At 41.0% G+C, this 229214-nt stretch overlaps 4 long non-coding RNA genes across 4 annotated transcripts, besides 12 other annotated features; 1 reads left to right on the top strand and 3 right to left on the bottom strand.

Annotated features, from left to right (window-relative positions):
* Positions 1 to 6644: 6644 nt before the first annotated feature.
* LINC02278 (long intergenic non-protein coding RNA 2278) lies at positions 6645 to 16602 on the bottom strand. Its single transcript, NR_146991.1, has 3 exons — positions 16489 to 16602; positions 11353 to 11518; positions 6645 to 10153 (listed from the first exon to the last, which is right to left on the bottom strand). It is a non-coding gene; the product is annotated as a long intergenic non-protein coding RNA 2278 (long non-coding RNA).
* Positions 19406 to 19495: an enhancer, noted in NCBI's record as "active region_21439". NCBI's record gives its function as "activates an Ori minimal core promoter by ATAC-STARR-seq in GM12878 lymphoblastoid cells {active_cell/tissue: GM12878}" and the evidence as "EXISTENCE:reporter gene assay evidence [ECO:0000049][PMID:35858748]".
* Positions 19626 to 19705: an enhancer, noted in NCBI's record as "active region_21438". NCBI's record gives its function as "activates an Ori minimal core promoter by ATAC-STARR-seq in GM12878 lymphoblastoid cells {active_cell/tissue: GM12878}" and the evidence as "EXISTENCE:reporter gene assay evidence [ECO:0000049][PMID:35858748]".
* Positions 50968 to 51197: an enhancer, noted in NCBI's record as "active region_21437". NCBI's record gives its function as "activates an Ori minimal core promoter by ATAC-STARR-seq in GM12878 lymphoblastoid cells {active_cell/tissue: GM12878}" and the evidence as "EXISTENCE:reporter gene assay evidence [ECO:0000049][PMID:35858748]".
* Positions 56202 to 56251: an enhancer, noted in NCBI's record as "active region_21436". NCBI's record gives its function as "activates an Ori minimal core promoter by ATAC-STARR-seq in GM12878 lymphoblastoid cells {active_cell/tissue: GM12878}" and the evidence as "EXISTENCE:reporter gene assay evidence [ECO:0000049][PMID:35858748]".
* Positions 57425 to 159943, top strand: LINC01258 (long intergenic non-protein coding RNA 1258). The gene is made up of 8 exons (NR_110951.1): positions 57425 to 57502; positions 86507 to 86612; positions 126684 to 127382; positions 127791 to 128032; positions 129366 to 129430; positions 130565 to 130661; positions 149281 to 149401; positions 159293 to 159943. It is a non-coding gene; the product is annotated as a long intergenic non-protein coding RNA 1258 (long non-coding RNA).
* LINC01259 (long intergenic non-protein coding RNA 1259) lies at positions 62549 to 70838 on the bottom strand. Its single transcript, NR_149076.1, has 3 exons — positions 70658 to 70838; positions 63423 to 63511; positions 62549 to 63035 (listed from the first exon to the last, which is right to left on the bottom strand). It is a non-coding gene; the product is annotated as a long intergenic non-protein coding RNA 1259 (long non-coding RNA).
* Positions 103270 to 103769: an enhancer, noted in NCBI's record as "H3K4me1 hESC enhancer chr4:38478457-38478956 (GRCh37/hg19 assembly coordinates)". NCBI's record gives its function as "activates a minimal SCP1, AML or CMV promoter by ChIP-STARR-seq in naive and primed H9 embryonic stem cells {active_cell/tissue: H9 hESC(naive and primed)}" and the evidence as "EXISTENCE:reporter gene assay evidence [ECO:0000049][PMID:30033119]".
* Positions 128242 to 128311: an enhancer, noted in NCBI's record as "active region_21435". NCBI's record gives its function as "activates an Ori minimal core promoter by ATAC-STARR-seq in GM12878 lymphoblastoid cells {active_cell/tissue: GM12878}" and the evidence as "EXISTENCE:reporter gene assay evidence [ECO:0000049][PMID:35858748]".
* Positions 128322 to 128471: an enhancer, noted in NCBI's record as "active region_21434". NCBI's record gives its function as "activates an Ori minimal core promoter by ATAC-STARR-seq in GM12878 lymphoblastoid cells {active_cell/tissue: GM12878}" and the evidence as "EXISTENCE:reporter gene assay evidence [ECO:0000049][PMID:35858748]".
* Positions 155387 to 155919: an enhancer, noted in NCBI's record as "NANOG-H3K4me1 hESC enhancer chr4:38426307-38426839 (GRCh37/hg19 assembly coordinates)". NCBI's record gives its function as "activates a minimal SCP1, AML or CMV promoter by ChIP-STARR-seq in primed H9 embryonic stem cells {active_cell/tissue: H9 hESC(primed)}" and the evidence as "EXISTENCE:reporter gene assay evidence [ECO:0000049][PMID:30033119]".
* Positions 194823 to 195117: an enhancer, noted in NCBI's record as "tiled region #4229; K562 Activating DNase matched - State 5:Enh". NCBI's record gives its function as "activates a minimal TATA promoter and a strong SV40 promoter by Sharpr-MPRA in K562 cells {active_cell/tissue: K562}" and the evidence as "EXISTENCE:reporter gene assay evidence [ECO:0000049][PMID:27701403]".
* Positions 194846 to 213691, bottom strand: LINC02513 (long intergenic non-protein coding RNA 2513). The gene is made up of 2 exons (NR_149123.1): positions 213575 to 213691; positions 194846 to 195228 (listed from the first exon to the last, which is right to left on the bottom strand). It is a non-coding gene; the product is annotated as a long intergenic non-protein coding RNA 2513 (long non-coding RNA).
* Positions 213771 to 213910: an enhancer, noted in NCBI's record as "active region_21433". NCBI's record gives its function as "activates an Ori minimal core promoter by ATAC-STARR-seq in GM12878 lymphoblastoid cells {active_cell/tissue: GM12878}" and the evidence as "EXISTENCE:reporter gene assay evidence [ECO:0000049][PMID:35858748]".
* Positions 214031 to 214110: an enhancer, noted in NCBI's record as "active region_21432". NCBI's record gives its function as "activates an Ori minimal core promoter by ATAC-STARR-seq in GM12878 lymphoblastoid cells {active_cell/tissue: GM12878}" and the evidence as "EXISTENCE:reporter gene assay evidence [ECO:0000049][PMID:35858748]".
* Positions 222845 to 223069: a silencer, noted in NCBI's record as "fragment chr4:38359157-38359381 (GRCh37/hg19 assembly coordinates)". NCBI's record gives its function as "represses an EF-1alpha promoter that drives an FKBP-Casp9 reporter gene in an ReSE screen in K562 erythroleukemia cells {active_cell/tissue: K562}" and the evidence as "EXISTENCE:reporter gene assay evidence [ECO:0000049][PMID:32094911]".

Raw genomic sequence — 229214 nt, 5'->3', positions numbered from 1 at the left:
CACCGCACCTGGCTAATTTTTTGTATTTTTTAGTAGAGACGGGGTTTCACCGTGTTAGCCAGGATGGTCTTGATCTCCTGACCTTATGATCCACCCGCCTTGGCCTCCCAAAGTGCTGGGATTATAGGCATGAGCCACCCCGCCCGGCCATGAGTGCCTCCTTAAATGGTGTGCCATAGGCTGCTGGCTTGCCTCTCCTAGTCCCACAGCCTTGGTGTGATACTTGGAAAGTCTGGAAAGTCAGCAAGCAGATCATCACAGTGGTGGTGGCAGAGATGATGCCAGTGCAGTATGCAGTAGTGATAGTACTAGTGACAGCCGAAACAGTGAGAATGGTGGCCGTGGATGCAGTGTTGCTGATTCCAATGGTAGCGTGAACACTGGGATAAGCTTAGATCTGGTTCTCATGGGAAAGACTCCTGGTTCTCCTGCCTTTGGTTTTGTCAGTTCCTTGATAATCCATCCGATCCAGTATGTTTCTGCCTAAGTGAATCAGAGTTGGTTTCTGTTGCTTGCCACCAAGAACTCTCACTAACACAGTGGGATTGTGAGCAATTTATACTTTTTTTTCACCTTTATCCTTTTTCTTTGTTTTTATTTTTTTCATATTAATAAGCAGATTGATTTTTCACGGAAGGCCAAAACTTGTTGTCAATTTGTTTTGTCATCAAGTAGATCAAAGTGTGTAGGGCGGGCTCCCAACTGAGTCCATTAGGCAGTTCAGTGATGTTAACATCAAGAACCTGGATACTTTCCATCTCTCCACTGTTCCACCATTGATGTGGGCTTCATCTTCATGTTAGTGGCAGCCTGGCTATGCCAGTTCCAGGAGTTACATGCAGGAATGGCAATGCCAAAGGGAGAATAGGAGGGCCTCTTCCTATGGTGCTTTCTTAAGAATGAAGAATAATTTTCCAGGAGTCTCACTCCAGAATTCTCTTTAATTTTCTTGGCCAAAATGAGGTTATGTGCCTAAGCATGTCTTAACTGCTGACAAGGGCAATGGAATTCTCCTCAGATCAATCAGACCCATTCCTAAAGCTAGTGTTTGTTTACCCCAAGGAACATGACTCTGTAGGAAAGAGGAGATTATATGAATAAAACTAGGGTTCTCTTAGGAAAGAAGAAGGGTAGAGTGGAGGCTGGATAGTCAACCTGCAGTATCCATAATGTATTTTGATTGGTCTTTGAGTGTTTTTGCCCACCTTTGGATGTGTGGCTGCAATCTGAGTACTAATGTATATATTGGCTTTCTTAGGCAACTGTTTGTCCTGTCTTCTGATACAAGTTTTGTTTTGTTTTGTTTATTTTGTTTTGAGACGGAGTTTCACTCTTGTTGCCCAGGCTGGAGTTCAATGGCGCCATCTTGGCTCACTGCAACCTCTGCCTCCTGGGTTCAAGTGATTCTCCTGCCTCAGCCTCCTGAGTAGCTGGGGTTACAGATGCCTGCCACCATGCCTGGCCAATTTTTTGTATTTTTAGTAGAGACAGGGTTTCACCATGTTGGCCAGGCTGGTCTTGAACCTCAGACCTCAGGTGATTCACCCTCCTCAGCCTCCCAAAGTGCTAGGATTACAGGCATGAGCCACCATGTCCGGCCCTGATACAAATTTTAAAATGCTGACTATAACATAGTAAAACAGTAAAAAATTAAACATAGAATTACTATATGAGCCAGCAATTCCACTTCTGGACATACACACAAAAAATAATTAACAACAGGGATTTGAACAGAGACTTATACACCAATACTCATAGCAACATTGTTCACAATAGCCAAAAGGTGGGAGCAACCAAAATGTCCAGTGACAGATGAACAGAGAAACAAAATGTGGTCTATACATACAATGGAATATTATTCAGCCTTAAAAAAGAAAGAAATCCTGTCATATGCTACAACATGGATGAACCTTGAAGACATTACGGTAGGTATAATAAGCCAGTCACAAAAAGACAAACACTGTGTGATCCCACTCATATGAGGTACTTAGAGTAGTGAAATTCACAGAGACAGAAAGGACAATGGTGGTTTCCAGGGGCTGGAAGAGAGGAACATGGGGATCTATTGTGTAATGGGTACAGAATCTCAGTTTGCAAGATGAAAAAAGTTCTGGAGATGAATGGCGGTGATGGTTGCACCATGTGAATGCACTCAATGCCATAGAACTGGATACTTAAAAATGGTTAAGATGATACATTTTATTTCATGTGTATTTTACCACAATGTAAAAAATGAATAAAAGATAAAAAAGTCCATTTTAATAGTTAATTTTATGTGTCAACCTGGCTAGGCTATGATAACATTAGTTTGGTCAAACACTAGCCGAAATGTTGCTGTGAAAGTGTTTTTTACATGCGACTGATATTTAAATAAATAGACCTGGAGGAAACCAGATTCCTCTCCATAATGTGAATGAATCTCCTTTAGTCAGTTGAGGGCCTTAAGAAAAAAGACTGAGGTCCCCTGAGGAAGAAGAAATTCTACCCCCAGATTTTTTCTGAACTCAAGATTGCAACATCAACTTTTCCCTAGGTTTCCAGGCTGCTGGCCTGCCTTGCAGATTTCGAACTTGCCAGCCCCCACAATCAGGTGAGTCCACTCCTTATTTTAAGCTTTTAATCGCTCTCTTTCTCTGTGTGTATGTGTGTTTGTTTATTTATTTATATACATCCTGTTGGTTCTGTTTCTCTGCAGAACACTGACTAATACGCCCATGTTTTTCATAAGCCTTATATGATATTTATAAAAATTTTATAATTAAACAAACACTGCCTGTATTTTTGTTATCAGAGGATGTAGGATACCTGAAGATTCAAAGCTGTAAATCACAGTAAATGTCCAAGTAAATGTCCTTGGTGGAAGTTGTGTAGGAATAGATGAGGAAGTGTGTGGGAAGTATTTTGTCCTTGACCAAATAAATGTCCATGAAATGGGTGGAAGTTGCATAGGAATAGATGAGGAAGTGTGTGGGATGGGGAAACCCCACAGAGCTTTTCCCCTTGGCCTAGAATTCCCTTCTTCTACATAGTCCCTGGTGTAGTCTTTATAAAACCACTCAAAACTGTGGCTGGTCTAGCAAGCACTTGAAAAATGTTACTGGCTTTTATTATTATTTTTGAATGAGATGTGTCTTCCCCACTCATAGTATTTTCTAGGTGGAGGAAGCTCCACTTGGGGAATAATCTGTCCTTCCCCTCCTCTCTCCACTCACAGCCTGCTGAGTTTAGGAGAAACTGAGTATATGGCTACTGTAACAAATTACCAGAAACTGGGTAACTTAAAGCAACAGAAATGGATTTTCTTGCAGTGCCGGAGGCCAGAAGTCCAAAATCAATGTGTGGACTGGGTTGGTTTCTTTTGTAGGCTCTAAGGAAGAATTCATTCCCTGCCTCTCTCCTGGTTTTGGGTGCTGGGTTTCTGAAATCTTTGGTTTGAATCCAGGTTTCTTAACCTGTAGATGCATCACACCAATTTCTGCCTTCATCTTCACAAGGCTTTCTCCTGTCTGTCTTCTGCTCTTATCTTCTAAGAACACCTGCCATTTGATTTAGGGCCCACTCTAATCCAGGATGATCTCATCTCAAGGTCCTTAACTTAATTACATCTGCAAAGATCCTTTTTCTAAATGAGCTCACATTTACAGACTCTTTCTATATGTGTATGTATGTCTTTCTCTATATAAACGCATAGTATGTGTGGGTGTGTGGGGCACACTCAGCCCACCACATTAGGCGTGTGCATTTCAGCTTCTTCCTCTCCTTTTCTTCTTGGAGTAAGTCTGCCTGTTGAGAACACGTGTTCTCCTCTGATTCTGCTGTGTAGGTTTTCCAAGGGCCTTGCCCTCCATTATAAAGCTTGCTGTGGCCTAGCAATACTGGATGGATAAATCTGTCTATTTCTGAGTTCAGAATTGGAAACCCACTTACCTTACCTGAAGCTATAAAGTCTTCTTCGATATCAACTTTATCAAGTAAATGTGATAGTTTGGTCTCCCATCTGCTCTATTCTCTGATCTTATTTCTCAATCAGCTGATAATTCAAGTATGGAAGAAAAGTGCCCCTTTTTGCGGGACTCCCTTGAAAATTCAATAAATATCACTTAAGCCTCAGCTCAAAGGTTGGTAACCTTCTAAATTTTCCCCTCCCTCTCACAGGCAGAGTTAACCATGTCTTCTGGGCTCCCATACTCCTTTGTATTATCTTCTGTTATTTCCATTTTTTCCTGTTGGATTATAGTTTTCCGAAGGCCATCTCCCATGTTCCATCCACCAAATAGAATTGTACTTTGACAACCCAGACATCCTCCTAAGAGCTACAGCCCAGGGTTCATGAGTAGGCACTGTGCATCCTGTTACTCTGTCATGCTTTTGATTTCATTGTCATCTTTGTTTTCTTTGCTAATATAGTCATGAATAAGAAAGGAAATGTTGCTTCTTTACTGGAAATGGGATCCGAGATATCTTGTACTTTTTGTCAAACCAATTTATGGGCTTTGCCTACTGAAATAATGTGGTCTTATATACTGCTTTCTATATCTTATAATTGAGAACTACTTTTTTTTTTTAGCTTTTGAAAGGTTAATAAATACAATGAATGCATAAGAAAGAACATAAAACTCACACATCATCCCACCATCAACAGTCACTGTCAGCTTATCTTTCCAGTTTATTCTCTCTATATTCTATATGTGAATGTGTATAATTAATTCAGTAATGATACTATATAACTTGCATACACTGACTTTTATTGAACAGTATATCAGTGGGCATTTTCCCTTGTCACGATGTTCTCCAAGTCATATTTTTGAACAGTTGTATGATATTCCTTACAAATATATTAAAATTTATTCAAGTATTTTCTTTTCCTCTGGTATTCAAGTTGTTTTTAATTTTTGGTTATTTTATTTTATTTTTTGAGACAGAGTCACTCACTCTGTCACTCAGACTGGAGTGCAGTGGTGCAATCTCAGCCAACTGCAACCTCTGCCTCTCAGGTTCATGCGAATCTCGTACCTCAACCACCCAAGTAGCTGGGATTACAGGTGCCTGCCAACATGCCCGACTAATTCTTGTATTTTTAGTAGAGATGGGATTTCACCATGTTGACCAGGCTGGTCTCCAACTCCTGACCTCAGGTGATCTGCCTGTCTTGGCCTCCCAAAGTGAACTTTTGGTTATTTTAAATAGCTCTAAAAATGTGTTTTCAAATATCTGTCATAGCTCTGACATGATTTGTAGCAAAGCTGAATGGTTGACACAGTCAAAGTTAGGATGGCAATCAATACATTGGGACATCATGCTGGAGGAAAGTCAGCGCTGGCATGAGTGCCAGCCTCTGCCACACCACTCTTGGGATGAGAGCTGCTGCAGACAGTGCTCTCTGCGTGGGTGGATGTGATTTCTGCCAGGACCCTGCTTCCCTGGCTATGGTGCACTGAACTGAGAACTGATGCCCGACCCAAAGGCAGCCATCCATGGAGAGTCCAGTGGCCAGCGGCTGATGCCAGAGCTCCACCCAGCGAGGTCACTGTACCCTGGATGATGAGTGGCCAGTCAAACAAAGCCTCTTTCACACATTTTGAATTTGAGACTTATCAGAGGACTAAGCCAAAAAGTTGGGCCGAAAAAGGCAGACGTCCTGAGAGGAGTCTGCAAGCCATATCCACACGGCAGTAGGAGCCACAACTAAGCGGGAGCCATGGAGGAGAGAAAAGGAATGCAGAGAGGATTTAGCAGCACGAGCAGAGAAAGCAGGGCAGAGCGTGGCTGAGTCATCACACTGGCAGAGCACTAGAGAAGGAGCAACAGATGCTTGCCGTTGAAGCAATGTCAAGAAGAACAGGTGGCTGGAGGTATACTATGTCCTGAATGACATTCCTGGCTCTGCCAGACCCGCCAGGCAGCTGCTAAAACTGCTTCCTGTTCTTCCCTACTTCCTCATAATGAACCACATTAATGCAAGTCACCAGAGCACGTCTCTTTTCCTGGCAACCCGAAAGAGCCTAATCAACACCACGTAATATTCGTATCTCTCTTATGGCACACATCAGGTGGCATGATGATGATTTGAGTTCTATGATTCTCCCTGACTAGACTCCTTGAGGTCAAAAACTGTATTTAATGTCTTTCAGAAGATATCCTCAGCAATGGGGACAGTTTAATAGCATGTAGTAGGTGCTTCCTAACTGTTTGATGAATGAATGAGGAATGTAAATGGTCCTGGGGTCAAAATAGCCATTGCAAAACATTTCTGTAGAGGAGATAAGTTTTTGGTTTCTTGTTTTGTGTGCTATTTATAAGGGGTGTAAAAACTCTTAATCTCAAGAATTTTATTTGAGGCTGGGTGTGGTGGCTCATGTCTGTAATCTCAGCACTTTGGGAGGCCAAGAGTTCAAGACCAGCCTAGTCAACATGGTGAAACCCCGTCTCTACTAAAAATACAAGAATTAGCTGGGCATGGTGGCACATGCCTGTGATCCCAGCTACTTGGGTGGCTGAGGCACGAGAATCGCTTGAACCCAGGAGGCGGAGGTGGCAGTGAGCCAAGATTGCGCTACTGCACTCCAGCCTGGGTGACAGAGTGAGATTGTCTCAAAATAAAAAAAAAAATTAAAAAAAAAGAATTTTATTTGAAACAATGGCTTGGTGAAAATTTTCCTTTAATTTTTTTTGTAAATAAAACACATTAAATATACATACATACATACATACATACATAATTTATTCACCAAACATTTACAGTCTAAGCTCTGAGTATACATTAGTAAGCTCAATGGAGAGAAAGCACATAATAAGAGAGTTCCAGCCCTTGCAGGGCTCTCAGGCTAAGAAAAGAGTCATGTTAGCCCAATTAGGAAAATAAGGCTATGCAGAATGGGATGAAGTGGTGCAAAGTGCTGAGGAATTTTCTTGGTGAAATGTGATTTTGAATAAGACATGGCAAGTTGCACAGAAAAGCACTTGCTATTAAGGTGACATGAGCATCTCTTAAAACAGTGATTAGGCTGGGCGCGGTGGCTCACGCCTGTAATCCCAACACTTTGGGAGGCCGAGTCGGGAGGATCACAAAGTCAGGAGATGGAGACGGTCCTGGCTAACACGGTGAAACCCCATCTCTACTAAAAATACAAAAAATTAGCCGGGCGTGGTGGTGTGCGCCTATAGTCCCAGCTGCTGGGGAGGCTGAGGCAGGAGAATGGCGTGAACCCGGGAGGCGGAGCTTGCAAGTGAGCGAGATTGCGCCACTGCACTCCAGCCTGGGCTACAGAGCGAGACTCCGTCTCAAAAAACAAAAGCAAAAACAGTGATTAGCGATTTCCTTTACATTGTCAGTTTAATGAGACAGGAGATTCCAATTTCAGCCTTTTTATAGTTTTTGGGAATGTATTGGGTTGTGGGTTCCACAGTGTACTTTCTCCTGGGAAAGTACACTTACCAACTGTCTTGAGGCAAGGTGTTGTTATTACTCTTTCAAATGAGACAAGAAATCACTAAATATTGTATCCCAAATGAGACTTAGCAAATAGTTCTCTGATATAACAGAGTTGCATAAACTTGCTGATGTTTTTCAAGAAACTGAATGAGTTCAGTTTGGCAATGTGAAGTTGCAATATCACCATGCTTACATTTGCTGATAGCATGCCAGCAATTAAGTTGAAACCTAACTTTATGACTCAAAGAGCAAAACATTAATTTTATCACACTCAAGCTTTGAGCAATAGTTACTGAGATACTAAGTTTAAAAAATAAGTAACATTGTTGAATTTCTTGTTAGATATTATAGATACATTTGAGAAACATCTTCCCAGTGAACACTTAAATTAACAGAGGAGATTGTTTGTAGAATTAAACTTTGAAATAAAACTTCCCATTGCTCAGACTTTCAACCTACTTACACTTTGGCACAAGTTTAATTTAAGACTATTTTGAATGTTCCAGGTGTAATTTAAACAGGTATGCTATTTAAAAAACAGTTACCAGTAATGAATCAGAATTTTCTCAATACTGTGCAAATAAAATACAGAAACAAAGTGAGTGTTAAAACTGGTATAAACCTGCAATCCCTTATCCTAAATTTAAAATTTTCACATTGGTCAAAATAGAATAAACTGTGTTTTTTTTTTCCTGTGCATCCTCCTTCCGGTGACAGCAGCTCGATTTTCCTTCGAGACCTGGATGTATGCAGGACCCACCATGCTCATTTGGGATACACCATTGTGTTGGCCACAGGTTCAGGGATGGACATGTGAGGCGGGCCAGGTCGCTGAGGCTTAGTTCTGGGACTGTGGTGGGCTTTGGTAGGAAAGGAAGATTGCCGCTTGTAAAGGTGATTCTAAGCCCAGCGTTCCTGGGGACTACCAAGGATGCTCATGTTGAGAATGAAGCAGCTACTATAGAGGGGACATGGAGCTGAGAAATCAGCTGAAGCTTTGATAATATTCTTTCAGCCCCACAATCAACTGATTCCTGAATCCCAGAACCCCTCCTGGATTTATATGGGTAATAAATCTTCTTCCTCCCTTCCCCCACTTTTTTTTTTCCTGAGTTAGTTTGAATTGAGTTTTCAGTCACTTGCACAGAGTGCAAAATCTTGACTCATGTGCAGACGATTAGAATTGTTCTCATTGGTTAACTTAAGAATAAGCAAGCTTAATAAAGTTAAGATTATAAAAGCACGTTTGTACTAATGAAACATCACCCGCTTGTTTTTGTTGTATACATTCATGTTTTACATAAGAATTACTTGAAACAAGCTCTGTTGAAATATGAAAATTAAAAAATAAATGTATAAAAATATAAAACCTCTACAACCCCCCGGCCTACAAATAAAGTCAAATCCACGTGTAGCAAGTCATTCCAGACCATTCGTAGTTGGTCCTGACCTCCTTTCCCTCCTCAGACCTTTCATTCCTTCCATGCCACATTTCTAGAACTCTGTCCAGCTTTCTCGGCTCCTCTGCTCTTCTGCTTCTTGCTCAGTGTCTGTTCTCTGCTCAAAACACCACCTTTTTCTGCTCTTTTTTTTCACTCATGCTTTAAGGTTCAGCTAAAGAGCACATCCTTGTTAAAGCCTTCCAGAGTCTTCCCATAGAGAATTCCTTGCTCTTCCTTCTGCTCAGCCATCCTCACAGTCCGACGTGTATTACTGCTATGTGGACTTAAGTGCATTCTGTCCAGTCTGGAGTCTCACAGGCAGGGCCTACATTTGGTTCATCTGTGTATCCCTCCTGCTTGAAGGCTGTCTGCCACATAGTAGATATTCAATGCATATTTGTCAAATGAAATTTCAATATGTGGCATCAGGTTGCTTATTCTCTTTTTTACTCTCCTACATGCTACAGGCAGGCTTTTCTCATCTAGGGTGTAAAAGAAGCCATATATACTCAGTAGTAGTTTTGTTGGCATTCACAGTCATCAAACACCATAAATGACCCATGTTCCAGCCATTCAAAGAGTCCCAGTCCAAGGGTGAACTTTTATTAGCTCTATTTATTGGCCCAAACATAAACTCCTTGGTTTCAATGGGACCTTGAGCTGAATATAGAAACGCACAGATCAAAGAGGCTCCAAGGTCATTCAGTATTGTGCACATTACCATTCTTTATCAATTCAAACTTCAGTTGAGTGGTTTAGTACTTTTTCCTTGGTAGTGTTTATTTATCACAAGAATAGGAGATGCTTACCAAGGACTTTACAAGTATTTCAAAACACATCCAGCTATCAGGAGGCTTGCTTTGTAACCAGCTACACTGGGCGTGTCACCTTCTTTGGGCATCACTCATGCCTCGTGTCACCTCTTTCAGGCTGCTTAATTGACTTGCGTGTTTTGGACCATCTGACTTGGTACTGACTTCCCATATTTCCTGAATAACTAATGATAGATATTATATTTATGAGGATTAACCACTCCCGATTTCAGTTGGACTTGTTGGACAACATTAAATGCTCTTAAACTGGCCTTCTCCTATTCCTGATGGACTTTCTTGGGGATTAAGCACTCCATCCCACTTTACCCTGTATCACAGTCATGGCATCCTCACACTCAGAAGAGAATTCGTGTCCAGAAGAGTTCATGCTTTTAACTGGAGGACAATTTGTGGTGGTGACCTAGTTCCCCCTGAGTGATTAGGAATGCTTTCTTTGTGAAAACCATCTGCAGAGAAGTGAAGATACAAACATTAGGTTTGTTGGGATGGGATAGGGTCAGTGTAGAGCTATCAAGTCTAAACTCCTGTCTTTGAGACTGAAATCTGCTGGATTGTTAGTGGGAGGAAGAAAGGGGTTGGCAAGAGAGAAGACACAGTTCCACGCCCTTGGGCAGTCAGTCCTTCTTGACTGGACTATACAAGCAAATTATAGGTTGGAGGACACTGTTTGGGACATGTACTGACATGTTAAAAAGAGATGGCTGCTCTGATTTTCCGGCAGTCAATCCCATCTTAAACCATTTTATTTGCAAGTTTACCTTCTATGTTGATTTGGTTGTCTATTGGTAGCCCTTTCTGGGCTTATGCAATTGCTTCTTCCTAGCAGTCAAGGCTGGGGAAACATCACAAGAGTTGTAAACTCAAAGGAGATTTTTTTTTAATGTGTTTGGTGTGGATGTGTTGCTTTTAGTGATTAAAACCTGAACAATTCAGATAACTTTCCTCCTATTCTCTTTAGATCTTTTTGTTATTTTCCTGATAATGTACAATTATACATATTTTAGAACATAGAATAAAAAAAGAAATATGATCATACGTGACTATTTTCTGATCCCTGGAATCCATGCAGGGACAGTATGTTGTTAAGGAAAGGGCAGCTTTGGAATCTGTTGAACCTGGGTTCAAATCCTATCACTGGATCCTTCTCAAGTGTAGAATAGAATGAGGCTATTATGAGGTTCAGAGAGAATATGTATTATAATACCCTATTCTTTTTTTTTTTTTTTTGAGACAGAGTCTCACTCTGTTGCTCAGGCTAGAGTGCAATGGCACGATCTTGGCTCATTGCAACCTCCACTTCCCAGGTTCAAGTGATTCTCCTGCCCTAGCCTCCCAAGTAGCTGGGATTACAGGTGCCCACCACCACACCCGGCTAATTTTTTTTTTTTATATTTAGTAGAGACGGGGTTTCACCATGTTGGCCAGGCTGGTTTTGAACTCCTGACCTCTAGTGATCTGCCCACCTCGGCCTCCCAAAGTGTTGGGATTACAGGCGTGAGCCACCGCACCTGGCCAATACCCAATTCTTGATAGTGTACTTTGTTGTACAATAGGAATATTTTAAAAGGTAAAACTAAGTGGAGAGTATTTTTCCTGAACCTTTGGTTAGTATATATAACATGCAAGAATAGAATAAACTGCTTACTATTCCCAGAGATTCTGCCATTTCTGTAAGAGGTGGTGGTGGGTAACATCTTCTTTGCTTGCAGACTTCCTCTTATCACATTTTGATCTTGAGATTGGTGGATGTCTTCCTGTATCCTCAAAGGACTTATGGTTTAGTGGACACTGAGAGTAGCATCTACTTGTTCCTGCAAAGATTTGAAACAAGGGGCTTATTGGCCATCTCTCTCAAAAGGCCCTGGCCAGAGAGAAGGAGAAAGAGGAAGTCAAGAGATTTGGGAGTTGGAAAGAGATGAGTGCTCTCTGTATCTGCCTGGCAGAGTAAAAGCTCCTAAGTGCAGAAAACATAATGACTGCCTTTGTTTGCTGGAAGGTTGCTGGTGTCTTTGATTTTCAAGTTTCAGCCTGCTTTATAGAAGCAGGCAGAATGCGAGAGATACTAGATTCCCTTGAGTCCAGCAATTCGTAGTGTCGTGATATTAAAAAAATATTTTAATTCATTAGCATGCAAATTCAGGAGGAAAATAAGGAATTGTTGCATAAATGCATGATATTTTTAAACCTGATAGATCAAAAGCATTATAACTTTGTGAGAAAAACTACAGAATGTGAAACATATTGTTATTAACCCAGCAAAGTCATCTTAATCATGTAGTGTGCATTAAAACTATTGCAGATATTTATCTTCTCCCACCTCCACATTTCCGTTAAAAGTGGGAGAGGGTGAAAAAAGTTTGTTTCTTCCCTTCTATGCATTAAATATATTTTAGTAGCTACCTCTGTATAATTTATTATCATATAGGGGATAAAAGTATGAATGCTTTCTCAATTTGAATGCCAACTCCACCTTTTATTAACAAACCGCTTAACCTCTCAATGACTGGTCTCTTATAAAACAGGGTTGTTATGAGAATTAAATAAGTGAATATATATGAAATGCTTGGCAAGTAAGCATTATGTACATGTGATACTTCTTCCTCTTTTTTTTACATCATCAATTTATCCTCACAAAATTTTTGTGAAGAAGATGAAGCAGGGGTTATTAAAGTCCTTGTGGAGAATGTAAAGCTCAAAATGACAGAGTAGCTACTTGGGGATCAAACATCTAGCTACCTACAAAAGTGGCACTCAAATTGAGGCATCCCTGGCTTGCCACCATATCTCCTCTTATTTCAGGAAATTGTACACTTCTACTTGGTCTTCTCCTGAATGCTCGGTGGGGTGAATTAAGCACAACTCTTGATTGAGTAGGCCTTCTTCCAATATTCATTTATTGATTGAATAGAACAACTAAGAAGTGGGTATTGCAGAAAGTAATATTTGGCTAACATTCCTTGATATAGTATCACAAACATTTAAGCATTTTATAGAACTTTTCCCCCCAGAGTAACCAAATGTTTGCTATTATTACTCCTTCAGTTAGATGGGATAAAGACAATTGGTGCTTAAGCCATTATTATGCCAAATTCAATAACTAAGTGTGAACAGGTCCACATGCCTGATGATATAACACAAAAGTCATATTACCGATGATGTAGTCATTGAAAATGAAACATTTACACAACCGAAAGTATGATTAATCATACAAGAGATCTATTTCCATATCTTTTGTCCACAACATGGCTATCACTACTTTTAATCAAAACACTGAAGCCTGAATCACTCTGGTAGGGCTTGAACAACAGCAACTATGACAGGGAACAAAACCTAGGAAGAAACCCCTTCATTTCGTTTATGTGTCTACTGGAAGCTCCAGGAGTGGGAGACGGGGAGCAGCTAATGTCGATGCATGTGGAAGAGAGATAGGTGGTGAAATTGACCGTAACATTGGGGAGCAAAGCTGAGAAAAAAGGCTACCGGGGCAAAGTGCTTGTTAGTAATAGACAAACGTTGCTATAAGGAAGTTTGTTATATTTCTCTCAAGTTTTAAAAAATATTTCTAAGCCAATTTCACATAATATATAACTGAGAGAAACCTTAGGACTTATGTGCCGTATTGTTTCACGTTTTTTGGTGAAGTAGGCAAAGGAAACTCAGGGAGGTCGAGTAATTCTTCCAATGTCACACAGCAAGCTAACAAGCTTGGTAATTGCCAAGTCAACAGTAGGTTACCAAGCTAGCTTGATAATTGCCAAGTCAAAAGTAGGGCTTTTGACTCTTTTCATTCAGCAGTAGCTCCCTACTAAATCCTGTGCCTGTTACATCATTAGCACTCCACAAATATTTGGTGAATAAAAGAACAAATGGCTCCCTGTCTCTTGTGGCTTTTGTCTGTGGACCATTTTTGTACTCCAAATTGGTGAAAAGGCTAAAGAGATTGCAATGTGCTTTGTGGTTGGCCATGGAGTTTGAGAAAGCAAAGTTTCTAGTCTTGGCACAAATTCAGAGATATTGGAAAAATGATCCCACTTCTTTTTACTTTTGCATTTGCCAAGGGGGGTTAATTCAGCAGAGATGTGGCTGATGAGAGGGTCAGGTTCTAAAGTCAGCCCCAAGATGAAAATCACAGGTTATCAAAACTACTCATGCAACTCTCTTAGGGAGGTGTCATGTCAGAGACTGGCACACTGTCTCTCAGCCAGTTTTCCCTCCATCATTGGAAAGCAGGGCTGTTTTCTTGTTTGAGTATCAGTGAAGCAGTTTGCTTGAATTTTGGGGTCATGTATATGAGAAATGTGTATTTTAAGCAAGAGACTGCATGGTGAGTTATCTATGAGCATGCAGTCAGTTCAGGCACAATAGATTCATTTCTCATGTTCACTCTGGGGCACATGCTTTTTAAGACCAACATTCATTCTCTCTCTCTCTCTCTCTGTCTCGTATATAATTGAACTTACAAAAGTTGAGTGCATGTAAGATTCAACTTCACTGTTCTACTTAGTCCACGAGGAAGACTGAACAAAACACTAATACAGGTACCCTAGAATCAAAATCTACATGGAAAGTATTTATTTTATTTTGTGGAGCTTCCTAGATAAAGATATGATTGCTGAACTTTAGAAGTAGATAAATTCCTTGGCAGTGCTATGATTTTTTTTTCTTTTTGCTGTGGTGGCTTAGAAAGAAAAAGGAAAATAAAATGTTTTAGTATGGATATGGCTGGAAAAAGGAGAATAAATTACCTGACTACTGAATTTAGAGAAATTTAAATGCAAAAGGAAGTCGTTTTCCAACACCCCTCCCCTCTGGTAAAAAAGCAAACAAAACAAAACAAAACCAAACAACCTTGGTTTACTCAGACTTACCCTTCGAGACTTGGTGCAGGCATCAAAACCTTCTATGGCTACCAATATCCTCAATAGGCTGTTTGTTCTTTCTGCACCTCTCTCTCTTCCCTTTTCCCTTTTCATCCTACACGTCTCTACTCTCAAATCTCCTTTCCCACTCCTGTTTATATTGGAGTCTCACAGCGGACACAGACCATGGTCTCATGGAGGCCTTTGTAAGAAGTTACTAAAGTTACTAAAACTAATGTGTTCCTACAGACATTATGAAGGAGGACTTCGGACAGAGACAGCAAGTTGATTTCCTGGAGCAATACCTAGGGAATTATTCTTTTGGCTCTGAGAGGATGATATTTTAAGTTGTTACATATTTGCTGATCTTCAGGAGATTGCTGGAACCATCCTGCATGTACAGGAAGCTTGGGCTCTTGGCCCAAATTGGCTCAGGGTCTAAATATTTGGAAGATGAATACTTGGAAATGCATTTAAACATTTAAAGCATTTTATTTATTTTTCCAGTGAGTCTCATTGTTAGTGCAGTACAACTTTGCAGCAAGACTGTATCTGCTGAAGACATGAACCTTGTGGACAAGCCCAGGCCTGGGCTCCACCTCAGGTCTTGGCGGGAAGCCAGAGGTGCATGTCTATTGGCTAATGTCCACACTCCTGAAGTGGGTTATTATTACAATCCCTCACCTTAAACGCCTGCATTCTAAAGTCATGCTAAGGGTCTGACCCAAATGGAACACTGGAACACACACAGACACACGCACGCGCGCGCACACACACACACACTTTTCAAACCAAATGTTGCACTATTTCCTTTCTTTTGTCAGTGCTGAATCTATATTATTATTGTCAGCTGTTAACTCTACACTGATGATGCACTGTGGTCAGTTTCCCTCTCTAGCCTTCCAGCCAAGGTATCTTTTGGCTGCTATATGCTTAGAGGAGGCAAACTAATATGAATGTATTAGATTATGTAAAACATAATTAGGGAGGGAAATTTGCTGTAAAAGCATCCTATGTATTTATAGAACTCAGAGGAAATTATAAGCAATGTGGGGGGAGATTTCATGTTCTTTAGACTCACAGATAAACTCTAGGACCTAAGTGATTGGAACTATTTCCCTATCGCAATCAAATTATCCAGATAATTACCAAATATCTACTTTGCTATGCTACAGAGTCACAAACGCACATTGTCTCAATGGCACGGGAGTAAGCATCAGCTTCATTTCTAATAGGTGAAGTAGAAAAGGGGGCCGGGCGGAGGGGCTCATGTCTGTAATCCCAGCACTTTGGGAGGCCAAGGCGGGAGGATCACGAAGTCAGGAGATCGAGACCATCCTGGCTAACATGGTGAAACCCCGTCTCTACTAAAAATACAAAAAATGAGCCGGGCGTGGTGGCGGATTCCTGTAGTCCCAGCTACTCGGGAGGCTGAGGCAGGAGAATGGCGTGAACCCGGGAGGCGGAGCTTGCAGTGAGCTGAGATCGCGCCACTGCACTCCAGCCTGGGCAACAGAGCGAGACTCCGTCTCAAAAAAAAAAAAAGAAAAGAAAAGGGGTGCGCTGGGGTGGGGGGAGTATGGGAGTACACCTGGCCTTGGTAATTGACACTGTAAGGTGTCTTAACAACAATGATAACAACCATCTCAATAGAATTTGGGATGTGGTAGCAACAGTAAAAATTATATTAAACTGGGCCCCATGCCCAGACTATCAGCCTCAAATAAACAAAGTACAAGAAAAACACTTCAAGAGGGACTAACTTGTGAATCAAGGAAGCTAAATAAGCCAGAGACGTGCTCGCCGGAGGAGACAATGCTTTCACCTCCTTGAAAAAGCTTTTGCCCAACCTAATTAAAATGCCCCATCTAATTAAAAATCTAACCATAATCCCACTGACAGCCCCTAGCTCCACCCCTTACCATTGTCACGATGCTCAGTTGAGCCCCCTTAGCTGAAAAATTATTGAAATAGAGTGGATTTGAGTGCGCAGGCATAATTCCCAGCCTACCACAGAGTTGGAGGCAAAGACGCTTAGTGATTTGCACAGTGGTTGGTGGTGTCTCACTCAGCAATGATGTATGACACGGATGAGTGCAGAGCGGCCATCTGCTGTTGAGGAGGGTGACAGAAAAGTCTGTTCTACTGTGGCAGATGACTCTCCCAGTGCTGGGCAGCTGGCATAGAGTGGACAAAGTTGGACAGGGCAAGTGATGCCCAGCAACTCTCTGGGGCAATAACTCAAGGTCTTCTCCCTTCTGTGGCTATATTCATCCCTGTCTTCTTCACACACACACACACATGCATAATAGAGTTGATATGATAAAATACAATTTGGAACATGCAGAAGAGGGAAGAAGCACACGCCTACCCAAAGGGTTAAAGTTGCTGGTCTGGAGCATGAGATGTATCTCTGAGTTTCCTAGTAGCCTGGGCAAAAAGAGAAAACCTGATAAATCATATGGCACATGTTACCTGGGAAAAAAAGCAAAAACAGGTTCCTAGAAGAAATAAAGTTTTTCTTAACAACCTTTCTAAAATCTGGGGTTTTTTTTTTTTTGGTTTTGGTTTTTTTACTTTTGACTTAATAGAAGGGAGAAATTGAATTTCTCAGAGTGTGTATAACAAAATGTCAAACTGCTAGAGTGCTTGGCCTATTGATAGGGAGAAGACTAGAACATGGCTTGCTCAATCATTAATGAGAAACAGGTAGCATTCAGCAGTACCCTGGGACTGGCTGATTGGATCTTACCTCTTCAGAACTAATAGAACATGATTTTTACCTTTTTATTTTTGCATATCTGTATTTTCTGAAACTTCCACAGTGAACATGTATGACATTTGTCATGCAAATATAGCTGGTTCTGGACTGTGTGATGTGAGATCCTCACCCTTCCTTCCCCTGTTCTGTATTGTGGGAGGGGCTTGACCCCTCCCGGCTGCAGTTCTCAGGGCCCTGTGTTAGCTGGCTTCTAGCTGAGTTTGGCTAATGGGAGGCTCTGGTGGGAGTTTGATGAGCAGGAGGAAGGAAGACGTCAGGGTATTTTTCCCTCTCCCTCTGTCCTGGGGTAGTATCTCTGGCAGCTGCTCCCTCTCTTCCACGACTCCAGTTTGCACAGGAAGTCTGTCATGGTTCCAGCTTCCTCTGGGTAATCCCAGTCCCTGGGCTCTGCTAGCATCACCTCCTCCCTTTGTCCCTCCAGCCTAGGAGTGGCGGCAACTTCCTGCTGCTGCTGGTCTCTGGATTGCCTCACCATCCCTTGTTTGGCTTTTAAGTTTCTTTCATCTCATTGCATTAACTTTCCTCTGTTTTAAATATTCGGAATGATTTCTGTCTTCCTGGTTGGGCTCTGACACAAAGAGACAAAAATGTATTTGAAACAAAAATGAATGGGGCAAAAGAATCTAGAGGAACATGAGTTAGAGAAATAACCAAAAAAGCAGAAGACTTCACAGATCATGGCAGCACACACAAAGAAATGTCCAGTGTTGGTGTGCAGCAGCTGGAAAAGACATCTGGTCACCTGAGGGCCTTTTAAGGCACATTTATAGGCAAAAATAGCAGCTTTACTTGGAGTCATAAGATCTACAAGTGAAGAACAACAACATGTAATGTATAGGAAAAAAACCCCTAGGATTTAGAGCCATAAGCTATGAATTCAGGTCCTGGCTTGTGGTGGATTGTGGTTTACTCTCCAGCATCCATTCTACCCCTCCCACTTGGTATAGCATCTGCAAGGCTTGGATGCTACTGGTCCAACCTTTAGGCCTCTAGGTTGTAGCCTTAATTGCCATGGGCATTGGCTCATGCATGGATATATACCCTAGGCCTGTTTTGGCATTCCCTGGCCACTGGTGCAAGAAAAGGGAAGTCTATGACTCTTGTTTGATAATTGGAGAAAGAAATATCCTTTCTCCTTCTGGACAGTGTGGTGGGTCCTGAGACTGCTTCAGTATTTTGCTATTAATAGAGAGGATGAGAATAAAGCTGGTACAAAAAGAAGGGTAAATCCAAGACAATTGAAATAAAACAGAGCTGAATTTCTGATCAAGCTATGTCTGAAGCCCACCATACCACTGGACTTTTTCTGTAACATATGTTTATACATTCCCATTACTGTTTAGAAAACATGGTTTGATTTGGAGTTTCTGTTACTTGCAACAAATATACAACGATGTCATTTTATTGGCTGTGTGTCCTTGGGTCCTGTTAGTCTGTTTTTGCATTGTTATAAAGAAACACTGGAGACTGGATAATTTATAAAGAAAAGAGATTTAATTGGCTCACACTTCTTCAGGCTGTATGGGAAGCATAGCTCTGGCATCAGCTTCTGGAGGGGCCTCAGGAAGCTTTCCATCCTGGTGGAAGGCAAAGCAGGAGCAGGCAGTTCACATGGCAAAAGTGGCAGCAAGATGATCAGCCTAAAAAAAAAAGAAAGCAGGAGCAAGAGAGAGAGTGTGGGTGGGGAGGTGCCACACACTTTTAAACAACCAGATCTCGTGAGAACTCACTTACAATTGGGAAGACAGCACCAAGCCACGAGGGATCTGCCCCATGATGCAAATCCCACCAGTCTCCACCTCCAACATTGGGGATTACATCCAACATGAGATGTGGGTGGGGACAAATATACAAACTATATCCATCAGCCACTTCGCCTTTCTGATCCTCAGTTTCCTCATCTATAAAATGGGAATAGTAAGATAATGTACCTTAGAACATTTTGTGAAGATCAACTGAAGTAATAAATGAGATGATGCTTTGTAAATTATAAGCAGCAACTTCAATCTTAGGATTACACATATAACTTATTTCCATTGTTAATGCATTTTTATGTCTCTCCTATATAGAAATAATTCATTTTATCAAGCATGCAGTTCTATAATACCTACTTCATTGCTGTGTCGTATTTATCAAGATTAATCAGCAATAACCACTATTTCACTCTGTACAGCTCTAAATAACTTACTTTTGAAGTCCCAGGTGACTATGCAAGCTTCAAAGGATTTACCTCAAAACTCTTAGTCAAGTGGAAACAGATTGAGTAACCCTTTGTGTGATCACTCATAACTCACTTGTAAAATGTGTGGTTTTCGCTGCCATCTGGAGCAGCCTGTGAAAGTGAGTGTGTGACTTTTCTCTCACATCGTGAAAGTTCAGGCGTGTCCAGAAAGGACCAACTGGTCAGTTCTGCCCTTGCCTCTTCTTGAGGTTGCTGCCCTGGGGTGGTTTGGTGACCTGGGAGAGTGGTTTAGGCATGAACCTTTCAAAGAGTAGACAACTAAGCACCATCAGGAAAACAGCATACAATGTTTAGCTTTTTAAAAAGACAAATATCTCACTATAATAACAAATTATTAAGAGTAATTAATTTACCCAGCCTGATTAGATAAGGTCTAAAAACACTGCAGAAGTATGCAGTATGTGTTTCTCTTCTAGTCATCGGTGCATATTAGGCCAAGTGTACTAGGCTGCGCGTGGGCTTACTAACTGCAGCAGATCAGGACAGACGGAGGATGACTGGGGCTGGAGCAGGCCCGGGGGCGTGGTGATCCTTTCCACCAAGCACTGTTATTCTACCTCCCAAGCAGACTTCCCATCTTTCCTTCTCTGTCTTGCCACTCAGCCAGGTCAGGTCCCCATCACAGATCACCTGTGCTAGCCTCTCTGCCTTCAACCTCAGCCTCCTCACTTTGCCTCTATTTACCCTCAACCCTGTTAATACTGGTTGTCTCTTAGAATTGCACCATGTTGTCCTTGCCCCCTCTCCCTACCATAAAACATTTCACTCGTTCCCTACAGCTCGTCCCATAGAGCCCAGACTCCTTAGCATGACAAGGCCTGTGGGATCTGACCCTCATTAGCCACCGACCCAGCCCCTCTGCCATCATCCCTGCACATACTCCCCATGTACCTTCCAAATCAAATCATAGACCTGGCACACAGCTCTGTAAGGTTGATGGTTATGACATTTTTGTGATCATAAAAATGACTTGAGCTTGTTTAAAATGCAGATTCCTCAGCCACATCCTCACAAGAGTATGATCCAGCATGTCAAGGCTGGAAATCTGAAATTTCTTAAGAACGTTGACAAAGTCAGTGCAGGTGGTCTTTGGGCCATCTTTGGAGAAACTTTGGGTGATCCCCCTCATCACGATGTAGTCCACTTTTTTCCTTTCACATTTGCCTCCACCTAGAACTCCTTAAGGGTGAGCATCAGGCTGTGTTCAGCTTTGTTTTCCCAGGACCTAGCACAGCTCCGCACACACCAATTTGTCCTACTGTGTTGATTACGTGGGAAAATGAATCACAGCAGAGCCGGTATCTTGAGGCCTTGGTAGGGACGGGAGCAGGCTGGGGCCAGGGGACCCAGCACCGGGGTTGGCTGGCCCAGAGAGCAGCAGTTCAGGAAATGTTAGAGAACCAAGTGCCTTCTGGGAGTGGTAGCAAAACCCTGGTCAAAGGTCAAAGGAGGATCCTATATGGTGGTGGGTGGTGGGGGAGGGGACGGAAGTTAACAAGAGGCCCCTCAAGGCAGTGGCTCATGCACAAGGAAGAAGGAACCAGTTAGCATAAGAGAAGCCCAGAAGCACTGCACTCTACAATCAGCATCAGACTGCAGAAAAGGGTGACTAGGTACTGAGTCCCAGATCGTTGCTCTAGAGAATAGCAGTTGCGAATTTTGTCTGCATATTAGATTTGTTTTTGAAACCAAATGAACAGGTGAATGTCAGATTTCCAAGTTCCAACCCAGAATAACTGAATGAGACTGGATATGTGTAGAGGGGATTTCAGAATCTTTATACCAGGAGCTCTGAAACTCTATCATTATGTGTCCAAGTATCATCCTCTCACCCCTAATTAATGCTGGTTGTTACCCAGTGGGCCATTTCTATTTTAAAAAATCACATTTTGGCAGGGATTACTGGCTCATACCTGTAATCTGAACACTTTGGGAGGCCGAGGCTGGTGGATTGCTTGAGGGCAGGTGTTCGAGACCAGCCTCTACAAAAAAATTGTAGAGGTCAACATAGTGAGACTCTGTCTCTACAAAAAAATTTTTAAAAATTTAGTCAGGTGTGATGGTGTGCAACTGTAGTGCTAGCTACTGAGGAGGCTGAAGTAAGAGGATTGCTTGAACTCAGGAGTTCGAGGCTACAGTGAGCTGTGATGGCACCACTGCATTCCAGCCTAAGTGACAAAGTGAGACCCTGTTTCAAAAAAAAAATACATATCACATTTGGGATTTTTTTTTTTGGCTCGGGAAAATATTTATTATTATTATTTCTTTGCTTATTTCTTCTCCTCTGTCTCTCTAGTCTCTTTGACTGTGACTTCTATTAGATGAATGTTTGCATTTCTGGGTCTAACTTTTATGTCTCCAAACTTTTGCTATAGTATTTCCATTTCTTTTTCCTTTAATATAGTGCTCTGGAACAATTTCTCAGCACACTCTGCAGTTATAGTCTATATTCTTCAGTTATGTCTATTCTATTACTCAACACATCTATTAAGATTTTTAGTTTGATGATTGTATTTTTAATTTCTAAGATATCTAAATGCTTGTCATCATAACAGCCTGTTCTTGCTTCAGGAATATGATAGCATCTTTTAATTCTCTAGAATGTTCAATATTTGGTATACCCTCAAAGTTTTCATCTCTTTGTTTTATTTACTCTGTTTCTTCAGGTGTTGGTTCTGAGATTTGTTTAGTTTTATTTTCCTTTCGTGATGTTGGTTTTCTGTAACTATTTGGTGGTTCTAGATTTTGTATTCATTTTTGTGATTGACTATTTTGTTTTCATCTGCATCAGGGCCAGCAAACTGCAGCCCATGGCTGCTGCCTGTTTTGAAAATAAAGTTTTTTTGGAACACAGTCACACTCATTCACATATTCCCATGTCTCCAATTGTGCTACCATGGCAAAGCTGAATGAACCATAAAGCCTAAAATATTGACTCTCCGCCCCTTACAGAAAAAGTTTGCCAACCTGCCTGGATCTAACCAACCATTTTCTTACAGGAAACAACTCACAGAGGAAGATGGTAAGCACTGCTTGGCTGATTGATACATCAGTTAGAAGAGAATAGGAGATATTCTATAAAACAAAAGACTTAGCTTCTTCATGAATGTATGGCATCAAAATAAAAAACAAAAAAGCAGAAATTCATGTGGATTAAGACATATTTAATAGAAACATCAGCCAAAATCGATGTGTGACCTTTGCTTGGATCCTAATTTAAACAGGTCAACCACAAAGGCAAATTTTTGAAACAATGAGAACAAATTGAATATGAACTGGTGTTTCTAATTTTTATGGATATGAAACCACATTACAACCTAGTAGCATAAAATAACAGCCATTATGCTCACAGGTCCTGTGAGTCAGGAATTTGGACAGGCCACATGGAGATGTCTTCCCTGCTCCATAATATTGGGAGCCTCAACTGGGAGACTTAAATGGCTCAGCTCTGCTGGGAATGCTGATTGGACACCTACATGCAGCCTCTCCATGTGACTGGGCTTCTCACAGCATGCCGCCTGGATTCTGAGAGAAACCATCTTGAGAGGAGACTTCTGGAGGGTAAACATCCCAAGAGACCCAGTGGAGGTTAGGTGGCTTCCTGACCTCCCCTTGGAAATCAGACAGCACCTCAAATCTCACATTCTATTGTTCTGGCCAGTGACTAAGCCCACCAGAAGTCAAGAGGAGGGGAGTTAGACCTCACCTTTTTATCTCAGAGTGGCAAGTTCACTTGCAGAAGATAGGAGATGCTGCTGCAAACATTTTTGGAAGGTACAATCTGCCACAACTGCTTATTAGATGATATTGATAACTTGTCATTGGAGGGAAGTTTGTGTGATAATTTTCAACATCCTACAGGCCTACTTTTTGGCACAGATCAGAGGAGAGGAGCGACCTACCAGCTTGGCAACAGGATTTGGTTATAATTTGGAGTGTGTGTGCATGTGTGTGTGTATGAAAGAGAGAGATAGAGAGATCATTTTTTAAAATTTCTTTTTGTGTTAGAGAGTCACACTAAGTATGAGTAAAATGAAATGATATCTGAGATTTCCCAATCCTACTGAAACTATTCTAAAAGATAGAGAAAGAGGGAATTCTCCCTAAATCATTCTATGAAGCCAGTCTCGCCCTCATACCAAAACCAGGAAGGACACAACAAAAAAAAGGAAACTACAAACCAATATCCCTGATGAACATAGATGTAAAAATCTTCCACAAAATACTAGCTGGCCGAATCCAACAGCATATCAAAAAGATAATACACCATGATCAAGTGAGTTTCATACCAGGGATGCAGGGATGGTTTAACATATGCAAGTCAATAAATATGATACACCAAAAAAACAGAATTAAAAACAAAAATCATATCATAATCTCAATAGATATAGAAAAAACATTTGATAAAATCCAGCATCCCTTTATGATTAAAACCCTTAGCAAAATCAGCATAGGAGGGACATACTTTAAGGTAATAAAAGACATCTATGACAAACCCACAGCCAACACTATACTGAACAAGGAAAAGTTGAAAGCATTCCCCTTGAGAACTGGAAGAAGATGAGGATGACCACTTTCACCACTTCTATTCAACATAGCACTGGAGGTTCTAGCCAGAGCAATCAGACGAGAAGGAAATCAAGGACATCCAAATTGGTAAAGAGGAAGTCAAATTGCTGCTGTTTGCCAATGATATGATTGTATAGCTAGAAAACCCTAAAGACTCATCCAAAAAGCTCCTAGATCTGATAAATGAATTCAATAAAGTTTCAGGATACAAAATCAATGTACACAAATCAGTAGCACTGCTATGCACCAAAAGCAACCAAACTGAGAATCAAATCAAGAACTCAACCCCTTTTACAAAAACTGCAAAACAAAACAAAACAAAACAAAACCTAGGAATATACCTAACGAAAGAGGTGAAAGATCTCTACAAGGAAAACTACAGAATACTGCTGAAAGAAATCATAAAGAACACAAACAAATGGAGACACATCCCATGCTAATGGATGGGTAAAATCAATATTGTGAAAATGACCATACTGCCAAAAGCAATCTATAAATTCAAAGCAATTCCCTTCAAAATACCATCATCATTCTTCCCAGAACTAGAAAAAACAATCCAATCCCACAATTCATATAAAACAAACAAACAAAAAGCCAACATAGCCAAAGTGAGACTAAGCAAAAAGAACAAATCTGGATGTATCACATTACCCAACTTCAAACTATACTACAAGGCTATAGTTATCAAAACAGCATGGTACTGGTATAAAAACAGGCACATAGACCAATGGAATAAATAGAGAACCCAGAAATAAAGCCAAATACTTACAGCCAACTGATCTTTGACAAAGCACAAAAAACATAAAGTGGGGAAAGGACACCCTATTCAACAAATGGTGCTGGGATAATTGACAAGCCACATATATAAGAGTAAATCTGGGTCCGCATTTCTCACCTTATACAAAAATCAATTCAAGATGGATCAAAGACTTAAATGAAACCATAAATATTCTAGAAGATAACATAGGAAAAAGTCTTCTAGACATTGGCTTAGGCAAAGATTTTGTGAACAAGAACCCAAAAGCAAATGCAACAAGAACAAAGATAAATAGATGGGGCTTAACTAAACTAAAACACTTCTGCACAGCAAAAGAAATAATCAGCAGAGTAAACAGACAACCCACAGAGTGGGAGAAAAATCTTCACAAACTATACATCTGACAAAGGACTAATATCCAGAATCTACAAGGAACTCAAACAAATCATCAAGAAAAAAAAAACATATAATCCCATCAAAAAGTGGGCTAAAGACATGAATAGACGATTTTCAAAAGAAGATATACAAATGGCCAACAAACATATGAAAAAATGCTCAACATCACTAATTATCAGGGAAATGCAAATCAAAACCACAATGTGATACCACCTTACTCTTGCAAGAATGGCCATAATTTAAAAACCAAAGAATAATAGATGTTGGCATGGATGTGATGAAAAGGGAACACTTTTACACTGCTGGTGGGAATGTAAACTAGTACAACCACTATGGAAAACAGTCTGAAGATTCCTTAAAGAACCAAAAGTAGAACCACCAATTGATCCAGCAATCCCACTGCTGGGTATCTACCCAGAGGAAAAGAAGTCATTATATGAAAAAGACACTTGCACATGCATGTTTACAGCAGCACAATTCACAATTGCAAAAATATGGAAGCAGCCTAAATGCCCATCAACAAACGAATGGATAAAGGATATGTGAGATATATATAGATATAGATATAGATATAGATATAGATATACCATAGAATACTACTCAGCCATAAAAAGGAATGAAATAATGGCATTTATAGGAACCTGAATGGAGTTGGAGACCATTATTCTAAGTGAAGTAACTCAGGAATAGAAAATCAAATATTGTATGTTCTCACTTATAAGTGGGAGCTAAGCTATGAGAACGCAAAGGCATAGAGTGATATAATAGACTCTGGGGACTGAAGGGAGGAGTGGGAGAGGGGTGAGGGATAAAAGAGTACACATAGGGTACAGTGTACACTGCTTGGGTGATGGGTTCACCAAAATCTCAGAAATCACCACTAAATAACTTATTCATGTAACCAAATACCACCTGCTCCCCCAAAACCTATTGAAATAATTTTAAAAATGAATGAAAATTTTAAAAAGCAGACAAAATACTCTGGAAGAAAATGAAAGGTTGTAATGGTGATATATATAAAACAAGAACGGCAGAATGCTGATAGTTGTTGAAGTTACTGGATGAAGATTGGTTGCTTCATAATATTATGTTTAATTTGCATATGTTTGAAATTTTCCTATGTAGAAAAAAAGAAAGAAAAAGCTGGTTTTGCCTGCTTCTGGATGTTCTTTGCTTTTAACCTCTGGAATTGTGAGTGAGTCAGAGTCCTGGCAAGGGGTAGGGAATGCCAGGAGCTTAACCTGGAGGTTAGGGGCTCCCTGTTTCTTCTGGATGTTGCCAAAGCCCCAGGCGCTTCCCTTCTGTGTACCCCCAAGTGCTACAGTTCCTGTTCCAGCCTGAGGTGAACAAGCCTACAGGCCTACTTCTTGGTGTACCTAGGCAGAGGGGAGGAACCTACCAGCTTGGCAACCAGGAATGGATTATTACAATGGCCCCATGGCTATCCATGACTCCCTCCTGCTCTTTGTATCTGCCACCTCTGTGTTTGGGGGACACCAGGAGCCACTTCTACATTGGCACAATGTATCTCTGAACATGCTTTAGGATATAATTTCTTTTGTCAATGTGGTCTTCTCTGCTTTCTCTATTTTAAGGATGACTTAAAATATCTGATCTGATGATAGCTTGCTCCCCTTTTCATTGTGTTATGAATTCCATCTTACCAACTGATATGGTTTGGCTCAGGGTCCCCACCCAAATCTCATCTCGAATTATAATCTCCATGTGTTGAGGGAGGCACCTGGTGGGAGGTGACTGGATTATGGGGGCAGTTTCCCCCATGCTGTTCTGTGATAGTGAGTGAGTTCTCACAAGATCTGATGGTTTTATAAGCAGCAGTTTCATTTGTGTGCTCTCTCTCTCCTTTTTTTTTTTTTTTTTGAAATAGAGTCCCACTCTGTTGCCTAACCTGGAGTGCAGTGACGTGATCTCAGCTCACTGCAACCTCTGACTACTTGGTTCAAGCAATTGCTCCTGCCTTAGCCTCCAGAGTAGTGGGGATTACAGGAATGAGCCACCACGCCCAGCTAATTTTTGTATTTTTAGTAGAGATGGGGTTTCACCATGTTGGGCAGGCTTGTCTTGAACTCCTGGCCTTAAGTGATCTGCCTGTCTTGGTTTCCCAAAGTGCTGGGATTACCGGCATGAGCCACCATGCCCAGTGTGTGCCCTCTCTCTCTGTCTCTCTCTCTCTCTCCTGCTGCAGTGGGAAGACATGCCTTGCTTCTCTTTTGACTTCATCGTAAAAAGTTTCCTGAGGCCTCCCCAGCCATGCAGAACTGTGAGTCAATTAAACCTCTTTCCCTTCTAAATTACCTAGTCTCTGGTAGTATCTTTATAGCAGTGTGAAAACGGACTAATATACCAACAATAAAAAAAATTGTTTCCTGTTATTTTTAGAGATATTGGTTGGAACAGAAAAAATATTCATGAGTGCTTAGCCATTTTGACTCAATACCCTCATGCTTTTTCAGTCCATTATAATCAAGCAATATGTATCCAACTTTGCACCTTCTGAGTTTTTAAAAATCTATATTAGAATTTACATATTTTTAATTTTATTAAAAACTGCTTGCAGTAAAAATTATTAATGCTTACATGATATATCTTATATGTATGCTATAATTTACAACTTCTGAACGTTTACATTTAGAGCATTTGTAACTTGATATTAAGCATATTTACTGGGATAAGTGTCTGTTTTAATATTTAGTCTCAATATTAATTTTGTTTCTTTAGGATGGGTTGTAAAGTGTGGAATTATAATGAAAGAGCTTGATCTAAAAAATGACCACTGATACATATTGCCAAAATTATTTGCAAAGAATTTCTGTCCACATATGGCTTTCTTCCCCATACCCAGCAATGTAGGAGTCTCCATTTAATCTCTCCTTTGGAACATTATTGGAACTGTTTGTTTTTGTTTTGTTTGTTTGTTTGGAGACAGAGTCTCACTCTGTTGCCCAGGCTAGAGTGCAGTGGCATGATCTCGGCTCACTGAAACCTCCACCTCCCGGGTTCAAACGATTCTCCTGCCTCCCAAGTAGCTGGGATTACAGGCATGCGCCACAACGCCTGACTCATTTTTTTTTTTTTGCTTCTTTAGTAGAGATGGGGTATTGCCATGTTGGCCAGGCTGGTCTCGAACTCCTGACCTCAAGTGATCTGCCCGCCTCAGCCTTCCAAAGTGCTGGGATTATAGGCATGAGCCAACGTGCCCGGCCTAGAGCTGTTTTCATCTTTACTAATTTGATAAACAGTACATGATATTTTATCCTCTCATGCTTTCCTATTATTTTTCCAAATGAACTTCAAAATAATTTTACTAAATACAAAGAAAGCAAAAGGGAAGAAGGAAAGAAAAAGAAAATGAAAGAATTTCCATTAGGATTTTTATTGGATTAAAAAATCCTACATTGCTTAGAAATTACATATATAATAAATGAATACACGATTACTTGAAAAACAAATCGGAAGTATATGGAGAAGCAAAAATTTTGAAGTCTCCTTTCATTCTTACATTCCCCTCCCCTCTTTCAATTGTCTTCTCCTCTCCAAAGGTAAAATATTTAGTGCCTATCATATTAGGTTTTAAGAAAATTCATATGAATTAATATTACATATAGATACAACTTCTGTTGGATTAATTTTTCTGTTTCTTTTTTCTATTTGTGCTTTGAAAAATTATACATAATATTTTTATTGCTCTAATAGTTACTGCTAAATATATAGTACACTTATTTGAACACATTCTCCTCACAATGTCTAGAGTTAAGCTATAGCTATACCTCCCCAAATAATAAGATAGAAGCCTTAGAAAATTTATATTTCTCCCTTCCTCCTATCTCCTACCATATGGAAATCATCTGGGTTTCAATTCCAGATTCAGGAATTTTTACAGTGTATTTCATTTAGACATAATCAGCCATCTTTCTGCCTAAGGATTTTCGTGCCTATCTTTTTTGTTGTTTGTTTGTTTTTTCTTCCCTACAGCAAACTTTCATTTTGCTGAAATATGTTCTCAAGTAATTCTTTTGGAAAGGAGCTGAGGATGATAAAAACTTCCTGAATCCTTTCATGTTCAAGAAAGTATTTTATCCTCCCATTTAAATGCTGGCTGGGTATAGAATTTTAGGTTGAACATTCTTTCACCTTATAATTTTAAAATTTGCTTTATTATCTTCTGTTGTCCAAGATTGCTGATTAGAAAATTCTTGCCAATCAAATTCCCAGGTTTATAGGAAATAGGTGACTTTCCCCTCTCTGTAATTATTTAGGCTTTATTCATTCTTATTGTGTGAATGCATGACTCTGAGAGTGAGGACCCTCTTGTGTCTCCACCCCAGGTGTCACTAGATACTGGCTCAGCCCAGGCCCCCTGAAGCCAGGCACTGTATATTCTCTAGAAATACCATGGCGTATTAGTCTGTTTTCACGCTGCTAATAAAGACATACCCGAGACTGGGTAATTTATACAGGAAAAAGGGTTTAATTGGACTTACAGTTCCACGTGGCTAGGGAGGCCTCACAATAATGGCAGGAGGTGAAAGGCATGTTTTACACGGCAGCAGGCAAGAGACAGAACGAGAACCAAGCGAAACAGGTTTCCCCTTAACAAACCATCAGATCTTGTGAGACTTCTTCACTACTGCGAGAACAGCACAGGAGAAACCGACCCCATGATTCAATTATCTCCCACCAGGTCCCTCCCACAATACGTGGGAATTATGGGAGTACAATTCAAGGTGAGATTTAGGTGGGGACACAGCCAAACCACATCACATGGAAAACATGGTAGGCATGGTCTCTGCCTATTTGGAGGTTAAATTTGAGGATTGAAACTGAGAGAGACAAGACAATAAACAAATGAATAAACAAAATAACCAAAGAAAATGAAAAGAAAGGAAGGAACATGTTGCAATAATAGATAAACAATGGACTGGGTATGCACCTCCTTAAAATGACGTGACATTTGGAAACTTCTAGAATTTTTTTAAAACATTATAATTGATAGGCTTTTAAAATTTGACAAATTGTGACTATCTTCAGGTTGGGGAATTTTCTTATTCTACCTAAGAAAATTTCCAGTTTCACTATGATATGTCTTTATTTATTCTATTCATGGCTTATTGATTTCTCTGTGTGACTGCCATTGTGTATCTATTAGAACTTTTCACTGTATCCTGTGTGTCTTATCTTGTCTCTTCTATTTTCATCCTTTTGCCTCTCCATGCTGCATTCTGGACATTTTATTCTTGTACATATTTTTAGTTCACAAATTCTTTGCTGCTTTGTCTAAACTGCTGTTAAACTTGGCCATTGAGTTCTTAATTGGGCCATTGTATTTTCAGTTTTATAATTTCTATTTGGTTGTTTTTCAAATTTGCGATGTCACTTTTATAGCTTATAGATCTTTGCCAAAAATTTGAAGCTTTTCTTTCATCTCTTTGAACATAATAAACATAGCTGCTTTATAGACTGTGTCTTTTATCTGTTTGAATCTGGAGTCTCTCTGGGTCTGTTTCTGTAGTCTCTAATTTCTGCTGGTTCTTGCTCATGGTGTTTTATCTTTTTCATGTGCCCAGTCATTCTTGTGTCCTAAACATCTTATTTTTAAAAATTATAGAAATAATTTGAAGCCTGGGAGGATATTATGTTTCTCCTGAGACAAGTTTTGTTTGTTTCTGTATCACATGCGTGGACTTAACAATCTGGGAACATTGGATGATAGAAAATAATAAAGCAGACCTTCAAAGTATATATTGATTGAAACTTTGGAGCCCTCTGGATAATATAAAACGAGGCTGCATTCTGGGTGAGGGCCAAGTTACTTCCGTTTACCTTTACACGTAGAGTGCAGTTCCTCAGGATCTCTACTCAAAGTAGGATTGGGAGTATATTTTATCAGAGCACTGGACTGACATTGTCTTCGATTTTTAAAAAATATGTCATCCCTGAGAGGTTATCATTAGCACACTCAGCCACTCAGCCATTTTTTCCAGATTGGCAAATGTCCCCTCTACAAAAGCAGTCCTTAGTGCCAGCTTCTTTCTCTGGATTCATGTCTTCTTCCAGATCCTGGCCCTGAAACTAGAAGTCTCTCTCTGTAAACTGAAAACAACTACTTTCTGCAAAAAAAAAAAAAAAAAGTATAAAATCTCCTCTGAAATATGGACTCCCTTTGCACCTTAAACAGGGGTTCTTCAACTTGGCTGATTAGCAGAATTACTTGGGGGAGCTTTCAAATGGCCCAACCCTGGGATATGTGGACCTTGGTAAAAGGAGACCCTTTAAGAGTCTGTGACCACTAATGGTTTGAAGGTAATTTCCAGATCCGTGATGTCTATGAGTGCCCTTTTCTAAGAAACTGCTTGTGGTGAAGGTATCCCGTCTCATACAACCCTTTTCTTACTAATGTAAGAAAGGCAGACTTTTCTCCTGTACAGGCTCTTACCTGGTACAATGGATGAATGTAGGTTCAGGAACCAAATTTACAGGGTCCAAAAACCTCTTGGGCACCAAACAGAGTGATTTAAAATATTGGTATAGTTATTGTAGAGCAGGGATCTAATGAAAGGGTTAAAAACTTCTTTGCAAGTCAGGTAGTTTCCAATTCTCTTCCAATAAAACAGAAGAACTGATCACTTTGAAAGCGCTAATAACACTATGTGATCTTTGGTTTTTAACTCATGAGGAATTCAAAGAATGGAGAGACATTGCCTTAAAAAAACCTCCATTGTTCTCCATGTACTTATATATGAGAACAAATTTTTTTAGAGTTTGCATGTATAATTACTCTAATTTGCTCATTACGCAATTTATACATGCATTGAAACATCATGTTGTACCCCATAAATATATACAATTATGTGTCAATCATGAATTTTTTTAAACCCTTAAAAAAAGAAATACAGTGAGGAACCTTGTTTCATCCATAAATACTAATTAGCGTAATTACTAATGCCATGTTTAACTACACAATTATTTGTTTAAATAAATTATTTAAATTTTATTTGTTTAAATAAATCATTTATTGAATCTACTTAATGATGCAATTAATTATTACTAGAAATACTAACATTAATTTTTTTAAAATATGCCCTATTCATTTCTCTAAGAGGTTTCTGGTAGTATTTTACTTTTTATTCTTGGCATTTTGCAACACTTGTGATATATTTATTTTTTAGGTAATCTGTGCACTAATGGTGATAGTAATTCAATCAAAAAGATTTTTTTAACACTTAGATACCCATTTATAGGAAAATTTAAACATTAAAATGACAATTTATATACAATTTTTGTGGTAGAATTATATTATAAGGCAATCAATGAAAGATGTACAAGTGGCTGGGCATGGTGGCTCACTCCTGTAATCCCAGCACTTTGGGAGGCTAAAGCAGTTGGATCACTTGAGGCCAGGAGTTCAAAACCAGCCTGGCCAACATGGTGAAACCCCATCTCTACTAAAGAATACAAAAATTAGCTGGCTGAGGTTGCAGCGAGCCAAGATCATACCACTGCACTTCAGCCTGGAGACAGAGCAAGACTCTGTCTAAAAAAAAAAAAAAAAAAAAAAAAAAAAGAAAAGAGAAAGATACACAAGCATAAATATATATAACATTTAGATAAAATTTTTGCAAGGGACATGGAATGGAAATACAAGTTCAAGGAGAAACAAGACCAACGTAAATTTTCTCATTGTTCAAAATGTCTTTATGTATTTTTAACAATGGATGATGGCAGATGTAACCTTGATAAGGCATTTGTAAACCATTAGACACATTTAAGAGACTACTGTAACAATTTTATTTTAAAGTGTTAATGTTAATAATATACCAGAAATTATGTTTTCTGCAGTGAATTTAACTAATGTTGAAAAAGTTTAGATGCCAAATTTAAAATGTGTTGAGGGTTGACATAGTTTAACGTAATCGTTTTAGGGAGTTTAGGGGCAGAGAAATTGAAGACCAGTGTCCAGGAGACTGAAACCTAGCAGGTCTGGGTTAGGGCCCCTGAATTTGCACATTTAAATCCTCCCCTGGGGATGCTAATGAGTAACCTGGTTAGGAACCTGGCTTTCTTTTGATTTAGGTAGGTGTGGTGATGACACTGCTTCTCCACTGCTTTTATTTAAACTCTTTACAATCTTGTCTCATCCATTTTTAGTAACTTGAAATTGAGGTTTTAAAAAATACCCTGCTATATTAAAGGTTGCACATAATTAAACTGCTTCATCCAGTCATCATTCAGCAAATTCATTTGGATTCCTTCCCAAAGTATCTGACTGATATGGTTTGGCTGTGTTCCCACCCAAATCTCATCTTGAATTGTAGTTCCCATAATCCCCATGTGTCATGAGAGGGACCAGGTGGAGATAATGGAATCATGGGGGTGGTATTCCCCATCCTCTTCTCGTGATAGTGAGTTCTCATAAGATCTGATGGTTTTATAAGAGTCTTCCTCCTTCACTGGGCACTCATTCTCTATCCTGCCACCTTGTGAAGAGGTGCCTTCTGCAGTGATTTTAAGTTTCCCGAGGCCTCCACAACAATGTGGAACCAAGAGTCAATTAAACCTCTTGCCTTTATAAATTACCCAGTCTTAGGTATGTCTTTATTAGCAGTGTGAGAATGGACTAATACACTGACTCTAAAAAACTGCTCAGGTGGTCTTTTAAGATGCTTTCTCCAAATGGCAATTTCAAGGGTGATAAATAAGATGCTTCCTTGCATTGCATGAATGCAAAAAGTTCAAATCCCCCAACTGGAGTACAAGAAGCTGGGGTTGCCACCCTCTTCTGGGTGTGGTGTCTTCTCTTACAGTATACTTCTGGGTCCCATTTCCAGGCTCTGTCACTTGAGTTGTTACCAGGCAGTGGGACAACAATGAACCATCCCCTTCTACAAAGGCCAAGAACCTACATTGGGGAAAAGACAATATCTTCAATAAATGGTGCTGGGAAAACTGGGTATCTGTATGCAGAAGAACGAAACTAGACCCTTATCTCTCACCATATAAAAAATCAAATCAAAATGGATTAAACACTTAAATCTAAGACTTCAAACTATGCAACTGCTTCAAGAAAACATTGGGGAAACTCTCCAGGGCATTGGTCTTGGCAAGAGTTTCTTGAGTAATACCACACAAACACAGGCAACCAAAGCAAAAATGGACAAATGGGATCACATCAAGTTAGAAAGCTTCTGCACAGCAAAGGTAGCAATCAACAAAGTGAACAGACAATCCACAGAATGGGAGGAAATATTGCAAACATTAACATTAACATGGGATTAATAACCAGAGTACATAAGGAGCTCAAACAATTTTATAGGAAAAAAATCGAATAATCTAATTTAAAAATAGGTAAGATTTGAATATACACTTCTCAACTGAAGACATACAAATGGCAAGCAGGCATATGAAAAGTTGCTCAACATCATTGCTCGTCAGAGAAATGCAAATTAAAAAGCGTTTGAAGCCCCTGACTTGGTTGCAAGAAGTTGGTCTTGTTCCCCTCTTCTGGGTGTGGTGCCTTCTCTTACAATGCACTCCTGGGATATCAGGATATCATCTCACTCCAGTTAAAATGGATTTTATCCAAAAGACAGGCAATAACAAACGCTGGCCAGGATGTGGAGGAAAGGGAACCCTCATACACATTGGTGGGAATGTAAATTAGTGCAACCACCATGGAGAAGAGTTTGGAGGTTCCTCAAAAAACTAAAAATGAAGTTATCGTATCATGCAGCAATGCCACTGTTGGGTATACACCCCTAAGAAAGGATATCAGTATATCAAAGAGATATCAGCACTCCATGTTTGTTGCAGCACTGTTCACAATGGCCAAAATTTGGAAGCAACCTAAGTGTCCCTCAGCAGAGGAAAGGATAAGGAAAATATGCTATTTATACACAATGGAGTACTATTCAGCCGTAAAAGGAACGAGATCCTGTCCTTTGCAACAACATGGATGGAGCTGAAGATCATTATGTTAAGCGAAATAAGCCAGGCACAGAAGGACAAACATTGCATGTTCTCACTTATTTGTGAGATCTAAAAATCAAAAAAATTGAACTCATGAGTGAGCATAGAGAATACAAGGTTGGTTACCAGAAGCTTGGAAGGGTAGTGGGAGAGTGGGGTAGGGGGAGGTGGGGATGGTTAATGGGTATTTAAAAAAATAGAAAGAATGAATAAGACTTCATATTTGATAGCACAACAGGGTGACTATAGTCAGTAATAATTTAATTGTACATTTAAAAATAACAATAAGAGTATAACTGGATTGTTTTTGACACAAAGGATAAATGCTTGAGGGGATGGATACCCCACTTTACATGATGTGATTACAATGCATTGCATGCCTGTATCAAAACATCTCATGCAACCATAAATGTATACACTTACTATGTACCTACAAAAATTAAAATTAAAAATCAAACAAATCAAAAATAAAAAAATAAATTATCCCTGTGGGATGGGCTTTCCCTGAAAAATGAATAGGAACAATTTTCAGAGAGGTTGGAGATGGCCAGATGAGGGGATGTGGGCAAGAACCTGCGAACGTGGAGGAAGCCCAGCGTCTGATAAGCAAGGATGACCAGTGAGCATGTGCTGAAGTGGCAGTGTCTGCGTGGCTCTGGCATCCTGTGCACCTCACATTCATTTAAAACTGTTGGCTGCATTGTGATGTGCCCATATCCCATTACCTCCAGTCTTCAGTGGATTCTGCAACACATGCTTATGTTAGTTGTACTTTGAGGAAAGAGAATTAAAGAAACAACTGGCAGCATGGCATGTTTCAGGTGACCTGGGGTTGGGAGAATAGAACTGCCACAGGAGGTGAGACGCAAGGCAGTTCTGAGAATTCGGTGGAGGTGGGAAATCCGCGAAAGCGTTCACCGGAACAAGCACATGTCCTTGAGAATCCATGAAGATAAAGGGTGACCACGTGCCTTAAGCTGCAATATGTGAAATGAAGGGGTCAGCCAGCTGTAGAATGATATTGAACTTTTATTCTTTTATTTTTATTTTAAAGGTAACACACAAGGTAAAAAAAATTGAGACGTCACGCCTGTAATCCCAGCACTTTGGGAGGCCGAGACGGGCAGATCCCGAGGTCAGGAGATCGAGACCGTCCTGGTTAACACGGTGAAACCTCGTCTCTACTAAAAATACAAAAAAATTAGCTGGGCATGGTGGCGGGCGCCTGTAGTCCCAGCTACTCCGGAGGCTGAGGCAGGAGAATGGCGTGAACCCGGGAGGCGGAGCTTGCAGTGAGCCGAGACTGCGCCACTGCACTCCAGCCTGGGCGACAGAGCGAGACTCCGTCTCATAAAAAAAAAAAAAATTCAGACAATATGAAGAATAGGGAAAGGGAAAAAACATCATGAGTAAATGTATCTTTTTTCTTGAACAAATGAGGACATTATATATTTGGCAGGTTTTTTTCCCTTTAATATTAAGAGGAAGGATGATCCTAGAAGGCTGAAGGGCTTAGGGACGGGGGCAGAGCTGACACTTGGGGTGTCCCTACCTTAACTTGCTTAATCACATTTTATGAATGAAGAAATGCATATGTTCAGGGATGTTAAATACAGACACACCTTGTTTTATTGTGTTGTGCTTTGGTATGCTCCGCACATAGTTTGTTTTTTGCAGATTGAAGGTTTGTGGCCATCCTGCGTGGAGAAAGTCTATAGGCGCCATTTTCCCAACAGTACGTGCTTTCTTCATGTTTCTGTGTCACATTTTGGTAGTTCAAGCAATATCTTAAACTCTTTTATTGTTGTTATATCTGTTGTGGTGATCTGTGGTCTTTGATGTTATTATTATAATTGTTTTGGGGTGCCACCAACCATGCTCATATAAGACAGTGAACTTAGTGAATGAATGTTGTATACTTTGACTGCTCCACAGACTGGTTATTCCCCATCTCCCTCCTTCTCCTCAGGCCTCCCTATTCCCTGAGACACAACAATATTGAAATTAGGCCAATTAATAACTCTACAATGGCCTCTCAGTGTTCAAGTGAAAGGAGGAGTCACACGTCTCTCACTTTAAATCAACAGCTAGAAATGGTTATGTTTGGTGAGGAAGGCACGTTGAAAGTTGAGATAGGTCGAAAGGTAGGCCTCTTGTACCAAACAGTGAAGTTGTGAATGCAAAGGAAAAGTTCTTGAAGGAAATTAAGAGTGCCGCTCCAATGAACACACAAATGATAAAAAAGCAAAACAGCCTTATTGCTGACACGGAGAAAGTCTTAGTGGTCTGGATAGAAGACCAAACCAGCCACAACATGTCCTTAAGCCAAAGCCTAATCCAGAGCAAGGCCCTAACTCTCTTCAATTCTGTGAGGGCTGAGAGAAGCGAGGAAGTGGCAGAAGAAAAGTATGATGACAGTAGAGGTTGGTTCAGGAGGTTTAAGGAAAGAAGCCACCTCCATAACATAAAAGTGCAAGGAGATGCAGCAAATGCTGATGTAGAAGCTGCAGCAAGTTATCCAGATGATCTAATTAAGATCACTGACAAAGGTGGCTAAACAGCAGATTTCCAATGTAGATCAAACAGCCTTCTCTTGGAAGAAGATGACATCTAGGACTTTCATAGTTAAAGTGGAGAAGTCAATGCCTGGCTTGAAAGCTTCTAAGAAGAGGCTGACTCTCTCTCTTGTTAGGGGCTAATGCAGCTGGTGGCTTTAAGTTGATGCCAGTGCTCATTTACCATTCTGAAATTCCTAGAGCCCTTAAGAATTATGCTAAATTTACTCCATACATGAAAAAACAAAGGCTGGATGACAGCACATCTGTTTACAGCACGGTCTACTGAGTATTTCTGTTTTCTTTTGGTTTGGTTTGTGTTTTGAGACGGAGTTCTGCTCTTGTCACCCAGGCTGGAGTGCAATGACACGATCCCGGCTCACTGCCACCTCTGTCTCCCAGGTTCAAGCGATTCTCCTGCCTCAGCCTCCCAAGCAGCTGGGATTACAGGCACCCGCCACCACACCTGGCTAATTTTGTATTTTTAGTAGAGACGGGGTTTTGCCATGTGGCCAGGCTGGTCTCGAACTCCTGACCTCAGGTGATCTGCCCGCCTTGGCCTCCTAAAGTGCTGGGATTACAAGTCTACTGAATATTTTAAGCCCACTGTTGAGACATACTGCTCAAAAAAAAGATTCGCTTCAAAATATTACTGTTCATGGACAATGCCTCTAGTTGCCCAAGAACTCTGATGGAGATACTAGGAGATTAATGCTGTTTTTATGCTTATGGAAACAACAGCTATTCTGCAGCCCATGGATCAAGGAATTTCAACTTTCAAATCTTATTCTTTAAAAATATATTTTGTAAGGCTATAGCTGCCATAAATAGTGACTGCTTTGATGGATCTGGGCAAAGTAAATTAAAAATCTTCTGGAAAGGATTCACCATTCTCAATGCCATTAAGAACATCTGTGATTCATGAGAGGAGGTCAAAATATCACCCTTAACAGGAGTTTGGAATAAGTTGACTTCAACTCTCACGGATGCCTTGGAGGGGTTCAAGACTTCAGTGGAAGAAGTCACTGCAGATGTGGTGGAAATAGCAAGAGAACTAGCATTAGAAGTGGAGCCTGAAGACGAGACTGAATTGCTATAGTCAGATGATAAAACTTGAACGGCTGAGAAGTTGCTTCTTATGGATGAGCAAAGAAACTGCTTTCTTGAGATGGAATCTACACCTGGTGAAGATGTTGTGAACATTGTTGAAATGACAACAAAGGATTTAGAACATTACTTAATTGATAAAGCAGTGAAGGGTTTGAGAGGATTAACTTCGATTTTGAAAGAGGTTCTATTGTGAGTAAAATGCTATCAAACAGCATTGCATGCTACAGAGAAATCATTTGTGAAAGGAAGAGTTGATCAATGTGACAAACTTCATTGTTGTCTTATTTTAACAAATTGCCACAGCCACCTCATCCTTCAGCAGCCACCACCCTGATCAGTCAGCAGCCATCAACAAGCAAGACCCTCCACCAGCAAAAAGATTACAATTTGCTGAAGGTTCACATGATTTGTAGCATTTTTTAGCAATAAAGCATTTTTAATTAAGATATGTACATTTTTTTTGATATAATCATTGCACCTAATAGGGTACAATATAGTGTAAATTTAATTTGTTATGCACTAGGAAACCAAAAAAAAAAAATTGCCTTATTAAGGTGGCCTGGAACCAAAAATGCAATCACTCCAAGGTATGCCTATAATTTGTGCAAGGTCACATGGCTAGAAAGTAGAAGTATCCGAATTTGAACCCAGATATAGCTGGCTCTAAGTCAAAGTTTTCCCCACTTCACTATGCTTAATCCCTTTCTCTGGCATGGGGTGGGGCCTGTCACCCTCTTAAAATTCAAATGTAGTAACTGGGAGGAAGCCATAACAGCAGGCAGGACCTAGCATCAAACATATGGCATAGGAGGTAGGACACAGAACACTTGAACTTTTGTTAGGGGGGGTACATCTTACAAGAAGTTATGGGTGTTCTATTCACAGAGTTGAGAAATCAAGGCAGGCAGACAGGAACAGAGAAATCTATCAGCACATTAGGTCCCCATATACTTGCTTGGGGATATGGGACAGGATACCAGATCCTAATGATAACATTTGGCTAGAGTTGGCCAGGATGTGGGGAGCCTGGTTCCCCCTTCCTTCTGGAAATAGACCCCTCTCACTGTGGAGAATGCATTCCACATGCATCAGTTATCAGAGGGTGCTTATTCTGGCCTTCCTCTCTTAGCTACCTGAGTGGACGTGAAAACTAAATACCGCCAATCAGAGTACACAGCCCTCCTGGCTTTAGTTATCAGTTTCAGTATTTACATGTAAGGGAGTCAGGGACAATTAGAATCCTACCTGGGATTTTTTATTTCCCAAGGGCTATTAGAAAAAAATGTGTACCTTCCACTGTGATTGCTGAGGTGGGGGGATGTGAGTCTGGCATTGCTGGTGGCCATCCTGCCTTCTCTATAGAAAGCCTTTCTTTTTTTTTCTTTTTTCTTTCTTTCTTTTTTTTTTTTTTTGAGACAGCGTCTCATTCTCTTGCCCAGGTTGGGGTGCAGTGGCGCAATCTCGGCTCACTGAAACCTCTGCCTCCTGGGTTCAAGCGATTCTCCTGCCTCAGCCTCCCCAGTAGCTGGGATTACAGGCGGGTGACACCAGGCCCAGCTAATTTTTGTATTTTTTAGTAGAGACGGAGTTTCATGATGTTGGCCAGGCTGGTCACAAACTTCTGACTTCAAGTGATCTGCCCGCCGTGGCCTCCTAAAGTTCTGGGATTACAGGCATGAGCCACCGCAAACGGTCAGAAAGCCTTTCTAAGAGACTAAGAAAGAAAGAGAGAGAAATGGATCCCTGGCGACATGATGCAGCTTCTGAATCTTGCTGTGCTGGACACCAGTGGCACCCCTGGACTTCATAGTTAAGTGAACCAACAGTTCCTATTTTTTTGCTTTGGCTGGTTGGAATTGGGTTTGTATCACTGGCGAATGATGAATACGCTGTCTTCATTCAAATACTGGTGTGACCAGGTCCAGAGAAGGAAAGCAGATGTTCAGCTGTGATATCTGGGACATAGGGTCTGATAGGACCAGAAACGCAGTATTGGAGGTTGAGAACATGAAGTACAGTCAGAGCATAAACCAACCATCCCTATCCTGAACTTGCAGAAGATATTGTTGGTCTATCACACTGTTTTTTCCTCCAGAGTCAGGAGAAGCCATTGCAACCTTGTTCTTCTTAACATAGAGCTTCAGGGAGTCACTGTCATTGATTTGAGGTTGTTTGTACATTTTCCACTCTGGAATTAATACCTAAAGAGTGTGATGCATTTGTCCAGGAAGAGTCAATTTGCTTGGACGTTAACGCAATCTTATGGGAATTTCTTCCTTGTGGATTCTTGCAGATGACTGCATGGTTAGTTTATCAAAACTGCTATGAATGTGAATCATGAGAAATTATTGAGCTTTCTTTTTATATATTTTTATTAATTAATTAATTAATTAATTAATTTTAAGACAGAGTCTCGCTCTGTTGCCCAGGCTGGAGTGCCGTGGCATGATCTTGGCTCACTGCAACCTCCACCTCCCAGGTTCATGCAATTCTCCTGCCTCAGCCTCCCAAGTAGCTGGGATTACAGGCTCCCACCACCATGCCTGGCTAATTTTTGTGTTTTTGGTAGACATGGGGGTTTCATCATGTTGGCCAGGCTGGTCTCAAACTCCTGACCTCAAATGATCCACCCGCCTCTGCCTTTCAAAGTGCTAGGATTAGAGGCGTGAGCCACCGGGCCCGGCCTCTTTTTATGTATTTTAAATATCTACGTGTAACTGTAAATTTGGTTCCTGAACCTACATTCTTCCATTGGTGTCTTTGCATCTCTTAGTTGTTCCAGAGTAATGTTATTTTCATCTGGTTTTGAGCATTGTCAAGCACTCCTGTTTTGGGAGCTGTCTTTGTCATTTACAGAGAAAGCCCAGGAGATCTTGAAGCTGACACAGTGGCATTTCATTTGGCAGGTACAGATTTTCCTCGCGTATGGAACAATGCCTCCTTTTGCTAACCACCTTAATTTCCTGGCCTTATCAATCTGAAAGTCAATGATTATAGTTTATTATGTGGGTTTTCATTTAACCTTTTATGTTTAAGTTCAACCATTTCCCTATAACCAAGCAAGCAAATTTCCTACTCAGGTAATTCAAGTGCAATTGTTAAGAGAATTTGTAACAGAGTTCCATGGGCCTTAGCTGTCAGTCAGAACAGCCTAACATCATTGAAACCTCTACCTATTTTCAAAGCACCTTAAAATCCATTAAATATGACAAAAGAAATGTAAATTGCATTATTGCTGTGGAAAGAGTAGCTGTTTTGTCTTGAGACTTTAGTTGACCCACAAATTAAATTTAAGATGGTTTAGGACAAATATAAAAATCACCCAATGCAATGGTAAGGTTGAAAGTGCCTTCACTTTGGCCAATTACAGTAGTTACTATTATTCATCCTTATCAACATTAATTCTAATAGCTAACATTTATTTAACATTCACTCATTCCACTGTACCAAGTGCTTTGGTTGCATTATTACATTTAATCCTACCATAAGAAATATACACTTTTATTCTATTTTACAAATGAGATACCTGAGATGTGGAGAGCCTGAATAATTTGCCCACTTTTATAACTATTAATTAATTAATGTGCAGCCTGCATTCAAACCTAGATTTGTAGGAGTCCAGAGCCCATGTAGATTAAATGTGACTATAAAGACTCGCCTATATATGCATTGGGATCAGATGCAAGTAACAGAGAACCTCAAACTTGCAGTGGGTTAGTTTATCCATTTCCTTTGTGTTCAAGGGCCTGGAGAGAATCCATCCAGAACTGGTATGACATTCTCCTGGCACTGAATGGTATAAATAGCAGTTTCTGCTGATGTTCTATTTTCAGCTACTTTTGTATATATGTCTGAATACAAGAATTTTATATTTTTGCATCCAATAATATTCTTATCATTGCTTTATAAAATCAACTTAGAACTTCATTAAGATGTTGTGTATTATTGTACATTCAGACATTTCATGAGACAAATTGGAGCCCCAAATCAAACATTATGCAAAACAAAAGCTTGACATTATCATTTGTCTACTGCACAAGGGTCAGTCCTGCCTTTTAATATGAACACAAGAAGGGGCTTCTGCCATTGAGGAATATTCTCACAGCCAGGCTTTTATGTTCTTGGTAATTATTTTCCTACCTCACTGTTTTGACCAGAAACCATGAGAGAAAAACTTTTCTAGCTGCTGACTTCTCTCCTTTATACTGTGCCAAAATCTGAGCTGGAATGCGTATCATTCAATTACAAATGCCAGGTACTGTGCTAGGCGTCTCATTAGTAACACGAATACTAAGATAATTCACTGTTCTTGTTTACTGGTCAAAGGTTTCATATGCCTGTCAACTGCTTTGATTCTCATCTCTGGGAATATACATTTACATAATCACAGAAGTCCTAGAGGAAGGATCGGGTATATTTTTCATTTGACAAAGTATCAAGCTCTCACTATTTTAGGCACTGTTTAGATGTGGAGAGGAGAGATCCAACAAACAACATCTCTCTTTTCACTGCCCAAGTTCAGAATCAATTCACAGATAAAATAAAGGAGGGGGGCAGATGATAAAGGAAAAGCATCTTTATTTCTGATACTGGTTGTGTGAAGGCGTGACTTGGGTGTGGAGCACAGTGGGCTTCCTAATACTGAAGGCTTGAGTTTGGCAAGCCTCTCATTCAGCCTCAGGCAGTGTTAATGACCATAGGTTGGTGTCAGTTTGGGCTGCTATCACAAGGTGCCATAGACTGGGTGGCTTATAAACCACAGAAATTTATTTCTTACAGTTCTGGAGGCTGGAAGTCTGAGATTAGGGTGGCAGCATGGTTGGGGTCTGGTGAGGGCCGTCTTTTGGTTTGCAGGCTTCTTGCTGTATCCTCACATGATAGAAAGAAGGCAAGAGAGCTCTCTGGGGTCCCTTTTATTAGGGCACTAATCCCATTCATGAGGGTTCCACCCTCATGATCTAATCACACCCCAAAGATTCCACCTCCTAATACCATCACATTGGGGGTTAGATTTCAGCATATCAATTTTGGGGGGCACAAACATTCAGTCCATTGCAGGTGGTCAACACGAGGCCTGCCCCGGTAAAACCTGGGGGATGAAGGAACCGAGCAGTGGTTGAAAAGGGAGAAGAGAAGGAGTGAGAGAAATTTCCTAGGGGAAAGCTGAGGCTAAACTGAGGGCTGTGCCTTCCGATGGAAGGAGACCTCAGGAGTGAGCCATCGTGTCCTCCTCCGACCAGTCTCTGCCCCCAAAGAGATCAGACCAGAAACATCAGAGTAAGCTCCCCTTGATCTGCAGAGAAACTCAACTTTTGGTTTTTCCAGCTTTTCCCTTCACCAACCTCCTGCTCCTCTGGTAGAGGCAAAGGCTTCCTTGAGGCTGAAGTCCCCTCTTTTGCCTTCCATATATCATCATGTGACTGTCCCTGCAGTCCAGTCAGATTATCAGAATCTTGGTACCACCGTTCTCCCTGACTGCCTTTCCCTGAGAGGGGGCTGTGGGCATTTTTGGTCTAGGATACTGAGATGTATGGGGATGTTTCTGGGGAGAGTGCCATTCTCAGCCTAAAAGGTAGATCCTTTCTAAAGGACAAAGTTTTTTTGGCCCTGCGCTCTTCTTTCCTCTTCAAGCCTGAGGCGGGGTGGGTGGGGAGGGGAGGATGGGGCCCAGAGGGACATAGTCATCTTGTGATGAGAAGGCAGCTGATACAAGGATGAGAAGGAGGGGCCTCCTGCCAACAACATGAAGCAGAGCTGGAAAGCACTTGGATCCCTGACGACATTGTCCCTGATGATATCATGGAGAGCCCAGACGGGACCTGGACCAGTGTCCCAAAGATCCCCAAAGGGTGTGATCCTTGTGGTGTATCGGAACCTAGGAATATTACATTTTCATTATCAGGTGCTATACTTAATTTTTGAAATATTCTTTTGGAGACAAATATTTTGCTCAACATATTCTGATGTCTAAGGCAAATTAACGTTTTTGTGGTTAAAATTATTTAATTTTCTTTTTCTCAAACATGTATTAATATAGCTTAAAGATCAAATGGAAGTGGCGGATCAATGGGCTAGAAGACTGAGAACAATTTGAAGGACAAACCTGTATATCCAGCACTAACAATTCCTAACCACCCAAGCTAGGAACTCAGGGAGCTTCTAGTTCAGAGGTTCTCAGACTGTGTTACTCAGTGCCTTGGACCTCCCTAGAGGTGATTCTAGGCTGCCCTAGGGGGCTGCAGGGAAGCTGAGTGGATGGGCTCCAGCCCCACCCCTGTTCAACCAGAACACCTCCTCCCCACCTAAATCTCACCTTGAATTGTAATAATCCCCAGGTGTCAAGGGTGGGGCCAGGTGGAGATAACTGAATCATGGGGGTGGTTCCCCCGTACTGTTCTCATGGTAGTGAATAAGCCTCATGAGATCTGATGGTTTTATAAATAGGAGTTCTCCTGCACAAGCTCTCTTGCCTGCAGGCATGTAAGATGTGCCTTTGCTTCTCCTTTGCCTTCCACCATGATTGTGAGGCTTCCCCAGTCATATGGAACTGGGAGTCCATTAAACCTCTTTCCTTTATAAATTACCCAGTCTTGAGTATGTCTTTATTAGCAGCATGAGAACAGACTAATACACACTTGTAACAATTAATTCAGGAGAAAACTATGGGGAAGGTTTATGTTGTCAAATTAAATTCAAAATTTGTTGTTAAGTCAAAATTAAATTTTAAAACCATGTATCTGTTCTAACATCCTTATTTTATAAATAAGGAAGCTGACACCCAGCAAAATTCAAATGATCAAATGATTAAGTGGCAGACTCAACTTAGTTCCCAGTACCTCCCTTCCTGTTCCCACTATATTGTTATTATACCTAACAATGAATGCTCAGTTTTTACAGATAATGAGAGAGGGAGTTTCTGTCAAATGTTCATCTCTGTAAGACTAGATTTCTCTGGAATAGCTCACCATCCAGGAGCCTCACAGTAGACATGCCACAGGGCTTTAAGCCACAGCCACGAGAAAAAGGACATAATACAAATGAAAATTCCAGACATAGATGGACATCAGGTTTGGCTTGATCAGGGTTCTTACTCTGTAAGCTCTGTTCTCTTCTATAGGCTAACTCATACCGGTTTCCCTAGTTGCCTGTAGGGACAAGCATGGGAATCCTGAAATCCTGAAATAATCCTGACCTTTGTTCTGACTGGCATATCTATGAACTGATAACTACAGCAAGCCGTTTTCATTTATAAGGACAACTGTCATGGGTTCTTGTTGCCTGCCTAATATTCTCTTTGTCTTACCTGTGGTTATTCACAGTTTTAAAAGTATCTCTCTAACTGAATTATCTCATGTGATCTAGTGATAAATTTCCTGATTTTTCCCCATCTCTTTTTTCTGGGGAACCATAACCTGAAGTGTTTCTTCCTACCGCTGTGTGATTCTGGAGTTCCATGTTATGCCCCTTCAGTGCTGGCTTAATTTTTGACCTTGTCTGTATTAGTCAGGGTTGCCTAGAGGGACAAAACTAATAGGACAGATGTATGTTTATGAAGGGGAGGTTTATTAAGGAGTACTGACTCACACAATCACAAGGTGAGGTCCCACAATAGGCCATCTGCAAGCTGAGGAGCAAGGAAGCCAGTCTGAGTCCCAAAATCTCAGAAGTAGGGAAGCCAACAGTGCAGCCTTCAGTCTGTGGCCGAAGGCCTGATAGCCCTGGCAAATCACTGGTTGAAGTCCAAGAGTCCAAAAGCTGAAGAAGTTGGAGTCTGATGTTCAAGGGCAGGAAGCATCCAGCACGGGAGAAAGATGGAGGCTGGAAGACTCAGAGAGTCTGTTCATTCCACTTTCTTCTGCCCGCTTTATTCTAGCTACTGGCAGCTACTTGGATGGTGCCCACCCAGATTGCGGTGGGTCTGCCTCTCCCAGTCCACTGACTTCAAATGTTAATCTCCTTTGGTAACGCCCTCACGGACACACGCCGGAACAATACTTTGCATCCTTCAATCCAATCAAGTTGACAGTAGTAACCATCACATTGTCTAACCTGAAAACTTGAGTGGATTTGCTCAAAACTGCATTCACCATCCAAGTGATCTGGAGAGTGGCCTGTTTATCTTTTCTGACGGACGGGGTTGAGTTTATATTGCCTCAGCAGCATTTCTTGGGCATCCTCTCCGTGGAGATGACTGTGATGTGTGAGGCTGAGGTGTAGGGAAATAAGGAAAGCACCAGAGTGAGCTGATGTTGCTCAGGGGAACAAGTAACACCGGATCTCTCTGGCTTCAAACACTGTGTTTGCAGTCCCTCTACATCTTTGGCCAGGAGTGAGGAATTGGGAACAGAGCTGTGGATTATGTCCAGATTCTGAACTTTTGGAACATCCCTGTGCTTTCTATTTTGTCTGGATTAGTAGCAAATCCCTTAAATCAAAATGACCTGTGTCTTTGCTTCCAAAGGACAATACAAAAGGATAAAGTTGGCTTGGGGAAAGGAGACCTAAAACATGACTCAGGGAGGATGAGGAAGCACAGAAAAAGGGCTGAGAGCGGCCCCAGTGGAGGACTTAGAAACAGAAGGCCCGGATTCTCGACAGAGTTCCTGCTCCAGAGGGTATATAATGGGAGAAAAAGAGGGGAAGAGAGACAGATGGAGCCTCTTTGAGGATTTTAAGGAATATTTCAGTCAAAACACTACGCAGTTGGAGTTTCATTTGCAGGAAGTTAAACAAATAAATCAAAAGAAGAAAACCACACAAGCAATTTTTTTATGGGAGTGTATATATATATCTGTACATAATATTGTATTTGCTATAATAGCAAAAGCAAAAAGCATTTTGAATGAGGACAGAGGAATAATAAATAAACCAAAATATCAATACAATTGAAATTTTACGTATCCATTGTAAGAAACACAATGACTCTCTAGAACTGTGTTGGCCAAGTGGCATTGAAATTTGTGTTTGAATGAATTACAATGAAATAAAATAAAAGATTCAGTTCCTCAGTTACGCTAGCCTTATTTCAAGTGCTCAAAAGCAGCATGTGACTACTGTCATAGGTAACGAGCATTTTCATTATCGGAGAAAGTTCTATTGGATGGCCCTGCTCTAGAAAGCTGGGGAAGTGTTTACATGTGGCTGCTGTTCACATGAAGCAAAAAGTAGCATGAAAGGCAGCACATGTACCAACATACAAATTACATACATGCATACATAAAGATTAGTCGAGGCCAGGAAGCATTCAAATTATTTCCACCAGGGAGATCAATGCATCAGGTGGATTTACAAGTTACCTTTTAGCGTAGTCTAGGGTTCAATGACTAATACATAACGTTTTTGAAAACTTTCTTCAGGAAGCCAGTTGTAACTGAGGCTGCTGGGATGGACATCGAGAAGTGGTAGAGGAGGCATCAGGGGATGGAGTAAGGTTCTTGTGCTGGCTTTGTTGTGCTGGCTTTGTGACTAAAATAGCTCTGTGACCTCGTGAAAGTCACACTAACTCTCCTGGCCCCTTTTGTCAGATGATCTCTAAGGTCTCTTTCAATGTAAAGAAATGGGTATGTTTCTCTGTGTTCTTACTCACAGGGAGGGGAACATCACACACCGGGTCCCGTCGGGGGGTGGGGAGCAAGGGGAGGGAGAGCATTAGGACAAATATATAATACATGAGGGACTTAAAACCTAGATGATGGGTTGATGGGTGCAGCAAACCACCATGGCACATGTATACCTATGTAACAAACCTGCACGTTCTGCACATGTGTCCCAGAACTTAAAGTAAAACAATAACAAAAAAAGGTGTGTAGCTCCTCTCACACTCTCTCATGCTCCTTTTCCCACCGTGTGGAGATGCCTCACTCCCTGTTTTCCTTCTGCCATGATTGGAAGCTTCCTGATGCTTTCCCAGAAACAGAAGCCAGAAGCCGCTATGCTTCCTGTATAGTCTACAGAACTGTGAGGCAATTAAACCTCTTTCAGTTATAAATTAAAAAAAAAAAAAAGAGATGGATGTGTTTGTTTTCAAGTGGAGTAGGTTGTTCACAGGAGTTGGCGAGACAGGGGCGGGTTATCAGGTAGCAAGGGTCTGCAGTCTGGTCACAACCATGAATCCCAGGGACAAAGGAACAGAGGTAGAGGGATTCCAAGGACAGAGAAGCTGGTCAGTGACAAGATGGGAAATTTGTATTCCAGACACTTGGGGGCTGTAAGAAAAAGTGCATCTGTTTTTATTAGATGCTAGAAATGGCTTTGAACGGTATCTAAGTGAAACTGCAAACACAGCTGAGAAAATCCCAGCTCTGTCTGGTTCCTCAGAAACTCCACCCCCTCTTTCTCCGGAGGGCTCTCTAGTTACAAATGGCTCACTGAACACCCTCCCACTGGCTTGTTTCTAATACTCTGGAGTAAGACAATTCTTCCATTTGTTCAACTATTTCTCAGATGTCAGATCATAAAATTATACTTCTTGAAAATCACTTATTCTTGAACATTTCCTCTCTGAATTGATTTTACAGTTACAGCATTTTATGTAAATCATTTTACATTTCTTTCTTTCCTTCTTTTTTTAGAGACAGGTCTCTCTCTGTCAACCAGGCTACAGCTGGAGTGTAGTGGCACAATCATACTCACTGCAGCCTCTAACTCCTGGGCTCAAGTGATCCTCCTGCCTCAGCCTCCCAAGTAGCTGGGACTGCAGGCATGCACCACCATGCCCAGCTGCTTTTTAAAATTTTTTGTAGAGAAGGGCCTCTCTATGTTGCCCAGGCTGGACTCAAACTCCTGGCCTCAAGTGAGCCTCCTGCCTTAGCCTCTCCAAGTGCTGAGATTACAGGTGTGAGCCACTGGACCAGGCCTATTTCTTTTAAAAGTTTGAAGATAGATAGTATTTTAAGCCTTTGCCTTCCTTATATATTTTTCTATTAAACGTTGCATGGAGAAATGCTTCTGCTGAATAATCAAAATAATCATCCACCTTTATGATTTTTGATGCATAATAACATAATCTTCACATCTTAGATATGTATCATATATACTATGGTACACTTTCCTATTTATACTTTTCTTATACATTTAAAAAAACTACTGAATATGTACCTGTAAAACCCTTTAGTAATGCAAAGTGTATGTGTGAATTGGTGTACATGGATGTATGTGATCTATACATTCATTAAATAATGAACCACTTACTATACACCATGCCCTGTGGAAACTCAATGCTAAAAACTCATAATCCTTGTCTGCTAGGGATACTATATCAAATGGACATTGCCTTGATCATTTCTGAAAAGTCCCAAATTAGAAAAATATTGGATGTCAAAAGCATATCTTAAAGCCAGAGGCACAGAACTCAAAGGACTTTTCTCTTATAAAAATTTTATATCTTTAATACAAGTTGTCTTCCCAAAATGACTGAATGTATACTATACCTCAGATATAACTAGATTTAGTATAAGTTAATTCAGTTTACCAATACATTTATGGTTTACTTTGTGAGAAACTAGAATCCAAAAGTGAGTAAGACCTATCTCCTGCTCGCAAGCAACACATAGTCTGGTAGGTGAGGCAAACCGGTAAACACATGACTGCCAGCAGGCACAGTGGGCGCAGAGTCACTCAGGAAGGCTTCATGGAGAGTGCTGGTCACCTATGCACCAAGTACGTGGTGTTGCTAAGCGACAAACCAGGAAGCCCGGAGCACATTTCCCACTGACTGAGCTCTCGCAGTAGAAGAGGAAGGTTCTGCCTGTCCTGCTCTTCTGATCTGCTGATCAGGTGTGGAGTAGCACCAGCTTCAAGGTGGTAGGTCCATGGCCCAGAGCACAGGCTGAATGACTTGTCAAACCAGGACTTCCTGCCAACGCAATTCTGCAGGCTAACTTCCTGTTTTTGTTTTTGCTGTTTTTCTTTTTTCATCAGGAACCAGGCAGGGGAGCTTGGTTTTCTTCCACTGACACCACCATCGATTTCTTCCCTTCTTTGGCCCATTGTGCAGCTGAGAGAGGCCCAAGAAACTCATTAAGAGCTTCCCACTGCCTTCAGGATACCATGTAACCTCCCTTCAGGGCTGGGTCTCATCCACCTCTTCATCTTGCCCTCAGCCAGGCCCCATAATGTTCTCTGTGCTGCAGCCATGCCACACTCCTTGTGGTTCCTCAGACATGCCACACTCTTCAGCCTTTTCTCCAATCTCTTTTACATGCTCTTCCTTTGCCCGAAAATAATTTCCCTCCTACTCTTGGCCTGCTGAAGCCTCGTCAAGCTTCAGGCCTCAGCGTGCATGTCATTTCCTCAGGAAGGTCTTTGCTGGCCGCTACGATGAGGTAGCTCCTAGATGACCCAGCACTTCCCTTATCTGAGTCCTCATTAAACCTCATGGTGACCTTTCTTCTCCAAGCTGCAGGGGAGGGCACAGACCACATCTGACTGGCTCATCCTTGTATTTCCAGGGCCGGCCTATAATTTGGTGGATTCAGGTCCAGCTTCCTGGGTGGGGGACCTGTGGAGTTACACAGGGACTCATGCTTAGACAGGTGGCTTTAATGCTTGGCTTAATGCTGCTGTCATCTAGAAAGTTCTTTTTTCGTTTTCTTTTTTTTTTTTTTTTTGAGACAGGGTCTAGCTCTGTCGCCCAGTCTGGAGTGCAGTGGCACCATCTCGGCTCACTGCAACATCTGCCTCCCGGGTTCAAATGATTCTCTTGCCTCAGTCTCTCGAGTAGCTGGGATTACAGGTGCCCACCACCAGGCCTGGCTAATTTTTTGTATTTTTAGTAGAGACGGGGTTTCACTATGTTGGCCAGGCTGGTCTTAAACTCCTGACCTCAAGTGATCTGCCCACCTTGGCCTCCCAAAGTGCTCAGATTACTCGAGTGAGCCACTGTGCCTGGCTGCTATCTAGAAAAGTCTTAATTTTTGAACAAGAGGCCCCATATTTTCATTGTGCACTGAGCCTCACATATTATGAAACTGATACTACATGGATGAATAAATAAATCAATGGATATGTATTAATCCTTACAATATATTGAGCCAAGGAAATTAAAGCTTCTGAAGGTCTCATTTTGAACAAGATAGAATAATTTAGCAAAAGTTGCAATGTATTATGCAGATGCCTTTATGATCTATTTTGCTATTTTTCACATACTATTTGTTCATATGAGAAAAGAGAAGCTTTACCTGAAAGATATGTATTGTCTGTTCTGTGAGATGTATATCCATTAAAAATTATATTTTATTCAACTACAACCATTATGAATTTAAAAAAGAGAAAAAAGAAGTCCAGAATGACTTGCTTTGTCTTATTCATTATAACTGGAAAGAAAGGTACAACTTCTTAAGAAAGAAAAAGAAGCAGGAAAAATTTTGCAAATAATGTTACCTAGATGTCTATCTCTGTAGGATTGAATGAATATCAGCAGAAATATCTGTTTGGGTAGTAAATGCAATATTAGAAAAGAATGAATCTCAAAGGAGAAAGATGCAAGATATGGCTATTTCATTCATAAACCCAAGGATGTCATTCAAGAGAGGCCATTTCTGGGCTTTGAACTTTTAAGGCTTGCAGAGAACTTCCTGGTAAGCATTGTGAAGGCAGCCAAGGAGTGTCTTAGTTAGTTCAAGCTGCTGTAACAAAGTGCTATAGACTTTAAAATGGTAGAAATTTGCTTCTCACAGTTCTGGAGGCTGGGAATTCCAAGACCAAGGCACTAGCAGATTTGGTGATTGGTGAGGGCCCATCTCCTCACAGATGGTGCCTTCTCACTGTGTCCTCATGTGGTAGAAGGGGATATGGAACTTCCTCAGGCCTCTTTTCTAAGGGCATTAGCTCTATTCATGACAGTTCCACCCTCATGACTTAATCACCCCCCAAAGACCTCACCTTCTAATACCATCACTGTGGGGTGGGGGGTGCGGTGGGTGGGGTTAGGATTTCAACATGTGAATTTTGGAGAGACACAAACATTCAGATCACAGCAGGGGTCATCTAATAATTTTTTAAGGGTTTCTCTGAGCCACCACTACCATCTCTAGCAGGAAGCAATGGCTGTTTTTACCTTCTTTGATGGATTGTGAAGAAGGCAGCTCATTGCACAGGGGAGGGTGGGAAGGTAAATTCCAACACAACTGGGCCCGGAGCCTCTATACCATTTGAGAAGCTGATTTATTTCTCATTCGTATGGTCAAGAGGACCAGCTCCTCCAACTATGATGATCTATCTATGCTGATTACTTGCTGTGTGATTCCGCTCTTCAGCTCTCAGCTTTCTCATCCATAAAACAGGGTAGATAAAGGCTTTATATAACACCTCCCACCTGTCTTTCGAGTACCCAAGTCTCCACCAAAGGACAGGTCTTTCCTTGTTCCTGGGCATGTGGAAACCCACATCCTGATCTCATCCTCTGGATTTATCCTCACCAAGTCCCCATTTGCCAATTCCTGAAGCCATTATTATTATTATTATTATTATTTTTGAGACACAGTCTCGTTCTGTCACCCACGCTGCAGTGCAGTGGCATGATCTTGGCTCACTGCAAGCTCCGCCTCCCGGGCTCACGCCATTCTCCTGCCTCAGCCTCCCAAGTAGCTGGGACTACAGGTGCCCACCACCATGCCTGGCTAATTTTTTTGTATTTTTTTTAGAAGAGATGCGGTTTCACCGTGTTAGCCAGGATGGTCTCGATCTCCTGACCTCGTGATCTGCCCACCTCGGCCTCCCAAAGTGCTGGGATTACAGGTGTGAGCCACTGTGCCCGGCCTCCTGAACCCATTCTTTCTTGTACATGCTGTTATCTTTGTCTGTGTGTCCTACTGAACACTCTCCCTTCACTTTCCACACTTCCTTGATTTCCCTACCTAATCCCTCTCATCCTTCAAGAGGTTAAATTCCACCCTACCCAGAGCTCTCTGGAGCGGCACCCTCCACCCCACGTTCTGCAAGATCAAGCATGGAGACACCTGTGTGCTCCCACATCACGTGCTTGCTTCTGCCCTGGCTCTCATTACACTGTATTGTCATTGTCTATTTCCTTGTTTGTTTCCCTCAGGAGTCCCAGGGTTCTTTGCGGGCCTGGACTCTGCCTCTTCAACATCTAACACAGTCACTGGGACATAATAGGTGTCCAATTCATGTTTGTAGAATGAATGAAGCAAGGAAGGAGTGAATGAAGGCCTCGTTTTCACCAGTTGTCTTTTAGAAAGCCTCCTGGAGGAATAGGGAAGGTCAAGTGGTAGAAGCTGCCTGACTGGTGGGAGAAAGGCTGTCTCTGCCCTCAGCTGGCCATTCTGCATGGCCTAAGCCCAGCTGGCCCAGTTCACAGTGCCCTGTGGGCAGTAGCACCAGAAGGCATCAGGGAGCTCCTTGTATTTTATTGACCTCCTGTGCATTTGCTGGGATGTCCTCACCATGTCTTGGTGGGATTGGCAGTAGGAAGTAGGGGAGGGGAGTAATTCTCCTCACTTGATGTACCTTCTGCCAGGCTGACAGGATTCTTCCTGCAGATAGAATATGATAGAGACATGATCACCAGGCTTGGCCAGGACAGTGACGTACATGGTGAAGTCACGTATCCAGTGAATGTTCATTGAGTGCCTGCTTTGAGCTGGACATTCAGCTGGTGCTAACTGGTTATAGAGTAGCCAGCACAATACCTGGCCTCAAGGAGCTAATAGTCTGTTCAGAGAGCCGGACCGTGAACGGAATATTATAGTGAAATTATAATTAGGTAACCCTTTTTCCCCCCTCAAGGTCTAAACAGCTAAAGAAGCCCAAATCCCTGCTTTTATGAAAATAGAAACATCAAGCTGAGATCAGGAATTTTAAAATTAACCAAGTCCTTTTATTTACATGATCCTTAGACCTCATGAGTCAAGTATAATTGTCTTCCTTTCAGATAAGAAAACTGAGGCTTAGAGACATTAAGCAATTTGCTTAAAGTCACCTAATTTTCAGGGGTGTCTTGGGACCAGTACCATTCAGATTATTCTCCTAAACCTACTCCTGTATTTTCCATTTTCCAGAAGGCTTGGTGCTTAGGAAGCCAATTCTGAGGCTTTTTAAGGTCCTGAGTTGCCTTTGAAATGATCAAAGAGACAGTTAGACTCAATATGGTTAAGTTATAAATGCGTTTTCTGAGTTTTGATTCTTTGCAAATTAGCCATCCATGGAGGGCACGTGACATAACGGGAGCAGGTCTTGGCACAAAGGCAGGAACTGCAGCAGGGAGGTGGGTGGGCAGGGAGCGAGGGAGATGAGATGCGGGGCTCCTCTGAGCATGGGGAGTGACCTGAGGCTCTGCTCGGGCTGCAGAGGCCAGGCTGGGGAAGGAGGCCCGGTGGCCTGAGGCATAGTGGTCAAAGGACAGTGCATACTCAGGCAAAGTTAAGACCAGCATCGGCACCAATTGGCATTAGTGAGTGTAATTCAGCCATTGGGAACCAGCCAGGATACTAATCTGTGGCCCCAAGCTCAGCAGCCAGTGCAGCCAGGTGAGCTGTACAGCCCAGTGGGAGGAGAAGCTCACCCTCCTTCAGAGGAGATAGGCACCAAGGCGGGGAGAGACCATCCTAGAAGGAGGAAGAGAGATTGGGACATGGCTCCGGATTATTGAGCAGGCTGTGATGTGGGGGATGAGGACACAAGAAAAGAACCAACATTCACTGATCACCTACTCTGTGCCAAATGATTTTACATGCATCATCTCCAGTTCTTTCAACAGTCCTGTGAGGGGGTATTAGTGTCCCCACTTTACAGGTAAGGTCACAATTTGCCAGCGGTCACAGAGTAATCAGAGGCCATAGCAGAGGCAGAATCTGAGCACAAACCTTCCTGACTCTTTGCCCCCAACACAGGGTGGGCAGGAGTTCCCCAAGGGGCTCCAGGACTCCCAGGATGCACACAGTCCAACTCTGGTTGACTTTGTGCCTAAACTCTTCTTTTTTTTTTTTGAGACAGAGTTGACCTGTCACCCAGGCTGGAGTGCAGTGGCACGATCTTGGCTTACTGCAACCACCGCCTCCTGGAGTCAAGCGATTCTCCTGCCTCAGCCTTTTGAGTAGCTGGGATTACAGGCACCCGCCACCACGCCCAGCTAATTTTTGAATTTTTAGTAAGGTGAGGTATCACCATGTTGGCCAGGCTGGTCTTGAACTCCTGACCTCAAGTGATCTGCCAGCCTTGGCCTCCCAAAGTGCTGGAATTATAAGTGTAAGCCAGTGCGCCTGGCCTGTGCCTGAATTCTGAAGTCCCACCTACCATGGTGTATCCCAGGCCACTGATCTATTGCCCCACCTAGAAAAGGAGACAAGTCTGGACCCAGCCAAGCGGGTGAAACTGACAGAGGAGCTGGCGCAGGGAAAGGAAGAAGGGCTGTAGAGAGTATGTGGCAACTTGCAATTAGGTAGAAGAGTCAGTTACTCAGAATACCACATGCCGCAACCATGCCGAAATGAGTTTACTGTAATTCCAGATAAAAACAAAACTGTCGGAGCAGAGACTTAGAGACTCGAGGCAGGGTTGGCTTATTTTTTTTTCTATGGTTTCGATATAATTCAGCACTTTCACTTTGTGAAGATAGACCTGACCTTTATGTGGTCTGGAGAATGCTGACTCAACATCAGGGTAACCAATGGTGCACTCATGACCCGAAACAAGACTGGTGGTTGTCAGGGTTCTTAAAGCTCCACACTTGGGCTCTCCACGATCTCGGAAAACCGTGCCTTTATCAGAAATGACAGCCCTTGTTCAAACAGAGATCTGGATAGGTGCGCATTAATTTCAAACATTTTTTTAAAAAGATATTTTCCTGACTTTGTAAGAGGTAGAGTAGGATGCTGATTTAGCGTAGGTCTTTTTCCCATTTCCTACAGTAGTACAGATGGTGACTGAAGGGCAGATGAAAAAAGAAAAGGGGAAGGAAGGGAGGAGAAAAGAGGAAGAGGGTATGGGGGAAGAGGGATGGCCGGCAAAGGAGGCCCACTTTTACTTCCTTGGAAATATTTCGTTCATTTTGAAAACTCAAACTCAAGTTTCTCCTGGAAAAGAAAAAGGCTTGGGATCTCCCAATTGCCTATTGGTATGATTTTTATCTAGCTCCACTTTTTGATTCTTTAGGAATCAAACCGTGAACTTAATTTTTCCTCCTATTTGAAAAGCATAGGCAAAAGTCCTGCCCTCTTTTCCAAAACAAAATGCAGCATCCACCCCCGACCCCCACCACACCTCAAAGCCCCAAAGTGACATTTTCAACAGACTTATCATAAATCAAATCTGCTGTGCACACCAGTAAATAGTGCCAGTAAGCCAGGTGAACCAAATCAGATTTTTCAGCCTTGACTTCCAGTGGTGAGAACAAGGATGTGCTGACCTAGGAAAAATGACAAGTCATGGGCGCCCTGCACCGGCCCTTTCAGAAGACGTAGAACACTGCAGGGGGTGGAGTCTGGAATAAGGAGAATCTGGAATCAGTGATGACCTAGTTGTCTTGAGGGCCAGGCTGAGGAGAAGCCTGATGGGTTACGCTTCAGAATTTCATGTGCTCATGGTAGGTCCTCTGCATTTTCCCTGTCAGAGTGGATGTTGAACTCTGGTGAGGATGAAAGGGAAGGTCCCAGAAATGACCTATGCTCTTGCTGGGGAGATCCAACATCTGGCTCAAGCCTTAAGCAACAGCCCCCTTGTCCCAGTCTTGATTTTGGACTCTCCATGAAGGCAACCTATCACAGACAGCCTAGAGAAAGCATACCACAGCTCATAAAATGTTGCTAGCATTCTGCCTATTGTAAAATTATCTGTAGGAGCCAACCTGTGTTCTGGAAAGTTATGGGTATAAGACGACGTGTTATAGGTGATTTTGATTTTCTTAATTTGTTTAACAAGCTTGAATTTGAACCCCAACCATTGGATCAAAAATGTCACATTTCTGGCCAGATGTGTTGGCTCACTCCTATAATCCCAACATTTTGAAAGGCCAAGGTGGGAAGATTGCTAGAGGCCAGGAGTTCAAGACCAGCTTGGGCAACATAACAAGTCCCCGTCTCTATAAAAAAAAAAAAAAAGTCACATTTCTCAATTAACTGTGGGTCTGAGCCTTTGCTTTTAAGGGTTGAAAAATCTTATCACAATTACATTTTAGGGAAACCATTCTCTTTCATAAGGTTATAATAACACGCTCCTTGGGACTTATGTGGTGCTTAAAAAATGAGAGAGGAGGCCCTTTTTTTTTTTTTTTTTGAGACAGAATCTCGCCTGTCGCCCAGGCTGGAGTGCAGTGGTGCAATATCAGCTCACTGCAAGCTCCGCCTCCCAGATTCATGCCATTCTCCTGCCTCAGCCTCCCAAGTAGCTGGTACTACAGGTTCCTGCCACCACTCCTGGCTAATTTTTTGTATTTTTAGTAGAGATGGGGTTTCACCGTGTTAGCCAGGATGGTCTCAATCTCCTGACCTCGTGATCTGCCCACCTCAGCCTCCCAAAGTGCTGGGATTACAGGCGTGAGCCACCGTGTCCGGCTGGCCCCTTCTCCATCACTTGTGGTCATTATCCTTCTTGGTGCCTTTGGGACACCGAAATCCAGGGGATCTCCTTTCCTGGTGGCCTGATTTACTATCTGCAAGCTTTGTCACAGACATTCTTCCAGGGTTTGAGGCTGCAGCTTGCAGAATGTAACCATGATAACACCCCAATGTCTGGGAAGCCCTGTGTAAGTGGGGCAAGGATTTCAAAGAAACTCCAAGCCTCCACCCCGCTTCATAACACTGAGAAATCAGCTTACATGGTTTAGGTCTTTGCCCCTTCCAACTCAAAGCACCAGCTCCTATATCCTTCTGCTCTGGTGCAAATGAGTTGAACCCCTCCTCTTTGGCCCCTTTATTAGCGTGCAAAGACTGCCGTAACAAAATGCCACGAACCAGGTGGCTTAAACAACAGAAATTTATCATCTCCCAGTTCTGGTGTCTGGAAGACCAGATCAAAATGTTGTCAGAGTCCTTCTGCAGGTTGTGAAGGAAAGATTTGTTCTAGGCCTCTCCCTTTGGCCTTGTAGATGCCCATCTTCTCTCTGTGTCTTCCCTCTGTGCATAGCTCTTTTTTATAAGGACACTAGTCATAATGGATTAGGGCTCACTCTAATGACCCCACTTTCACTTGATTGCCTCTGTAAAGACCTCACCTCCAAATAAAGTCATACTGAGGTCCTAGGTGTTAGGACTTGGACATATGCATTTTGGGGGTAAATAATTCAACCCATAACAGGCCCTAAACATAAGATGTGGGGAGGGGAAAGTGAGAGCTCAAACTTTTTTTTTTTTTTTTAATAAACTTTACTTTTTAGAACAGTGATAGATTCACAGGAAAATTGAGAAGATAGTATAGAGTTCCCGTGTACAGTACACTCTGTCACCCAGTTTACCCCATTGCTAATATCACCTTCCTTATGGTGGGTTTGTTATGACAAATAAACCAGTATTGATACATTATTGCGAACCAAAGTCCATAGTTTGCTCACATTTCCTTAGTTTCTATTTAATGTCCTTTTTCTCCCTCTGGATCTCATCCAGGTTCCATGTGGCACTTATTTGCCGTGTCTCCTTAGGCTCCTGGTTGGCTGTGACTGTTTCTCAGACTTTTTGGTGACTTTGACAGTTTTGAGGAGTACTGATCAAGCATTTTGTAGGATACCCCCCTACTGGAATTTATCTGATGGTTTTCTCATGATTAGACTGAAGTTATGGGTTTTTGGAAGGAAAATCACAGTGATAAAGTACCATTCCTGTTACTGTGTATTGAGGGTCTGTGTTCTCAACGTAATTCATCACTGTTGATATTGGCTTTGATAACCGTATTAGTCCGTTTTCATGCTGCTAATAAAGACATACCCGAGACTGGGCAATTTACAAAAGAAAGAGCTTTAATGAACTCACAGTTCCATGTGGCTGGGGAGGCCTCACAATCATGGCGGTAGGTGAAAGGCACGTCTCACAGGTTGGCAGACAAGAGAAGAGAGCGTGTGCAGGGAAACTCCCCTTTTTAAAACCATCAGATCTCATGAAACTTATTCACTATCACGAGGATGGCATGGGAAAGACCTGCTCCCATGATTTAATTACTTCCCACCAGGTAGGTCCCTCCCACAACACATAGGAATTCAAGATGACATTTGGGTAAGGAAACAGCAAAACCATATCAATCACCCTGCTGAAGTAATGTTTGTCAGGTTTCTTGATTGTAAATTGACTCTCCCCTGACCCTTTCCCTACTGTACTCTTTGCAGGGAATTTACTATGTGCAACTTACACTAAAGGAGTGAGGATTTATGTTCTCCTACCTTGAGCATGGAGTATCTACATAAATTCTTCAGAATTCTTCTGCATGGGAGATTTGTCTGTCCTCCCCATTTATTAATTTATCTAATCACTTATTAATATCAGTGTGGATATATGGATATTTATTTTATACTTTGGGTTATAATTCAGTACTACTTTGTTTTGTTGCTCAAATTGTTCCAGCTTTGGCCATTGGGAGCTCTTTCAGTTGGTTCCTGTGGCCTTTTGACATACCACTGTCAATGTAGGGTTTTTTTGTTTTTTGCTTTTAGTACTTCCTTTCTTTCTGGAACTCCGAGATGCCAAGCTTGCCTCTTATTAGTCCTGACTCTGAGCCCAATTTTTATGTGTAAACTTTGAACCTGTTCCTGATGCCCCTGCCCCACCTTTTGTCATTGTTCAAGAAACTCAGTTCTGCCTTAGTGCTTAATTCCCTCCTTGTATCTACTTACATCCCATCTGCTGACTGCTGAGCCACTTCCTTGTGTTGGTCACAGTTCTGCTTTGATTTTTCCAGTTTGGCCTCCTCTCTGTTCCCTATTTCTGTGCTGTCTTTCTTTGTCAGCCACTCATGCTCCCCAAATTCAGCCTCAGACCTCCCTCCAGCTGAGTCTCTTTAGGGTCATGCAGGTCCATCACCACCAGATCCTCTCAATCATTACCCCTCCCAGAAAATTCATTTTATCGTCTCCATAAGGAAACCAACCTGAAACAGCATTTTCCACAGCATACTTCACACTTTCATCTGTAAAAATAAAACTCTAAAGTCAAATCATGTGATCGCCATCTCCTTTATTTTCTTAATTTACATTAGCATATTACAGACATGTCCTTAGTAAGAGTTTTACCCTGTAAATCTGACCATGGAATCTTTTTGCCATTGTTGCTGGTATCATGCCTGTTGTTTCTAGTGTCTACTTGGGGAAACATCACCCTTACTGCTAAGAGCAGTGGTTAGCCCAGAGGTTAAGTGCCTTGATAGGGCACCGCACTGTCTCTTATGAGACATGTGACCTTGGATAAATTATTTAATCTCATATTCATTTGTAAAATCAGGCTGATCATAGTATATTGCCTTATAAGGATAAAATAAAATAATTAAAGCAAGGTGCTTAAAATGGTAAGCTGGAATATTATAACCACTCAATAAGTGACTTTTGTTATTATTATTATTTTTCTTATGCATCTTTGGGCCACTTCCAGTTCTGTAGTCTACAATGTCTTCAAGGTACTCTTTCTTGGCAATAACGAATATCCCAGAACCCATCATTCTGTGCAATCATTTTAGAAAACTTCCTTATAATTTATGATCTTACCTGTATATATATTAAGGTCCCTTTGCCATATTTTTGCTCACTCTTGCAACCTCAAGAAGTTTTCCTGCACTTTGTTTAGTCACTTCAATTGTGCCTGAATTAAAATAAAATCTCCATGATGGTTGGGGGAAAAATCAGCTTGTATCTCTCCCACAAAACAGATGGGAAAAATTATTCAGAACAAGACAGTCTCTAAAGGTACAAATAGTGCCCCTTCTTTTAGGAGAGAGAATGACTTCTTGTTTTGGGCGTATGCCAAAGTCTGGGATAAAATTAAGTTACTCCTTGTTTATTTCCATTTTCCTATATTATCTTCAGCTGTCTGATGACTCGGCCCATTCTTAGTGCAGTCTCCTTTCTCCACCTGGAGGCTATGGCCCAAAAGGAATAATCTCTTTTAGAAACAAACCCAAAACAATGAATTATAAAATCTACTTTATTTATAATTACAAAGTAACACATCAATATATTCTCTTACATGTAATGCTGAAGTCTTCATTGACAACCAGCCCAATCTCAGAGTGCTTATAGTGTGCAGTTACAGTCAGGTGCACATGTGCACACGCACACATACACACACACTATAACATTGTTTTGTGTTTGCTTTTGCATAATTTGCATATCTTTTTATTTTTCAGTCTATAGTCTTTGTTTAAAAAATATCTTTCATAGTGATTCACATTAGCCATTATCATTCCTAGCTATAACTTAATTAAAACGTACCCCAAGTACCAATAGTTAATATCATCAGTACATCTGTGGAAATCTTTTCTGATTAGATTGCCTAGGTTGGTGGTTCTCAGACTTTGCCACATATCAGACTCACCTGGGAAGCCTTTAAAACTCATGATGCTGGCCAGGTGTGGTGGCTACGCCTGTAATCTCAGCACTTTGGGAGTCTGAGGCAGGTGGATTGCCTGAGCTCAGGAGTTCGAGATCAGCCTGGTCAACATGGTGAAACCCTATCTCCACTAAAAATACAAAAAATTAGCTGGGTGTGGTGGTGTGCACCTGCATTTCCAGCTACTCAGGAGGCTGGGGCATGAGAATTGCCTGAACCTGGGAGGCAGAGGTTGCAGTGAGCCGAGATTGCACCACTGCACTCCAGCCTGGGCAACAGGGCAAGACTCTATTAAAAAAAAAAAATTATGATGCTGAGGCTTCACCCTGAGCCAATGAAATCAGAATCTTGGGAGGAGGGGGCACATACAGGCATCAGCAGTTTTAAAAAGATGGCCAGGTGATTCCAACATGCAGACAAATTTGAAAACAAGAGGCTTAGGAGGTGTCTGGATCCCATCTCTTCAAACCTGCTTCCTGGAGATTTCTTGTTCAAATCCACGTGTAAAGAGAGGTTTTGAATTTGTCATTCATCCCAGCTCTGCAGGGATGAAACTGCCCAGGCAGATCAGGGGAACCTGCTTTTCATATACGGCCACTGTCAACAAGAAAAGCTGGTAAGTACTACTGTAGCTTTTTATTGTAATCTCTTCTGTGATATTTTGGAAATATTGTAACAGGTTCCTTTGAGCAGTCAATACAACCTTAGGGAACAATTGGAATCCCTGTGGAGGCTCAAAACATTTATTTTTTCTAATTTAAAACTTTATGTTTAAAACTTATTGACCAAAAGAGATTTGTTTTGCAGAACTCTGTGACAAGTCCATAGAACTATCTTGTAGATGCTGTGTTGGTGATAATACCAGGGGCTAAAGTAGCACTGAGGTATGAAATTCCAGGTGCTCAGCTCATGTAGGAAATAAAGGGGCAATGCTTTAGGACATACGGGAGGTAAAAGAGTGAAGGGTGAAAGCCAGGGGCTTACCTTTAGACAGACTCGTGTTCAAATATTGGCTCCACTGTTTTGCCTATACCTTGGTCAAATTACTTCACCTTTTTAAGGCTGTTTCTCATCTGTAGTATGAAATGAGTACAATATTGCCTATCTCATATGTATGTTCTGTTGATTGTTGACATTTTTATTTAAAGCACCTAACAGTTGTTGGCACCTAGTAGGCATTCAGCAAATGCTATCTGATCTTTCCATATCAAAGATGGAAAATAATCCATTACCCAGCTGTGGGTCGTATACACAGAATTTAAATATTGATTTCCCCTTATTTGCATTCCACAACTTTAAGAGAGGTAAAATATCCATGGGACAGGAAATGGATACATTTTAAGGAGGAACTTAGCAGAGGAGACCGGGTAGAGGTGAAACATTTATACTACCATCAGTCCTCCTTTCGTCTGGTTCTGATATGTACAAATTTTTATTTGGCACAATTTAGTTAATTAGCACTAGACTTCTATTGCACTTGACCTCAAATCTAAAGGCAAATCTAAAGAAACGCTGGGAAATACTACAGTAGATTTTAATTGTAATCTCTTCTCTGATATTTTGGAAATATTTAACAGGTTCCTTCTGAGATGTTGATAAAACCTTAAGGAACAATTGGGATCACAGTTTATATTCCGGTTATCATGACATATTAATTGTGAGCAATTGGATAAATACAACCAATCACAGACATTGCTGCTAGCTCTTCAGTCCACAAATCCCTACACAAATAATAGATGTGCAACATAACCATGACTAATCACGTCACTTCTTTCAATGTCTGTCCTGTGCATCTGTTGTTAAGTTCATATGCAGACTGCAAAGCCTGTAGTTGTGTTGCTTCCTTGTCTCCTGGTGATAAATCCATGTGACATTTTACATAAATAGAAAATCAAAAGAAGGAATTGGCCAATAAAAATAAAAGTGAAGCAAGAAAACAAAAAGGGAGAATGTTAAAAGTGATTTTTTTCTGTAAAAAAATTTTTAGTTTTTTAGAGACAGGGTCTCATTCCATAACCAAGGCTGGAGTACAGTGGTGCAATCATACCTCACTGTGGCCTCAAACTACCAATTCTTCCACCTCAGTCTCTTGAGTAGCTAGGACTATAGGCTTTCACTTTGTGTGTGTGTGGCGGGCGGGGGGGGGGGGTGTTGGGGAGGGGTGTCTCACTATGTTGCCAAGGCTGGCCTTGAACTCCTGGCCTCAATTGATCCTCCAGCCTCAGCTTCCCAAAAGTGCTGGGATTACAGGCATGGGCCACTGTACCCAGCTCTAGAAGTGATTTCTAATTGAATGTCAATAGAAGAAACACCGAAGTGTGAGAGTTTCCAGCCATGAAGCCAGAGAAACTTAATGAAGGTAAAATTATTGACAAAAATGAGGAAAGTGGTTGTGATTAAAAAGATGAATGAAGATGCCCTAGAGAAAATAATACTGGCAAAAAACTTCACATCAAAGATATTCTTGGATATATTTTACAACATTGAAAATGCAAAGGAGAAAATGTTGGAAGCTGATCCAAACTTAGAAAGGAGCATGACAATTTGCCAAGATGTAGAAAAAATGCTTGCTCTATATCATAAGTTGTAAGATGAGAAGCAAGCATTATTCACACCACTCATGATGCATTTTTTACAAGGAAATAAAATACTTCAATTCTCAATGTTTCTAATGTTTTAAATTACCATCTACTATATAAATATTAGTTTTACTCTTTTTTTCATTTCCCTATATATTTATAATTGACAGTAAGAGAGTTTTTAACATTTTGAAAAAAAACTCTTAATTTTCATTATTTTAGAGACTGGGTTTTGCTTTGTCACCCAGGTTAGAGAGCAGTGGCATGATCATGGCTCACTGCAGCCTCAGACTCCTGGGCTCAAGTGATTCTCCTGCCTCAGCCTCCCAAGCAGCGGACGACAGGCGCGTGCCACCACATCCAGCTAATTTTTAAATTATTTTGTAAAGACAGGGTCTCGCTATATTGCCTAGGCTGGCCTCAAACTCCTGGCTCGAATGATCTTCCTGTCTTGGCCTCCCAAAGGAAAGGCATAAACTACCATGTCCAGTCTGAAAAAAAAAGTTTAAATATCATAAAAGAAATGTAACTTTTCTCATTGATGAGTAAGACTGCTTAGCATGGTTTCAGCTTGCACAGTCATTTTGATGGTCCTGTGCTGCTGTGCAAATCAAGGACTGCCTATATGAAGGGTGATGTAGGATTTATGAAGATGTATAAAGGAGAACCTGTAGTTGAGTGAGATTAAAAACAGACAACAGGAAGCTTGGCTCCTCCCTCTGCCACTTCTGGGGAAAGCAAATATGAACACCTGCGCCCCTCCAATGCCACATGTGAGAGGAATCTATGGAAAACTATTTCAATTCTTTCTGAAGGTTAATCCTCTCCTAAGAATTTCCTTAAGGTCTGTGCTGTGAACTGTTACATCTGCTTCCACAGAATCATCAGCTTCTAGAGTTGCAGGCAGAATTGGGTTGAAAGTCCACCTATAAAGTATATGCATCATACTTGATATGCAGTAAGTATTCAATCAATTATTGTTATATGATCATGAATCTTTTTGTTCAACTGTAGGGTGACCAACTGTCTCCCAGTTTGCCAGAGCCTGAAATCCATCTCAGGGGTTTTCTGGGCTGAATTTTTTTTTTTTTTTTTTTTTTTTTTTTTGAGGCAGAGCCCAAGCTGGAGTGCAGAGGTGAGATCTTGGCTCACTGCAACCTCCACTTCCTGGGTTCAAGTGATTCTCCTGCCTGAGCCTCCCAACTAGCTGGTATTAAAGGCATGTGCCACCACGCCCAGCTAATTTTTTTTTTTTTTTCTATTTTTAGTAGAGACAGGGTTTCACCATGTTGGCCAGGCTGGTCTCGAATTGCTGACCTCAGGTGATCTGCCTGCCTCAGCCTCCCAAAGTGCTGGGATTACAGGCGTGAGCAACCACGCCCAGCTGACGATTTTCAGTTCTAAAACTGAGACAGACCCAGGCCAACCAAGGTGGTTGGTTACCCTATTTGACTCTAGCTCTGAGAAAGACAAAATATTAACAGTATTGCATGAAATTCTCTTGGGATTTAGGAAGTAATTGGGAGAGAGAACATTCTCCATGAATAGTTTCTGGATTAGAATGTCAAAGGCCACTTTGGGAGGCTGAGGTGAGTGGTCGGGAGTTCAAGACCAGCCTGGCCAAGATGGTGAAATCCGGTCTCTACAAAAAATACAAAAATTAGCCAGGCATGTTGGCAGGTGCCTGTAATCCCAGCTACTCAGGAGGCTGAGGTAGAGAATTACTTGAACCTGGGAGGCAAAGGTTGTAGTGAGCCGAGATCGTGCCACTGCACTCCAGCCTGGGTGACAGAGTGAGACTCCATCTCAAGAAAAAAAAAAAAAAAGAATCTTAGGTTAGAAGAGATTTTGTGTCCCATGCTTCAACCTAGCCCAGGATGGCCTGAAATCCATTTCAGAAAGACTCTGTTTTTAAAGCCTATTAGGGAAGAAAATAAATAATGTGTTCCATTGGTAAGTATTGTGCACCAATCACTCTGCTACGGGCTGAGGGAAATACCAGATGAATAAGACTCATTTTCTGTTCTGTAGAAGCTTACATTCTAGAAAGGGAGACCACCAGTTATATGCACCATAAATTATCAAGACAGCTCACACTCTGCAAGGTATTTTAGACAAGTAATCTCATTTAATCCTCATGCTAACCCCAACAAGGTACTATCATTCCATTTTACAGATGACGAAAGTGAGATTCAGAGAGATGGAGTTATATAAAGTTGCAAAGCAAGTAACTGCTATAATTGATCTTAGGACCCAAGTCTGTAGTGGCTGAGAACATGGGCTCTGGAGTCATGCAAATCTGTGTTTGAATCCTGACTCTTCCACTGTCTTGTTATGTGACAAGTGTCCATGAGCTGCTATTTCCTCCTCTGTAAAATGGGACAAATAATAATAGCCACTTTCGAGGGTTATGAAGGATAAATGAGAAATGCATTGAGTAAGTGCTTGATGTGTAGTAAATGCTCAGCAAATACTCCTCATCATTGTCATCGCACCAAAACGCATTGTAGTTCCCCTTTAGCAGGTGGTCTCTTCCATTTCTATGCAAATCTTTCAGGGAAAGAGGCATCAGTGAAATACACTGAGAGCTCTGACTGGGGGAAGACTTCCCAACTGTGATGATGACTAAAGGCTTCGTGCAACAATAGAACTTGATCTTCATGAAAGGATAGAATTTCAATAGGTTGAGGTTGGGGCAGAAAAAATATTCCACACAGAGGTGAGGATTTCAGCTGAGGCAAAGAGGAAAGCACAGTGAGTTTGGGGAATGATAACTACTATTGGTTAGAGTGTAGGTTTTTTTTGTAAGGAGGTTGGTGGAGATATGGCTGAAAAGAAGCAAGATCCTCACAACTCAGGTGATGTTTCTAGAAGGCTTTCCTACAACCTTTGCTCCATAGGGGCTGCTCTGGCTGTCTTCTCTATTCTGGGCTCTCACATCAACTTACTATTTCCTGGGGCTACTCTTCTTCTCAGCCCTGTGAATTGCTCTGTCATCTTCATCCTTCTTTTTTTTTTTTTTTTTTTTTTTTTTTGAGACAGAGTTTCACTCTTGTTACCCAGGCTGGAGTGCAATGGTGCAATCTCAGCTCACTGTGACCTCCGCCTCCCAGGTTCAAGTGATTCCCCTGCCTCAGCCTCCCAAGTAGCTGGGATTACAGGCATAGGCCACCACGCCCGGCTAATTTTGTATTTTTAGTAGAGACGGGGTTTCTCCATGTTGGTCAGGCTGGTCTTGAACTCCCGACCTCAGGTGATCCACCCACCTCTGCCTCCCAAAGTGCTGGGATTACAGGCATGAGCCACCAAGCCTTGCCATCTTCATCCTTCTTTATGCCATGTGCTGTACATGGTGCTACACAGTTGTGTGTTCTAACCCTTCCAGGGTGTTCTCAGATAAGTTCCCAAAGTCTTACTGGATGGGTTGGATTGGAGGTGGGGCGGGGGCTGAAAGAGGGTCATGACAGGTTAGAATGTCTGAAAGATGTAAAAGACAGTCCTTTTTTTTTTTTTGCCGATATAGGTTTCAGGTTTCTTGGCTTTTTCTAGAGGACTAAATGAAATCACAGTAAAACAACCTGTAGCATGTAGGGGAGCCATGCATTTCTCAGGAAGTCTGTCTCTGAAAAGACAGTCTGGAGAGGTCAGATAAGATTTAGAAGAACATGTTTTTTACCTTCATAGAAACAGAGGATACAAGGGAGAAAATATCTGGAAAAATCTCAGATATCTGCATAAACAGATGCAGGGTTTATGATCTAGAGAACGACAACGGTGTTTTCCAGGAACTTAGCAGAAAGAAGATGCTGTGCGTGGAGGATGTTATGGGTTGAACCGTGTCTCCCCAAAATTCAAATGCTGAAGCCCTAGCTCCCAGTACCTTGGAATTTGGAGATGGAACCTTTAAAGAAGTAATTGAGTAGCCGGGCACGGTGGTTCATGCCTGTAATCCCAGCACTTCGGGAGGCTGAGGTGAGCAGATCACACGATCAGGAGATCGAGACCATCCCGGCCAACGTGGTGAAATCTCATCTCTACTAAAAATACAAAAATTAGCTGGGTGTGGTGGCACGTGCCTGTAATCCCAGCTATTTGGGAGGCTGAGGCAGGAGAATCACTTGAACCCAGGAGGTGGAGGTTGCAGTGAGCTGAGATCGCGCTACTGCACTCCAGCCTGGCGACAGAACTAGACTCCATCTAAAAAGAAAAGAAAAGAAGTAATTAAATGAAAATGAGATCATTAGGGTAGTGTCCTTATAAGAAGAGGAAATTTGGGCACAGACACAGACATGTCTTCCTTCCACACAGAAGGAAGACCATGTGAGGACACAGGGAGAAGACAGCTATCTGCAAGCCAAAGAGAGGGGTGTCAGAAGAAATCAGCCCTCTTGACATCTTAATCTTGGACTTCCAGCCTCCAGAATTGTGAGAAGAATAAATTTCTATGGTTTGAGCCACCCAGTCTGTGGTACTTAGTTACGAGGCAACCTTAGCAAACGAACACACAGGACAAGAGAATATGGTTGGCTCAGCTTCTGACAGCATTTGGTGTATTTTCTTTGCCCTTGCATTTTCATTTGTCTGTCATGAGCTCCAAATGAGCTGCATACTTCATAGATTGATCTATTTAATTTTTAGGATTCTGTCAATGTTAAAAAATGGAGAAAGTGGATTTCCTTCCACAAAGTGGATCCCTGTGATTTGTGTAATCCATGTGTAGCTCCACTGTGGCAGCCTTGAAGCCCACAGGGCTCAGCCTCCCATTTTCTCCTCCAGCCAAAGGAACCTTCTAGACTTTCCTGAGGCTTGTAAGAGGCAGATGGCACAGGGTGGCTCCATCATGTACCAGACAGTGAGCAACTTAACCAATAACCCTTTAAGATTTCCGTTCCCTTTGAGTCTCCTTACCTTGGTCTTCCTTTCAACCTTTTCCTCCACAGTCAAGGAGAATCTAGGAGCCTTCCCGGTTGCTGGTGAAGCCTAAATTTTTCTTCTTGCTATTTTGCTATAAACACTCCCCTAGGCCTGATTTTCAAAATTGTATTTACCCAGCTTATGACTCTCTACAAGTTCCTCAAGTCTGACACAGAGGGTCTTTGACCCCTCTGTTGATGTGTGGTCAGGAGCTTGCCACATGGATCCCAGCATCTCCCCACACCACCATATGCCTGTGTGAGGGCTGGCTGGCGTTCGACCACAGAGAGGCTTTGTGACTTTGAGGCCTGGTATAATTCCTAAGACCAAAACATTGCAAACATTCCACTGATTTGTTGCTTCTTCACCCCTGGGCCTGGCCCACTCTGTAGCATTTCTGCTGCTTAGTCTACTCACAACACAAGGCTGCCTAAGTAGTCCTCACCTTGGTAGTACTCACCCCTTCCCTAAGTGTCTACAGCTTCGGGCAGTGCTGGCTGCACTGTAAGCCCCACAGAAGGACTCCAGGCTCCAGGTCAACCTGCAGCAGCAGATGAGGCTGGAGCCAGGGAGTGAAATTCACTCAGGCCTCTCTGCAGTGGTCCTGTTTCCCCTTCCAGGAAATAATCCAGTTTCTCAAGAGCTTAAGTGTCTCCATCAAAACTAGCTCAAACACCATCTTCCTGTGGTTTTATGAGGGAGTTTCTTGGAGAAACTGCTCCTAACCTTATATCCTTGAGCACTTCTCATCCAGTTCCAGATGACCTTCAGAAGGTGGTCCCACAAAAGCCAGGGCCATCTCACAGCTCGCCTCTGCCAGGGTGGTAGATTTGAGGACCTCCATGGTGGTGCCAGGTTGGCCTCCTCCCTCTCTGGCAGTCATGATGAAGGCATTCACCTGTCTTGTGTCTGAGCTGAAAGTGGCTCCTCTGCCTTAAACATCCTGGGTGGGACTCAGAACCATAGCCCGATATGGTTGACTTCTCACAGGAAGCCTCTAGTTTCACCCCACAACAACCACAAAATAGGAGTCTACCTTTTCATATCTCCAAAACAAAGTCCACCTCGTAGAGTGCATCGAGTAATGTAGACATTTAACGAGGAGAAGGAGAAAAGGGCTTACATCGCACTCTCTATTCAACACTTTGGTTTTCCACACTTCCTACCAGTTAAATTTCTTCTTCAGCCATCACCTGCTTGGTCTTCCTTCCTCCAGCGTTCCTTCTCCTCTCTGAACCCTTTCTTAGAATGTGTGTGGTCTGCAGATGTTTAATGTAGTTAGTATTTCACGCATGTTAATAAGGTCAAATTGGTTGGTAGTGCTGTTCAAATCTTCTATAGCCTTTCTGATTTTTCATTGTCTACCAGTTTTATCTAGAAGTGTTAAATCTCCAACTATGACTGTGATTAATCAATTTCTGCCTTTACGGATGATTGGGACTCATCAATGTTTTCTCCATGTATTTTGATGCTTTGTGATTAGGTTGCATACATGTTCAAGATGTTAGACCTTCTTGGTTAATGAATTATTTGATTATTATGAAATGTCTCTCTTCATCTCTGGTATTACTCTTTGCCTTGGAGTCTACCTTGATATGAATATAGCAAGCCAGCTTTCTTATAACTATCTTTTGCATGTGCTCTTTTACTTTATATGTCACAAGTCTGAGTCTTTATACTTAAAATATTTATCTTGTAAACAGTATACAGGTGGGCTCTGCTGTGTTATCCAGATTGACTATTTCTGCCTTTTACTTGAATTGTTTAATCTATTTACATTTAACCTAATTATTGATAGTTTGGGTTTCAGTCTGTCATCCTAATATTTGTCTCCTTTGTTCTTTGTTGTCTTTATTTCCTGCCTTCTTTTGAGTGAACCAACTATTTTTTAACTGATCGTTTCCTTTCCTTTATTATATTTTTGTTTTACTCATATCTTTGTGCTATTTTTTGGTGGTTGCTCTAGGATTTAGACATCCATCTTTAAGTTGTTATGGTCTACATTCAAATATTCTGTTACTTCTCAAACAATGCACGGATTTTACCATCATGTACTTCCATTTAGCACCTCTCCTATGAGGGGCACCACCTTCTGTCATGCTGATCGTGTGTGTGTGTGTGTGTGTGTGTGTGTGTGTGTGTGTTTTGGGGTGAGGTCAATCTCATGTGTAGTTGTTCTAGGTCTGGGTTCGTTTGTAACTTCAGTTAGATATAAGTCACCACTGGCCTCCGATATCATTAAGACAATATGAGGACTTCCCCTTCAGCAGATCTCTAAGTGCCAATGAGACTCCAGGGATCCCTTTATGCTCTGTAGTTAACTGGTCAGCTTTCTAAACTGCAAGTGATCTCTTTCTGCTTTATAACCTGACTGCCAGCTTTTGGGGCTGCTGGGGAATTCTCTTTGCTGGTCAGTCTTACCCCTGGATGTTCATGCCTTCAAACACCTCTCTCTCTCAGACCTTTCATCTTGTCCCAGCCCCTGAGGGTTGCTGTGGTGCACTTGGGAGAGTATAGCAGTGCCCTGAAAAGATTTCTTTGGTCCCGTCTCAGCCTGCTGCAGACAGGATGGTGAAGGCTTAAAGATTGGTGAAGGCTCAGAGGGCTTTGGAGAGTTCTATCTCAGTTCACCTGCCCTGCTTCTCCACAGGAACAATCTCTCTCAGCTCTCCTGCTCTGTCCCCAGACATCGACGTGCTAACCCCATGCACTTGATGTGGAAGGAGCTGGCAGGTAGGTGCAGCTCTGCTGTAAGGCTGAGATCCTGGGGTTGCTGCTGTCTTGATAGTCCATATGCAGCTGTTCAAGTTTTGTTGACAATTCAGCTAACTTCTTCTCATTCCTACCTATGGCACATTCTTCCTCCTCCCACCAATCCCACGATGGTCTGAATGCCCATAACCCCTCAGAATTCATATATTGAATCCTAACTCCCAAGGCAACGTATTAAGAGGTAGGTTTTTGGGAGGTGATTAAGTAATGAATGCAGAGCTCTACTAATGGCATTAGCACCCTTATAAAAGAGACTGGAAGGAGCATGTTAGCCTCTTCTTGCCTTTCCATCATGTAAGGAACAGATGGTGCCCTCACCAGACACCATATCTGCTGGTGTCTTGATCTTGGACTTTCCAGCCTTCAGAACTGTAAACAAAAAAATTCTGTTGTTCACAAATCACCCAGTCTAAGATATTTTGTCACGGCAGCCCAAACAGACTAAGACAGATCTCCTGGGATGTAAGCAAATTATGAAAAACTTAGTGCTTTCTGGAATTTAGTTCAGTTAGGTTTCTTTGCATTCTCAGCTCTAGAGTGGGTCTAGTAAATGATCGTCTTGTAGTTTTCCTGGCTTTTTCTCATTGTTAGTATAAGAGTAACCATGTCTTGCCACTTACTACATTCTAACAGGAATTGAAACTCCCTAAAGTAATGTTTTATCTTTTATATGTGACCAAGTTTTCCTTTCTGATAATTTCTAACATCTTTTTTTCTACCCACAGAACTCTGAAATTTCACAATGATATGTATGTTGGTAGGGGTTTTTTGTTGTTGTTGTTATTTATTGTGTTAGGCACTGAGTAGCCTCTTTAAATATATCAGTTCTGCAAAATATTCTTGCAGTATTGCCTTAATAATTTTCTTCCCTCCCTTTTTGCTGTTCTTTTTTTGCTAGAACTCATATTACTTGGGTGTTGAACCTCCTTTCTTGATCCTCTGGGTCTCTTAGCTTTTCTCTCTTCCGTCTATATCTTTTTATTCTACTTTCTTGGAAGATTTTTTCAACGTTATTTTCCAATCACTTACATTTTAAATGTTCATATATATGTATATAATTTCTAAGAGTTCTTTTTGGCTGTTCTCCATTTTTTTTCCTTCCTTTAAAAACATAAACCTTTTTTTGCTTAATGGAAACAAATTCTCTTTGAGAATATAACTTGGAATCATTCTCAAGTTTTCTTTTGTCCCTTCTACCTACATTGTCTATTTCTTCTGAGTTCCTTTTCCATTTCTTTGTTTCCTCGGTTTTTGGGCTCTATCTTTCATGTTTGCTTCTCAAATGTCTGATGATCCTTGGTTGTCCTTTTAGAGTTAAAAGTGAGGCACTAAAAAGCTAAACAAGCTCTGTGTATCTATCTGCACAGGATTTATTGATTTGTGGGATGGACCAAAAGGTGGCTAGATGGGACCCTGAGTGCCAGTATTTCTACATTTATTTTTTTAAATGGTAAGTTCTATAAAGTGGGGGAAGGCAGTTGTGGGTCTCATTGTTCAGAATGCACTTGGTACCCTTTTGACTTCAACAAGATGCTCCTGCTTCCCTTCTGTCCTCCACAGAACCCTCTGGTTTGGCTACTCTGGAGAATAAGCCTAGTGGGGGAGCTTCCTGACTCTTTAGGGTGAAGGTAGGCATCTGAGGATCTGACTACTGTTCATTACAATTTGAACCAATCCTAATATTCAGTCCTACCCTCACTACATAATTGCCAAGGGGGGCTTCCAGTTTCAGAGCCTTTCCAGGGTGCTGCCATCTGAGTTGGCTTGCTTTTTTGACACTTTCTCCTTGCCCTAAGATCCCACTTTCTTTAACTTTTCACTTTCATTTTCTTCGTCATTTTTTATTGGATGTCTAGAAAAATAAATTTATCAGTGGATGATAGAAAGAAGGGAGAAAAGGGGGCTTTGAAAGATTTACAAGGGAATTGACATTTTGACTGGTCTTGAAGAAACCCTTGGATTTTGATTATTGAAAGATTGGCTGGAATATTAGAATGTAGAGGGAAATTCTAGGTCAAAGAAACAGCATGAGCAGATAGGAATCAAAGTGATTTAGGTTAAATGGTTTCTTCACTCTAAGTCAGTTATCAATTTCACCATCACTTTCCATATGCAAAAATTTGTGCATCTCTGGCTCACTGGTGTCTCTTCTCCTATACTTTGGTCTTTTTCAAATTTTGATCCTTTTTAATACCTTTCAGTTTAGTGGGCCTTGGAGGTGGAGCAGTAGTAAGCGCATTTGTTTAACCCAGAGTTTCTCAACTGTGGTACTGTTGACATTTTGGGATGATGGTTCTTTGTTGGGGGGTCAAGGGGTGCTGTTCTGTGCATTGTAGGATGTTTAGCAGCATCTGGAACTCCACTCACTAGCTGCCAGTAGCTCCCACCCCCAGTTGTAATAGCCAGACAGGTCCCTAGACATTGCTGAATGTCCTTTGGAGGGGGACATCATCCAATATTATTGGATTAAAAACAGATTCATCAGTAAATGATGGGGAGAGAGGGGAAAAAAGGGGCTCTGACAGATTTATTAAGGAAATGACATTTTGACTTGGTCCTGAAGAATCAGTTGGATTTTGACTAGTGGAAGATTGGCTGTAGTGTTTGAAGGAAATTCTTGCTGAAAGAAATCACATAAGCAAATGAAAGCAAAGGGATTTGGGTTAAATGGTTTTCTATAATCCCAGTGTAGGTGCGTGTGATGGGGGCAAAGGCTACAAAGGTAAAAGGTGGGTTACGAAGGCCTTGGATGGAAACATATGGAACCTGGGTATTATACTGCAGTGATACGGTCACATTTTTTACTTTGAGCAATAACTCTAACTTTAGGAAGTAGAACCTAGGCCAGGTGTGGTGGCTCAGGCCTGTAATCCAAGCACTCTGGGAGGCTGAGGTAGGCAGATAACTTGAGGCCAGGAGTTCGAGACCAGCCTGGCCAACATGGTGAAATGCCATCTCTACTAAAAATACAAAAAATTAGCTGGGCGTGGTGGTGCACACTTGTAGTCCCAGCTACTCAGGAGGCCGAGGCAGGAGAATTGCTTGAACCTGGAGCTGGAGGTTGCAGTGAGCAGAGGTTGTGCCACTGCCCTTTAGCCTGGGTAACAGGTGGCAGAGTGACACTCTGTCGAAAAAAAAAAAAAAAAAAAAACAAGTAGGACCTGAGGACCTGAGTGCTGGCAGATCGTTGAGGTATCCATTGCGGTGGTGAGGGATGATGAGGCCTCACTGGGGCAATGGGAGTTGGAGATAGAAGCTTCAAGTGTCTTCATTTCTGTCATAATTAGTTAAAGGAACTGAAGAAGATCCAGTAGATAAATAATGGGTTAATAAAGCTTTCTGACATACATATTTGCACATTTAAAGAAAAACTGTGCCTTAATTCAAGGAAAGTACCTCATCAGTGGGATTTTCAGAAGGTGGATACCCTTATAACTACACCCATGAAACAACCGCCTACTTTATTGGTGTATTGTCAGCCTAGGATCCAGTTATAGCAATTGCCTATGAAAAATGGCATTGATGCTTGAGGTTAAAAAGGGAACTAATACTTCCTAATGAAGACCGTTTAAATTTGCATTAGATGGTGAGGTGGTCTAAGAAGAGCTGAAATGCTTTCAGAGGGAACATCTCTGCTTGCTACCCTTAACACCTCGGTTCCTAATCTTAGTAAGAGAAACGGAACTACCCTTTCGTCTCAGGTCTGCTTGGAAGATCAAGCCAATTTGGTTTGCTGACAGCTACTGCTGTTTCTTAAGGAAAAAAAAAAGTAATTGTAGAAACTGTCTTTGAATAATTTTGTTTTACAAGTAACAAATTCATTGACAGCAAAGAAGATGAGAGAGAGAAACAAAGAAAGAAACTGTTCAGAGATATTGGAATTTGGGGGATTAAAGAGGAGGTATTTATAGATGGAGACTTCCTAGAAGTAAAATAGCAAATAAAAAACTGAAACTGTGGTTGTCCCCCCAGGGGATAGGTGAGGTGCCCCCACCATAACGGGGGCAATTTCCCCCTCCCTACTTTCAATTTCTCCTTACTACCCTATCCTCTTAGTGAAATGATGGGGAAGCTTTGGTGTGACCTGAATACTTCCTAATTTGAGTAACATAAGAAAAAAGTACAGAAAGGAAATATGGTTTTAAGAGCAAAGGGAAACTGACTAAATGTGAAATCTTTAGTGACTATATTAACTTGGGAGTGTCCGTTTGAAATTCATTGTGCTAAAAGTTCTTGAAGACCCAGGTATCGAGATCCTCACATCTAGCAATGGAGTGAATCAGGCATGATTTGTGTGTCTCCATGTGATATCTTCAGCTTGGGTTTTATTTGGCTGGCTTCCCCCTGGAAGATGTGTCACATAATTGACAACTGCAGGGATAGAAAGTTTTTCTGTCGGCTGCGCATGGTGGCTCATGCCTGTAATCCCAGCACTTTGGGAGGCCGAGACGGGCGGATGACCTGAGGTCGGGAGTTTGAGACCAGCCTGACCAACATGGAGAAACCCCGTCTCTACTAAAAATAAAGATAAAAATAAATTAGCTGGGCATGGTGGCACATGCCTGTAATCCCAGCTACTAGGGAAGCTGAGGTAGGAGAATCTCTTGAACCCAGGAGGCAGAGGTTGCGGTAAGCCGAGATCGTGCCATTGCACTCCAGCCTGGGTAACAAGAGTGGAACTCCATCTCAAAAAAAAAAAAAAAAAAAAGTTTTTCTGTCAATATCAAACAGTGATATCATGTTTGAAGATTCTGGAGGTACAAAAAATAATGCTAACAGTGACTTGCTGCTTGAAAGGATAAAATTTTATTAGCTATTGGAATATATGTGTTAATTTCATATTATTTTCTCTGACCTAAACAGGATGTGACCATATACATTTTCTTTTTATTGAGATGAGGGCTCAGTCTGTTGCCCAGGCTGGAGTGCAGTGGTGTGATCATGGCTCACTGCAGCCTGGAACTCCTGGGCTCAAGCAATTCTCCTACCTCAGCCTCCAGAGTAGCTGGGACCACAGGCACATGCCACTGTGCCTGGCTAATTTTTTTTTTTTTTTTTTTTTTTTTTTTTTAGAGATGAGGTCTTACTATATTGCCCAGACCGGACACATTTTAACAAATGATTCTCAATCCAAGCTTGTTCTCTTTCCATACAAAATACCCAACACAATTCTAATGAAAGAGGTAGTTTTCTACTAGTTTTCTGTCCTAGTTTCAAAGTTCATCTTCGCTTTCAACTCCGCGAAAGCTTTTATTTTAGTGCACTATGCCATGTTAATGGTACAATGCTCTGCTCGTTGCAGTTGGGTGGAGGTATGATAGTGTACATCCGTAAACTGCCCAATGTGTGTTGGTTTTTGGTATTATAAGGGATTATGCCCATTGATATGTCTGTTTGCAATCATAGTTTGCCTATTGAAAAGGGTGCTGTTTTCTAAAAGCCACTAAGAAAAAAGTAAACCTTATATGAATTTGACTCAGGAAGAATAGAACAAATGTTGGCAAACTTTATCATGATCAACAATTGCTCTTTTAATGTTCTCTCGGTTGCTCTGAAGGAGAGTCATTAGTTAAATAAATAAGCTAAAGGATGAAAACCCTAATATCTACATGGACTCAATCTATGATTTGCTAATCATTGCTACAGTTTAGCTGAGTCGAGGACAGTGGTTTTGATAGATACCTCAAGGGAAGTAGTGTTGCCAGATGGCCAATGTCTTCCTTTATTCTTTAAAATTCTCTAATTTTTTTTTCTTTAAAATTCTCTAAATGTTAATCGTTCACTAAAATCAGTAAGCCTCTTGAACTGTGTTCTTGTTTTTGTGATAGAGTAGGGTGCCTGATGGGGAGAAGATCTTAACTTTTTGCAACCTGAAAAGCTGCCCTGTGGAGGATTGAGAAGTACTTTCTGCCTTTCTGATGAGCCTGTGATCTATTTTTGGTACAGACTGGTTGGGGAGGGGCTACTTTGTGGGACTACTTGGCAGGCCCAGATACCAACAATAATGGATGACTAGCGTTTAGGTGGTGCTCACCATGTGCCAGGCACCCTTCTAAGTGCCTTACCAATGTGCATTCATAGATTCCTCAAATGGCCCTATAATGCGGTATTCCTATCTTGTTGATGAGAAGACTGAGACACAGGAATATGAAATACACTTTCAAACCTAAGTTGTCTGATGCCAAAGTCCATGTTCCCAACATTGTGATTCCCTTTTAAATGATTTATGCCAGGGTAGACAGGGATGTGCCACTCAAAGGGACAAACATCAACCAGGACAGGCCTGTGGAATATGGAATTCCAGGGACTCACAGAAAGAAGTGGTCAAGGGTAAGACACAGGGAAGAGAATCTGGCACCTCCAATGTTTAAGCAACGTGATGATTCAGACTATTTGGGAATCGTTAAAGAATGGGGAGGTTAAGGGTATCTGAACTGTGTATGTTTTTGTAGTCTACAATCTGAACTAAGCTACTTATTTTTGGATGCAATTACAGGGGGTGATGGTGATCAATGTAGGAAAAGGGTACAATTTATTATTTAGTTTATTTACTTATTCAATACATATTTATGGAGTGTTTACTGTTCCATCTGCACCAGACAGCTACAAAAAGCTGAGGATGCTGTAGTATTCCATTGACAGGCCAAGCATCCCTGACCTGTAATTCTGGAGGCAGTCTCTCCTACAACAATAGTTACAGTACTTTCTGGGTGCCTATAACCACTATTCCCCACATCCTTTCAGGCCAATGAATTACTAATGTGCTAAGATGTTTAAAATGTAAGATACAATTATGGGACATAAGGTATTGTCTAAAACCTATCTAGGTTGTTGAGGGTAGGGAAATAAGAGGAATTACGACTTAGAATGTGGAGATGGTGCTTTATGTGCTCAGAAGAAAAAGGGCAAAAAAGGAAGGGGAGAGTCAATTAAATGCAGAGAAGGACCATTTATTGAATGTCTATTATAAGCCAGATCAATTTGCAGGTGTCGTCTTGTGTTATTCAACCAACAGTTCTGTGATATCTGTTATTATTTGTATTTTAGTTTTTTACAGACTCGACTGCGGTTACACAGCTGGTAAGCACTGCTAATTAAGTGGCAGAGCCTGGATTTTACTGCATACCTCAGGAGGGAATGAAAATTGGTACTTCCGCCTGAGGCACCTCCTAGGAATAGGAGGACCTTCCTTGGTACAGTCAGACTAGGCAAAAAGGGGATAGGAAAAAGGAAGCTGGGATGTCATAGATAATGATGGTTTCCAGATGTCAGATTCTTTTCTATTTTGGCAGAGGATGAGTCAGTAGGAAAGGGCCAGGGTGCCAGGACAAGGGGAAAGATTACCTCTGGGAGGGATAGGAGGGTGTAGCAGTTGGCAAGCCACCTAATGCTAACTGCAAATAATTTATGTAAAGTTTTCTACCATTTCACTTAATATCCCATTGGCCAGATCTTAGCCGCATGTCTGTACCTGGCTGCAAAGGAAGCCGGGAAATGTAGTCTTCATTCCGAGGGGCCATGTGCCTAATCCAAAATCAGAGGTTCTATCACTATGGGATCTGATGAGTGACTTTGAGTTGGTTAATTAACTTCTGTGTCTCACTCTACTTACTTTCAACTGTATCAAAAAAGAAAAAAAAAAAGCAAGGTCTTCAGATCCTTTTGTTTAATGGAAGCCATGAATATGAACAGTTCAAGAAGACCATCAGCCAGCCCTACTGATACCTGTGAATGCCATGCAAACTTTATTTTATAGGAGCTTCATACTGAGAGGGTCCTTTAATTGGGACACCATTATCCTTTAGAATAAACTGGTCAAGAGTGGTCTTATGTTTGGAAGAAGGAATTACGAATACTTCTTCCATTGTGAATGTATACTGTTCTTCTGATGATAGCACCTAGAACTATAACCATGTGGTAGATAAGAGCATGGCTTTGCAATTAGACAAAACTGGGTTAAACTCCAGCTTGGCTATGAAGCAGGTTAGGATATAGCTTGCTACATAAAAGAAACCTGAAATAATGGAGGTTTGAACAAGATAGAAAGCTATTTTTTTTTTTTACTTAACAGTCTGAGATAGGTGGCCTAGGACTGAGAGAGCTGCTCCACACTGCATGGCTGTCCAGGAACTTAATCTTGTTGCACTGTCCATAGGACGAGGTTTTCAAATGTAAGGTTCAAGATGCCTCATTTCTTCATCAACATTCCAAGTGGTGGTATGGAAGAGGGGAAAGTGGTGGTGGGGGAGCACTTTCTACTTAAAGGTAAGTCCAGGAAGTTACCCATACCATGCCATTTCACTTCATATCCCATTGGCCAGATCTTAGTCTCATGTCTGTACCTGGCTGCAAGGGAAGCTGGAAAATGTAGTCTTTATTCCGAGGGGCCATGTGTCTAATCCAAAATCAGACGTTCTGTCACTGTGGGATCTGATGAGTGACTTTGGGTTAGTTAATTAACTTCTGTGTCTCAGTTTCTGCCCCTGTAACATGGGATAATAAAAGTCTACCTCATAGAGTTGGTGTGGTGATTAAAGAGGAAAATATTCAAAGTACTTACTAAACACTCAGCAGAGATAGCTGTGATCCTTATTGGTTTACTGAGGTTGGGAGCATTTCCAGAACCATCTACCCAGCATTCCAGGACCCTAAGCTTGTCACTCCTTTTCTATGTAGGCTCATGTTTGAAACTTCTCAAGCAGAGGTGTCCAATATTTTGGGTTCCTTGGGGCACATTGGAAGAAGAAAAATTGTCTTGGGCCACACATAAAATACACTAATGATAGCTGATGAGCTAAAAACCAAGTTGCAAAAATATCTTATAATGTTTTAAGAAAGTTTACAAATTTGTGTTGGGCTGCATTCAAAGCCGTCCTCGGTCGCATGTGGCCCACAGGCTGCGGGTTGGACAAGCTTGCTCTAAAGGCCTTTGTGGTTAGAATTTAGCGACCAAAAAATTACCTACCAATAACGGAAAGCAAGAGGTCCATTCCACATAGTCCCCAAGAGAAAAAGAGTTGGCAGTGGCTATGACTCCTTTCCCCAGCCACCAGCTCATGAAGGATAGAGGTGGCTGATGAAGATGAGGAGCAGAGTTTGCCTTTATCTCTTGCTGCCCAGGTATGCCCAAGGCTTACCTTTCATCTCCAAAACCCAGCGCTCCAGTTTCAGGCTGAAGTATGCCAGCCTTTGTTTCCATTCTCCACAGCCTGGCCCCTGTCCAGTCCACCCCGGGAGCCAGTCACATTTAGATGGAAGTTAGCAATGAATGATTATTAGAAAACAATTTTTACAATTGCCCTGTTTTCTTTTTGCTGGATTTGCTTTCAGATGCTGGGTAATAATGCAGGTGCTAAGTCAGATGAGAAGACACTTCTTCCTTCCAGAAGTACATAGGTCTCAGAAACTTGTTAAGAATGTATTTGCACCATGAAGTGGCCAATCCATTTAAAAAGACCCTGTAAAATATCTGCCATTAACAGAAGTTACCTTAACCTCTCTGAGAGGTAATTCATGCTGTGGCTTATAAAATACCAGCTCTTTCCTTATGTGTGGCCTGAAAGACATTCTTTTGTTTCAGGGAGCCACAGATTTGCTGAATACCATCTACTCAAAGTCAGAAATCGTTTGTTGAAGGCCTACTGTGTGCCAAACACCTTAGCTCTCCCACCTTCTCAGAGTGGCATTATCTGCCTGCTTTGTGGATGAGCAAACTGACATGTAGCACAGTTCAACCTCAGAGTTCTGGGGTGATTCTCACTGCATTTCAAGATGTGTTTTCTTGCCCTGATTCCTCCTCATGGAAAGAATTATCTCTGTAACTTCATCACTATATCTGGCAGCAAAAAGAGAGAGCCCATGGTAGTTGAAAACAGGCATATATTTTAAATCAACAGGAGTTTGATACTCTTCTTCTTGGCTGTAAATCATCAAAGAATTCCTCAGCTGCAAGGGTTCCATTATTAACACAGAAAGATGCTAATAAAAGCTCTTATATACCAACATATATACCTCTCTCCCTTCCTCCCTTCCTCCCTCCCTTCTTCCCTCCCTCCTTCCCTCCCTCCCTTCCTTCCTTCTCCCCATTTTTCTTTGCTTCCCTTCTTTCTTTGGATGATGGAAACCACTGTGATTGCAATAAACAGCCTAAAGGTTTTAGGGTTTCAGTGAACTAAGATTTACAGATCACAGCTAATCACTAGTTTGTCCTTACTACAATAAACTTAATTGTTGCCCTCTGCGCAGTTAAGGGAACCAAAATGAATTCAACTCCACACTCTGGTTATCCACAGTGAGGTCCTGTGCCTTGACATGCATCACTTACAGTAAAAACTTTGGTTTTTCAAATTGATTCAATGTCCCTCAATTCCATCTGGAGAGTAGAAGTTGTAACGTAAAACAAAGACAACTCCAGTTTCTGCATAGAACAAAAGCCATGTGTGGAACTGAAGGCATTAGTTTTCAATGTAGCTTGTTTCCAACAACAGCTTTGGGAGTCTCCTTTTGTGATAGCAAGAAAAGTTAGCACAAGGAAGCATAGGTTCCCCTGCCAACCACTCAAATCCTTTAATCTTTTTATGTTGAATCTTTGCCACTGAAACCTAAGGAAATAAATTGGGTTAAATATAATAGTTATGCGTTACCATAGCCTGTTGCTAGGTGGGGTTTCAAAACAGTTTTTATTTCCAATATATGCCCTTTGATAATAGAATAAAATGACCCCTCTAGTAATTAGTAATGCTTTTCAACAATTGATCTCGCAGAAGAAATTGGCCTATTTTTGCAAGTGTGATTATGTTTCATATTAGTATTTCTTCATAGATACAGGGAAGATATTATAGACATGCAGAAATATACTTAATAACAAGACATGCAGAAATATTATACTTAATAACATAGAAACCAATAAAGCTCCAATTGGAAAGCTTCTCATTCTCCTGTTAGATTGAAAAAAACAAAAGCCTAGAGAACTATGGCACTAGGTATTTTTAATGGTTTGCTTATTAAAAAAAATGTCATATTTCTTTAAAGAAGTACAGAGCAGACCATAAAGGTTCTGGTAACTTGAAAAAACTGCAAAATTTCTAAGCTCACAGAAATTAGCTTTAACTATTTTCCTGGTAATTCTGAAAAAAAGAAGACCATATGATGTGGTAAAATAATAATAATAGTAAAGCAGCATCATTCAAGGAATGGGGAGAAACATTTTACTTTAATTGATTTTAATATCAAAAGGTTTGCAAGAAATGCTCATAATTTAAATTTTAGTAAAAGCAAAATACAAAATATTATGAGCCAAATGTTATAAAAGCTGGGAAAAATACATATAAAAAGATTAAAAGGATACATACTAGAATGTGAGCATTTGTTTCTCTGCATGTTGAGATTAATTATTGGCAATGCTTACATTCTTTATTCTTTTATGCTACTTTCCATTTCTACAGTGATTAGGTTATATTCTTTTTAAGAGAAATATATTATTTTTAAAAAACACAAATTAAAATAATGCAAGGCCTTCTCTGTCAGTAGAAATCAAACTGGAAAAAGGTAGAAAATAATGTTGCTTTGGGAAAGTCAAACTTTGGGTTTTATTATTTTTTTTCCTTTCTTTATTCCAGAGGTCAGCAAACTTTTTCTGTAAATGGCCAAGTATTTTGTGCTTTGTGGTTCATACGATGACTGTTGCAACAATTCCGCTCTGCCATTGCAATGCAAAAGTAGTTAGATCACACATAGTGAGTGGGCATTGTGTTCCAATACAATTTTAATTATTAATACAAATTTGAATATTATATAATTTCACATATTGTGAAATATTATTCTTTTTTTGACTTTTTTCCCCACTATTTAAAAATGTGAAAACCATTTATAGCTTATGGGTCATATAAAAACACATCATAGGCCAGATTTTGACCTCAGGCCACAGTTTGCCAACCCCTGCTCTATTCTATTATTCCACATTTTCCAGAAAATTAAAAAATATACATTATCTTTCAGTTTTCTGTTTAATAACATCAGAAAAATTTAAAATGGGTGCATGTGCTCAAATCACTCAGATTACAAAACACATTCCGGTGGGGAGGAACCAGGTTGGGTTCTACTCCTCTAACTAAAATCCTGAGTCTGTGGGGCTAGGTCTGCACTAGGTTAGAATTCCAATCATGCTGATGAAAACAAAGGGGCTCTTTCCATGAAAGCCTGGCAATTCCCTAGCTGTCAGTCACCACGCGGCTCCAGGTATCTGGCAACTGTTTCCACATTTTTCTGAGCCTTCACCAGGCTTTAGTGTGGAGGAGGCAATGATTCTCCCCTCTGGCTACCACAAGGGCTGAATTGGAGGCACTTTTCCAGGGGTATGCCTCAGAAGTAAACCCACACTGGTACCTTGCTGGTTCAAAGAGGATGCTGTTATATCCACAGGAGGTGGGTATACAAAGCCAGAGACCATTGCAGTTCAATGTTAGTGATCATGTGGTCCTTTTGAATGACTACTGTAAGCTGCAGTGATTCTGGGGTGGGAGGGAGTGGAGTTAGACCCTGCTTGTCTCTTTCAAGTGTTAGTGGACTGTTTTGTTGAAGTCTTGCTTATTCCTGGAGACTTTTATTATTGTTGCTTTTGTTATTTTTTTTTAATGCTTTTTTTGGTCTTTAACTCCTTCATTATCTGGTTCAGAAATGAACAGGTTCACCAAACTGCATTTAGTGGGAGGCCGAGGTGGGCAAATCACTTGAGGTCAGGAGTTCGAGACCAGCCTGGCCAACATGGTGAAACCCTGTCTCTACTAAAAATACAAAAATTAGCTGGGCATGGTGGCATGCGCCTGTGGTCCCAGCTACTCAGGAGGCTGAGGCAGAAGAATTGCTTGAACCTGGGAGGCGGAGGCTGCAGTGAGCTGAAATTGTGCCACTGCACTCCAGCCTGGGCGACAGAGTGAGACTCCGTCTCAAAAACAAAAACAAAAAACCCTCCAAATCGCATCTAGACAAGTCACAATAACCGAGGAGATAGGGACAGTGGGTGTCTTGGGGATGTGCACAGTCGTGGGAGATGTAAATGCCATAAAAACCCAACATAGAGGCGGAATCAAAGAAGGCAGAATGTGGAATTCAAATAATCAATCAATCAATCACAAAGCACTTATTAAATACCTATCATTTTCTAGATCTCTATGGTCCCTGTCGCATTTTATTTATCATCTATACTTATGATTGGACAGACACAGCGTGCTTCCAGGGCTGAGGGAAGGTCAATGGAGGAGTACAGGGAACATTTTCTTTTAATACAACTTTACAACTTAATGAAGACTCAAAATTTTGTTTATCAGAGGACGACTTTATTCAGATGACATAAGAGTACCTAATTAGGATCCTTTATTTGTGTAAGCAAGTGTCCTTTATTTGTATAAGGATGTGTTTCTTTTTCTTCCTTTTTTTTTTTTTTTTTTTTTTTTTTGAGATGGAGTCTTGCTCTGTTGCCCAGCTTGGGACTACAGGCACGCGCCAACACGCCCGGCTAATTTTTGTATTTTTTAGTAGAGATGGGGTTTCACCATGTTGGCCAGGCTGGTCTCGAACTCCTGACCTCGTGATCTGCCCGCCTCGGCCTCCCAAAGTGTTGGGATTACAGGCATGAGCCACTGCACCCAGCCTTGGAATTGTTTCTTAATAGTTTATGTTAAAAACCCAAAAGCATGTCTATAGATTTCATATTTTATTTGGTAGAGAAAGTCCCACTGTACAAGGCTGACTTTAAAGGATTTGAACATAAGGAGAAAAGTCTGATTCATTTGCTTTTCTTCTCAGGGAGAAGAGTCCCTGACTGCAGAACCCCTGAGGTCCTGAAAGTGATTTGTATTAGAACATCCATGCAGTTGACTTTCTGTCAGTCAACCGGATGCTGGATTGATCTGTGAGTGCTAGAACTGCACAAAGATACCACTCCAGCAAGAAAGGGGTCTGGGCTAGAGTGTGACTCCAACACCCTGAAGGACTGGAAACATCATAAATATCCTCCATCTTTGACAGATCTGCTGTTTTATTCCTTAGAGTAAACCAGCAAGGGCTATAGGTAATCACCTTGTTGAAGAAATGGATTTAGGTGCCAGGACTCCTTCAGATCTGGGCGGAGCTGGGGTGGGTTGGGTGGGACATAGGATGTTAAGAATGCTTCAGATTTTGACAGGCTGAGCATGGTCTCTCAATGACAGGGGGCAAGCTTCTCACTCCCTATCAGAGACGAAGGATGTTTCAATTTTAAACTACATAGTTTTTCTTGAGGTCAAAACATTTTGTAAGCATACATCTCTGGAATCACAAATGGAAAAATTTAACTTGTTTTGCAGAAATTGATTTTACAGTTTTTTCAGGAACTTTTTTTTCCTTTTAAAGTAAAATAAGTGTCCTTGTATTATTCTTCTAGCTTTAATGAACCTCTTGTTTTCTGGGATTTTAAAAATTCAGTGAAATTGACCTGGAAAAGATGATCAAGAAGAAAGATAGCAGTCTATGTCTCTGTCTCTGTCTCTGTCTCTCTCTCTCTCTGTGTGTGTGTGTGTGTGTGTGTGTGTGTGTGTAATTGTTTAGGTGTGATGAATGAGCATTGCTGCTATGTAACAGGCAAAATATAGATTTGTGTATCAGATAGGCACAGCTAAAATTCTAACTCCAGCATTATTAAGTAAGTGTTTTGGTGCAAGTTAGATGACCTCAGCTTTCTCTCCTGTAACATGGGTGTAATCTTATCTGTTTAGCACAGTATTTGGTACTAGCACACAGAGGAGGTGCTCAACAAATGGCAACTTTGATTATAATAACAATTATTATTATTATTATTATTATGCTTTTTAACTTAATAGGCTCAGGAAAATGTTTATGAAATTCATAGTCCACGTTCATAGTTTTAGAAGTTCTATAGCTTTTGATTTTTGCTATTTCGCTAGTGAAACTTCATGCCTGTTAACTTCCATTTCAGGACTTCAGACTTTGAAATGTATGTAGATTTTATGCCAAGAGGATTGAAAACCAGAAGCTGAGACTCATGGGTTGTGGATAAGAGGGCTGGCCAATCCATTTTGTGTATCATTCGCAAATCTTAAATTGGTCATTCTTAATGTCTAATAATGCTGCTGATCAAGATAACTTGGAGTCATTACAGTTAACTTATTTGTCAAATAAATGAATAAAAAAGAGTATACATTGCTGGAACTTTCCTTCAGCTCAGTCTCACCACAATTGAGTGAAATTTGGTAGAATGGGACTCAGATAGGAATGTTTTTGGAAAAAGCATCTCAGGTGATTCTCCTGCACACCCAGGTTTGAGATCCACAGCCCCCAAACATTTTAAATTTAAGTTATTTTTAATGAATTGATTGCCACTTCTGAACAGCCAGGACTATAAGTCTTTTATTTGTTATTTAAATTTTTTCTTTCTCTGTTGTCCCTATCAGCTGTCCTGTCTCTGGGAACTGTTTGTCCTCTCTCCTCCTCTCCTGTATTCTAGTTGGAAATGTCTAATGATGTTTATAATATCTAGGGAAGCAGCTAACCAAACTGTTAGAATTGTGGTTCATGATCCTTCTACCCATTTGGCTAGTGGCTTTTGGTTCTCTGAACTTCCTGTTTCAAGGTCGCCAGGTATTAAAATGTCTGTAGTTCTTAGGTCATGGGGACTGAGAACTGGGAGCCCAGAAACATGAATCATGGAGAAGAGAGCAGGCCAGTCCATTTGACACGCAGTGGCTTCACAATTCTTAAATTGTGGAGCTTGATCAGGAACCCCAGGGAGTGCACTAAGTACTGAAAAGCAGAGAAGAAGCCACGGAGAACATGGGAGGCCTGTGTTTTAATGCTACCTCCAACATTAGCTGTGTGACCTTGGACCAGTAGTTTACCTCTCTGGACCTCTGTTTCTTTTCTTGTAAAACTAGTTTAAAAATTATGAAATATTTCCAGCTGAAAAAATCATAGTGAATAATATAACAATTCTATTTGTACCTACCACTCACTCTAATATATCCTATTACTTTTCCATGATTGCTTCTTTATATGTTTGAAGATAATTTTGAAGCCTCTTCTGAACCCCCTCCCTAACTTTATTCTCTTTCCTTCACCCCTGGAAATAATCATTATCCTTTAATCATTTCTGGAGTTTATCATTCCCATGTACATTTTATGTTATATCTATACCTGTTTACAAACAATGTATAGCATCATTTTACTGGTTTTTACACTTGAAATGAGTGTTATGACTATTCACATTGTTCTTCAATTTACCTTTTAAAAATTTCCTATCATGTTTTTGAGGTTAATTCATGTTGATGCATGTGGCTCTGGTTTGTTCTGCATAATGTTCCATTAAATGAATAGACCATTTGATGTAGCCCATTCTTCTGTTGGTGAATCTGAGGTTGTTCAGCATAGAGAAATTTCAAGGTCCCCTCCAGTTTGAACTTTCTAGGATCTGGCATGAAAATATGATTTTTCTGAAGAAGTTTTGTATCAACACCTTTGGCCTTTCCCACTGTCTCCTGTGTCCACTTTTTCAAGGCGCACCTTGTGAGCATGTGGGAGATTACTGGAAGCCAGATCTTTGGCTGCTGGGGTCAACCCTGTGTTTGCTGAGCACAGAGAGGCCATTATCATGCAGTGGATCAAAAAGCACAGACTTTGGAATCAGTCAGACTTTGTTTTGCATCCTAACTTTGCCACCTGTGAGTTGTGTAATCTTGGGCAAACTATGTAACCTCTCGGAACTTGAATTTTCTCAACGGGAAAATTAGGAAAACAATTTCTACTGCATATTGTTGCCATGAGGATTAAAAAAGATAATGTATATAAAAGGATAATGTATATAAAGTACTTGGCAGCATGCATGCTACCTAGTAAGCGCTTGATAAAGTGATAGAACATATAGTGTGTGTGTGTGTTTGTGTGTGTGCATGTGTGAGAGAGAGAAAGGGAGAGAGAGAGAGAGGATAAGAGAATGCCAAGGCTCTGCCAGGACCAGTGGGCATCTTCCCAAGTTGTTTCCCACTTAAGATGCCTAGCATGTAGTTCATACTTAATAAATATCTCATTACAAAAATGAATAAGCAAGTATGTAAATATATAAATGAGACAATTGGAAAAGTGCATTGGCTGGTGGGATCAATGGAAGCTAGTCTATGAAATGACCACTGAGCAGTTTTTCAGTAGTTTCTATTAGTAGGTGGTGACTCAGAAAAGTTGAGAACATTTTTCCTGAAGATCAAATATTCTATTGTACAAATCAGTCACTTCTTTAAATTCCCTAAAACAATCCTGCTGAAGTTTTAGGCAAATGGTGGCCCCAGAAGCAGCCTACAGCTCAGATATGACCCAAACTTTCCTATTTGTCACTGTCAGAGCTCTCTGTCCTAATTATTCCATCCTGTCTGATCAGCGTTCATCCTCTAGACAGCCTGACTTCTTAAGTGAACGTCCACGTTTACACTAGAGCAGCAGGCACTTCCTGCTGGCTCCTTCCAGACAAGGAGCCTCTGTTCGCCTTGGGACTGGGGAGCAAACAGCCTCTGACTGTCCCAGCTGGTAAGCAACAAGCCCTGGTCCTGGGACAGGATATTTCACGTACATATTTTTGAGCAATAGATGGGAACCAAACCAATCGGTTATGAGATTGCCAGCCTTTTAGAAAGCAACACTCAGCAATAGCATTTACAGGCTAATGTTTAAGAAAATAAAACATGTCTATCTACCAGGGATTCCTTTTAAGTGGTAGAGAGTTTGCAAAGGTGTATCATTTCTAAAGGAAGTGCTTTTGACAGGAACTCATGCTGAATGATAGCAGAGTGTTGTTACGGTTGTGTTTTACTTTGGAGGCTGTGTTTATGTCCTGCTTCAAGCCTTTAGAAATACTGTCTATACATCTGAGAAACCAGTTTACTTGACTCCTATTAAAAAAAAGAAGGAAAAGAAAACTCAGGTTTCTGCTTGACTTAGAGGTTAGTAAATTGAGTGTGGCCAGTTTGTGGTCATCGGGTTTGCTTAGCTTAAATGGATTCAAATCCCTGCTTTGAATCCGCTTTGGCCTGTCTTGGGGGTCAGATTGGGGCCTTTTGTTCAGGGCCATCTTGAGTGGCAGGAGGGCCAGGGAGGTGGAGGAATGACAAGTATTATAGGATTGTAGGTTGCTTTTGTCTCACACTCTAAGCTTCCAGAGCCCAACTATTTTCTTCTGCTGAGGGGAAAGCTGGAGAGAGAGAGAGGACAGAGATTGGGAGAGAGAGAGAGAGAGAGAGAGAGAGAGAGATAGAGAGAGAGAGAGAACGCATAAGCAGGAACTAGCTCGGGGGGCAGGGAAGAGAGGAAAGGAGAACAGAGTAGAAGGAGGAGAGGTGGAAGGTAAGGGCGGGAGCAGCCCTAGGCCTGGCCGTCCCTTACTGCCCCCATCCCCCACCCTACTAACCCATCGCATCCTCGCTGACCCAGAGACAGAATATAAATGAAACACTTTGCCGGTGCAGGACACTAACTGGCAGTGGCCTGCTGGAGCTAAGGGCATTTTCTAAGCAACTCACTAATCAGAAGTGACTGAAGCTCTGAAGAGAATACAGCCCAGCCAGGGATCCACCCTCCATGCTAATGAAGAAGGCAGTGAGGTGGATAATTAAGGGCAGTGATGTGAATAATTCCAAACTGATAATTCAAAGGTAATGAAATGCATTAGGAGTTTGGGGGCAGCAGATTTTCCTTACCGGACAGGGCTGTTTTATGATAAAATGAGCTTGCCTTTTCTAAGCACATACCAGCTGACTCTGGGTGGAGCTGGACTGGGAAGGCTGGGGTTGCAGGGAGGAGCTGATGCAGGATTAGGAATTTATGCAGCCATTCAAGACAATGTTTAGGAAGCTTACATAACCACATAGGGGGACACGTGTGTTATGATTTTAAGTGAAAAAATAAAGAAGCATGCTAAGTGAATATTTTGGCTAGCTACTGCAATGTATAAAACAAACAAAACCAATAAACCAAAACTTTATATACGTGGAAGAAAGATCAGAAAGGACCCTATTACAGACTGAATATCCTTATCCAAATGCTTGGATTGGAACTGTTTTGGAGTTTGGATTTTTTCTTTTTTAAATTTTGGAATATTTGCATTATACTTACCCGCTGAGCATCACTGAAAAATCCAAAATCCAAAAAACTCAGAATGAGAATTTCCTTTGAGTGTCACATCAGTGCTTCAAAAGTTTCAGATTTTGGAGCATTTGCATTTTGGGTTTTTGAATTTTGGATGTTTAACCTGTATTAAAAAGTTTAATAGTAGTTATCTGGGTAGTGGAGGCCAGGCTAAGTGGCTCACGCCTGTAATCCTAGAACTTTGAGAGGCTGAGGCAGGCACATTGCCTGAGCTCAGGAGTTCAAGACCAGCCTCAGCAACATGGTGAAATTCCTTCTCTAAAAAAAAAAAAAAAAAAAAAAAGTGGTTATCTGGATAGTGGGACTATAGGTGATTTCTTTTATTCTTCTCTCTACTATTCTAAATTTTCTTATATTAACTTGAACCATTTTCATAATGTAAAAGGTGAGCACACTAAAAAAAGAATTTGCTGTGGCATAATTCTTCCCCAGAATGGACAGCAGAGAACTGACAGATGCTAACTTTTTGACTAGTGTGGGTGGGCTTGCAGTCTAGAGAGGCTACATTTTGCTGCATAAGTTGTTAGAGGTCCCAGAAGCCCTATTCTGGATAGAAATATTTCCTCTATGAGATTCAGACTGTGGTCAGGCATGGTGGCTCATGCCTGTAATCCCAGGGATTTGGGAGGCTGAGGCAGGAGAATCACTTGAGCCCAAGAGTTCGAGACTAGCCTGGGCAACACAGTGAGACACACATCTCTACAAAAAAAAAAAAAATTAAAAATAGCCAGCCATGGTGGTACACTCGTATAGCCCCAGCTACTCCAGAGGCTGAAGCGGGAAAGTCATTTGAGCCTAGGAGTTTGAGGATGCAGTGAGCCATGATCACACCACTGCACTCCAGTCTCGGTGACAGAGTGAGACCCTGTCTCTTAAAAAAAGAAAAGAAATTCAGACTGTCTATGAATCTTCCTGGCTCCGCTTTTCTAAAAGCTTATGAGATGTTTTCAGAGACAGGAGCTTTTTGGCTACTGCGTTTCTGTGTTCTCCTTAGGGTATAACCAATTTCTACCATATTTAGTAGCTTCATGGAACTTCCTTCTAGTCATGTGTCTTTCTCCAGTCTTCTAGTTTTAGAACTAGTTATGAACCATAACACTATCAAAATTAAATGGACTCCTTAGTTTGCTAAATTATGGGGCTGGCCAAGCTGTAGGGTTTATGAGACAATGGGTTTATGGGAAGCGATAACTGATTATTCTCATTCTTACTGATGAGACAAACGTAGGGGACTTGGTAGTGAATTACTTATTTTACAAAGATTTTTACTTAATGGAGGTGATCTACTACCTCAAAATAAAATCCATACTTCCTTCTGCAAATTTTTGAATTTTTAAACATAAAATCTGTTATGGTCTAAATGTTTGTGTCTCCCTCACAAAAATTCATATGTTGAAATCCTAACCCCCCATGTGATGGTATTAGGAGGTGGGGCCTTTTGAACATGATTAGGTCATGAGGATGGACCTTTATATTATAAGGGGCTGAAGAGACCAGAGTTCTTCCTTTCCATCATTTGAGGACACAGTGACAAATTGACCTTCACTGAATCTGGTAGCACCTCGATCTTGGACTTCTCAGCTTCCAGAACTGTGAGAAATGAATTCCTGTTGTTTGTAAGCCTCCTAGTTTATGGCATTTTGTTATAGCAGCCTGAACGGACTAAGAGGACACCCTTAGGAACTCTTTGATACTTAATCTCACAATTTTGCTTTTGGTACTGAATCTGCTGGGTGTTTGTGCTGCTGTTAGCCATGACCTTGTTTAGGGCTGGTTGAGTGTTAAAATATTGTGCATTGCTGGAAAGTTAAGATGACTCTGTCTCACTGAATTGAGTTGACAACAATACTTATTGTGATCTTACAATACCAGCCAGATTCTAAAGTCTTGTCCTAATAGTTTAATATATATATTTGCTCTCATGTGTCTTAGAAAATGAGAACAATGAGCCTCAGCTCAAAAGCTATTAAGACAATTAAGTAAAACAGTATGATTAGTATAGTTCTTGGCAGTTTGTAAGTGACATATTGGACCTGTTAAGCAGGTGCATGCCAGTTATAATGCTCACTCAGACAAAGCCAAAGGATGCCTACCATACCCACAGCCCCTTCTGAGCACTTCCTCATGTGTAGGCCATCATGCCTGTATTCCAAGGCCCTGGCCCTGTTGACTTCTGAGGATTAGACTGAGGGAGGGCATTGGACCTAAGAATATTCATTCTTTAGCTGGTCAATAGCTTATGTAGTTATACCTGTCTCTGCCTCTCTGGAATAATAGTGGCTAGCCCACTCAGTTAGGTCCTCTCTTACAGAGCTGAACTCATGACATACTTGAAGACTCCAGCAGCAGGAGCAATACTGATCCTATCGTATTACAGGAGCAATACGATAGCTCTCCTTTGCCTCACTCCTTTTCCTCTCTCTCTCCCCTTTCTTCTGGAAACAGACCCCAACCTTCTAGCCATAGCTACCTAAGCTGGGTCAGAGTACTTCCCTCGGATTTTTCTGATTGAGTTCTGTTTCTTCTCTGGTCAGGAGGTCCTGTGCAGCCAGGCTTCCTATGCACATGCCTGCAAGGGCCAGGTGGGTAACTTCGGTGGGAAGTGACCAGGTGCAAAAATAATGGGGCTGGGGGCCGGGTGTGGTGGCTCACGCCTGTAATCCCAGCACTTTGGGAGGCCGAGGCAGGTGGATCACGAGGTCAGGAGATCGAGACCATCCTGGCTAACACGGTGAAACCCCGTCTCTACTAAAAATGCAAAAAAAATTAGCCAGGCATGGTGGCGGGCGCCTGTAGTCCCAGCTACTCGGGAGGCTGTGGCAGGAAAATGGCGTGAACCCGGGAGGCGGAGCTTGCAGTGAGCCGAGATCGCGCCACTGCACTCCAGCCTGGGCGACAGAGCGAGACTCCGTCTCAAAAAAATAAATAAGTGAAATAATAATAATAACAATAATAATGGGGCTGGGAGGGCCCAGGGCCAAGCACAAGACATGTCTGCCAAAGGCAACCAAATTAAAGGAGAATGTATACCTATCTTGGCCAATAAAATAAGTGAGGTTTTAATGTAGTCCCCACTGCCCCAGATAATGTCAACCCAGAAGCCTAGGGTGAGATCTACTCACCTTAAAGATGGACTTTCTCCAGGAAGAGAGACCATGGCTACAAGCACTTTATGGAAGGTGGCTTTTTATTTGGTGACTGTCTGTCTAAACAATATCAAAGATGGAAACCCTAAAGAAGATGGGTCTATGTGTCTGAATAAGTAAAACTTCCGTAAGTTAAAAAATAATTGTAGGCCAGGCGCGGTGGCTCACACCTGTAATCCCAGCACTTTGGGAGGCCGAGGCGGGTGGATCATGAGGTCAGGAGATCGAGACCATCCTGTCTAACAAGGTGAAACCCCGTCTGTACTAAAAATACAAAAAAATTAGCCAGGCGTGGTGGCGGGCGCCTGTAGTCCCAGCTACTCGGGAGGCTGAGGCAGGAGAATGGCGTGAACCCGGGAAGCGGAGCTTGCAGTGAGCCGAGATTGAGCCACTGCAGTCCGCAGTCCGGCCTGGGCGACAGAGCGAGACTCCGTCTCAAAAAAAAAAAAAAAAAAAAATTGTAAATATAAATATATGTATATATTAATATACCATATAATAAATAATATACAATATATAAATAAATAAATATAAGTATAATAACTAAATTATAAGGCAAATGATAAGCTTTAAAAAGTACTTACATTGGTCTACATGTCTGTTTTTGTATCAGTACCGTGCTGTTTTGGTTACAGTAGCTTGCAGTACAGTTTGAAGTTGGGCAGTGTGATTCCCCCAGCTTGGTTCTTTTTGCTTAGGATTGCCTTGGCTGTTTGGGCGCTTTTTTGGTTCCATATGAATTTGTAAATAGTTTTTTCTCATTCTGTGAGAGCCCAGAAATAAAGAGACACACCTACAACAATCTGATCTTTGACAAAACTGACGAAAACAAGCATGGGGAAAGGACTCTCTATTCAGTAAATGGTGCTGGGATAACTGGCTGGCCATATGCAGAAGATTGAAGCTGGACCTCATCCTTTCACAGTGTACAAAAATCAACTCAAGATGGATTAAAGACCTAAATGTAAAACCTAAGACTATAAAAACCTGGAAGATAACCTAGGAAATACCATTTTGGACATAGAAACTGGCAAAGATTTCATGATGAAAATGCCAAAAGCAATTGCAACAAAAGAAAAAATTGACAAATTAAACTAAAGTGCTTCTGCACAGCAAGAGTAACTTTCAACAGAGTAAAAAAGGCAACCTACAGAATGGGAGAAGATATTTGTAAAATATACATCTGATGAAGGTCTAATATCCAGAATCTACAAGGAACTTAAACGTAAAGCAAAAACCAAACAACCCCATTAAAAAATGGGCAAAGGACACAAACAGACACTTTTCAAAAGAAGACATACATGCGGCCAACAAACGTATGAAAAATGCTCAATATCACTAATCATTACAGAAATGCAAATAAAAACCGCAGTGAGATACCATCTCACAGCAGTCAGAATGGCTATTGTTAAAAAAGTCAAAAAATAACAGATGCTGGTGAGGTTGCAGAGAAAAGGGAATGCTTATTCACTGCTAATGGGAGTGTAAATTAGTTCAACCATTGTGGAAAACAGTGTGGTGATTCCTCAAAGAACTAAAACCAGAACTACCATTTGACCCAGCAATCCCACTACTGCATATATATCCAAAACAATAGAAATGATTCTACCATAAAGACACATGCATGCATATATTCACTGCAGCACTATTTACAGTAGCATAAACATGGAATTAACCTAAATGCCCTACAACAGTAGACTGAATAAAGAAAATGTGGTGCATATATACCATGGAATACTATGCAGCCATAAAAAAGAATAAGATCATGTCCTCTGCAGGAACCTGGATGGAACTGGAGGCCATTATCCTTAGTAAACTAATGCAGGAACAGAAAACCAAATACCACATGTTCTCACTTATAAGTGGAAGCTAAATGATGAGAACACATGAACAGAAAGAGGGGAATAACAGACACTGGGTCCTCCTTGAGGGTGGGAGGTGGGAGGAGGGAGAGGTTTAGATAAAACAAACAACAAAACAAAAAAAACCCTGTTGGGTACTATGCTTAGTAACCAGATGATAAATTAGTTTATACAGCAAACCCCTGAGTCATGAGTTTACCTGTATAACGAAACTAAGTATGTACCCCTGAACCTAAAATAAAAGTTACAATTTTTTTAACAATTACTTAACAATAGATATTTTTGATGCTGCTCACTATAGCTGATACTAACACTATGTCTCATTTATTTATTTTCTTTCTGCAGTTACTTTATTCAGGTAGACAGATCCAAACAACCTTTTCCATGAGGCGACAGGGTACCAATTAACCCATGGGTCTTATGTACTACTCCATCTGAGCAACCAACCCCCTAAATCAGTCTGTTTTAGACTGCTGATTTAGACTGATTTAAGACTGCTGGGGGAGGTTAAGTGCTTGGTTTTTGAACTTTTTCTTATTTCTATGATATGTTATTGTCAAACTGGACTCTCAGGTAATGTATAGTGAGGGGAACTTTGAAACATAAATTTGTTTTCTATTGTTTGTGATTCTTGGGGCACAACAACAAAACTCCACTGCCTGGTGGGGAAGGATGACCTCATCTCCTGTGTGTCCCTGGCTCCCAGTCACACCATTGGAAGGATGATTATACCTCCTTGCACAAATGAATGATTCTCTACAAATATGTAGTTTAAATGAACTCAGTTCAAAGAAACTGCCCACATTTCCTGTTGTTGATACTATCTTCTAACCTGTGAATTAATTAAAACACCTGGGTTTTAAACTGGCGACATCATTCCCCAGCTATAATTTCCTTTATGACCCAGGAAGTCCCTAAGGTATAGATCTACTTCATAGAATTAAAAATCCTTGTGAATATTGAATAGTACAAGCATGTTGCTCTACTTAAAAAATGTGCTAGACTTTGCAACTTCATCTACATCACAGAACTTGGTCAGCTTTGGGAAATAAGCTATAATTGGAAGACAGAAACACTGTTTTTCTGGTTTTTTTTTAAATATGTTATCTTGTGGATGTATCATGTTTATTTACCCTTTCTCCCACTGTTTTTTTTTATTATATATATATATATTTTGTATTATACTTTAAGTTCTAGGGTACATGTGCACAGCGTGCGGGTTTGTTACATATGTATACATGTGCCATGTTGTTGTGCTGTACCCATTAACTCGTCATTTACATTAGGTATATCTCCTAATGCTATCCCTTCCCCCTCCCCCAACCCCACAACAGGCCCCGGTGTGTGATGTTCCCCGGTGTTTGGTTTTTCGTCCTTGCAATAGTTTGCTGAGAATGATGCTTTCCAGCTTCATCCATGTCCGTACAAAGGACATGAACTCATCCTTTCTTATGGCTGCATGGTATTCCATGGTGTATATGTGCCACATTTTCTTAATCCAGTCTATCATTGTTGGATATTTGGGTTGGTTCCAAGTCTTTGCTATTGTGAGTAGTGCCGCAGTAAACATACGTGTGCATGTGTTTTTATAGCAGCATGATTTATATTCCTTTGGGTATATACCCAGTAATGGGATGGCTGGCTCAAATGGTATTTCTAGTTCTAGATCCCTGAGGAATCGCCACACTGACTTCCACAATGCTTGAACTAGTTTACAGTCCCACCAACAGTGTAAAAGTGTTCCTATTTCTCCACATCCTCTCCAGCACCTGTTGTTTCCTGACTTTTTAATGATCGCCATTCTAACTGGTGTGAGATGGTATCTCACTGTGGTTTTGATTTGCATTTCTCTGATGGCCAGAGATGATGAGCACTTTTTCATGTGTCTGTTGGCTGCATAAATGTCTTCTTTTGAGAAGTGTCTGTTCATATCCTTCACCCACTTTTTGATGGGGTTGTTTGTTTTTTTCTTGTAAATTTGTTTGAGTTCATTGTAGATTCTGGATATTAGCCCTTTGTCAGATGAGTAGATTGCAAACAGTTTCTCCCATTCTGTAGGTTGCCTGTTCATTCTGATGGTAGTTTCTTTGCTGTGCAGAAGCTCTTTAGTTTAATGAGATCCCATTTGTCAATTTTGTCTTTTGTTGCCATTGCTTTTGGTGTTTTAGACATGAAGTCCTTGCCCATGCCTATGTCCTGAATGGTATTGCCTAGGTTTTCTTCTAGGGTTTTTATGGTTTTAGGTCTCACATTTAAGTCTTTAAGTCTTTAATCCATCTTGAATTAATTTTTGTATAAGGTATAAGGAAGGGATCCAGTTTCAGCTTTCTACATATGGCTAGCCAGTTTTCCCAGCACCATTTATTAAGTAGGGAATCCTTTCCGCATTTCTTGTTTTTGTCAGGTTTGTCAAAGATCAGATAGTTGTAGATATGTGGCATTATGTCTGAGGGCTCTGCTCTGTTCCATTGGTCTATATCTCTGTTTTGGTACCAGTACCATGCTGTTTTGGTTACTGTAGCCTTGTAGTATAGTTTGAAGTCAGGTAGTGTGATGCCTCCAGCTTTGTTCTTTTGGCTTAGGACTGACTTGGCAATGTGGGCTCTTTTTTGGTTCCATATGAACTTTAAAGTAGTTTTTTCCAATTCTGTGAAGAAAGTCATTGATAGCTTGATGGGGATGGCATTGAATCTATAAATTACCTTGGGCAGTATGGCCATTTTCATGATATTGATTCTTCCTATCCATGAGCATGGAATGTTCTTCCATTTGTTTGTGTCCTCTTTTATTTCATTGAGCAGTGGTTTGTAGTTCTCCTTGAAGAGGTCCTTCACATCCCTTGTAAGTTGGATTCCTAGGTATTTTATTCTCTTTGAAGCAATTGTGAATGGGAGTTCATTCATGATTTGGCTGTTTGTCTATTATTGGTGTATAAGAATGCTTGTGGTTTTTGCACATTGATTTTGTATCCTGAGACTTTGCTGAAGTTGCTTATCAGCTTAAGGAGATTTTGGGCTGAGATGATGGGGTTTTCTAGATATACAATCATGTCATCTGCAAACAGGGACAATTTGACTTCCTCTTTTCCTAATCGAATATCCTTTATTTCTTTCTCTTGCCTGACTGCCCTGGCCAGAACTTCCAACATTATGTTGAATGGGAGTGGTGAGAGAGGGCATCCCTGTCTTGTGCCAGTTTTCAAAGGGAATGCTTCCAGTTTTTGCCCATTCAGTATGATATTGGCTGTGGGTTTGTCATAAATAGCTCTTATTATTTTGAGATACATCCCATCAATGCCTAATTTATTCAGAGTTTTTAGCATGAAGGGCTGTTGAATTTTGTTGAAGGCCTTTTCTGCATCTATTGAGATAATCATGTGGTTTATATGCTGGATTACGTTTATTGATTTGCGTATGTTGAACCAGCCTTGCATCCCAGGGATGAAGCCCACTTGATCATGGTGGAGAAGCTTTTTGATGTGCTGCTGGATTCAGTTTGCCAGTATTTTATTGAGGATTTTTGCATTGATGTTCATCAGGGATATTGGTCTAAAATTCTCTTTTTTTGTTGTGTCTCTGCCAGGCTTTGGTGTCAGGATGATGCTGACTTCATAAAATAAGTTAGGGAGGATTCCTTCTTTTTCTGTTGTTTGGAATAGTTTCAGAAGGAATGGTACCAGCTCCTCCTTGTACCTCTGGTAGAATTCAGCTGTGAATCCATCTGGTCCTGGATTTTTTTTGGTTGGTAAGCCATTAATTATTGCCTCAATTTCAGAGCCTGTTATTGGTCTATTCAGAGATTCAACTTCTTCCTGGTTTAGTCTTGGGAGGGTGTATGTGTCCAGGAATTTATCCATTTCTTCTAGATTTTCTAGTTTATTTGCGTAGAGGTGTTTATAGTATTCTCTGATGGCAGTTTGTATGTCTGTGGGATCGGTGGTGATATCCCCTTTATCGTTTTTTATTGCTTCTATTTGATTCTTCTCTCTTTTCTTCTTTATTAGCCTTGCTAGTGGTCTATCAATTTTGTTGATCTTTTCAAAAAACCAGCTCCTGGATTCACTGATTTTTTGAAGGGTTTTTTGTGCCTCTATTTCCTTCAGTTCTGCTCTGATCTTAGTTATTTCTTGCCTTCTGCTAGCTTTTGAATGTGTTTGCTCTTACTTCTCTAGTTCTTTTAATTGTGATGTTAGAGTGTCAGTTTTAGATCTTTCCTGCTTTCTCTTGTGGGCATTTAGTGCTATAAATTTCCCTCTACACACTGCTTTGAATGTTTCCCAGAGATTCTGGTATGTTGTGTCTTTGTTCCCGTTGGTTTCAAAGAACATCTTTATTTCTGCCTTCATTTCGTTGTGTACCCAGTAGTCATTCAGGAGCAGGTTGTTCAGTTTCCATGTAGTTGAGTGGTTTTGAGTGAGTTTCTTAATCCTGAGTTCTAGTTTGATTGCACTGTGGTCTGAGAGACAGTTTGTTATAATTTCTGTTCTTTATATTTGCTGAGGAGTGCTTTACTTCCAACTATGTGGTCAATTTTGGAATAGGTGTGGTGCTGAGAAGAATGTATATTCTGTTGATTTGAGGTGGAGAGTTCTGTAGATGCCTATTAGGTCCGCTTGGTGCAGAGCTGAGTTCAATTCCTGGATATCCTTGTTAACTTTCTGTCTCATTGATCTGTCTAATGTTGACAGTGGGGTTTTAAAGTCTCCCATTATTATTGTGTGGGAGTCTAAGTCTCTTTGTAGGTCTCTAAGGACTTGCTTTATGAATCTGGGTGCTCCTGTATTGGGTGCATATATATTTAGGATAGTTAGCTCTTCTTGTTGAATTAATCCCTTTACCATTATGCAGTGGCCTTGTCTCTTTTGATCTTTGTTGGTTTAAAGTCTGTTTTATCAGAGACTAGGATTGCAACCCCTGCCTTTTTTTGTTTTCCATTTGCTTGGTAGATCTTACTCCATCCCTTTATTTTGAGCCTATGTGTGTCTCTGCACGTGAGATGGGTTTCCTGAATACAGCACACTGATGGCTCTTGACTCTTTATCCAATTTGCCAGTCTGTGTCTTTTAATTGGAGCATTTAGCCCATTTACATTTAAGGTTAATATTGTCATGTGTGAATTTGATCCTGGCATTATGATGTTAGCTGGTTATTTTGCTCGTTAGTTGATGCAGTTTCTTCCTAGCCTCGATGGTCTTTACAATTTGGCATGTTTTTGCAGTGGCTGGTACTGGTGTTCCTTCCCATGTTTAGTGCTTCCTTCAGGAGCTCTTTTAGGGCAGGCCTAGTGGTGGCAAAATCTCTCAGCATTTGCTTGTCTGTAAAGGATTTTATTTCTCCTTCACTTGTGAAGCTTAGTTTGGCTGGATATGAAATTCTGGGTTGAAAATTCTTTTCTTTCAGAATGTTGAATATTGGCCCCCACTCTCTTCTGGCTTGTAGATTTTCTGCAGAGAGATCAGCTGTTAGTCTGATGGGCTTCCCTTTTGGGTAACCCGACCTTTCTCTTTGGCTTCCCTTAACACTTTTTCCTTCATTTCAACTTTGGTGAATCTGACAGTTATGTGTCTTGGAGTTGCTCTTCTCGAGGAGTATCTTTGTGGTGTTCTCTGTGTTTCCTGAATCTGAATGTTGGCCTGCCTTGCTAGATTGGGGAAGTTCTCCTGGATAATATCCTGCAGAGTGTTTTCCAACTTGGTTCCATTCTCCCCGTCACTTTCAGGTACACCAATCAGATGCAGATTTGGTCTTTTCACATAGTCCCATATTTCTTGGAGGCTTTGTTTGTTTCTTTTTATTCTTTTTTCTGTAAACTTCCCTTCTCACTTCATTTCATTCATTTCATCTTCCATCACTGATACCCTTTCTTCCAGTTGATTGCATTGGCTCCTGAGGCTTCTGCATTCTTCACGTAGTTCTTGAGCCTTGGCTTTCAGCTCCATTGGCTCCTTTAAGCACTTCTCTGTATTGGTTATTCTAGTTATATATTCGTCTAAATTTTTTTCAAAGTTTTCAACTTCTTTGCCTTTGGTTTGAATTTTCTCCTGTACTCAGAGTAGTTTGATTATCTGAAGCCCTCTTCTCTCAACTCGTCAAAGTCATTCTCTGTCCAGCTTTGTTCCGTTGCTGGTGAGGAGCTGTGTTCCTTTGGAGGAGGAGAGGTGCTGATTTTTAGAATTTTCAGTTTTTCTGTTCTGTTTTTTCCCCATCTTTGTGGTTTTACCTACCTTTGGTCTTTGATGATGGTGACGTACAGATGGGGTTTTGGTGTGGATGTCCTTTCTGTTTGTTAGTTCCTTCTAACGGTCAGGACCCTCAGCAGCAGGTCTGTTGGAGTTTGCTGGAGGTCCACTCCAGACCCTGTTTGCCTGGGTATCAGCAGCGGAGGCTGCAGAACAGCGAATATTGCTGAACAGCAAATGTTGCTGTCTGATTGTTCCTCTGGAGATTTCGTCTCAGAGGGGTACCTGGCCGTGCGAGATGTCAGTCTGCCCCTAGTGGGGGGTGCCTCCCAGATAGGCTACTCGGGGGTCAGGGACCCACTTGAGGGGGCAGTCTGTCCATTCTCAGATCTCAAACTCTGTGCTGGGAGAACCATTACTCTCTTCAAAGCTGTCAGACAGGGACATTTAAGTCTGCAGAGGTTTCTGCTGCCTTTTGTTGGGCTATGCCCTGCCCCCAGAGGTGGAGTCTACAGAGGCAGGCAGGCCTCCTTGAGCTGTGGTGGGCTCCACCCAGTTCGAGCTTCCTGGCTGCTTTGTTTACCTACTCAAGCCTCAGCAATGGTGGGCTCCCCTCCCCCAGCCCGGCTGCTGCCTTGCAGTTCTATCTCAGACTGCTGTGCTAGCAATGAGCGAGGCTCCGTGGGCGTGGGACCCTCTGAGCCAGGCACGGGACATAATCTCCTGGTGTGCTGTTTGCTAAGACCATTGGAAAATCACAGTATTAGGGTGGGAGAGACCCGATTTTCCAGCTGCCATCTGTCACAGCTTTGCTTGGCTATGAAAGGGATTTCCCTGACCACTTGTGCTTCCCGGGTGAGGCGATGCCTCGCCCTGCTTTGGCTCACGCTTGGTGTGCTGCACCCACTGTCCTGCACCCACTGTCTGACAAGCTCCAACGAGATGAACCCGGTACCTCAGTTGGAAATGCAGAAATCACCCATCTTATGCGTCGCTCACACTGGGAGCTGTAGACTGGAGCTGTTCCTATTTGGCCATCTTAGAAACACTGTTTTAAGGAAAGCAGAATATATATACAAGAGAAATTCTCATTGATGGGAACTATTTGTTGAGATATTCTTGTAAAATGATTTTTTAAAAGACACAAAGCAAAAAAAAAACTAGAGAGCAAGCAGGGGAAATCATCACTTTTGTGGGTAGATAAGATAGGGTTAATTCATGGTAGAACCCTTAGGCTGCACCCGTTTAGTTTTAGGGCCCTTAAGGCCAATGTCCAGGAAGATCTCTGGAAGGGGGAAAGGAAACAAATCATAAAGCTGAAAAACAAAAAGGCCCATCATTCTGGTTATTTTGTATAATAAAGCACCTGAAAACATAGTGGTATAATACAGCATTCAGTATTCTCCCATGATTCTGAAGATTGACATGGCTGGAAGACCTGAGGGCTGGTGGATCATCACTCTTCATAGTGGCCTCTCCACATGGCTAGCTTGGGCTTTCTTACAGCATGGAGATCTCAGGGTGGTCTGATTTTTTACATGCTGGCTGGCCTCTGCCAGAGCAAGTGTTCTAAGAAGCCAAGGTGGAAGTTGCCGGTCCTGTTAAAGGTGAAGACCAAACCTTGCATAGTATTACTTCTGCCATTCTGTGTTGGTCACAGGCCAGCCATGATTCAAGAGCAGATGAAATTAACCATACCTCTTGATGAGAAGTGTCAAAGAGTTTGTTGCCATCTTGAATTCACCACTGTCATCAAAGAGATCTTGAAGGGCAGGAGAAGAACCAAATTAAAGCCCAAAGGAGCTATGTGGAAGGATGGCTTTTCTTTTCCATTGTGCTCAACTTTATGGTATGTGGTTTTTGCTTCAGTAATTGGACAGAGATATAAGAAATTTGGAGAAGTTTCAGAGAGAAAAGGACCCCACAGAGATGATCAAAAAATGTTGGGAAGTAGGATCTGTACAGAGGGATTAAAAGAAGTAGGATCAATTTGGCCTGAAGCAGGGAAGGCTGAGGGGCAGCCAAATAATCATCTTCGAATACATGAGGGTTGCTATGAAATTGATGCATGACCGGAGAAAGCTGAGCTTAAAGGAACTGGGCTGGAAACACTGAAGAATTTCCTAATCAAGATATGGGCATCTCTGAGATGTGAAAGAAATTCCCTTTTCTGAAGCCATTTCAAAGAGGATACATGTTATGTGCCTATGAAGGATTTAGGATTAGCTTTACTGGAGATGGAAATGGTGGAACAGATCATCTCTTTTTTTTTTTTTTTTGGTAGCTGAATTAGTTTTTCAAGTGAAACCTTATATAGAACTCATGAAAAGTGATGTTGTTTGGTTGAGGTGAGGGCACGGCTGAAGCCACATTTCTTCTCTTTTCCATTCCTTATCTTCCCAAGTGGCTCCAAAGTCACTGTAGGAGCCACAGAGACCCTGCTAAAAATAGTTTGAAAATCATTAAAACCAAGAGTGAGTTTCCTAACTGTTTTGTACAACAGCTGTGGGTGCTTGGAGGTTTTTACCAAATTACGTCTAGGCCTTGAAAATTTTGTAAAATTGCTGAATTCTTTTCATGGATCAAATTGATGAGATTAGGTTATTTCTGAACTTAGGTTCTATTTTCTTGTGTATTGTCAAATAGCAGTCTTATATTCGTTAGTAGTACATTTGTTACTAAGTCTATCCAAGTATAGGAAAAGCAATGATTAACATTTATTTATCTTTTCGTAAATTCATTTATCTAATTTACTATTCAATAGTAAATGATGAATAGTAAACTATTCATCTAATTTACTAAACTTCATTCAAGTAAATTTACTAAACTTGAATAAAGTTTAGTAAATTAGATTAATTTACTGAATTTACTAAATTGAAGTAATTTACTAAACTTGAATGAAGTTTAGTAAATTAGATGAATAATTTACTATTCATCACTTACTAATAAATAGTAAATTAGATAAATGAATTTACCAAAAGATAAACAAATGTTAATCATTGCTTTTCTTATACTTGGGTATACTTAGTAACAAATGAATATAAGAATCCTATTTGACAGTACACAAGAAAATAGAACCTGAGTTCAGAAATAACCTAATCTCATCAGTTTGAATTTAATAAACTTTTTTCAACTTTAGTAAGTTTACTTGAGTGAAGTTTAGTAAATTAGATGAATAGTTTTACTTCATTAGTGGTTTAATTTCATTAATGGTCAATGAAATTAGCAGTTTGCTTTATTAACCCTTAAATTAAATCTCTGTAAAAAAGTGAAAAGCTTATTATAACCTCCAAGGCTATCACCCTGATGTTCTTATCTGGATAGCTTCATGAATAATTCATTTACTTTGGAGTATTCTAGCACCACTTTAATACGCACACATATTATTACAACTCAAAACATGTAAATATACAAAGATTTCATGGTTGACACAACTCGTGGTTTCAAGATGTTGAATTGAGTGCCTGCTGTATCTCTCCTCTTTTCATACCAAGGCCATATAATTGGGAGAAAATATATTTTAAAAAGATACACAACTGCATTGAAAATCAGATACAGTCAGATTGGATTAAAAAACATAAAGATATGGCTGAGCACGGTGGCTCATACCTATAATCCCAGCACTTTGGGAGGCCGAGTGGGGAGGATCACTTGAGGTCAGAAGTTCAAGATGAGTCTGGCCAACATGGTGAAACCTTGTCCCTACCAAAAATACACCTGTCCCTACCAAAAATACAAAAATGGTGGTGCACACCTGTAGTCCCAGCTACTCAGGAGGCTGAGACAGGAAAATTGCTTGAATCTGGGAGGCAGTGGTTGCAGTGAGCCGAGATTGTGCTATTGCACTCCAGCCTGGGCAGCAGAGTGAGACTCCATCTCAAAAAAACAAAACAAAACAAAAACAAACAAAAAAGATAAGATAAAACTGAAAAAAACATAATAGCCCATCAGTTGGTGGTTGGCTAAATAAGCTGTTGAATATTAACACTTCGAAATACTTTGTAACAGTTACAAAAAACAAAGTTGATCTATATACTAATATAACTACCTCTCTAAAATGCATTGTTGACTGAAGAAGCAACTTAACAACAATATAAAACCACTTACATTAACACACATACAAACAATGCTATGTATTTTCCTTGGATACAGATATCTATATAAGTAAATTAAAAATTATAAAAGAACACATACAAAAGATGTACACTGTGGTTACCTCTGGGGATGGGGAAAGAAGTGGATGAGAACTGGAGATGGTTAATCAGAAAGGACTTTAACCTTATCTAAAATGTTTTCATTCTTTAATAGGAAAAATTCAGTTTTTTACTCATGTTATTAATAATTTTTAAAAAAAGATTCCATGGTTTCAGAAAGTTTTGACAGCCCTATACTAGTTTTAATGTGTCAAGTTGATGCATTTGGCTGCAAGTAACAGAAAACTTAATCCAAACAATAAGACTTGAACAGTAATGGAGTTTCTAATCCTATATGACAGGCTGCATAGCAGGGTAGAGGGTCGAATGATCCTGACAGCCACATCACTGAAGACTTAGGTTCTTTCTTTTCTTTTTGTCTTTTTTTTGCTTCAGTGGATTTTTTAAGAACGTTGCTTCAAATTTCCTTGCATCCTTGGAGTTTATGTAATCCTGAGTTTATGTAATCCTCAGGCTTATAGCAAGATGATGCTAGCAGTTGTAAGCAAACAACATTCAGAGCAACATAATAATTAGCAAGAGTCATATGGTGCTTACTATGTGAGTTTATATACATTGCATACATTAACTCATTTGTTTTCTCCCTCAAAACTCATTTTACAAATGAAAAAAGCTGAGGCATTGAAAGACTAAGTAATTTACTGAAGGTACATAATTTGTAAGTGGTAGATTCAAACCCAGGCAATCTAGCATAAGAACACGTGCACTGAATCTCTAGGCTGTACTCTATGCCTGTTTTTCCTTGTTGCTTCCCCTCCCCACTTTCACCTGCCCCTCTTTCCTGTCTTTTCTTGTAGTTCTTTCTAAGGAGTAAGGAAAGTTTTCCCAGAGCCCTTCCAGCAGACACCTCTACAACTGTCATTGGCACATTTGGTTCAGTCCTGAACAGATCAGCCTAAACAGATCACCCCTGGAGTTGAGAGTGGGGTCAGCTTCCCCTAGGGACATTGCTGGGTGGAGAGGCATACATACATGAACCAAATCTGTGTTCTCTTTGGAAGGAAGAAAATGGAAAAGTGAAGGGAAATTAATACTAAGGAGATAACCTACAGTATCCAATAAAGGTAATTTCTACTAGTCCTTTGTAGCTCAATGACTTATGCATTTGGATTCCTGTTATGTTGGGCACCCAAGTGAAAATTCCCAGGAAGCAACTGGATACATGGTTCAAATCTTGAGAAAAATCTGGGTTAGAGATACATATCTGGACTGCAGATGTAGATCTGAGTGTCACCAACACATAGATTGTAACTGAAGTCATGGATAGTCAGAAAATTCCCATAGGAGAAAAGTGTAGAGGTTTGAGAGAAGATGATGTAAAATAAAATTTAGTGCTTTTGTCTTACATGATGTTAGATAAAATGTTTTCTTTGGACTTTAACAACACTATAACTGTGTTTACTATATGTAACTGTTATTCATAATATGATGACATGTTTGATTATAATAGTTTATTCTAAACATCATAAAGACTCTTTTACTTTTCAAATCCAACATGTTAAAGGGTCTAATAATGAAATCTTTGAAAGAACAACTTAAATTTGTCCCTGAATAAATATAAGAGGTGAAGCAATCTTGTACCATCAATGGTAACAGAGTTCTGCCCTGGCGTACATAGCCTATCAATTTGCTTTGGATGTGTCTTGTACTTGCAATCTAAGAGATCACTCCTCAGTGTGTGTTAGCCCCATATCTCAGTGGCTTGGCCCAGTAGTTATCTCTTGTTCACCTTGCAGCCCAACATGGCAGAGGGTCTTCTCCTTTACCTAGCAGCTCCACTTTTTTGAGACAGAGTTTTGCTCTTGTTGCCCAGGCCGGATTGGGAGCAATCTCGGCTCACTGCAACCTCTGCCTCCCGGGTTCAGGCGATTCTCCCACCTCAGCCTCCTGAGTAGCTGGGATTACAGGGACCCACCAATATGGTTGGCTAAATTTCTGTATTTTTAGTAGAGACAGGTTTTCACCATGTTGGCCAGGCTGGTTTTAAACTCCTGACCTCAGGTGATCTGCCTGCTTCAGCCTCCCTAAGTGCTGGGATGAACAGGTGTGAGCCACCGCACCTGGCCTCCACTATACTCTTAAGCCTCGAAGTCCTCTGCTGGATTCTCAGCATTTAGCTAGTAGATGAGAAAAGAGAGAAAAGTCATGGTGGATTGCATGAGAGGCACCTGGCCAAGCATGGAGTTGGTGAACATGGCTTCTGACTCACATCCCCTTACCAGAACTTAGGCACAGGGCTAAAGCTAACTGCAGGGAAGTCTGGGAAATGTAGTCTAGTTGTGTGTCCAGGAGGAAGAGGAAAATGGATTGGTGGGTGCCTGGCTTGTCTCTTACACACAATGGATTGAGTGTGTTAAAAGAAAAACCTCAGACAAATCAAATTTAAAGAATTTAGTTGAGCAAAAAATGATTCATGAATTGGGCAGCCCCCAAACCAGAATAGGTTCATAGAGATTCCAGTGCTACCTTGTGGTTGAAGATTTATGAGCAGAAAAAGGACAGTGATGTACAGAAAATGGAGGTGAGGTACAGAAACAGCCAGATTGGTTACAGGTCGGCATTTGCCTTATTTGAACACAATTTGAAGAGTTGGCCACATTTGATTGGCTGAAATTCAGTGTTTGGCATAAGAGTAGGTTACAATCTGTCTACACATCCAGTTAGGTTATAGTTCACTATGTACAGAGACATCTTTAGGCCAAATTTACAAAGAGGCCACTTTAGGTTAAATTTAACAAGTGAAACATTTTCATTATGTCAAATTTTAATGTTTTTGTTTGGCACCTATGTGATAGCTCGTTCCTGTTTATAAAAGACTTTGCTTATGCTATATTCTTTCTCACTGATTACATCTTGGGAATTATTAATATTTCATATTTCTGTTTATTCAGAATCCTCTCATTTTTGCTCTTATTATTTCTGGTTATTCCATTCTTTTTTCAAAATTCTCTGCCTTCTATTTTGCAGACTTGCATTTCAGTCAGAATGAATTCAATCTCTCCTCCAACACCTCAGTGGATATTTTTTTCTGTGTTTCATAGAGTTCTTACAGCTATTTTTATGTAACGTAAAACTCTTAAACTTTGCAATAAGAGATCAAACATTAAAAAAAAATGAAATTATTGGATTCATTAAATAAAACCCCAGAAACACATACAACTCATAGAAACACTTCAATGTACTATGTTAAGGTCAAAGCAGGTAACTTTTGTTTAAGGAGTTACCTGCTTTGACCAGGAGTTGCAGAAGTCATAGCTTAATTTTTACAAGATTAAGTAAATAAATGCTCGGAAACACATATAATTCTTGACAGTCATTATGTGCCCATCAACTGTCATTGTTAATGTTTAAAAGTTAACCAGCATGGTTTTCATGTGATCCTGGCATGATTAGGTCAAAACCACACCCAGCTGAACCTTGGGGAAACATCCTTGAGCATTTTAGATATATTAATATTATTTTCTCTGTTGTTGTCTTTACCATCAGATCAAAAAGGTGCTTAGGGACACATTAGGCCACAGCTGTTGCAATTAATTTCCCCCTTATAGCCTCAAGAGACAAGCCCCAGCAGTGGCCAGCTTAGTCCCAGGTGTGACAAGCCCTAACAGGACACTTTAGCATAGCATTCTGTGGATCCCTCCCTGAAGACAATCGGTAGCTTCATCAGGTGGGGCTGGGGCCAACCCTGTCCTAGGGCTGGGGCTGGGCTGGGGCTGGCCTGAGTGGTGGCAGTCTCTTAAATGCAAGCCTTTCCATTGGCTTGGCTGTACCCCATGCAATTACTCTGGCTAGGTGACTCGACTTTAAGCAAAGTGAAACAGTCTGGGAACCACAAACAGGATGCCTGGCAATTAGCTGCCATTTTACAAGACTGGGTCTTAGGGCCATCAGTTAGCATTTTCTAGGAAGGCGACTACCTGCCCACCATCACCGCCAGCAGTGAATGGTGGCCAAAGCCCTTCCATGGTAGACCAAGTGCTGAAATGTTTGATTTTGCTGAAAATCGTGACCCTAATCTGCTTGAAATTGGATCAGTGTTTTACTACTCACATCATGTCACACAAGTGGTGTGTAACAGCCTAGTTGTTTTTTTCAGCTTTGTTGAAGTGACCTATTTTATGGCTTGCTTTGAGGCCAGAATTAGACTCTTAAGTGCTATATGAAAAGAAATCTAAGCAAAATTAATCTGATCTGATTTGATTATCTGCTGAATCTAAATACGTCTTTCTTACACTGTTCTTGCTCCAGTGGGGTAATTAATTAGTGATTCCATTAGGTGTTTGTGGAAAAACAAGGTTTGGAGGTAATCCCATGCCAAACAAATGCCCAAAATGAAATATAAGAGCTCTTCATTTTATAACCTGTCTCTTGGTAAATGTAAACTTTGCTCTAATGTAGCCAAGGACCTGGGGCAAAGTAGGAAATCAGGGGAAATGGAGTGTGAGATTTTAGCAAACAGGTTCACAATGTGTGCCAAGCTCTGAAGGAGAGGCGGTGGGGAGGAGGGTACCATGAGTGTTGGGAGGTTGGACTTAAACAGATTTCCTTTTTGCTGTTTCTTTCTAGATGGATTCTGCTTGCTCTGCCTCTAGATTGTACGACACAGTCATTCAGCTCCCATTAGACATGTCACTGCTAACAGTGAGCAAAAATAGAAATCACTCTCAGTTGAAAAGGGAGGGAGATGAGTAGGAAAATTTGGGTTGGTCTAATGGAACCTCACCCACTCCTAATGTTCTCCATGCCAACTGAGCAAATGTCTGTAAGCAAAATGCTGTGAATATGGACATACATCAGGAATGGGCACAGGATTGCAGGTCTGGCTTTAAAAGTACATGATACTGTACGTGACCCCAGCTTTTGGAAAAAAAAAAACATGCATAGAAGGAGGAGACACACCAAAGTATTAGGTGATTATGAGTGGGATATAAAGTAATAGGTTTATTCTTTATATTTTTCTAAGTTTCCACTTTTTCTATAGGAGTACACACACACACTATAGCAGTACACACACACACACAGACTGGCTCAAAAGCAATAATGAAAATGTTAGAAAGCTATCTGAGAATAAATAAAGAGAAACTGTCCTTGAGGAATCTTGGCTTTCAGAAGCAAAAAGGTCAGGGAAAGATCTGTTCTTCCCCAACCTGTGAATAAAATCTTCATCCAGTAAAGCAGTACTGTGATGAAAGGAAACAAAATAATGCTTCTGGTTTTCCTCTAGTCAGATTAAGTGCACAGACTCCGGAGCCAGATTGCCTGGAATGGAATCCAGCACTACCAATTACTAGCTAATTAATCCCTCTGAGCCTCAGTTTCCTCATTGGTAAGATCAGGGATAAAAATAGCACCAAATTTATAAAGTTATTGTGAAGATTAAATGACTAATTTGTGTATCTTTAAAATAGTGGCTGGCACATGATAAATGGTAAATAAGTCTTAGGTATTTATTTTAATAATAATCTTATTAATATTATCATTACCAAATAGAGCTTATTGAAACAGTGCCACAGTCTACTACTTTACAGATATTGCTAACTTATTAACATTGAATTTGGGAAAATGGGTACAATAATATTTACCTTGTAAGCATTGATCAGAGCTAATGCAAGTCAAGTGCCAAGAACAGTCTCAATGGATTTTGAGAAATGGTTAGTATCATTTCTAATTTGAGTGAGTATGTTTTGAGCCAAAAGTTTTCAAGCACTTACTATGTGATGGGCATCATGTTCATCTCTTTATGGCCTAGAATGTGGTCTATCTTACTGCATGCTCCATGTAAGCTTGAGAAGAATATGTATCCTGCTGCTGTTGGACAGAATATTCTGTAAATGTTAATTAGATCAAGTTGATTGATAGTACTGTTCAGGTCAACTCTGTCCTTACTGATTTTCTGCTGGCTGGATCGTCAATTACTGACAGAGGAGTGTTGAAGTCTCCAACTCTAATAGCAGGTTTGTCTATTTTATCTTTCAGTTCTATCAGTTCTTGCTTTGTGTATTTTGATGCTCTATATTAAGTGTGTTCATCACTTTTTATTCATTTCCTCATGTAATTTCCACAAAATCAATATGAGGCATTGGTTAGTGGAAGATGTACAAATTTAGGTTAGAGAAATAAAGAGTTTGTCCAATGTCATTATAGGTGGTAAATGGCAGAGCCACGTTTTGAACTCAGGTCTGTCATAGACCATGGCCATCTAAGCTACCAAGTCCATCACTCAATATAATGCCATAGGCCAGAGATTTTAATTGCTGAGAAATGGAAAATAAAGTTTGTGACATATATATAAAGTATGTGCTGTATTCATACAATGGTGGTTATTAAAATATGAAATAAGGAAAAAAATATGAACCTGCTAAGTTTCACTGATTTGGATTGAGGATCAAGGAAGCTGATGAGAGATGCAACTCTCAACATGGAACTGAGCGTGTGTGGTCCTGTATGCATTTTTTTCTCCTACTTGGCTCAGATGTCTTCAACTGACTTTGTGTTCACTGGGTCCTTCTTTCACACAGTCTCAGGGAACTGTCTAGGTTCATGGGGGAGACCCATTAGCTCCAGTGGGGCTGGTTGCCTCAGGAAGTGGAAGTTCAGCTATGGCAGCTAGAGACAGTATCGATATGTTTTTTTCCCCAAGGGTTGGCCTACTTGGTTGGACTGCTCAGGGAAATTCTGAGTTTTTTTCTTTTGGGGGCCACAGGGTGGAGTTGGAGAAGGAGGGTCATGAATCAGGATTTGGCTGGGCAGGTGCTGAGTCACTTATCTTCTATAGATAGCACCCAGCATGCCTGGGGACTAGGAAGCTACATCACCAACATTTCTAGCTGTCAGCATCAGGGTGTTAGCTGGTTGTTTTCCCTTTAGCACCAATTAATGTTCACCTGGATGTTTTAATGTGAATACTTTTGAAATCTCTACTATCAAGGTACTACTTAGCAGTTTAGGTGCCATAAGAAACTGGCTATATTTATGTCTAAAAAGTTTTACAGTGCCTTTTAAAATGTTCTCACCAAAACACTCAAGATTGTATCAGCACTAAGTATGTCATCCACATGAATATCCTTGGAGTCTCACCGTGAATAACGTGATTAAGGAGCATAATGTGTGGCCGCCCAGCCCATTGGGAGCTTCATCAGCCTGACTCTTTAGGTGACTTCCTGGGAGGGAGCAGCATCAACACCCTTCCAGATGGCCTCTGTCTTGGTCCAAGTATTTTTTCTGCCAATAGTAGGACCTACTATGGGGGAAAGTGGAAAGATTATTATTTTTTTAATTAATAAAATTTCTTTTTTTAGAGCAATTTTAGATTCACAGTAAAATACAGCAAAAAGTACAGAGATTTCTCAGAGACCGTTGTTCCCACATGTAAACCACCTCCCCAAATACAGACATCTCATATCACAGTGGTACATTTGTTACACTTGATCAGTCCAGATTGGCACATCATCACCCAAAGTTCATAGTTTTCTTCAGGGGTCCACTCTTGATGGAGTACCTTCTATGGGTTTTGATTAATGTGTAATAGCATGTACCCATGATTATAGTATCATACAGAAAGTTCCACTGCCCTAAATGTCCTCTGTGATCTGCTAATTCATCCCTCCCTCCCACCTACAGTTAAAGGATTTTAAAATTTTATTTAGATTCTTTCTTTCTTTCTTTCTTTCTTTCTTTCTTTCTTTCTTTCTCTCTCTCTTTCTTTTTTTTTTTTTTTTTTTTGAGACAGAGTCTCCCTCTGTAGCCCATGCTGTAGTGCAGTGGCATGATCTTGGCTCACTGCAGCCTCCACCTCCTGGGCCCAGCAATTCTCCTGCCTCAGCCTCCTGGGTAGCTGGGATTACAAGCATGTGGCACCACGCCCGGCTAATTTTGTATTTTTAGTAAAGGTGGGGTTTCACCATGTTGGCCAGACTGGTCTTGAACTCCTGACCTCAGGTGATCTGCCCGCCTTGGCCTCCCAAAGTGCTGGGATTATAGGCGTGAGCCACCGTGCCTGGCCGTGAATATATATATTTCTTTAATGGGCTAAGGAAATTTCTCCCTAGAGAGAAGACCTCAGGTGTGTTTCTGGCTGCCTATCTCCCTCTCCTTTCAGCCGCAGAGGAGGAGGTGGTGGTGGTTGGTGGTGGTAGAGAGAGAAGATGAGAATCTCTCACCATTTTCCCTAACTGCTCTGCTCCCTCTGATCTCTCAGCCATCTTGGTCCAGGGAAGGCAAATCCTTATCCCCTGGAAAATGTGAGATGCAAACAAAGATAAACACTCCAACCTCTCTCCAACTCTCTAGAACAGAAAAAAAAAAAAAAAAGTAAACTATCAAGATTCACACATTTGCAAGAACCGGATCCTGTTTACAAGCACGGCTAAGTCTGGACGGGGCCTGGCTCCTCTGGCTCCCTTTATAAAGCTTGTCCCCACAGCCCCACCCATCCTCATCCTCTTTTGTATAAATTCTGCTTCCTTTGAATGTAAGATAAAAAACTCAGGCACCTATTACTACAGATTTACAATAAAAAACAGCAACAACAACAAAACATTTAAACCAGCAGCAACAATAGGAGGTCAGAAGAAGTAGGTCACTCCTCATAGGTCCTTCTCTGGGTTGAAAAAGTGAAAGTCATCAGCATCTGCCTTTTTTCACAATGTGACCCAAGTTTTCTGCTCTTGTCATAGTCTCTCTATTCAAATGCCTTATGGCAAAACATGTAACCTTACGTTTAAAGCTGACATTCACAAGCACTCACTACATGAGTGCACTCTGCTGTGCACTCCGTTCTCATTTCCTCATTAAGTTTCACAGTATCCCTCTGGGGCTTGGGAAGAGGTGCCTGTGATTGGTTTTGCCACTTTATAGATGAGCAAATAGAGGCATAAAGCAATTGGGGAACTTGGACAGAGTCGCCAGGGCTGATCCATTGTAGACTTAGGTTTTGAACCAGATCAGTCAGTCTTTTTGAACCGAACCAGCCTGAGTTTGCACTCTTAACTACTACAAGATGGCAGCATGGTCTATTAAGGCTGTGCTCTCCAGGGAAGGTCATTGAGGTTAAAGTTGAGAATTCAGGACCTAGAAGAAACTGATGGAGATCTTGACTAGCAACTCTGATTTCCGCTTCTTTATTCTTTTGTTCCCCCACCTCCAACTCAGACATTTTAGCAGGACCATCTTAGCAACGTAATTCATGGAGCCCTGTGAGCTAACAATGCAGCACTCCTTGTTCAAAAATGATTAAACATTTCAAAATGGTGACTGTGAAGGTGGTCTTGCATCTAGCCCTGATTGAATTTGGTTAGTATGTTATTCCAGCATTTTGTCTCTGGAACGCTCTAAATAAACCTCGTTTGGGATGCCCCCCCAGCCCTCAAGCAGGAGGGTCCAGGAAGTGGGTCTGTAGATATTGCCAAGTTCCTATTGGTCCTAGTTGCCTGTGGCCCAAAAAATGAGGCCCAAAAAATGTTGCCATAATCACGCCTGCAGAAAAGTGATGCTGCACACATTTTAAACGGAAACAGTTAATAAAGTTTTTGTTTCAAGTAGTCAGCAATATCTAATTCAATGGACTCTGTAGATAAAATGGCCCAACTTAATCTCTTCCCCAATACAGTAGTCCTCCTTTATTTGCGGTTTCGTTTTCCAAAGATGTGGGGGGTGGCTACTGTATTTGGGGAGACATTAAGTTGGCCATTTATCTGCAACCAACCACAGTCCAAAAATATTAAATAGAAAATTCCGGAAATAAACAGATCTTAAGTTTTAAATTGCACAGTGCTCTGAGTAGCACATTGAAATATCTCTCCATCCTTATCCCTCCTGCCTGGGAAATGAGTCATTGCTTTGTCCAGCGTATCCATGCTGTCTATGCTACCCACCTGTTAGTCAATTAGCAGCCATCTCAGTTATCAGATCAACTCCCTGGTGTCAGAGGGCCTGTGTTCAAGTAACCCTTATTTAACTTAACAATGGCCCCAAAGCACAAGAGTAGTGATGCTGACATGTTGTAATTGTTCTATTTTATTATCAGCTATTGTTGTTAATCTCTTTCTGTGCCTAATTTATAAATTAAACTTTATTATATGTACGTATGTATAGGAAAAAAACAGTATATATATATAGGGTTCAGTATTATCTGTGGTTTCAGGCAACCACTGGAAATCTTGGAACATATCCCCCAAAGATAAGGAGAGATTACTATAGCGAAAAGAATAAAATACACATCCACTTATTATATTTAGTTTATGCAAAACCTCTTTGGGTGCATAAAGAAGGAACAGTTTTGGGGGCAGTGGTCCTGGCTCTGAATTCTTCTGTAGGGCTGGGAGGATGGTTTAAGGCACACAGAGGCATTTTCACATGCAAAGCCTTAGGCAAACACCAGCTTCCTTCCAAGGAAGGGCGTCTTCTGCCAAGACAAGACCCGGGAAGGGTGTGGGCCCCACCCAGTAGGCGATGCTTCAGGGCAGACTTTGGGCCTAGCAGGCAGCTGGGTCAGAATCTCCCTGTGCAGGGCAAACTGGTCAGGGGAGATTGCAGAAGGCCTGCAGAGACGTGCTTCAGAGCAGACAGTCCACATTGTCAGGGTGGAGACCCCTAAGGGTCTCAGGAGAGCAGGGCAGGACCTGGGTGGGGTCAGATCACAGATGCAGATCTGTAGGCCCTACAGCTAATAATAATATTTAACACTGATAGAGCAGTTAGTATGTGCCAGGCACAGTTCTCTAAGCATTTGATGTGCATCAAATAATTCAGTGGCTCTCAAACTTGAGTATGCATCAGAATCGAGGCTTGTTAAAACACAGATGGCTGGGCCACCTCCAGAGTTTTTGATTCAGTAGCTCGTGCATTCTCCCTCTCTTCTTTCTAAAGCCTATCTATTACCATGTCTTGTTTGGGTCACTCCCCTTCCAGGACATCTTCCCTGCCTGTGCTAGGTCTGTTGTTTCTCCTCTGAACTCTTCTACCTCAAAGTGTATCAATTAAGGGCATGACTAGATCTGGGTTTGAATCCTAGCTCTACCATTTACCAGTTCTATGACCTCGAACAAGTGATTTTATTGCTCTGTGCCTCCACTTTTCTCATATGAAAAATGGGAATTATACTACCTACTTCATAGAATTGTTATAATGATTAAATCAGTATATACATGGTATAATAATAGCAGAAGAAATGTTTTATATGTATGTGTATATAACATTTATATATGTATAATATATACATGCATATAATTTGTAGAACAGTGTAAGAAGTTAAATTTTACTTCTAATTTAGTTGTGATGTTATTTCCTTATTCGTGAAAATTAGAACTATAATAGTTAACACATATTTAAGTGTCTTTACTATTGTTTTTTTTTTTTTTTTTTTTGAGGCGGAGTCTTGCTCTGTGGCCCAGGCTGGTGCAGTGGCGTGATCTCGGCTCACTGCAACCTCGCTTCCCAGGTTCAAGCGATTCTCCTGCCTCAGCCTCCCGAGTAGCTGGGATTACAGGCACCCTCCACCACACTCAGCTAATTTTTGTATTTTTAGTAGAGACGGGGTTTCCCCATGTTGACCAGGCTGGTCTCGAACTCCTGACCTCAGGTGATCCACCTGCCTTGGCCTCCCAAAGTGCTGGGGTTACAGGCGTGAGCCACCGTGCCCAGCCGTGTCTTTACTATTAAATCCTATGGTGGTGGGATCTGAGAAGGGAATCCAGGATAAGAAGTGATGGAAAGGATGCTGGAGAAGGGGGTGGAGCTGCTAACCCAGACAGGAAGGCCTTGGCCATTCATTGGTTGAAGGAATGCCAATCATGTCTGCTCTGCCAATGAGCAGCTCATTAGAGGCTTCTTTCAGAAAAGACAGGGAGCAGATCCTGGAGCGGAGACTTTAAAAATGAAGAGGTGGAAAGTCGTCTGGCAGACAGAGGGGACGATGTATTGCAATCAGGTTCTGGAACATAGATGTCAGTCAAAACAAGCCTGTGCTGCCACGTGAATGACCAAACCAAGATTCCAGCTTAGAAGAATATGGGGAAAAGCTACCTCCCTCTGAAGAGTAGAAATTAGATTAATAACCATTTCAGGCCAGGACATTTGTTCTGGCAAATCCAACAGACAAGAGAAAAACAAGCCGGGGACTTGTCATGGACAAGGTCAATGCCTAGAGTTCATTTAACATCATAGAGCCCACAAGGTGTGATGGGTCATGGAGGCTGCCACGTGGTCACTAAACACTGGCCTGGAGCTCAATAGGGAAGACTTCTTGGGGACAAGATAGGGCAGTGTTTTTTCATCCCAAGGATAAGTATCATGACAGGAAGGGTGTTACAGGCAGGACCGGCTACATAATTTGTAGGATCCAGTGCAAACTAAAAATGCTCTTGTTCAAAGAGCAGGATGAAAGATGTGTTAAAGGTATTAAAATATAAGACATTTTTCTTCCAAGGTCGCTCTGTCAACCTGTCGTAATGTTTTTGTTTCTGTTTTTTGTCATTTAATATTGTGTTGTGCACAGGGACACTTTTATTAGGGCAGTTACTGACTGTCAGTTACCTGTCCCCTGACTCGGAACACTTGGCCCACCTGTTCCCAGGTTCTCCCTCCCAGCCACCACGACACTAACACATCATCCCTGGCCAGGAACAGGCAGGTCGAGGCAGACATCTCCCCTTCCCACAGATCTGCCACCTCCACCTATGGTGGATAGGCTGATCCCCAAGGGTATTGCAACCTCCACATGAGATGTATGGTAGGAATGTGGATCAGGGCTAGGTGAGAGGCTCATCCTGCAGAATCACCTGCCCAACGCATGTATTGTAATGCTGCCAACCTGGGGCAGGGATGGCTGCTGCAATGCTCAGCCCCAAGACTTCGCAGGGCACATATGCAGACCCCCAGCCATTCCCACATCAATGCCCAGACTCCTGCTGGGCCAGAAGACAACAGTGGTCGCTGAGTGGGTGCAGCCATAAGGAGGCCAGATTCAGCTGTTGCTCTTCTGGTCTAGGTGGGACCCAGGGTACCAGAGGAAGAAGTAGGTGGCTGGGCACCCATCTCTGGGAGGCGGTGGGGCATTGGGAAGCTGGATGGTTTGTGAACAAATCCTCTGAGCCACCCTCTTTCTTGTATTCTTCATTGTCCCATTAAACTTAAGTTTCATAATACAAATTCAAAGATAACATTTTTAAGAATTTTAATATAGTGACTGTAGAGCATTAAACCCCAAGCTCCAGGCCCTTCTGAGCATGGGGCTCTCTGCAACTGCACTGGTCAAATGCCCATGAAGCTGGCCCTGGTTGCAAATGAGGGGACTTAGCTCAGGGCCAGAGAAGAGAGTTTAGGGTAAGCAGGGGGACCAGGGAGTGGTTCTGAGAGAGACTTGGTCTCTCACCGGATAGGAAAGATGTATCAAGCCACATCTACTTTGGAGGAAAAAAAACTGAATATTTTACCTTAGCATCCATCCCAGATAGGCAGGGTAAAGGGAGAAAATTTGGGAGTTTACCTTGTAAGCTGTGCTATTAATCTCAGTTCAGGTAAGTATGGCTTAGCAACATATATTCTCAGTGAGCTCATCAACATTTAGTCTCCTGGGAAACTGTTTTTTTGTTTCTTAGTTTGATTAGTAAAAGTTTCTTCAGAGGATTGCCAATCTTGATTTGGGCAGACAAAAAGGACAAGGATTTTTTCCACATTCAGCTGGGTATACAGGGCCTCAGTGTCTCTCTGGAGGCCACGTGCAGGGGAAGACGGGCACTGAATCATCCCTAGCACTGGGAGATCGGAGTGGCTGGATGGATAGTGTGGGAACCCTAGAGGCTATGAGTGCTGCTCTGTCTGGCCTGGACAGCTTGCTCCCACTGGCACATACAAGGGGCAACAATCATGGAAGAAGAATGGTTTTCAACATTCCCAAACAGATCACACATGGGTGAGCATTTTCCTTCCCAGAAGTCATCTTGAGGCTTGTGCACACACTCTAATATCCTGAAAGTTAGTGTGGTAGAGGAGAAAGCTTATGGACTTTTAAGGGAGTCAGACCTAGGGTAGAATCATGGCTTTGATGTGTTTATAATCCCTCCCTCCTTCCCTCGCTTCCTTCCTTCTCCTTTTTGCTCCCTCCCTTTCTCCCTCTCTCCTCCCTCCATACATTCACCAAATAGTTAGTGAATTTCTGCTTCATACTAGTCTGTGCTAAGTGCTGTGATACAGTGGTGAACAAGGCAGACACACAATCCCTTTTCTGATGGAGCCTACCTTGGGGAGGGCATTGGACAATTATGCAGAGGATGCGTATAATGACAGGCAAATAATGGGTGCTATAAAAGGATGTTGTGAGGGGATTTAGCTAGATGGAGGCATCATGGACAAGGTCCTCATCTCTTCATTGACCTCTACCCTAAATTGTGAGAATTAAAGATAATGTAACATCTCTACCACCATGCCTGGTCCCTGATGACATGTGAGTATTCAAATCAGATTTGGGATCCTTACTGGGGAACTGTCACCAGAGTCCATTTCAAGCTGTACTGATGGTCATTTCTTTATTATCCTCCATTATCTCTTTTTGTACCAATTATCTTTGCACCTTGCTGCCCCTCTAAGATTTGGATTCCCTGGAGGGCAGAAATAGGTAGTTACCCTCTTTGAGTCTCCAGAGTGCCTATAACAGTGCCCAGCATATAGTAGCTGCTCAGTAAATGTTGCTGGATTAAAATGAATTGAATAATAAAAATGAGAAAGAATCCCAGAGAAAGGGAACCAAAAAGAGAACTTTTTATAGGGAGACACTGTAGCCAATTCTGCCATTCTGACATTTTCTTTATAACCTCTTGGGAGAATAAAAACTAACACATACCACACTCCTTGTTTCATCTTTTCCTCTGCTATTAGGCAGAGAGAATTAATGAAAGGAAGAATATTGAGTTAGGGTTTTACTCCAAGGGCTTCTTCTTAATTATGTGGTGAGGCATTAATTAAAAATCTAATTAATCATAATAAGCTTTTGCTGTTGTACTCACCGGTAAGGTGCAGGTTTTCTGAGAAAAAGAAGCTACAGGAGCTCTGAGCTGTGTGCAAAAATATATCTAAATAGATGGTGAATCTCTGAGCAGGAAATCCTTCTGGTGGGCCAGTTGGGATTACCTCTTCCAGGCTCACATACAGAGATGGGCTTGTCGTGGAGTGAATGAAGCTGGAGCTTTGGGCCCCTCACTTATGTAGGTCTTTCCAAGACTGTGGTAGGGGTCCTCCAGGGATATTTGATCATATATGTATGATATGGTTTGGTTCTCTGTCCCCACCCAAATTTCATCTTGAATTGTAATCCCCACACGTTGAAGGAGGGACCAGTAATCTCCACATGTTGAGGGAGGGAGGTGATTAGATCATGGGGGTGGTTCCCCCATGCTGTTCTCGTGATAGTGAGTGAGTTCTCACAAGATCTGATGGTTTTATAAGCATCTGGCGTATCCTCTGCTTGCACTTTTCTCTCTTGCCACCAAGTGAAGAAGGTCCTTGTTTCCCCTTTGCCTTCTGCCATAATTTAAGTTTCCTGAGGCCTCCCCAGCCATGTGGAACTGTGAGTCAATTAAAACTCTTTCCTTTATAAATTACCCAGTCTTGGGCAGTATCTTGATAGCAGTTTGAGAATGAACTAATACTATATATATAGTATTAGTACTTGTAAGATATTTTCACACAATAAAACTGGGATTTCCCTTACTAATGTGTCTCCTAGGAAAAGTCTAGGGTAGAAGATGGAGCCGAGGAGGTATGATGTGAAGAATGAGGATAATCTCGATGATGATAATGTAGGTGTGACTGGATGGAGAGAGAACGGAAAGAGGAGCTGCACACAGCCAAGAGAATGTGTTGGACAATTGTTTTGAATCAAAATAGATGATCCAAAAAGGCCTGGTGAAAGTGTCTGAAAGTCAATTCCTCAAAGTCAGAAGGCACATACTAACCTCAGGGGCAGGGTGGAGTTCATGGAGGGGCTTCAGGGCTCCATGAGCATCCTGAAACTGTTTGCAAGTTGTTTGTGTATATGCACTTTTTTGTCTGGGAAGAGAAATTGTGCTCACAAAGTTGGGAAGCTCTGAAATGAGCATGAGAAAGAATGGATTCTCTAAGGTTTTAGTATTTAGGGAAAAAACATATAATGGTAAGAGGGAATAGAATTTATAAGCAAAAATAGTATGTGACATAATTTGGTTGTCTCTTCACTAGTTCTTGTTTGAGTCCATGTCTTGGGGCAGGTGCAGTGAGACAGGCTGGCAGCAACCTCCCACTTGGTGGGCAGCCTGGTGTAGGGGAAGGGATTTGCTCCTTCAACCTGTGGATCAGAAAGAAGGAAACTTAGAGAAGCCTCTTAGGCTGCCTCCATGTGAGGGTCAGCAGGCTCATCTGTGTCCAATCCAACTCACAGGGAGGAGGCCAGAGAAGTACAAGGGACAAAGAGAAAGGCGTCCCCTGGGGATCTTTTGTGGTCTGAGTTAATTGGAGATTCCAAGATTGAGGATCCTGGCCAAATCTCCTGCATATCATGATTTCTTCCTATGCGTCAAGGCCAGAACCAGGGATTGAAAAAATGGACTGTAAGAAAGATTTTTAAAAAATAAAATAAAATTCTTAGTAACAACGTAATGTTGGTTGCCTAGAGATTCATTTTAACTAGAGGTTGAAAATAGCAGGACTGGGTCCCAAAGAGGAAAGAACTCTACTTCTTCTGTAGCCAAGAAGGGGATAGGGTCCTTACCAGCCCTATCAGGACCAGGAAGGTTGATCTTAGACACAGGGTGAAGTTAGAACCAGTCTAGGAACCATGGCCAAGCTGAAGCCACAAGGTCAAGGTCAGACTGAAAAGTGGGCTGGGAAGAAGGATCCTTGGACTCCAAGGAGGGAGCCAGGGAGTTCATCTTTCATGAGGTCAGGGAGTGGCATTGGATCAGAACCCAAATCTGTAGCCAGAAACCAGGTGCCTGCCTGTAGTTTCCACCTACACACCCACCTGAGCCAGGTGCAGCCACTTCCCTGCCTGCACCTGCACAGCCTGGGCTGGCGGGGCTCATAGTTTGGTCCCACCCCACTTGGAAGCAAGCAGGAGCTTCCTGCCCATGGGCAAACATGTGGCTCAGAATCAAGTTCTCTTTGCTATTCTTCTGGTGTCTGTGCCTGGCCAGCATGGCCATCTCTTGGACCACCTGCTTCTCATACTCCTGACCCCAACCCAGTCCAGGCCCTCACATTTTGTCTTGACTTCTCCAGTGCCAGCCTCTTGCACTCTCCCTGTAACCCTGCAGTCCCATCCCCATGTCAGGAAACACGGCCAGACTCCAGTGCTGAAGGAAGAGAATGGCATTAAGGCCATGACTCAGGCAATGTTAGAAAAAGAAGTCACCCCTTCATTCATTCCCTAGTAGTGTCAATAACATGTTAATTCAAAATCTAAGAAGCCAAAGAGGTGGAGGAAGCTATCAGAGGTACAGATTTTGTCACTTTTAGCCCCTGAGCAAAGAGCAAGGACAGCCAAAAAAATCCCTCTAGTGTTCTGAGACATCAGCCTATTTACCCAGATCATGTGTACACTTCTGAAGAAAGAGTTATACATAAAGAGAGTCTATTCTCCTTCTTCAGCACGGGAAGTATGTGCTCAATCTGGGCAAGGGTTAACCACTTCAGATTATATCAAGCTTGGGTTTAACTTTTAAACAAGATGCTAGAGGGCATGTTTTAACTGTTGTGTTGCATTGTGAATTTAGAGTTTGGGTGTGGAAGACCAGCCTCTCTGCTTTATAATCTACACAGGTGTGCAGAGGACTTCAAAGCCTCGTTCTAGAAGGAGGTTATTGAGAATTACCTCTGGGGAAGAAAGAAAGGAATCCCACAGAACAGATGCCGAGAGAAGCAAACTAAACTCTCCTTGAGCGGTTGCCTTTGCATTCATTTTAAAATTTCAAAATCTTTTTCTTGAGATCTTCTTGCTCAAGAATGGGGACTTTCCCATTCCACAGTATGATTTCACATTCGAAAAACCTCTATTCTTTTCTGAAAGTGATTCTAACAGAAAGTTGACCCAGGGAAATTTTAGCAGCATGTTAGGCTGCTGGGTAGAACCCATTTTAGTTCTGTCTTTCAGCCTAGCACACTCCACATTCTCAGACATCGCTTCTTGAGAGTGTACTAACCATCAACTATCATTTCACAATGGAGAAGGTAAAATGCGGTCACTTTAGCATTGATTTCTCTTCTATAATAGCAATGAAATAAGTGAGCATAGTATTCTTTTTAATGAAATGACAGTGCTGCCTAATTGACTAATATTCCGCAGGGCGTACGGTTGTGTTTTTCAACAGTGATGTTGGGGATGATTGTTGTTAGCATGTGGGAAAAAAAATTCCTCCTTCCAAATGTCAATATTTGAGTCCTACTAAAAGCTGAGGGGCATGTATGCATTTAGTCAAAGGCATATTTTACTTCTTGGTATTTTCAATGATTTGTGGCCAATGGATCATGAAAATGAAATCTTAAAACCCCAAGAAACCATCAGAAACCAAGCTAGGCATTTAGCGTATTTCACGGTAATTATTTCTACCCCACTCCATGATGAAAATGTTTGTTTTCCCCGATTTATTTGCTTTTTCATTTATTGCCATTTTGAGAACTTCCAGATTAAATTGCCTGTTCCTCTGAGGATAGGATAACTGAACCTAGAGCTTGGAAAGTCCTGTTTAGTTCAGTCAATCCCACTGTTCCTCGCAGAACAGGAAAGAGAGTAATACTTCTCATTTCACAGAGGTTTCTCACTTTTTTTTTTTTTTCTAGGAAAGGCTATTTCCACTATGATGATGAACCACTGTTCATCATTGTAATACATAGTACTTTAAACAATTACAACTTGTAACTCCAATTTCTTGTTAAAGCATCCACCAAGTTTAGTCACGTATTTTCTGGGCAACAACTATAGCAATTGAATTGGTTTAATCATGTGTCATGTTACCTTCTAGCTTGCTATGTAGCCGAGCTATAGATATCCTACTTATTCTTTTCCCTCATTTCATCTTAGCAGTTTTTCCTATTCTTGCTAGTTATTCCTAATGCCTTTTAATTGGGGGTACTTCTTTCCTTTGTTTTGCATAGTTTCTCATGGCAGAGATGCTTAATCAATTGTCCTGTGTCCATTTTCCACTTGTCCCTAGTAACGGAACCCACTGCCAGTTTTAGCAAAATACATTGTTCCACTGTCCTCCTAGCCTCCGAAATAGAATTGACACCCCCTTGTCTCCCTTGCAGCTGGCTATGACCATGTGACTAAGCTCTCACTAATGGAAGGTGAGCAGAATTGAGGAGTGATGGGCATAACTTGTGTTCACTGCCATAAAAGAATGTCATTCCACTTCCTCTCCTTCTTCCTCCCTATAGGGTAGGCTGGAACTTGGATGTGCATTGGCAGGTCTGCATTGGCAGACCAGATGTCACCATACAGACAACAATATCCTACAGGACAGAAAAGCTTGAAAGTAAAAGAAACTTTGGTGTTTGAATAAACCACACATTTGTCCTGGACAACCTGCCTATCGTTGAACTGTTACATGAGAGAAAAAGAGATTTCTCTCTTATTTGAACAATTGCATTTTCAAGTCTTTTTGTTACAGCAGCATAACTGATACCCTAACCCTGACAAATACATTTTTAAACAAAAGGAGGAATGCTACTATCGTACTCTATGCTGGTCCAGTCTTACTTGGGGTGCAGTATTCTCATCTGTGAATCACATTTCAAGGGGCCTAAAGACAAAGTAGAAGTGTTCAGATAACAGCAACATGATTGGTGAGAAATTCAAAGTTGAAGAAACTGGAAGAGCAGATTTAGAGTAAGTAGGAGTGCCACTTTCAAATGTCTGAGGAACTGGCCTGTGAAAGAATGATTCACTTTGTTCTGTGTAGTTTCAGTAGATAGAAGTATGGTTCAACGGGAAAACTGATTTTGCTGAAGAGAAAGATTTCTGGCTGTCAGGTCTGCATAGACATTGGAGGCACTGAGTTCCCTGCTCATGGAGATATTTTTCACAGAGCCTGGATAATCATTTGGCTGGATTTGTAACAACTGTGTATCATACAGGTATGTTACATAAATTGCCTCAAATTCTTAGAACAATGCTGATAATTATATATTTTAATTTCCATTTGATAGAAAGGAAATATTAATCTAAGACCAGTTAAAACTGCTCCAGGATCACAGACCCAGTTAGTAGCAGGGTCCAGGTTCTTTCTACTGACCACTGGTAAAGCTAATTTACAAAATGGCCTGAACATTTCTCCCAAATCTGAATTTGATGAGTCCCCTAGAAAATTGTGTTTCCTAAATCTTTCCTTGAATTCTGAAGTATCTGAGCCAGCAACATTTCCTGAAATTGGTGTGCATACTCTCCCAAATTTTAACCTCATAGCCAGTTTACTTTGGGCCCTCCTTTATGTGTCAGAGATTGCCAGCTGGTCACCGAACCATTTTCTTTCCTTCTTGGCACAGCATGAAAATGCATTTTCTAGCTTCCCTTGAAGTGAAATGTGAGCAAAAATGATGCCAGCCACTCCCAGACCGGCCCATAGAAACCTCCCATATTCTTTCTTCTTCTGCTGCTGGATATTGACACAGGGGATGACTTTGAAAGCTGAGTATTGAAGATGGCAGAAGCTGTCTTTCAGCCTTGGTCCCTGAACAACATGTTGAGCAGATCCCGTGGTAATCTGGAACTGCCCTGGACTGTGTAAGTGAGTGAGACATAAACTCTTACTATGCTTGAGCCATTTTACATGTAACAGCAGTTAGCTTTCCTTACTTAATGCTCTTTATACCCTGCTACTAAATAGCAAGAATTGTAACTTTAGATCACAGGACTATGTGAATAGTCATTATATTTGTCAACAACTCTAACAGGCTGAACTTTTTATTCCTCAGTTATTTAAAATTGTGGTAAAATACACATAACATAAAATTTACCATCTTACCCATGTTAAGTATACAGTTCAGTGGTATTAAGTACATTTGTAGTGCTATATGTTCATCACCACCATCTACCTCCAGAACTCTTTTCATCTTGTAAAACTGAAACTCTGTGCCCATTAAACAGTAACTCCATTCCCTCCTCCACACAAGCCTCTGGCAACCACCACTGTACTTTCTGTTTCTATGGTTTTGATTATTCTAAGTACCTCATATAAGTGGAATCATGCACTATTTGTCTTTTTTTGTTGTTGGCAGATTTCACTTAGCATACTGTCCTCAAGTTTCATCCATGTGTCAGAATTTCCTTCCTTTTTGCAGCTGAATAATATTCTATTATATGTGTGTACCACATTTTGTTTATCCATTCATTCATCAGTGGACACTTGGGTTGCTCCTACATGTTAGCTATTATGAATGATAGAGTTTGGGTGTGTGTCCCCACCCAAATCTCATATGGAAATGTAATCTTCAATATTGGAAGTGGGGCTTGGTGGGAGGTGATTGGATCATGGGGGTGGATTTTTCATGGATGATTTATCACCATCCCCCTTGGTACTGTCCTAGTGATAGTACGTTTTTGTGAGATCTGATCATTTAAAAGTGTTTGGCACCTCCCCCGCTCCTTGCTCCTATTTTTTTTGCCATGAAATGTGGCTGCTTCCTGTTTGCCTTCCACCATGACTGGAAGCTTCTTGAGACCTCCCTGGAAGCAGATGCTGCTATGCTTCCTGCACAGCCTACAGAACCATGAGCCGATTAAACCTCTTTTCTTACAAATTACTGAGTCTTAGGTATTTCTTTGTAACAATGCAACAACAGCCTAATACAATGAACTATGCTGCCATAAACATGGATGTACAAGTATTTATTTGAGATCCTGTTTTCCATTCTTTTTGTTGTATACTCAGAAGTAGAATTGCTGGATCATATGGCAATTCTATTTTTAATTTTTTGAGGAACCTAGGTTAAACTTTTTGAAACTGCAGATATTGAACCAGTTTTATGTTTACCAAAAAAGCAGAACTTTAACACAATCTAATCTGTTTATTCCATCTCTCACTCTCTTGACTTCTCCATAACCCTATCCAACTGATAAAGAGGAATCAACTTCTTTATACAACAATGGCAGAGAAGTTCTACAATATGGAGTCCTGTGATAAAAGGTAATGCCAAAAGTTTGTCCAATGGTGACTTATGGTTCAGTCCACTCATTTTTGGTTTTTAGATTCTTCAGTGTCCTTCTTTTATCTGTTTCTAAAGTTACAAACTACCAGGAAATTTCTCATGGGAAAAAAAAATCTGTATCTTCGGATTATTTTACAAATCGGAAGACTAGAACATGTATATCAAAACCAGCTGGCGGCCCAGCACAGTGGCTCATGCCTGTAATACCAGCACTTTGGGAGGCCAAGGTGGGTGGATCACCTGAGGTCAGGAGTTCGAGACCAGCCTGGTCAACATGGCGAAACCCTGTTGCTAAAAATACAAAAATTAGCTGGGCTTGGTGGCGCATGCCTGTAGTCCCAGCTACACAGGAGGCTGAGGCAGGAGAATCACTTGAACCCTGGAGGCCAAGGTTTCAGTGAGCTGCAATCGTGCCACTGCACTCCAGCCTGGGTAACAGAGCCAGACTCCATCTCAAAACAAACACACACACACACACACACACACACACACACACACACACACACACACAAACCAACAACTGGCACCAGGGGGTCTTCCTTAGACAGGTCATACCTTCTCCAGTCCTACAGACACAGAGTCCCTTTTGATCTCTAATGCTGATGTGCACGTCAAATGCCACGTGTCTTTGTGACATGGCTTTTTCTAAAGCTGGTCCTACAGGCTGTTTGCACCTGCGATCCCTGGAATCACTTCAGTAAAATCAATGATTAACAAAGAGCTACTCTCCGGCCCTTTCCTGAGAGCTTGTTTTGAAGAAGTTAGAACTCTTTGCAAGGCAGTAAACCCTTCCTGGGAGTTGGCAGGAAAAGCCAGGAAGTCTTCTCATTATTATTGAGCACTGATCTTCCTTGTAGGGGCATATACCTAGCATACCAAAATTTACTCTCTGCAGCCCCCAACTTCCTGTCAGTAACACAAATGTAGGACATAAGTGAAGCTTTGCGAAAAAGGAGGATAGGATTTATTGTTCTGTTTTTAATTGAAAGCCCAAATAGCGATATTGATTGGTTTGATTCCACCAGAGAGTTAAACAATTTCCTTCCACATCCCCAAATCCCCAACTATGCAGAGCTGCAGCGGTCACCACCAGCCTCCTCAATGTTGTGCAGGTCCAGCTGACTGACCCACCAGCTGGTGACCAGCAGAGCAGAGGAGGAGCAAGCACAGGACCTTCACCTTTCCTGCCAGGTGTGGGCGCCAGTCAAGGTGGGCTCCAGGCTCTGATGCAGGCATGAGAGGATGTTGCAGCAGATGTGCTGCTTGCTTTTAAAGCTCTGGAACACAACAAAGATGAGGTTTTCTGTAGATGTGTACATGATTTTCATATAGAAAGATTTCCTTTTTCCTAAAGTCTAGAAAACAAGTAAATACCAAGTGAATCACTGACCTCCCAGAAACTATTTTATGCTCATGGTATGCACTGGTGGAGGGAGGTGACTAACGCAGGGCAGCCGAGCTGAGTACTTAAAGCTGGTTTTGCTCAATCTGTGGTACGGGTACTCATAGGGTAAGCATGATAATTTGGGGGTGATACACAGATATACATTTACAAATGTTAATAGTGTGATGTTGACACATGGAAACAGAGAGGGGAACAACAGACACTGGGGCCCAGCAGAGGGTGGAGGGTCGAGGAGGGAGAGGATTGGGAAACGTAATTAATGTACACTAGGCTTAACATCTGGATGACAAAATAATCTGTACAACAGGCCAGGCATGGTGGCTCATGCCTGGAATCCCAGCACTTTGGGAGACTGAGGCAGGCAGATCACGTGAAGTCAGGAGTTCGAGACCAGCCTGGCCAACATGGCAAAACCCCGTCTCTAGTAAAAATACAAAAATTAGCCAGGCGTGGTGGCATGTGCCTGTAATCCCAGCTACTCAGGAGGCTGAGGCAGGAGAGAATTGCATGAACCTGGGAGGTGGAGGTTGCAGTGAGCCGAGATCACACCACTGCACTCCAGCCTGGGTGACAGAGTGAGACTCCATCTCCAAAAGAAAAAAAAAAAAAAAAATCTGTACAACAAACCCTCATGACAAAAGTTTATCTAAACAAACCTGCACATCTACCCCTGAGCTTAAAATAAAAGTTTAATACTAAAAGAGAAAAAAAAAGATGTTTTTCAACGTAATATTACCTTTCACGCCAAAACAGGTGAATATAAATAGACATAAAAAATAGTGTGATATTTACGTTAATGTGCATTAGAATAAAAATTTAAGGGGGGTGGAGTCAAGATGGTCAAATAGGAACAGCTGCAGTCTACAGCTCCCAGCGTGAGTGATGCAGAAGATGGGTGATTTCTGCATTTCCAACTGAGGTACCAGGTTCATCTCACTGGGGAGTGTCAGACAGTGGGTGCAGTGCACCGAGCATGAGCTGAAGCAGGGCGAGGCATTGCCTCATTCAGGAAGTGCAAGGGGTCAGGGAATTCCCTTTCTTAGTCAAAGAAAGGGGTGACAGACGGCACCTGGAAAATCGGGTCACTCCCACCCTAATACTGCACTTTTCCAATGGTCTTAGCAAATGGCACACCAGGAGATTATATCCTGCACATGGCTCGGAGGGTCCTACGCCCATGGAGCCTCGCTCATTGCTAGCACAGCAGTCTGAGATCAAACTGCAAGGTGGCAGCGAGGCTGGGGGAGGGGTGCCCGCCATTGCTGAGGCTTGAGTAGGTAAACAGAGCAGCCAGGAAGCTCAAACTGGGTGGAGCCCACCGCAGCTCAAGGAGGCCTGCCTGCCTCTGTAGACTCCACCTCTGGGGGCAGGGCATAGCCCAACAAAAGGCAGCAGAAACCTCTGCAGACTTAAATATCCCTCTCTGACAGCTTTGAAGAGAGTAGTGTTTCTCCCAGCACGCAGCTGGAGACCTGAGAACGGAAAGACTGCCTCCTCAAGTGGGTTCCTGACCCTCGAGTAGCCTAACTGGGAGGCACCCCCCAGTAGGGGCAGACTGACACCTCACACGGCCAGGTACTCCTCTGAGACAAAACTTCCAGAGGAACGATCAGGCAGCAACATTTGCTATTCACCAATATCCGCTGTTCTGCAGCCTCTGCTGCTGATACCCAGGAAAACAGGGTCTGCAGTGGACCTCCAGCAAACTCCAACAGACCTGCAGCTGAGGGTCCTGACTGTTAGAAGGAAAACTAACAAACAGAAAGGACATCCACACCAAAACCCCATCTGCACGTCACCATCATCAAAGACCAAAGGTAGATAAAACCACAAAGATGGGGAAAAAACAGAGCAGAAAAACTGGAAACTCTAAAAATCAGAGTGCCTCTCCTCCTCCAAAGGAACGCAGTTCCTCACCAGCAATGGAACAAAGGTGGATGGAGAATGACTTTGACGAGTTGAGAGAAGAAGGCTTCAGACGATCAAACTACTCTGAGCTAAAGGAGGAAGTTCGAACCCATGGCAAAGAAGTTAAAAACTTTGAAAAAAGATTAGAAGAATGGCTAACTAGAATGACCAATGCAGAGAAGTCCTTAAATAACCTGATGGAGCTGAAAACCACCACACAAGAACTACGTGATGAATGCACAAGCCTCAGTAGCCGATTTGATCAACTGGAAGAAAGGGTATCAGTGATGGAAGATCAAATGATTGAAATGAAGCGAGAAGAGAAGTTTAGAGTAAAAGAATAAAAAGAAACGAACAAAGCCTCCAGGAAATATGGGACTATGTGAAAAGACCAAATCTACGTCTCATTGGTGTACCTGAAAGTGACGGGGAGAATGGAACCAAGTTGGAAAACACTCTGCAGGATATTATCCAGGAGAACTTCCACAATCTAGCAAGGCAGGCCAATATTCAAATTCAGGAAATACAGAGAATGCCACAAAGATACTCCTCGAGAAGAGCAACTGCAAGACACTTAACTGTCAGATTCAGCAAAGTTGAAATGAAGGAAAAAATGTTAAGGGCAGCCAAAGAGAAAGGTCGGGTTACCCACAAAAGGAAGCCCATCAGACTAACAGCTGATCTCTCGGCAGAAACTCTACAAGCCAGAAGAGAGTGGGGGCCAATATTCAACATTCTGAAAGACAAGAATTTTCAACCCAGAATTTCATATCCAGCCAAACTAAGCTTCACAAGTGAAGGAGAAATAAAATGCTTTACAGACAAGCAAATGCTGAGAGATTTTGCCACCACCAGGCCTGCCCTAAAAGAGCTCCTGAAGGAAGCACTAAACATGGGAAGGAACAACCGATACCAGCCACTGCAAAAACATGCCAAATTGTAAAGACCATCGAGGCTAGGAAGAAACTGCATCAACTAACAAGCAAAATAACCAGCTAATATCATAATGACAGGATCAAATTCACACATGACAATATTAACCTTAAATGTAAATGGGCTAAATGCTCCAATTAAAAGACACAGACTGGCAAATTGGATAAAGAGTCAAGAGCCATCAGTGTGCTGTATTCAGGAAACCCATCTCACGTGCAGAGACACACATAGGCTCAAAATAAAGGGATGGAGGAAGATCTACCAAGCAAATGGAAAACAAAAAAAGGCAGGGGTTGCAATCCTAGTCTCTGATAAAACTGACTTTAAACCAACAAAGATCAAAAGAGACAAAGAAGTCCATTACATAATGGTAAAGGGATCAATTCAACAAGAAGAGCTAACTATCCTAAATATATATGCACCCAATACAGGAGCACCCAGATTCATAAAGCAAGTCCTTAGAGACCTACAAAGAGACTTAGACTTCCACACAATAATAATGGGAGACTTCAACACCCCACTGTCAACATTAGACAGATCAACAAGACAGAAAGGTAACAAGGTTATCCAGGAATTGAACTCAGCTCTGCACCAAGCGGACCTAATAGACGTCTACGGAACTCTCCGCCCCAAATCAACAGAATATACATTCTTTTCAGCACCACACCACACCTATTCCAAAATTGACCACATAGTTGGAAGTAAAGCACTCCTCAGCAAACATAAAAGAACAGAAATTATAACAAACTGTCTCTCAGACCACAGTGCAATCAAACTAGAACTCAGGATTAAGAAACTCACTCAAAACCACTCAACTACATGGAAACTGAACAACCTGCTCCTGAATGACTACTGGGTACATAACGAAATGAAGGCAGAAATAAAGATGTTCTTTGAAACCAATGAGAACAAAGACACAACATACCAGAATCTCTGGGAAACATTCAAAGCAGTGTGTAGAGGGAAATTTATAGCACTAAATGCCCACAAGAGAAAGCAGGAAAGATCTAAAACTGACACTCTAACATCACAATTAAAAGAACTAGAGAAGTAAGAGCAAACACATTCAAAAGCTAGCAGAAGGCAAGAAATAACTAAGATCAGAGCAGAACTGAAGGAAATAGAGGCACAAAAAACCCTTCAAAAAATCAATGACTCCAGGAGCTGGTTTTTTGAAAAGATCAACAAAATTGATAGACCACTAGCAAGGCTAATAAAGAAGAAAAGAGAGAAGAATCAAATAGAAGCAATAAAAAACGATAAAGGGGATATCACCACCGATCCCACAGAAATACAAAGTACCATCAGAGAATACTATAAACACCTCTATGCAAATAAACTAGAAAATCTAGAAGAAATGGATAAATTCCTGGACACATACACCCTCCCAAGACTAAACCAGGAAGAAGTTGAATCTCTGAATAGACCAATAACAGGCTCTGAAATTGAGGCAATAATTAATAGCTTACCAACCAAAAAATATCCAGGACCAGACGGATTCACAGCTGAATTCTACCAGAGGTACAAGGAGGAGCTGGTACCATTCCTTCTGAAACTATTCCAATCAAAGGAGAAAGAGGGAATCCTCCCTAACTCATTTTATGAGGCCAACATCATCCTGATACCAAAGCCTGGCAGAGACACAACAAAAAAAGAGAATTTTAGACCAATATCCCTGATGAACATCAATGCAAAAATCCTCAATAAAATACTGGCAAACTGAATCCAGCAGCACATCAAAAAGCTTCTCCACCATGATCAAGTGGGCTTCATCCCTGGGATGCAAGCCTGGTTCAACATATGCAAATCAGTAAACGTAATCCAGCATATAAACAGAACCAACAACAAAAACCACGTGATTATATCAATAGATGCAGAAGAGGCCTTTTCAAAATTCAGCAGCCCTTCATGCTAAAGACTCTCAATAAAGTAGGTATTGATGGGATGTATCTCAAAATAATAAGAGCTATCTATGACAAATCCACAGCCAATATCATACTGAATGGACACAAACTGGAAGCATTCCCTTTGAAAACTGGCACAAGACAGGGATGCCCTCTCTCACCACTCCTATTCAACATAGTGTTGGAAGTTCTGGCCAGGGCAATCAGGCAGGAGATGGAAATAAAGGGTATTCAATTAGGAAAAGAGGAAGTCAAATTGTCTCTGTTTGCAGATGACATGATTGTATATCTAGAAAACCCCATCGTCTCAGCCCAAAATCGCTTTAAGCTGATAAGCAACTTCAGCAAAATCTCAGGATACAAAATCAATGTACAAAAATCACAAGCATTCTTATACACCAATAACAGACAAACAGAGAGCCAAATCATGAGTGAACTCCCATTCACAATTGCTTCAAAGAGAATAAAATACTTAGGAATCCAACTTACAAGGGATGTGAAGGACCTCTTCAAGGAGAACTATAAACCACTGCTCAATGAAATAAAAGAGGATACAAACAAATGAAAGAACATTCCATGCTCATGGATAGGAAGAATCAATATCATGAAAACGGCCATACTGCCCAAGGTAATTTATAGATTGAATGCCATCCCCATCAAGCTACCAATGACTTTCTTCACAGGATTGGAAAAAACTACTTTAAAGTTCATATGGAACCAAAAAGAGCCTGCATTGCCAAGTCAGTCCTAAGCCAAAAGAACAAAGCTGGAAGCATCGCGCTACCTGACTTCAAACTATACTACAAGTCTACAGTAACCAAAACAGCATGGTACTGGTAGCAAACAGAGATACAGACCAATGGAACAGAGCAGAGCCCTCAGACATAATGCCACATATCTACAACTATCTGATCTTTGACAAACCTGACAAAAACAAGAAATGCGGAAATGATTCCTTATTTAATAAATGGTGCTGGGAAAACTGGCTAGCCATATGTAGAAAGCTGAAACTGGATCCCTTCCTTACACCTTATACAAAAATTAATTCAAGATGGATTAAAGACTTAAAGACTTAAATGTGAGACCTAAAATCATAAAAACCCTAGAAGAAAACCTAGGCAATACCATTCAGGACATAGGCATGGGCAAGGACTACATGTCTAAAACACCAAAAGCAATGGCAACAAAAGACAAAATTGACAAATGGGATCTAATTAAACTAAAGAGCTTCTGCACAGCAAAGAAACTACCATCAGAGTGAACAGGCAACCTACAGAATGGGAGAAACTGTTTGCAATCTACTCATCTGACAAAGGGCTAATATCCAGAATCTACAATGAACTCAAACAAATTTACAAGAAAAAAACAACCCCATCAAAAAGTGGGTGAAGCATATGAACAGACACTTCTCAAAAGAAGACATTTATGCAGCCAAAAAACACAGGAAAAAATGCTCATCATCACTGGCCATCAGAGAAATGCAAATCAAAACCACAATGAGATACCATCTCACACCAGTTAGAATGGCGATCATTAAAAAGTCAGGAAACAACAGGTGCTGGAGAGGATGTGGAGAAATAGGAACACTTTTACACTGTTGGTAGGACTGTAAACTAGTTCAAGCATTGTGGAAGTCAGTGTGGTGATTCCTCAGGGATCTAGAACTAGAAACACCATTTGACCCAGCCATCCCATTATTGGGTATATACCCAAAGGATTATAAAACATGCTGCTATAAAGACACATGCACATGTATGTTTATTGTGGCACTATTCACAATAGCAAAGACTTGGAACCAACCCAAATGTCCAACAAACATAGACTGGATTAAGAAAATGTGGCACATATACACCATGGAATACTATGCAGCCATAAAAAAGGATGAGTTCATGTCCTTTGTAGGGACATGGATGAAGCTGGAAACCATCATTCTCAGCAAACTATCGCAAGGACAAAAAACCAAACACCGCATCTTCTCACTCATAGGTGGGAATTGAACAATGAGAACACATGGACACAGGAAGGGGAACATCACACTCTGGGGCCTGTTGTGGGGTGGGGTGAGGGGGAAGGGATAGCATTGGGAGATATACCTAATGTTAAGTGAAGAGTTAATGGATGCAGCACACCAACATGGCACATGTATACATATGTATCAAACCTGCATGTTGTGCACATGTACCCTAAAACTGAAAGTATAATAAAAAATAAATAAATAAATAACGAATGTGTGAATCAATATGCAACTGTAAGAGAAAAAAAGAATAAAAATTTAATGCCAATGTCTCAAATCTGTGATTATTATTGTAACATTATTATAAATGCTTAGGGTGAGTAAAGGAAACGTTAGTCTTTTAAAAACGGATATGTTAGGTTAAATGACTATGGGGGATTTCCACTTCCAGTCCCCTTTGGAGTAACCAGATCCAAATTTAGCCTCCTACCTGAAAGAGTCAAAAATGTGAATATACATATGAAGCAACAGTACTCAAGATTATGGGTACCAGGCAATGAAGAATAAGGATCCCTAATTGATGAGAAGCAAATGATGTGAACCCTGTAACCCCCTGAGCTCTTATTACCTGGAGAACATTTCTAGATCATGATGCAGTGTTGGGGAATGCAGGCAGAGCTGAGTGGTGGTTTTCCTGATTCCAGATCCACATTTGGGAGCCCAGGGAAGCCAAGATAGCTGGAGTTCACAGGGCAGACTAAGAGAGAAAAGACCCGCACAGACAGTGTTCCAGATAACTGACTGTGTATAGAGGAGCCTGACCAGTGATGCATGGGAGGAAATGATCACAGGCTGAGAAAGGAGCAGCTGAAAAGATGAGAAGGAACACGCCCTGGAAACTATAGTTTTTTTTTTTTTTTTTTCAACAAATGGTGCTGGAAACTCTACTATCTGTGAGCACAAACATACAAAACCTTTGATCTAGATCTCATCCTAGATACAAAAGTTCATCCACAATGGATCAAAGACCTAAATGTAAAACATAAAACTGTAAAATTTCTAGAAGAAAACCTACGTTCAAGTGATTCTCCTTTGTAGCTCTGGGTTAGACAAAGACTTTTTAGACACAACACAAAACGCACAACTCATAAAAGATAAAAAATAAATTGAGCTTTATCAAAAGAACTTTTGCTCTTAGAAAGATGCTCTTAGAAGAATTTTTTTTAAGTCACAAACTGGGTAAAATACTTGAAAATCTCTTATCTGCTAAATGACTTGTCTTCACAATAAATAAAAAACTCAGCACTAAGAAAACCAACAACTCAATACTGGACAAAAGATTTGAGGAGACATTTTAGCAAAAAATATTTGTGGTTAGTAAATAAACTTATGAAAATATGCTCAACACCATTAGTTATTAGAGAAATGATATTGAAACCCTAATGAGATACCACTAAACACCTATTAGAATGGCTAAAATTAAAAAGACTGACCATAGCAAGTGTTGACAAGTGTATGGAGCAACTGGAACTCTCATACATTGAGTGTAGGAACAAACTATGGTAAGTCCATTTGAAAAACAGTTTTCCAGTTTCCTAAAAAGTTAAATATACAACTATGCAATGATTCAGCCCTTTCACTGTTAGATATACAGGAGAAATGAAAGCATGTGTTCATATAAAGACTGGTACAGATATTCATATAAGCTTTATGTATAATAGCCAAATATTGAAAACAACTCAAATGTCCATCAAGGCAAATAGATAAACAAATTGTGATACACTCATACAATGGCAAACTTCTCAGTCACAAAAGGAAATACGTTACTGATACACACAACAACATGGATGGATTTCAAAATAATCATACTGAGTGAATGAAACCAGAAGAATAAAAAAAGATGAAAATGGAGTGTATATTGAATGTGTCCATTAATATAAACACCTGGAAAATGCAAACTAATCTGTAATGATAGAAAGAAGATCCGTTATTGCCTGTAGATGAAAGTCAGAGAGAAGTGTGTGGGAGAGACTACAGAGTGGTACAAAGAAATTTTTTGGATTGGTTAATATGTTCAGCATTTTGATTGTGGTAATGAGTGTATATGCATGTCAAAACTCATCAACCTGTATACTTTAAACATGTTCAGCTTACTGAATATCAATTATACCTCAATGAAGCTGTTAAGAAAATATGAATATAGCTTAATATGGCAAAAATTATGAGGGTGGAATGACTGAATTTTGCAAACACATCATGAAATTGTTCTATTTCTTATAATTTTCCTATCCTTCTTTCTTATTCTCTTTTTCTTGCACCTCCTTCTTTTTTATCCTCCTCTATTTTCTCTAAGAATAGGTGATAATAGTTTGGTACTACCAGGTATGAGAGTGTATAAGATGCCCCTGGCCTCAATAGAAGAAAGGGCTTTCTGACAGTTTCTGTTCTCTAAAGATTCAATAGAATAATCTGTTTCATAAGATAGGGAGGTCTCCTTCCCAGGGATCCTGCAGCATAGACTAAATGAATGCTTGGCAGGGATACAGTAGCATTGGATGAGATGTTGGGCCAAATCAGTGGCTTTCAAACTTGTTTATTTGCTTTTGTCTTTTTTTAACCCATAAAACTCTTTCTACAAATGAATGAAATCTTAGGTGGAAGACAAATACATAGAGAAGAAAAAATGAGGCAGTTCCTTGTTTGAAAAAAGTTGGGGCTCAGATCCTAAGTACTTGGCCCCATCTTAGACCTACTGTCGTGTTCCCACCCACATTTTCTTGGGTAGATGACTCTTACTTGTTCCAACTCTGAAATTCTATAAACTTTTAGTTGCAGTGGGAGTAATTGAGGGCTATGAATAGGAAGTTTTTGCCCAAATGATCCCATTAGAGCCAGGAGTTGAGGTGAAGGTTTGACCACATCTTAGTCATCTGAGAAAAAGTGGATGCATTTGCAATAAAAAGGGCAGTTAGGTTCTTTTCAACTGAAATATGTAATTATAACATTGATAATCTTTTTCCCAGATGGAGTATAACACGGCTACTATTTATACAAACATACCAGCCCATTTTCCTTTTCACTTTCTGAGAAAGAAAGGGTTTTAAATAATGGGTTGGTTTAATAACAATTTGGTCTTTCTGTCTCCAAGTATTTTTTTCCCTCCCTTTAACCCTTAGCATCCCAACTGTGTTTGACCACACTTGAGGCAACAGGAGAAGCCATGCTGTTTTTTTCTCTTTTTTTTTTATTATTATTATACTTTAAGTTTTAGGGTACATGTGCACATTGTGCAGGTTAGTTACATATGTATACATGTGCCATGCTGGTGTGCTGCACCTACTAACTCATCATCTAGCATTAGGTATATCTCCCAATGCTATCCCTCCCCCCTCCCCCCACCCCACAACAGTCCCCAGAGTGTGATATTCCCCTTCCTGTGTCCATGTGATCTCATTGTTCAATTCCCACCTATGAGTGAGAAGATGCGGTGTTTGGTTTTTTGTCCTTGTGATAGTTTACTGAGAATGATGATTTCCAATTTCATCCATGTCACTACAAAGGACATGAACTCATCATTTTTTATGGCTGCATAGTATTCCATGGTGTATATGTGCCACATTTTCTTAACCCAGTCTAACTTTGTTGGACATTTGGGTTGGTTCCAAGTCTTTGCTATCGTGAATAATGCCACAATAAACATACATGTGCATGTGTCTTTATAGCAGCATGATTTATAGTCCTTTGGGTATATACCCAATAATGGGATGGCTGGGTCAAATGGTATTTCCAGTTCTAGATCCCTGAGGAGTCGCCACACTGACTTCCACAATGGTTGAACTAGTTTACAGTCCTACCAACAGTGTAAAAGTGTTCCTATTTCTCCACATCCTCTCCAGCACCTGTTGTTTCCTGAGTTTTTAATGATCGCCATTCTAACTGGTGTGAGATGGTATCTCATTGTGGTTTTGATTTGCATTTCTCTGATGGCCAGTGATGATGAGCATTTTTTCCTGTGTTTTTTGGCTGCATAAATGTCTTCTTTTGAGAAGTGTCTGTTCATGTCCTTCGCCCACTTTTTGATGGGGTTGTTTGTTTTTTCTTGTAAATTTGTTTGAGTTCATTGTAGATTCTGGATATTAGCCCTTTGTCAGATGAGTAGGTTGCGAAAATTTTCTCCCATTTTGTAGGTTGCCTGTTTACCCTGATGGTAGTTTCTTTTGCTGTGCAGAAGCTCTTTAGTTTAATTAGATCCCATTTGTCAATTTTGTCTTTTGTTGCCATTGCTTTTGGTGTTTTAGACATGAAGTCCTTGCCCATGCCTATGTCCTGAATGGTAATGCCTAGGTTTTTTTCATATACATAAGAATGATAGAAACATTTCAGTCAGAGGAGGGGCCAAGATGGCTGAATAGGAACAACTCCAGTCTGCAGCTCCCAGTGAGACCAATGCAGAAGGCAGGTGATTTCTGCATTTCCAACTGAGATACCCAGTTCATCTCATTAAGACTGGTTAGGAAGTGAGTCTGACCAATGGAGGGCAAGCAGAAGCAGGGTGGGGCATCACTTCACTCAGAAAGTGCAAGGAGCCCAAGGCCCTCCCTCCCTCAGCCAAGTGAAGCCATGAGGGACTGTGCTACTCAGCAGGTTACTACACTTTTTCCACGGTGTTTGCAATCTGCAGATCGGGAGATTCCCTCATGTTCCTACACCACCAGGGACCTGGGTTTCAAGCATAAAACTGGGCAGCTGTTTGGGCAGTCATTGAGCTAGCTGCAGGAGTTTTTTTTCATACCACAGTGGCGCCTGGAACCCCAGCAAGACAGAACCATTCACTCCCCTGGAAAGGGGGCTGAAGCCAGGGAGCCAAGTTGTCTCGCCCAGTGCATCCCACTCCCATGGAGCCCAGCAAGCTAAGAACCACTGGCTTGAAATTCCTGCTACTAGCACAACAGTCTGAAGTCAACCTGGGATGATCAAGCTTGGTGGGGGGAGGGGTGTCCACCATTACTGAGGCTTTAGTAGGTGGTTTTCTTCTGATAGTGCTAAGGAGGCCAGAAGGTCTGGACTGGGTAGAACCCACCAGAGCACAGCAAAGCTGCTGTAGCCAGACTGCTTCTCTAGATTCCTCCTCAATGGGCAGGGCATCTCTGAAGGAAAGGTAACAGCTCCTGTCAGGGGCTTACAGACAAAACTCCCATCTCCCTGGGACAGAGCACCTGGGGGAAAGGGTGGCTGTGGGTGTAGCTTCAGAGGATTTCATCCTTCCTGCCTGCTGGCTCTGAAGGGAGCAGCTGATCCTGACAAGAGGGATTCTCCCAGCACAGCACAGCAGCTCTGCTAATGGACAGACTGCCTCCTAAAGTGGGTCCCTGACCCCCGTGCCTCTTGACTGGGGGAAACCTCCCAACAGGGGTTGACAGACACTTCATGTAGGAGAGCTCTGGCTGACATCAGGCCAGTGGCCCTCTGGGATGAAGCTTCCAGAGGAAGAAGAAGGTGCAATTTTTGCTCTTCTACTGCCTCCACAGTGATACCCAAGTGAACAGTATCTGGAGTGGACCTCCAGAAAATTGCAGCAGACATGCAGAAGAGGGGTCTCACCATTAGAAGAAAAACTAACAAACAGAAAGCAACAACATCAACATCAACATAAAGGACCCCCTACAAAAACCCCATCCAAAAGTCATCAGCCTCAAATGTCAAAGATAAATCCACGAAGATGAGGAAAAACCAGTGCAAAAATGCTGAAAATTTCAAAACCCGGAATGCCTCTTCTCCTCCAAATGATCGCCACTCCTCTCCAGCAAGCACACAAAACTGGACAGAGAATGAGATTGATTAATTGACAGAAGTAGACTTCAGAAGGTGGGTAATAATAAACTCCTCTGAACTAAAGGAGCATGTTCTAACCTAAAGCAAGGAAGCTAAGAACCCTGATAAAAGGTTACAGGAACTGCTAACTAGAATAACCAGTTTAGAGAAGAACATCAATGACCTGATAGAGCTGAAAAACACAGCATGAGAACTTCATGAAGCATATACAAGTATCAATAGCTGAATTGATCAAGTGGAAGAAAGGTTATCAGAGATTGAAGATCAACTTACTGAAATAAGCCATGAAGACAAGATTAGAGAAAAAAGAATGAAAAGGAATGAATAAAGCCTTCAAGAAATATGGGACTATGTAAAAAGACCAAACCTATGATTGATTGGTGTGCCTGAAAGTGACAGGGAGAATGGAACCAAGTTGGAAAACACACTTCAGGATATTATCCAGGAGAACTTCTTCAACCTAGCAAGACAGGCCAATATTCAAATTCAGGAAATACAGAGAACACCACTAAGATACTCCTTGAGAAAAGCAACCCCAAGACACATAATCATCAGATTCTCCAAGGTTGAAATGAAGGAAAAAATGTTAAGGGCAGCCAGAGAGAAAGGTCAGGTTACCTACAAAGGGAAACCCATCACACTAACAGTGGATCTCTCTGCAGAAACACTACAAGCCAAAAGAGAGTGAGGTGCCAATATTCAACATTCTTAAAGAAAAGAATTTTCAACCCAGAATTTCATATCCAGCCAAACTAAGCTTCATAAGTGAAGAAGGAATAAAATTCTTTACAGACAAGCAAATATTGAGGGATTTTGTCACCACCAGATCTGCCTTACAAGAGTTCCTGAAGGAAATACTAAATATGGAAAGGAACAACTGGTACCAGCCACTGCAAAAACACACCAAAATATAAAGACCAATGACACTGTGAAGAAACTGCATCAACTAATGTGCAAAATAATCAGCTAGCATCATGATGACAGGATCAAATTCACACATAATAATATTAAGCTTAAATGTAAATGGGTTAAATGACCCAATTAAAGAACACAGACTCGCAAATTGGATAAAGAGTCAAGACGCATTAGTGTGCTGTTTTCAGGAGACCCATCTCATGTGCAAAGACACACATAGCCTCAAAATAAAGGGATGGAGGAATATTTATCAAGCAAATGGAAAGAAAAATAATCAGGGATTGCACTCCTAGTCTCTGAAAAGACAGACTTTAAACCAACAAAGATAAAAAACAAAAGAAGGGCATTACATAATGGTAAAGGGATCCATGCAACGAGAAGAGCTAACTCTCCTAAATATATATGCGCCCAATACAGGAGCACCCAGATTCATAAAACAAGTTATTAGAGACCTACAAAGACACTTAGACTCCCACTCAATAATAGTGGGAGACTTTAACACCTCACTGTCAATGTTAGACAGATTAATGAGACAGAATATTAACAAGGGTATTCAGGACTTGAACTCAGCTCTGGACCAAGTGGACCTAATAGACATCTACAGAACTCTCCATCCCAAATCAAGAGAACGTACATTCTTCTCAGTGCCACATAGCAATCATTCTAAAATCAACCACATAATTGGAAGTAAAACACTCCTCAGCAAATGCAAAAGAACAGAAATCATAACAAACAGTCTCTCAGACCACAGTGCAATCAAATTAGAGCTCAGGATTAAGAAACTTACTCAAAACTGCACAACTACATGGAAATTGAATAACCTGCTCCTGAGTGACTACTGGGTAAATAATGAAATTAAGGCAGAAATAAAGAAGTTCTTTGAAACCAGTGAGAACAAAGAGATGATGTACCAGAATCTCTGGGACACAGCTAAATCAGTGTGCAGAGGGAAATTTATAGCACTAAATGCCCACATCAGAAAGGTGGAAACATCTAAAATCAACACCCTAACATCACAATTAAAATAACTAGAGAAGCAAGAGCAAACAAATTCAATCAAAAGCTAGCAGAAGACAAGAAATAACTAAGATCAGAGCAGAACTGAAGGAGACAGAGGCATGAAAAACCTTCAAAAACTCAATGAATCCAGGAGTTGGTTTTTTGAAAAGATCAACAAAATAGGTAGACCACTAGCTAGACTAATAAAGAAGAAAAGAGAGAAGAATCAAATAGACACAATAAAAAATGATAAAGGGGATATCACCACTGATGCCACAGAAATACAAACTACCACCAGATAATACTATAAACACCTCTACACAAATAAACTAGAAAATCTAGAAGAAATGGATAAATTCCTGGACACATACACCCTTCCAAGACTAAACCAGGAAGAAGTTAAATACCCAAATAGACCAATAACAAGTTCTGACATTGAGGCAGTAATTAATAGCCTACCAACCAAAAAAAGCCCAGGACCAGACGGATTCACAGCCAAATTCTACCAGAGGTACAAATTGGAGCTGGTACCATTCCTTCTGAAACTATTCCAAACAATAGAAAAAGAAGGAATCCTCCCTAACTCATTTTATGACGCCAGCATCCTCCTGATACCAAAGCCTGGCAGAGGCACAACAAAGAAAGAAAATTTCAGGCCAATATCCCTCATGAACATCAATGCAAAAATCCTCAATAAAATACTGGCAAACTGAATCCAGTAGCACATCAAAAAGCTTATCCACCACGATCCAGTTGGTTTCATCCCTGGGATGCAAGGCTGGTTCAACATACACAAATCAATAAACATGATCCATCACATAAACAGAACCAATGACAAAAACCACCTGATTATCTCAATAGATGCAGAAAAGGTCTTCAATAAAATTCAACATCCCTTCATGCTAAAAACTCTCAATAAACTAGGTATTGATGGAACATATCTCAGAATAATAAGAGCTATTTATGACAAACCCATAGCCAATATCATACTGAATGGGCAAAAGCTGGAAGCATTCCCTTTGAAAACCGGCATATGACAAGGATGCCTTTCTCACAACTCCTATTCAGCATTGGATTGGAAGTTCTGGCCAGGGTAATCAGGCAAGAGGAAAAAATAAAGTATATTCAAATAGGAAGAGAAGAAGTCAAATTGTCTCTGTTTGCAGATGACATGATTGTATATTTAGAAAACCCCATCATCTCAGCCCAAAAATTCCTTAAGCTGATAAGCAACTTCAGCAAAACCTCGGGATATAAAATCCATGTGCAAAAATCACAAGCGTTCCTATACACCAACAATAGACAAGCATAGAGCCAAATCATGAGTGAGCTCCCATTCACACTTGCTGCAAAGAGAATAAAATACCTAGGAATACAACTTGCAAGGAATGTGAAGGACCCCTTCAAGGATAACTACAAACCACTGCTCAAGGAAATAAGAGAGGACACAAACAAATGGAAAAAAATTCCATGCTCATGCATAGGAAGAATCAATATCGTGAAAATGGCCATACTGCCCAAAGTAATTTATAGATTCAAGGCTATCCCCATCAAGCTACCATTGACTTTCTTTGCGGAATTAGAAAAAAAACTACTTTAAATCTCATTTGGAACCAAAAATGAGCCCGAATATCCAAGACAATACTAAGCAAACAGAACAAAGCTGGAGGCATCATGCTACCTGACTTCAAACTATACAACAAGGCTATAGTAACCAAAACAGCATGGTACTGGTACCAAAACAGATATATAGACCAATGGAACAGAATAGAGGCCTCAGAAATAACACCACACATCTACAACCATCTAATCTTCGACAAAACTGACAAAAACAAGCAATAAGGAAAGGATTCCCTATTTAATAAATGGTGCTGGGAAAACTGGCTAGCCATATGCAGAAAACAGAAACTTGACCCCTTCCTTACACCTTATACACAAATTAACTCAAGATGGATTAAAGACTTACATGTAAAACCCAAAACCATAAAAACCCTAGAAGAAAACCTAGGCAATACCACTCAGGACATAGGCATGGGCAAAGACTTCATGACTAAAACACAAAAAGCAATTGCAACAAAGGCCAAAATTGACAAATGGGATCTAATCAAGCTAAATAGCTTCTGCGTAGCAAAAGAAACTGTCAGAGTGAACAGGCAACCTACAGAATGGGAGAAAATTTTTGCAATCTACCTATCCGACAAAGATCTAATATCCAGAATCTACAAGGAACTTAAACAAATTTACAAGAAAAAAACAACTCCATCAATAAATGGGCAAAGGATATGAACAGACACTTCTCTAAAGAAGACATTTATGAGGACAACAAACACATGAAAAAAAGCTCATCATCACTGGTCATTAGAGAAATGCAAATCAAAACCACAATGAGATACCATCTCACAACAGTTAGAACAGTAATCATTAAAAAGTCAGGAAACAGCAGATGCTGGCAAGGATGTGGAGAAATAGGAACTCTTTTACATTGTTGGTGGGAGTATAAATTAGTTCAACCATTGTGGAAGACAGTGTGGTGATTCCTCCAGGATCTAGAACCAGAAATACCATTTGACCCAGCAATCCTATTACTGGGTATATACCGAAAGGATTATAAATCATTCCACTATAAAGACACATGCACACATATATTTATTGCAGCACTATTTACAATAACAAAGACTTGGAACCAACTCAAATGCCCATCAATGATAGACTGGATAAAGAAAATGTGGTACCTATACACCATGGAATACTATGCAGCCATAAAAAAGAATGAGTTCATGTCCTCTGGAGGGACATGGATGAAGCAGGATGCCATCGTTCTCAGCAAACTAACACAGGAGCTGAAAACCAAACACCACACGTTCTCACTCATAAGTAGGAGCTGAACAATGAGAACACATGGGCACAGAGAGGGGAACATCATACACTGGAGCCTATCAGGGGTTGAGGGGTAAGGGGAGGGAGAGCATTAGGACAAACACCTAATGCATGCAGGGCTTAAAACCTAAATGATGGGTTGATCGGTGCAGCAAACCATGGCACATGTATACCTATGTAACAAACCTGCACGTTCTGCACATGTATCCCAGAACTTAAAGTAAAAAAAAAAAAAAGAATGATAATGTAATCATAATCATTTGATACTTTGATAGAAATGATGAAGTGAGCATTTACTGAGATCTTACTAAGTGCCACACATGGTGTGATGGTTAATTTTATGTGTTACTTTGGCTGGGCCACTGTCCACAAATATATGGTCAAACATTATTCTGGATGTTTTTGTGAGGGGGCTCTTGGATGAAATTTATACTTAAATCTTTCGATTTTGAATAAAGCAGATCATTCTCCATAATGTGGGTGTCCTCATCCAATCAGTTGAAAGCCTGAAAAGAACAAAAAGCAGATCTTTCTTGAGCAAGAAGGATTCTCCAACAGACTGCCTTCAGACTTCATCTGCAGCATCGGCTCTTCCTGGTTCTGCAGTAAACTGTTCCTGGACTTGACTACAGCTCTTTCTCGAGTCTCCAGCCTGCTGGCTTCGTCTATGAGATTTTGTACTCACCAGGCATCCACAAGCACATGAGCCAATTCCTTAAAATAAATCTCTTTCTATACAGATATGCAGCCTATTGGTTCTGTACCTCTGAAGAACACTGACTAAATACACAGTGCGAAGAGTATTTTAAATGTATTGATGCATCTAATTTTCTCAACAATCCTATGAAGTCCGAACATGGTACTTTAAGAGGTGTTACAATTTCACAGGTAAAGGAATGGAGGCTTAATAAGATATGGCACCCAAGGTCTTCCAGCTGGTAGGTGACAGAGCCATGATTATATTCCAAAGTTCAGGGACCAAACCATTTTGCCTTGTTGCACTAACCAGCCTTTGATATTTCTTGGCCTTGGTAATTCTGCATAGGCCTCTGCACCAGCCATCTGGAATCTGACTTTGACCAGACTCTTCCTTCCTGTCAGGGGACTCCTGAGAGACTACTTGGTGTCTGCCTTGGAGCCAGAAACTCCTGACCACTCTCTGGCAAACTCAGGCGTGATTCTTTCCTTGCTAAGCCTCAGTTTCTTCATCTACAAAGGGAGGGTAAGTCACTTCACCAGCCTGTTGTGAGGGTTGAATGTGAGTGTATATAGTGTCCACCTCACCACCTGCAGGCACTGGGTACTCAAATGCAAACACCCTCCCCTCCCACCATGCCCTAACATGTATCTAAATGACACAAGTTCACTACAGTTGGATCTTATACACACCAAACTCCTTAGAGAGTGAGTCTTTCTGTATGCCATCTGTATTAGTCAGCCAGGGCTGCTGTAACAAAATACCACACACTGGGTGGCTTAAACAACAGAAGTTTATTTCTTATAATTCTGGAGGTTGGAAGTCCAAGGTTTGGTTTCTTCCGAGACCTCTCTCCTCGGCTTGCAAGTGGCTGCCATATCCTCTGTGTGTGTGCATTCCTTGTTTCTCTTTGTGTGTCCAAATTTCGTCTCCTTATAAGGACACATATTGGATTAGGACCCTCTTTAATGGCTTCATTTTAACTTAATCACCACTTTAAAGGCCCTGCCTTTAAATATAGTCACATTCTAAACTGCATGAGGTTAGAGCACATTCAGTCTATAACATCATCTTACCCCTCAGGTTCCAAGGACATGCTGCCCGGGAAACCCACTGTGTCCCACCTTTCCTGCTTTTCCTTACTGAAATTGATGCACAGCACTTTTCAACATGGTTGTCCCTTCAAACTGTCCACCAATTTGGCACCATTTCTTCAGGATTATGCTAAGAGACTAGCCAAGCTGATCAGAAATGAAAGGGAAGTGCTGTGGTTCCTCCAAATTCTATGAACTTGTCTTTGTCCATTGGTTATAGACAGTTGACCAGAACAAGTACCAGGCACTTTCATAGAAATTGCTTTAATTCTTAGTAAAGTGCACAGCCTGTCACCACTACCATCAAACACCCCCACAGCCTACTAAGAAAACTGCTCCAGGGAGCAAGGAGGCATTGTGAAGTATATTTCAAACAATAGTTATAGTAAAGAACATGATCTCATGAGAACCATTGCTGTTGACTCCAGGGACTCTTGCATTCTTTACATTGACTCCTATCTGTCTCTGAGGGAGCTACCCCTGCTCATGCCAAGGTGCCTGTTAATTCTGAATCTATGTTTCTGAGCCCTAGTGTTTTTGCTTTTGTTCTTCCTAACATCTATTGGTCGACATCCAACATCCAACATGGAACACCCTTACTGATAACAGTTCTAAGGCCAGATACCTCATGGGCCACAAGACTTCCTTAACTCTAACCTGCTTCTGTCTGTCTTTGACTGAAGCACCCATACTAGGTCCAATCTGGGGTGCTTAGAGAAGTAGGGTCTCACTATACAAAGACAGTGACTTATCTAGAAGAAACCCGTGAGAGCAATTTCTGAGGAAGAGCATGTGGGCAGCCAGGCACCACACCTCTGCCCTCCCTCTGGGGCTCCCCGAGATCTGTTGTGCAGACTCATATCACACCAGCAGAGTAGTGGCCATATTGGCAAATCTCATTTCCTTTTGCTGGTAGCCTTCTCCAAAATATTCCTGATCCATTTTAGAGAATAAATGGGCTTCCCAACTCTAAGAGTTGAATTTTATAAAACTGGATAAAACATGAACTTCTGTTTTTAAGTCATTGGAAATCATTTCAAATATATATAAAACCAAGTTACTAATGGGTAAAACATGAGCAGAAAGGATAATTTGATATTCCAGGGGAAAAAGAAAACCTATAGGAAAAAGAAATCCAGAGTCAGAGAAGTTGTCCCCACCATCCTTTCTTTTCATCTTTTAAACAACACTTTAGATAGAGTATGAACTTCTATAGTTGAACCTAAACAAAGCAGAAAGAGAACAGGAAATCAATGGGAATCACATCTTAATGCAAGCTTTTCTAAAATAGTCCAGGAATCCATAAGGGACTCATTCTGTATTGGATTTCTGAAAGGACTGGAGCTTGTAACCCAGTGATTGATGCCTGCCATCAGCAGCACGTCTCTCTCTTTCCTCCCTCGAAGCCTTAGACAAATTTTACCTCATTCAACAAGCTCTCAATCATATTCATGAAGTCAAGACTTCAAATGGGGCATGATTACAACTTTAGTAGCTATTTCAGGTAGAACAGATTCGCGTGATGTGGGATCTTGGCAGCAGTTTAATTACTTTAGGGTAATGATGCGAATCTCGGTGAGGGGCCAATTTTGGCTTTGCTGACTATTATGTGCATTAATTAATATGATGAAGTGTGCTGCTTTCCATGCTCTTTTATTCCCCTCTCTACTAATATTTGAGGCTTGTCTTCTGAAACTGTTGTTGGTCGAAGTTTCCTTCCTCTCATTTTCACTGGTAGAGCAGGATGTATTCCTGAGAACGTGAGTGCATTTATTTATTGATAAAGAATGTTTTCTGGAAATCTTTTGCAGAGATGAAGCAAAGGAGGGACTTTCTTGCCTTCTTCATCCTCTTTCTCTTGTCTCCTTCTTCCTCTGCTTGCTTATTGTTTGTTTTTGCTGCCTTTCCCACTTTATGTGATTTTATGGCTCTTGAAAATGAATTCACCTTTCTAAGCTTTGATGCAATTACTTAAGCCAATGATAACTTATGTTTGTTGATTGTTTACTGTGTACCAGGAATTGCTATAAGTGCTTTACTTGTCTTATTTCATTATATCAAAATAACAACATTATTCCTGTTTTATGGAAAAAACAGCAAAGTGTGTACAAATTAGGTAACTTGCCTGAGATAACATCCCTGGTAAGTGATGGCACCAGCATTTTAATCCAGGTGGTCTGTGACTCCATAGTGGGAACTTTCCCATTTAATTCCTACTGAAATCTGGTAGTCGTGAAAATAATTTCTCTATCTCAAAATAACAGTCATTCCCACAACTAGTATTCTGCACATATATATGTTGGAGGTTTATTATATGCCAGGACCATGCTGGAGGCTCAGGGGTATAAGAGAATACTAGACAGAGTGCTTGCTCTCAAGGTAGCCATGCCCTTCTGGAGGTCATTCGTGTAGCATGTCATAACTGCTGTGGAGTGACGTCACACAGAATGTCTTCTAAAATTATAGCAGCATGGTCATTCAGAGGGATTTGACATGTGCTGGGAAAATCTCAGTTAATCCTAGCCACTGGATTACTTCCTGCAAAAATGTAAAAAAAAAAAAAAATACAAGGGATAGGATGTAGATGACAACCTCGCTATCATCAAATATTAGCAATAGCCAACTATATCCCTTGGTCAAATGAAAAGCCTACAGATTTTGGAATCACACAGACCCAGCTTCAAATTTCTGCTGGGTCCCTTATTAGCTGTGTGACTTTGAGCAATTTACCCAAACTCTCTGAACTTCTGTTTGTTCACCTATACAAGCAGAAGAAAAAGATCTCACCTCTTCTAGTTGCTTAGACCAGGGATTCGCCAACTTTTTCTTAAAGGAACAGATAGTAAATATTTTGGTTTTTGCTTGGCTGTATAGGCTCTGTCACAGCTACTCAGCTCTGCCATTGTAGCACAAAAGCAGCCATGGACAACATGCAGATGAGTAGGTGTGGCATTATTACAATACATTTTATTTACAAAACCAGACAGGCTGGATCTGACCCATGGGATATAGCTTGCTACCTTTTGGTTTAGAGCATTAAATGAGATATTGAAAGGAAAAAGTGTATAAAGGTCTCTGATCTACTGTAGACAATGATTGTTCATTTTCCTTCCTTCCTGCAATTTATTTAATTAGACTGATAGGACACAAAGGTGGACACTCTACCTCTCTCTTGAAGTGCTCATGGTCCACTTGAGGTGACAAGATATAGAAAATATAGAGAGTAATACACTTTTGCAAGTGCCAAATGCGAAGGAAACAGAGTGAACGGCAGAGTCATAGGAATTGAGTGAATGGAATAACGACCATAAGAAAAATGGTTAATGTCAAATGAAGGAAGAAGAAAGGATTTCCAGGCAGGAAATCTAAAGAAGGAGGAATGCTATAAGTAGTTAGAGGAAGCTCAGTGAAACTATTTGTCTGGAGAAGAGAGGGTGTATATAAGAAGAGTGAATGGCAATCAAGCTTAGCCACAGCAGTGTAGGGCTGAGTGATGGGTTCAGGAGTTTACATCTTGATCTGTAGATATCATTCAATGTGCTACTGGGTTTTTTTTTTTAATAACATAGTAGGCACTCATCAGATAATTGTTGGGTGAATAAAGTCATCTGGAAGTGATTTATGGGATGGTTGGGCAGAAAATGGCAGCTGAAAGATCAGGGATTGATGGCAACTAGCATCAGCCAGAAAGGACAGATCAAAAAGACACTGCACAGGAAGAATGGACATGACCCAGTAACCAAACTGCAGGCAAGAGGGAGGTACTATATAGAGATGATGCTGAGGTTTAAATCTGGTGACCAGAAAAATACTATTGTTGTTGATTATCTTAGTCTGTTTGTGCTGCTGTAACAAAATGCTTTAGATTGAGTAATGTATAAACAATGGAGATGTATTTCTCAGAGTTCTAGAGGCTGGAAAGTCCAAGATCAAGGTGCTGGCATGTTTGGTGTCTGGTGAGAGCCTGGTCTTTGCTTCCAAGATGACACCTCAAATGCTGTGTCCTCTGGAGGAGACAAATGCTGTGTCCTCATATAGCAGAAGGTATATGAGGTACTTATTCCATCCTTGAGGGTAGAGCCCCTATAACCTGCCTCCTAAAGGCCCCATTTCCTGATACTGTTGCATTGGGTCTCAAATTTTGGAGGGTCACAGACATTCAAACCATAGCAGTGATATAATGAAGGGTGTCACGGAAGTTGCTTTCTGGAGGAAACATTACAAATTTAGTCTTAAGCACTTGAATTTAGCATACCTGAGAACATCCAGGTGAACAAATTTGGTATGATAAGGTAGGCTCAAGAAAGAGATTGAGCATGGAAGCAGACAGAGATTAGACATCAGCCTCATAAACGGATGTCTCAGGAGAATGACTGAAGTCTTGATTCTGGCTGAGATTTGCGGACCAAAATGAGGATCTTGTGTCGAGACTGACTCAGTGACAGGGCTCTCCTTAGAAACCTCAAAGCAGCTCTCTAATTCATCCTAAGTATTATGGCAATAGAAGTGCTGAGAAATTGATAAGGTCTCATAACATGTTTTAAAATGTAAAAACAAAGATCAGAAAAAGAATTAAATAAACCTTGGGATTCTGATGTCCAGAACCGTCTTCCATACAATCCAGAAGAAAAGCCTCAGAATGTGAACTCCTACACTATGTAAATTCAATAAGTACACCTAGTAAGAGTAATCCCATTGAGTTCAGATAATAGAAGACATGGAAATGTGTCACCAATAATAATCATAAGACATTCTCAGCACTTTTCCACATGTGGCTAACGCAATCATAACTTAGCAAAGCTACTTTCAGATATACATCAGAATTTCTTGCTCTGTTAAATACAATTTTATGGCAAATCTTTTGCAATTTTCAATAGATCTCAACTTGATCTACTTCTCTTGTCTTGCACCTGCCTCAATTTTCTTGCTACTACTGTGAGGGAGGGGTTTTCTGTTGACTAGAAAGGGAAGTGATTTATGGGGCAAGAGGCAAAAGAAATGGATCCATCTAGAATAGCATTTTTATTATATTTTCTCTAAGTAAAATCAGAAAACTGTTACCCAGAGGTATTATGATCTGGCCATGTTAGACTCCAGCTCCTTATTAAATTGGTGAGTTATGGAGAAGGTGTTACCATCCGAGACAGTTTTTCATTTTCGTCTTTCCATTTAACTATTTCTTGAAGCTGATGAAATACATAGTACTTAGGTTATTGCAGGGTCAGGCAGAACGTTCTTTTTAGGGAATACATAGCAGTGAAAGAATTGTAGGATTTTTAAATCTGGCATCAGAGCTTGGCAAGTTTAAACATCCAAAAACATCCCTTTTTGTGTAAAAAGGGAAAACTCTAATCCAGAGAGACTAAATGACTAAAAGACTCAGAGTGTGCTGCAGAACCAGGTCTGGAACCCTAGAATCCTGGCTCCCAGTCCGTTACTTCAAGTACAACTTTTTCGAAATTCACATTGGCCACGAGTAGATTCTCCTTCCATTGTAAAAGAGCATTTAGGCCACAACCAGCAGAAACACTAAGCTGCCGATTTCTGTTCATGATGCGTCCACCTGGTCATCTTCTGACATTTTCCAAGGGCTGGGACAGCTTTGGAAAGCCCTGTTAGAGACCAGGTTATTTTAAGGTGGAAAACAGAAATCCTAAAAAGCCCAGGCATATACTTGCTTTTTTTTTTTTTTTTTTTTTTTTAATGGAGAAGCTGAGGGACCCAAGAGCCAGCCCTGAAACCTTGATATTTAAAGCAGTTGTCTGTAGACATAATACCCTAGTTTGATCAAAGGGTTGGGCCACACAATCCCAGGGAACAGGAAGGCTGACAAGGGGGGAAGGGCCCTTTGTCCAGGAGGCCTGGAATCCGGATGCCCTGGTTGGCGAGGCTGCTGGCCCTGCTGGGGAGGGGCTGAGGCCCAGTCTATGCCCGCGTTCCTCCCCCTGCCCTTCTGGTCCCTACACTGAGAGATCAGACAGAGCCTGCTGTCTCCCCACACTCAGTATCTGATCAGTTTTCTTCAGGACATTAATAAAATGAATCTATAGGCTTTGCTTGTATTTTTGTTGTTGTTTAATTCTACAATCAGAAAAGGTAAGCACCCCAGTTTAACTCTTTGAGTCTTTCTCCCAGCATGTGGCTTCCTAAACAAATATTTCATCTATCGTTCAGGTCACATTCTTGACCTTGTTGTTTCAGGTGCCTGATAATTCTGGGCTAATGACGGCCTGGCGAGCACGTTGGTTCCCCCACCACCACCCCACCACTCTCCAGTGCACCCTGCCCTCCCTCCTGTCCCCAGCAGCTTTCCCTGGGCTCATTTTAGTACCAGCCCCTTCCCCATTAATTGCTTTTCCTTCGGTAGCCTTTCTTTTCTTTATCAAAGTGCTTGCTCTGAAGGCTTCTACTTCAGATTCCTGCCCCCAGTGCCCTTGGCCTGTTCATTATTTAATTTTGCTTTCAGTCCCCTGCCTGTCAGGCAATGTCTGCACCCTGTGATTGTTTTCATTTTTGAAAGTCTCCAAAGATCACAGCCTTGTAGACACACTTTAAAAATATTATAATGATTTCTGGTGTGCGCACGCGTGTACACGCACACAGACATGAATGAATTAGAAAAATGTGCTTTGGACCGACCTAGGTTCTCTGAAGCACAGAATTTGACTGATAAAAGGGCTTTATGCACTGCCCCCTGGCCCTGCTGACAACACTACCCCTAATGCCTCTCCTTCTGCTTTATGAGTTGCTGAGATGGGTGTTTTTCTGTAGTCAGTCAAACAAATACATAAAGTAACTTCTAGAGCTTTTCGGCATTGTACTAAGCTGGCTGAAGGCATTTTAGAGATCCAATCTTGCTGAGGGGCTTGCATTAACATGGAAGGAAGCAACACTCTCTGATAGCAACTGACATAGGTCTAGTCATGCAGTAAAGCATTCAAAATAATCCGGAGAAAGGGTAACAGATCGAGCCTTTGGGGATGAATGATAACTGGATTCAGGAAAGTTCTTCTGATTTTTCTTTTTGACCCCTAAACGTCAGATGTGTTCAACATTATTACGGACTGAGTTCTATTCCCCCAAAATGTGTATGTTGAATCCCTAACCCCCAGTGTCTCAGAATGTGACTGTTTTTTGAGACAGGGTCTTTAAAGAGGTAATTAAGTTAAAATGAGTTCACTGGGGTAAGCCCTAATCTGATCTCTGGTGTCCTTGTAAGAAGAGATTTGGACAGACCTGCAAGGAGGGAGATGTATGTGGGGCACAGGGAGCAGAAGGCCATCCTCAAGCTAAAAAGAGTGGTCTTAGAAGAAGCCAGCCCTGGCAGCACTTTGAGTTGGGACTTGCAGCCTCTGGAACTATGAGAGAAGAAACTCCTATTGTTTAAGCACCCACTGTGTGGTACCTTGTTATGGAAGCCCTGGCAAACTAATGCAAACATCGGTATTTCAAGATGGTGTTAGTTCTAGATGAACAATGAAATTAATCACAGAGCAATTTCTGGGCAGGAAGTGGCTTTTCTGCCCCTGTTTGGGTTTCCAGGCACTTAATTCTTATTTGCGGACAAGCAGTAGATATTCAGCATGTGTTTATTGGGCACTTCCTTCATGCCACACGCTGCACTAGGCCAAGCAACAGAGATTCAGAAGCCTATGGCTGTATCTAGAGTCCAGATGAGATGAGCTTCTCAAACTGGCAGTGGATGCATGTTGATGACGGTTCCCCAAGGTAATCTTCTTCCTAGGACCTAATGGCCATGTTGTAATAAGACTTTTCTTCTTTAGTTGCTAATTTGATTCCTAAAGTATTAGGTACATGTAAAATAGCCTTTTTGTGTAGATCAAAATGTTGAATTAAATGCAATATGGAACAGAAAATGATTAGAATGCATTCTGGAACAGAAAAAAGATATTAATGAAAAAACCGATGAAATCCAAATGAAGTAGTTCAGCTAATAATAATGTGCCAATGTGAATTTCTTAGTTTTTCTACATGTATCTTGGTTATTTCTATGGTTTGAATGTGTCCCCTAAAGTTCATGTGTTGGAAACATAATCCCCAATGCAACAAAGTTAGGAGATAAGACTTAATAGGTGATTAGGTCACGACAGCTCTGACATCATGAATAGATTAATTTCATTACATGGAAGTGGGTTTGTTTGGTGAGAGTAGGTTTGTTAGAAAAGTGAGTTCAGGCCAGGCATGGTGTTTCACACCTATAATCCCAGCATTTTGGGAGTCTGAGGCAGGAGGATTGCTTGAGGCCAGGAGTTCCAGATCAGCCTGGATAACATAGTGAGACCCTGTCTCTACAAAGAACGAAAAAAAATTAGTCAGGTATGGCCTGGCACCGTGGCTCATGCCTGTAATCCCAGCACGTTGGGAGGCCAAGGTGGGTGGATCACGAGGTCAGGAGATTGAGACCATCCTGGCTAACACGGTGAAACCCGGTCTCTACTAAAAACACAAAAAATTAGCCGGGTGTGGTGGTGGGCGCCTGTAGTCCCAGCTACTCGGGAGGCTGAGGCAGGAGAATGGCATGAACGCAGGAGACAGAGCTTGCAGTGAGCCGAGATCATGTCACTGCACTCTAGCCTGGGTGATAGAGAAAAACCCTTCCTCAAAATGAACAAACAACAACAACAACAAAAGTGAGTTGAGCCTCCTCCTGCTCTTGCACTTTCACTCTCATGCTGTCTTGCCCTTCTACCTTCAGCCATGTGATGACACTGCACAAAAGCCCTCACCAGATGCTGGACCCATGCTCTTAGACTTCCCAGCCTTCACAACCCTGAACAAAATAGACTTCTATTGTTTATAAATTACCCAGCTTCATGTGTTCTTTTATAGCAATATGAAATGAACTAAGACCATTGTGTAACATGCTAACATTAGGGGAAATGAGGTAAAAGATGTGTATAGGAATTCTCTCTATAATCTTGGCAACTTTTCTATGAATTCCAAAAATCTAAAATTATTCCAAATTAAAAGCTTATTTTAAAAATGTTGGAATATTGGCGATTTTACATGGCTTAACCTAATAGGTAAAATCCAGATATTTAAATATAAAGCTGTCTGATACAACCTTTTAATGATACAGTAGTAGGATTTATGTTTGAAATTGAAGTATGTTTTCCTTATAGATGTTTTTAGATAATTGATAGGCTTTTGTACCTTGGCAGCCCAGCTCCTGGATGCCTAGCCAGTATATGTACAAGTAAGAACTAACTGAGCTTTCAAAGATAAAGGACCCTATAGCCATTACTGAGGGACAGCTTGGGCTGAGACCAGCTAATGGAGCTTCTTTCACTTCTTTGACTAGGCAAGGATAAGCTGGGGACTATGTGCTGATGGAATGACTGATTCCTTCTGTTCTTGGGCATCAGTGGACACCCAACACAGCCTCATTCAAGGAGAACTGGTCACTTTCAACTCCTTTCTTCAGCAGAGGATCCTTCCTTCCTTCCCTCCCCACTGGGTCATGTGAGGACAGAAGGATTGTGCTATATCAGTTTTGGGGGATTCCACATTCTCATTTAGAGGAAAAAGAACCTGCTTCCAGTTTTACCCCTGGAACTAGAAAATTAATCTTTGATCAGACCAATCCCATTTAAGAAATTTGTTTTGTTTGGCTGGCAAGTATTTGAAATTTTAAATAATTATTTGCCACACTTCTAAATTGGGAAGTTTTACAAAAATATCTGGATATATGACTTCTCTTAAACCATCAGAAGTTCCAGCAACAGTTCTAAGTATATTCCACATAGAAAAGACTGATTGGAGCTGAACAGTTGTTGTGCCCTTTCAAAGGGTCATATGCTCTGTGTTTACTCATAGTCTCCACACAGCCCTCTCCGCTCACTCATCCAGCCACTTTCAGCATTTGAGTTTACAACCCCCAGTCTAGATCAGTGTTTTTCAAACTATAGGTCATCCCATTGTGGGAGTCATTAAATCAGTGTCTTGGATAACCAGTATGATATGGTTTGGCTCTCTGTCCCCACCCAAATCTCATCTTATAGTTCCCATAATTCCCACGTGTTGTGAGAGGGACCCAGTGGGAAATGGCTGAATCATGGGGGTGGGTCTTTCCCATGCTGTTCTAGTGATAGTGAATGGGTCTCATGAGATCTGATGATTTTAAAAATGGGAGTTTCCCTGCGCAAGCCCTCTTTTTGCCTGCTGCCATCCATGTAAGATGTGACTTGCTCCTCCTTGCCATCTGCCGTGATTGTGAGGCCTCCCCAGCCACATGGAACTGTGAGCTCTCCATTAAACCTCTATCCTTTGTAAATTGCCCAGTCTCGGGTATGTCTTTATCAGCAGCATGAAAACAAACTAATACAGTAAATTGGTACCACTAGAGTCAGGCACTGCTGAAAAGATACCCAAAAATGTGGAAGCAACTTTGAAAGGTAACAGGAAGAGGTTGGAACAGTTTGGAGGGCGCGTAAGAAGATGGGAAAACACAGGAAAGTTTGGAACTCCCTAGACACTTGTTGAATGACTTTGACCAAAATGCTGATAATAATATAGACAATGAAATCCAGGCTGAGGTGGTCTCAGGTGGAGATGAAGAACTTGTTGGGAACTGGAGCAAAGGTGACTCTTGCTATGTTTTAGCAAAGAGACTGGCAGCATTTTGTCCCTGCCCAAGAGATTTGTGGAACTTTGAACTTGAGAGAGATGATTTAGGGTACATGGCAGAAGAAATTTCTAAGCAGCAAAACATTCAAGAGGTGACTTGGGTGCCATTAAAGGCATTCAGTTTTATAAGGGAAGCAGAGTGTAAAAGTCTAAAAAATTTGCAGCCTGACAATGTGATAGAAAAGAAAATCCCATTTTCTGAGAAGAAATTCAAGCTGGCTGCAGAAATTTGCATAAGTAATGAGGAGCCAAATGTTAATCCATAAGACAATGGGGAAAATGTCTCCAGGGCATGTCAGAGATCTTCACAGCAGCCTCTCCCATCACAGGCCTGGAGGTCTAGGAGAAAAAAGTGGTTTCCTGGGCTGGGCCCAGGGTCCTTGTGCTGTGTGTGGTCTAGGGACTTAGTTCCCTGCATCCCAGCCTCTCCAGCCATGGCTGAAAGGGGCCAATGTAGAGCTCCATCCACGGCTTCAGAAGGTGCAAGCCCCAAGCCTTGGCAGCTTCCATGTGGTGTTGAGCCTGGGAGTGCACAAAAGTCAAGAATTGGAGTTTGGGAACCTCCACCTAGATTTCAGAGGAGGTAGGGAAATGTCCAGGAGAAGTTTGCCACAGGGCGGGTCTCTCATGGAGAACCTCTGCTAGGGCAGTGCAGAAGGGAAATGTGGGGTCGGAGCCCCCACACAGAGTCCCTACTGGGGCACCACCTAGTGGGGCTGTGAAAAGAGGGCCACCATCCTCCAGATCCCAGAATGGTAGATCCACTGACAGGTTGTACTCTGCACCTGGAAAAGCCACAGACACTCAATGCCAGCCTGTGAAGGCAGCTAGGAGGGAGGCTGTACCCTGCAAAGCCACAGGGGTGGAGCTGCCCAAGACCATGAGAACCCACCTCTTGAATCATCATGACCTGGATGTGAGACATGGAGTCAAAGGAGATCATTTTGGAGCTTTAAGATTTGACTGCTCCACTGGATTTCAGACTTGCATGGGGCCTGTAGCCCCTTTGTTTTGGCCAATTTCTCCCATTTGGAATGGCTGTATTTACCTGATGCCTATACCCCATTATATCTAGGAAGAAACTAACTTACTTTTGATTTTACAGGCTCATAGATGGAAGGGACTTGCCTTGTCTTGGATGAGACTTTGGACTGTGGACTTTTGAGTTAATGATGAAATGAGTTGAGACTTCGGGGGACTGTTGGGAAGGCATGATTGGTTTCAAAATGTGAAGAGTTGAGATTTGGGAGGGGCCAGGGCAGAATGATATGGTTTGGCTCTGTGTCCTCACCCAGATCTCATCTTGTAGCTCCCATAATTCCCAAATATTGTGGGAGAGACCTGGTGGGAGTTGGTTGAATCATGGCGGCAGGTTTTTCTTGTGCTGTTCTAGTGATAGTGAATGGGTCTCACGAGATATAATGGTTTAAAAAACAGGAGTGTCTCTGCATAAACACTCTTTTTGCCTGCTGCCATCCACATAAGATGTGACTTGCTCCTCCTGGCCTTCCACCATGATTGTGAGGCTTCCTCAGCCTTGTGGAACTGTGAGTTCTCCATTAAACTTCTATCCTTTGAAAATTGCCCAGTCTCGGATATGTCTTTATCAGCAGCATGAAAACAGACTAATACACAATACTACAAAGAGGAAAAGAAAGAGAAAGAAGAAGTGAAGAAAGATGAGGAAGAGGAGGAAATAGAAAATATCAGAATATTTACATGTAGTAAGGACTAGTGTTATTTTGTGAAACCTCTGTTTCAATTGTGTTTATGTGTGCTTGTACTGGGTTACCATATAAACTAAGTTTCTTTCTATGAGTTGCAATAAAATAATTTTGAAAGCCAAGACTAATAAAAATTTAAATAATCCAACTCTTGTTAATCATTTAGTTTGGCATCTTTGCTTACTGTTTTTGTTTTGTTTTTCTTTAAATTACCTGAGAGGGTAGGTATTTGTTGTATATGCATATCCATGGAATTCACACATGCGTGATGTGGATCTCCATGAATGCCCGTAGAAACTTTTTGGTGTTTCTCAGACCTATGATTCATCCAATTACCAAGTTGTATAGTTATCCATTAGCAAGTTAGATCATACTAAATAATAATCAGATGTATTTACATAGGTTATTTAGGGCAACTAATAGTCTAAAATAGACCAGCACTGTCTCACAGAACTTTCTGTGATGATGGAAACATTCTATATCTGCACATTCAATATGGTAGCCTCAAGCCACATGTAGCTCTTTAGTACTTGAAATGTACCTAGTGTGACTGAGGACCTGTATTGTAAATTTAAATTTAATTAGTTAAAATTTAAGTAGCTGTACATGAGCAGTGGCTACCATGTTGGACAGCATAACTCTAAATTCTAGAATTAGTATTTTGAAAAACAGATGGCTATATTTCTTGTTTTCCAGACTAGACAGTCAATTGGTCTGATAGAATTATTTTATTCTGGCATCGCTCACTGAAGAGTGAGAAGAGCTAACATTCCATTGGCTGGGCAGGGCTTACTTTTCTTGGTCCAGAGTATTACTAGAGACAAATGACCCAACTTCTACATGTAGAATTTTAAGTTCTTATCCCCACTTATTTCTGGTTTTTCATATTGAAAATTGCTTGATGCAAGTTATTTGAACTATATGGATTAAAAGCTATAATAATTATTTGATAATTATAATAGTAACTATAATAACAATAATACGGATCTATGTCCTCACCCAATCTCATGCTGAAATGTAATCTCAGGTGCTGGAGGTGGAGTCTGTGGGAGGTGATTGGATCATGGGGGCAGAGTTCTCACGAATGGTTTGGCACCCTCCCCCCTTGGTATTGTATAGTGAGTGAGTTCTCATGAGACCTGGTTGTTTGAAAGTACGTAGCACCTTCCCCCTCGCTGTCTTCCTCCTGCTCCCAGTCACGTGAAGTGCTGGCTCCTGCTTTGCCTTCTGCCATGATTGTTACCTGAGGCCTCCCCAGAAGCAGAGGACATGGTGCCAGGCTTTCTGTACAGCCTGAAAAACTGTGAGCCAATTACACCTCTTTTCTTTATAAATTACCCTATCTCAGGTATTTCTTTATAGAAGTGCAAGAAGAGACTAACACTAGAAATAATAAAAGTAATGAAAATAGCAGCAAGAATAGCAGACACTTAATAAGTGCTTACTATGTACCCAGCACTGTGATAAGCCCTTTGTATACCTTATTCCACTTATTCTTCACAATCATCCTATGAGATAAGAGAGATATTATCCTATATGAGGAAACTGATGTTTGTAAAGGTTAAGTAACTTACAAGGTCACTCAGGTAGTGACTGAATGAGCCAGAATGTGAATCCCATTCTGTCAGGTTTAAAGTCCCTTGTGGTAACCACTATGGCATTCCTACAGGGTGTGAATCAGTTAGTTTTTCCATCAATCCATTGTTTCCTTGATAAAAACATGTCCAAGATGAATTACTAGTGACTGCGCTAGGACTAGGGCCTGGGTCCTGTGATTCTGATGTGGGTACTCCCCACTGCCACACTCTTATTATAAATTTATCATTAATGCTATTTCGGCCACATTTGCAGGTGCATGCTGGTGGGCTTCATTGGGACCAAGAGTTTCACTCTTGTTGCCCAGGCTGGAGTGCAATGGCGCGATCTCCGCCTCCCAGGTTCAAGTGCTTCTCCTGCCTCATCCTTCCGAGTAGCTGGGATTACAGGCATGCGCCACCATGCCCGGCTAATTTTGTATTTTTAGTAGAGACAGGGTTTCTCCATGTTAGTCAGGCGGTCTCAAACTCCTGACCTCAGGTGATCCACCCGCCTCAGCCTCCCAAAGTGCTGGGATTAGAGGCGTGAGCCACCGTGCCAGATCAAAGTGGGGAATTTTTAAAAACAGAGAAATTACAAAAATGAAAACAGACATTGACAGAAGAGAAGTTAGAAGTAAGTAAGCAATTTGCAATTTTGAAGCGACCCAGCAAGAAAGGCAGGCGAAGTAGAGAAACAAAAAGCAAAACCCACGGTGGGCCTAAAAGCAAACTTCCTTTCTCTTTGTAACTGACGTTGGGTGCAGAGCTGAACTCTACAGTCCAGAGGCCATCTGAGGCCATCAATCCAAGCCCTGCACTGCTGCCATGACCAGTGGGACTGACACATGTGGGACAATGGCAGAATGCAGCCTGAGAAACGAGGGGTTCCTGTCTCAGCAAGGGCTGCATTTCCTCTGCTTTCTTTTCACAAAGCTGCTACTCACATCAAAGTGGGTCCCTGTGACCCACGATGCCCACAGCCTAAACTCAGAGCCCTCTCTCCCATCTCAGTCTCAGGCCTTTTTTGCAGTTGTTTCAACCACTTATCTTTAGGGACTAGATCTTATGCCCAAATTTATAGATAATTTCTATGTTTATTAGGGTGTGCGTTATTTTCTGGTTTAATGTGTATAGCCAGTTGGCGCCAGCTGATGTTTTCCCCTCTTAATATCACATCCTCAAGCACTTGAAAAACAAAAAAAGGAGAAATTATTTTTAAAAATGCATATGCACACAAACATATATATGTATACACTGAATATGAATATATTGAATATAAAGATATTATGTAGGCATACTTACATACACATGTGCATGCATATATACCCACATAAGGCTTCTGTATTCAAATTTCTAGGAAATAATAACAGAGCATTGCAGGGTGCTTTTTAATAAGCCCAGATTCCCTCCTTCGTTTCCATTTTTATTTTTTTAAAGAACACATCTCACAAAAGATGCATTTCTGAGCTCTCTAAATGATTAACAAGGACTGCTCTTAGATGAACCCTTCTCTTGGTTTTTAATTTCAGTTAACTTTTACATATAGAATCACTTGTTTCTGCAGGCTTTATCCAAAGAATTTTTTCAATACAATTTTTCCCCATGCAGCTTTTGATTGTTCTAACCCCAAATTGTGTTTAGTACATTGATATGCTCAGGGGGTTGGGTTTTTGGCTTACACGGTTCTCTCTTCCTGGGCTGACAGTGGGTGGTCTCTCAGCCATGTCTGGTTTTTAGGTATCACCAACAGCTCTGTTTTATGTTTTTCACACAGTTCCCTTTTCCACCTTAGTTTAGGGATGGAGATATTCTCCCTTGCTCTTTCTTTTTTAGTGGCTTGCTATTTTTCATGGGGGAGGGCACTTAAACACTGTCACCCAGGGTATCAAATCTGTGTATACATGAGCAGACAAGATGGTGAGTGATGTGACTTCTTCAGTCTTATTTAAAAAATTAATTTCTATTTTCCCTGCCCTGAAGTTGGAGGACAGAAGTGTTGATATGCTTTAATCTTTACTTAGACAATTTATTTAACAAGTACTTACATTGTGCTTATCATGTATCAGGTACTAGTGCTCAGTGATTTCCAAATATTGACTGATTCAATCACAAGAGCAACCTTCTGAGGATGGTGTTAGAACTCTTCATATTTTGTAGATGAGGAAATGGTGGCATGGAGAGGTAAGTAACTAGCACAAAGCCACACATCTGGTAGGTGGGGCTGGGGGGTTGGGGCAAGGATTCAAATCTAGACAATCAGGGTCAGGATCCAATGAATACATTAGAAAAAATAACGGGGCACTGATTTCCCACTTTAAGTCTTCCTTAATGGGTCAGTTCCTTGTTCCCAGGACCGACACTGATTTTGTTTCTGTTCACGTCAGATTCAGATTGCTTTTTGTTTTTTTTAAAAGTATTATATTAACAGTACTTCAACTCATAGGAAATGAGTCCTATTAACCTGCTCAGGTATTTTATTTGGATCTTTCTCTGTTTTAGGCAGTCAGATGGGCTGAGTTCATGGTTCTGGGAAGTCTGATGGCATTTGCACCTCTTTTCACCAAGTTATTCCCATCACCTCCCTCTGGTAGCATTTCAAGAGTTTTTCATCAACATGTAAGGGCTGATTTATGTTTTGAAAGCCACACCTTTTTCAACAAAACACACACAGATGCCATACAGAAATAGAAAGTGACCTTTACCCATGAAAAGAATTTTGATGAATTGCAGGAAGTAATATACTGTGCAAGGAAAATAGTCTTTTGATCTTTTTTTTTTTTTAATGTAAATCAGTTCCCATGAAGAACAGTCTGAGTCTAATGAGGTTCTTTAAGTGGAGAGTACAAAGACCACCAGAGTATTAGAGAATAATTTCACTGTGTTGGTGTCCAATCTACTCCTACTAATGGGTGTATATACTGGGGAGGAAGGAGGAAGTTGGGGGCTATTAGAGGGAATGACCAAAAGCATTTGGAGTAGTCAATCAATATTGCTTGGTTGTTGAACATGGGCTGGACTCTCTATAGCAATGTTTTCAAACTATGGACTGGGACTCATTAGTGGACTCTGAGACCATTGTTGAAAGAAATAGGAAAATTTAAAAAATAGAGGTGAATAAAAAAACATCAGAGTGTATGACACAGCATAAGGATAGACAGTGTTTTGTGAGATTTTTCTAAAGATATGTGTTTACAGAATGTCCATACTAAGTTGCAATGTAAAATGTACTTCTTACTGTGTATCATGTTCAAAAACAGTTTGAAAAACACTACTAAATAGAACCAACTCTAGGCATTCTTTCTGCCTTCTGAGAACTTAAACTACACGGCAAAAATGACAATTCTTAAGGTTTTTAAAATGTTAGGGAAAATTTTTCCAGGTGATTTGGAGAGTAGGAGTGAGGAGGTTGTCTCGGGAGTACCAGGAGGGGGCTATTGCAATAAGAACAAATGACTCTACGCTTTTTGTTAATGAAGGTGAATTTTTGAGATAAAGTCAAAGAATCCTGAAGGCAAAACTCAGAGTCTAAGAGATATGAAGTGGTGGTGGTTCCAACTTCATGGGCTGGGAGGAGAGGCCCAGGAATCTGCATTTTAAATGAGCCTCCCATAGTATCCTTTTGCCTACTACAATGTGGGAACCACTGATACAGGGCTTTTTTTTTCTTTTTTTTTCTTTTTTTTTTTTTTAGCAGATTAACTCCTACCATGTGTACAAATGTGAATGTCTTCTGTTTTATTCACTGAAACATAACATTGATCCTAATTCTTCTTCTTCTTCTTCTTCTTCTTCTTTTAAATAAAGAAATGGAGTCTTACTAGGTTCAAGCGATCCTCCTGCCTTGGCCTCCCAAAGTGCTGGGATTACAGGTGTGCACCACTGTGCTTGGCCACATTGATTATAACTGATGCTTTAAGATAAAGATTGATTTTACAGTTATCATGATGTAGCTCCAGTAAAAAGGACATAAGATTTTTATACTTCTCAGAAGGGAGGCTGATCCAGTGGAAGCCCTCCATCCACCTGAGTAAACAGAAACTCATAGAGGCTAAAAGAGTTGCCTAGGGTCACACATCTGAGGCAAGAAGGCAGCTGTCCCCACCCCTGTCCTGGGCCCTTTCTCCCACGGATCGTCTCCCATAACACACCAAGGCATGGAGCGTTTGGTCTTGACTGCAGGAAGGACTGATAGAGTTGTACACAGGGACTTTGGTTCTCCATTTGTGAGCCTATTCCCAGCTCTTAGGGACATTTTTACTTCCCTTGTCAGATGGGACACAGCCACACTTTCTAGGGGACTCTAGCACAAGTTCCAAGAGGTAGCCAGCCAGGAAAGCACTGACTATCCCCAGGCCTGGGCTCCTGCCAGCTGTCTCCCGCACTAGTCTGACCCTATTACGGGTGCTGAATCCTTTGAAGCCAAACTGACTTTTTAAACGCTGACTTCCTGAAGTGAGGAATAATTATTTTCATATGTGAACCTGGAGAAATGTAGATAATGATGGCAATGAACAAATGCAGGTTAAAAAACAAAATTTTTTCACTGCCAAAAGAATTCTTTCAAGATTCTCTCATATTTTCCATGCATTCACACAGCAAAAGAACTTAAGGCAAGGCAAGTTAACTAAGCTAGAAGAAACAACACTTCAGATGTGCTAAAATACAACGTGGATCCCAAATCTGGTAATATGCAATACCTAAGAGTACTGAGCTTCCCTCTCAGGTCTCCTGGAATCTACGTTATGACCTTATAAGTTAAAGAGGTTTTTTTTGTTTGTTTGTTTGTTTGTGTGTGTGTGTGTGTGTGTGTGTGTGTGTGTGTATTATCTTTTACTGGGCTCAGAGGTGACTATTTAATGATTGTACCTACACAAATGGTAGAGATATTTGTGCTTATCTGATTAATTTAGAATTGTCCAGCAATTCATGGCAAATGATTCTCCAAGATCTGATTTGCCTCAACTGACTTTGGTCAAATAAACACAATCACTATCAGTTCTCCCTTGTATAATGTGATATATGGGCAGAGCTAGAAGTTATCCTATCCACATATATCCTAAGAGGATATTATCTGGAAAGTTATTTGTTGCTTTAGTTTAGATTTGCTCCACTTGGTTCTGTTCTGCTCACCCTATGGGGTACCCATAGTTGTAGACTATAAATAATAAGATTTATTTTTCTATAGCTTTTCCCTGTAGTGAAGGACTCTAACTGAAATCCACTTTTCTTCTATTCTAATAACTTTATATGTCACTCCTTACTTTGCAACACACACACACACACACACAGACACACACGTACTAAGTTCAAGATAGTGAGTCTGTGGTTGAAACAGGTTTCATTCTCAAGATTTAGTCATAGAGCTTTTCAGGCGACCTATTATAGTATTTATAGTAGTTGCAAGAAATGCCTCAAGGATGAGACAGGTCACAAAAAGGAGTAGAGAAAGCAGGAGGAGAAAGCAATGAATAGTGGGGCCACAGGGTCTGACAGCAATGCTGTCCTATTGAACTCTCTGTGATGATGGGCGTAGTCTAGACCTGTGCCGTCCAGTGTGGTAGACACTAATTACATGTAACTACTGAATGCTTGAAGTGTGGCTACTGTAATGGAGGAACTGGATTTTAAATTTAATTTTAATTTAAAGAGCCAGCTATGCTACTGGCTCTCCCATGGGACAGCTTGGGAGAGAACTTTTGCTCTTTGACTCCAGCCCACTGTTGCCATGTATGATTGCCGGCTCAGAGGTGCCAGGTCTTCTGATTTTTCTAGAGAAATTGGAAATCACTATTTTTATGGGAACTTCATAATTTTTAAAATACCAGACCCGTCAAATCTGACACGACCGTGGTTCAGTTTTGGCCAACAGGCATTGCTAATCAGTGTAGGTCCATTCTCCTCACCCTATCGCCTCTTGTATCCTGTTCCTTATCCCCTACCGGCAGAACGTTTTCTCCATCCACCTTCATCGGCCATTTGCAACTTAGCCCCTCTGCTGCTGCTCCTCCGCCGTCACACACCACACTCTATTGTCAACATTGCTGACTTGTTTCCTGCCTTCTCATCGTCATTCCCATCTCTCTCACCCCAGGGAAGCAATTCCAATTTCTCCAGCTGTGTTCCCAGCATCAAGAACAGTGCCCAGTGAAGGGTGAGGAAAAGCCACATTGGAACAACATGGAGGCAGAAGGTCAGGGAGAAGGCAGAGTGGGGATGGGGAGGACACTTGCCCCTTGGCTAAATCCTCCTCTTCCTTCAGACTCAAAGAACGCTTTCTCAGAGAGCTCTTCCTTGTCCCTCAACTAAATTTTCCCACTTTTATTATTCTCCCAGAAAACACTATTTTTTTCCATCATAATACATAACAATTGGTAATTACAAGTTTATTGGGCTCCCTTCTTGCTTATTGTCTGTTTCTCCAACTGAATTGTAAACTTCAAGGGGGCAAGAGTCTGTTCTGTGCTCCATTCAAAATCCCAAACAATGCTTGTAGGTGCTCAATACATATTTATTAAACAAACGAATGAATGCTAAAGTAAGCCTAGTAATTTCCATGGGCTGTGATTGCAGATCCCTGCTCTAAGCAGAAGTTTTGTTCACGCCACTCACCCTTTCCCCCAGTCTCCTGCCAGAGTATTCCCACAGCTGTCAGGGAACTACTATGCCAGGTCAGAGTGACAGCTCTGATTGGTATTCCTGGGGACACCTGCCAACTGATATAAAAATATAAAAGTGTTTACTGGTTGACATAGGGTCTTAAAAAATGAGACCATAACCCCATATAGATGAAGATGGTTTTATCTCAATAATTCATTTTTTAATGAATTAATAATAATAATGGCCCTCATTTTTTGAACCAAGTACATGATGGTACCCAGTCTTTATGGAGCATGTACCACGTGCCCAACATTTAAAATCACTTCATGTATTATTTCATGTAAGCTTTGCAACAATGTAAAGAGCTATAAATGTCACGTGGCAGCTAAAACTGAGCTCAGATAAGTTGCATCTTTTGCTCAAGGTTTCACAAATGGTAAGTGGTCATGCAAGGTCAAGGCTCTCTGTCTGCCCTCAAAACCCATTGATACATTTCCTGCCATCCATTCTCAAATCTGCCCTGAGGAGGAGGAAGAGGTACACTCATTCCTAGGTGGGAGGGATGAGCAGTTCTCCCCTTTGTGAAGGTGAAGGAGGGAAGAGGTAAGAAAAGGAATATAGGTTAATTTCCTACTTTGTACGAGGCACATGTGACACTCATAGTCAGGAATTACAGTCTGTCTTTTTTTTAGGGGAGGAAGAAAAACCCCACAGGAATCGAATGACTGTTTCTAAGGAGCAGATCCAGGCCTTCCTACATTCCTCTTTCACATTTGGATTTACCCTAATGTGAATCCCTGTGCCCAGCTCAGGTCTCAGACACTTTAGGGACAGTCTGGGCCTGAACCTTCTAGTCCCTTTCATGCTTCCTTTGACAGGAGCACCCTGCAGCAATGTGGCTGCGTATTGAACTCTGCTTAGCAAAGTGACCAAAATATATTACAATTCTGACTCCATCTCTTAATTCTAGAGTAAATTCTTTGTTGTATCTCAAGGAAAGTTGCTATTATCCAAACATGTCCCAGAATATACAACTTTGGTAATGCTTTTGTTTCTCAGAAACCATGGAGGTGAGACAAGTACTGTTAGTTACAGGGAACAAATCCTATTTGCTTTGCACCTATTATGTCCCTTAAAGTATGGACATTTTACATTTACATCATATCTTTCCTCTCTTTCTCTTTCCTCCCTCCCTCCTTTTCTTCCTCCCTCCTTTCTTTCCTCCCTTCTTCCCTTCCTTTCATCCTTCCTCTTTCTCTCTTTTTTTAAAAAGATATTATTAAAAGTTAGATATTGTTTGCAGAATATTTAACTTTGAACTGTCTTGACTTATTGAAAATAGTTATTATTAAATTATTGATTTGACCATGTACTGTTAGAACTTTTGACAAGGGCTCTGGCTGAAGTTGATTCTAGATGCACTTCTTTCTTTCTTTCTTTCTTCTTTTTTTTTTTAGACAGAGTCTCACTCTGTCACCCAGGCTGGAGTGCAGTGGCGAGGTCTCGTCTCACTGCAACTCCACCTCCCAGGTTCAAGCGATTCTCCTGCCTCAGCCTCCCGAGTAGCTGGGATTACAGGTGCCTGCCACCATGCGCAGCTAATTTTTGTATATTTATTAGAGATGGGGTTTCACCATCTTGGCCAGGCTGGTCTTAAACTCCTGACCTCGTGATCCATCTGCCTCAGCCTCCCAAAGTGCTGGGATTACAGGCGTGAGCCACTGTGCATGGCTGCACTTATTTCTTAATAAAGCCACTTGGCCTGCAGTCTAAGGTGGAGTTCTTAATGAGTCCCAAAATCATTCCAAAGAGTTTCTTCTCAATAATTTAACTTTTCAATGTTTCCTTAGAAAGTTCAATTCTCAGATGGGATATCTTATCTTTCTGCTCAAATATTTCTCTGTGATTTCAGAAGGAACTCAAACCATGCAAGAGAAACAGCAGGAAGAACAGATCACCCAGATCTGTTCATCTCAAGCTATTCCTACTATACCTTGTCCCCAACCCCCCATCTATCTCCCAAGCTTGATTTCTTCGCTGTGTTTCACCCAAGAGACAGATAATCAGCCGGTGAGCTTTCAGTCCTTTAGGCTTAACCTGGAAGCAAGGGACTACCTGCCCCTGAGTTGGTAGCTAGCAAGAGAGATGAAAAGGGAAATAATGTCTATTTTATAAAACATTCACACCCCAGTTCACATGAATACTAATCAAAGCATGCACAAATTCATAGCACATCATGTTTGAGAAAAAGATGTGAGTTATAATAGATCCCATTTCCATAATTCTAACATGCTGTAATTTCCATCTGATGAAATGTGACTATAAAATTAAAAGTGCCATTTTATGTGAGAACGTTCTAAACCTAGGCTAAAACCGGAGGAAGATATCTTTTAGAGTTTTGAAAAGAGGGTAGAAATATGGCAGAAATATGAGATACTCTCTAAAATGTATCAAAAATTTAGATGATATAGTAAGAAAAGAAACCAAAACTTTTCATGATCACAAAGAGAAAAAAAGTCTTTAAAGATGTTACCATGTCACTAACTCTTGGAATAGTGCCTGGCATATAGTAGGACCTCAATATATACTCAGTGAATGAATTTGTTGAGCACAAGTTGGGGAAGAAGGCGGAAGGGAAAGGACAGAGGTCTGAGAACCAGACTTTCTGAGAATCAACAGGAAAGGTCTTTTCGGGAACTGAAGAGGATATGAGAGTTGGACTTCAGAAGTAAGGTGGATGTATTAGTTTATCAGGGCTGCCATAATAAAATACTCTGCTACAAATTGGACGGCTTCAAAAAACAGAAATATATTGCCTTATACTTCTGGAGGCTACAAATAAAAAAATCAAGCAGGGCTACGCTCCTTCTGAAACCTATAGGGGAATCCTTCCTTGCCTCTTGCTAGCTTCTGGTAGTTTGCCGGCAATCTTTGGCATTCGTGGGCTTACATCTGCATAACTCCAATCTCTGCCCTTATCGTAACATGATGTTCTCCCTGTAGACAGAGGTCTTCAGATGCCATCTTCATGTAAGGACAGTAGTCATGTTGGATTAGGGGCCTGCTCTACTCGAGTATGACTTCATCTTAATTAAATACATCTGCAGCAACACTATTTTCAATCCAGGCCACAATCTAAGGTACTGCAGGTTAGGACTTCCGTGTATCTTGAACTATCTTTTTGCAGGCAACATAATTCAACTTATAATAGTGGGCATTAAAAAGTCAAAATGAGACCCACATTAGGATGGCTATTATTTTTTTAAAAAGAGAATAACAAACAATGGCAAGGATGTGAAGAAATTGGGAATTTCTTCCCAATTTCCTTGTGCATTGCCGGTGGGAATGTAAAATGTTGCAGCCACTGTGGAAAATAGAATGGAAGTTCCTCAAAAAATTCATTGTAGGGCTGGGCACAGTTGCTCACAACTGTAATCCAAGCACTTTGGGAGGCTGAGGCGAGAGGACTGCTTGAGGCCAGGAGTTTCAGACCAGTCTGGGCAACACAGCAAGACCTGTCTCTAAAACCTGTGCCCTTCGGCTGGGTGTGGGTTCTCTGATTGAAAGTTGGACCACATGACTTTCAAGATCACTTTTGATTCTTGGAGATTCTATCATTTTAGGGAACTTATCCAAGGCTACACACACTAGGCCCAAACTGGGTGTATTGTGGTTCATGGAAAGAGCCCAGGACTTACATCAGAGCCCTGGTTTGGGTCCATGCAGCAGTTTCTCTGCCTTTAATAACCCTGTGTTTCTAACTGTGAAAGTACGCTAACAATTCTTAACTTCTCAGGGATTGTGGGACACAATGATATATATGAAAGCAATTTTCTACCAACTCAGGAAGCTATTTATTAGACCTTATTTGGAACTATTCATAATTCACCTCAAAAGTTCAGGACATCTAGTAATATATAGCAAGGACAGCAATCTTACTTTACTGAGTGGCTGTAAAGGTAAAATACATATAAATTATATGGTGAGAAACACAGGCAAGCCCTAGCCCTCCACCAGAACCCAAATCTCACATTAGAGGGCTTAGGCATCCTCACAGGTTTCTAGCTTCATTCTACTTGTATGCCATGGATCTATAATTATTCTTTACAGTATATGGCCCAATAATACTTTTTTGTTTTGCAAGAATAGAACAATGAATTTTCTTCCTAAATGAGTTTTGAGTGAGCAGTCAACACAATGCCTCATCATGTTCATCTTCAGTGTCTGAGAGTGATTTTCTAAGAGCCAACTACATGATCCTACATAATCACAACACAGCCTAAAAGTCAGAAAATTAACATTGATGTGTCACTACCGTCTAATCCTCAGGCCCACTCAGGGCTTGCCAGTTGTCTCAATAATGGCCTTTATAGCAAAAGAATTCAGCCCAGGATCACATGTTATATTTAGTTGTCAAGTCTCTTTAGTCTTCTTCCATTTGGAACGATTCCAAGGTCTTTCCTTAACTTTCACGACCTTAATACATTTAAACTTTGAAATAGGACAAATCCAGCCTGGTCACTCATCTTTGGAAATAAAATTTTATTGGAACACAGTCATGTCCATTCATTTACACGTGGCTGCTTTTGTGGTACAACAGCAGAACTGAGTAGTTGCAACAGACACTGTAAGGCCCTCAAAGCCTACAATATTTACTATAGGGACCTTTACAGAAAATGTATGTCAGAAATGAAAGGCATAAATGTTGGAAAGGAAGAAGACTGGCTTTAATTTGTTTTCTTGCTTAAGTCCTAGGAATCTATAAAATAACTATTAGAACTCGTAAATAAATTTAGAAAAGTTGGAGGGTATAAAACCAGTATTTAAAATATCTATTTCATTTTTGTATGTATTAGCAACAAACATTTGGAAAGTAATATTTTAAAAATATCATTAAAATTGCATTAGAAAACATAAAATACTTAGAAATAAATTAATGAACAATGTACAGTACCTCTACACTCAAAACTAAAGAACATTGCTGGAAGAAATTAAGGGAGAGCTACATAAAGAGACACATCATGTTCATCTATTTGTCAAAATAGATATCAATTTTTCCCAAATTTATTACAGACTTCATGCCATCCCAGTGAAAATTCCAGCAAGACTTTTAAAAAAAACACTAACAAGCTAATTCTAAGATTTATATGAAAATGCAAAGCAGTCAGGCATAGAGGTGTGCACCTCTAGTCCCAGCTACTTGGGATGCTGAAGTAGTAAGATTGCTTGAGCCCAGGAGTTTGATGCTGCAGTGTGCTGTGATAGTACCACTGCACTCCAGCCTAGGTGTCAGAGCCAAATCATCTTCAAAAAAAGAAGAAAGAAAGAAAAATAAGGAAGAAAAAAGAGAGAAAGAAAGAAAAAAAGGAGAGAGAGAGAAAGAGAGAGAGAAGGAAAGAAGAAAGAAAGAGAGAAAAAGAGAGAAAGAAGGAAAGAAAGAAAAAGAGAGAAAGAAAGAAAAGGAAGGAAGGAAGGAAGGAAGGGAGGGAGGGAGGGATGTAGGGCAGCCAAAACTATCTTGAAAAAGAAAAGCCAAGTCAGATGTCTTACACTACATGATTTCCAGACTGTGGTAGCCAGCCTACAAGATGGCCCCAATGACTGATCCCCACTTCCTGATATTCACATCCTTGTTTAGTGCCTTTCCACACTGCATCAGGGTTGGTCTGTGTGAACAACAGAATATGGCAGAAGTGGTGGTATGTTGCTTCTGAGATTAAGTTATAAAAGACATGGTGACATCCATCTTAGTGTCTCTTTCTTTCTCTCATTCTCCCTTTCTGGCCACTTGTTCTGAGGAAAGCCACATGCTCCGTCACAAATAGCCCTGTGGACTGCGGAGAGGCCCATATGATGAGGAACTAAAGCCCCTGAACAATAGCCGGCAAAGAATTGAGTCCTCTCCCAACAGCTACATTGGAGGGCTTGAAAGCACACCCTCCAGTTTCAGTCCAACGTTCAGATGACCGCAACTCTGGGCAATAGCTTCACTGCAACCTCATGAGACCCTATGAGAGAACTACCCAGCTTGGCTGCTCTCAAATTCCCAACCCTGAAGAATGGTGTGAAATGATAAGTGTTTGCTGTATTGCACTTTTGAGGATAATTTGTTACGTAGCAAATAGATATATTTGCTATAGACAATGAATATAAAGATTTACTTTTAACCTACAGTAGTCAAGACGGTGTTGTATTGAGGTAAGGCTTGGCAAGTAGATCAATGGAACACAAAAGAGTCCAGAAATAGATATCACACACATATACTCAATTGATTTTTGACAAAGGCATCAATATAACTCAATGAGGAAAGAATTGTCTTTCCAAAAAATGACTTTAGAAGACAAATGGTCTTCACGATAAAACAGAAAGAATATTTTGAAGTAAGCAAAGGTTTCTTAGGATAATAAAGGCACTGTGATGGTTAATTTGGGGTCAACTTGACTGGACCATGGGGTACCCAGATATTTGGCCAAACATTATTCTGGTGTGTCTGTGAGGGTGTTTTGGATTAGATTAACATTTGAATGGGTAGACTGAGTAGAGCATACTGTCCACTCCTTGTGATGCCTTTCATGCAGTCGATCGAAGACCCGAATAAAACAAAAAGACTGAGTAAGAGGGAAGTTTTTTGACTTAACTGCTTGAGTTGGGACTGGTCATCTTTTGCCCTTGGACTAGAACATAATGCCATCAACTGTCCTGGTCTCCAGCTTCAAATCTTGGAACTTCTCAACCTCCACTAATAACATGAGCCAATCCCTTATATTAAATCTCTGCCTCTCTGGCTGTCTATATATGTGTATACACACACACACACACACACACACACACACATATGCGCATGCACACACACACACACAAATACATAAATACGCTATTGGTTTTGAGAACCTTAATACAGATACTGATCATAAAAGAAAATAAAATTGCCATATTGGATCTCATCAAAACTAAAAACTTCTACTTCTCAAAAGCACCATTAAAAAATGAAAAAGAAAACCACAGAACGAGAAAAACATTTACTTAACAGGAGATTTGTATCTAAAATATATAAGGAATTCCAATAACTTAATAGTTAAAAAGATAAAACATTGCATTAAAAAACAGAAAAAAGATTTGGACGGATACTTCATAAGACACAGAAACTGTCAGAAGCATTTGAAAAAGTGCTCAATGTAATTATTCATCATGAATATGCCAATCAGAACAACAATGAGAAATTATTTCACACTGATTAAAATGATTAAAAGTACGCACGCAATGTTCAAGCACCCAGACTGATAAAACAAGTACTTCTAGACCTACGAAAAGACAGTGGAGGACCTCAACACTCCATGGAAAGCATTAGACAGATCATCAACACAGAAAACTAACAAAGAAATTCTGGACTTAAATTCAACACTTGACTTAAATTCGACACTTGACTAATTGGGCATAATAGACATCTACAGAATACACCACCCATCAATCACAGAATATATATTCTTCTCATCTGCACGTGGAACATACTCTAAGATCCACCATATGCTTGACCATAAAGCAAGTCTCAATAAATAAAAAAAATCAAAATTATACCAAGCATACTCTCCAACCACAGTAGAATAAAAATATAAATCAATACCCAGATTTCTCAAAAACCACACAATTACATGGAAATTAAACAACTTGCTCCTGAGTTACTTCTGGGTAAACAACAAAATTAAGGCAGAAATAAAAAATTATTGAAATAAATTAAAAAAGAAACACAACATATCAAAATCTCTGGGATGCAGCAAAAGCAGTGTTAGGAGGAAAATTTATAGGGCTAAATGCCTACACCAAGAAGTTAGAAAGATCTCAAATTAACAACCTAACATCACACCTGGAACTAGAAAGGAGGAACAAACTACCCCAAAGCCAACAGAAAGAAAGAAAGAAGTAAAACCAGAGAACATTGAGACCCAAAATGTCATAAAAATAATCAATGAAACCAAAAGTTATTTCTTGGAAAGGATAAACAAGATTGACAGACTGCTAGCTAGATTAACAAAGAAAAAAAAAGAGAGAAGATCCAAATAAGCACAATCAGAAATGACAAAGGTGACATACAATTGACCACACAGAAATACAAAAGATCTTCAGAGACTACTATGAACATCTCTATGCACGCAAACTAGAAAATCTAGAGGAAATTGATACATTCTTGGAAACACACTCTCCCAAAATTGAACCAAGAAGAAATTGAAACCCTAAACAGACCTGTATCAAGTTCCAAAACTGAATCTGTAATAATAATAATAAAAACTTACCCACCAAAAAAAGCCTCAGATGAGAGAGACTCACAGTAGAATTCTTCCAGACGTACAAAGAACTGCTGGTAGCAATTCTACTGAAATTATTCCAATAAATCAAGGAGGGACTCCTCCCTAACTCATTCTATGAAGCCAGCGTCATTCTGCTACCAAAACCTAGAAGAGACACAATGAAAAAAAGAAAACTACAGGCCAATATCCCTGATGAACCTAGTTGTGAAAATCCTCAACAAAATACTAGCAAACCAAACCCAACAGCACATTAAAAAGTTAATTCACTGGCCAGGAACGGTGGCTCAGGCCTGTAATCCCAGCACTTTGGGAGGCCAAGGTGGGCGGATCACGAGGTCAGGAGATAGAGACCATCCTGGCTAACACGGTGAAACCCCATCTCTACTAAAAATACAAAACATTAGCTGGGCTTGGTGGTGGGCGCCTGTAGTCCCTGCTACTCGGGAGGCAGGAGAATGGCATGAACCCAGGAGGCAGAGCTTGCAATGAGCCAAGATCACGCCACTGCACTCCATCCTGGGTGACAGAGCAAGACTCTGTCTCAAAACAAAAAGTTAATTCACCATGATGAAGTAGGCTGCATTCCTGAGATGCAAGGTTGATTCAACGAACACAAATAACTGTGATTCACCACATAAACAGAATTTTAAAAACAAAAACCACATGATCATGTCAGTAGATGTGGATAAAGTTTCTGAAAAAATTCAACATCCCTTCATGATAAAAGAAAACATCAAGAAACCAGGCACAAGAGGAACATACCTCAAAATAAGAGCCATTGATGACAAACTCACAGTCAACATCACACTGAATGGGAAAACTGAAAGCATTCCCCTTGAGAACTGGCACACGACAAGAATGCCCACTCTCACCACTCCTATTCAACATAGCACTGTAAGTCTTAGCCGGAGTAGTCAGTGAAGAGAGAGAGATAAAAAGCATTCAAATAGGAAAAGAAGAAGTCAAATGATTTCTCATCATGGACGATATGATTCTATACCTAGAAAACCCTGAAGTCTTCACCAAAAAGCTCCTGGACCAATGATAACATGCCAATAATATTCAAGCTGAGAGCCCAATCAAGAATTCAATCCCATTTACAATAGCCACAATGAAATAAAATACCTAGGAATACATCTACCCAAGGAGGTGAGAGATCCCTTCCAGGAGAACTACAAACCACTACCAAAAGAAATCATAGATGACGCAAACAAATGGAAGACACTCCATGCCCATGAGTTGGAAAAATCAATATTGTTAGAATGGTCATACTGCCCAAAGCCATCTACGGAATCAACACTATTCCTTTCAAGCTACCAATGTCATTTTTCACAGAATTAGAAAAAAACTATTCTGAAATTCATATGGAACAACAACAACAACAAAGGCCCGAATAGCCAAAGCAATTCTAAGCAAAAAGAACAAAGCTGGAGGTATCACATTACCCAATTTCAAACTATTCTATAAGACTACAGTAACCAAAACAGTATGGTACTGGTACAAAAACAGACATACAGACCAATGGAACGGAATAGCGAGCCCAGAAATAAAGCTGCAGATCTATAGCCATCTGATCTTTGGCAAAGCTGACGAAAAAAAATCAATGGGGAAAGGACTTCCTATTCAATAAATTGTGCTGAGATAGCTGTCTAGCCATATGCAGAAGACTGAAACTAGACCCCTGCCATTGATCATATATAAAAATTAACTTGAAATAGATTTGGATGTAAGACCTCAAACCATAAGAATCCTAGAAGAAAACCTTGGAAATACCATTCTGAACATTGACCTTGGGAAAGTATTTTTGACTAAGTCCTCAAGAGCAGGGGTCCCCAACCTTTTTGACATCAGGGACTGGTTTTGTGGAAGACAATTTTCCATGATGGTGGGGCAGGCCGGGGGTGCTTTCAGGACAAAACTGTTCCACTCAGATCATCAGGCATTAGATTCTCACAAGGAGCAGGCAACCTAGATCCCTCTCATGTGCAGTTCACAATAGGGCTCACATTCCTATGAGAACCTAATGCCACTGCTGATCTAACAGGAGGTGGAGCTCAGGTGGTAATCCTCTCTTGCACCTCCCCTCCTGCTGTGCGGCCAGGTTCCTAACAGGCCACAGACTAGTACCAGTCCACAGCCCAGGGCTTGGGGAACTCTGCCCAAAAGCAATTTCAACAAAAACAAAAATTCACACTATGGAATACTATGCAGCCATGATAAAAAGAATGAAATAATGTCCTTTGCAGCAACATGGATGCAGCTGGAGGCTATTATCCTAAATAAAGTAACGCAGAAACGGAAAACCAAATATTGCATGTTCTCACTTACAAGGGTTAAACACTGGGTCCTCATGGACATAAAAATAGCAACAAGAGAAACTGGGGATTACTAGAGTTGGGAGAGAAGGAGGCGGACAAGGTTGACAAGTTAACTATTGGGTACTATGCTGAGTACTCATGTGATGGGGTCAATTGTACCCAAACTCCGGCATCACACAATATATCCAGTAACAAAACTGCACATGTACCCCCTGGATCTTAAAGAAAAGTTAAAATTAATGAAAAAAAATGGTTAAAAGTAAAATACCTAATACCAAGTGAGGATGTAGAACAACTGGAAACTTCACACATTATTGGTAAGAGTATAAAATGTTACAACTCACTTTGGCAAAAGTTCTGGTAGTTTCTTATAAACCTAAACATACACCTCACTATAATTCATCAACTCTACTCCTAGGTTTTTACCTAAGAGAGATAAAAGGCATATATCCACAAAAAGATTTGCATAATAACATTTATAACAACTTTAGCATAATAAACAGAACCTGGATATAAGACACATACCCATCAATAATTGAATAGATAAACAAATTGCAATATATTCATACAAGGGAATACTACTCAGCAAAAAAATAAAAATAAGAAGAAGCAAACAAACCAAAATCCCCAAAACATACTATTAATATATGCAGCAAAATGAATGAATCTCAATAATATTATGTTGCAACAAAAAAGCCAGACACCAAAGAGTATATACAGTATATACTATGATAAGACATTATCTCATGGCTATTACCAAAAGACAAAAGATAAGCATTGGTAAGAATATGGAGAAAAGGGAACTCTTGCACACTGTTGGTGGGAAATTGGTACAGCCATTATGCAAAACAGTATGCAGATTTCTCAAAAAATTAAAAATAGAACTACCATATGATTTTGCAATCTTACTTCTGGGTACTGATCCAAAGAAAATGAATGCATGAAAATGAATGAATGAATGAATGAATAGAGATATCTGCACCCCAGTGTTCATTGCAGCATTATTTACAATAGTCAAAAGATGTAATCAACCTAATTGTCTGCTGATGGGTGAATGGATAAAGAAAATGTAGTATACATAATGGAGTGTTACTCCATCTTTAAAAAGAAGGAAAAGAAGAAAATTCTGCCATTAGGGATAACATGGATGAACCTGGAAGAGATTCTTAGAGGTTAAGGAGAGTGTAGAAAGAGAGCAGCCCAGCTGGGCGTGGTGGCTCAGGCCTGTGATCCCAGCACTTTGGGAGGCCGAGGCAGGCAGATTACTTGAGGTCAGGAGTTCAAGACCACCCTGGCCAACATGGTAAAACCCCGTCTCTACTAAATATACAAAAATTAGCAGGGTGTGATGACTCGTGCCTGTAGTCCCAGCTACCTGGGAGGCTGTGACAGGAGAATAACTTGAACCCGGGAGGCAGAGGTTGTAGTGAGCCAAGATTGTGCCACTGCACTCCAGCCTGGGTGCTAGGGCGAGACTCCATCTCAAAAAAAAAAAAAAAAAAAGAAAAGAAAAGAAAAGAAAGAGAAAGAAAGAAAGCAGCCCAAATGGAAAAGAAACACAAATGAAAGAGAAAGTTGAAAGTTGAATGTTCACTTGGCATTGGATCTTACGCTGCCTTGGATCGTTTATGCTTCACCTACGTCTTCTCTTTATGATGAGATTCAAACTCTTAAAGGGTAGTGATGTGTCTCATAAACGTTTGCATTTCCCAAAGTTACCCACGCTGTCTGATATACAGACAGATAGAAATGAGAGGGAGCTGTGATTTAGCGTATTTTCCGCTGGATTTTACATGTCATGCCTAGAATGGCTGACTGTAAATTTCATGAGAACGAAGACTTCTATGTTTCCCATAGCCTAGCACAGCGCCTGGCACATAGAATAATAAATATTCATTGATTAACTGAAGGGTACACTAGAGAGAAAAATAAATGCTCTCTTCTCAAGGCCCTATTATCTCCCCCACCACCATCTCCTAGCAGTGGAAATGTTTAAATATGCTTTTTGTTGTTTTACAGCCTTTTGCATTTAAATTGGGCATGTCATTATCACGTTTCATTAGCTATTCCTCATACCAGCCCTGTGAGGTTGGCTCTGTTATCTGCATTTTACAGGCAAGGGCACTGAGAGGTGAAACAACTTGCCTGGGTTCAGATGACAAAGTGAGCTGCTGGAAGAAGTGGATTTCAGTGTACAACTTTGCCTTCCAGCCTGCTTGGCTGGTTCACAGAGGTCTGTGACTTTGAACATGATAACAAAATGTAGATTTTCTAATATTAGACTTTGAAAATCATTTTAATGACACTAATTCCAGAAAAGAGAATTGAGGTCAGATTTTAACTATTTGGCTTGATTGTTTTTTATGAGGAGATTTGTTAGATACTTTAACTGGACTGCCTAGACCCGAGGTCCTTGAAATGTTCACCGTGTCCAGAGATGTAGCACCGTTATTTCCTGCTCAACTGCACTGCCTCTCAGAAGTCCCTCTTTCTTCAGCAACCTTCCAGGAGAGCCCAACCATATAATGGAACCTGTAAACAATATTTAAATAGGAGTAAAATACTTTTATGAAGCTGGAAGGGATTCAGGGCTTATCTATTTAAGAAAAATGTACCATGGCCCATGAACTTCCTAAAATTCTATGTATAAACATGAGTGCAGATGCATATGGCTTTTCTTTTTCCTGAAAAGCTTAAGCTTTTGGACCATTCTTTTAAAAAGTGGTTATGTCCCTAACAGACTGGGAAATTGAAGCTCAGTGAGTTTAAGAAACTTGCCTTAAGCATCACACGGCAAGGCAAGAACGTGCTCAGTCCAGAACCTCAGCTCTCCCTTGTGACAGCAGAACTCTGGCCATTATCTTGATTCCTGGAACATGCATTTACCTTGAAGAATTACACCTATGGGCTCTTTAAGCCATTTACTTTATTCTAAAGAATAGGTTTCCCCAAAATGGTATCCCCTATCGAGATAAAACCGCTGGCACTCCCCTGGAGGACAATTGGCTGAGGTAGCTCTTTTTATTAAGGGAAAGGTTACCCATTATTATATATCTCATTATTAAGGGAAAGGTTACCCTTTCCCTTGATAGCAGAAGGGAGCAACCGCAGTTTCCAGAATTCCCATTTCTGATAACTCTGCCCAATGTGATTAACAATTCTATTATTGCATCACCCACTAACTCCCTATGTGATACCAGGTGATTCAATGAAGACAAGTGATTTTCGACCTTGGCAGCACTTTAGATTCACCCAGAAGAGCTTTTAAAGATCCCCATGCCCATGGCCAGACCACACCCTGGACCAATTAAATCCAAATCCCTGGAGGAAGGACTCAGGCAAGAGGGTTTTTTTGGTTGTTGTTTTTGTTTTTGTTTTAAAGATCCTCAAGTGACTCCAGTGTGCAGCCAAAGTTGAGAACCACTAATAGAAAGAAGTAAGAAAGGAAAGGAAATCATATTTCTAAGGCACCTATTACAAACCAGGTGCTTTACATGTGTTAGTTCATTTACTCCTCATTGACTCAGAGAGGCTGTATAACTTCTCCCAAATCACACAGCTGGAAAGTGGCAAGGTCCAGTTTTAAGTCCAGGTTATTATAATTCCTAAGGCATGCTTTTATCACAGGAACAGATGGTTTCTTGAAGGCTATTTGTAAAACATAGATTTAGTGAGGATTAAATGAGGTGCCACCCATTAAGCACTTGGCACATAGTCAGTGGACCTGAAGACTCTTTCTGTCTCCATCTCTCAGCCTATGCATTTTTCTTAAATGCTCCTCTTGACCCACGCTATGACATGACACCAAGACACTAAGGTCAGGGAGCTTCATGTTAACCCCAGCAGCTATGCAGTTATAACACCTTCTTTATACACAAACCATGTTATATCAGAATTTCTTTTTTTTTTTTTTGAGACAGTCTTGTTCTGTTGCCCAAGCTGGAGTGCAGTGGCACAAGCTCTGCTCACTGCAAGCTTCGCCTCCCAGGTTCATGCCATTCTCCTGCCTCAGCCTCCAGAGTAGCTGGGACTACAGGTGCCCACCACCACGGCCGGCTAATTTTTTTGTATTTTTAGTAGAGACGGGGTTTCACCGTGTTAGCAAGGATGGTCTCGATCTCCTGACCTCGTGATCCGCCCGTCTCAGCCTCCCAAAGTGCTGGGATTACAGGCGTGAGCCACCAAGCCCGGCCTATATTAGAATTTCATTGTATGGGGATGTTAAGTTTTAGGGGACATAAATTGATGGAATGTGTAACTGAAAATATGTCCTGCCTTATTACATGCATTTTATAGAAGCTCTTGGGTTTATATACGTTAATGTCCTGTAGTCATTACTTCCCTCTCTTGCGATTGTGGGATAAATGGAATTCTTCATTTAACTGATGGGAAAGTTAGCAACGGTGGCATGGCCCTGTTATGCAGTTGAAACCTGGTGTAAGGTTTCATCCATCCATCCATCCATCCATCCATCCATCCATCCATCCCTCCATCCATCCATCTATCCATGCATCCATGACCTTCACAGGATAAGGGCAGGGGGCTGTTCCCCACCAATTGTAAATATTTTCTGTCTCTTCCAGTCTATACGTGAGAGTCATAAACCATTAAATTTGTTTTTTTCTGAATTAGTGGTACTCAAACAGTAATGGATGGAGCAGGGTCCTCTTCAGGGTGAGACCTATTTTGGCATCTGAGGAGTGGAGGCAATGACTTTGTCCACCATGTCTCTCTGTGTTAACTAGTGCTGAAGGAATCACAGGCCAGGCATTGTCCTAGATGCTTTGTGGCAGGTGAGTCAGTATTCAAACCAGGCAGCCTGGATCCAGAGTATGGTCTCTATGTACAGTGCTAATCCTTGGGAGCCACAAGAGATCTGGGGGACTGTCACAGAGGGAGAACCTCAGAGAAGAAGGGCATAAGGCATGTGGCTGATCATGTCCATGCCCCTTTCCTTCTTTGTCCCCTGTTCCTCCAAATCACTGTTCACCAACCTCCTTCTGAGAAAGAAGGAACCACGAAGAGTTAGAGATAGTCTTCTCTGAAGAGAGGAGAGGAGAAGGACCAACAATCTCTCTCCTCTTCACACTTTATTCATTTCTTCAGCCTGCATTGAGAGCTGGCTATGTGTGTGACATGGTTTTCAACTCTTTGCACACATTAACTCAGAAAAGTGCAGTCACTTGCCTAAGGTTCACTGCTATGAGGGGTGAGCCTGGAGGGGACCCAGGCAGTCTGACCCTACAGTTGTGCTCTGAGCACAGGCTAATGCAGGCACCAAACCTTATCAAACTGATGACATGCAGTGCCAGGCTTCTGACTTCTGGTAGTTTCTATTCTTTTAAAGGAATTTTTGGTAGAGATTTTTGGTAGAATATAATAATTCATGTAAACTGAAATTAAATTTTTATCAGAGAAAGATCAGTGGCCTTATGTATTAGTCCATTCTCACATTGCTATAAAGAAATACCTAAGACTGCATAATTTATAAAGAAAAGAAGTTTAATTGGCTGATGATTCCACAGGCTGTACAGGAGGCATGTCAGCATCTGCCTCTGGGGAGGCCTCAGGGAGCTTTTACTCATGGCAGAAGTCAAAGGAGGAGCAGGAGTCTTACACAGTGGGAGCAGGACAGTGTGGGGGAGGCGCCACCCACTTTTAAACAACCAGATCTCATGAAAACTCACTTATTGTGCCATACCAAGGGGGGATGGTGCTAAATCGTTCATGAGAGCCCCACCCCCATGATCTAATCACCTCCCACAAGGCCCCACCTCCAACATTGGGGATTACAATTGAACATGAGATTTGGGTGGTGACACAGATCCAAATCACATCATTCCACCTCTGGCCCCTCCCTAATCTCATGTCTACCTCAAATTCAAACTACAATCATGCCTTCCCAGCAATCCCCCAAATTCTTAACTCATTCCACCATTAACTTAAAAGTCCAAAGTCTCATTTGAGACAAGGCTAGTTCCTTCTACCTATGAGTCTGTAAAATCAAAAACAAGTTAGTTACTTCTGGCTGGGCACGGTCGCTCATGCCTGTAATTCTAGCACTTTGGGAGGCTGAGGCGGGTGGATCACGAGGTCAAAAGATTGAGACCACCCTGGCCAACCAACATGGTGAAACCCTGTCACTACTAAAAGTACAAAAATTAGCTGGGCATAGTGGTGCATGCCTGTAATCCCAGCTACTCAGGAGGCTGAGGCAGGAGAACCGCTTGAACCCAGGAGATGGAGGTTGCAGTGGGCCGAGATAGCACCACTGCACTCCAGCCGGGGTGACAAAGTGAGTCTCCATCTCAAGAAAAAAAAAAAAAAAAACAAGTTAGTTACTTCCAAGGTACACCAGAGATATAGGCATTGGGTAAACACTTCCATTCCAAAAGAGAGAAAGGGGATACAGGCCCCGTGCAAATCCAACATGTGGTAGTGCAGTCATTAAATGTTAAAGCTCTAAAATAATCTTATTTGACTCCATGTCTTACATTTAGGGCACATTGTTGCAAGGGGTGGGCTGCCAAGGCCATGGGCTGCTCTGTCCCTGTGGCTTTGCAGGGTTCAGACCCCAAAGTTGCTCTCATGGGCTGGTGTTGGATGCTTGTAGCATTTCCAGGCTCAGGGTGCAAGCTGTTGGTGGATCTACCATTCTTGGGTCTGGAGGAGAGTGGCCCTCTTCTCACAGCTCCACTAGGCAGTGAACTAGTGGGGACTCTGTGTGGGGGCTCCAACCCCACATTTCCCCTCTGCACTGCCCTAGTAGAGGTTTTCCATGAGGGCTTTTCCCCTGCAGCAGGCTTCTGCCTGGACATCCAGGCATTTCCATACATCCCCTGAAATCTAGGTGGAGGCTCCCAAGCCTCAACTCTTGCACTCTGTGTGCCCTGGGGCTTAATACCACATGGAAACCCTCTGAAGCAGTGGCCTGAGCTGTATCTGGGCCCCTTTGAGCCATGGCTGGAGCTGGAGCATTTGGAATGCAGGGAGCAGTGTCCTGAGGCTGCACAGGACAGTGGGGCTCTGGGCCTGGCTCATGAAACCATTCTGTCCTCCTAGGTCTCTGGGCCTGTGTTGGGAGGGGCTACCAAGTAAGTCCCTGAAATGCCTTCAAGGCCTTTTCTTCATTGTCTTCGCCATTATCATTTGGCTCCCTTTTTATGCAAATTTCTGCAGCCTGCTTGAATTCTTCCCCTAAAAATGGGCTTTTCTTTTCTACCATGTGGCCAGGCTGCAAATTTTCCATATTTTTATGCTCTACTTCCATTTGAAATATAAGTTCCAATTTCAGGTCATTTCTTTGCTCACACATATGAGCATATGTTTTTAGAAGCAGGCACGTCACATCTTGAATGGTTTGCTGCTGAGAAATTTCTTCCACCAGACACCCTAAATCTCCTCTCTCAAGATCAAAGTTCCACAAATCCCTAGGGCAGGAGCACAATTCAACCTAGCTTTTCCCTAAGGAATAACAAAAGTAAACTTTTCTCCATTTCCCAATAAGTTTCTCATCTCCATCTGAGACCACCTCAGCCTGGTCATCTCTGTCCATATCACTATCAAAATTTTGGTCATGATAACTCAACAAATCTTTAGAAAGTTCCAACCTTCCTTAATCTTTCTGTCTTCTTCTGAGCCCTCCACACTCTTCCAACCTCTGCTCATTACCCAGTTCCAAAGTCACTTCCACATTTTCAGGTATCTTTATAGCAATGCCCCACTCCTTGGTACCAATTTTCTGTATTAGTTTGTTCTTGCATTGCTATAGAAAAATACATGAGACTAGGTAATTTACAAAGAAAAGAGGTTTAGTTGGCTCATGGTTCCACAGGCTGTACAGGAAGCATGGCAGCAACTGCTTCTGGGGAGGTCTCAGGGAGCTTTTACTCGTGGCAGAAGGCAAAGCAAGAGCATGCATCTTACATGGCAAAAGTAGCATCAAGAGGGAGAGAGAGGAGGTACTAAATACTTTTAAACAACCAGATCTCATGAAAACTCACTCATTATACAGTATCAAGGAGGAATAGCACTAAACCATTCATGAGAGCCCCACCCCCATGATCCAGTCACCTCCCACCAGGCCCCACATCCAACAGTGGGGATTACAACTGAACATGATATTTGGGTGTGGACACAGATCCAAACCATATCACCTTAAAACAGAAGGGCTCCTTCTAGAGAAGCCTCATTATGCACTTTTTTGTTTCTGTCAGTCCTGCTCTGGGTCCTTGTCTGAGCTTTGCACTCATATGTTTGTTCCTTGTGTTAATGAGGGTGCCACTAGCTGCTATTGCAAAACTCTAATATATAGATTGCTTAACAGCATCAGCTTTTATTTCACATTTCCATGAACAGCTAAGGCAATTTCAGGTCAGATAGGGTTGGATGGAGCAGGCACTCTGCTCAAATACAGACAGACTGGAGTTCCATCTTTCTCAGAACAGGGATCCTGAGGGTGCTGTATTAGTCTGTACTCACACTGCTATAAAAAATACCTAAAACTGGGTAATTTATTTTAAAAAGTGGTTTAATTAGCTCACGGTTCTGTGGGATATACAGGCTTCTGCTCCTGGGGAGGCCTCAGGAAACTTACATTGATGGTGGAAGGTGAAGGGGAAGCAAGCACCATCTTCACATGACCAGTAGGAGAGAGAGAGTGCCAAGGGGTAGGTGCTACACACTTTCAAACAACCAGATCTTATAAGAATGCTATCATGAGACAGCACTAGGGGGATGGTGCCAAATAATTAGAAACCACCCAATGATCAAATCACCTCCCACCAAGCCCCACCTCCAACACTGAGAATAAAAATTCAACACGAGATTTGGGTGAGGACACAGAGCCAAATCGTATCAGATGGTCTGTTCATTGACATTGAACTGGCAAAGGGGAGACAGCCTGGGGGAATGCACAGGAGAAGTTTATATAGGCCAGGCCTAGAGGTTATATAGGCCAGGCCTAGAGGTTGTGCTTCTCACTTCTGTTCACATTTCATCAGCTGGCATTTGGTCCTAGGACCACACCTTAGAATGAGGAAGGCTGGCAAACATGCCCAGCCATGTGCCCAACAAGGAAAAATGTTTCATTTTATCCCCATTCCTTTTCTTTCTTTTGTTTTGTTTTTGGATTTTATGGTTGTTGTTTTATGGCCAACAGTTTGAGGGCTGAAAGTTGCCAGTAGAAAAAAGGATAAGTAGAATCTCCTGGTATGATTTGTGTAGAATATTAATTCTAAATATGAAATAATCATAACTCATTTTTATTGTGTGTTTACTATGCACCAAACTGTACTAGGCCCTTCCCCTACATGGCTGCATTTAATTCTATAGCAGCCTTGCATGTGGGTTTTGAAGTACATCAACAGTTCATTGTGGGAGGATATGGCTCTGCTCTTCTAAAGGGAATAGGGAGCAAACGGGCTGGAGCACTGCAGGTCCATTCTCCACCCTACTTTCCTTTCTTGTGTGTCCAGGAGGTTGATTTTCATGGACAATACTTCCAGACTTCATTGTCCTCTGGCTTCTGGTTGGATTTGGCTAATAGGAGGCACCAATAGGAGATCAGAGTTGGGTATAATGTCTGTAGGCTGCTCTGTGGTTTGACAGTAGCTGTGACTCTATGGTCACATAGCTGCCACTCTCCCACTGCTGCAGATCTCACCAGATTGCCAAAGAGGGCCCTCTTTCTACCCCTCCAGGCCTGGGATTACAGCAGCTTTCTGCTGCTGATACTGCCTTGGTGTTTCTCTACCCTTTGACTGGTCCCTTCTTCCTCCCCACACCTCCACAAATAGTGCTTTCCATGAACTCTCTTCAATTACTCCTTGGAGAGAGCTGTCTTTCTCTCACTGGTTCCTGATTGATTCAACCAGAACCTGAAGAACTTATGTAGCATCTTTTTTAAAAACAAACAAACAAACAAAAACCTTTATTATAGTTTCTACTTTGGAGTCAGGCAGACCTAGTTATGGACCCTAGTTTGATCACTTACCAGTTTGTGTGATCTCAGACAAGTAACTTAGCCCCTTACTATGAGTGAGCCATAGTTTACTCACTCAAAATAAAAGATAATGGTTTGTGAAGATTTTTAAAAAAAGAATATGCAAACTGCCTAGACCAGTGTTTGGTACATAATAGGTAATTCATAGAATTGAAAATGGGAAATGATGTCATGGAAATATGTCTGATATGGTTTGGCTGTATCCCCACCCAAATCTCATCTTGAATTCTCATGTGTTGTTGGAGGAGCCCAGTGGGAGGTAATTGAATCATGGGGGCAGGTCTTTCCCCTGGTGTTCTCCTGATAGTAAGTCTCACAAGAGCTGATAGTTATTATAAGAGGGAGTTTTCCTGCACAAGCTTTTTTTGCTTGCTGCCATCCATGTAAGATGTGACTAGCTCCTCCTTGCCTTCCACCATGATTGTAAGGCTTCCCCAGCCATGTGGAACTGTAAGTCCAATTAAACCTCTTTCTTTTGTAAATTGCCCAGTCTTGGGTATGTCTTTATCAGCAGCGTGAAAATGGACTAATACAATGTCAAACAATAAATTATTAAATTAGTTTAAATTAATCTATACATTGCGTATTGAGCTGACAGACATTTTTAAATCCCAGTGTTGATAGTGATGTAACAAAAAGGCACACAATATAAGTGAATGCAGAAAATCTGGTAAAACCTTTATGAACGGCATTTTATCTATAGGTCCGTAAAGCCTATAAAATGTGCATTCCCTTTAATCCAGCAATTCACAGCAATTTTAGGAATTTATCCTAAGGAAATAATCAGATAAAGATGCATCTACAAACATGTTCACACTATTACTGTTTACCATGGTTAAAAATGGAAAATAACAAATATTTGACAATAGGGAATGGCTAGATAAACCTTGGAACATCCATGCAATGATAAGTAGATGAATAATTGTTATAGAAAAATGGCCATAGCACATTGGTAAGTAAAATAATCAGTTACAAAACTATTTCTGGAGCGTTACTCCAAATTTTTGTAAAACAATAAAAAAGAGGAAAAATTGAAGGAATATATGTTGAAATATTGATTTTAGTTATTTCTGGATGGTAGGATTACAGATGCTATTTTCCCCCATTGTTATTATTTTTCCTGTATTTTCTAACTTTTTAAAATAATGAACTTTGTAAAGATAAGATTGTCCTTGGCTGTAAGTAACAAAAATTCAAACAATAGTGGTTCAGCAGCTCAACAATGCCAAGACCAATGTCTGAAATGTTTATGGCTTTTCCTTCATGGCCTTCATGTGGTCATTGTACCCACCAGTTATCACACATTCATTCAAAGAGAGAGGAAAGGAACAGGAAGGACTGTCTCAGGAAAACACAAACGAGAACGCCATCACAGATTTAACATTAACTGGCCAGATTTGTGTCACATGGCCATCCCCAGCTGGAAAGTGGAAGGAGGGATGGGGATGTGTGTGTTAGGAATTGGGGCTGAGTCAGCCACTTTGCAATGTCTGCTATAAAGAGGTATTGCTGGGAGGCTGAGGCAGGAGAATCACTTGAACCCGGGAGGTGGAGGTTGCAGTGAGCCGAGATCGTGCCACTGCACTCCAACTTGGGTGACAGAGTGAGACTTTGTCAAAAAAAAGAAAAAAAAAGGTATTGCTTTGATAATTTTAAAAATTAGAGTTATTAAAATGTTAAAACAAGTTATTTCTTTTTTTCTTTGACTACTTGAATGCTCTCCGTCCTCCAGCCACCCTTCCACCCACTTAGGCTGCAACAGCCAGCAATTTCACATTCACTGAGCCAAGAGAGTGAGGAAGAATGAAGAAACCTGAGAGGAGTCTGCACCCTTTTAGGTGGTAGGAGTGGAGAGAGGGCAGTGTGCCAAAGGACTGGAAATCAGCTTGCTTATTCAGTCAACTTCATCTAGATCTCTCTGGTCTGAGGTTCTGGCAGTGAAAGCTTATCAGCAGAGGGTTTTGCAACTTCAGTACTTCTGGCCCTGCTGTTATTTTTTAGTCTGTGCAGAACTGGCCCTGGTATTTCATTTGGCTGCTTTGGTTTCAGCAGGCCTTCCAAATAAATAATACACCCATGAGACCTACTGAGGGAATGGACTAGATTGTCTGGGTTCAGTTCTTGGCTGTGCAGGTACCTGTTATGGTCCTTGGACCAGTTACTTAAGCTCTCTGTGTTTCTGCTTCCTCAAATGTAAGATGGGAATAATAAATAATACTATATATTTCATAGGGTTGTTATAAAAGATTGGATGAGTCGGTATTTGCCAAGTGCTTAGAATATGCCTATCACATAGTAAGCATTATACAAGTATTTGTTTAAAAAATAAATAAATATGAGAAAGGCAGAAACAGCCATAAGCTCTCTGGGTCCCATTTGTTTGAGGTTACAACTTACTTGGCATAAAGCTGAGGCATCTAAAGCTACAAAGTGGGTCAAATTTTCTTTTGTTCCATGCTGGCTGAACCACGTGGTCCCAGAAGTAGGAAGGAAAGAGAAGGCTTAGGAAGCTAAGAGCCATGAAACACCTGCTGAGTGGCAGGACTTCCTCATGGCTTTCTGTGTAGCAACTCAGTTAAGTCTAATCAGGCAGGTGCTATCACTGCCCTCATTTTACAGATGGGGAAACTGAGGCTCAGAGAGGTGAAGTAACTTGGCCACAGTCACATGCTATGAGTGGTGAAGCTGAGGTTGAACCCCAGCAATGTGTGACTTTCAAGTGTGGATATTCCACATTAAGAATGATATTTACATGGGAGACTTCACTTTACGTGGTTTTAAAAGGTTAAAGTGTACATCAATCTCTAGTTTAAAGATACTGAGGGCGCTTTTATTTAACATGTCCTAGTAGCAAATTTTCCTGTAAAATGTTTAACTTCTCTCTGTTTAGTTTGGCAAGTTTGAATTTTTACATGTTGTGTTTTCTTACAGTATAGTGCATCTCTATTGTTCAAAAAAATAAATTTCAGGCCTGGAACTTAGTTAAATTCTGAGGTTTTGTGGGTTGTCCTTTAAAAAAATTTTTTTTACTTCTTTTCTTCCTTTCTTTCTTTGTTCCTGCCTGCCTCCCTGCCTTACTTTTTCCTTCCTTCCTTCTTTCCTTTCTTTTCTTCTTCCTATTCCTCCTCCTCCCCTCCCTCCCTTCCTTTCTCTCCCTCCCTCCCTCCCTTCTTTCCTTCCTTCCTTGCTTCCTTCCTTCCTTCCTTCCTTCTTTCCTTCCTTGCTTAAGTCAGGAATACATGATCTAAAGATCTCTCTGTGTCCTTCTAAAATAGCTGAAGCTCAAAGCCAGTAATTACTAGCAAAAAAATGACCATTTTTGTTGCCAATTCTGAGCACATTATCTTGAAGCTCAAAGCCTGGCCTAAAACAACTGAAATTATAAATAATTAACATCATGAATATCTCACAGGTCCAAATTCCTCCACGAGTAACCGCAGAATTCCTTTCTGTTCTCTGATCTGTCAATGCTACCTTTGCAAATGCCAGTTCCAAAGACATAGAAGCAAATATTGCTCAATGTTTTTATTAATGACTATGATCATGTTCAAGCAAATTGTGCATGTTCAAGGCACATTCCCTGTTCTCTCTCTTTAAGAAAAAAAATCACTAAGCCCCACCCTACCCCACCCTTAGCTTTGAAAGGTCTGAAGTCAGTGGTGCCTGAGATAGAGCCAAGATAAAACGAATTGAAAACAAAATGAGCTTTTTTTTTTTTTTTGAAACTTTTGTTTCCAGCTTATAGACACTCCCACCTCAAGTTGCAGAATCCTAGGGATCTGACCCAGTGTCACCTTCAGCCCCAATGGGGCCTTTAGGCCTGTCCTATGTAGGCTGAGGCCCCTCCCAGGTCAGTCCCTACCCCCATTGGAGGCGAATTAACTCTTTCAGGGGAAGACTTGTGCTGGCTTCCAACAACCCAATCTTCCTACTCTGGAGGCTAATCTTTTCCCCTTTTATGCTTTTGCCTTCATAATAGTCCTCATTCTTCTTCCAGAGGGTTAGAGGGTGAAAATAGCCAAGAAGCAGTTGCAAGAAGGCTCTGAAGTTCACATCTTGTGGGTAGGGCCGGCAGTAGGCAGGAGAGACCTGGGAGAGAGATTAGGTGAAACATTAGCCACAACCTTTTGGATTCAGTCCAGTGTCTTTCAATTATTTCTTGATGTGCTTTGGGTACTGGGCTTATTTGGCATGAGACAGGCATCCATTAGAAGATTTCACAATGATTTGCCATGTTACAGTTCTAAACATGCGAACTCATCACCAAAGAAAATTTATGTTTTTACCGCCTTTTCCTCCCACCTCTCCCTGGGGAGCTGCAGGAAAAAGCAATCCAAACGAATTAATCAAAATGACTAGGTTATGCTCTAAAAATAATAAACGTTGCCGTAGTCTGGATCTTTTTCAAGTTTGAGCTTATTTTGTGAGCTTGAATATCGATACGTCAAAGCGCATGTGCATGTATATATTTTTATTAGAGGGATGTGGACTATTGCATGAGGACAGGTAAGTTATTAAGATACACAAATGCAATTGCTCTCATAATACTAGACTGCATTTCAACTAAGTTAATTAAGCTACTTGGCCAATGAAGAGGCAAAGGGTAGGTGCCTTAATGATTCCTTAACTTGTCTCATAAGCCAGCCTTGCAAATTAGGATAGGCTACAGAACTTGAGCTCTGAAAACAAAGCAGGACAGAAACTGAGGTGCAGACTTAGAACAATAACAAAAAGGAAAAATGTCTCCTTGAGCTTCCCTTACCTACTGCATAAGACATTGCTAGACAAAAGCAAAAGGACTGGAAAAAGTTGAAAATTTATTCAAAAAAGTTAGTAAATAATAACAGAAAACAAGCAAACAAGAAACTGTTATTATCTTCATATTTTCAAAATATCTTCTAAGAGATCAGCTCCAAAAGAAAGTTTTAATATAAAAAGAAACCTGTAGCTGAATCCCGAGTTTTCAAGGCCTTCTTGTATTGTGAGAAGGCAATTAGATCAACATTAGGGCGAGGCCGAGAGGGAAAAATCTGTATTGGGAAAAAGGAAAGTGGTGATGATCAGGGTAGAGTCTCTTCTTATTTTAAATGATGCAGTTATCTGATTTTTAATTGACCTTTTTCCCTAATGTATACCCCAAATATCCTCAAGCAAGATGTTTAAAAATCCAGATCCAAACCATCCACAGCCCTTGATGATAATTTATCCATGTTAGGCAGGGTGACGAGGCCCCTGTGATTGTCAGAAAAAATTAGGAGCAAGGATTCCCCAGCTTTATTGTGCATGTCCTTTGTCTCTGGATCTGATCCCTGATGTTATTGGGCTGAATCACAAGGTTATTTCCCACCTAAGAAATCTCATCTGGCTTGAGAATGCTCCTTAGATAATTTCAGCGTCTTTATTCTCCAGAGAAGGTTGATTTCAGTGTTACTAACCCCATCCTACTTTAGCCAGCCTCCATTAATCATGGCTGGCAGGAGAGACTAGAGGGTCATGGGTAATTGAATTCCAGCCAACCTTCAAACCTAATTCAAGTCAACCCTTTGACCTCTTTGCTGACCAAATCTGCTGCCAGAGCTAGTAAATAAATATTGCTTTTTAATTAGACGAAGCCTTTTTCGAGAGCCTACTATGTGTTAGCTTTGTGAGAGAGGCAACCATTATCTCACTTCATTCATTCATTCTGTCCACACTTCCATTGGAACCCAGACACAAGGAATTAACAGATAGTGGAGAGGAGTATAAAGGTCAACTTGGGGTCAGCCCAGTGGGAAAATATGTGCTTTGCAGACACCCTGACTTCCTATCTTTGAAAGAAGATAGATCTTTAGCATTGACAGAAAGGCTGAAGTCCTTTCTGCACAGGAAAATGAAATGATAAACATTTTCCCTTCTCTCGTGAAGCCATGTAGGATCTTCCGACTCCAAAGACTTCTATTCAAGTCCTCCTGCCACCATATTTGACATGGAATGTCGGGTAGGTGATTTTACCTTTGTAGGCCTCAGGGCCCTCACCTGTGACATGGAACAGGGTGTGCACCACTAACCTGGCAAGGTCATTGTGATACAATGTGTAGGGAAGCTCCTTGTAAACTGCTAGGCTCCAACCACACAGGAGATTGCTGCCAATGGCTCTTGCACACTCTCTGTTAAAGATGCCACCCAGCAATGAGACCAGTCAAAGACAGGGCTGGGGAACAGACACCTAGACAGAGAGTACACACTCATTTTAAATAATGAAATTTTAGCTGGATTTTCTCATGAAATTTGCTTCTTTTGTTTTGCTTGGTCTCTGGGTCACCACCATGCCTAAGTATACACATGATCTGGATTTTTTCTTTTTTCTTCCTTTTTTTTTTTTGGCCAGAATTCTTTTGTGGCATTTAGAAGTCTCCAGAAAACATGAAACTTACTTTTCCCTTTCAGAGGAGGCCACCTTTTCACCTATTTCTCATCCTCAGACAATTAGAAACCAGCTCACCAAGGACTAGCAGTGTTCCACTATCACCAACCCTCAAATTTCATAATAAAGCTAGCACTGAGTTGCTACAATTAATATTCTCAGCAGCAATGCTTTTGGGGGGAAATGATGAGTCAAGGATGTGCAGAGGTTTGCTTAGGAAAAAACCAAATGTGCTTGAATAATTTACTCTGTCATTTTAATTCCAAAATGATATGAGGCCCCTAAGGCTTAGCAAGCAACCGGAGGACCTGAGCAGCCTGGAGAGGCTGTGTTTAAGTGGTAATGTTAATGGAATTATCCGTTGCTGCTGGAGCACTGTCTGCTGTCGAGAGATAATTACCCAGGCAAAGATGAGGTATCATTGAAGATAAACGCTGAAGCAGGGACCTCAATGTTTATTTTCCATGCTAGGGCGTAATCTCCTCCGTTGTTTAACTTCATTAGCATCCCTGCTAACCCCGGGCCACACAATTTCACTTAAAAGAAAGAAATTAAATAACCCGAACATACATGTAATTGTAAACAAAGTGGCAGAAGATGTGGGTTGGGCTGCTTTTGCTGCTACAGTCAGTGGCAAACAAGCCTTCTCTTTTACCCTATCCTTCTCCCTGTGCAGTGAAAATGAGAGCAATGTTTGTTGAGTGCTCACTGTGGGCCATATCTTGTGTTAAGCATTTTATATATGTTGTCCTATTTAATCTCCACACATAACAATTCCAGGAGATGAGTACTAGCAGAGGAAACTGCGTGTCAGAAATGTTAAGTGACTTGTCCAAGGTCACTAGACTAGTGAGCCATTGAGTGAGGGTTTCAACCCTGGCAGACAGGTCCCAGCTATTCACAGAAAATCACTGGACCACGCATATTCCACATGGAACTTCAGCTTGGTCTTCTTGATTTTACAGCAGAGTCCAGGCGATTTTATCACCACTACAGCTGCCACTGCTAACTTTATTGGAAGGACTGCCAAATCTCCCATCCAGTACTTGAATCCTTGGTCCAGTTCTGTGTTTCTGTTTTATTGAGAAAGAATTTGCATTCAACCCCATGTGGTCAAGACCGAGCTTTTTAACTCATCCCCGAAGGCCTTCGCATTGGCCAAGTTCCCGGCCTTCTTTGGCCAATCTGTAAGCAATCACTGTCTCCTCACCCCAGGCTCTTTCACCCAAAACTTATTATTATGAAAATTACATGCAGAAAACCTGAAAGAATATTTCAGTGCACAGCTGTCTAGCCTCTACCAGATTCAACAATTGTTAACATTTGCCATGTTTAACTTACAAACCAATCTTTCTATTTTTCTTTCTGAACCATTTGAAAGTTGGTTTCAGAAATCATGACACTTCAGCCCTAAAAGCTTCCCCGTGCATCTCTGAAGATTGTAGGACATTTCCTGCATGACCACATTAGCATTATCAGAGCTGAGAAAATTAACAATAATTCCCTTGCTATTATCAATTATCCAATTCATAATCATAGTCATTTCTTAACTGTTCTCCAATTATCTCTTATAGCTGTTTTTTAAAAAAAGAAGTATCCGCATTGTGTTGGTAGTAATGTCTCTTTAATCACTGGTAATCTGGAACATCTCCCCAACACCTTAATTTTTCCCCACCATGTTTAATTTTTAAGGAATCACTAGTTTTTGAACAGTTGAATTGCTTTCTGTTCTGAAGGGTCTCAAGTGGTCTTTAACTCTCAACCAACCCTTAGCAAGATGGTGGCTCCAGAATCTCTACATGGGAAGGGCTTGAGGAGAGATGCAATCTGGTTAAGGAGTCCCGGTGAAGGCCTTTTGCATAAGAAACATATGTTTTAAAAAACTTAGATTGTTGAATTTTTTTTTTTTTGACATGGCTGCTGCCCTAACATAGAGGCAGTCTGTGCTATAGGAGAGGTGATAAATGGCAATTTGTGAATGGTGCAGATTCTGAGCAAATTGCCTAGGTTCAAACATCAGCTTTGCTACTTCCAAGATGTGTGACCTTGAACAAGTTACTTAACCTCTCTGTTACTCAGTTTTATCATTTGCAAGATAGTGATGATAATAATAATAGAATCTAAGTCAAAGAGTTGTGCTGAAGTGAATTAATAAACTCAAAGCAGTGAGAATCCTGCTTGGAACAGAATATTATCTATAAATGGTAACCATTATCATTATTAATATTCTTTCCCTACTTTCTATCAACTTCCTTCTCCAGTTACTTCTTAGAACTGGAGCACCTAACATTTCTGGCTGCCTGCTAGTTTTGCCTATTGCCTTTTTACTTTATGTTCAATTTATTCGGGTTGGCCCAAGGAATTCTTGTTCGCCTTCAACCTCATCTTCATTCCTCTCTCTAATCCCCTGTTGTTGTTATTTCCAATCAAATTATTTTAAAAATATGCATTTGGTTCTAGTTTCTTCTATTATCTTGTATGCCTGGTTTAACTTCTGCCCTTTTTGCACTGAGACATAGATTCATCCTTGGATTTAAGATGCGATTAAATCTGGTGATTCTAATCCAGGAGCACTTCCCTACCGAAGTGACCCATGAAGTTTCTGGTTCCTATTCATTCATTCACTCACTCAGTCAATTATTCAACACACTTCTGAGCCCCCATGAGGAACTGGGCCCTTGGCTGGACACCAGGGATACAGCAGTGAACTAAACATGGTTCTGGCTGTGGAAAAATAACCAACAAATTGCTAAAAGTGAATCTGAACCAGGTAGTTCTGAAAACTCCCTGCACCTCACCACATATGATAATTCTGGGAGAGTGATTGAAGGGGAGGTGAACAGGTTCCTTTCCCCAAAGTATCCTCCACAGTCCTGAAATTTCTCCTAATAAAGTACGGTCATGCACTGCATAATGACATTTTCATCAACAATGGACTGCATGTACCATGGTGGTCCCGGTGGTCCCATAAGATGATAATGAAGCTGAAAATTCCTATTGCCTAGTGACTTTGTAGATGACATAGTGTGGTAGCGTAATCATTTAATTTTTAAAAATATATTTAGTGTAGCCTAAGCATACAGTGTTATAAAGTCTACAGGAGTGAGCAGTAGTGTCTTAAGCCTCACATTCACTCACCATTCGCTCACTGACCCACCCAGAGCAACTTCCAGTCCTGCAAGCTTCATTCATGGTAAGTACCTATACAGGTACACCATTTAAAAAATCTTTTATACCATATTTTGTTGTACTTTTTCTGTGTTTAGATACACAAATACTTAGCATTGTGTTACAATTTCCTACAATATTCAGTACAGTAACATGCTGTCTAGGTTTGTAGCCTAGGAGCAATAGGCTCTATCATATAACCAAGGTGTATAGTAGGCTATGCCATCTAGGTTTATGTAAGTACACTCAATGATGTTTGCATAAAGATGAAAAGGCCTAACAATGTGTTTCTCAGAATGTATCCCCATCATTAAGAGACGCATGACTATACTACTAAATAATAGTAGCTCGGGTCACTTCTTGTTTTCCTCACAAGTCCTTTAAACATTTCTAGGCCAGGCACGGTGGCTCAATGCCTGTAATCCCTGCACTTTGGGAGGCCGAGGCAGGTAGATAACCTGAGGTCAGGAGTCTGAGACCAGCCTGTCCAACATGGTGAAACCCTTGCCTCTACTAAAAAAAAAAAAAAAAAAAAAAGAGATTAGTCAGGTGTGGTGGGGGGTGCCTGTAGTTCCAGCTACTCGGGAGGCTGAGGCAGGCGAATCGCTTGAACCTGGAAGGAGGAGGTTGCAGTGAGCCAAGATCGCACCACTATACTCCAACATGGGCAACAGAGTGAGACTCCATCTCAAAACAAAAACAAAAACAAAAATAAAACAACAACAACAAAAAATGTCTAGAATCATTCTAGAATCATTTAAAACTTTAGCAATGACTGCTTATTTTCACAAAAGTATGTGTATCGTATTAGAATAACCATTACTTGGCACAATTTTCTCATCTGAAGAATGGGTATTATAATAGTACTCACCTTATAGGGTGTTAAAAGATTAAACGTGTTAATATTAGTAAAATGCTTAAAACAGAGCATGGATTTGTGTTTGGTAAATAAATAAAAATAAGTTTGTTGAGAGATCATGATGGAATCAAAAGAGAATAAGACTCGGAGAAGATGAGCTTTGAGAGGGGTAAAGGGAGGAAGGTAGAAGCTTGGGCTTCACTCAACTGCCAAATGAGTTAGGAATCATTTGAAGAAATTCTGGAGAGGTCAGAGGGAAAGTAAAGATTAACTGACTACTTTATAGTTTTTAAAAAATGACCGTCTTTATTTTCTTTATTCTGAGTTCTGGACTCTATAATCAGCCAATTCCAGAACAAGCATGCCGTCATGTTGTGCATATTGGGAAAGAAACTTGTTGGGAGACAATTTTCTGTGAGTTTCTCTAGTTTCTACACATCTCGTAAGCAGAGACACTGAGTATCTTTGCTCTGAAATATCTTTTTGAGAATGTTTGTATAGTGAACAGCCTTGGAAGATGGAGATAGTCCCTCTCTCTCCAGGCAAAGGGCAGAATTTTTACTGCTATTACAAAAGATTCAGGTTCCCTAAGTTCAGGTTCCTCTTCTGTAACAAAACTCCCTGTGTGAATGGTGTCACCTGGCCCTTTTCTCTTCACCCTGTGAGAATTGGGTATCAAGAAGCTAACAAATGTTGATAGTGTGGCTTCTACTATTGGTGTAAGTACTAAGGGAGATTTCACAATCATATAAAGGAATTACTATAGTCTTCCCCATCCCTTCTTTCTCTTCCTCACTCAGTTAGGCTATTACCTATAAATAGTAACTTTTTCCTCTCTTCTTAATCTCCTCCTTACCCTCACCTTACCCCAGTTCCTGCATAATTTCAGCCCCATGCCCCATTTCAACAAGAACACAGACTGTACATTTGACCTCCCAACAAATGGGCCCATTTGTGATCCTGGACTGGGAAAAGGAACGTCACAAGGGAGTCCCTCCTTTTTGGCTTTTTCTCTCCCTTTCTGGCTTTCCAAAGTATTCCTATTTAGTGACTTCCAAATGGGTATGGACTTAGAAGGTCTCCATTTGCTGCCCTTTTACTATCTTCTTTTTTTTGCCCTAATCCTTCTCTCTGTTGTCTTTGATCTTTTCTAAGCCTTCCCGAGGCCTTTTTCATGAATGGGGAGTGTATCCCAGCACCTGGCCCAGACTCTGGCTCATGGCAGATACCCAGTCACTCTAAATTCCCAAACTCTTATGCTCTACCCTTCTCGTTTTCTGGACCATCCTAACCTTTCTCTCCTACACTGTCTGCATCTCTTTTCACTCTTAAAGCACTTCAAGGAAGAATCTAGAAGATAAAAATAAAAGCAAAAACTGAAACACATTAAACACAACATAACTTTATTTTCAAGATAAACAATAAAAATACAGAATGTGTGCATTTTTTTGTAAATGGTTTTCCACAGATGACAGTGGTAATCTAATAAATGTTTACAGGACAAACAATTGTGGTTTCACAGCCTTCTACTCCTTGAGCATTTAAACATTTCTACAAAGCAATTTCTGTCACCAACATCCAGCACAAGGGTTGTTTTGGATGATTAAGTTTGGACCTGTTGCACAGCATTTTGGGACTGATATAAACACATTGCTGTGGTAAAATGATCTTTCCAGCTTGGGTGGTTGTTGAAGTATGAGTCAGTTGGGGGAGCTTGGGGGAAAAGACTGGGAGATACCTGGATGCCCATGCATGTGGCAAACTCTCAGGGGAAGGGAAGAGGGAGGATACAGACCCGGTATGCACAGACCACTTTCTCAATATCAGACAGCTGGTTCATGGGGTCTCTGGGCCAACAGCAAGACCCAGCCCACCTAGGGACCAGGAATTAGAAACAGGGAGCATCATTTTTTAAAAAAAGCAAAATCCACATTAGGAATTTTTTAATTGCATAAATTATGTGTGAACATTGTGAAGACATTAGAAGATATAACAAGGAAATTAATAAAATTATGCATGATTTTGCTACTCAGGTGTAATCACTGTTAACATTTGGACAATAGTTTTATTTTCAATGTGTATGTATATTTTACACACCTATGTACACCACATAACTGGGGGACATAGCACACATTCTCTCATAGATTCTTTTTTGTTTTGCTTACATTGTCTTTTGACCAAAATTATATATCAGCAGCAAAGTTTTCTTTCATGTCACTGTCCCAACCACCTCACTAGATAGGTGTTATTATTTTCCCCTCTTTTTTCAAATTTTTTTTTTGAGGCAGGATCTTGCTCTATTGCCTAGGCTGGAATGAAGTGGCATGATCACAGCTCACTGCAACCTCAAGCTCCTGACTCAAGTGATCTTCCTACCTTAACCTCCCGAGTAGGGACTACTACAGGTGCATTCCACCATGCCCCAGCTACTGCAGCACAGTTTTAAATGGCTACATGGTATTTCATTGTGCTGATAGTTTCTAAGTTATAATACCTACTGCCTATTTTATCCATTTTGGTTGTCTTCAAGTTTTAATTTTTTACTGTCATAAACAATGCCATAAGAAAAGCAAATTTAAACTACAATGAGATATCATCTTATACCAGTTAGAATGGCTATGACTAAAAAGAAAAAAAAAACAGATGTTGGCAAGGATATGGAGAAAAGGGAATGTTTATACACTGTTGGGAATATAAATTAGCACAATCTCTATGGAAAATAGTATGGAGATTTCTTAAAGAACTACAAATAGTACTACCATTCATTCCAGCAATCCCACTACTGGGTATCTACCCAAAGGAAAAGAAATCATTATATCAAACAGAAACATGCACTCATATGTTCATCACAGCACTATTCACAATAACAAAGATATGGAGTCAATCTAAGTGTCAATCAGCGGATGGCTGGATAAAGAAAATGTGGCATATATACACAGTGAGATACAATTCAGCCATAAAAAGGAATGAAATCATATCTTTTGCAGCAGCATGGATGGAACTGAAGGCCATTATCTTAAGTGAAACAACTCAGACACAGAAAGATAAATATCACATGTTCTCACTTATAAGTGGAAGCTAAAAATGTGTACACATGAACATAAAGTATAAAATGATAGACAGTGGAAACTCTGAAGGGTGAGGGGTTGAGGGGGAAATGGATGATGGAAAAATTACTTAATGGATACAGTGTACATTATTTGGGTTATGGATACACTAAAAACCCAGACTTCACCACTACACAATATAGCTATGTAACAAAATTGCACTTGTATCCCTTAAATTTATACAATAATAATAATGATAACCCAATGCTGTAGTGCACATCCTTATCATACTTCTTTGAATGCTTGTCTGACTATATTCTTGAGATAAATTTCGAGAAAGGGAATTTTTAAGCCAAACAGCATGCATATGCTTAGAGCTTAGATATGTATTACAACCATGCCCTCCAGAAAGTTTCAATCAATTTACAGTCCCACCAGCAGTCAGACTGGGTTTTTGAACAAAGTTCAACCTCCATTCTAAGGAGGAGTGTGAGAATTACTTGCCGCTGCAAATCACAAGATGGCTTGAAATATGGGCAAATTGAGAAATACTGTTGTTCATACAAGGCTCTTCTTTATTGCTGTGACCTAAGTCACTTCTACAATAAAGAAAAGAGTATCCTTGTGTAGGTGGATGTAATATATATTGGTCATGAAAACAACAAAAGACCAAGAGTTTTCAAACTTGTGGAGAGATAAACTCAATACAAGAATACTGGGTCAGAAAAGTAAGTTAGCAAAAGCAAGTATATCCATTTTTTAAAAATTCTGGCTACATAACAAATTACCACAAACTTAGTGATTTCAAACAACACACATTTATTATGTCACAGTTTCCAGCACAGCTAATCTTGGTCCTCTAAAAGGCTGCAATAAAGGTGTCATCCATGGCTAGGTTCTCATCTGGAGGTTCAGTTGGGGAAAGGTGTGCTTCCAAGCTTATTTAATTTATTTAGTTGTTACTCATTTTTTTGCAGCTATACAACTCATGGGAACTTGATTCCTCAAACTCGTCAAGGAAAGCAAGACACTATAGCATGTCTGCTAACAAGACAGTCTTACATAATGTAATGTGATTAGAGGAGTGATATCCCGCCAGTTTTGCCATATTCTATTGGTTAGGAGCAAGTCACAGGGCCTAACTATGCTCAAAGAGAGGGAATTATACAATTGTACAAGAATGTGGCCAGGCGCGGTGGCTCACACCTGTAATCCCAGCACTTTGGGAGGCCGAGATGGGTGAATCACAAGGTCAGGAGATGGAGACCATCCTGGCTAACATGGTAAAACCCCGTCTCTACTAAAAATACAAAAAAATTAGCCGGGCGTGGTGGCGGGCGCCTGTAGTCCCAGCTACTCAGGAGAGTGAGGCAGGAGAATGGCATGAACCCAGGGGGCGGAGCTTGCAGTGAGCCGAGATCGCGCCACTGCACTCCAGCCTGGGTGACAGAGCGAGACTCTGTCTCAAACAAAACAAAACAAAACAAAACAAAACAAAACAAGGATGTGAATTCCAGGAGACAAGGATCATGAGGCTACTTAAAGTCTGTTCATCATAGTAAACAACTCTGAAATCTCTCTCCTTAGAATGCTTTCCGCGTGAGTAATCAAGGAAGTTGAAAACTTGGGAAAATGTAAAATCCAAAACTCATTGACCAAAAAATATTTATTCTAGGTCTCTCATTTCAAGTGGCGGTAGATAACACAGCATTCTATAAATAAAATGTGGCCTATGATAAATGTGGTATTTTCAAAGGTGTACAGGGGAGCATGTGTTTTGTTTTTTGGGGAATTCACTTCCACATCCCTATGACTAACATATTTTCTCCCAGCTTTGTCTTGTGGAATGAGGTGGCGTATTCCCAAACCCATGTCGTGATGACCACAGTTGAGACATTTTCCATATGAGAAATTGTGCTAGCTATTCTTATGTCTCTAATTACTATGTCTCCCCAAGACCTAGCCATACGTCTCCATGGCCTTTTAAAAAATACAAAGGGAGCCAGGCAGTTAAAAATATTCTTTTAAAAAAGTAATATGAATCATGTTATTCAAAAGGAACCGTAAAGGAGTTCCCTACCGATATCCGCATTTTTCTCTTTTTAAACCTCTAAGGAAAGTTCATGCTCTGTATTTCATACATTCCCCTTTAGTCCACTTAATTATAGTCTGAGTTGTAAAGTAGCTATAATACATTTTCTTAGGAAAACATTGTGCATTTGAAGCACCTTCATATTATTGTTTGTAATTAACATTATTTGACATAGCATCAAACACTTGGAGGTGAGAGAAGAGAAGGGGAGAAGATTCCTCTTTCAGTATTTAATCTTTAGTCCCCTTCTCCTATTTCAACTGATTTCCTTCCTAGACCTTCAGTTAGAGGAAAGCAAACTCTGATGGTCCATGAATGAGTAATAAATGACCAAGAAGGAGTGTGAGCTTCTCATTCAATGAATACTGCAGAGGTTTCTGAAGGCTTGAGCTCTATGTATCTGCTTCATCAATTAAATTATTCCTTCAAAGGAAACAAAAAAGGTAATTTTTTAGTCACAGTGAAGATGGTGATGGTTGGATAAAAATGTTTCCTGGGTGGTGGTCAGAGCTTGTCTTCTTCCCCTTCCTGCTTAACTTCCGCCGCCCCACCCCCCCACCCCCACCCGCCCATTCTCTAAGGCAAGGAAGCTGCCTGGCAGTCAGATTAGCCTGAGAAACCCTGAAAAGGAAGTAAAGGAATTACATTCCCCAGGGGACTGGCAGTGCAGAGTGGACCTGGCCAGGAACACTGTTTTGGGTGTTGTGCTCTTCTTGGACAGGAGAGGTGAAAGAGGAACTAAGGAGGGGAAACAATGTGCTTGGATTAAAGGGTCTTGGACTGGGAATGTGGTAGGAGAGCTGCAGAATAGGTCAGGGGCAGGCTGGACCTTCTAGTAACAATTGCTGTAGACTTTACGCTTGGGCCCCTTTAAATGTTAGAGGGTGTTGTTGTTGAAGACTGGTGTTCCCATTAGCCTGGGCTTATTTAAGTGTTCTATCATTCTGACCCCTTATAAGCATGTGGGAGTTCCTCAGAGCTGCTGTAACAAAGTTCCACAAACTAGGTGCCTTAAAACAACAGGAATTTATTGTCTCAAATTTCTGGGGGCTAGAAATCTGAAATCATCCACCCTGTGAAACTAGGGAAATCCTTCTTTGCCTCTTCCTAACTTGTGGTGGTGGCTGGCATTCCTTGGCTTGTAGACACATCACTGCATTCTCTGCCTTTATCATCACGTGCATTCTGTGCATATGTGTATTTTTGTGTGTGTCTATGTAGGTGCGCGCATGTGCGTCTTCTCTTCTTATAATAAGGACACTAGTCATATGGAATTTAGGGAGTACTAACCCAGTATGACCTCATCTTAACTAATTGCATCTGCAAAGACCCTGTTTCCAAATAACATCACATTCCGAGATTCCGGGTGAACATACATTTTGGAAGGATATTCTTCAATCCAGTGCAAAGCAGAACATATATATGCACACAATTAAAACTACTAGCCAATTAACTTGAGTTTTGATGCCTAATGAGTTAGACTTGGAAAGAAAGCCAGTAGTACTCCTCTTGGGAAAGGAACTGAGCTGAAATTTTCAACTGCTGTAGGTTTTTCCAAGCCAGTAGACCTCTCCTTAAGCAATGTGCTCTATTTTCTGCTGATTCTATTCTCCAATCACCTCCTTCCTACACACACTTATGCTGCACCGCTAGCAAGGAGAAGGAAGACTTTGATGATTATCTCCATCTTTATCTCCAACACCCATAGACAAGGCATTTTGCTTGCCCTGTTTTGAAGAAGCAGGACACTGGCCCCATCAGCGTCCAGCATCACAGAGGTAAGCCTGGCCAGAAGCAGTGCTGGGGGACTGGAAGACCAGGGGCTACTGGGCTATCTTGCTGTAGGAGCCCAGGAAGGTGAAAAGAGTACAATGATGTTGGAATACAACTCCAGTAGTTGAAAACTCCCCACTCCCCTTAGTTAAGGAAGACTTACAAGAAACTAATTTACCAAGTGCCAGAAGATGTTTAGGGCCATATTTTGCCCAGAAAAGCAGTCTGCATGATTCAGTAGAGTTCAGTCTCAGACTTACTCACTCTAGGCTCAGAAGTGCAAAGAAAATGTAGCTCTATAATTTTATGGTCTTTAAATGTTTCCTAACCCCCACACCACTGACTAATGAGAGATTCTGGTAAACTGAATTTTAGACCAATCTGGTATACTCAGGCTATTCCAGTAAGCAGTCTCTTTGGAGTGAGTCAGTTTTTCCAATTTACAATATTCTTCCTGGTTCTCTCTAAGATGGTATCTGGGAATGTGGAAGGAAGGCACTTTGGGCCAGTGGGGGAGAGGGAGGCCCCTCAAATTGTGCTAGTGCATAGCTGTGAGCTAGCTGGCATTTGTGGGGGTGATTAGACTGCTATTCACACAGGCTGTTCAGAGGAAGTGTCCTGCTGATGTATGCAGCTGGGGCACTTGTGGTCTGTTTTCTCCTGGCTTGGACAGGGTTCAGGATCCTCCCAGCTGACTCAGTTCCATCTCAGCCCTCTCTGGCACTCTGGACTCTCTGGGATCTAGCTGGGATTCCTTTTCAGGTGCCAGCTTGGTGGACAGATCCACAATATACCCTAGCATGGCCATTCTTCCCTCTAGGCCAGGGGACAGGTATAGCAGGGCTCTTGAGAGCAGAGCCTATGGCCCCATTTGTCCCAGTCTGAGCTTCTTCACTCTGTCTTTGATATTCTTAGTTATATCCTCTGGTCTAGACCAAGATAGGAACCTGAGAAGGATGCAAAGGAGGTACAGCGTTGCTGGACTGCCCTGGCTGGCTCCACTCTCAGAATCAGGGAAAGGTCAGGGATTGGAGATGGAGTAAAGGTTTAGATGAAAAAGGAAAGCAGCAAGAATCTTAAGATAAAGTCACTTTGACCCCACCCCATCCCTAATATTACTGTTTGAATATGTAGTCCATAATATTGGGCATGGAGGAGAGACAAATTATGGCAGTAAAAAGACAAATCAGAAATTAAGCATTGAACTCCAGAATATGATGGGCATATTCTGAATCTGCACTGCCCTCCATGGTAGCCACTAGCCACATGTGGTTATCGAGCACTGGAAATGTGACTGGTGTTACTCAAGATTGAAATTTTGAATTTCATTGAATTTTAATTAATTTAAAGTTAAATTTAAATAACTGCATGCGAGCTGGGTATGGTGGCTCATGCCTATAATCCCAGTGCTTTAGGAAGCCAAGTTGGGAGGATCCCTTGAGACCAGAAGTTCAAGAGCAGCCTGGGCACCATAGTGAGACCCCTGTCTCTACAAAAAAACTAAAATATAAAATAAATGAGCAGGGCATAGTGGTACAAGGCTATAGTCCTAGCTACCTGGGAGGCTGAGGCAAGAGGATTGCCTGAGCCAAGGAGTTCAAGGCTGCAGTGAGCTATGATCATGCCACCCACACTCCAACTTGGGTGATTGATTTATATTGATTATATGACTTATATTGATAATAAAGTAATGTAGTGAGACCTTGTCTCTAAAATAATAATAATAACAACTTTTAAAAGTACATGTGGATAGTGGCTACCATATTTGACAGTTCAGTTCTATACATTAACCTTTTACATGCCCTGTTTTGGTGATCTGGCAAGGCCCATAGATACCTCCTAAGATTGTGAGTTTTTAAAATTATTACTATTATTATTATTATTTTGCGGGGAGGAGGTCTCACTCTGTCACCCAGGTTGGAATTCAGTGGCGCAATCACAGCTCACTGCAACCACTGCCTCCCAGGCTCATGCAATCCTCCCACCTCAGCCTCCTGAGTAGCTAGGACCACAGGCAAACGCAACCACACCTGACTAACTTTTTGTATTTTTTGTAGAGATGAGGTTTTGCCATGTTGCCCAGGCTGGTCTTGAACTCCTGAACTTAAGCAGTCTACCTTGGCCTCCCAAAGTACTGGGATCACAAGCATGAGCCACTGCACTCAGCCAGATCAATGTTTTTAAATGCATAAAATAAGTATATAGGATTACAATGGAAATCAATTAATTTAATATTTTTATTGTTCTTTGGTTTTTTATTAGATTTTTAAAATTAATTAGAAAGTTCTTATAGTATAATACTCTATGTTGTTCTTTATTAATGCATTAAATATCAATCTAGCAGTGAACCTAATAACTATCACAATTTTGAAGTAACAATGAACATAAATGGTATCTTGACATATCTGATACATATCATAATGTCTTGTGAAAATGCCTATGATTTACATTAACAATAAAATCATGTGTACTGCTAATACTACTGTGGTTTAGGTTCAGTTAGGAATTAGTGAAATAAACATGTGATTTTTTTTTCCCATCTAAGTTCACAAGGTCCCTGAATTCTCTTCACAGGTTGGGGGTACATGGACCCAGGTTAAAAAGTCCCACTCTAGATTTTTGTAGATAAGACAGGTTGATGAATAAGGTTAATTCCTTCTAGAAATATATATGGAATGCCTCCTACATGCCAGGTACTGATCTAGACACTTGGGCTGCAGCATGAACAAGAGAGACAAAGTTGGAGTTTTCAAAAAGTTTGTATTTAAGTGAAGGAGGACAATAAATCAACATTCAGATAGTTTTAAATGGTAGTAAATGCTGTGAAGAAAATATAATAGAGTGATCTAATAGAAAGTGACCGGAGAGAAAGTGGCTATTTTAAATTGGGTGATGGGCAAGTTCTCTCCAGGAGGCCATTTGAGTTGAGGCTTGATTGAAAGATGGAGCCAGCCTCGTACAATCTGAAGGCAGCACCTTCTGAGCACAGAAGGCCCTGTAGCTAAAGGCCCCATAGCTAAAAGGGATGGGTGTGATTGGAACAGGCTAATGGACAGAGGGAGCACTGTAGAAGATTGAGGTCAGAGAGGTGGGATGGGGTGGCAGGGGGAGGCCAGGTCAGTGCTGGAGCACTGGGTTTGTGAGTACTCATTATAGACAGCTGGGAATTTAGATTTTATTCTAAATCCACTTAGAGTCAAAGGTGGATTACATGATGCTCTTGGTAAAGGATGGATTAAACGGGGAAGTGGAAGCAGGGAGTTCATGCAGAGCCTGATGTAATAGTGCAAGTGCGATAGTGGCTGGTGACTCAGGAGGGCATAATGCAGAAGGAAAAAAGTGAATGAATTTAGAGAATCTTTTCAAGTAGGGCTTATTAGCCACAGGAAGGGAGCATGAAGCCCCAGCCTGACTCAGGGCAGTGTGAATTTCTGAAATGAAAGAGTGGTGGGGGAGGCAGATTTGGGGGCAGAGTGAAGATTTCTTTTTTGGTTTAATTAATGTCTTTTGGGTATTAAAGGGGAGAGGTTTGAATCTATAAATCTGAAGTTCAGCAGAGAGGTTAAGGCTGGTGCTATGAATGTTGCATTCACCATCATCAAGATAGTATTGAAGCCAGGGGACTGAGAAAGATCAACTAATAACAGTGTTGTACAGAAAAGGGTGAGTCTGAACCGTAGGGAAACTGAGTATTTAGGATTCATTTTTTGATTATCTACTGTGCATCTATTCTTGGTCCAGACTTTCTGCTTCCAAAGGCAGTGCACCATTCTCCGACCAAAAACAGCCCTTCTACTGATCTGGTAAATTGACTGTGGGTTAAGATTATGACCCCTACAAAGACCTCTAATAAAGTATAATTGTACTTTTGCAAGAATCTATTACCAAATATTTCCATAACTAACATCACAATGAGGCTTCCCAGGCATTTGCCTTTTCTTTTGTTGTTGATTCCAGTATCTGAATCTCCTTCCTACATTTGAAGATATCCCCCACTTTATGAGTCCCATCTTTCTCTGTAGATTTCCCAGGGAGCTATCTTAGGGAGTGATCTGAGGCTTTGTTTCTTAGAACGCGTTCTCCACGCCTGGCTTGCTGGCCTTCCTAGAGATCCTATGAGCTACTTATTATCCTTTAATAAATTCCTTTTCTGCTAAGCCAGTGTTGATGTTTGGGTTTCCCAGGAAACAGAATCCCAGACAGAAATTTTTGTGCAAGGAGGTTTTGGGAGGAGTGTCCTCTGGATCAACATCTGTCCCCTGGATCACAGGGCAAGGTACACAGGAGAGGGCAGAGAGAGAACTTGAACTGTGATGATGTTCCAGTAGAATCCTCATCTGATACCACGGGGAGCTCAAGAGCTGGAGGGCCCTTTAGGGGACTGAGATATTTGTATCCCTTCTCTTCTCCCTGGTCATTGAATACAGGCTGCCCCAGAAAGAGGGCAAGCCCTTGGATGAGATGACTTTCTTAGGCTAAGAGCCACATCAGGTCAGGGATACAGCTGAGACCTATCATCCACTTGCACTCCCAGTCTCTAAAGCAAGCGTTACAGTTTACAAATCCATTCTTCCCCTGGATTCTAGCAATAATCCAATCATTTTCTTCATAGTTCAAATGAGAAACTGAGGCTCAGAAATAATAAATGAACATCTAGAACAAGCTTGTCCAACCCATGGCCCACAGGCCACACGCAGCCAGGATGGCTTTGAATGCTGCCCAACACAAATTTGTAAATGTTCTTAAAACATTATGAGGTCTTTTTTGCTCATCAGCTATCATTAATGTTAGTGTATTTTATGTGTGGCCCAAGGCAATTCTTCTTCTTCCAGTGTGGCTCAGGAAAGCCAAAAGGTTGGACTACCCAAAAGCAACCAAAGTTCCACACTAGATATTGCTGACAGTAAACATCTACTCCTACCCTCCTAGCATCTGGAAGGCAGCCAGGGTTCTGAGTGAGATTTCAGTTCTGCCAGTGAAATGCCTTTGATGTAGAAAGAGGTAGAGGTGAAATGCAAACCCTCATCTTATGATTCCAAATGCTGTTTCTTTGCCTACACCATATTGAACATTGTTGCAGAGAAAAAACAAACCTTTGAGATGGGCAAGATGTCCAAGAGCCTGAGTAGAGCCTGGGCAGTTCAAAAATCTTGAGCCATATTACTTTTGGATCTTTCCTCAGGAGTTCTCAGAATTTGGGACAATGAATTCCAGTTGGAGCCACCATTTGTGAAGGAATCTCACCTTATCCTCCTATGGGAAAAAGAAAAAAAAAAAAAGTCACTAAACAGCAACCAAAGTGCCATACTAGATATTATCTGCTGACAGTAGACATCTACTCTTACTCTCATTTGTGTTTCCTCCAAGGGTCTGGAAGGCAGCCAGGGTTCTGGGTGAGATTTAAATTCTGCCAGTGAAATGAACTTTCATGCTATTTGGAAGGCAGAGGAGAGGTGGAGACTGTTTTCCCACAGCTGTGACAGCAGACAAGATGTGCCAACAAAAGCAAGTAGCAACAACTGGGCTCTGCACTCCACTCCCTGGTCACCAGTGTCTGGAACAGAGGTGGCAGGAGCTCAGGTTTTCTGACCTCTAGCTTATAGCAACAGTGGTTGATCTTGAAACCAAAACACCAGAAGCTGATTTTTACTACTCCTTCTCTTCTAAAATGTTGTGAGCACTGAATTTCCTAGATGAAGCCAATCTCTTTCTGCTTGAAATATTATATTTGTAATGGTTTTCTTTTTTCTATGCTGAACCTGAGCTAGCACCCCAAGCGTGAAGCCAGAGTCAGTGACTCCCCTTTCCACACCCAGACATGATATAACCAGAAGAAAAATGCTCTTTTACCCAGAGAGCAACATGGAGAGTACCGTAAAACAAACTGGATCTCAAAGTGCTGAGATGACTCCTCCGGGGAAACTAGTGACTGTTGGCCCATTGGGGATTGCTTCTTAAAGTAGGTGGGATGAGAGCCTTGTCTTGCTGTGTGGACTGTAATACTCAACCTTTACCACCATGCACTTAGTCCCAGCACAGACCTATCTTCTACCTTTTTCATCCACCATCCTAATGTCACAGAGAGGGAATGCATGAAATCTCACCAGTACGCTTGCTGGCCCACCATGTTGACAAGATGCCTCGCTAATAGAGCAGAGGCACAAGAGCCCATGACCATGGCATGGAGCCAAGTGTCAGCTAAAGTCCGAGACAGCGAAAGAAGTGTAAACAAAGGAAGAACGCTTTACAGGCATCATGAATCCCACGCCCAAAAATGCAGACAGGCAGTGGACTTTTGGAAATGGAGTCTCTTGGATTTGTAGCCATCAAAAACAAAAAGGCTTTTCAAACAAAGATGTCATTTTACAGAGGCAGAAAGAGCCAATGCTGCAAAGTGTCTTTAGCCCTGCAAATTCAAGCATGAAATGGATATTCAAGGATAGCTTGCCCACAAATGCAGAAGCTGGGACACAGAAGATGCATAAAATATACAAGATACATCTTGAATGAAATAAAATGTAAGAAGGAATCCAGAGAATGTGCAAGCACCTTCATTTTTAAGAAGAATCACTATAATATCCAGTTTCTACCTCATAAGGCTGTTTCCGTGTTCCAGGCAACAGCTGGTCCCACTTTATTGCTGTGGGTACAAAGAGTTCTAGTAAATCCTGTGTAATAGATGTATTCATATGCTCCATCCTTTTAACAATCTTCTTAATTAGGGTGCTGTCCTTTTAAGCAAAGCATTTATATAGTTATTTTATTGCATTTGAATACAGTGTTAGCTTCAATAGACTTAATATAATTTTATGGGTTTTTAAAAAATTGCTTTACAATGAGGGGAATTTATTTTATCATCATTGTGGAGTTATTCCCATGGACTTTTAAGAGCCTTTGGTACAGAGGTTTATGAATCACTGTAGAGGAGAAAGGATCCTAAAGATGTGGTAGATGGTGGTGGTTCTGCCACTTACCTTACTTCTGAGAACCTCAACTTTCACGTCCATAAAACAGAATCAGAATATTCCTCGCCTGCTTCATGGATAAATTGTGAACATCAAATAAGCTATTATATATGAAAGGGCTTTACAAGGCATTGAGAGTTATGTACATTTCAGGGGCTATTACTACCCCCTTGGAAGGTCCCGTCCTCAGTCCCATGAGGAGATGGTGCTAGTGCATGGGTTTTAGGGTAGGCTTGGACTTTCAGGATGCATGGACAGGGGAGAGCAGAGAGAGCCTGGATTGTTTAAGATGCTGGGGTATACAGAGGAGAGCCTCAGGCATTGTGGGAGTAAGGGCAGAGGGCCAGGAACAACAGAGGACAGATGTGGAGTTAATTAGGTGTTAGCTATGGGTACCTGCTGACATTCTGGTACCTAAGGCTGGGCCTCCTCTTCATTACCAACAACCACCAAGTTACTTTCCAGGCCTCTACCTAGTCAGTGTCACTCAAAACCTCATTCTCTCTTTCATTAGAGTTCAGACAAACGATTCTTCACTTAAGCGACCAAATGCTCTGGAATATCCTCTATGTACCCTAGAGCACTAGGATTCCATTTATTGGGGTCAAATGTCTAATCCCCACTTAAATGTAGATAAAATGGAACGTGGCCAATATCAGGTTTCAGCTACCCATGCACAACACAGACATATCCTCAACAGTATAATTTTCAAATGTGAATGACAAAGATTTATGAAGTAAGCCCTAATGTCTTTCAAATGATACTACATCACCATTATTTTCTTTTCCTTTTTCTTTTTCTCTTTTCTTTATTTTTTTTATTTTTTTATTTTTTTATTTTTTATTTTTTTTTTGAGACAGAGTCTCGCTCTGTCACCCAGGCTGGAGTGTAGTGGTGCAATCTTGACTTACTACAACCTCTGCGTCCTGGGTTCAAGCGATTCTCCTGCCTCAGCATCCCAAGTAGCTGAGACCACAGGTGCCCACCACCACTCCTGGCTAATTTTTTGTATTTTTAGTAGAGATGGGGTTCCAGCATGTTGGCCAGGCGGGTCTCAAACTCCTGGCCTCAGGTGATCTGCCTGCCTCAACCTCCCAAAGTGTTGGGATTACAGGCATAAGCCACCACACCCGGCCTGCATTACTTTTTTTATCGTTGTGCATCACAGAACCAAAGGAGTGTTAGTCACCTTTCAAATCACGTCATGAAATCCATTATGTTGTCCACCATATATTCAATAAGAAAATTCAATTATGTCAAGCCCAGCTGTTTTATCTACTCCTTTTAAAATATATTAATGTTTCAGTTTATTCTCAAGTATATAGGCTGAGAGGCAGTAGTAATAGAGTAAAAAGACCACCGTACTTCAAGTAAGAAAACACAGGTTTTGTAGGGGAGTGAAAAATTTCTCTCTTTCAGTTTCCTTGGCTGGGCTACAAATTAAATGGACATATGACAGATTAACAGAAGGAAAACCATATTTAATTATGTGCATACCCATGGGAGTTCTACAAAATATGTCTCGAAAAAGGGTCAGATGATTGATGCTTATATAGCATCCAGAACCACAGAAAAGAATAGAGGCTTGGGGCTTCTGGGGGGTGGTGGAGACACAAGGAATGAGGTTCCTTGGCTGGGCTACAAATTAAATGGACATATGACAGATTGACAGAAGGAAAACCATAGTTAATTACATACATACACATGGGAGTTCTACAAAATATGAGTTTCAAAGAAGGATCAGATGATTGAAGCTTATATAGTATCCAGAGCTACAGAAAGGAATAGAGGCCTGGGGCTTCTAGTGGGTGGTGGAGACACAAGGAATGGGAAGGTGAGGGGAGGAAATACAAGGTGAACAAAGCTTGTCTTGTTATGCAGATTACGAGACTCTGCACCCCTCAGAAGAACAGGCTATCGTCAGGGCATGGAGTTAATCCGTAGTCTCTTTTCTTGTGATTGAAATTAATCTTACCTGGTTGATAAGATTCCCAGAGAGAGGAAATAACGGTTGCGTTCCTTTTGGAGGATCTGTCTTTAGGCGGATAAGGAGAGCTCAGAGAAGACCTCTGCCTGCACCACTGTTCTCCAAGTGCCCTCCAGTTCGAAGTAATCAGCATACCAAAATGTATTTTGTGGTGGCGTTTCCTGACCTCCTTCAGTTTGAATCTGATTTTAACACGCTGGAGAAATTTGAGCAAGTTACTCTATCCCACTGGGCCTCGGTTTGCCAAACTCTTAAAATGGGGATGATATTGTCTACCTCACAGAGCAAGGATCAAATTTGATAATGTGGATGAAAAAGTTTGGGAACAATTAATGTTAGGGCCTTACTTTATCGATTATGTGTTATGGTCATGGACACATGTCCTAATTTGTTGGTATCTCATTGATACTGTAAACTCTCAACAATATTCTTCTGCAAATACTGATTTACAAACTTCTTAGCTGCAGATCAAGGGGGTTAGAAGCTGACTTTCCCTTCTTGGCATCTCTCTCCTTCTCTCTAGTTTTAATATTCAATTTAATCACGGCCATGCCCTTCTTGACTGACCTCGCAATTAAAGATCAAAGCAGAGTCTCATTGCCAATTTCAAGTCCATCTAACTGCTATCCAGATAAAGAAGCTTTTATTTTTTTTTTCCATCTTTTTTTAGAGGTGGGGTCTCACTCTGTTGCCCTACTGGAGTACAGTGGCTATTCACAGTCTCAATCACAGCACACTACAGCCTCCAACTCCTCAGCTCAAGTGATCCTCCCACCTCAGCCTCTGGAATAGCTGGGATTACAGGTGTTTGCCACTGTGCCAGGCTTAGACACTTTAATATTCTCTAATACAATCCTGAGAATGTACACCACAGGAAGAATAAAAGGAAATGTGGACAGTCTTGGACCTCTGAGTGAATGAAGAGGAGTGTGCAAGGCCTAAGGCAAAATGTCAAGGCCAAATGATGTCCCATGTCATAGTCATATGATTCTGCAGCCTATTTGTTTACATAAGTCCAAAGCTGAATACCAAGATGTTTCTTTTAATCCAGTGCAAGGTGAAGGAAATGCTAACGTGAAAGATAAGTAGAAAACAATGTGAAAACATATTTCCTATCAGATGAAATTGGCTACTGGCTGAGCATCTGTTGAGGCTTGTAGGGGGCCTATATTAGTCTGTTTTCTGTTGCTTATAACAGAATATTTGAAGCTGAGTAATTTATAAGGAAAACGAATTTGTTTCTTACTGTTATGGAGGTTGAGAAGTCTGAGGTTGAGGGGTCATATCTGGTGAGCGCCCTCTTGCTGGGGGGAGATCTCTGAAGAGTCCTGACGTGGCTCAGGGCATAACGTGGCAAGGGGGCTGGGCGTGCTAACATCCTCGCTCAGGCCTCTCTTCTTCTTCTTATAAAGTCGCCAGTTCCCCTCCCATGTTAACCCATGAATCCATTAACCCATTAGTCCATTAATCTATTAATGAATTAATTCATTCACAAGGACAGAACCCTTATGATTCGATCACCTCTTAAAGACTACATTTCTCAACACTGCCACACTGGGGATTGAAATTCAACATGAGTTTTGGAGGAGACAAATATTCTAATCATAGCGGGAACCACTAATTAACACCTTTTTTCCTTGCCTATGTTTTTGTTTTGTTTTGTTTTGTTTTTAGAGACAGAGTCTGTCTGTGTCACCCAGGCTGGATTGCAATGGCAAAATCTCAGCTCACTGCAACCTCTGCCTCCTGGGTTTAAGCGATTCTTATGCCTCAGCCTCCCAAATAGCTGGGACTACAGGTGCACACCACCATGCCCGGCTAATTTTTGTATTTTTAGTGGAGACAGAATTTCACCATGTTGGCCAGGCTGGTCTCGAATTCCTGACCTCAGGTGATCCACCTGCCTCGGCCTCCCAACGTGCCGGGATTACAGGCATGGGCCACTGTGCCCTGCCCTTGCCTATATTTTGAACCAATTGAGAAATAAAACAGGACCCAAACATCACCCTTATTATTGATGATGTTAATATTATGAACATGGCTAATAGGTACAAATAAGTGGCTTCCTAATGCTAATATTTTAGAACATGCCTTATAGGTACAAGCAGGTGGGCTTCCTACTGTAGACACACATCTAGTCATGGCCAGGTCTCCCCAGCAGGCTTCTCCCATGTTTGGGAGCAATGGAGACTTATTCTCTCTGCAGGTGGGCTCACTCCCAGGAGAAACAGAAGAGGAAGAAGCTCAGGAATGCATGCCCAGGTCCTCCTTCAAACCCACCCTGAGGAAGAAAAAAGGTTGGAAAGCAGAGAAAACCCAAGAATATTATGTTAGTAGAAGTCCTTCTGCAGAGATAGAAGCTTCAATTCTGGGAGAGAAGCATTTCTGTACAGCAGAATAGTCTTTCTTTCAGCCTAAAAGTAGATTCCTGTAAGAGCAGTTAACTCTGAAAGTCCACAATATGTAGCAATTGTGTTTCTTACAGATGATAACTTGGATAGAACATCCATATTTTAAGAATATTTGTGTATTGAAAAATATTTGGCTGCCACATCTTTCATCTCCCTTCTTACAATGGTTTCTCCTCTGGGCCATCTACCATGCTAATTATAAGCCCATCTATCAACCCAAGACTGGGAAGACAATAGTTGATGAGCAGTTGGAAATAGAGGGATTGAGAGCAATGGCTGTTTTCCAGATCACAGAGTCAACGCTATGAAACACTTTGCAAGATGGCATGTTGTTTTTTTTCTCCCTCAGCCTGGATTATTTCTTAGTGTTCCTGATTCTGCTGGCAGGAATCCTGTTGAATTCAGGAAAACCATATGAAACCCATCCTGGGTGTTGCCAAAATAAATTGTTAATCATATCAGATGTAGCACCAAAGAGTCTTCCATCATAGTCAATTTTCTGTTTTGCAACTGTTCCCCTTGGCTCCATTCAGGATCTGCCAAGAGAAAAGGAAGCTTCCATTGTGCATGCCACATCTTGTTATCTGCTGGAGGAGAGAGGCCAGTGGGGAAGGCTCACTGGGTCAGGATGAGGGTACCTCTAACGCTAACAAGAGGTGTTTACTACAGCCCAATTTCAATGATCCTTCTGGGCATACTAAGAGCGTGTGATCCTCAACTGTATCCATTAAAGCCTGGGAGCATGACAATCTCACGAAGGTTCAATAGGCACAGAGTGGGGATGGCCTGTAGGATTTGTACCTGAATATTTCTAAATGGCTTCTTTAGATGCAAAAGTTATATAAAATGACTACAATTGCCTCCACTATCTGGTTCAATTAAATGAAACCAACTTACCTGAGCACATAGTTATTTGGACTGTTGTCTAGAGGAGAAGGAAAGAAGCAAATGACAACCAGGGAAGCCGTGATCCAGATTTTTTTTAATGGAATGAAAGCCAATAGGTAAGCAATAACTAAAATCTGTCCTAGAGTAGGTCACATCAACACATTGAGTCTAGTCATAATAGATCCTTGGGAAACACACTGAATTCCTTTGAATTGAATCTGCGCCCCCTCCACATTTACAGTATTCTACAGGTGTTGACATGAACATGCTGGAGGGCTAAGCAGTTCTTGAATGTTAATCGTGGCATAGGTCCTTTATATGTACCAGGGCTAGAAAATGAACTGATATGGTTCAAACAAGAAGGAGATTTTTTTCAAACCTCAGATATTCAGATGAACACATTCAGCATCCCTCTCTGGCCTCCATTTAACTGAAGTTCATTTGCTTTGCAAGATAAACACAAAGGTTGTTCTGCTGTCATTCTCAAAGCATGCCAGTTCTAGTGGCTCTCATCAAACCTACTTCTGGATGTAAATCTTAATTTCAGTCTTAATAAAGCAAGTTCTAGTCAACAAGCTTCATTTCCCATGACTCATTTAGAGAATGGTTTTTGCGTGCCGATTTGTTTTGATCTATATATCTCATTTTTCTTCTGAATTCAGAAAGCCATCTTACCTGAGCAAGGATCAAGCATCCAAGTCTAGAGCTAAACTGTAATATTAGAACATTTCTGACACCATAAAGTCAACCTAAGTGTATTAGCATACCAAAGGGTTGAAGATGTGACACTTGAAGATGGTTAGCTGTTATGTGAGGAGACATTTATTTATTAAAACATAAAGGAAAAATGAATCCCAGAAAGCAATGTGGATACCACTTTCCTGTATTTTTAACTTGAAACTTCCAAATATGAAGTTTTAATCCACCAGTTTAGGTTCTAGCAATGATGTTTCTGAATATCTGGTGTGTATGTGTGTGTGTGTGTGTGTGTGTGCGCGCACACCCATGCCTGTGTGTGTGGTGGGGGGGAGTAGGTGTACATTTTCTGTGGAGAATTTGAAAACGATAATAAAGCCAATTAAGAGATGGTTACTTTTTATTATCACCACATCATGAACAGTCTTCAACCATGTCAGAGATAAAATGCCTTTCCTCAAAAAACTTGTATTAGTGTAAGTTCTACACAATTATAGCTGTTACCTTTGGATTTAATAATATATAGATAAGCCTCAAATTAGCAAATTTTATTATTTATCCATTTCTCTTCTGGCTATTATTATTCATTTTATTTCACAATTATTCCTGAAATAATGTCATCAATATACTAAGTACATCACTAGGTTCTAGGTAAAAATACAGAGTGTTTCTACTTTGAAAAAGTACAAAAAGTGATCAAGGGGAAATATGACTTAGTTGCAGATGAAGAAATGAATGAATGAATCCTGCCTTTTTATACAAATGTTTGAGGTAGCTTTTAAGCAATGCCCACATAAAATAGCAAAATGCAAACAAAATATCAGATCTACAGGAAATATGTCCGAATAAGGAGGTGGCCTAGGATAGAGGAGAGAAACACACATGTGCATGTTGTAAAGTCTTCTATGGTGGCTGACATGAAGCCTCTATTTTGGCTCTGGGATTCCTAGCAGCCAAAGAAAATATGCAAGCAGAAACATACACACTACAACAGGGTGTGATTGATGTAATACAAAGTGACAGCACTGGCTGGAAGTATGCAGCAAGCAAGTATGTTCCTTGAGGTACTATGATCAGTAAGCTGTGATCACATCAATGGTTAATTACAGGTCAATTAATGAATAGTTACAATGCAATGGGGTAAGTGTTGCCAGTAGCTCATATGGAATGGTCTGCTGTCCATGGGAGTTTGCTAACCTGATAATGGAATGAGAAAAGATGGAGAAAGGCATGCAAACAAAACATATAGACTATGCAGAGGCTCAAATAATTAAAACAGCATGTGAATTTGAAAAGTATAAGAACTTCAGTGTGACTGAAGATGGAGTATACAATTTAGGGTGCAGCAGCTTTTGAAGAACTGCAGGGGTAGACAAACTATGGCCCTCAAGTCAAATCTGGCTCGCTAGTTGTTTTCGTAAATAAAGCTTTATTGAAACACAGCTGTGTCCATTCTTTTACATATTGTTTATGGCGGCTTCCTCATTCTTTTTGGTGGTGGTGGTGGTGTTTTTTTTTTGTTTTTTTGATAGAGAGTCTCACTCTGTCGCCCAGCCTAGAGTGCAGTGGTGCAATCTCTGCTCACTGCAACCTCCGCCTCCCGGGTTCAAGCAATTCTCTTGCCTCAGCTTCCCAAGTAGCTGGGACTACAGGTACATGCCACCACACCCAGCTAATTTTTTGTATTTTTAGTGGAGACAGGGTTTCACCACGTTAGCCAGGCTGGTCTTGAACTCCTGACCTCAGGTGATCCACCCGCCTTGGCCTCCCAAAGTGCTGGGATTACAGGCATGAGCCACCATGCCCGGCCTGCTTCCTCATTCTTTACTACAAAGGTGAGCAGTGGACAGAAACCCTATGGCCAGCCTAAAATATATACTCTGTGATCCTTTACAGAAAAAGTTTACCAACCTCTGGTATAAAACATACCAAGGAGTTTGAATTTTATCCTGTAGATGAAAGGGAAAGAGTGAAGGATTTTTAAAAGTTAGGGAAGTTAGGAAAACCAGAAGGGTGGCCCTGGCAAGTTTACTTCACCAATATTCATCTTAATTCCTTAAAGGTAAAAATGATTTGATGTGTCACCTAACCCATGCACCTTAAGGAAGACAATGTCATGGCTGAGTACATAACAACAGTCTCAAAAAAGGTTAACTGGACACCAAGACTTGAGTTGTGATCAAATGATCTACCAGGCTCATTTGAGATATGCTCTAGGCCACTGGGTAAGGATGTGAGGAGTGAAGAGAGTGTCTGGGATATTTTTATCTGCATAAAAGAATCATTTTGTATAGCTTTTTGTATGTTCAAAAAAAAAAAAAAGAAAAAGAATGGTAATAAAAAAAATTCCTTTCCTATATCCTGTTTCCTTCTAAAAGTAGTATTGTTTTACATTTTACATTTGAATGCATAAATCTATGACTCATTGTGAATTCTTTTTTGTATAAATTATAAAGTTTAGGTCAAGATTCTTTTTGGAGGGCTGTGTGTGTGTAATGGTGGCAGCACCACAACGTTGAAAAATGAAAAATGTTGCTTTTAAAAAAATTAAGACATGACATACTTCTGCTGATTTATTTTCTTGTGGATAGTTTTCTATGCATATGCGTCTGCTCTGCCGCTTTATGAATTGAGATTTTTTCCCCAGATCTTAACTTGCCCATATTATATTTCAGCAAACAGAAAGAATAGTTTTTTGTTGTTTTTTAAAGAATCATTTTGCGTGGCATTCCCATGTTTACGAGGCATATAGATAACGTAGTGGTTAGGAGCACGAGCTCTGGAGTCAGTTTCTTGGTCAAATCCTGTCTTTGACCATTTACCAGCCATGTGCCTTTGGAGACAAGGTTCAGTGTCCTCGTCTGTCAAATAGTAATAATAATAGGACCTGAGCTGGGCACGGTGGCTCATGCCTGTAATCCTAGCACTTTGGGAGGCCAAGGCGGGCGGATTGCCTGAGCTCAGGAGATCGAGAAAGCCTGGGCAACACAGTGAAACCCCGTCTCTACTAAAATACAAAAAATTAGCCAGGCATGGGGTGTGCGCCTGTAGTCCCAGCTACTTGGGAGGCCAAGGCAGGAGAATTGCTTGAACCCAGGAGGCGGAGGTTGCAGTGAGCAGAGATCACACTACTGTACTCCAGCCTGGGCGACAGAACGAGACTCCATCTCCAATAATAATAATAATAATAATAATAACACCTACCCTATCATAAGGTTGTTGTGAAGGCTGATGAGTTATACAGTTCTGTTCACACAGGAAGCACTCAATAAAGCTTCATCGTTCCCATTACTAGAAGCATTTAGGTGGAATTTAACCCTGACTTTAGGATATGACATTACATCATATCACATTACTTTACATTGCATCTCACGACATTTTAATGTAAAACGAGAGATTCTCCTCTGTTCTACTCTCTTGGCAGCTACAGAAATAAGAAACTGGTTATAAAATTCCCTGAGAACAGAGGGGACAGGAATTGATATTTGAAAACAAATGATTAATCTTTTTTGATCCAAGACCCAGCTCCCAGGGTTTTTTTTTTTTAGCTATTGGATTAGTTTCCCAGAGTTGCCATGACAAATTACCACAAACTGTGTGCCTTAAAACAATATAAATTTATTCTCCTGTAGTTCAGGAGGCTAGAATCTGAAGTCGAGGTGTTGGCCAGGCCCTACTCCCTCCAAAGCTGCTCGTTTCAGCTTCTAGTGGCTTCCAGACATCCTTGGTGTTCCTTGGCTTTTAGCTGCATCACTCCAACCCCTGCCTCCATCCTCACATTCCCTTATTCCTTTCTTTGTGTCTTATAGGAACACCAGTAATTGGATTTAGAGCCCACCCTGATGCAGGAAGACTTCGTCTTCTTTGATCCTGTCACTCATGTAGTGAGCATAGTATCTGATAGTTTTCCAACACTCGCACCCTCCCTCTAGTCATCCCCAATGTGTATTGTTTTCATCTTTGTGTCCATGTGTATTCAGTGTTTAGCTCCCATATGTATGTAAGAACATGTGGTATTTGGTTTTCTGCTCCCGTGTTAATTCACTTATGATGTTAGTGTCCAGCTGGGGTATCCGTGTTGCTACAAAGGACATGATTTTGTTCTTTTTCATGGTTGCATAGTATTCCATGGTATATACATACTATTTTCTTTATCCAGTCCATCACTGATGGGCATCTAGGTTGAGTCCACGTCTTTGGTAGTGTGAATGGTGCTGGGGTGAACATGCAAGTGCATATGACGTTTTGGTAGAATGATTTGTTTTCCTTTGGGTGTATACTTAGTAATGGGATTGCTGGGTGGAATGGGAGTTCTGTTTTTAGTTCTTTGAGAAATCTCCCAAATGCTTTCCACAGTGGATGAACTAATTTACATTCCCACCAACAGTGTATAAGTGTTCACCTTTCTCTGCAGTCCTGGCAATATCTGTAATTTGACTTTTTAATAACAGCCATTCTGACTGGTGTAAGATAGTATCTCATTTTGGTTTGGATTTGCATTTCTCTAATGATTAGTGATGTTGAACATTTTTTCAAGTTTGTTGCCTGATTGTATGTCTTCTTTTGAGAAGTGTCTGTTCATGTTTTATGCCCATTTTTTAACAGGGTTATTTGTTTTTTGCTTGTTCAATTGTTTAAGTTCCTTATAGATTCTGGATTACACCTTTGTTGGATGCATAGTTTGAGAACATTTTCTACCATTTTGTAGGTTGTCTGTTTACTCCGTTAATAGTTTCCTTTGCTGTGCAGAAGCTCTTTAGTTTAATTAGGCCTACTTGTCAGTTTTTATTTATGTTGCAAATGATTTTGCGGACTTACTCATAAATTCTTTGCCAAGGCTGATGTCCAGAATGGTGTTTCCTAAGGTTTTTTCTAGAATTACTATAGTTTTAGGTCTTATATTTAGATCTCTAATCCATCTTGAGTTAATTTTCATATACGGTAAAAGGCAGGGGTCTAGTTTCAATTTTCTGCATATGGCTATCCAGCTACCCCAGCACCATTTATTGAATAGAGAGGGAGTCCTTTCACCATTGCTTGTATTGGTTGACTTTGTCAGAGATTAGATGGTTGTAGGTGTGCAGCCTTATTTCTGGGTTATCTATCCTGTTCTTTTGGTCTATGTGTCTGTTTTTATGCCATCACCATGCTGTTTTTGTTATTCTAACCTTGTAGTATAGTTTGAAGTCAGATAGTATGATGCCTCTGGCTTTACTCTTTCTGCTTAGAATTACATTGGCTACTTGGGCTCTTTTTTGATTCCATATGAATTTTAGAATAGTTTTTTCTAATTCTGTGAAAAATTATATTGGTAGCTTGATAAGAATATTATTGACATCATAAATTCCTTTGGGCACTATGGCCATTTTAACAATATTGATTCTTCCTACTCATGAGCATGGGATGCTTTTTCATTGTTTGTGTTGTTGTCTGATTTCTCTTAGAAGTGTTTTGTAATTCTTGTTGTAGAGATCTTTCACCTCCTTGGTTAGATATATTCCCAGGTATTTTTTTGTGGCTATTGTAAATGGAATTGCATTCTTGATTTGGCTCTCAGGTTGAATGCTATTGGTGTATAGAAATGCACTGAATTTTGTACATTGATTTTGTATCCTGGAACTTTACTGAAGTCATTTATCAGTTCTAGAGGCCTTTTGGTGGAGTCTTTAGGGTTTTCTAGGTATAGGAATCATGTTATCTGTAAAGAGACATAATTTGATTTCTTCTTTTCCTATTTGGATGTTTTATCTTTCTTTCTCTTGCCTGACTGCTCTGGCTAGGACTTCCAGTACTGTGCTAAATAGGAGTGATAGTAAGAGTTGGCATTCTTGTCTCCTTCCAGTTCTCAAGGGGAATGCTTCCAGCGTTCAGTATGATGTTCCACCATTCAGTATGATGTTGGCTATGGATTTGTCATAGATGGCTCTTATTATTTTGAGGTATGTTCCTTCAATGCCTAATTTGTTGAGGGTTTTTTCAACATGAAGCAATGTCAAATTTTATCAAAAGACTTTTCTTCATTTATTACATTGATCATATGGTTTTTGTATTTAATTCTTGTATGTAGTAAATCAACTTTATTGATTTACGTATGTTAAACCAACCTTGCATCCCAGGAATGAAGCCTACTTGATCATGGTCAATTAACTTTTTGATGTGCTGTTGGATTTGGTTTGCAAGTATTTTGTTGAAGAATTTTTGCCTCTATGTTCATCAGGGATATTGGCCTGAAATTTTCTTTTCTTTGTTGTGTCTTTGTCAGGTTTTCATATCAGAATAATGCTGGCTTTACAGAATGAGTTAAGGAGGAGTCCCTCCTTCTAGATTTTTTAGAATAATTTCTGTAGGATTGGTACTAGCTCTTTTTGTACCTCGAATAGAATTTGGCTGTGGATCCATCTGGTACAGGACTTTTTTTATTGGTACTTTTTAAAATTACTGATTCAATTTTGGAACTCAATATCGGTCTGTTTAGGGTTTCAATTTCTTCCTGTTTCCATCTTGGGAGGTTGTTTTTTTTGGGGGGGCAGAATTTATCCATTTCTTCTAGGTTTTCTAGTTTGTGTGCCTAAAGGTGTTTGTAATAGTCTCTGAGTATTTTTTGTATTTCTGTGGGATCAGTTGTGTTGTTAGCTGGTTTTTATGTAGACTTGACTGTGTAGTTGCTTTATAATGTCAGTGGGCTATATGCTAAAGTGTGTTTTTGTGGTGGAATGTGTCTTTCTTTTATTTCAATGTTTAGCACTCCCTTAAGGACCTCTTGTAAGGCAAGTCTTGTAGTAACAAACTCCCTGAGCATTTGTTTATTTGATAAAGATTTTATTTCTTCTTCTCTTATGAAGCTTAGTTTGACTGGATATGAAATTCTTGGTTGGAATTTCTTTTCTTTAAGGAAGCTGAATATAGGTCCCTAATCTCTTGTGGCTTACATGGTTTCTGTTGAAAGTCTGCTGTTAGCCTGATGGGATTCCCTTTGTACATGACCCAACCCTTCTCTCTAGCTGCTTTTAATATTTTTTTTATTTCACAATCACCTAAGAGAGTCTGATGACTATGTGTCTTGGGGATGGTCATCTCATATAGTATCTTGCTAGGGTTGTCTAAAGTTCTTGGATTTGCATGTCCGCTTCTCTAGCAACGCTGGGAAAATTTTCATGGACAATATCCTCAAATATGTTTTCCAAGTTGCTTGCTCTCTCTCCCTCTCTTTCTGGGATGCCAATGAGTCATAGGTTTGGTCTCTTTACATGATCCCTTATTTCTCAGAGGTTTTGTTCATTTAAAAAAATACTTTTTCTTTATTTTTGTTTGCATTGATTCAAAGGAACAGTCTTTGAGCTCTGAGATTCTTTCCTCAACTTCTTCTACTCTGTTGTTAATACTTCCAATTGTATTATGAAATTCCTGTAATAAATTTTTCAATTCCAAAAGTTCAGTTTGGTTCTTTCTTAAAATGGCTGTGTCATCTTTCAACTTTGGGATTGTTTTACTGTTTCCTTTGGATTGGGTTTCAACCTTCTCCTGTATCTCATTGAGCTTCCTTGCCATGCAGATTCTGAATTCTATGTCTGTCATTTAAGGCATGTCATCTGGTTAAGACCCATTGCTGGGGAGCTAGTGTGGTTGTTTGAAAGCAAGCAGGCTGGTGGATGGGGTGGTGTGCAGATCAGATTTGCCCCAGTCCCATGGAAAAAATAGCCCTGCTCTCTCTAGATCTGGCAGTTAACAAAGGTCAGAACCACCTAGAGGAGTATGAAGAGCCTTTGGGGATGGGTGCCTATGACCA

The sequence above is a fragment of the Homo sapiens genome, chromosome 4 (genome assembly GCF_000001405.40).
Source record: "Homo sapiens chromosome 4, GRCh38.p14 Primary Assembly".
NCBI classification, from domain to species: Eukaryota; Metazoa; Chordata; class Mammalia; order Primates; family Hominidae; genus Homo; species Homo sapiens.
The sequence above is the reverse complement of the archived record's forward strand: the minus strand, read 5'-3'. Positions and strand labels throughout refer to the sequence as shown.